Here is a 212,163-nt window from a genome sequence, read left to right on the forward strand (position 1 = left end):
CTTTTTTTTTTACCAAAAGTTTGCACAGGTATAGTCTGAAAATAATTACTTATTCTCTCAACTATGTTATTAATTTTACTTTGATTTACAGATTTCTTTCCAATTGATTCTAAATTATCATGCCCTACTTTTAATTCATCTAACATGCCTTCATGATCATTCCTAACGTTATTAACAAAATCTGATCGTTTCTTTTCGCTCCATTTGACAATCCTTTCATTTCCGCGATCAAATCACTTTGATCAATGTTATAAACAGCTGAGCATTGAATTTCAACATGTGTCCTGAATTCTGTGATAAATGGTACAGTACCTGACGATGACAAAAGATAATCAATTACACTAGTATCGTTACATGTTCCTTTCCCAATACCTTTATCTTTGCATAACCTGCAATTACATATATAAACATTTCTTTGGCAGAACTGAATTAACTTATGACCATAATTATTTACATTACAGCAATACTCACTACTTCTTTGAAGTGGTATTTTGTAAAAAGGCAGATTTTCATAATCATACATATAAGGCATAACATCAACATCACAATTCAAATTTAGTGTATCAACAATTTTTTCACCAGGGATAATGTAATCTTTCAATATACCGGTTTTTGCGCTGAAATCCCCCAATATCAAACAATTCAGATCGTTTCTATTTTTCAAATGTATCATTTCAGCTTCAATATAATCGAAAGGGTCTTTACAGGCGTATTTTGAGTTTTCAGGGGGTATATAAATACAAGAAGAGTTTCAATATTTTTTACAAACGATGTCGTTTGAGAACTTAACCCATTGGACAAATTCGCATTCGGTCTTATAAAAGTGTAGGTATTTATGTAATTCTGATTTATATATTAATACAATACCACCAATTTTTTAATCACCGGTTTCTTATCTTTGAAAAATGATATTTTTTTTTGTATGGTCAATGAATCAATATCATCTAGTTTTGTCTCTACAAAAATACAAACATCATATTTAAGTATTAATTCAATAAAATCTGGACAAACAAGTCTTTGCTTTATGCCACAAACATTTAAAAAAAACATAGTTTTATTTTCTTTAAACTTCCGCTATCAGATAGCCCTCTTGCACCAACCCCCTAGTCTGGGCCTCGGTTGTACGATGGAGGAGACGGACCGTGTCTTTGCCGTTTGCTCGGCGGGCTAGTATCCGATTGTTGGCGTTGTGGCGGGTAGCGTTGTTCATTGGTGTTGTTATTATTCGCTACTTGTTCATTTACATTTTCTGGAATGTATAGTTCATTGTTTATATACAGCCAAATCTCGGACCATTTTTACTTTGCTCGTCTGTCGTCGAGCCTCTTTCATCGCCGGATACAACTTTCTCCTTTTCATTTCGATCTCTGGAGGAAACTGCTCCTTTATACCTTTTATTGCATGAAAGGGACATAAAAAATACCACTGATTGAAATTACCTAAACAAACCTAAACAAACACCAAGCTTATTACTACATGTACTACATGTAGTACATGTACTAATTATTTGTATAAGGTAATCCAATCATCACTTACTAACTTCAATTTAAAATTAAATGAAATATCATTAAATTAAATCAATTAATTATAATATTTTGTTAAATAAACTGAACATACTAAATGACAAAGATATTATTACATTTTCGAAGTTTAGGACAGGGAACCACAAGCTACCAATAGAAAGCGGCAGATGGCAAAATAGAATAGAGCGTAATCAACGAACATGCCCTCTATGCAGAGAGTCCATTGGTGATGAGTACCACTACCTGATGGAATGTCAAAATTTTCGAAACGATAGAAAGTTTTACATTGATAAAAAAATCATATCTAACTGTAATATTTTAAAATTTAGTGCTGTTATGGATCAAAAACGGCAATCCAAACTAAGAAAATTGTGCAAATTCATTAGAATTATAAATGACACTCTGGATTCTCTCTGACCTCTAAAAAACTATGATTGTATTTCCCTCCGCAACTGTACAACTCAATGCAATTTGTAATAATATGTTTTTCTGCATACCTTTGTACTACATCGGTTTTATCAGAATAAATAAATACATTGATAAATTTTGATTACTAATCTGATGCGAATTACTTATTAAATTATTATATAACTAATTTAATAAGTAATTCGCATCAGATTAGTAATCAAAATTTATCATCATTTATCAAATGCGTTTTGAAATAATAAAGTAAAAATAGCAGATAATTTAGATCTGGGAGATATAAAACAGTTATATTTAATCTCAGTTTGGATTCAAAATTTGATTAAATTTAAAAACACATAATACACAACAATATTTAATTCAAATTAAAATATTTTATAAGATAAATCAAGGATTTATATTTAAGTCCTCATGTAACTCATGTACAACGATTATGTGAAGTTGACGATTTTACCGGGTCCCGATTTGACTATTTTTAGGTGCCGAATTAATCATAATGACAGGTGCCAATTTAGCCAAGTACCGATTTGACTTGTTACCCGTTCTACATATTAACCCCCATGTAGTTAGTCCTGGTTTGTTTACACATTGATAATAAAACCGGTTTAGATAAATCTCGCCTATTCGCGTGAGTATTTTAATGGTAAAAATTCTTCAAAATCAGTTGAGAAATATTCCATTGACAATTTAAGTAATATGATTTTGCGGAGAAAATTTGACCAAGTTAGGCAAGTATCACGATACTTTTGGCAAGTCTCTGTCACAACATGTTTCCTTTTGATGATTTCCTTTAAATTGTAATTTATTTAGTTGTATTCTGTACTTTTTGTAAAGTACATTTACCAATAAACTTACAGATTTAGCATAAACAGGGCGTATTCCTTTCTGTAGACAAACAATGTCCAGATCTATGGCTGGTAAAGTGTGTATTGTGACGGGAGCAACTCGTGGTATTGGAAAGGGAATAGCTTTACAACTTGGTCAGGCTGGTGCTACTGTCTACATCACAGGTTTGGATCAGCTGAATACATAATCTGCTCTATATTATTAAAATAAAATATGTTGCTCTAAAATTTGTATTGCCTTAAACTAATCCCTTTTGGGATTCAGTGTCTGGAGCTATTTTCTGACTTGGCCACCCACTGAAATTAGCAATGTTGATAAGGGAATCAGTGGGCAGCCAAGTCAGAAAATAGCTCCGGACACTGAATTCCAAAAGGGATTAGCCTTAAACATGTTATATTTGTATAGTTGTCTTATAAATACTTTTGTTTAACCTGTGTAGATGTGAGCACAGTGTACCAAGATTCTTTTATAATGAATATTATTAGACATCTACTTTGATTATTAGTGTATGAATATAGGCAGTGACTAAGATAACTCCTAGAAATAACCCCAAAGAAAAAAGCCAAGATACTTCAAAAAGAAAGTATACATGTCTGTAGAAATATTCTTGATACAAAATTTGCACAAAATCTACATCCTCTTAGAATCCACACACTCTTTTACTTGCTTTTGGTCTTTAATCTTAATGTAATGAAAACACATTTATCTTTAAGTATAAAGACTTAAATATTAGATATTTGACCAGTATCTTTGAACATCAAAATCAGTGGCCTCCTGGATTCTAATCAATTATTTAGAATTTGTTCTTTATCTAAACATTATTTTGTTTGGGGTTATTTAATTTGCACACTGTGTTTTTGGCATAGAAAATGATCTTTTATGCTAACAGCAAACAAATGGGCTGTTTACTTCTAAATTAAATGCTCAAACTTGATGGTCCCCATATATGCCAGGAGATGATAAGAAATTCCTTAAGATGAATGAATGGTAGCAAGTTGATCCGTCCCCACGTCTATCAGTCCCCAGGTTTTTCTGTCCCCAAGTCGATCCATCCCCTCTAATAGTTAGTTACAGTGTATGAATTGATATGTATAATATTTATTGTCATATACTGAAACTTGTTATTTACATACAATTTTATTTAGGACTGAAGTCATTACACTTTCAAGGTAGGTATCTAAATTCTGAACAAAGAAATGAAAAAAAAAAAAAAAACGGTCTTGGACTTCTTTGTATACTGCTGGTACCAACTTGTGTAAGTGTAACTTCCAATACCAGGTTTTGATTGGAACTTGTGAAAATCTTGATTAAAAACAAGTAATTGGAAAACAATAACCCTATAATGATAAAAAATAATTTAAATTGACTAATTACTTTTCATTTTGTAATGTAATCATATGTAATTAATATTATTTTATGAACTTATAAACTATTCATTTATGGTTAATATTTTAATCGTATGAATTCCTAATGCATAATGCATCAAGTTTATGAACACTTGGGGACGGGTCCACTAGGCGACGGATTGACATTAAATTGAATGAATATGTCAGCTCTATAGAAATGGAACAGGCAATGAATTTCATTACTTTTCATTTGTCAAACACAAGAAATTTTAGAACTTAGGCAAAACATTCTTTCAAGAAAGAATTGCTGAGTGAAGTTGTCTGTTTCGTGTTTTGCAGTACAAGAAAGATATTAGACTATTTATGTCTTTATTGACATGTTTGTAAAAGCGTAGTATATATAAGCTAAACAACAAGTTCTTAACACATATCTTGATCTGTTCTTTTTTTCAAAGGTCGAACACTTACAGCTCCTAAAGGTGATCCTGTTGGTGGTTCGCTTACAGAAACAGCAAACCAGGTATTGACTTGAAAAGAGAAGATGTATATAAAAAGAAAACAGTTCGAATGTTTTTTTTGTACTGTCGAACTGTTCAATTTCCATAAGTTGATAGTATTTATTAAAGTTATGCTATTCCAGCTGTACACTGACACATTCCTTTTTGAAATTACAGCTTTTTTTTCTACATTCTCAGTGTTCTAGGATTCCTATTTCCCGTTACCCAGGGCAAGTGAAATTTGGGTCAGGGAAAGTTAGGTACTTAGTTTCCCGTGGCAAGTTGAAAACTTCATGTTAGGGAAGCCGTCATTGACTGTGGGAAAGTCGATTTTATATGGATTTTTTCTGAGGAAACCTCAATTTTTGAAAAATCCTAGAACACTGATTCTCCACTATGTCCTCAAAGGATTATCATTTAGGGAATCAAGCATTATGTAATATGCTGATTCTTTTTTTTTTAATGAAACATATGATTTTATTGTATTTTTCATGCAACATATGGGATATACCGCTTCTTGAGAGCAAAAATGTAATATATGTAACACACACTTGACAACAAAGTAAAACCAATGATAGACATGACAACTATGAGTTGCAAAATGAAAACTTCATACTCGGTAGTGGAATAATTGTATATACCACAGATAAATGAAAAAAAAACTATGATACAGAATGCAAAGTTATCGTACATGATATGTATATGTCATAGAATTTTGTCATGCCTGTCCAAAAAGTAACTTGGTATAAGATGCAGTGTTTTATGTGATGGAGATATTTGCCAAACCGAAAATTGCTGCATGGCTGAATCTAGGTTAAAGGATCTGGATGATTAAAGTTTATTGTAAATCCTTTTTTTTATTATTATTTTTGAAAGTTACACATGATCTTTTTTCATGATGAAGTAACTAAAGTCCTTTTGACTCATAGTTATACCTGTTTGCTTGGAGTGTAAAAGGGATAAGTCTTTTTAAGCCAAATTTAAATATCTTTCTAATGGACCAACAGGCAAAAGACTAATTCATCTGTATTTACATGTACTATAATGTAAAATGATAACTTTGTTGGCATGCATTTATGTATTATTTACTAGTACTCATTTTGTGGCATTTAGATTAACCTTGTATTTTTGTTTTTGTGTAAGGGCCTCTTGTGAGTGGTTCATTCTGTTAGCAAGTTTACAACAATAATGAATTCATGATTATAGATTGTCTAATCAGTAGAAAGAACCATGGTTCATTTAAATCTACCATGGAGTACATTATATCATTATTATATACCTGAAAATTAACGTTTGTACAATCAAACAATCATTTACTTGTAGCAGTTCTGTTGTTCAATCATTTGTTGGTAGCAAATTAGGAAAAAAGTCTGTCTTTGATAGCATGTCATGTTGAATGCTTTAGGTTGAAGAAAGAGGTGGTAAATGTATTCCAGTCCAGTGTGATCATTCAAAAGACAGTGATATTGAGGAATTGTTTAAAAGAGTTTCCAATGAACAAAATGGTAGACTTGATCTTCTGGTTAACAACGCATATGCCGCAGTCACAGTGTGTTTTAGTATTTAGAGATTGGTATTTGGACTTCACCTTTTCAAAATATTTTTTGCCCGTCACCAATATGCAATAGTAAAATAAGAATGAAGGTAAAGCTTCGCAGCAAAACGGCAAACAGACTAACAAGTACAAAACACAATGGGAGATATATTAAAATTTTCTCAAAACGACAATCGATAGACTAATATTTACTTGTCACAACAGATTGACTAACATTTGCACAACACAGCAAGAGACAGACTAACATTTAAGCAACACAATGACCAGTAGAATAGTATTTACACAACTAAGTCAAAGACAGAAAATCATAGAAAGATAGACTGACATTTATACAACACAACAACAGACATGCTAACATTCTCATGACACAAGGACAGAAAGACTATTATTTAAGCCAACTTTAAAATAAAACTGAAACAAAATTTGTAAATCACATAGTAGACCCACAAATTAACAAGCAGTATTTGTTGGCTCAGAATACTGTGTCTGAATGGAGTGGCAAGCCAGCCTGCAGGCTTTTGCTCCTGTGACCTATCACACATACAAAGCAGGGTCTGTTTATTCCTGTCACAAGACAGACACATGCTACATGTACATGTATGTAGAAGTCTTTTTACCGCAAGTGATTTAGAATTCTTTGATATAAAATGGATCGTCTACATGCATTTGTCAATACAAGGGAGTTATAAAAGATTTATTATCCTTCGTAAATAATCTTTGGTCGAGTTTCTGTTCACTCATACTGGATTTTCCATTGGATTCCAGAGTATTGCATCTTAAAATCTTCCTTCTCTTTTTGCTAGCAACATCATGTGCTAAAGTCTTCCTTTTATTGTGTTGGCTTTGTTTTTAGGCCATAGCAGACAATATAGGGAAGCCTTTCTGGGAGCAGCCAATTACCTTGTGGGATACAGTTAATAATGTTGGCCTAAGGTACTTATAACAATATTTAGATTTGTATGAGCCATTTTATCAGCATTTAGAAACTGTTGTTCCAAAGGACAATTTACAAACATTGTAGAAGCTCATATTTGTATTCTGCATTACAGAATAATAGCCTGTGATCTTGTTCTTATCATATGTTTGTCTGTTTTTTGTTTTTCCTTTTATTCCCTGTAATGCACCTTTCAAGTCTTTGTAACAAGAAAAATAGGAAATCCTGTTGATTCATAAGTCAAAGGTCAGTATCACGTCGAAAACTGTTTCATGGGAATCTGTAATTACAGTAGTGTTGTTGCCAGTTGCAGTCATAAGGTTCTATGTATCTAATAAAAACTGGGCTATCAATTCCTATGTAAAAAAGGATCGAATTGGAAGACAGAACCCACAGAGAACATCAACGATAAAAAGTCTGAGGTGTCATCTACTTTATAACTATAGAAAGTTTTTCTTTTCGGAGCTCAAAACAAGGTCTTCAAATTTTTTAGCCTTAATTTGAACAATATGCTGTGTGTGTTTTTATACGCCTGTCAAAGACAGGACGTATTATGGTATACCATTGTCCGTCGTCCACACTTTGGACAATAACTCAAAAACACTTTCACCAACTTTAATGAAACTTTGGTGAATTGTTCACAACTATTGATGTAAGCTCCCTTTTGATTTTCATAAATTTCAGATTTTTTGTTTCCATGTTATGGATTTTTTTCCTTGAAAAAGGGGGGATTTTTAAGTTTTCGGACAATAACTCAAAAACACTTTCACCAACTTTTATGAAACTTTGGTGAATTGTTCATATCTATTGAAGTAAGCTTCCTTCCGATTTTTATAAATGTAAACTTTTATGTTTCTGTGTTATGAAGTTTTACTCTGGAAAAAAAAGACAGAAATGGCCAAAGAAATTTTATTCGTTGCAAAATCGTTTAAAACAGACCATTTGTTATGATGATCGACTAATAAATATAAAAGGTACTTGGTAATTTTGTAAGAAAAGTATGTTTTAAGCAGGATATAAATGGATGGATGAAAAATCAAGACAACAAACTAGTTAAACTTGAGGTATTCTTGATTTTTTGTGCATTTCTTACTTTTTTTTTTTGGGGGGGGGGCGTAGGGTTTGAGAGGGCTCACAGTATTTCTAGTTGATCATATAAATTCATTAAAAGCATAAGGACAAGTTAAAAGTGCAACGGGCGTATCATGCTCTTTAAGCGCAGCTCTTTATACACTGTATTCCTATTTACCACAGAAATCATTACATGTGTTCCATACATGCAGCTAAACTGATGACAGTAAGAAGATCTGGCCTTATTGTCAACATTTCTTCAGCAGGTGGGCTGCGGTACTTATTCAATATTCCTTATGGTGTTGGAAAAGAGGCAGTAAGTATAAGCATGTACTTTATTGATTTTTGTGGTTGAACAAAAGTAATAAGCAGATAATAATGTAATTGGGATAATGTTCAAGACATGATTTTAAGGCAGAATCAAGAATTACTCCCTCGACCTATGCTTTGTTAATATGCAATACTTCTGATCAGGTGACCCATATCTTCACTGTAGTTCTGTGGGAGCTTGAATTTAGATATCTTCTTTTATGTCTATGATTATAAACCATCCTGAGTTAGGGTCTAAAAGGTGGAAGGGTTTTTGATACTTTCAAAGGTCATTCTTAATGACAATTCTATTTTCTATCTGATGATAAAAAAAGGTATTAAGAATCTTTGGTGAAAACCACAATCTTGACGGGAGGATGCCATATCAGAGTAAGGCGTCGGCAAAATTTTCACTTTGATCTCAATTTTTTTTTTTTTTTTTTTTTTTTTTTTTTTTTCCAAAATTTTCAACATACAATATACATACAATACATTACACAATTATACATCATAATCATCTTTTAACACAATATGTATATATAAATGTTCAAAAATTGGTGTTTTTCAATTTATAGAAAAAGAATGAGCTACAGAAAGATAAAAAAGGAACTAGGGATAGCATATAGAAAAGATTTAGAAAAGAAGAGAAAAAAAAATTAAATGAATAAGTTGTTGTCCTGTTTACAATATTGACACAATTATGTTAAAACATTTTGGAATTGTTGCCATTTCTTGTTAAATAGTTCAACTCTTTTGTTTTTTACAGATAACATTTTTTCTATTTTATACATGTATTTAAGTTTTTCTTTCAGAGCAGTTAAAGATAACATTTGTTTAAAACAGCGTGTGTTATAAATATATTGTTTAATATTTAAAATTATAATATTATATGGTTCTCCCTTGGAAGTATATGATGTGTTTCCAAAAATGAAATTTAACTTAGTTAATGGTATGCTTATGCCATGTATCAAAAACCAATTATCAATTTCACTAATAACATTTTGTACAAACTCACAATTCCAAAATAAATGCTCAATAGTTTCTGGTTCTACATTGCAGAATGTACAAGCAGAATCATTGATAACATTTATTTTAAATAAAAATTTGTTTGTGGTTATTATACGATGGTTTATTCTGTATTGTAACCATTGCAATTTCGTATTATTTGTGACTGTAAATGGTAGCACAAAAATCTTTTTCCAATTCAAAGAATCGTTATCAAGTACTTCAGTCCACTTAAGTTGTCCTTTTGGAGTAGAATCATTTTGGTTTAGTACTTTATACATATCTCTTGAGCCCTTTTTGCTTCTTAAAATAGTTTGCAAAAAAGATGGAATAAATGGACGCTGTAATTTACAGTTTCCTACATAGAAAGCTTTAGCAGCATGTTTTACTGCCGACATTATACTATTATACTTCATAAAACTAATATTGATTCCATATTTGTGTTGTAACTGTTCCAAAGAAAGATATGATCCATCATCATTTATTAAATCATTTATATAATGAACACTATTGACAAACCAATCTTTGTAAAAAACAGTTTCACCACCAATCTTAATTAATTTATTATACCAAACTGGATTGGCAAGAAAGAACTCCCAATCTACATGTTTTTCTTTCTCCAAGACCATTGCCCAGGAATTTAGAACATCTTTCCAAAATTTATTTTTTAAGTTTTTTTGAACATTTTGTACATATCCATCCCCACAATTAAACAGTTTTTCAGAATCTAAAGATGACATAAAGATACTTAGCCACTTTGAATTATTTTGAAAAGCTCGTCTTATCCAAGTAGTTTTTAAAGCTGTAATGAATGAAAACAGATTAATCATTTTAAGACCCCCATCTTGATACTCTTTTTGCAACACATCTTTCTTTACTCTACTGATAGGAGAATTCCATATGAATGTAATAATCATGTCATTAATTTTTTTGATAATATCGCTGCTTGGGTTAGGTAATGAAATAATAAGATGATTTAACACAGGCAATATAAGTGTTTTTACAACTGTTATTTTACCAATGACTGTAAGATTTCTTTTTGACCATTGATTTATTAAGTTTTTAATTTGTACAAGTCTTTCGTCATAGTTCAGTTTAATCATTCTATCTAGATCAACATCAAAATTCAGACCAAGGAGCTTAAATGATGTTTCACCCCAAGTAAGATTCTTGTTTTTGCATAAGATATCTTCACAATATCTTTTACTTCCAATCCAAATTACTTGGGTTTTGGAGAAATTAATATTCAAACCTGAGATTCTAGCAAACCAATCTAATTCTAACAATGATTCTTGTAAAGATTTTTCAGTTCCGTCTAAAATTAATGAAGTGTCATCTGCGAATTGTGACAGTTTATGTTCAATTTGTGTAATGTGAAGTCCATTAATGTTTTTATTACCTCTAATTTTTATTGCCAGAATTTCAGCGCATAAAATGAAAAGATAGGGAGACAGTGGATCACCTTGTCGACAACCCCGCTCTATATTAAAAAAATCTGATAAGTGTCCCCCCTGTATTACTGCTGACTTAATATTACAATAAAATACTTTGACCCAATTTATGATACTGTCCCCAAAATTGAAAAATTTCATAACAGTCTGTAAAAAATCCCAGGAAATAGAATCAAAGGCCTTCTCAAAATCTATTAATAACAAAAGCCCTGGAATTTCATGTTCTTCTGTATATTTCATAATATCGTATATAAGTCTCAAGTTTTCTCCAATGTATCTCCCACTTATAAAACCAGTTTGATCTAAGTCAATAATTTTATCCAAAACTTTTTTTAATCTATTTGCAATTGCAGCAGAACCTATTTTATAAATTGTGTTTAATAAAGAAATTGGACGCCAGTTTTTTAAAAAGTGGCGTGGTTTATTTCCTTTTGGCAAACATGTTATTATGCCTTGTTTTTGAGTTATAGAAAGTTGGCCTATAGTAAAAGCATGATTTAAAGATTTAACTACGAAAACTTGCAAGTCTTTCCAAAAAAATTTAAAAAATTCAGAAGAGAAACCATCTGACCCTGGTGTTTTATTATTTTTCATATTTTTTAGCGCTACTCCAGCTTCTAGTAAAGTAATTTCACCTTCTAATATATTCTGTTCCTCATCAGTTAAAACATTATAGTGATTATTTCTTAAATCATTTTTTAAATTTTGAACGTTGACCTCAGCATTTATATCTCTTTGTCTATACAGATTTTCGTAAAATAATTTAACTTCATTTAGTATTTCAAATTGATTTGTTACTACACTACCATCATCTCTTTCTACCTTGGGTATAATTTTACTTGTAAAATTTCTGGATTCTAGACCACAGAAATAATTTGTAGGCTTTTCGCCCTCCTCAATCCATTTAGCTCTTGATCTAATGATTTTACCTTTTATTTTATTTTTTCTTAAAGATTCTAGTTCCTGCTTCTTATTCTCCAAATTAATTAAAGAATTTTCGTCCAAATTAGTTTCTAATTGTACAATATCATCAAAAATATGATCTCAATTTTTACAAATTTCCAGTTCATGGGGTATCAATTTCGTGGTTTTTGTGGGTAGGCCAAACAATGAAATTTGGTACCGAAAAAAAAGGAGATTTTCTTTGATGTGTATACTGAAACATCAAAACCCTGAATTCAAGAATCCAAGAAGTTGTATTTCTTCCCTAATTCACAAAAATTGGTATCCACGTATTAAAGTTCTTTCACAGTATCTATTAGTTAATATCAACTTTTGGTTTATGAAGTATTGATGGAAACCACAATCTTGACTAGTGCCTGAAATCATTGATTCTAGGTATGGTACTTTTTCAGATATGACCTTTGAAAGCATCAATAGCCATTCCATTTTTTCAGCCATTCTGCATTTTAGACCCTCCCCTGTATTATCCAACAATTACCGGGATAGTAGTTAAAAGGAAACATACACCTCTGTAATCCATTAGGCTTGCTTAAATTAGGGCAAATGATGATATATCAAGAAATGATTTTAAGAAAATATTCTCTTGAAGCTATATTTGAATAAAATAAAAGTTGAATAAAGATTGTGTCCATTATTTCAATTTATAAATGTATAAACAGCCAGGTGCAGTTTTAAGTGGGGCATGTGATGTTGTCATAAGAATATAATTATTTGACAACTGTCATATTCATTATTATTCCCCTCCTCAGCGAATGGCTATGTAATAATGTATTTTAAGAAGCTTGCATGTGCATACATGTAGTTCATTTATGCAACAGTTACCCTATCACAGATATCAGTAGCTATTTGCATAGATTAAATGTTTATAGCACAAACAGCTATGCCGATTTTTTCTTTCTTATAAAACCTTCTGAGTTTTGAAATGATTCACACCCCATCTTTGGGTTAATTAATTACAATAACCAATTTTATAATAAACTACAAAATGGTAAAAGAAATTACATTACTGTAGGTAAACCATAAAATAATGATAAACTGATTTTGCCAGTTTTATACAACTAAGTAAACTTACCATCTTTGGAAAGTAGGCAAAGCAAATGGACTCAGATGTTTTGATTTTTAGCTCACTAGAGGCAGAGGTCCATGTAAGCTATAGTCATTGCATAGTGTCTATCATTGTCCTTCATCATTGCAAACTTTTACAAGTATCCTCTCCTCTGAAACCGCTTAACAGATAAATCTCATATTTGCCGAACATGCTTGCTAGATTATTGCAAATCTGGCCAACATAATTGTTTGTTTATTTATGTTAACTTGGGTAAAACCTGTCGAATCTTTTTAGAAATTTAAAATCTTTGTTCATAGAGACATGGTGGGTGGCCCTATAAATTGTTGAGGTTTTTGCTCCATCCCATATGAAAGGCCCTGAAAGGGTGGAATAGGTGTTGTCATTAGAAATGGTAGAAAAAGTTTATTTTTTATCTAATTTTGATGATTCTGATGTCAATATGTTGTTTTTGAAATTTGTTAAAGATTTTTCAACAGAAAGACTTATCATTAACCATTTTGGAATTAAATGGGTACAAAATGGGGCCACGCCCTATAGAAAATCCACTTTTTAGCTCAACTGGCCCAAAGGACCATGTGAGCTATTACCATCACTTGGTGTCCATCTTCTTCGTCTTAACATTCTTTGCAAAAACTATTCAACCAATTAGAATCAAACTTGGTTTGAATGTTCCTTAGGATATTCTGCATAGAACTGATGTGGGGATATTTGATCCTTTGAAAAACATTGTTACACAGCCGCTGTAACTAAAAATTGATCAAAGGGGTCAGAGAAAGTTCTTGGCATATATCTCCAAAACCATTCTGACATGAGGATAAAAGCTTTCAGCATGGTGAGATCTATCTGTGGTTAAATTTTCATGTAAATTTGTGAAGCAATGGTGGAATTTAGGCCCTTTATCGACTTTTTGCTGTTTTAAATGTTACAACAATCTTCTCCTCTGACACTACTAGACCAGACCAATTACAACCAAACTTTGTCTGAATGTTGCTGAGGGTATTCTGCATACAATTTTTGATCAGTTCAAAAACATGGCCGCCTTTACTAAAAATAGAACATAAGTGCCAATCAGAAGTTTTTTGAATATATCTCCAAAACTATTATGTTTAGCCAAATTCTGACTTGGGTAACAGTGATCAGCATGATGAGATTGATCTATGGGGCATATTTTTCACTCTTTTTAATGTAATTTCTTTCAAAAATCTTCTCCTCTGACAATTCTAGTCTAATTAGATCCAAACTTAGTGTGAATGTACCTATTGGTATTATGCATAGAACTGCTTTTTGATCTGTACAAAAATATCTGTTATTAAAAATAGAACACAGGGGTCACATGAGAGCCTCTTGATAGTTTCATGGCTCGAAGGTAAAGTTCTTTTATACGCATTCCTCAAGTCGAACTTTATTCACCTTTAATTGAAGTTCAAATTGTGTGCAATATTGTGTCCAAACCAGTTGTTGTACCCGTAATGTACTGCAAGTCCATATGGTTAAGTGTGTCAAAAACTAATTGTGTCCTAGAATAGCTATAGTGAACAGAGTTTAACATGCTGTGGTTGTAACATGCTGTGCTATGCGAAGTTCTTTATTCAGTATACCAGTATATCAAAATTTATGCAATTTTTCATCATTATAATCTTACAGTCTGTTTTGGAGTAAATTTTACTTTTAGTTTCAGAGTTATTGGACTTCATCTTAAAAAAGGGGTTAAAATTATACATGTCATGCAATATTTTGAAAATGCCTGGTCAGATTTACTTCAAGTTTTATACAGTTGCTAGTTAATATTATTTGATTGTTTTGAAGAAATTTTCTATTGACAAAATTATTCATATGGTAGAGCCCTTCTAGTCTTTTTAGTCGAAGTTGTGCAACTCCTTGTTCGAGTTATTGTCCTGAAAGGTGAAAATGGTGTTTAATATGTTGAAAACTATAACAGATGGAAAGAGATTTTCAATTGATGAAATTATATTTTTGAAGAGACCTACACATGTCTCTATTCGTAAAGAAATAACTACGGTTATGAATTTGTCAATTACAATCTTATTCTGGCTACAGTTTTGAATAATTTACACTTTCAACCAATTGTTGACAGAGGGTTTACTTGATTTTAAGCTGACCTGGTCATAGGCCATGGGAGCTATTGCCATCATTTGGCGTCTGTTGTCGTTACAACAATTTTTCAAACATCTTCTCTGAAACTATGATAAATGAATTTGGATGAAACATAGCATTTTTGTTTCTTAGGGTATCCTGCACAAAGTTATGGGTTTAGGCCATAATGTTCAATAAATCCATTAGAGACATGTTAGTGATTGCAGATGTAATTTTGGTGTATTCCGAAATCTTTCATCATCTACTTTTGATAGAATTTTGCCCCACCCCACTTTCTTCCTGTCTGTCTGTCACACTTTTATAAGTGCAACTCCTTGGAAACTACTGCACCAAATTTCATGAAACTTTGTAGGACATTATATGTAGTTGTGCATGGAATTTATGATTCACTGAATTGTGTGAAAGTTATACCCCTTTGGAAATGAAATAACAGACAACAAATTAATAATTTTTCCGAGGAAAATTACTTGAAAAGTTATTGATGTACGGCCCAAAAGATTAAAAATACCCATCAGTATACCCATCAACGTTTATGTATGAATTGTTGAAAATAAGTAAATCCACTATAAAGAGGTTTGAATGAAATCACTTATGCATTAAGTCCATTAATTGGGAGTGAATTGTTTTGAAAAAAAATATTTCCTAATATGAAAATTAGAAGATAGATTGGAGATTGCTTCTTGTTTATCTCAAAAATTATATTTTCTAATACATGTATATATCACAGATTTCATTGTATCAGAAAATGATTTCTTGATATTAAAAAAAACTTTTTTGATGTAAGAACATCTTTTTTATATTAAAAAAATGTACATTTATTTTCTGACATCAGACGATTCCACATCTGATATAAAAAAAGCTATTTTTTAAAGCAGAAGATACATTTTTTTTTATTAGGAAATACACCTTTATACCAGAAAAATTACAATTGAATAATACTAGTGTGCAAAGATTTGTTACAAGTACATACACTAGGTTGTTATCTTATTGTACACACTTTTTGCACAGATGGATAGAATGGCTGCAGATTGTGCTGTTGAATTGCAGAAAATGAATGTTGCATTTGTTAGTTTGTGGCCAGGTGCTGTCAAAACAGAAAGTGCTATGTATATTATGAAGACCAAAGGAAAGGATTTTGAGGATTATGCACCACCTGATGTAAGTCTTTCAACTTCAATTAATTAGTTTTTTACTGGCTTTCTTACCCAGGTGGATAGAATGGCTGCAGATTGTGCTGTTGAACTCAGAAAAATGAGCGTTGCCTGTGTCAGTGTTTGGCCTGGACCAGTTCCTACTGAAAATATCATGCATGCAATGAAGACAAAAGCTGGAGAATTTGGTAGTAGTATGTCTAAAGGTGTAAGTTTATGGAATGAATATTTAGTTTAATAGACCTACAGTAAAAGGAGGAATAGATCTACTTTGCTAGCAGGGATGAGGGGTGTATTATAGGCTTCAAGTGTCTTCAACCAATAAACATAATATGGAGATGACATTTGATTCTGAGGGGGTACTGGGAAATTTTGTGGGGTTAGCATATTTATTTTTGAAATTTTTTCGACCACCTCGGGCAAGATTTTTTATTTCCATTTGACTGTATGAAGGATCTGGATTGAGGTAAGAAAATTTACTTATTTTCTAGAAGGCATACCAGAATATTTATTTTCGGCTTATTTAGGGCCATGTCGAAGACAAGCTTTACTGTTGTCTGTTCATAGAGGTCTACTTTTCTCATAAATATTGACAACCTTTTCATGATTAATGCTCAGCTCTCTTTACTGTTTTTTTAGCTCGCTTGGCCGTAGGTGTCGTTGTCATCGTTAACAATTTCTTCAAACATCTTCTCCTCTGAATCTATTGAATAGATTTGCATGAAAATTATAATGACTGTTCCTTAGAGTATCCTGCACAAAGTAATTGTTTCAATTTTTGATCGGTTCAAAAACATGGCCACCGTTACTAAAAATAAAACATAGGGTGAGACAGCAGATTTTTGCATATATCTCCAAACTGTTAGGTTTAGCCAAATTCTGACTGGATTAAAGTATTCAGCAGGATGAGATCTACCTGTGGTCAAATGTTGGGGAAAATCTATCGACCCATGTTGGAGTTATTGCCCTTTTTGGACATTTTTTGCTATTTTTGATGTTATTACTTTCAAAAATCTTCTCTTCAGAAACTACTATACAGAATTCAGTGAAAGTTGGTATTTTTGTTTTTAGGGTATCCTTAACAAAATGAATGTTTGGATTTTTGATCAGTTTAAAAACATGGCCGCCTTTACTAAAAATAGAACATAGGGGTCTGACAGCAGATTTTTGCATATATCTCCAAAACAGTTAGGTTTAGCCAAATTCTGACTGGGTTAAAGTATTCAGCAGGATGAGATCTATCAGTGGTCAAATTTTGTGGAAAATCTTTTGACCAGTATTGCAGTTATTGCCCTTTTTGGACATTTTTTGCTGTTTTTGATGTTATTGCTTTCAAAAATCTTCTCAGAAACTACTCTACAGAATTCATTGAAAGTTATTATTTTTGTTTTTAGAGTATCCTTAACAAAATGACCTTTTTGATTTTTGATCGGTTCAAAAACATGGCCGCCTTTACTAAAAATAGAACATAGGGGTCGTACCGTAGTTTTTAGCTCACCTGGCCAAAGGCCAGGTGAGCTGTTGCCATCACTTGGTGTCCGTCATCCGTCGTTGTCTTTAACAATTTTTCAAAACTCTTCTCCTCTGAAACTACTGGACCAATTGGAACCAAACTTGTTATGAATGTTCCTTGGGGTATCCTGCATAGAACTGTTGTGGGGATTTTTGATTCGTTGAAAAACATGAAAATATGGCCACTGTTACTAAAAATAGAACATAGGGGTCAGGCAGTAGTTTTTCGCATATATCTTCAAAACCGTTAGGTTTAGCCAAATTCTGTCAATACCTGAAATGATCCTTATTTTTAGGACTACAAAAATCTTCAGGCATAAAATTTGTCAGACACCTTCTTATAAGAATTATTGCCCTTGACAGGGGAAAAGGAGGCTTTTTTACAGCTTTCAGCCTATGTCTTGAAAACTGTGATAGATTTAGACTTTCGTTTACTGAAATGATCCTTATGATAAGTCCTATCAAAGTTTTCTTGAGTCAAAATTGTTGGACAACTTCTTGTTTAATTTATTACCCTTGAAAGGCAAAATTCAATCAGATGAGCGATTCAGGCTCCTGGGAGCCTCTTGTTTGCATATATCTCCTAAACCGTTTGGCCAATATTTTTCAATTGCTGAAATATCCTTATTATAAGGCCTACAAAAGTCTCCAGGGATCAAAGTTGTCAGACGACTCCATTTAAGGGTTATTACTCTTGAGAGGTGAAAAATGACACTTTTTTTTTTTACAGTTTTCAGCCTATGTCTTGAAAACTATGATAGATAACTGCTGAAATAATTCTTATTATAAGGCCTACAAAAGTCTCTTGGATCAAAGTTGTCAGATGACTCTATATAAGAGTTATTGCCTTTGAAAGGCAAAAAAATTAGGCTTTTTGCAGTTTTCAGTCAATATCTTGATAACTATAATAGACAGAATGAAACTTTTGATTGATGAAATGATCCTCATGATAAGTCCTACCAAAGTCTTTATGGAGTCAAAATTGTCGGACAACTTCTTGTTAGAGTTAATGCCCTTGAAAGGCAAAAAATTAACAAGGTGAGCATTTCAGGCTCCTGGGGGCCTCTTGTTTTTGTTTTGTGTTTTGTAATGTCATTGTATAAAGCTTCACAAATGAGCCATTTGAAATTTGCTATACTGCTTCAGTTAAGTAGATTATACCGTGTGCCTTTCAAACTGACTGAAAGTTTTTGTTGTTTATTTATGGTTTATGAATAACTCTGCAATTACCATTCATGTGATTGACTTCAGCTTGATTTGGTATTCCGCATGAAAGGTTTTTCAGCTTTTATTACTTTTTTTTTAGGATTTTGTTAAAATTTGTCATGTAAAACTGGTCAGGTTGATTGGTTATATCATGTGTAAGCTCTTTTACTTCCTTTGGTTTTGTAAATTTTTGTTGCATAAGAAATTGAATTCTTAAGCCTCACTATAAAAATCATCATACACTAGTATATGGCAATCGATGTGTTGTAAAATTCATCACTTTTCAATTTTTATTCAATATTTTCTTATTTATATGCAAGATTTTTTCATTAATATGCAATCTATTTTCTTTAAAATGCAAGATTTTGTATTTCAATGCAAGATTTTTTCATTAATATGCAATCTATTTTCTTTAAAATGCAAGATTTTGTATTATAATGCAAGATTTTTTCATTAATATGCAATCTATTTTCTTTAAAATGCAAGATTTTTTATTTCAATGCAAGATTTTATATTATTATTATTATGCAATCTATTTTCTTTAATATGCAAGATTTTTTCATTAATATGCAATCTATTTTCTTTAAAATGCAGGATTTTTTATTTCAATGCAAAATTTTTTCATTAATATGCAATCTATTTCCTTTAAAATGCAAGATTTTTTTTTTCAATGCAAGATTTTTTATTTCAATGCAAGATTTTTTCATTAATATGCAATCTATTTTCTTTAAAATGCAAGTGTTTTATTTCAATGCAAGATTTTATATTATAATGCAAGATTTTTTTATTTCAAAGCAAGATTTTTTCATTAATATGCAATCTGTTTTCTTTAAAATGCAAGATTTTTTATTTCAATGCAAGATTTTTTCATTAATATGCAATCTGTTTCCTTTAAAATGCAAGATTTTGTATTTCAATGCAAGATTTTTTCATTAATATGCAATCTGTTTCCTTTAAAATACAAGATTTTTTATTTCAATGCAAGATTTTTTCATTAATATGCAATCTGTTTCCTTTAAAATACAAGATTTTTTTATTTCAATGCAAGATTTTTTCATTAATATGCCATCTATTTTCTTTAAAATGCAAGATTTTTTTATTTCAATGCAAGATTTTTTATTATAATGCAAAATTTTTTATTTCAATGCAAGATTTTTTCATTAATATGCAATCTGTTTTCTTTAAAATGCAAGATTTTTTATTATATATATTTTTTATCTTACGCTTCTTGTTGCTAATTAGTGATGTTGCTAAGCAACCAGTGAAAATAAACGTTACTGCGAAGTGCCTCCAATGCCATCAATTAACAAAAAAGATGAAATATAAACAAAAACTCTCGTATATTAATAAAGAAAGATGAAATTTTAATAAAAAATTCCTCATAATAATGAAAAATTCTTGTATTGTAAGAAAGAAAATCTTCTATATTAATGAAAAAATCTGATATATTACTCAGTTTTATTCTGAATTTTGAAGCTATAGAAAATGTATGTTTGTTTTGGGGCATCCATGTCTTATGGACCAATGTCTTCTATTTTATATATTTGTAGATGTCAAAAGTTGATGCAAGCAAAATATTTGAAAATGGGGAGACTCCAGAATATGTGGGAAAAGCAGTAGTTGGACTGGCAACAGGTAAACAAAAAATATCTTCAAAATGGTGATAGGTATGATACAAAGTTGTCAGTCTCATACAGGTACATAATGTATTAACTAGTTGAAGGATTTATTTCAAGTAAATTGTGCTGTGCCTATTGTTTATTCTGTAGGATGGTTTACATACAGTATAATTAATATCATACACTAGTACTTTGATATGACCTATTCTCACATTGGCTATACCTCATATTTTTTGTTTTGTGCTGCATTTGGACGAATAAACATTTAATGTTTAGATGAATTGTTTTTGTTTCTTTTTTCAGACCCCAATTTAATGAAGAAATCAGGAAAAGTACTCCTGACAGCAGATCTTGGTTATGAATATGGTTTTAAGGATATAGATGGTAATGATACTATGGCAAAAATGGCTTCTCTTTATTGGAACATGAAATAGAGAATTAATTTAGATAAATCTTGGTGTTATACCCCTGTGCATATAAAATAAGGCTGTTATGATAGAGATGAAAATTGGAGTAAAACTAATGGCTTGTACTGTAATAACCTTTACAGTATTTTTCAATCTCTCATGAGTATTCCGTAGCCAATTTCATAGGTTAACATGTGCCCATAATGGAAAACTATAGAGAACATGTACTTACATCAATGATATACCAGCCAATTTATCCTAGGTAAAATGTTTAAATTGTCTTATGACTTGTCAATTGATTTTCAGGAAAAGAGCCTCTAAACATGAGACAGGTGAACAAACTTCTGGCTATGAACCCAAAAACAGCATGGTTGAGCAAACTGGTGCCAGACTTTCTCTATATCCCAAAGTGGTTAATGTCTTTTGGTGGGCATAAACTGTAAACATTAAAAATCAACTTTAAACAGTTCAAAAGCATTGACTTTATCTTTAATTGACTAATAATGTCATTATCAGTCAACAATGTCATATTTTATTTGGTCAGTAAATGTCATTATTAGTCAACTATGTCATTAACTTTAATTGAACAATAATGTCAATGTCATTAATCAAACATTTAATTGGTCAATAATGTGATCATTAGTCAACACTGTCTGTAACTTTATTTGTTCAATTCTGTCATTATCAGTCAATGATATCTTTATTCAATTATTATTGCATCATACAATGTCATTGTGTTTATTGATGTTTCAAAGTGTTACTCCTTTATTAAGCACTATCAAAATACATTGAAGGTTTATTGAGGAAAGGTTTAACATATTATATTTTGATATTTTGTTTAATAAAAATAAATACAAAAGCATTGTCCCACTCTTTTCTACACATATTGCCTGAAACATTTAATAGTGGAAGCTAGCCCCTGTGGTTCAATTATCTCACTTTTGCAAGCAACAATGATCCTTCATTGATATCTTCTAAAATGGCGCAACCTTTCTGAAAATGTTACAAAACAATTGAGTGGTGTAAAAGGTTTGTACTTACAAGGTTTTAATATTAAAACCCTTTTTAACCAGAGGCTCCTAAAGAATATTGAAAATAGCAAAAATATGTTGAAAAAGGGCAATTACTCCAACATGGCTAAGCAGATTAACACAAATTTGATCATGCTGAACATTTCTACCCAATGTCAGAATTTGTCTAGACCTTTTGATTTCAGAGATATGTGAGAAAAATTTAATTTTGACCCCTATGTTCTATTTTAAGTAATGGCAGCAATGTTTTTCAATAGTTAAATGATCCCCACATTCATTCTATGCAGAACACCATAAGGAACATTCATATCAAATTTGGTTGTAATTGATCTGGTTGTATCAGAGGAGAACATTTTTGAAAGACATACATGTTACATTAAAAAACAGTAAAAAGATGTTGATATTAAAAGGGCAATAACTCCGATATTGCTTAGCAGGTTACACAAAAACTTGAACACAGATAGACCTCATCATGCTAAACACTTTTACTCTTAGTCAGAATTAGGCTTAACCTAGGATTTTGGAGATACAGCGAAAAACTGTCTGACCCCTATGTTCTATATTAAGGAACGAGGGCCATGTTTTACGACAGATAAATAATCCCTACATCAGTTTTATGCAGAATACCCTACGGAAAATTCATACCAAGTTTGGTTCTAACTAGACTGATAGTGTCAGATGAGAAGAGTTTTGAAAAGTTGTTTACAACAATGGGACGACAATGACAACAGACACCAAGTAATTGCAATATTTGACACCATATAAGAATTTTACCAGAATAGAAGTTGTAACTCTCTGGCCTTTTTTTCTTGCATTGTTCCAGTCAAAACCTCCAAAATCAATCCCATTCTTCTATTGGGGTATGGCATCTTGTGGTACAATTTCAAAGCAATCTATTCCCTTTTTATACCCTATGCATCAAAGTTGTGGAGGGGATAATGTTTTTGACCCGTCCATCTTCAGTTTTCCAGACTATTTCTTTAAATATTTGCAGATATTGACATGATTTTTGGTATATGAGTTCATAAGTTCACCATGATAAGTTACAGGGCAAGTTTAACTTTCATTCCACTCTGATGATTTTTACCGAAATTACGGGCCTTGAACATAGCGAAATTCACAGAAATAACAGTTTTCGGGAATATTTTCTGAATGCTTGCAGATACAGACATGATATTTGGTATACAAGTTCACCATGATAAGATACAGGTCAAGTTTAGATTTCGTCCCGCTCCGATGATTTTTACCGAAACAACGGGCCTCGAACTTAGCAAAATTCACAGAAAATACCATTTTTCTTGACTTTTTTTTCTAAACACTTGCAGATATTGATTTGATTTTAAGTATATAAATTCATCATGCTAAATTACAGGACAAGTATATGTGTTTTGTTCCACTCCGAGGATTTTTACTGAAATTACAGGCCTTGGACTTAGCTAAACTCACAGAAATAACCGTTCTTTTTTTACTTTCTAGACGCTTGCAGATTATGACATGATTTTTGGTATATAAGTTCACCATGATAAATTTCAGGTCAAGTGTACGTTTTGTTCAGCTACAACGATACTTACCTTTCAAAAATCTTTTTTAAAATTTTATCTTGTCTTAATTTTTTCTAATGCCTGAAAAGATCATTTTCAAAAATCTTTTTTAAATTTTATTTTGTTGCAATCCTTTTTAGTGCCTGAAAAAACACTAATTCCTTTTTTATTGGGGTCCTTCTTCATGTATTTCTCTAACGAACAAATTCACTTGAGTATCCAACATGGAGATGCATGGGGTATGTGAGCGCACTAACTAAAGTTCTTTAATTAGCCCTTGCCATCATTTGGCGTCCATCGCCTTCGTCGTCCGTTGTCATCGTCCATTGTTGTCGATGTTAACAATTTTTCAAAACTCTTCTCCTCTGACACTTCTTCCTTGACCAGTTTGAACCAAACTTAGTATGAATGTTCCTTTGGGTATCCTGCATAGAACTTATGTGGGGATTTTTGATTTGATGAATCATATGGCCGCTGTTACTAAAAATAGAACAAAGGGGTCAGACAGAAGTTTTTCACATGTATCTCCAAAACTGTTAGGTTTAGTCAAATTCTTTTTATTGCTGAAATGATCATTATTATAAGGCCTACAAAAGTATTCAGGAATCAAAGTTGTCAGACGATTCCTTGTAAGAGTTATTGCCCTGGAAAGATGGAAAATTAATTTTTTTTTAACAGTTTTCAGCCAATATCTTGAAAAGTATAACAGATAGAATGAACTTTTAATTGATGAAATGATCCTTATAAGTCCTTCCAGTGTTCCTTGAGTAAAATTGTTGGACAGCTCCTTGTTAATAGTTATTGCCCTTAAATGTCGAAAAATTAACCAGTAGAGCGATTCAGGCTCTTGGGAGCCTCTTTTTTTAAGTAATTATTCAGAAATCTGAAAAAAATACTTGTTTCCTGCCCCTATTCTGACTTGGCTCAAATCATAACCTGAAAAAGCCATCCCAGTCTTCCTTTTGTGATATGGCACCTTGTAATACAATTTTAAAGCAATCCATTAGTCTGTAGCTCACCTGACCAAACACCATGTGAACTATTGACCTCACTAGGTGTCCATCGTCTTTGCTAACAATTTTTTTTCAAAACTCTCTGACACTACTTGACCAATTAGAACCAAACTGGGTATGATTGTTCATTGGGGTATCCTACATAGAACTGGTGTGGGGATGTATGATTTGTTGAAAAATATGACCGCAGTTACTGAAAATTGAACATAGGGGTCAGACAGATTTTTGCTCAATCTCCAAACCAAATTCTGACGTAGGGTAAAAGCGTTCAACATGATTTGGTCTATCTGAGGTGAAATTGTTGTTTCTAATCTGTTAAGGGCTGTTGGAGTTATTACCATTTTTTAACATTTTATTCCTATTTTCAATGTCTTTTCTTTCAAAAATCAATTGGAACCCAATTTGGTTTGAATGTTCTTTAGGGTATTCTGCATAGAACGGGTGTGGGTATTTTTGATCTGTTGAAAAACATCGCCACAAGTACTTAAAATTGATCAATGGGGTCAGATAGAAGTTCTTGATGTATATGAAAACTGTATCTCCTAAACCGTTAGGTTAAGCTTAATTTTGACAGAGTCAAATTGTTAAGCATGATGAGATCTATCTTGGGTCAAATTTGCATTTTAATATGTTAAGCCATGTTGGAGTTATTGCCTTTTTTGACACTTTATCCCTATTTTTAATGTTATTTCTTTCAAAAATCTCCTCTGAAACTACCAGACCAATTAGAACCAAATGAATAAGGAATATTCCTCAGGGTATTCTGAATAGAACTAATGTGGGGATTTTTAATCTGTCAAAAAATATGGCTGCTGTTGTTTAATAGAACAAAGTAGTCAGTCAAAAGTTTTTTCCATACATCTACGAAACTGTTAGGTTCAGCCATCTTTCAACTGCCGAAATTACAGTTTTCGGCTAATATCTTAAAACCAATGATAGATGGAATGAAACTTTCAATTGCTGAAATGATAAGGCCTACAAACATCTGCTGGGATCATAGTTGTCAAACGACTCCTTGTTATTGCCCTTGGAAGGCAAAAAATTATGTTTTTAACAGTTTTCAGCCAATATTTTGAAAACTGTAGTGGACAGAAACTTTCAATTGATGAAATGATTCTTATGATAAGTCCTACCAAAGTCTATTTGAGACAAAATTTTCGGACAACTCATTCTTAGAGTTATTGCCCTTGAAAGGCAAAAATTTAACCAGGTGAGCGACTCAAGTTATTGTCAGGGCATACAGAAAATGCTTGTTTCAAGCTTCTATTCTGAAAAGGTCTTAACCCTAAAAATCAACCTCAGCCCTAATTTGGTGGCATGACCTTGCGTTATAATTCAAAGAGATCCATTCACTATAAGTAATTGTCTGGACATAAAAACAAGCTTGTTCCTGGTCCACTTTTTGGCCACTAATTTCTAAAATATTCACAACAAAATCACAACTGATCCGACCATTGAAGAATATTGTGGAAAAATACTAAATGCTTACAACAAAAGACAACAAACTTTGCAAAATCATTAATTCGACCTTGTGGTCAAAGATCATTTGACCATGGTATTGCACACGTCATCGAGCTGAACTACTATCAAAAGCCTACATGGTTAAAGCCCAGACAAGAATTTGTACAGCAAAATCATTACTTTGACCTTGAGGTCAAAGTAAAAGGTCAAAGTTCATTAACAATGGTATGTGATACGTTATATTTTGGTGTTTACTTTTGGCACTATTAAAGGCCAAAAAAAAAAAAAACCAAAATAAAGCCACAACAAAAATATCCCAACATCGGTAATAAATCTAAAATTCCCATTACTTTTTCCAATAATTATCTCCCCTTTCAAAGAGTTTCCTGCTAATTATCTCCCCTTGAAAGAGGCTTTTTCCTATTAATGTTTATTATTTACACATACAGAGTTTTTATCTAATATTTTTTTTAAATAATTCAAACATATCATATTTACATCATTTTAAACACTATTAGTCTTTTACAATATATATATATATATGTCTGTATGATTTTGCAAGATGACAGAACAAGCATGCTCTGTGTAATAGGTATGATCTACCTGAAGTTCAACAAAAGTGTCCAGAAATATTTGGACAAGTATTAATGTATATTTGACTGAACAAAAGCAGAACTTAACAACACATCTGTTTTAAAAAATTCTATCACTTTATTATAAGATGTACACATAATCCAATAATAACAGAAAATTTACAATAAATTATCACAGCTTTCTCACAGTAAATAAAAGTAGGACACTTCATGATTCTTTACCATACGGGACGGAATGTTTTAAAGAGGCACGAATATAACAGTTTTTTATGATGGGGCTGAAACAAGACCTGCTGGTCCCTGTCCTAAGGCTTGTCCTCCAACAGTACTCTCCAATGGTTTAAATCCTAGTTCTTCAGTAGGTATACCAAACTGTGTTAACTTGGCTTCATATGTTCTTAATAAATCATTGTGTGCCTGAAAAACAAAAAAAAAGATTGAATCACAACATAATGAAGTTGGGTTCTTCTGAAATTTGCAATATTAAAATCATATTGAAAATAAAGAAAAATTATGTTTAAAGTATTTTCAACAAAACATTACCCAGAAAAAAATTATCCAAAGATGGTAGACACCAAAACTTTTTTCAATTCTAAAAAAGCTTCATTTCTCCTGGACTGTAAATGCTAAATATATGAAAATGAAACTTGACCAGTATTTTCTTGTCCACATTTTGGTCTTCAAGTTTGAAAAGAATGGGTTTGTAAATTTCTCTAAAGATCATTCATCAACCAAATGTGTGAAAAAAGCACTTTAGGATCAATATATATTTCAAATTCTTTTCAAGAGGGGAAGTAATTCTAGAAAAAAACTTACCTTGCATACCCTAGCCAACTCGTATTGCAGATCTTTGATAGCACTGTTCTTGGAGTCCAGCACATCCTGAGGAAAAGATGAAATGTCAATACAAATTATTTAAAAAACTTATATTGAATGGGGAAAATGTATCTGAAGAGTAAATAAAAAAAAACAGTAAATGCATGACAAGTATTGTGAAATAAGTTCTAAGCAAAGGAGCATTTTTTAGTACATGATTTTAGTAGATTCTGCAAAATTGTAGTATTTTTGTGTGTTCTTGGATTGAAAAAAAATGATAAAACGAGATAAATATAGTGGTCTATCATGGAGATAGATTGGTAACAAACCTCCAGTTTCCTGGTAACAACAGTAAGGGCAGTAGGATCCAGATTAGAGGCTGACAAGACTTCATTAAGCTGTGCTTCCTTCTTCTCTAGTGTATCAGCCAATGCTCCAAGTTTCTTCTCCAAGAGGAAGTTCTTAAAGTTACTCTTCTGTTGGACTTCATGAATGGCTTTAACAAATTTCTTGTACAAGTCATCCCTCTCCATTTGTGTCTAAAATTACAAAAGAGCATATAAATGATAAAGTATTTAAAGCCAAAAAAAAATCACTTGTGTGCAGAAACTTTAAGCAACCTTACATTAGTTTAAACTGTAAATGTAGTAAATTTTGTGATTACTAATTTTCACAGACTTTGTCAAATGTTAAGTTTGTTGGTATTAATTTTCAGTTTTGAATAAAAAATAATTGTTTCATACTCAAAGCGCAAAATATCAATTTTGCAGCTACTATTTTTTTGTGCATTAGTTCACAAAATAAATTAGCTAAAAGTATAGCTTTATAAGATATGTCATATGGAGTTTTTCTTAAGAGTCCTGAAAACAAATGAAGAGAAAAGCTACCTTTTCAAATCGCTGTTCAAGAACCTCATGCTCCCACTTCAAAGCTCTGAATTCATCTTCTGTTACTTTTAATCTTGCTTTAGTCATCTGTCAACAAGTAAGTCAAAAATGATAATAACAAAAACAAAAGTAAATCTTAATGGAATCATAATGTTTCTTGTTTTGGGTTTTAAATATGTTACGTTGCCTATGACGAATTGAGGCAAAAGCATATAATTTCTAATCACTGTGGTTTCATTTTTTATTTGTGGAGTACTTATTTTCATGTTTTCATGGGTGGTGTTGAACCAGGAAATCAAAATTATACGATCAATCATTTATATGGACATAATAAATATTTCTGAAGCAATTTGGTCTGGTGACCACATATACCTTAAAATTCCAATTAATATTTTTAAGTGATAATGGACCATAACATATTAGAATTTTGTTTGGTAGCATTCTACATATAATAATAGAAATTTAAATAAACATAACAAAAATCGAAATTTTTAGTCCTTAGAAATAGCACAACTTACCCTGAGAGTTTCTTTGTCCTTCTCATAGTTAGCTAATTGTTTCTGTAATACAGCTAATTCTTCTTTGACTCTTTCCAATGGTTCTTTCATTCTACGGTTTTCATTCTGAATTTCATTCATTTGTTTCTCCATTCTTTCCTTTTCTTTTCTCATTTCTTCTACTTGTTCCTATGGAGACAGAAAATTATATTAAATGATATAATCACTGATTTTATGATGGATGTCCAATGTTTCTGGACTTAATCAAGAAATAAAAAAATGAATGCATATTCAATTAAAAAAAGGAGTTGCATAATAGGGGGACCATAAGCAACAGGCCATAATTTTTGGCTAATAATAATATGTTTTTCTTCTAAAATAGAACCTGAACTATTATAGCAGTATTTCTTAGTGTAATTTTGTCATAATTTTCCAATTCAGGAAAAGAAAACCATTACTGAATAGTAAAATCTGATATAAGTGTTCATACTACATTTGCACTTACAACTGTAGGAAAGAATGATTTTATCTTATGACTTTCAAATCAATTTTACCTGTGAATATTTTTTTCATCAAACACTAGAGTTCTTCAAAGAAATAATTAACTCTGATTCATTTGTCAGGTATTTTTTAGTGATAAACTGTAGAATAAGTGGAAGTTCATATGCAAATTACAGCATGACCCCTTGATCAAATATATACCATATATAATAGGCTAGATGTTTGACATACAGTGAACACTGTCAAAGCAAAATCCTGTAATATCTAAACTTCCACTGAAGTCCCTTAATATCAGTTTCAATGCATTTTAAACCTTTGTAAACCAAAAACTTGTTTAAACTGAACCCTATCATACAAAAGGGTCTCAGTTTAGACAAGTTTTGCACTAATTTATATAGTCAGGATGGAGTTCCATGCATAGTAAGCTTACCTTTAATGTGTTGATCAATGCAAGATTATTGATTGTAATATCATTATAATAGTTCTTTATTTCACTGAATGCTTTTTCATGATTTCTCATCAAATCATGAATTTGTCCATTTTTCCTTTCCTCTATTTCATGAATTTCAGTTTTTCTCCTGAGATCTAATTCATCTCTCAATGCCCTCATTTTCTTTTCATATTTCGATTCAATTTCATGGGCTTGTCTTTCAAAATCTGCTCGTAACCTTGAGATTTCTTCATCATTTGTCTGAAAAATCAATTGATGCATATGTTACCTTTTATATTAGTAATATTTATTCCAGTACATGTATTCCATATAAACTTCACACTTTAAGGACATAATAACGCATGAAATATGTGTAGTCAAAATGTGTAGTGAAACATTTAAAAGAGTAATCAAGAGGGAACCAAGATTCTAGCAAAAATCAAAAGAATGTAATCCAGGGACAAAGACCAGACAAGGAAAACAGACAAACACAACAAAGAACATAAAGTAACTAAAATAATATATACAAAGCAACAAAAGTAAATGAGCAACTTGGACTCCACTAAAAACTGGGAGCATGGACCAGGTGCACCAGTAGGGTAATTGTCCTCTGTTTTTCAAGAAACACCTGCCCACCTGCTCATAAAAAGTCAAGTCTGGGATGTTGACTTCATTGAATACAAATCTACTTTTGTGTTAATGGCAAACAATTTTGAGGTTATCATACACATCTATATTTTTTTCTATTTTTTTTTCTTGGCATGATATTAAAACTAATTCATTTCTTAGGTACAATAATATATGTCCTCTACATTAAAGAAAAAAATGAAATTTGTCAAATATATAAAACAAAATTCAATCTTAGCTTGATATAAGATTTTGAAAATACCTTTTTCAGATTTTTTATGTATGTTTCATGTGCCAATTCTTCTTCCTTTAGTTGTGTGTTGAGAGCTCTTTTGTCTTTCTTCAGATTTTTCTCACTTTTAGCTTGATCATTCTGTGCCAGTTTGAGAGCTGTGACATTTTGTGACTTTATTTCTGTTATGTTTTTCTGATGCTCATACAATAAATGCTTCACTTTCTGTTTGTAAACCTATAAATTCAAAATAATTGTTAATAATCATGTCAATATATCAGATCCATACATTAAGGAGTAGGTTTGGCATCATGGCATGTATAAATGTGCTGAAGTTTGGCAGAGTGCAAGTTTCTTTCCCAGTGCAATATCCTGTGTTTCAAAAATGGAGTTACAAAAAATGGTTTAATGACAAATGCATCAATCAGGCAAGAAAGTCTATCTTCTGATCATCACATACAAAACTATTAATTCAAGCAATATCAGTCATTTTCTTTATAAAGAAAAAAGAAAACTTAAATATCCAGGATACCAAATTTCCTTCTCATATCCACATCAAGTTAGAGGTATAGGTTTCAGTCTATCTATGTGCTATAAAACAATGTCCACAACTCCTCTCGTATTACTTACTGGATTCTTGCAAAATTAAATATAGAGATGTTTTATGTTACAATTACAAGTTATTTAATTTTGATGGAGTATGTTGGTTATCGTAAATCATACATGTTTTGGAATATGGAAACTGTTGAAACCATAATTTTATTTACCTTAATTTCTGTTTGATGTCTTTCCTCAGAATCTTCCATTTCTCTGTCTTTATTTCTAAGCTCAGCTTTCTTTTCCTCAAGCTGTCTTTTTGTGATTTCCCAGAATGTGTTTACTTTATCTCTCTCCAATTGGAAATAATTTCTCTCCTCTCTTTCTCTTTCTAATTCTTCTCTCAGTCTTTGGATGTGTTCCTCCAACTAAAGAAAATGTTTTCAAGTTTAAGATTGAGTATAATTGAAATAAACAAGCAAAATGTAGTCTCCATAGACCTATGAGAAGAAAAGTATATGCATATAAATTATACAATTGAGAGTGATTGAAATATCTTTTTTTTTATAATATCAATTCCATAAATAAAAACCTGAAAATTACCTGTATAAATCAGCAAAAAAAAAAAGATACAAAAATGGCTCTAAAATTATCAAATACATGTAACAAAAAAAATTTACCTGTTCTTTGGACATTTCTTCAGTTGAAATTCCATCAATAACTGTGGGTGATTTTGCTTTAGCAGATTTTTTCCCTTTCTTCTTCCCCTTCCCACTTTTCTTTTTTGGTGGCTACAGTAGAAAACATTTCATAACAAAATTATTTATTTTTAAGAATATTTACTTTTAATAATAAAATTACAGTTGAGATATAGGACTTTCATGTGCTTAGTTCCACAAATCTATCAAACATCGATGATCGATGTATTTTGATTATTTTTACAATCACATTTTGTCAACATTTTTTTATCAATAAAATTATTGAGTAATTTCTTCACTGGTTGATTTTTCATTAGATTTCAACTAGTTTTCTTAAAATGAGCCTAATTCTACTTTCATTAAACAGCACATGTGACATTGCATGAAAGCATAGGCCGTGCGAACATCAGTTCCATGATTGTATACAAATGACTACAACCACACTAAGAGGTTAACGATGTTGAACGACAAAGCTAAAAGATTCCTCTTACAATACTACATCCATTAAGTTTTATAACTTTAAATTTAGAACACACTTATACATGTTAACAAGTATACTGGTTAGCAAGTACTGTATATAACTACAACTGTACAAGCACTGTCAGTTTTACTGCCACAACTACCCTCCGCACTGACCAGTACAACATATTGTATGTGCAAACCATTTGTGGGGGTATCTGAAGGGCCTGCGTTGGAACATAGCAATAAATAAGTACGGTATAAGTACTTGATGTTGTCAGACAGAGTATATACATTTCACGTTTTCACATGAAATACATCAGTATCCCTCGCTTTCTATTTGTAACTCTTAAAAGTCAATATACAAAGCATATCTAAATGTTTTATTTGATCCCTTAAACCATGATCTTACCATGTTTGTTGACAAATATACAGATAAACCTGAACTAAAACAGTGAAATTCGTGCTCTCATTTGATGTTAATCCCGTCGTCCAGGTGACGTGCCCGGATGTAAATAAAGCGAGAGGACTTGTCGTTTAAGCGAGATTTGTAAATAATCCAACTAAAACTGATTAACTTTAAATTATAAACTATTAAATAGAAAAATGATTTTCTGTAAATTAAAAATCAAAAAAATTTAATTTCTAATCGGTATATAGACGACATTGCTAGAACCTGTGTGTTAAATTCGATCGTGCATTATTTCATCTCGGTCATACTAAAGTACATCAAAGGCATCCAGGATCGCCAAAGACGCTATAGAACTTTTGATTGAAATTAAAAAAAAACCCTCTTAAATAAGACAAATGATATATACATTTTATTTACATAAAATAGAGACATTTCAACTAAAAAATTACATCAAAATATTTAGGAGTTGGTCTGAAAACTTTTTATTTTTCTCTTTATTGTTAACGCTACAGGTTTTTTTTCTTGTCTGAAATTCTAAAGACCAAACACCGGAAGTAAATAAAAGGGAAGGTAATTTTGATTAAAAAAATCATGGCAGCCGAAGTCACCTCCAAGATTCTTAGTTGTTCCAAATGCATAAGTTGCAATACTTACGCTGGTAGTAAATTGTGTTTAGGGACAAAAATAAGAACTTTTAGCAAAATCAACTTTCCTACGAATATGAGCTACTGTGCAGACTTGGTGAGGTGAAATCTCAAGAAAGTTGGGAATTAATCCCTGATTTGGTGCACCGCTTGTGGTCAAAGCAAAAATTTAGTATCTCCGGCGCCGAATTCCTAAAACAAACTCTCAGTTTTTGGTTATGTCACGGAATAGAAGTTCCACCATAATATTTATTCCAAAGACAATTCATTATAGAACAAAAATTCCAATTGGAGTTTATTTTATGTAATATATTTTCCAAATGCATAATAAAAGTGCCGATGCATCAAAATAAGTATCACATAAAGTAAATTCCAAATGAAATTTTTATTACATAATAAATTTTCTTTGGAATAAATATCAAGGCTTCTCATTTTCATTCAGCCCCGTGCAGGTCCGGGTGTTAAAAGAATAGGCCCGCAGCAGCGCTAAGCTTGTCGTAAAAGGCGACTAAATAGTGCTCAGAACCATAGCCGGGGGCTAGGGCTCTCTGCTCACAGAGCAACTGGGATGTGTGCCCCAGGTGGTGGAATGGGGTACCCCTGGCTTCTTACATGCTGGGGTGGTCGGGCTATAATACGGTAAATCTGACCGCAAACCATAGTGGTGCATCGTGTTGGGAAAGATGCCACGTTCCTCGCACGTTAAAGAACCCTACTGTGGTATTCTCCCGGAGTAGGAACCATAGGGCTCCGCCACAGGAGGCTAAATTGCCGACCCTACCCACCTCTCCCTATTTCCAGTGGCAATCAAAATTTGTCGACCCCATTGTCCTTGTGTCCCATTCCCTTTTCATTCCATCATCATTTCATGTTCATATTATCAATTTCATGTTCATCGTCTGAATATAGCTGAAATATTGCTGCTCGGACGTTAAACCCCAACAAACAAACAAAACAAACATTTTCATTCATGCCTACATAATAATCGAAAACAATGTTTTAATTTAGGATTTCCATTTATTTTCTTTTTTTTCAAGGATATGAAAGATTAAAAAAAAATCAATTGAATAAATACACATGTTTGTAGTGTATTTGAGTTACGTCGGTCTTTAGAAATATATATTTTGTAAAAGACATAATGCTATTTTTATTCAAAATGGTGAAAATAATACACAAATATAAATATTAATTCTTAAGTGGATATTTATTTAAAAAAGTTGAAATATTATGTTATATTTGTTCCAAATGGTAAAAATATCATATAGAATATTTGTTCTGAATGGTAAAAGTGTAATATAATATTTGTTCTGAATTGTAATATTCTATACTTGCTATAGCTATACTGCTATTGAAGTCAAAGTTAGGTTTTATAAAACATTGATATCACAAAAGTAGGGGAAGCTACAGCTATAAACATCCTTATATACACCCTCAGACCATTTTGTATCAATTTAAAACAAATTTTATGATGATCGTCCAGGTTTTGAAGAATGATTTAGAATTTTAATTTAGGAGGGAATTCCTTTTTCGGCGGCATGACTCTTGTCACCATTTTTTATATCAACAGTTTGTCAAATAAAATCATTGATATCATGAAAGAATGGGAGGCAACAGCTATAAAATTTCTTATATATACCCTCAGAATATTTTTGTTCAATTTAAAACAAATTTTATGATGGTAATTCAGATTTTGAAGAAAGAGTTTGAATTTTAAATAAGGAGGGAAACCCCCCTTGAAGGCAGGGTTACACAGTCAGGAGTCAAAACCAAGGCATATAAAAACGATATAAAAAATGCAGGGAAAGCTACAGTTATAAAACTTATTATTAAGATAAAATTTATAATGATAGAAATCATCCGCCATCATGCTCGGCATCAACTAAATGCATCATGGGGTAATCTCGCTGTATATCACCAAACGCAACATATTCATTATTGTACTATGTAAAATTGTGCGAGATTCCATTCCTTGCTCTTATAGAGAAAATTTGTTATCCATATGGTAAGGGATAGAATATGGCAAACCAAAGTGGACAAAAATGCTTATTATGATTTTAAATAAATGAATTATAAATATTTATAAATTATTTATTAATATTAAAACATACATACATGTACATTATAAACATTAAAAAATTAATTAGAAATATTTATAATTGAATTATTGATATTTACAAATACACAATATTTCTTGATATTTATACATGAATTGTAAATATTGATAAATGAATAATTGATTTAATTAGTGAATTATTTGTTTTAATAAATGAACTATTGATATAAATAAATGAAATATTCATATTAATACATGAATTATTGATATTTATGATGTGTTTATAAATATCAAGAAGGATTATTTTATAATAAATATAAAATTCATTTCTTAATATCTATGATTCATTTATAAATATCAAGAAGTATTGTTTATTTATAAATATAAATAACTAAATATTTATGATTTGTTTATTAATATCAATACTGTACATCGATAAATGATAAATATTAATAATTGGTTGAATGATATTCATAATTTCATTTATTTATACTTTTTGAAACATAAATCTTCCTTGAAATTTTCATTAATCATACAGTATTGTGTCTGCCTTTAATTTTTGTGATACTTTTAAAAAATGGGTAAAGTTACTATGCACTGATATTTCTAGCTTTTGTAAACAATGGTTTCAGTTCAGATATCTTAATAATAAAAGGGGTGTATGGCAAAGATGTCACTGGTTTAGGATTGGAGATGTAGAGATTAAGACATCACAATTAGCTGATGACACAACATGTTTTTTAAGGATGTCAGCTAAGATATGTCTGAAAATATTTGATGATTTTAGAAAGATTTCAGGTTTAAAAGTCAATCTAACAAAGACATTTGGATCCGTAGAGACAAATTTAATAGAAAATGTTCTTTACCAATTAAATGGGCAAATGTTTTTAAAATGCTTTGTATGTATTTTTACACCATAATGAATGTAGACTCTAAAAACCTTGATAATTGTATTGTTAGAATGGAAAATTTACTAAAAATTTGACAGGGGAGGCCCCTCTCACTAATTGGTAAAGTTACCATATTCTTTAGCTATATCAAAATTGATATATGTTGCTTCATCTGAACATGTACCATCCTGCTACATGACAAAGATTCAAAATATCATTCAGAAATTTTTATTGTCGAATGGTCCTATTAAAAAAAAAGAGCAAAAAGTCATTTAGCAATCGATCAGTGATGGAGGACTGAAAGCACATAATTTGAACACCAGATGATTGCTCAGAGAATTATGTGGGTCAAAAGATTAATGTCAGATTCCAAAGCGAAATGGAAAGAAGTCTCTTATGCCTTCTTTTGAGATTATTTCACATACATCTCTAAACAAAAATATCAAGTAAACGTCTCCTTTTAAGATATTCTGTCTGTAAAGGCATCTATTCTGAATTCTTGGAAACTTTTACTTTCAGAAGATTATGTCAAGGTTGAAAGCAGTTCTTTCAAAATCATGTTTACTCATGAAAACATGACATTGCCACTGAGTTAGATTTACTCTCAAAATGTTGTTATATGATGAAAAAGTTGCTCCCACAGCTGTAGAGAAGTAGAAAGAAATTTTCATTGTTCAAATTAACAGACTAATATGGGAGATAAATTGCCTTTTGAGTGCATGATCAAAAGTTGTCTTCAAACTTTTCAGTACAAGGTATTGCACAGAATAGCCGCACATAAGTATTTATTACAGAAGTTGGGATGTGTTGCCAATAAGAAGTGGGAAAAATGTAATGAAGTAGAAACTATTGAGCACAAATACTTTGAATGCCTAAAATTAAAACCTTTTTCGAACACTTCTGAAAAATGGTGGAAACAATTGTTTGACCATACATTGACGCTATCATTAGATAAAGATATATTTGGTATTATTATGTAAAACAACATAAAAGTTATTAATTTATGTATTATCTTAGCAAAATACTTCATCAATTGTAGTCTTTGAACAATCCCTTTCAGAACATTTGTTTTCCTTCCTTTTAATTTTTTTAAACAGAAATATGATACTTGGTAATGAATTATAATAGTGTTTGCGCAGTTCTAAGACAAGTTTGTTTTTTCATCTATATTAACAAAATGCTATGATGTTGCTTAAATCATTCCCTTTTCCAGATTTTGCAAGATTCTTGCATTTTCTGAGAGGGCTGGCTGCAGCATAAGACTGAATTTTGTACATCAGATGCTGTTTCAGAGCTTGATTTTACCCATTTCCACAAATTTATCACTATGTAACAAAGTGTCCACATAAATACTGAGTCAAAAATTTAATCACATTTAAAACTCAGAGATGCAAAGCTGTATATTCACATATGTTTTGAGTATCCTGAGTACCGGTAGATAAATATTATTCTTTGAAATTTGTGATACTGCATCTGATTTTCAAAATGACTACTCATTTTTTATATTGCTTTTATTTCAATGAAATTATACAAAGATCAGCATCCATATTATTGTAATATTATATTTATACAAATATGTGTATGTTTTTGAGAAGATGTCTGTATATTTCCAACAGTTATGACATTATTTATGATGAACTACTTGCGTATCTTTTTTGTACCAGATTATGTACTACAATCAGTCATCACTACAAGTTCTTTATCTGACAACCAAAAATTTACATTTCCAATGGTTTTCTTTACACATTACTGGCTCATACATTTACATGTAAAGATCAGTTTTGAAAAGAACTGCTTGATTGCTACATTTGAAGACTACTGACCAATGACAATATTTATGTTCTACTTCTTGCATATTATCTGTTCTATCTTCTACAGGAAGTATGATTATGAGGCATACCTTTGTACCAGACTATTGCCCCCGTCTGTTCAACCAGTGTCATTGGCAGTAAATGCTTTAAATGTGGAGACAGCACAGGTACAAACAATGAAGTAACTTTAATATGTTGTGTTCTTGCTTCTAATGAAGGGGGTCATGGGTTTAATACTAAAACGAGTCTTTAAATTGACTCATGAATTTATAAATACAATCAATGGTATGAACATGTGATAATGTTCTTTATAGTATTGAATAATAACAGGATAATTAATTGGAATGAGTGAATAACCAGCTGATTATCCTATGTGTTATATATATTTCTTACATTATTAGTTATAATTTTCGACATAAATTTTTATTTTTTTGAACCACGGATTGATATTTTTTCTTGTGACATTTTGTGACTATTTTGTGGTAGAAAGTCTGGGAGTGAAACTTAAGAATTTATGCAGTATGAATGATTGATCTTTTTTTTTTACACAGGGAACATTTGATAAATCACTGCTATCTATATAGTAATAATTTATAAATGTTTTTAAAGATTGTTTTAAATGTGATTTGTAAATAAAATGATTTATAAGGAAGGTTCATAAAATAATGACATTGTAACTTCATATTTAATGTGTAAATCTATATAATACATTGTATATTGTAGACTGCTTGAAATTTCAGTTTCATATTCTGTTGTTTTTTAGATTGGTGATATGAATTTTTCGTCTGATATCAAAACTGGATTGGTCAGAATGCAGTTTTGGAAAGACAGTATAGAAAAGATATTTGAAGTAAGAAATCATAAATCTACGTTGTACATCTGTAGCATAGAATTTAAGGATATTTTAAAGTTCTGACTTTAAGTACACGATGCGCAAACCTCAGATAAAGAGAAATTTAGCCTGTTTGACAGAGATCATTAGTATATCACCAATTATTGCAAGTAAAATATTTGGAAATTTGGTGCAATGATGATATCATCTTAATAAAACTTACTTTATATACAAAATAAAATTTCTGTCACTGCACCAACAAAGGTAGTATTCTTTCCCTTTATTTTTCCAATTTGAATTTTTTATCTTAGGTATAATTAAATCTATTATATCTCTAGAAAGAAATGTCCAATAGATCAAGAAGATATTGTCATTTTGTTTAAATTCGGTAGGCCATCATTTAATTGTCATTGACAGAAAATGGCTTATTTAATATACCATTACCATTTTGGCTCTATTCACCAAATCTTATTCAGAGTTATTTAACTTACAGTGTTCTTGGATTTTTCAAAATTCTAGATTTCCACAGGAAAACTCAAAATAAAGATTAACTTTCCCACAGTCTGCTTTCAAAACTTCACAAATCCTATTAAAATTCAGATTTTCTATTTGCCAAGGGAAAGTGGAGCATAAACTCTCTCTCACCAAACTTGCACTTGGACGGGATGACAGGAAAATGGAATCCTAGACTACTGATTTAAAATGTAAAATTGCAATAGGGACTGTCATGAATGTTATTTGGAATTTGAATGATAATTGTGTGTATTTCAGGGTAACCCTCCTCACACACCTACAGCGTTAGCTTTATATCAGGTATATATAACTATTTTATAAATATACTTGATTGATACACTTATAAAGAATAATTTAAGTTAAAATTAATGATAATGTATTTACCAGTATATAATAATTAAAAAATGAACGAAATGGTTATCTATATTCTATATGGTGTCATAGTACATGTATTTTTACTGAAATGTAAATAATCAAATACATTTTGCTATTAAAATACAGTATGGCTTTATATACCAGTAATATATTATTTGATTAGAAATATGATTACATGTACCATGTTGAAAATGCTAAAGTGTTATTTATAGTAACGTTGCTGTGTATTCATTTAACTACTGTCTTCTATGGCAGGCATAAGTAATATTCTTTTTTATATTTACCCTCCCAAAGTTAAGTTCTGCAGTTGAATGTTATATGTGTACATGTATTTTTATTCATAAGTATTGTAAGCTCACTTAAATAAAAGTCTATTTGAGCATATACCATCACTAGGTGTCTGTTGTCAATTAATACTACAGAAATCTTCTTTTCTGAAATAATTAATTTTATCACAATATACTTTGGAGTATATAGTTTCAAAACATTATCAAGCATATTTAAAATCAGAACCATGGCTACTGTAGCTATGAATAAAATATGGAGGTGATTCTCCTTTTTTGGGTAATGTGTAAAAAATTGAAGAGATATGGAAAATTCAAGTGAATTGCGTGGGCAGAATTGTTAGGGCTTTGGTTTTTTAAATGGGATTCAAATTGGAGAAGTTATTACCCTTCACCTGTAAAAACTTAACTTCTTTGATTTTTAACTGAAGAACATACACTGGTATGAATAGGAAACCACACAATTTTTTCTTTATTTGAATTTTAATTATTCTAATTTATTCAGTTGAAGGATATTAAATCCAGATGAGTGGTTCACTCCTCTTAGTTTCTTTTTACAATTATAATTTTTGATAGTGTGTCTTAAGGAAGAAGATCACAAAAGATTACCTGTTACAAATTGTCGATGCAAGGGTAAGAAAATAGAGTTTTAAGTATTTTTCATATTTATTGATGAATAACTGTAAAAATCAATTTCATCTAATACATTAGTATATGCTATGAAAAAAAAAATTGTCATCAGAAGCTATTGGATAAAAAGTAGAGAATTTTATATAACTACCCACTGCAATCAATGTACTAGAACCAAACTACAAATTTTGTGGATACTGTGAAAGTACTTATATTGGTTAGTACCAATTTTTGTGGTTTAGGGGAAAAAATGTCAGTTTATATATTCTTGAATTCGTGGATTATTAAATCCATCATACATATGGAGGGGAAAATTTCCTTTTCATGGTCACTTGCCAAACTCACAAAAACCAGGAAAATTGATACCCCAAGAACAGTAGATACTTATACAAGTACATTTATGTGTAGACGGTTTGTTCAGACCTACAATACCAGGGTGTATATTTATCCTACATGATAATTGACATTGCTAAAATTAATTCATCAAAGTAATTATCTAACCAACATTTCATGCTCTTTGACATTTATTTTGTTTTCAATATAGACAGCTAACCAACATTTCATCCTGTTTGACATTTATTTTGTTTTCAGTATAGACAGCTAACCAACATTTCATCCTGTTTGACATATATTTTGTTTTAGTATAGACAACTAAATGAAGACTACTACAGATCTATTAAAGATTTAGAAGTTTATGCTGAACATACAAAGTCTTCTCTAATCTGTTTGATTCTAGAGGCTGAAGGTATGGAAGGGAGAAAAATTATGCATAATACCCCCTTCTTAGGACTGTTCCAGTAAAACATACAAGGAACGGGGAAGGCACTTTAAATCTTTGTATGTGGTTGGGTGTTCAGGTCTCTTTACAAACTATAAAGTTTAATACAAAACATCAATAGAACTTCTATGAGTGACTCCCCTGGTGAAAAAAAGTGACTTTCCTGGGTACCTCATATCTTTTAATGGAACAGCCCTTAGGTCAGAAGGACAGTGTTTTATTCCTTAAATAGGTACATTGTTCCTGAGTGTCTCACAGTATTCTTAAATATTACACACAAACATGCAATAGTAATAGAATATCAGGTGGTCTTCACAAGGTCAAGTACCATTCCAAATTAAAATTGAGTGACACGTGATAGGAATTGATTGTTTTTACTTGTAATTGCTATAAGTAGGGGAGAAAACCTATGTCAATCAATAATTTCTGAATAGCCTTTGCTAAATGTTTTTGTTAAAAAGAAAAAAGCTTTAGTTTGAAAATTTGTGCTTCCTTAATTTCTTGGAAAGAATTTGTGTGATTAAATATGAAGAGGACATCATCACAGAGTAATACCTGTTTCAGATTCTTCAATGAAATATATGCAAAAGTTGCCTACGTAGAGGGCATTATCGATAAACTGGCAGCCTTTCTAGGCTTTGTGAAAGTACTATTAATTGAAACATAGGTAATGCCCTTGTTTGCTACTTGAGGCATTATCAATGTTACAGGAAATATCAATGTATCTTTGAAAGAGTGAAAAGACATTTTTAACAGAAATTTAAGCTTTTAATATTGTGGAATAGTACAGAAAAATGATTTTATCTTTCTCCACATATAAAGGTAAAACTTACCTGGTATTTTTATACATTTTTGTAGTATATGTAAATACATTTGTTTATGTTTGTAAGACAATTAGTATATTGTTGTTATTTCATTACATATGAGGCAACTTTTTTTCTCATTTTCCATCTGAATTTCATTGTTTAAAACCTGAACTCTCTGACATTTCACATAGTTTTTATCACATGTATTTTTTTGCTTTTCTTTTTGTCAGCAGTCACTTAAGTCATACATACATGGTACCTTATTGGTTTGTCATCACAGTTATGTTTCAGAATTTCTTATTTATTGTATCTCTAATTATTTTTTCAGCATGTATAATTTTTTTCAGGGTTTAAAGATAAACATATCCAGGATGCAGCTAGTCACATTGGTAAATCATATGGTTTGGTCACTTTACTCAGGTCATTACCATATAATACCAGTAAAGGTAGAATTTACCTGCCTAGAGAATCTCTTATGAAGGTTTGTTGAAAAATCATGAATGAAAGTTTTTTAAATATATGCATAGTAATCAATGTTTTTGTTAAGTAGTTTATTATAGTGAAAAAATGTGCATTATAAAATTAGTTCAATTATGGGTAATTGACTTTTTGTGTACTCTTGATTAAGACAGGGCACTTTCTGACTATTAATAAATTCTATTCTAGTTCTTTGTTGTACTTTTGATGTTTTTTTTCTGCTGAGTCATTGTCTACATATTTTTCCCTGTTTGACGCTTTTGTATTCTACTTCTTTCCATTAAAATGTCAAGTTATACAAAACCTAGAAGTCCTTCATCACTGTATCTAACACAGATTTTAGAGTTTCAACACCGGGGTTTGTTAATTTTCGGTTCTTATCTAAGAAAAAAAGTGGGTGGCATAAGTAAATTATGGTACTCTGATATGAATGTCAGTTTAATTAATTTGTATAGAAATATGAGTATAAAATGCAACCATTATTACAAGTAAAACTGTCAAACAGGGCTTTAAAGTAAAATTAAAATTAAAATTGATTATGTAAATATGAGAGCATTTATAGGAAATATGAAAACTCTGCAGACTATATGATGACTAAAGTTGTGTATGATATGCATTTGAGATTCCTGACTGGCTGTTTTGAGGTGAAAGAGACAAAATTTGCTTCATTTACATTTGCTTTTCACGAATGATTGAGAAAATATTACACTTTTAATTTTGTAGACAACTGCTCTAAGGTTGATTATTTTAGAAAAGAATATTTCTATATAGATTAACTAAATTGTCATTCATATCAGAGTAATTTACTTGTGCTACCCACTTTTTTTCTCTGAGAATGACTGTAAATTAACAAACACAGGTGTTAGAAAATCTGTGAATCCAGTGATTAAACTGTAAAACCTGCATTAGGAGTTTCGACACAGTGTTTATGAAAGGGAGATAAGCATAGCTAGAAAACTTCTCATTTTGATCTGACAGATAGGAATGTTTACACAAATATTTTCTAGTGAAGCTTTCATTAAGATTATGTATAATTGTACATTAGATTATTTAATTTGTAGAGGTTTCCCTTGACCAATTTATCATGGGACTGCTTGATGATTTCATTTTCCAGTACTATGCTGCCCTTATCATGAATTTTACAACTGCATATGGTTGGCCAAACCCAACTTTCAATTTTAATGTTAATTACTAGTAGTTCATTTTAAACGAATTTGCATTTAAAAATATACTCTTGTTTTGTTGGTACCCATTTATTATACTTATTACACTTTTGCAACATTACTCAATGCTAAAGACTGTTTATTGCAAGGTTTAGAAAATACTACATATGTAATATGTTGCCCTCATGTCAAAGTAGGTCATCCCCATAGTAATCTTTTGTAACTGGTAAGTACCTTCAGTATACATGTACCTTCAGAGTTCTTGGGAAAACACAATGTTGGTTTTATTGATTCCCAGGGACTCATCTTATAATATGACTATTCCCTACAGGCAAAGGTTTCTGGTGAAGATATATTAAGAGGAAGAAAGCAAGCAGAAGTCTGTGATATCATAAAGGAAATTTTAATGGTGGCCCAACAGCATCTTGAAACAGTAAGTAAGAAAATCTATTATAGCTATGTAGGTTTTGTTTTTACTTAAATTATTTTTTCATTTAAGTTTAGACCAGAACAAATTTTGCTATCATAGGAAAATTAAAAAAAAAAACAATAAGAAACCTTTTAAGAACTGGGTGCATGTAAATGATAGTTATCCAATGAATTTAATTTATTTTGCCGTAAAATGAGGATTGAACTTTGATTATATACACATTGTTTAGCACAAGTCGTTATTAATTTTTCAACTGATTTTGATTAAACTTGGTTGGAAGATTAGGCACTATTTGTAAATGTGTGCGAAGCTAAGTAATTATTGTTGGGTGTTTGCAAAATGAAATAACCAAAAAGTGAGTTTACATGGACAAAATCTGGCAAGCCAACATCTATGAATTGTTCAGTGGGTTTTATGGAAGCTTTTTATGAAGGATGGAGATCATATGAAGAAAAGTAGAAAACAATATGTTTTAAAAAACGTTTGATGGCTTTAAAGGGAGATAATCCAATTTATTTCATAACTAAGTTTTCTAAATTTCACTGTGAATTTGCAGGACAAATGAGGTCTTATATGTGCATACATTTTTTTTTATACAAAGCTTGGAAAATAAGTCTTTTAAAATCATTATACTAATGGTATGATGTTTATAGAAATTTTTCACAAAATGGACTTGGATTTGATAACGAAATACCACATTTTTACCTTTTTTGCAAACTGACATCATGGAGGCAATTTACTCATACATGTAAACAATTTTCATACACTTTTTTTCTAGTAAGTTATAAATATGATTTTAAAGTACACATTTAATTTCACTACTTCTGTTCAACATACAGATTATGCACTTACAAGGCATAGATCTAGGTGCAGTGTGCTTTTTTATACTAAATAGAGAGTTGGCTATTTGACTCTGATGTGGTAAGAGAAACCATTGTAAAGGTCACAACCCAAAATTCAATCTATTTTGTATTTGAGGAACATTATATGGTACATTCACTATTACTTATCATACAAAGCATTTTGTCTACATGCACCATACCATCTAGTGGTGATATGAACAGTCTTTGAAACTTCAGTGTTACATATAAGTAGTTTTTTTTGTTCTGCCTTTCTGTGCCTAATTGTGTCAGATAATATTATTTGATAATTAATATGTGGCTCAAAATATGTAATGAGCGGCAGTATCATTTTAGCCTTTTCTATTCAATTGGCCAAATATTTCTTGCCTCTGTACTGACATTTTTACATTCATGTAGGAACCAAGCAGATACTATAATATGCCACAATGGCTGGCACAGAGAAAATTATGCCTTCAATTGTCATGTTAAATTCATTTTGATGCCAGAGAGAACAGTTATTTTTCTCTATTAAAGTGGCGACTCGGAATATATTTTCAAATTTCCCAAATGAATCATTATGAACAAATCAAATAGTTATTTTCCTTTATTATAAAGTTTCTAGTGCTTCATATGTATTTTTTTTATTTCATTCTTACTATTTCAGTAATTTACATACCAACATTCAATTTTTAATGTATGAAAAACATTTGAAAACCAAATTTTGCATGCTCTATCCACTGCCTGGGTCTTCTATGGGCACCCTCTTAATTATGTACAATGTAAGAAAACCACCTGCTTAGTTAAATGAGGATTTTGGTACAAAAGTGTACATACTTATTTTCTTTGACTTTCAGGCAAGGTCACTGAAAAAAGATATACCATCTGCAGCTGCACCTTTCTTTTTATGCACTGTAAGTATGTCACAGATAATGATTGGAATAGCTCATACATAAATGCACAAGTTATTAAATATGTAATCATTTGAAATGGTATTCAGTAAATTAATATATTTGAATTCATTGTATTGTATACATAACAGGGGCGGATCCAGGATTTCAGGTTAGGGGAGGTGCTAATAGACTTTTTTCTGTATGTGTGATGGTGATGATTTGAATTATAGTCCTCCATATTAACTAGTACATATGTGATCTCATTTAGAAACATTTTGAGTTTTCAATTAGGAGTGATAGCCTGAATATAGCTGAAATATTGCTGCTCGGGTGTTAAACCCCAACAATCAGTCGGTCAATTAGGAGTGTAAATCAGTGATTCTCAAATGAATCCAATAGTAGCAAAAGGATCATTTCATTATTGATTGTTCAGATAACAAAAGTACTGAATTCAAGAAGCTGTTATATTGTTTAGCTATAAACATGTTCAAATGAATGAATTTAGTTTAAAGATTGACTATGTATGGTTGTATTATGTTTGAGACTGTGGTTTAGTGCTTCATATAGTTCCTGCTTATTATCCTTTTCAATTTTTGAAATGGCGAGGGTATCATTGTTCTGTGGACTTATTTCTTCCAGTTTTTATACAAATGCAAAAAAATTTGCAGTCATAAAATGGTATTAGCCTGTTGTCATTGAAAGTGTCAATAACTTGTTTATTAAAACGATAACTTCAGTAAAACCTATCAGATCTTTCTGAAATCTTGTGGTCGTAAAATGTTTTGTCCATTACATGTTTGGTACTTGGTGTCTGAACAATTCATTGCGTACTAATTGTATGTGAATGGATATGTATGAAATTGTTCCACAAAAAAAGATTTCATTGATTTGGGCTCTATGGCTCTTACAGTTCAGAATAAGGAACCAGAATATTGTACAAATTGCCTTTTTATTACAAATTTCAATGGGTTAAGTTAAAGTCATGACTACTGATGGTTAAGTTAAGTGTTGACTACTGATGGTTAAGTTAAAGTCTTGACTACTGATGGTTAAGTTAAAGTCTTGACTAATGATGGTTAAGTTAAAGTGTTGACTAATGATGGTTAAGTTAAAGTCTTGACTACTGATGGTTAAGTTAAAATCTTGACTACTGATGGTTAAGTTAAGTGTTGACTACTGATGGTTAAGTTAAAGTGTTGACTACTGGTGGTTAAGTTAGTCTTGACTACTGATGGTTAAGTTAAAGTCTTGACTACTGATGGTTAAGTTAAAGTCTTGACTAATGATGGTTAAGTTAAAGTGTTGACTAATGATGGTTAAGTTAAAGTCTTGACTACTGGTAGTTAAGTTAAAGTCTTGACTGCTGATGGTTAAGTTAAGTCTTGACTAATGATGGTTAAGTTAAAGTCTTGACTACTGATGGTTAAGTTAAGTCTTGACTAATGATGGTTAAGTTAAGTCTTAACTACTGATGTTTAAGTTAAAGTCTTGAAGACTGGTAGTTAAGTTAAAGTCTTGACTACTGATGGTTAAGTTAAAGTCTTGACTACTGATGGTTAAGTTAAGTCTTGAGTAATGATGGTCAAGTTAAAGTCTTGACTACTGATGGTTAAGTTAAAGTCTTGACTAATGATGGTCAAGTTAAAGTCTTGACTACTGATGGTTAAGTTAAAGTCTTGACTGCTGATGGTTAAGTTAAAGTCTTGACTGCTGGTGGTTAAGTTAAGGTCTTGCCTACTGATGGTTAAGTTAAAGTATTGACTGCTGATGGTGAAGTTGTCTTGACTTCTGATGGTTAAGTTGAAGTGTTGACTACTGATGGTTAAGTTAAAGTCTTGACTGCTGATGGTTAAGTTAAGTCTTGACTTTTGATGGTTAAGTTGAAGTGTTGACTACTGATGGTTAAGTTAAAGTCTTGACTGCTGATGGTTAAGTTAAGGTCTTGACTACTGATGGTTAAGTTAAAGTCTTGACTACTGATGGTTAAGTTAAAGTCTTGACTACTGATGGTTAAGTTAGTCTTGACTACTGGTAATTAAGTTTAAGTCTTGACTGCTGATGGTTAAGTTAAAGTATTGACTGCTGATGGTTAAGTTAAGGTCTTAACTACTGATGTTTAAGTTAAAGTCTTGAAGACTGGTAGTTAAGTTAAAGTCTTGACTACTGGTAATTAAGTTTAAGTCTTGACTGCTGATGGTTAAGTTAAAGTATTGACTGCTGATGGTTAAGTTAAGGTCTTAACTACTGATGGTTAAGTTAAAGTCTTGACTACTGATGGTTAAGTTAAAGTCTTGACTACTGATGGTTAAGTTAGTCTTGACTACTGATGGTTAAGTTAAAGTATTGACTACTGATGGTTATTTTGTATGCTGAAAACAAACCAGGTATTATAGTTAACTTCTTTTGTTGATGAATTATGGTTACATTTTTTTTGCAGGTGATATGTGACAACTACCTCAGACAGTTACAAAAGGTTAATTTTAATGTCTTTCATTCATCTCTACAACAGAAGAATGGCTTACTACCTTCACAGTTACTCTGGCAAAAGTTTAGAAAGAAGTATTAAAAATGTGACATCAAAACGTAGTTATTTACATGCCTTCCTTTAGTGATAAGTAAATGTTGGTTCACTCCAAAATGCAATTTGATTCAGGTACCAACCAAAAGGGAGGCTTGTATTTTTATGCTATTGAATATTTTTTTCTGGTCTTCAGAAAATCTTTTATTTTGAAAGTATTTTGAGTACTTCTTGTATGCACTTTATGTTAGGATTCAGATCTATCGAAGTATTTGGTTCTAATGCTGCTGATGAGAGGTCACTCCTTCAATGGCAGATCCAGGGGCTTGTCCCATGGAGCACCAGACCACCCCTTTGTCGAACCTAATTTTTTTCGAAGGTGTCACTTTCTCAAAGTACAGTGGTAACTTTTTAATTAACCTTTCATAGTAGTACTTGATTGAATCGCAATATCCCGATGTGTCAAAATGACAGTATAGTAATTGTTATGGTATACCTGTCTATATCTTTATTCTCAAACTGCCAATTTACATTGGTACAGAGAAAATCAACAAGTACATAATAATAACAAAACAACCTCTAATCAATTACCTTTAAGGTCATTAAGGTTCCAGAGGCAAGTTAGAAAAAAAGTCACATTGTTTTAATTTAGCAAAAGTCAAGGACGCTTATTTAGTCCAATTTAAAATCCTTTGCATCTAAAGAATGATTTCATTCCCTACCATAAATAAATTTGTATTTCTTGTTCTTATATATGGATCCTTTATAGTTCCTGGGCAGAAGGATATGTTGGTCTCATATGTCTACCTTCTTAAAATTACTGCTCCTACAGTACCATTTTCAAATTTTGATTAGAGGATCGATTACAGGTGTTTTGTCATCAGATATCTAAATATTACAGATGGTCTGTGCACACGACCAGCTTACAAAGGCATTTCTCGGAAGATGACGAAGAAACCAATCCCCCTCGCCAACACATCAGAAAAAAAAACAAAAACACAAATTTTGAAGAAAGAATTTTAAGGTGCTCAGTTGTATTGGTGTGATGAAGACTATTTAAAATGACATCAGCAATTCCTTAATTAGCAAAAAATGCAAAAAAATTGATAGAAAAGTACTTTAACCCTGTTGTTTGTTGTTAAATATGTACTTATATATTGAAATAAAAACTTCCTTTCACAAGGTTATATTATAGATGACCAATTAGCACACTATAAGTGGAAACTCAACTTTTGCAATGACTCTGGGATGAAAACAAGAGGCTCCCAGTAGCCTGAATTACCTTGTTGAATTTTGCCTGTCAAAGGCAATAAATTAAACAAGAAATTGTCCAACAATTTTGATTCAAGAAGTCTTTGGTAGGACTTATCACAAGATCTTTTCAACAATTGAAAGTTTCTTTCAATCTATCAGTCTTCAAGACATTGACTGAAAACTATTAAAAAAAAAAATCATTTTTCCCCTTTCAAGGGCAATAACTCTTACAAGGAGTCTGAAGACTTTTGTAGTCCTAATAATATGGGTCATTTCAGCTATTGAAAGATTTTGGATAAACCTAACGGTTTGGGAGATATATTTGTGAAAAACTACTGTCTGACTCCTATGTTCTATTTTTAGTAACGGCGGCCATGTTTTTTGACAAATCAAAAATCCCCACATCAGTTCTATGCAGTATACCCCAAAGAACATCCATACCAAGTTTGGTTTCAATTGGTCAAGTAGTGTCAGAGGAGAAGATTTTTGAAAGAAATAACATTAAAAATAGCAAAAATCGTTGAAAAAGGGCAACACTTTTACCCATGTCAGAATTCAGCTATACCTAACAGTTTTGGAGATTATATGTGAAAAACTACTGTCTGACCCCTATGTTCTATTTTAGTAACGGCGTCCATGTTTTTTGACGAATCAAAAATCCCCACATCAGTTCTATGCAGTATACTCTAAGGAACATTCATACCAAGTTCGGTTTCAATTGATCAAGTAGTGTCAGAGGAGAAGATTTTTTAAAGAAATAATATTAACAAGTACTATCTTTAAAAAAAGATGCAGTAAATTTTTTTCTTTTTACTTATAATTTTCATCAGGAAATAACGCAATACATGCAATTTCAGTTTCCTTTTTCGAACCCCACTAAGTAATCAGTAATTGGCCAATCTGGTAACAGAATTTTGATGAGGTGACTTGCGTTTACATGGAAGAGCGTCTTTAAGGTCAAAGGGTAAAAAGCGAAACTATACCGACTGTGTCGGAAAAATAGCAAAAATCATTGAAAAAGGGCAACAACTCCAACATGGCATAACGGATTAAAACCAAAATTTGACCGGAGATAGATCTCATCATGCTGAACACTTTTACCCTGTCAGAATTGAGCTAAACCTAATGGTTTAGGAGATATATTTGATTAACTACTGTCTGACCCCTATGTTCTATTTTTAGTAACGGTGACCATGTTTTTCGACAAAACAAAAATCCCCACATCAGTTCTATGCAATTATACCCCAAGGAACATTCATACCAAGTTTGGTTCTAATAAGTCAAGTAGTTTTAGAGGAGAAGAGTTTTGTATAATTGTTAACGACGACGACAATGGACACCAAGTGATGGCAATAGCTCACATGGCCTTTGGCCAGATGAGCTAAAAAAAGTCAAGCCAATTGAAATTCATTTGAAACCACTCCAAATTTTTTTCCTGGATCTGCCATTGCTCCTTGAAATACGTGTACAGCATACCAGAATTTGCAATATTAATACAAGTTGTAATTTTACACATCCAGTAAAGCAAAATATTATTTTTAAACACTCCAATTTTTTTTGCAGAATTAAAGACTTAAAATAAGTTTTGGCAATATTTTTTTTTTTTAAACAAGCCCCCACCTACCTAACAAAAAAATGTCCATACAATTGGATTTGTTGTTTTGAATAGGTTTTATAATAATTGCATGTATGGTATATTTGTAAATCAAAGTGCTGATAGCACTGGCGGTCGTTGATTCTTGTGAAAATTATAGCATGAACAAAATATCAAAGATTATATGATGTTTAATAAAATTGTGATCATCAGTTGCATTTTAAATACTATTAAGAACTGCCATTTTTTATATCTATAAACTTGTAGTCAATCTATACTACTGATCTAACTTCACACACATTTGCATATTTTGTTTCATTTCACCTCTTTGTCTAATTTTAAATCTATCAAAAAGTTAATGTGTATTTACGTTCAAAAGCTATATTAACAGTGTATTCATCCTACAGAATAATATACTTAAACAAAACCAATAACAGTTTAAGAAAATAATTTTCTTAACACAAGATTTTCAAAAACTAGACACTTTTATCAATTTGAATTTTCCCGCCTACCAGTAATTTACTTGGTTCAACTCAATGCTCTTCACTTGTTTATAAATGGTGCAATATTAATAATAGGATGGCTAATTTGACTTATAAATGTGTTTAAATGAAAATATTTAACACATTTTGTCCTTTCAGACACATTACTACAAGAAATAAATTCCTTAAATGTAAATTTATTACTAAATATCTTTCAAGGCCAAAAAGGAGTCCCTCAGATTTTTAGTTGATATGAAGACTAGATCTTAATTTTATTTGCATAAATAATAGAATATTATTGAGCTGATAAATTGCAAGAAACATATTTACTGGTTATAAAAGAGGTATTGAATGATTTGAAAGGAATTACATTTGGACTATATTTTTGTGCAGTGTTCAGAAATAGTAGTGAAGTTCCAGTGATGGACCGGTGACTGGTGACACAAGGTATTTTGATCCTGAAGGATCAAAAACCCCAAAATGTCCATGCAGTTTGATTGGCTGTTTCTAATAGATGATGGATTGATATGTACCTTTTTGTTTCAATGACTATTGCTAGGGATATTTTGAATATGTTAGAAGTTAAATTGAAACAGAACTTAATTTGTTGCATGCCAATAGTATGTTGTCACTCATATTTTTATAATCTGTAAATTGTAGTTTACAGAGAACTAAGCGACTGGTGTTGTGGAGGCATTGTTGCAATATTTATCTTTTTGAACTTCGAGTCCTTTGACATAGTCTGATGTACCCCTCTTTATCCATCTACAAGTCATACAAAAACTCAATAAATTGTTTGGTACACTGTGCGTCTTCATGGAAGGAAGCTCCCTTTTCTTTTCTTTTGTCTTCTGTTTCAGAGTAGGAAACTCACTCAAATTCTAGAAAGTCCTGAATACAATTTGTCAATAAATTTACTATATGGCTATAAAATTTTTGCTAAAATTAGCCAGTCTCGGGCTGGTGGGCAGGCTACTATTTCTAACTCTGGTTATGGGGCTTATAACACCAAAAAGGGGACAAGCTATCACAGGCTTCAGTATTTTCAACACATCTTTTCTTCACCATTTCTTTTACCATTAAAACAGATATTATTCAAACCAATTCAAAGACTTAACATCTAATCATTTAATTTTCACTAATACAGTACTCTTATCATTATACTTTAAGGGTTATGCATCTATAATATATGAATAGATGAATAGATGAATCACATAATTGACAGAAATCAAATAAATATATAAAATGATATTTAACATTATGAAAAACTAAACTGAAAAACCGAAACACCCAAAACCTCAATGATCATCCTTAGAAACCAAGGGGTACTATATCACCTACTCCACGCTACAGGTGACAGAGGCACCCCTGGGTTTCCAAAGATGCACAATAATAAGTGACAAAATTCAAATAAAATTGAGTATAACCTTAAAGGCAAAAATTGATTTACAAGTATGTACAACTGGAGAGTTAATTACACTTTAGTACATGCATGTCGACCCTGGTGGTTCACGAGTTTTATATTTGATTTGTATTATTAAATATCATTTGACATCTGTTCTTGATCCAAATTAAAATGTTTTAGGTTATTTGTGATTTCTGTTGACATCAATTATCCTCAAAATTGTGCCAGGAGAAAAAATAAGATGTAGAAATTAAGTGTTTAACAGATATGATCTGATACACACACAAAAAAAAAGAAAGAAAACTGAATACAGCATGTCACGTATAAGTCAATTCTTATTTTCACTCTCAGTGATGAACTTGAAAGCAGACTTACTGTGTATAGAATTATGTAAATCAGTTAAACATACATAGCCAACATAATACATGTTATATCTTATACAAAATTTTAGAACATATATAAAAATAGATATGTGAACTTACTACTGCTTGTCTGAAGATTTCTTGCAAAACTGAGATGAGGTCCGGAGTATCAAACACAAGTTATCTTTGTAAACTTTCTAGACCAAATTGTTTCAATTGTCCAGGAAAAAAGATTTCAAATTGAAAAATGCTATAATCAGAGATAATAAAAATGAGAGCGTAATCTCTTCATTGACAGGCAGTGTAATTCTCGTTTTATGTTTGAAGTACTAATTACTTATGTACTAAACTTAGTATAAATGAAAATGAAACATAAACGGTACAATATTAATTCATATTAAAAGAAAAAGTACAGGCACATTACAATTTAGGTGAAAGTTACTCATTTAGAAGTTTTTGGTGGTTTCAAAAACCCTATATTTCTGAGATATCGAACAATTAAAGGAACAGATGTCAGTGTGATGCCAATTCTGACTGGGGCAAAGACTTTATGTACAGCATAGGCTATTACAAATGTACTGGCACCAGTGGTCAGTTTGGACTGAATTATGGACTGGTCAAATCCTATCTTTGTCAGCAGGGCTACCATATCAATCCCACTGAAAAAGAAATGAGTGTAGTTAAGAAAAGTAATAACAGAAATTGTACGAATTGGTTAAATTACTATCCTGTGGGTGAACATTAACTCAAATTTATTTTCCATTTTATTTTATAACAAGCACATTGGTACAAATCCAAGAGATGTTATATGCTTACATAATATTGTTATAAGAGTTTTAGGTCACCTCATTAAACAAGAAATGGAAATAATCCAAAATCCATGCCAAATGCTAGTACTACTGGTACTCTGATAGAAATTATAAAGGTAATTAAAAAATAAAAAAATACTTATATCCCCCAATTAAATTTTATAAAAAAAATTTTTATCTGGCAAATTGTCAAGCTATTAAGTAAATGTTGCCTACAAAAATAAAAGTCATTTATCAGGATATGTTGTACCTGCTTTAAATCACATAAATTTATCGTATTTAGTAAAGGTAAACTGACTACAGGAGGTCATGCATCTATACATAATGGACAAACACCTGTGATGCAGTTTTAATACTTGCATCATTAACTCTAATCATTTTGGATTGGCTAATATTCATATGACATCAGTAAATATAAACTGAAGTCATTCTGCAGGTAAAAGATATGTTATCTACTTCCCTAATTCATTTCCCCTTTGTCATTATCATACCACCATAAATAAAAACATAATACTAACCAAATTTAAACAATGACTTTGATGTTCTCATTAAAGTTTTGTTTTTTTTGAGAGGCAATCAAGCATGCTAGCCAAAGTACAAGACAGAATGGTGACAACCAGGTTATCTTGGAAGTGATAAATCATCACGTCAACATCTATTTCAAAAGTAATACAAAGAATCAATGAAATTAATCCAAAAAAAAGAGCAAAGATATACTCCTAAAATCACCTGTATTTGTAACTAAAAGCAAAGTTTAAAATTTAAATTTTCTTGCCCCATACAAAAAGATTGGTTACATACGTGTACAAATATATACTGTAGTAATTACTCTAATTAAAACCTTATTTGTTATGTACATGTATTTGCAATGCAAGCTTTGTCATCACTGGATTTCAGAAAGAGCATGTACCAGTACTTGTAAAGTACTCTACCCTCCAAGTATAACATATATTTATGAAACCAATACAATTACATAAATTATCAAGCTAGAGGTGTATCAAGAAATTCCAAAAAAAGGAGGCTCTCTCCAATTTATTTCTATGTATGAACAATCCAGCATACATGTAAAATGGGACCACCACCCTCCAACTGGGTCAGCATATACAAACAGTCTGAGAACATGAATTATTCCAAGAACATTGGTTTACCATATAGTGGTAATAATTAGTTCCCACAATCTATGACTGCAGGATTGAAAGTGATACACAAATATCATTATTCAAATAATTAAAATTGAACCATATCATGACAAAGTACCTTGACACAGCTAAATAAAAGCTTCCAAGAGATATTAGGGATATCCCAACATGGAACACTATTACGGTTGAGCCATATTCTTTCACAGCCCTTTTTAAACGGTCCTTATTACTTAATTTAACTGGGTTTGATTGAGAATTTTGATCTCTACCAACCTCAGAATCTTGAGGATTTGATGAAGTTGAATAGCTTCTTTTTTGATAGAAATTGGTAACAGCATTTCGAATTTGAGCATCTTGTTCTGCCAAGACTTGCGCTAAAGTTTTCCTTCCACTGCGAACTCCTGAGAGTTGATCCTTACATTCTCCGAAACTAAAACGCTGACAGTTTTCTAACCACAACTGATATCGTACACAGTCATCACCTTGAATTCCTTGGGGGCTAGGGTGGTAATTAAGATCTTCTATTTCGGTGTTTGATGTTGTCTCTCTTTTCTTAGACTTGTAATTTTCTGCTATTTGTCTTAAGACTGCTTCCTGTTCTGCAAATACTTCAGATAAAGTTTTCCTTCCCTCTTGTATATTTGCAAGCTGTTCCTGGCAGTTGGGTAGGTTGAAACGAAGGCAGGTTTCCATCCACAAATCTAACGTGCAGTCATCTCCTTGGATTCCCTGCGGATCTGGTGCATCATCACTTAGTAAAGTTTGGGCCACCGAATATTGTTGTTTACCTGTGTGAAATTGTCTGTTGGGGTGGCTTAGACTTACAGCACCATTGATATATTTCTGCATCAATAGTCTACCATTTCCTGGTAGATTACAAGGTGATTCATATTGTTCATGGGTAGTACTGAATGGTTCAGGAACATTACTTTGCATACATCCATGTAAATTTAAGTTACCACTGCAATTGAAAGCATCAACATTTTCATACTGTAATGACCGAGTAGAACATTGTTCGTTCTGCAACACGTCAATTAAATCATCATGACCTCCTTGAATACCTTGAACACTCGGTCCATGTACTGAATAATCTATTGCATCTTGTAGAGCTTTCGTAGAATCCTGATACGATAGATTTTTCAACTGTCCCTGAGCTCCCTCAATAGAAACTGAATTATTGAATTTATCCATCTCTTTCTTACATGCATCTAAATCTTTGGGTTTCAGTACCTCAGCAGCTGAAGTGCCAAGGAGCCTAACCTGTGGCCGCGGGATGGTGACAACTAGTTTCCTCAGAGAAAACATTTTTAAATGGTACATTTCAAGCAGTTAGACATGAGAATGGGATGTTATCAAAGTGCTGTGGGTTTATATGGCTCTGTTCCATAAATTAGGACATCGTATTTCTTGGCGATCAAGGTCAGATAGACGCTCCGGAGAAACGTGTAAATTTTTTTCTAATAAAAGCGTTTTGTTGAGTATCAAACTTTCTATCAGCTGTTAGGAACGTGCACATGTTATTCTGAAATTCATCCAGTCGTAACAATTACAGTTTATGAATTGACGTGAAAACTTGTTTTGTTTACTAATATATGTTGACCTTATTTTTATATTCGTATGAGGTTTTCAGCCTGGGATGTTTTCAGTCCGGGATTTAGATTGTCTATTGAAATATCACGTCCCGAACGCACATGGGACACAGTACTCAGTAGGCAGATAGGGCGTATCCAGAGATTTTGAAATGGAATTGAATGCTGAAAAATTTGAGGGTTTAATTTGTGAAAAAAAATCAAGCATTTATGCAAAAAAGTTCCAAGTTTTAAAGCGCACACACCCGGTACGTCCGCGCCCAGGGCCTGATTCAGACACTTTTATGAAGGGGAGATGCTAGCTAGGACATTATTTGCCATTTATTTGTCTTATGGCAAATTTTCCGATAAAAAGAGGGTACCAGCACCCCTTCTTGATCCGCCACAATGATGATTGGGGTTTTTACGGTCTTGACTATCCTTACGGATCTCGCACGACCATCCCTTACGGGGATTCTGTTAGTAGTTCGAGGTAGCGGAGCCCAGCCTTCGGGATACCCGACCGAAGAACTCAGAGTATGTCCTACTAGGGGCTGGGCTGCTCTGTTGACGCTCTGGCGTACTCCCAGACCCAACGTGGGTCCGAGAGCGTTTCCCCACTCTGTTTGGGAATACGTCAACGTGCAGAGTGTGATCAGCCACAAGCGCCTGCATGTGCATTTATATAGACGCCAAGTAAAATGGCGGGAAATTAAAATCACCGGCTCAGCTTAGAGTGTGAAATATCTTATTAAAACACGTGTTAAAGCAGACGTGCCAAAGTAAAGAAGACCATAATTTTGGCCTTCAAAACCACAAGCACTTTGTGCATAGATATTTGTTTCTCGAGAAAAATATTTTCGTCTGATAAAAATCGTATCTTTGCCAGTTTTGTTTTGCATTTCTTTTTGGCCCATTCATTGAATGCATGATTCCACTATCTGTAATAACGAAATTCTCTTCCTGAAAGTTAATCCCGGAATTTTATCACGTCGAGCAAGCTGTATAAATATTTGTGCTATATTCAATATTTTGTATGACAGAAACCACAAGTACTTAGCCCGGGACACACAACGAAGCAGTACTTTCTGGAAATAAAACTGACTGGTAATTTAGTGAAATAGCTTATTTTGTCGGCTGTCATCATCTAGTTTTTTGTTGTTAACATTGTGTCCAATTTATTGAACTGAACACTTTAACGAACGAATATTAAAAGTTTATCTTGGTGCTCCAGTTCGTGATTAATTGCACTAGCTGAACAAGATCAGCCGATTGATTTAAACGACGGTGACTGAGTTACCGGTCACGATATGAGCCCGGGATATGAAACAAGATATCAGTTAGATTTCAAGTCTTTTATGATTGATAACGCACCCATAACTTGACAATTAAACCTGACTTGCAATTTGACTGGTCGTGCCGCTGGAGAGCAACATGCTACCCATGCATCCGGACCTGAAGTCACTCCTGTTATGTACATATGCAGATCCCGTGTCTGTTTTAACGTTCTGACCATGTACCTTGATTTTGATAATTGATGTCAAAAATGTATTCTGTACTTTTTGCCTTTATCTTGTTTCTCTATTTTTTTTTTATATTGAGGCACATTTTAATGGGGATGAGAATATAAATTTTTCGCATAATTAATGACTTTTAGTAATGGTTTTTTATTACTCAATATTTTGGTTCATTTGAAAGCTTAGACAACATATAAATGATTTTGAACGTATAAGTACGGTATTTGAACAAAGAAAAAAGTTGGAACAAGTATGGACTCTCCATTCAAACATGAAACAGCACTGGATTTTGATTGAGATTAAATATTTGACACAGGAAATAATCTCCAACACGACATATGAATATCTAAATGAAAATGAGGAGGGTTGCAGGGTCAGAGAAAATTCGGACTGTCATTCTACAAGCTTTGTAAGATGTATATGAAAGCCAGGGGTGGATCCAGACTCATTGAAAAGGAGGGGTACCAGCCGGGGTTCCTCAGAAAAAAGGGGGCTAAGACATTTACCATTTTTTTACACATGAAAATGACAAATTTTCCAATAAAAAGGATGGGTGCTACCCCCACCCCTGGATCCGCCACTGAAAGATACAAAATGTTGGGTATAGATACACATGTATCGTACTTTTGTAATTATGTTTTTTCCGAATTCCTGCGTATTTTTCTGATAATGTCTAAGAATCTGGTCGAGAACTACCATCAGTAGTATTGCTAGACATTTTCTCCCACTATATTCGGCATGAAAGTTAACCTTGATGAAATCACCTCCATATACGTTTTGTTTTGATTCATTCGGATCAATGTCTTCTATCAACGTGCAACGACCTTGCAAAGTTAACACGATTATGACGGTTCCAAACATGCAGGTAAATATTCTCCCAGGACATTAACCTTGTGCTTGTTGTTCCTTTGTTTTAATACCGATTCGTCAACCAGTGCATACCAATTACTTCCCAAAAAGGACGTTAGTCAAATTTCGTGTTATTTTGTTCATAGAAAAGTGCCATCGAGTGAACGCTTTATATAAGCAAGGCTTTATACTCAAGTCTACTTAAAACATCATTCTTGAATATGTCATGCGTCCTTTAAAAACAATTGCGACAAAACCGTAATTGAAACTGAAAAAAAAAAAAATACATAAATAACCCCCTAATGGTTGAAAAGACCTTGACTTGCAATCTGGAAAAAATATAGGGTAATATCAAAACCCAGTTCAATACTTCAGCTTATACCAAATAAAAAAGACAAGAATAAGCTATTTACACGAAGCTTACATTTTACATTTATCCCCAATCGACTCAAGAAATGACTTCCAAAATAAATCACAACCATAATTTAGTGGGAATGGAACCTTTTGGTTCATTATAATTTTACATGTTTTTGCCCAGAAACAAGAAAATGATCATGCAGTTTAGACTTTTTCTGAAACAGCTAGTGATTGCAACCCCATATATTAGCCCCATCTTTCTTTGTGACGTGAAACCTTGTTATATATTATTTCATAGATCTTGAACTGTTACTCGTACACAAGGAAAGTGCAGAATTTTGTGTTAAGAAATCCATGTGTAACGTAACAAGTCCCATACACGCCTAGACCCGTGTCACCGTCATATGTTAGTGAGCACATATAATAAATATTTTACATAGCTTATACATGCTCTGTTTAATACATCTTGTGACATTCATTTAGAGATTTGCGGAGCCAGCATGATACGACCGCAGTGTTTGCACAAGTGTGGACACAATATTAGTTTATGGCATACTTAAGCATAGGAACTTGCAGCTCATTATGGACACAACTGGTTTTGATACAATATAACACAAAATTTGAACTTTGATTTCAAAATCTGACAAAAAATATGAAAGTATATTTTTTTTTGGAATGTGGCCTAATTTTGTACCCCTCGAAGACTACCCTGTAAAAAAATATCAAAGCAGAATTTACAAAGGAACAGGTTGACATCTGAATCATAAATATCTGACCATTAATAATTTTTTTTCTTTCAATTCTAATGACTTCAACTATTCCACCCTTCAAACCCCTTATATCCAAAAGGGGTGGGGGCAACCCCCCCAAAAAAAACCAAAAAAAAAAACCCCAAAAAAAACAACACAAAACTAAAGTTCTGTAAGCACTAGAGATTTTTTATTCAAAATTGAAGCATGAACAAAATATCAAAGATTACTTGAAGTAAAACAAAACTGTGATCATACATTTGCATTTTTCATATTTATTTACTACCGATTTCTGAAGTATCAACTATCAACTATAATTAATAGTAAAATAGTATCAAACTTCAAACACATAAACAAATTTTGTTCCATTTCACCTTTTTCCAAATGTTTTAAGTTGTCCAAAAATTATTTCGCATTTATATATATAAAAAAAACCTTACTAACAAGAGTATTTATCCTACATTGTAGTTATACTCAAATAAAACCAATTTCAGCTAAACAAAAAAAAAATCCTCCATAAAAATAATACTTTCTAAAACTAGACACATTTATCAATTTGAATTTTCCTGTGAAATTTACCTCGTTAAAATCACTGCACTCAACTTCCTGTTACCAATAAAAGGATGGAGATTTTGACCGATACAGCACAATAAAATTTTATTTTTTCTGCAACTTGTAAGATGTTAAGTAATAAATTTGCATTTAGGGAATTTATTACTTAGTGATACAACTGTAGGTGTATTAAATGGAAGATGCTAAACACATTTAATTCTTCTTGCAGTTATACTGCAAGAACTACATTCCCTAAATGCAAATTCACTACTTAGTGATACAACTGTAGGTGTGTTAAATGGAAGATGTTAACCACATTTAATTCTTCTTGACACATTAATGCAAGAACTAAATTCCCTAAATGCAAATTTACTACTTAGTGATACAACTGTAGGTGTGTTAAATGGAAGATATTAACATTTAATTCTTCTTGACACATAACTGCAAGAACTAAATTCCCTAAATGCAAATTTATTACTTAACATCTTTCAAGTTGCAGAAAAATAAAATTTTATTCTGCTGAACATCTGCTAGAACAAATTAAATGGTCATAAAAGAGCTATTGATAGATATTTATAAAAGGAATTTGGAATATATTTTTGTGTAATGTTCAGAAATAGTAAGGAAGTTCCTGTTGTGAACCAAGAACATAAGGTACTTTGATCCTGTAGATCAAACCCACCCCCAATGTGTTAAAATTTCAAAAAGATTTAATACGGTTTACTCAAGTTCTGGTAAATAACCTAAAGTATACAGACGCCAATAACGATGACCAGATAGTACCATCATATGACTGAAATTATTTTTTTGGTTGTACAAAGAATGGTAAAAAAAAAAATCAAGTTCAGCATATGCTAAAACTAGTAATTTTTTTTCTCCATGATAAAGGTACACATCATCAATGTGTATACAAATATTGTGCAGATTTTGAATGATATTGGTTAAATAGATGACACAGAGTAGCCTTGATACCTCTTAAGGGAGTCAAGCGTCCTTAGCCTTGATACCTCCTGAGGGAGTCAAGCGTCCGTAGCCTTGGTAACTCCTGAGGGAGTCAAGTCCTTAAGACCTGCTTTCACTGTTGGTGACACAGATTACTGTTAATTTGGTGGATTCTTATTTTAGTGTAAATATTTATCACCCTATTTAGGTCTGCAAAATACCTCTAGGTTTCCTTATCTTGTCTATGGACTATATTTTGCGCTTTTGTTATATCTTTCATTGTTCTTCTATATTGAATTGCATTGCATTTCAATGACTGCATCATTCTATTTTACTGTGCACCGTAATACAAATAATTTTCATTTTCATTTGTTCTCATTTTGTTCAGTTTCATTTTGAATTAACTCATATCGTTTCTCCTCTTTTTGTTTTGCAACTCAAAGATAACCATCATCATATACTTATGGCAATCTTTTGACAATAACGCTACTGTTGGTCAAATATAATGATCATGCAGTAACATGCATACCAATAAAGGTCTAGGACTGGAAAATATTCGAAACATTAATACTATTCATTCATCAAACTTAAATCCTGATAAATCTGTTGGTTTGGTAAATCAAGGAGAGTAATAGGTTCAGGAGTAAATACATGAATATTTGTATTTATTTGTTGAAATTTACTCATATTTTTTTGCTACTACTAAAAATTTAATCAATCACCTTTGGTGGAATAAAAATATATATAATTAATTCAAATAGATAAATTTCAAAATTACTACAAAAACCTGAATTTATAAAAAGAAAAATAAGAACCTTTGCTTATAAACTGACACAAATGAAGCAGCTTGATGTGACTGCATGTGGTGATCACTGAACAATTGTGACAGTATGTACCTGTATAACCAAGCTTGATATATCTCTGAATTGGGATTAATTATTTGATTCTGCAAAGGTTACTGACAGAGAATAAACGTGCACAAAGAACTTTAAAAAATTGAAAATCTACAGTCCAGAAGATAAAAAAAATTACACAGTACCTTTCATCATCAATCTACATAAAATTATTCAATTCAGTCACTGCATGTAGTGACTGAATGGAACAACTGAAAGGTCTAATTTTAATAAGATTGCTGTCATCATATAAAAACATCATATTTTGTTGACATCAGTCAATATTTAATATTTGAACTCAATGTGGATTGATTTGAAAATGGGGCCTTAAGTAAAGAAAAGTCTTAGTAAGATATAGAATACCACAGAACCCAAAAGGAGTCATCTTTTTTATGAAATTGTACAAGTATTATTTTGGAGTGTTTTGACCCTGATGTGGACTACTTGATGAGAAGTCAGGGTAAAAATTGAGACAGTTTCATATAGATTCATGACAAGTTCTTAAAAACAAGTTCTCTTGACAAGTATAAGAACAGTACCATCTCTTAAAATGAATGAAAACCTTGGTTTGCTGTGGTATAAAAACCTTTTACAGATCATGACTGATAAGGGTAGAGATGATTATAATACCACTACATAAGAATTTGTTATCAGTCTTTTAATACTGTTACTTGTAACTTTAAACTTACAAGCACAAAATTTTTATGTTACATACTTTTTTTGGAATTTTTACTGGCATGTTTAGTTCAATTTATAACTCTTTGCACAACTTGAACTTCTGCCCTGGATGGTTAGGACTATGTAAAAAGTAAGTTGGTTTATCAATGCATTACACATAATTTTTTTTATTTATACATAAATTATTTAATTGCTGTTTATGGTACAAATCATTTTTAAAGAAAAAAAAACATATCATACTCCTATACAAAATGTACTGCCTCAGGATTATTGAAGGGCTCACAAAAAGAGCGTTTTTAGTGGAACCTGTGTAGAATTTCTTAAAAGACAATTACTTACAGCACAATTATGGAATACTCTCATACAAACAAGTAGTTATTCATAACACTTATAATGAATCCCTGATAAGAAACATTGTCAAATTTTCACAATTAGCTGGCCAATCAAATAGTTTGAATAATCACTGTCATCTTTATTCTGCTAATGCATTAATTAGGTAGTTTGACAATCTTGTTAAATCAGTCTCTGATGGATGATGCTTAACAACCTCTACTATCTTAGGTTCAGATTCAGGAAAAATATCTTTTAATTCTTTAATGATTTCTGACGTCCTTTCTGCACTTCGATGCGGACGTGTAATTTTTGGAGCTTGCCACTGGCTTTTCTTTTGGGGTGATGTAGAAAATCTAGTTTGATTAGTAGGTCTTTGACCTTGCCCCTGAAAATTTTGCCCTTTCTGTTGTCCCTGAAAACTATTTTGTCCTTGATTATTCCAAGGCATCCTATTTTGACACTGAAAATTGTTCTGAAATGAGTTTGATGATGATGAGGCCTGCTGCCAGTTTGCACCAGGATGTGGTCCAAGTATTAATTGGGGATTATATGTTGGTGGTGCACCAAGAATGGAAGGGTGATACTGTTGGTCATGTAAATTTGGTGGATCAGCTGGTCTGTTCCATTTGTTAGGATGAGATGGTGGATTCTGTGGTGATTGATGTCTGAAAAAAAAAAGTTACGAAATTTAAAGATTGATGATACTCCAACATTTTAGTCTGTTTAAAGTCTTACTAAGTGAAACAAAGCTTTATCTTTTAATTTATTTACTACATCTGACTTGTAATCATTACTTTACAATGCTAGATACAAGTATATCTTTTAAATTACAATTATTAGTAACTAATAAATAATGACATACAGAATTTGTTATCACCAAAAAACTCAACCTATTTGAAGCCTGACACAATGATTTGATTTACACTCTAGAAAAAATGTCTATGACATACAAATTGAAGATCTAGAAGAGAAACAAATGAATAAGAGTGCTTACAAAACATACAGCAAAATATTTCAGTTTCCAAGTTTTTCATAGTTATCTCCCTGGGAAACTGTGATAACCAGTAGTGAAGCAAAACAAGAACTTTTTGTTTTGTGCTCACTTCTCCCATTTGTCTTTGACAGGGAAAAGTTTTTGTAAAAGATTCCATAGACAAAATTATTATTTTTCACACAGAATTGACTACATCTTCTCTACAACATCTATGTCTATGTCTAGCCCTGAGTCCACAGACATATATCACTACTTGAAAACTAAAAATTGAAAGATGTTTAAAACATCACATAAAACATAGCAAAAATAACTCGAAGACCAATCATAGACAAGTTTGGTGTAAGTCAAGTACTTATAAGGTCAGGAAAAGTTTCAGTATGTTTTACCTTTTTCTAAGTGGTGAAGGCTGTTTGCCTGATGGTTTTGACAAGAAAACATCTAACTTGGGTCCATGCTGACCTAATGGATCCTCAGGTATCATAAAAATATCACCAACAAAATTATACTGTAGTAATCTGAAAGGAAAATATATAATGATTAGTTTGATATCTCGTTTCTAGTAAAACCTCAAATGTTACTCTTATAGAATCTATATATATTTACTAATTATCAGTATGTAAAATATCTAGGTACAATTAGCAAGTTTTAAACTCTGTATTCCAATCAAATATAATAACTACTTAGGGAAACCATTGTAGTTTTCATGGTTCAATCTAACCATGAAATCCAATAAAATTTAAAGTTTCTATTGAAAACTGTTATGCTATCAATACACAGTCCATGAATTTGGAAATTCAAGAACAAATGAACTGAACACAATCACTGAATTAAAGTACTTCCCAATTACAAGTATACAATACATATGAAATCAGAGAAATACAGTACCTCAGGGACATTTGTTTCTCCAACTCTCAAGTCAGAGTTTTAATCTGTATTAGTAAAACTCTCAGGTCAGTAACCTCCAAAATTCATTGGAGACCCCTGAAAATCACAACAGGGGAGTCTAGGGGACTTCTGAAAATTCTCAATCCATTTGCAGAAATCTACATTAGTAATACGAGTCAACTGTTCATTTGTCTAGCTTTAATCTAAGCCGTTGGTACAATAAAATGGTGGTTGAGACATTAGCATGTGGCATTAATGATTGACAAATATAACGTGAAAATCATTAAATAGATATTTATTGTTGATAAATACTTCATAAGTGTCTTGTATTGAGTGATAATTACCCGCTGTCATTTGATGACATTGTATACAATGTGTTCATTTAAATTTATAAAAATAGACAACTATGAACAAGGTTCATCAAGGAATTATTTTTTATACAGGAGTAAACATAGGTCAGCACCAATTTAAGTTTGAAATCATTTAACAAAACTTATTATTAAAGATATATGTAGGTTGTATTTAAAATGCACTTTAAATAAGAGTTCACTTGAAGCATTTTTAGCCTCTTATCCTCGTTTGGACAACGTATTGTAATTTATTACTGACAATATTTGCAGTCCTGATTAAGGGCTTCTACTTTGCAGTTCTTCTGTACACATTACATAGATGGTTTGGGACCTATAAGTAGTTTCTTTTATTTCTGGAAAAGCTGTCCGATTATTTAAACTATCAGAAACAAAAAGCGTCACTAGAATGTTTTCACAAGTCTGCACGGTCACTCGAATCAAAATTATTGGTACAACAATCAATACATTGTAAATTCAAAATGTTTTATCTATGATTATTATAGTACTTATCAATTTAAAAGTGCAAAATTATAATATCAAAAGTTTGCATTATTACTTGACAAAATGCTAAGTAATATTTCTACATATCTCTCACTCCTTGGACATAGCAATAACACATTAACAAATGATAAACAAGTACAAAAAGAAAAAGTGCTGATAGCACTGGTGGTTTTCTGATTCTTGTGAAAATTGTAGCATGAACAAAATTTCAATGATGTTAAATAAAATTGTTATCATAAATTGCATTTTAAATACAATTAAGAACTGTTCCTTTTTAATATGTATAAACTGTAAGTCAATCTATACTACTGATCCAACTTCACACACATTTACATATTTTGTTCCATTTCACCTTTTCCCCCCAATTTCAAATCTATCCAAATTTTTAAGTGTATTAATGTTCAAAAGCTATATTTACAGACTATTTATACTAAATAACAATTATACTTTTAATAAAACCAATATCAGCTTCAGAAAATAATTTCCTTAACACAAGATTTTAATAAAAACTTGCAATTTTATAAATTTGAATTTTCCCGCCAATTTTACTTGGTTAAAAATCACTTCTTTTCACTTCCTGTTTATAAATTGAAAAATATTAATGATAGAATGGATAATTTGACTTATACATGTGTTAAAATGAAAATATTTATCACATTTAATCCTTCAAGAAACATTACTGCAAGCAATAAATTCCCTAAATGTAAATGTAAATTTATTACTAAATATCTTTCAAGGCCAAAAAGGAGTCCCTAAAATCTTGAGATGACATGAAGACCTATATGATATTTAATTTCATTTGCATAAATAATAGAATATCATTGAGCTGATAAATTGCAAGAAACATATTTACTTGTTATAAAAGACGTATTGAATGATATAAAAAGGAATTAAATATGGACTATATTTTTGTGTAGTGTTCAGAAATAGTAGGGAAGTTCCAGTGATAGAGTGACAATAGGTATTTTGATCCTGAAGGATCAAAAACCCCAAAAATTGAATGTATCGAAAGACATGACGAACTAGAGGTCTCGGAATTACCTGAGAAACAGAAACAGAATATACATCACAACTTACAATGAATTCCCTGTTATGCCTCATTGAATTTTATGACTATTACAATATACAAACGGTCAGTGTTAACTAGGTGGAATCTTAGGTGTTTATGTCATTGTAACACTGAGTTTCACTCGGGTCAGACTTAAGTGTTAGAGAACCATTCCAATCTGAGTGAAGTGTAACAACATGAAGTTACATGCATTGTTTAGCTTGATATACCCCAACATGTACAGGAAGTTGATAACATACAGCACCCACAATGTATACAACATCTATACAGAGCCACATACTAAACGTGAAATCAATCTATCCATTGGTAACTAATATATTAGAGACTAAAGTTTTCTCTCTCATTCCAAATTGATAACCATAGGAAACAGGAAGTTGATATCAGACAGCACCCAAAATTACTTACAATATATGCCCTATATATATATATCAAGCCACACACCGAATTTGAAACAATAAATCCATTAGGAGGTGAGATAGTTGCAACAAAATTAGGACAGAATGATGGATGGATGGACAAAGTGATTCCAATATACCACCTACTCTTTGAGTGGGTATACAAAAAAAATAACATGAAAAAGCAGTTCACCAAAAAAAAAACCCCAAAAAAACAATGATAAATAAATTTCAATGCAAGCCCTAAGAAATTTGATCCAGTTGTAGTAAAATATGTACTGGTCCTTAATTTAAATAATTACTGTAGGTTACAGCCTGAAATATTGCTTCCATCTTCTAAAAAACTTTGAATGTAAATTGTCACTGTCCAGTAATGAAGTAATAAGAATACAAAATAGGTCTGTAACAACCTTCATAATGCCTGCAATAACATCAATTACCCACCTTTCCTCAATAATTTTTTTCCAGCTGTATTTTTCTCCCATTAAATCTCTATACTGGTCATTGGATATAATTATACCATCCACAGTTTGGCATAACTCTACAACATATCTGGAAATAAAATTTGTTTTATGTTACACATGATATATTTAGAATGTACCAGTGCACGAAAATGTCCTTCCAATTTAAGTGTATATCTGTAATGACTGTGGAAAGTCTAAAATCTGTAACAGAATATTTGCTCGAAAATAACATTGTAATCTCAAAAATTATTTGTGGTCCCCTTTAGCTCTTTATAATTCAAAAACAGTAAATGATATCTGAAATTTGAAATACCAAGGCAAAGATTTTCATGAGGAATCTAACACACACAAAATATAAAAATCACACCAGATATAAACAAGCTATCATAAAGAAATCAGAAAAAATATACTTGTTTCTGGCCCCTTATTCTTACTTAGCTCAAGTCATAACCCCAAGAATCTATCCCAGTCTTCCTTTTGTGGTATGGCATTTTGTAATACAATTTCAAAATTCAAAAAGAATCATTCACTAGTAGTCAAGTTATTGTCTGGACATCAGAAAAATGCATGTTTCTAGTCCCCCGTTTTGGCCTCTAATTTCTGAAAAGTTCAAGTCTTAATCCCAAAAATCAATCCAAGTCTGACCAGTGTGGTATAGAATATTATGGAACAATATCATAAACATTCCTATGCTTTCACTGGAGTTGTATACTTAAAATTCCATGAAATGCTTGTTTTAGGCCCCTTTTTGGCCCTTAATTCTAAAATAGTTTAGGCCATAACCCTCAAAATCAATACCAACCTTTCTTTTGTGGTGTGGTATCTTGTTATACAAATTTATAAACATCAACCAACTAATACTCAAGTTATCAGACAAAAACCAAGTGTCAACGGACGATGATGACAGCACCATACCAATATACAAAAATGTTGGACTGCAATTTTTTTGCAGTCGTATAAATAAATTGAAATATCACTGTTTTCTTACTAAAATGAACTTCATATTTTGAATAGTACTTAAGATATCTTTTCTGTAAAATGGTTGGAAATCCTGATACTAATTTGGGCTCACTAACTTCTTTGAGTCTTTTATATTCTTGAAGCAGAACAAAACTTTATCATGATCTGGTCAACAAGACCTCAGCCAATGTGATCATTCTACCTGGTAATAATACTACCATACATAACCTTTATCTTCTAAAATTATGACAATGCTCATTTCATTCTTAAAAATCAGTTTACTAAAAGGTTACTATAAGAAGTATAAGTGCTAATTTCAAAGTAGTTCCTAAGTTTTACCAGACAAACTATGAGACATTTAGATGCAGTAAAACTTTATCATACATTGTACATGTACCTTAAAACTATTACTCTTTGTGTACTTTACCTATCATCATAAGAACTAATAAGTTTATTTTCTAATCTTCTGGCAGGAGTAAACTCCAGTAGGCCCTTCTCATTCAACTCTGTCAATATTTCTTGATTGGAAATTGGATTTTGTGGACGAGGTTTATATCGTCTCCAAGCAGGGACAAAACATGTTACTTTAGTGTGACCTCTATTCAGGAAATAGTCAACACAAATTTGTATGCCCTTACAGGAAAAAACTTTTCCTCTACCATGCCTGAAAAAGATTAATACAGTCTAATCTTTAAGAAAAAAACAATTATTAGTACTTTAATTCATGGATACCAATTTTCGTGGATTAGGGAAGAAACACAAGATTCTCCAATTCGTGGTTTTGAGGTTTTCCATATACACATCAATGGAAATCTCCTTTTTGGTGGAAACCACATTTCTTGGTTTTGCCTACCCACTAAAACCAAAAAAAATTGGTACCCCAGGAACTACAGTACTTTCACAGTAGTAGACACCTTAAGTTGGATAAATCTTATACCAGCGACCTGAAATTAAAGATTATCATTTACATATAACAACTTTATCAGAACTCATTCAAGGATTCAAGAGGAGTTGTGTTGATATTGGATAATCTCCCCTTTCAGTTACCTGATATCAGTTTGTTTCTACATAGTACACATCTACATAATTCAATGCCTAACTTTCCTATAAAATTTTTTCATCAAAATCCACAGGAAGATACATGTAACAGTACAGGAGGAGTTGCATTTACAAGGTTTTAACTACCAGGTATTTCTCTAGATATACATGTACATGTAAAACATTACCCATTATTAATGAATTTGTTAAAACGTGTATAATATTAAAAAAATTAATAACTTTGCCTTCTAAATTAAGAAACAAATCACAGAAACTCCATTTTATCACTGTTTTACCACAGGCTGGCCATTTATGTGATTGTTACATTATTAAATATCGACATCTATGGCCAGTCCATGGTAAAATAATCATAAAATAGAGTTTCTGTGATTTATTTTGATTCTAATAGGACTAGTTTCTTCATATTTTTGAATAGACACAGCCAAAGTGTTGCTGGAAGTGGTGACTGTTTTGGAGTAAGATTCTGTTGTGACATCAGTAAAATTATCTATGATGTCGCAAAAAATACCATCATATGTCCTTGACATTAGTCATAAATTTTCACAATAGCTTTGGTCTGAAGAGCTTTGTAGAATGTCATATTAGAATGTTCACTTTAATATACATCGCTCAGGAAACAATTTATTATATGTTCATTAAAGTAAGGAAAATGAAAAAAAAGTTCATCTCAATTTTTTTTATAATGATAAAATATCTAATTTTCAAATGATTAAAATTCTGCCTTGACATTTTAAATGATTTAATCTACGCAATACACTTTTTATCATCTAAAACAAATAACTGATAATATTTACTTCTTTTAGTCTCCTGTTACTCTTTTCAAATAAGTCTTTTTTTAATATTTAATATTTTGAACTTCATTGTAGTTACTATCAACTGACAGATGAACTTTTGAGTTGAAAGGGAAATCAAGAAAACCAGGATTCGAACAGTAATCAATATATCCTGACTCATTCCTTATTCTTGCTCAATGAGAAGTTAATATAAGAGACCAACAAAAAATGCTAATAACATGTTTTATATGATACCAAATTAGAAAAATGATTCTGATTAAAGGAGCAAATATTTTTGTAATGAAAATTTTGCATGTCAATACATAAATTGAAACTTTCAGAATTCCATAAAACAGAAAGTTAAGAAAAGAGAGAAACAAAAATTGTTATGACATCTTCCTGCATTCATGGTTTGATGTTTTTCTAAATAAAATCAGTAATTTAAAAAAATTAGTAATTTCTGACATGTGAAAAATTATCGTAAATTGTACCCTATTTAAATTTACAAAGTCCTGTAAATCGAAAAGTATTAATCTGATTTTTACAAAAAAATATACAGATAATTTAACCATCATAAAAAACAATCAGATTATGTTTCAAAAAATTTGAACCTATAACCTGTCTTAACCAAATTCTACAGTCCTAAAGTGGTTTGGGTTAGAAAGGTTTACATGTATATAACTTATGAGTAAGTGAACTGATCTATGTGAAATCATACCAATAACTTTCATACCAAGCCTGACATTGATTTAGGATTAGGGGACCACATTTTCCCCTTGTTTCTGGAACATAAGTTAAGTAAAAATGTTTAGGTATCTTTAAAACAGTACATAGTTACAGGGCGAACACCATGAAACTTTGCCGCCATTTTGTTTACCTAACACGATTTTTAGGTCAAATTTGACACAAAAATTTTGTCAAAATTACCTAAAAACTCCGAAATCACACCCCTAATTTGCAGTTCAATCTCTTTTCTTTAATTAAGAGTCATTAATCTGACAAAAAGTGTTAACTGCTGTCTAAACAGGTAAGGGTATGTTTTGTGACAGGAAAATAATCTCCGAGGAGCAATCAGCTGATCAGGCGATGATTTCACAAGCAGTCATAAATGTAAAGTTGATCGTAAGTAATGACATCACAATCTAAAATAGCATTGTGACTTCAAAATTTACTATCAATTTCACACTTACGAATTTTTGTGAAATCGTCGCCAGGGTTAGAAAATTAGAAAATGAATCCCGATTGGATCTACCACTATTTTATGAACATCCAATCATTTTCTAAAGAAAATTCTACTCCACAATTAATTTGACAATACTGTCATTTTAACAGGTCTTAAATTTGTAGACAAGGATTGAATTTCAGAATTTTTTCCACTAGCTAAATTTAGAAAGTACTGAAAATTAATACTCACTAAATTTAAGTTTTATGGGTTATTTCTTGACTTTACCTATATGACATATAGAATTCCACCAGCAAATTTTAGCAAGTGGAAAAAATTTTTACTAGCAAAATTGAATTTCAACTTGCATTTAGCAAGTATTTCGTCTTAAATTTGATCACTGGTACACATGTGTGTCAACAAATTTTAAAAATATCATTGTTTATACAAAATGAGTTACCTCCCCTGCAGTCTTCACATTTCCTGTAATTTCAACAATGCAGTATTTTTCCACAAGTTTTGTATGCAACAGTAATAGAAATACTATTCCTTTCAAATAGTGATGATGTTGGAAATTCAGTATTAACATTCTTGAATATTTGTTACATTTCCTCATATACTGCATCTCATGGTATGCATTTGATGAAAAGTAAGAGTTGCACAAGTTCCCCTTAATTTGAACTCAAGAAACTGTCACATATCCCACTTTAGACTTATTTAATCCCCAAAATACTTGCTGAACTGTAAAACTTCATATTCACAACATGAATACTAACTCCCCTTAAATGGAAAGAAGGAAAGATGTGTTCAGTGTATAAATTTTCAAATAGTAGAAATGAATTTGAATGTAAATAAGTTTTTCATTAATTTTTTTGAATTAGAAAAAAAACTTAGAAATTTTAAATAGGTTTGGAGGAATCCAACACAAAAAAGGGGGGCTTACAATCTTCAATGTATTATAGTGCATGCACATGTTGTTCAACTGAAAAAGGCCCTTTAAATATTCTCTCATTCATACATTATTACAGTAAAACCCACACAGTTTGCAAAATATGTCCCGAAAATGTCAATTCACACATCATACGGGTACCCATGTAAAAACCCCATGGGTATTTTCAATAGTTGGCAGGTATGTGACTTTCTCAAACTGTTTTAGTTCAAATAAAAAGGTTTTAATTCAGATGTGTCTTTGATTTTTTAAATTGTATAACAATTTTTAAACAAATCAAAAAGCCCTAAAAATCAAACATTGCGACAAAAAGTGCCCTTTGGAAAAAAAATTACCATGCCCTTTTCTAATCCTAGATTTAACACTATTAGAGCTATGAAACCTTGTGGTAAAATATTACATAGGTTTTTCATTTATTAATCAACCTTAGAGTGAAAATCAAATGTCTATAGATGATAACGACAATGATGATGACAATGTCATAATTAGTGTACTTACTGCATTGCTACATTACTACCATCTATCACAATATATCGAAGCTCTCTTGGACCATCAAGCTCCTCCTCATAAGAAATAATATGGCTGTTGAAAGGAATATAGTTATCTGAAGGACAATTAGATTGTCTTTGTGTGAGGGCAGTGTCTCGAGTAAAATGAGATTGCCTGTGGTTTAATGGTTTCTCTGGAGGAACGAAAGATGGTCTCTGAGGGGGAGGATGTCTTGGAGATGATGGTTTTACAACTGCAACAACTGGCAATTGACTATCTTCTACGCCAGTTATAATACAGTCTTCTTCTGAACTGTCTCCTAATTTCAGAACACATGTCTCTTCCTCATCATCCCCATCTCTAGATTCACCTTCAACAATATTGTTGTTTTGTCCTAATTTTTTATTTGATTTTTGTTTCTTTCTATTTTTCTTTTTTCTTCGACTGTTTTCGCCTCTTGGAGAACTTTGAGGTGATGGACCTTCGAACCGTTCTTTTAGGATTTTTTGTCTTTCCTCATTTTGCTTTTTAAGGTCAGTGACACTCATTTCACCTTTTTCCTCTTCAATCATGTGCTTGACAAGTGTTTGCTTGTATTCTTTTGGTAAACTACGTCTTGCTTTTTCTAAATCACTATCAACAATAGGCGGTGGGGGAAAATCTTTGAAAAAATTTGAGGATGAAGTACTAGGTATATCAACTTCCATAGGACTCTCTGTTCTATCACCATTATTCGATTGCTCTTTCAACTGCTTCAAGATATCCAGAAAATCACAAGGTGCAGTTTTGTCATCAATATACATTAGACCACTGTCAATTAATTCATTTGAATATCCAGCTGATGTTCCAAATGTACGTAAAAATTTAACATCGTCCGTTTCCTCTGTTTTCTTAGACGATGTATCCTGTATTGTTATATTAGAGTCTGACAACTGTTCAGATATCTGATCAATATTTTGTTTAGACTCAGACTTACTCACTGCATTTAAATCTTCTCCTTCATCCCCAAATATATGAATAGGGTGAAGTAATGAAGATCCAGCCATTTGTCGCAGACTTTCTTCAAATAATTCATCTTCATCAACATTATCACTCAATTCATTATTTAGGCACTTCAATATGGTCATCTTAACCTCTGCAGAAGAATTATGATAATCATCAAATTTGCAGGTACCATCACTATTACTTGATAATGCACGAATAAATGTTGAATCTAATCGTTTTTCCCAATCTGATGGGGGTAAGCCTTTTCCATCCTTTTGGGTACCCTCTACATTAACACCATCAGTTTCAATACAAGGGTCTCCAATAATGTTTTCTAATGATGATATAGCTAGAGTAACTGCCAGTTCTGAGCCTTTGATTAAAACTATATTTTTATCTCCAAGGTCAATACATGCATTTGTCTGTTTTTCAATCTCCTCAAGATTTTCTTCATTCAGAAATTCTCTACATTTATTATCAAAAGGTAGCTGATAAGTTTCCCCTGGTTGACACATTGCTATGATGTATTCCTGAAATAAAAACAACACCAATATTATATTATGTCATATATTTGTCAGCACATAAATATCTTCAATATGTAAATAAAAATCAAGCAAGTTAAGAACATAGAGTGGGTTACATGTTCATATGTCATGATAGCATATAATACAGTTCAAAAGATAGAATTCATATTCAAATAGCAGTAAATTTATCCACATTGTGCACATCTTCAATATTTACTACTTTTATAAAGGTTGCATGATGGAGCAATTTGGATATCTTGCCCATTTACTTTAGTTCCATTGTACATATTTATTTGTTTATCATATGTTCTTCGTTGTGTGTGTCTGTTTTCCCCGTCTTTGTCCCTGAATTGCACTTTTTGCAATTTCCGCTACAATCTTGTTTCCCTTGATTGCTCTTTGATACATTCACATTGTACATATACCTGTAACTGGAATAATACAGCTGTGTTAAGTCAATGACTTCTTTTCCTGCCTATAAAATTTGTTTCGAACAATTTACTGCATGTGCTACATGTATTTTAATTTGAATTTATTTGCTATATAATAGATGGGCATACATGTACCAATTTACCTTTGGAAATGTATAAGCAGGAGATTTTCCCCTATTGTCAATACATTATAAAGAAAAGTGAACTAATGCCTGCTTCCTTTAAGTTGGTTAGAAAACCAGAGGGAGGATACCTACTATAGTTGTCACAGAAATCTTTAAAAATTAAGCAATAAAGTGGACAACACCACCATAAATACACTGTTAATTGCCAACAGAACTTCAGGACCGCCAATTAAGAGTGCACCACACTTCCAACATTTTCAGACTGGCAGTACCATAACAGATAAACAATGATTTCAACTTTATTTATATGTTTTATTTATTTAAACTATCATTTTCCTTTTCTATTTATAGACACACTTTCAATTTCAATATCTCTATGGACTTTTAATGGCAACATCGCTATAGCCATACTCAAATTTATACTTATGAGGACGTCGCCCTAGACCCAAAAACTAGTGGGTAACAAAAGTTGACTTGCAAATCCAGATGGTGTTGTAGTCCACTTTATTTGTTTATATTATCAAGACATATTTCATGTGGAAATTTTTTTTATGTAAATGAAAATTTTGGATGTAAAAATTCAAGTTGGTATTTTTTTTTCTACAGAAATCCAATCCATAATCAAGTCAAGTCCAAAACAAATCTGGCAAAATAGACATTACACCACTAGAGCTGCTGGTACAGCAATGATCCTGACTTAGTGGATGCATTTCAAATGAAATGATGGGTTTAATCTAGGTTTGACATTGTCCTAAACCACCCTCTTCCATTGCAGCATGAATATACCTGTGGTGATTAAATACATGTAGCTTTGCATACTACATGTATTGTATCATAATTAACCAAGGACTGAGATCTAAGAGAGAATTTGGTAAGAGACCTTTTGAGATGCATTTCCTCATACCTCTGATTCAGGAATTTATTATGTGTTATTTAAGGCATTCAAGGAAATCACTGAAGTTAGTACTTGCTCTAGTGTAGCAAATCAATAGTGAAATATAACCACAAAGTAAAAACACCTCTAAATCTAGGATCACCCTTGTAATTATTCGTCAGGCTACATATTTAATACATTTTTGTACATTTGTAGTAGTTTCCTTCTAGGTGGCTAATATTTTTTTTATTTTGCTTGATCCCCTTACTGCGAAACAGGTAGTGTTTATTTTAATATAAAGCCCCATGTTAAAAAAACACATCAGATAAAAACAACCCTCAGCACATCAAGATTATCTGGACTACACCAGGCCCTGGGGTCATGGTTTAGATAAGGCATTGACCCCTCATCCATGCATTTGTGGATAAGGAGCCTCTTCAGTCTAATCGGCCACACATCTGGTTTGCATCAAGAACATACGGAATCGTGACGGAAATGCCTGAATCGTTACAAAAATGTTGTTGAACTTCAGAGTATGTGAAATCTGTCGGTCCTGCCAGTCCTGACCGTTATAAAACAGGGTTGCCCGATGTTTTTATCACGAGTGACTGTCTGAGGACCTCCGGTAAAAAATGGCTGTCACAGTACTAGTGATTACTAGTTATTAGATGTTGACTGCCTTGCGTTATTCCATTTCCAGTTTACCATCGGGTACGATATTGATGACATCTTGCTAATGTGGCCTATTCAACACTTTACCAGTGCCGTTCCTGGTATACCGCCAAGCAACTGTCATATGTTCAGACTAATAATACAACGCCTATAAAAGATGATTATGATCATGGGGAAATAGCAGCAAAACGTAGCTCTAACAATTTTTTTGTGATTTTAACGTTAGATCACTAAAACAGAAAAAAAATCAAGAGCTACAATTTAACAGCAGCAAATGGGGAAATGGACAGTGGTGATGAGTTGGACTTTGAGCAGACAGAAGCAGAAAACTTTTCATGGATTAAAAATATGCTGTTGAAGAATGATTAAGATAAAAGAAAATTATTGATCTTCAGAAAATTATATTGATACAAACTAAAGTCACTAAAATAATAACATTCAAAATGGGAAATAAGTAAACCTGTATTAATAGCCATTTCTGAAAATATATAGAGAAAAAACTCCACAACCAAGTCAATACAACAAAATGAAAAACAACTTGGCATACAATAAAAGTATTAAATAATTTTAATTCGCTAACAGCAAATTTCCAAAAAATGAGTGGGACAGGCTAAATATCTGTGGGACTGACTGGACAATCTAACCAGCCAGTCACATGACCGACTGGGCAAAACAACTTTTCACGGACTCTGGAACTAATCTGAAAATGTACGATTATTAGTGTCACCACAAACTGTGTTCACATTTAATAAACTGAACAATGATTTTTAATCGTTATTTGTTACATCAGTTAAGATTTAAATTGTATTTGTACCATATTGAATATATCTGTATAAAAAAGAATTTCTATTTCCACATAACTAACGTAAATGAACCGTTCCAGACATGATACCATGTGTTACTGACTCAAACCAAATGTGTGGACAATTAGCCTGTAGTGTAGAGGCTCCCTGACCACGAATGCTTGGACGAGCAGCCACTGCATTTAGATAAATTTCGATCGTGTGAGCAAGCCTGTCTTGTGTAATTTGAGACTTCAATTTTATTACCCTAGCATTCATTCGGTCTCGTACATCGCCCTCAACTTTGATCCATTGTTTGCTTTCATGTTTAACGACTTCTTTCAGAGTAATCTTCACTTCGTGCATTCTTTCAATCTTCGATTTTGCCTGTTTTATTTGGGAAACTTGTTTAGTGTCAACAATAAACTCTTCGAACACTCGTTTCCCAGTAGTGGCCATTTCATCAGCTGGCACTTAGTCTATCCGTAACTGTCAAATATAGAATATGAAACGAACATATTCGGGAAGTTTTCGGATAAATTTAGAAAATAAATCGGATCGATCACGGATTACTGTGACGTCACAATTCGACCATCATTAAAACGTTCAAATGATTCCAAACAAATAATTTTCAAACATAGTAGGAAATGAAATGAATTCCGGGTTTTCGAATTCACCTTTATTTTAATTTAAACAAGGATATTTTTTCTATATTAAAATCCCTGATTTAAAGAAATAATAATAATAATAATAATAATAATAATACTAGTAATAATAATAATAATAAACAATTAGTATAACTAGCATTCGCACATAAACTTTATGTTAGTATTGTATAGCCTTGATTGGCATTTAATAGTGTATCAATATACACTACATACATACATCATACAATCATAATATATAACATTTTGCTAGAATGTAAAATTTAATCAAATTCATATAAGAGGTAGGAGGGTGGAATTTGGAAGATTATTCACCAAAGAATATGTTTGATATTATTTTTTTTTAAAATATAAATATCAATATTATTAATTTTGCCAGTTTTGATGAAAACTATCTGACTTTGCTTATAAAAAGAAGAAAAAAAAAGATGATTTATTAAATACAGTTTCATGGTGAGGGACTCGTGTATAAAAAAAAGTTTATTTTTTTGGCTTATTTTTTTAATAAATGCAAAAAAATATTGATTTGAATTTTTTTAAGAAATAAAAATTAAACATGGCAAATTCTATGATGAGTTTTGCCTAACCAATGAATCTGTCACTTTGTTGTATATATATGGCTATCCATAGTTTTCCTTTCCCCTTTTTTGACTCCCGTGGACTTGGTTTTTTATTAGCAACTCAACAAATATTTCTAGAAAAGCAGAGAACGCTTAACCTACCGGTGCACCTGGTCCATACTTCCAGTTTTTAGTGGATTGTTACTTTGTATGTATTATTTTGGTTATTTTATGTTCTTTGTTGTGTGTGTCTGTTTTCTTGTCTTTGTCCTTGGATTACATTCTTTTGATTTCTACTAGAATCTTGGTTCCCTTGATTACTCCTTAAAAAACTATATAACAAACTGGGTTGTATAGCTTATTGTCAGTTTTACAACAGCTAACAGGCAACAAACATTGTTACGACTTCTGTCGTTAATTGTGGCTTTATGTCTAATGGGTGGTCAAATTTTGATTCGTAACTTATCGTTAGACTGAAATTGTGAAATTTTTTCCTGTAACATTCTGTCCGTTTACCAAATTTTGATTGTGACTTAGGCACTGACCATTTTAATACTAAAGGGGACATGAGATTATTTTGAAAAAAATAATTATTCCAAATTTAAGCAATTTTTTTCTACTTGGCCATGGGCAGAAAAAAAATTATGATTCAATGTTTCCCCAATTACTTAATACTGAAGTTGATAAGGGACATAGCAAAATTTAATTTAATTTGTTATAACAAACTTGTTATTACAAATTAGTAAATTGTTTTTATTATAGTGGATAAAATGTTACAACAAGTTAGTATATAACCGTGCAATTTCATTCTTAATTCATTACATGTATAACAAATTAGTAAATTGTTATAAAAAGTTAGTAAATTGTTTAAAGAAATTGGTACAAATTAAATAAAATTGTGCAATGTCCCGATTCAGCTTCCATGACTTAACGATGTAGATTTTCCAAAAAAATGTAATAACTTTCATTTCCTCTTTCGATTACCTGGCTTTTTATGAGCAACTCAGCGGGTGTTTCTAGAAAAGCAGAGGACACTTACCCTACTGGTGCACCTGGTCCATGCTCCCAGTTTTTAGTGGAGTCTGAGTTGCTCATTTGCTTTTGTTACTTTGTATGTATGATTTTAGTTACTTTATGTTCTTTGTTGTGTATGTCTGTTTTCCATATCTGGTCTTTGTCCCTGTATTACATTCTTTTGATTACCATTATAACCTTGGTTCCCTTAATTACTCTTTGGATGCTGCTGGAAAAATTTTTAACCTTACGGTGACCACTCCAGATTGAACCAGATCAAAATGAAGCATAAAACTTGTAAATTTATCAATTTAATGATTTAATGATAAAATTATTTTATAAAATAAGTTTGAGTGGACTGGGATTAATCAGATTTTAGGATAGAAGTCACTTCTTACTATGTAGCTATTTTAGCCAATTTTCTAAAAATTTCTCTGTAGAAACTGGGCAACTTTGCTGAGTAATAGTAAAAAATACTGCATTATGATGATTGATTGATTTTCCTTTATTTCCCCCATGTTTACACAACATGACAAAATAAAAAAGCTATGTGGAACACAGCATGATACCACCACAATGGTTGAACCCTGAACAGTTGGGACAATTCTACATGAATTTAAAAAAAAAACTATATTTACACTTTTTGGCTCTTGTTCTAAAATGGTAGAAGCCACAAACACAGGAGCTGTTACCTTCCTTTAGGGGCAAAGGAAATTTGCAAATTTACCTGAGATGAGGGCTGCACAATAAGAATGTTGACATCTGCTCAAAGAGATTTTTAGTTTTGCTTGAAAAAACACTTTTGGGTGTGTATTAAAACAAAGACCAGGTTTGGTCATAGGCTGCACTTCAGATGCATTAATGATTTTAGCAGTAAATATATATAATGAATTATAAACCTCAACTGATGAAGGAGCTCACAATGGTATACATGTATTAATGAAGACTGATTTGTATATAAAAGATAACATGTTAGCTTTCCTTTCCTGCTTCCCTTTATTTGTATGCCTTTCTATATAAAGTTCTTGTATAATGTTAACTGTATGCATGTTTTTCATACTATATCAATTTTTTCATGATATATTTTAACTATTGTCCCTTTCATCTCATTTTTCTTTATACACTCAGTTCATGCAATGAGTTTACTATAAATTACAATACATGTTTTTCAACTTGAAAACTGTTCTATGGCAGAATTTTAGGACAGACAAATTGACTTAATGATCCTACACAAACCTGAAATTATGGTCCACCTACAATCAAAGTGAGTAGGGTTGTTTTTGAAAGCAAGTGATACATTTTTTTTGTTATTTTTTTAATAAGTAAAAGCTCCCACAGAGACCATCTTTCTAAAACTACAACACAATATAACATTTAGTAAATCAGACTTATTAAAAAGAACTTGAATCAACATAACAAAATTAATATCAACAAATAAAGCCTTCTTAATAGATCTAACAATGTAATTTTAATTACTTGAATATACTAACAACAATAACTATTAAAATGTTAAGGAAAATCCACATAGACACTGATATTACATTTAAAGGATACTGGTAGTTCAAGTTTAAAGTAAATCAGGAACATTGAATTATTTGAAGAAAACTAGTATGGACAGAAAAAGGGAGTATCATGACAAAAATAAGAAAGTTTTGTAATGTCATGAGAAATTTACAAAAACAAATGCACCAAAAACATCAGGACTAGTGTCTCATCTATGAAAGTTTGGATAATCTAGCTATCTTAACACCCAAAATATAGAAAGAAAATGGTTGTTCCCAAAGTCAAATTAGTTACTATATTTTATAAATATTACAAACATAATGGATTTCATCAGTAATAAATGAGATCAAGGGCAAGCAACTACTATAATAGGCACAAATTAGATAATATGGCAAACTGTTAATAGTATAAATTCAACAGTTAAAACAACAAACAAACAAACAAACAAACAAAGGGAATGCACCATGCTGCAAAAATATTTAGCACATTAAAAAACATGTGAAAATGTGATTTTCATGTTACCAGTAATTACAATACACAAAAAAAAAGATGATTTATGCAAATGTTTTATGTACCCTCAAACACAAACCAATTTTCTTGATTTGAATAACAATATGAAGTTCAAGTGAAAAACATGTTAAATACTTTCCCTATATATGTATATGTAAAAGTCTATCAGGTGTAATACATTGAATAACGCAAAAAATGTTTGCTTTTTTTTTAAAGTGTCCATACATCATACTTTGAGATATTAAATAAGATCTTATGCCAGTGAATAATGAAGATCTGGATTATCTCCCATAATTATAAGGAATTCTGTTTTTTTCCTGAGTAGAGCACATCCAGGGAAAGATCTTGAGTTTTGCACATGAATGGAAGATATCACAGACTGTGCAAGAATACTAGAACCTATATTTTTTTTTGTTTTTATCATTACAAAAGCAGAAAAAAAACAATGATACAACAGTATTTTTTCAAACATAAGTACAGTCAGTTAAGATTTTTAAGTGTACAAGACCCTGTCTTAACTGGAAATGTAACAAAAACAAAAGAAACCATGATCTTACCATTTACTTTGACATATAAGGAATGACTGTTATAATTTTTTCTGTCTATCTGAAAAACCTCAATCACTTTAGTGAGATTATTTCAGATAGACAGAAGAAATATAACAGTTGTTCCTTTCAATTTCAATTTAGTATAAAAAAATAAATCATTAAATCATCAAAAAAGGTTGACGATGTCACAGTCACATTATAAAATTTGGTCTATAAGATGACAGGCAAGAGTTTTTATCCAATCAGAAAGTATGGTACCCTGAAATTTAATTATAACATTTATCATTTACCAAAAATGTACATTGAATGTTTTAAAAATAAACTGGATTATAACAATGAATAAATCCATAAAATACTAATGGTTCACAAATGCAAATTGTAGTATAATTTGTATCAGTCACATTAAAATATCAGTTTATTTAAAATACAAGACTGATAGGGACAGAGCATTATGTAGTGATGTCCTATGTAAGGGTATGAAAAATGAATAGCTCAAAAATCTTTCAGAAAAGATACAATTCAGAAATGACCGTTTGACAAATTAACTCAGATGCAGAGTGGGTGTTTTGCATTTTCAAAAGGGAAAACAAAGAAGCAAACAAGGGTATAAAATTACACATAATTAATAAAATATCTTGCAGGGTACAGCCTGATTTTGTCCCTTTTTGACACTTCTTTCTAAATAAATGGAACCCTGTAGTACAACTTCATAGAGATCCATACACTTTCACACAAGTTATTGACCACAACATCAGGAAAATGCTTGTTTCTGGCTTCTTTTTAGTCCTTGATTCCTAAAGCAATTCAAGTCATAAACTCACCACAATCAACCCCAGCTTTCCTTATGTGGTTGGGCACCTACCTTGCAGTTCAATTTCAGATAAGTCAATGTGCTTTTCATTGAGTTGCTTAGTTAAATTTCATGAAATGCTTATATCTGGCCCTTTTTAGCCTCTAATTCCAGAAAGGGGACCATAACCTCCAAAACCAATACCAAACTTTTATGATTTGGAATCTTGTAAAATCACATCAAGATTCATGACTACGGATAATGACAGCAGCACAACATTATGGTGGTTTTTGGTGATATAATGATAGTTGCTAAAATCAAGGCCATGTTTAAATGTATATCCCTTCAGACTGAAGTTCTGATAGAGACATCACACATACCAACATGGTGGTGCATCAAGTATCACATCAAGTAAATGAAATTTGTTTTGAGAAGTCTCTTTCATTTTTAACTGAAGATGTGAAGTGTAATTCTTACTATGTTTATTAGGATGAGGTCCAATATAAATAGCTCCATCCCTTAAAGGTGAAGCCTAAAATCATTTTAGCAAATATTCTAAACTAAAATATGTTTTAACATTTAAACTCGAGAAAAAAGAACACAATGTAAAATCAGTAATACAGTAATTACAAAACCGGGCTTTAACAAAAAATATTTGATCTTGCATTGCTAATGAATGAAAAAAAAATTACAATTTGAGTATTTTTTTTGGTTTTGCACCATTGTTAAAGAATATCAAAATTAATTTATAAAACATGTCATGCTAAATTGCTTTTTATTAATATAGAGGTCCCAAGATACACATTTCATATGAGACTCACACAAATCTGGACAAAAGTTTGGCAATTTTTCTAATATTTATCTGTCTTCATTATTCCCTAGTTTTGACAAAAAAGAACGCTGTTAATATTAAAGTGATAGCTTTGGCATATCACTAAAAGTGAGATAAAATATGACTTCTTTAAATGCTGACAATAAAAGGATTAAGTATGTTTAAAATCTTGACTATACAATATGGCACAATCAACTAAAATGACAATATGGCACAATAATTATACAAAACATTTACAATCTTGAATAAAACTATGTAAGGCATGCATTTACTATAAAAATAAAATATAGCACTCATTAAAATATAACATTAATTGTATAAAATTAACAAATGGTAAAAGTTAATCATTGCGTCAGATTGGAAGTATAAGAATTCTTTATACACTATGCCAAAACTTAAAAGTAGACTTCTAAGAACTATATGCACTTTTAGGAATTTTCATAACATGTTGTGGTATTTCAATTTTAACTTTTCCAGTAAAATAAATAGTTTTTTTAATGAAAAAAAATCCAATTAGAATTGTTACAATCTTTATAAACATTCTGACTACATGTATGCTCTTACCAAAATCACTATATTTGTTTTCAGAGATAAATTTACAACATCACAAGTAAAATAACATTCAATATCACATAGTTGTCATGGCACTACAAAATTAATTGCACAAAAAAAAAGATTTTGAATATCTTACACAAAAAGCATTATCAATAAAACCAAAGATATAATCCAAAACATTTGTTCTTACAAAAACATTGCTCATTACCAAAACATTTGTTCTTATAAAAACATTTGTTGTACCTTTATCATAACATTCAGCGCTGTGTTTCCAAGGTTTTTGGTCTGTAAACAGGAGCGTTAGACTTGGGCAAAGGCTTGTTACCTAATATTATATCTGCAGCTTTCTCAGCAAGCATTATAGTTGGTCCATTCAAATTCCCACTTACCATCATAGGCATAATCGAGGCATCAACAACACGTAGATTTTCTACACCCAGGACTCTAGTTTCTGGATCAACAACCGTCATTGGATTAGATGGTGACCCCATTGTACAAGTACATGATGGATGATATGCACTGTCACCCATTGCTCTATTGTATGCATCTATTTCTGCATCTGATTGGGCTTGTGCACCTGGTCTAAGCTCTGGTCCAATATATGGCTTAAATGCATTCTGTTGGAATAACTCTCTAGATAATTTAACACAATTTCTCATGTCTATAATGTCTTCAGGAGTGGTTAAATAGTTAGCTACAAGCTTTGGATGTGCTCTAGGATCTTTGCTCTTCAACTTAACATATCCTCTACTGGTTGGTCTCATCACACCAACATGAACTTGACAGGCTTCACGGTCACCCATTTGTCTGCCATGATCATTGACTGTGGAAGGAAGGAAATGGAACTGGATGTCCGGCCACTCCACCCCAGGTCGACTCCTAATGAATCCCCCTGCCTCTAAGTGTGCCGTAGCACCATCACCAGTAAATGTGGTAAACCACTGAAGTCCAATCCTAATCATATTGTGTGGAAATTTCCATTGTGCTTTGTAAAGTGACAAGGGTTGTGTAAGTTCATATTGAACATACACCTCTAAATGATCCTGCAGATTCTCACCAACACCAGGCAAATGCTGGACCACTGGAATATCAAGTATCCTCAGTTCATCTGCATTTCCTATACCAGACAACATGAGAAGCTGAGGTGAATTTATAGCACCACCACTCAAAATCACTTCTTTATTTGCCATTGCTTTCTTGACAATACCTCCCTGTTCATACTCAACACCTATGGCTTTGTTCTTATCAAAAAGAATCCTGTTGGTAAAGGCTTTGACTTCTGTTGACAGGTTTGACCGTTTCAAGGCTGGGCGAAGGTATGCTGATGCAGCACTCCATCTTTTGCCTTTATGAATTGTCATATCCATCCAACCAACACCTTCTTGTTGATAGCCATTCATATCATTGGTAAATGGATACCCAGCCTGCATACCAGAATCAATAAATGCTTTGAACAAAGGATTTTTAGACTTCCCTCTGGAAACATTGAGTGGTCCACTCCCACCACGGTAATCATCTTCTCCTAGTTCGTGACATTGGGCTTTCCGAAAATAGGGCAAGCAATCAGCATAAGACCATGATGCAGCACCCAACTTTTCCCATTCATCATAGTCTAAAGCATTGCCTCTTATATATACCATGGCATTCAATGATGATGATCCTCCCCACACACGACCTCGAGGCCAGTACATGACCCTGTTATTCATACCAGGTTCAGGTTCTGTATGGTAGTACCAATTGTACTTGTCATCACACAAATTGTACATAAGTGCAGCAGGCATGTGTATCTTCCATGTGTAGTCTTTTGGACCAGCTTCTAGAACAAGTACTTTGTTGTCACCACTAGATGATAGACGATTGGCTAACACACAACCAGCTGACCCTGCACCAACAATAACATAGTCATAAGCACTGGAAATGTCAGAACTTGTACTGTAATGTCTGTGAAAAGAATATGAAAAGGATCTTTTGATTGTTGAAAATGGAGTACCAGGCATGGCCATTGATGAAGCATCTTGAGGTCTAGAAAAGCTAGCAGAAGGTTGGGAATTCGAAGTAATTGATGTTATTGATGGAGGTATTGATGACATTCTGGAAACTTCCTTATCAAACACATGATCAAGTACATCATCAACTGAATTGACCACAACATCAGCATGGTTTTGTAGTTCGTCTTTAGAAGCAACGCCAGTCAAAACACCTATACGCTTGGTGTTAACATTGATGAAATCTGCAGTGGCATCTCCAACAAGTACAGTTTCTGATGGTTTGATATTTAACTCATCACATATGAATTCAATATTATGACGACCATGTTTTGTAGCATAGGGATCATCATCACAGATCAATAAGTCAATATACTTAATCACATCAAGGTTCTGAAATTCTTTTATTATATTCTCACGTTTATCTGATGCTGACACAGCCACCTTCATTCCAGCATTTTTTAATGTTTTGAAGAACATTTTAATGTCTTTGTTCAATGTCTTACTGTCTTCATACCACACATTTTCACATTCTTTCAGAACCTGGTTAGTAAGAATCAATGCCTCTTGATAAGGAATTCCTTCCTTCCTCAATATATCAATCATAGATTTTTTTTTATCATCCCATGTGCCTTCAGATAGTATACCTTCTGATACCTTCTTAGTCAGCTCACAATAACCCAAAGCCTCAGCTATTGATGAACCAATTTTTAAACCTGTCTTCTCTTCCATTCTGAAAGGAAAGGTAGACAAGATTTTTATTAATATTTATTTCCAATATTTCTGTTTGCTAGTAATATTTAAACCTTTTTCAGCAGCAATCAGGACAAAATAATTAATAATCAATATATCATAAGAACTAGCTCCATTTTTTTCTTCATTTTTTTTTACTATTCCCATTGTATTATAAATTGTGGATAAAAAGCCAAAAGTTATTTTCACCTCCATAATATAAAAAAATATGATTAATTTCTTATATATAAATTATATCTAGAAAAAGTAACAAAAATGTCAAATTACAGACACTGAATAAAGGCACTTCAAGTTTAGGTCGACATTTCAAGCTTATTAATAGGAAATTTGTTGAAAAATGTCTTTATCTTACCATTGTTATTTTGGATTGCAATTGGTTAAAAGTGCAGAGTCTGACATTAAAGACTGTTCTATTACCAAAGACAGGCAATTAGAAATTAGATAACAATACCCTGAAGGACAAACAAATTTTATGTATTTTTCAACATGCATTAATCTAAGGCCAAGAAAAAATGCATCTGTTAGAAGTTATCCTAGTTACCAAGCACATTTTATTGGTATTTTTGTTGATGAAATGGTGCTAAACCATCATATTTTAATTGAACACTATTCAGTCATATGTTTATATTCAATGATTAAAAAAACAAGATGATTTTACCTAACCACCTCCCCCATTTTACCTACGTAACTACCCCATTTTATCTATGTGCCTCCCCCATTTCAACTACCTACCAACCCCATTTTTTCAGCCAATGTTATCTTAAACAGATATATTTTGTTTCTTTGCTGAAGGACAAGTTAGCTCTCAATTTTGGCAATTTGAATTTTCAGCAAATGCCCAATCGGATCAGGTTCACAAAATGTTAACCTCCAACCCAAAGGGGTTTCAACTACTAGAGTTGATATAGTTATATTTCTTTAATTTAAAAAAAGGTATCACAATTTCAGAATATTAAAAAGGAAAAAATGATACCTGATCCATGTTTATGTGACTGTAATACTATTCCATTCTATGGTTATTACAAAAAAAAGCACTTTTTATAAGAAAATATTAGGTTTAGAAGACATGAGTTTTCCTGATCTGGATGCAACCTATCAATATCATGCCACAAGTCCATACCAAATAACATAGAAATATTCAAAGAAGAAGTTGTGACAATAATTTTACTGGTACAAATGTAGTAGAACTCCAAAGAAGGAAACCACTTTCAAGGGTGAACATAATTAAAGGCTTTAAATAATATTCTTCTATCTAAAATGAATTACATGTGCTAGTGATTACCTTTTACAAACATCCTTTGCCCATTTTGATGTCTTTGTATGTAGACATATCAAGGTTCCATGGAAGTCAAATATGACAAGTGAATATCTAGCCTTGGGTTCATCTGCTTGTTTTCTTACAATCTTTTCATCCAGATGATGCGGTTCAACCAGTATCCTTTCATCAGAACTATAGACATAGCAGTTTTTCCAGTCATCATATGGCAACACAAGTGGCAATAGATGCTCTATGTGGTTGATCACATGATCTGCACCTGGTAGTAAGTCATGTGTATCACCTACGCCACTAAGGACGCCAACTGTTAAACCAAGATTAGCTGACTTTGACATCAATATGTCAGCTTTTGTATCTCCAACCATTGCAGTTTTATCTAGATCAACACCAAGTTCTTTACATATCTTCAATGCATTATAGGGAGCTGGTTTAGCTTCAGTGTGGGGGTCATCACCACAAATTAATATATCTATGTAGTCTTTCAGACCAAGTTCAGCTAGACCTGTAACAGTGCCTTCTCGGTTATCAGCAGTACATACAGCAATCTTGATGCCATTTTTCTTCAAGATTTCAAACAGTGTTTTTAAATCGCCTACAGATTTAAGATGCTTTGGGTTTTTGTTTTCACCCTCTTCCCAATTTTCATTTAAGATTTCTCTGGCTTTTTCTTCTTCAATCCCTTCTTTGACAAGTATCTTTGTCAACTCATCTTTTATAATTGAGGTTGTAGCTTCTGCTAATAACCCAGGTTGAATAGTTTCTGTCTCAGAACAAAATCCCAAGGTCGAAAAAATCTTATCTTCTATCTTTAAACCAGTTGCTTTCTCTAACCTTAAAAAAGTCAGATTTATATAAATACACACCATATTACAACATTTTAGGTTATTTAAAAATCAGCCATCATTCAATGCCATTTAACTTTATTTAATATTACCAGTACATTCATTTAGAATTTTCACCTTAATACTACCATGCATAGTCTTATATATTCATAAAGTTTACTGATCAATGAAAATCACATCTCTTTTTCTTTTTCTTTTTCTTTTACAGCTCTATGGTAAGAAAACAATTTGATATACTTATTTATGATAGGTGCCCAAGCAATTAATATCTTCTTTAAAAAATTCAAAACTAGGTAAACTCTTAAGACAATACATTATTTCATATTGTATATACCTGCATCAAAATATCACCCATGGAATGTGGAAAAAGTCTCCTTAAACAAATAAATAGTAATAACACAGCACTATGCATACTTACTTTGAAGCCAATTTCTTGGACCATGGTGCCCACATTGAATGAAAGCAAATCAATGTTCCATCTTTATCGAAAATTACCAATTGGACTTTGTTGTTATGTGGACGTGTGACATTTTTTATTGTCTTGGCTCTACTCTTCTGCTCTGTACCACTACTGGATGTCCTACATAGCAACAGATTGTGAATCTGGTCTGTAAAATATAAAAAAAAGTAAGGTTGTACATCTTCAACCTTATGAAGAATATAATTTTGACCTGGTAATACAGATTTTATGAACTTGAAGCTATGCCCAATGTAGATAATCTATCCCATGCAGGTACTTGGACAGTATGTGTATGATCTAGAACCTATATGATCAGGGTCAACAAAGTGGATCTAACCAGTATCCAGACCAAAGGACTGAGAGCGCCATTAGCACATCCAAACTTATTCTGGCACTTTTAAATTTGTTATGTATGCACTACTGTTCAGTCAAGACAATAAGAATTGATGCTATCATTTCCCATGAGTTACTTCTGAATGAGAGTCTGTGATATTTTGTTGCCCAACCCATGTTAAAATTAATATTAAAAGTCTAACATACTATAGATCCCCCCCAAAAAAAAATTATGCAAAATGGCAGATTTAAGGCATGTAATGGGGTTCCATGTTTCAAACATATGTTTTCTCCAACTTCTGCAATATAATGATTTCATAAAGAAACATATGTAAACGCCTTATTAAGAGCTTGGCTGTGCCCAGCATGATACAGCTTCAGTATTTTGAACTCTGTTGTGGACAAATAACCAGGAGTTCATTATTGACACAACAACTGGTTTGGACACAATATTGCAAAAAACCTGAAATTCAACTAAGGCTAAAAGAATTTCTGTCATAAGGTACTTCAATCCCTATAACTTGAAAACTGTGGGAGATATTTGAATTCTTGTTGAAAAATGCAAGCAGGAATTTTTTCCGAGAAATCTACTTGAAAGAAAATGTTTACAAAATCAGACCAAAAATAAACAAGTTGTTTCATAGAGCACAGCTAGATACAAATGCAGAGGTCGATCCATAATGGAAAATCAGAAATTCATAACAAATGAAGAGAGACCTAAAATCAACAGTAATGAACTATTTTTTTTAAGTTTCAAGAAAATGGGTGCAACATCTACTAACTTATAATCTGAGAACCATGAATTTTCCCCTTCTTTATGAACAAAGTCCCATAAATAGACAATTCATCAAAGTTTCATTGACACTGTTCGAAGGATTTGAAAATATAAATCATCCTATTTTATGTATGAATAACGTCCCATAACTCAAAAATGGAACCCAGTATACTATAATACATCCAGTCTAGTTAGTTGGACATTTAAGAATAGAGGATAAAATGGGACATTAAGTAATGCCAAGTGATGGCAATAGCTTGATTTTTGGACACATGGCCTAATTTTGTACCTCTTTTACTCCAAAACAATTAGAATTTCAAAAGGAACACACTAACATCTGAATTCATTAAAAGCAGATGCCAGATCAGCAGTAACAGTAAAATTTTAAAAAGATTGGACAAGTTTTACTCAAGTTATCATAAATGAACTCAAGTTTACAGACACTAACTACGATAGACAACGGCAACGATTGGCTGATACCTTTATACAACTGGAGAAGTTTTTTATGTTGAACTTCCCATATTGTAGAAATATGATTGTCAACTGTTTGCTTCTCTAAATTATTGAATGTTATTTATAGCACAATGAAAACAAACAAGAACCAACCATTATCTCTGTCAATGACAGCTGTTATGTTCTTTAATACAAATGTAGCCGTAACATATAAAATATAAATATCTAAACTAAATTTAAACCTGTTATATGCAATAAAAATCAACCAATCAGCTTTATACAAGTCCTTCCCACAAGAATCAGCTTAAAATGGAAATACCAGGGTACTAAATACAGAAAAGTTTATTCACTATGACAAAGTTTGTATAAAAAGTTACTTTCATATTCTCCCAACCTTGATGTTTCCTTGTGTTATAATTCCTGTTGAAAAGGTGAGACCAGCATCTCTCAAGCTGTTTACTACTACAAAATCTTCTGATGGTGGCCTGAGCCATTGTGTAGTCTATCCAGTGGTGTACTCTTGAAAAAGAAACAGAAAAGTCTTTGATTATCAATACGTTGTATCAACAAGATATAAATATATTTTTGAGAAACCAAATTTCGTTTTTGTGGTTATACTGGGATCACAAGCATATTTTTTCACATGAGATAAAAGAGTTAAATCCCTTATCAGACAATACCAGATTGCTATTGCACTTATTCTCCTCTCAAATCATAACTGTGTTTATCACCAGAAATATTTATACTAACGTAAGGTATACGTGTATTTGTGAATATCTGCCACATAGTATACAAAATATAGGAAATTTTTGCTTTGTCAGCAAGTAGTGAAATCTATCACTACCAGAAGGACTGACAATTCATGTGAAGTTCTCAATGTAAGGGATGGAGGCTGTAGATATTACATAAGTTATAAAATGTCACTGAAAAGTTTATATCTGGGAGATTAGATAAAAACTCTATTCAGGTATATCTCTTTTGATCATCAGTGTGGGATGAAAGGGGGTCAAAATTGTTTTTCCTTCAGAAAAACATTTAAAATAAGAATTGCAATCAAAGAACTTGTTTACTGTGTCAACTAATATTGAATGAGTAAGTTACACTTAATCTCAAAACAACATTCAAATAATAAATAGTTGTTAGCAAATTGTTAGTAAAGTACTTGATAGAAACAAGATAACTTGCTTCGTCGATTGTCCAAAGCATTCATTCCTTTGTGAGTTATGATGCCCTTATATGGAAATTACAACTGTGATCTATGAATGAATTACATGTAGTTTACTTATATGAAAGTCAGATACGAATGAAGAGAACCCAGAATTCCATTTATCAGAAAGCAAATTAATTCGCAATCCTCAATGGAAATGAAATCTTGTTGGACTGACAGATAAGTCCAACAAAATCACAGCTGGTCTGTTACAGTCCCCAAATTATCACATCAAATGTCTGGTGCTGCTTTGGAACTGGATTGTGATCTGGTGTAAGATTGTTCCTATCCAATGGTTGTATTCCTTTTGTCTAGGAAATGTTAACTAATAAATGTTGTTGACAGTATTTTCTCTATTTGCCAATCACCTTGGAAATACTTCAGTGCGGTAGACTTATCAAATCTCCAGTGAAAAAAAATTGATTTTGTATTCACTGCCCTGGTTACAGTTATTTTTTAACTGGCGTGGTTGTATAAGACATAATATTATCCAGACGTAATCTTTTCCTGTGGATATCGTTTCACATTATCTCAAGTTATAAAACAAATAGAGGTATTCCTGATTGTAATCAGGATATTATTTTATACTATTGAATATTATCCAGAACATGGTTCACATATGATGAACATAATTCATACTCCAAATAAAAACCCATGTTTCAGTTCTTTATGGAAGTAACATCCAAAAGGAAATGAGTTAAAATATTAAATAAAGGAGTCTTTATGAGTACTTTGAATGAATTTGGTTGGATTGCTCATGAGTTATTGTCACTAAATGAAAAAAAAATATCCTGTCAATTTGGTTTGAAAAATAAACATGGATAAATGAGTTTAACAATAAGATAAGTGTAATGATTATCCATGATAAAACTTAATTATTTCACGACATTTAAAAATTGGCATGCAATTATTTACTTTTTTAAAAATATAAATATACACATAAAATAATTAAAAGCTTAATTTTGAACTCTTTGATTTATTTTTAAATTCACCATTCTGATTACAAAGGACTTTACAAAAAACACACACCAAATTCCTGATGTATCTTGTAGCAGTACGCCAGTTTGCAAAATATTCAGGTTTGATGTCAGTTTACATGGAACACCTAAATGAATGAACACACAACTCTCCCACATACTGTGTAACTGACCTACAAACTACTAGTTGGCATTTCCCAGTTTCTAAATTTTCAAGTAAAATATTTATCTACTTTCAGGTTGAAACTGTCTGTCAAATCATTCCAACTTAAGCCACAATCATTGAAATAAATCATGTTCTGAGATACATGTCCCTAATGTCCCCCTTAACTAGCTACATTCCTCAGTTGATAACTTTTACTGCTAAAATTCTACAATTTATTTTATAGACACCTATATATGTTATTCAAAGCACTTAGTTTCTTGAGCACCTCATTTGAGACACTCATACATTGAAATAAATGCCAGTCTTAGAATATAGTTTCAACAATTATGTCTGGTGCATAAAATACTAGCCATGCACTTTTAAGGTCAAGGAGCACCTGTTTCTTTATTTTCTTTGAATATGGCCAAAATAGCCAAATAGAATGATTATTACAATAAACAATATCACCAGACCACAGACTGACACAATTCCTGAGAAATGAATTATCGAAATTCCTGTGCCATCGTCTAAGCAAAGTTTTATTTGTCTTCTCCCTGCTTTTGATGTCATGAGGCAGTAATTGTAATAAAAATACATGATCCAGGGAGTGATACATCAAGATAGTTTTGAAGGTTACACTACACTTTTGTAAAGAACTTTACCAAAAAATCAGAGTCAAATAATATCAAAGAACTCCTTCCTTTATATGTTTCTTAATCAGATCCATGTCTACCCCCTTTTCGTAAATATTTGGATCCACCAGGGTATGCATGAAATATCTAAAGACAGCTCTTCCAATTTTTGATACTCAGCATTCCTTTCTATGATCAATGACTATTTACAGTCTCGCAAGGTTTTTATTTCTAGCTTAACATCAAATATTTTTTTATGTATCTAGAAATAAATAGGCAACTTGAATATATCCACAATAAACGACTGGTTTATTCAGGTAAGTGCATAGAAATAAACAGGTAGCGATAAGAGTTTAGACGTCAAGTATTTTTAACTTGATATCATAATTAATCAGCATATTTAGCTTGCAGTAAAAGTTTGAGTTTATCAACAGAGAATTTAATTTGATCTATTAAAAATACCTATAAAATAGACCTTACTATCTGCATTTGAACCTAAATGAGGTATGCCAATAGGAATATTTTACTGTGGTAGTGTAAGATAATTGCAGATGCCATCAGGCTTTACAAATTTACAAATTCCGGCGACTGCTATATCAATTCTGATCTTCAATTTAAATTGATAAAAATGACCTGGATACTAATTAATAAATAAAACACAGAGGCTTCATTCCTTGCACTGCATATGGTAGAACCTCTCCATGATGGATTTGGCTCCTCTTTCGATATTTTTGGCTTTGAGTACTTCTTGTATATAACTAACATTTTGATTATGATCTTCCTGTATATTTGATTTTAATGCTGCTGATGAGAGGTTACATCTTGAAACGTGATTACAGCATATCGAAATTATATATAATAAATAATATATAAATAACAATATATAAAACTGGTATTTTTTTGTATACTGGAAAACATGTCACACAAAAAAATATACAAATCAAGAACACAATGGAAATATTATTAACAAAATAATGCACGAAGGCAGATTTCAAGCATCAGGGCCATATTGTTTACTTATATGGAACATATTTTGGTCATGTGATTGTTGTTGTTTGGGAAGCTTTGCAAATAGCAGACAATAAATCAATATCGATTTATTGGTTCCATTTGTTTTTACTATTTTTCTAAAAGGGATTAAATAGTATGGCATACAGAGGTTTTGGAATAGTTGGAAATAATTTCTATATTGAGCTTAAACCTTAAAAATTACCTGGAATGCCTGCAATTTACCCTTTGGTTCCTATATAAAGATAGGTCACAGCAGATAACTTTATGACAATTTGTGGAAATAAAGCTATATTGAGACAGTTAAACAAGCAAATCTAACATTTTTTTCCTGTAAAAAGTATATGTTTTTCAAACCTTTAATTATGGAGATATATATTCTTTTCTACTTTGTTATGAAAATCTGCAGCCATGTAGAAAAAAATTAGTTTTCATAACAAATTTAGGGTGCCTTCCCAAAATTAATTGTCAAAAAACAGGTTTTCTAAAATATCAGGCACTTAAAAACTGCCAGAAAAAGTAAGTTGGCATGGTATTATTGTAAAAAAAAATCAGATCAAAAGTGTACTTTTTTCTGCTCATTTGTTTATGATTTTAATTCTGAAAGTTAATGCGAAATTTTGCAGTTTTGAAAAACAGCAAGTTGGTGCAGGAAAGAGAATCCATCTATTAATGTATGATTGCTCTACTACCCAAAATCAATATTTCCACCAAGTTTCACCTTTTATTTTTAAGTTTTACAAAATTAGACAGAGCATCTAAATCCCATTTGTATAGTGCAACCTTTGTTATCATTTTAATGAAACAAGCAGGTTTCAGTGTCAGCAACCTCTAAAACAAGCATGCGCAATTAGTTCTGTATAAAAAGGGATATTAATAACCAGAACTAGTTGTACATCAGAAATATTAAAGCAGTATAACCCTAAAAGAAACCATTTCAGAAACACAGATGTTTAACCATGACAAGATGGAATTTAATAGCTAGGAAAATATTTAACTATAATAATATATCAAAAGATTAAATTTGAGACAATTTTTTTTTCTGGTGGAAAGCATTTTACACAGGATAGTCCACAGGATGTTTGCATTTGTACCAATACCTCCAACACTCCAATTACTCTGAAGTGTGTTTCTATGCAATAAAACCATGCATTATTTGCTCTGCAATTAATGACCTTTTATGAACATTCAGAGTCTGACAGACATGAACTTCATTTTATTAAGTCCATGCATTAAAACTACAAACACAAGCTCTTTAGAGCCGCATGTTGAATAGTCCGAATTTCCTCTGACCCTGCAACCCCCCAAACCCGACATATCAATATCCAAATAAAAAAGAGGAGGGTTGCAGGAACAGAGGGAATTCGGACTACATGTTGAACAAGTCTTTGTTTCAGTTGAACATAACATACAGACTAACAATTTTATTTATCATATTGAAGTAGGATGTGTAGTAGGATGACAAGATGTATGAACAATAAAACTATTATTCCAGCATCATGTTGTAACTGCAGGGACAAGAACAATTTAGCATGATGATGAAAGTGTACATCTGAGACTGAAAGTGAAAGTTGACTGACTGATCATAATCTAAAAACGTTTCTCCCTTAATATCTGTGAGTAATGCACAGAGAGTCAAAAATACCTACATTTTTTTAATTGGCGTTTTTCAAATTCGTTAGAGCCATTTTAAAATGTCCTTGACACTAAATTGCAACTAGAGCTACACATGGCATGCACCTAGTAGTTTTCCATGATCACATGTGAGACACGTGATAATAATAAAATAAAAAGTAGTACCAAAAACTGGACTGTAAATCTGTATATGAGCGCTAGACAGTAAGACGTATTTTTGGCGTCAGAATAGTCATGTTATTTTTTATTTTTACTAAAATTGGTGCTGACTGACCTAAAGATGAAGCAATAACTTGAATTTAATTTTTAGAATAGGTATTTCATCATTTTGGTAACAAGGATACTTAATCTAACAAAGATCAAAACTCATGAGTATTTTATTATCTAAGTTCTAACTCCTCTAGAAAGGCTAAAATTCATGGACTTGGATTAATTATGGCAAATACCAATTAATTGAATTTTAAAAGTTAAAAGAATCAAAAGTCTACAAAATCAATTTACTATGGCAAACCAAAGTTGACAAAAATCAATATTTTGTAATATTAGAAAATGAATTTTTAATATTACAAAATCATTTTCTAATATTACAAATTAGATTTCTATTATCACAAAACAAAATTTGTAATATTAGAAAATGATTTTTTAATATTACAAAATCATTTTTTTAATATTAGAAAAGATTTTCTAATATTAGAAATTCATTTTGTAATATTAAAAATTCATTTTCTAAATGAATTTGTAATATTAGAAAATCAGTCACATTTTTTATTATTACAAAATGATTTTCTAATATAAAAAAATTGCAACTGAATTGGCAAATCCATTTTCTAATATTAGAAAATCAATTTCTTATGTTAAAAAATCGTTTTTTAATATTAGAAAGTCAATTGAACTTTTAATATTAAAAAGTGTTGTGTGATAATAGAAATCTAATTTGTAATATTAGAAAATGAATTTGTAATATTAAAAAATCATTTTTTAATATTAGAAAACACTTATTTTCTAATATGACAAATTCCTTTTCTAATATTAAAAATTCATTTTCTAATATTACAAATTCCTGATTTAGTAATATTATAAAATATCACCCATTTTGTAATATTACAAATTGAATTTGTAATATTAGAAAATCAGTCAAATTTTTTAATATAAAAAATGCTTTTCTAATATTCAAAAATCGTCATTGAATACAGCAATACAACATTTGTAATATTAGAAAATCCATTTCTAATATTCAAAAACAGTTTTTTAATATTAGAAATTCAATTGAATTTTAATATTAAAAAATGATTTTTTTAATATTAAAAAAGTGTTTTGTGATATAAGAAATTTAATTTGTAATATTAGAAAATGAATTTGTAATATTAAAAAATCATTTTTTAATATTAGAAAATGCTCATTTTTGGCTTGCCATAATTTATAATGCAACACTGTATTGAGGGTTAAAGGTGTAAAATTTAGCAATTTTTAGGTAAAAACGTTTACAAAAAATTTACTTGTTTCTTATTTTGGCAGATTCTTCGTGTTACACATAGTACTAAGCCCAGAGTAAACATTTTGAAGAATTTTTTTTTGCATTTGTAGACAGACCAGTAAAATACACAAAATTAGTACTATGCAAAAATTTTCCCTAAATGGAATTTCCATATGAAAAAAAGGACATCTAATGGGACATTAAATGATACCCCGCTACTATGTTTATATATATGAATGCAGGATTTAAAAAGAGTAGATATGGTGAGTATGTCAAAGAGACAAAAGAAATATGACAAGTATCAGTCACAGGCAACCCATGGGTTTTCAATAAACAGTTATGATAGCCTCATACATAAGGACAGGCTGCAGTTGGCTAAAAAAAACATCACTGCACAAATGTGTCACCTTGTTTTTTTTTGTTTTTTTTGGGGGGGGGGTTTAATTCTGGTTATTGTGCACATAAAGAAGGAAACCATAGTAAATGGTCTAATAAATTATAAATAATTATAGAAATGCAATAAAAAATTGATATGTACACCTCAATATAATGATAATTCATATATGTTAAAGAGTGAAAAATGGCATAACGCAAAAAGTATTTTTTTAATTAAGCTGAAAATTGTACTTAACCTGTATTTTAAAGTACTTAACAGCTGTCTAGAGTTTCAAAACGATTTATTTTGTGAAGTTCTCAATTTATCATTTTGAAATTGCAGGGGATGGACGGACAGATGATGGAACATGCAATTGCAAAATTTTTCTGAGGGTATCATGTAATAATCATTGACTAGAGATTATGTTTCTCTATGATTTTGTCGTTTGATCTACTTCTTACTAAGATGGCAATATATTTGCAATATTACACCACGAGCGATTTGATATGAACTAGTGATGTGAAAAAAAAATTGTGCATCACTTTCAATAAAACATAATTGGTCAAATGTGTTGTTGAAACATTTCTAATGTTGTTCTAACACTAATTGGTGACATCATTGAAGGATGATTGCTAGATTTTCTACCATGACAGATGCCATATGTCAAGCAGCCAAAATATTCTAAAGGAGTCAAGAAAAAGGTGTTAAAACCCTGGAAAGTTGAATATCACAAAATATCAACTCACTTTATTGAATTTCAATATCATAACAAACTTGCTGAGGCTTGTTACCTATGATGTGGAATAACTTACATTGATATTTTGTGATATTCAATGTTATTATGAAACCTAAAGTATTGTGACCTAAAATGACAATGACATAAACTTAACTTAGGAACACCTCCAAAGTAGAAAAATACCTGCATCCTTTTACTGTAAAAAAGGTCAACACATAACTTTCATAACTTTTATTTATTTTTTATACATTTGTACATATTAGTATCCTAATAAGAGCTATATACAGTAAAGATATACATATGATTCAACTGTAACAACAAAAACATTGAACCAAAGTGTAAAATATTTTTTAAAAGACTTAGAAATAAATTTGATGAAAAGACCTAAATGTATAAGTAAAATATCAAAGGAATCATTTTTAAGTAATTTTGAGAAGTCATAATAATAAAGAACAAAAACATAAACTTTGGTTAAAAGAAATGATCTGTATTCATTAACATCTATTTATCTTAACGGTCTGCTAAGTTCCAGTTAATGCCAATATTTCTAAAAAAACTAAGAGATTAAGGAAAAAAAATAATTTTACAGATGTTGTACCACTCAGGCATCACATGATTAGAACTTTAAAGTGCTTAGACTGGTAATAAATTTTGTGTTTGACAATTTATACAATAACTAACTGACTATTGTATAAAAATATAAACATCATCAACTGTGGAAATCTGACCAAGCAAAATCAAAATATCAGGATAAAGAATGGAACAAATATTTCTAACTTCTGGCTAAAAATCACATTAAAACAAAACAATTTTAGAGAAATACTGATCAAATACAGATAAAAGTACAACACAACAAAGACAAATTATCACAGCATGATAAAATTTACAATAATCAATTATCTTTGCCTAAGAAATGTAAAATTAGATTCATGTTCAGAATCAATCCAGACGACCATATACATTGTATGAGTGTAATCCTCACTCTTCACCATATTTGGAATAAAATAGTTTTAAGAAACTGACTGAAAACAGTGTAAAATCTACATTTTATCATATGAAGATTAAAATTTGTTCCTCGATGTTAAACTAAAGCTCAGGACTTAAAAAATAATAAAAATATTTTTCCTGAACATAATATGAAAATAAAACAGTATACTATAACTTCATTCTAAAAAGAAAATCAACTGAATGTTAAAATACTGAAGTCAGAACTCTTTATACTAACCACTTTATTTATGAAAGGAGGGATTTTTGTCATATTTGAGTAGTAACGTCATTACAAAATACTGACTCAGTGTAGTTTTCAAAGAATTTGAAGGAAAACCAGAGGTTATGCAGTAGTTTTTCAATGAAAAAATGTAGAGGGCAAGCATTGAACATCGAAATATTTTTGCAGATGTTGCAATAACAAAGAAGGCTGTTTTCGTATAAATAATGGAGTATTGAGTTTGACACATGTGCCTATGTTTTCTACATAATAATGTCTCCTTGAAAAAAAGCTATTTTCCATAATTTGTTTGAATTTTCTCATTTTACTTAATATTCATCTTCAGTTTCAGTGATAAACATGCATGAACAGCAATAAAACTTTGTTTACAATGAAGACACATTATTAACGATTGATTAATGAAATTTTCTAATTTATTATGAACACTTTGGTCTTGGGGGCTGATTTTGATATTTTATGATGATACCCCATTAAACTTCATTAATGAGACAGATTTTGCATGATCATATCATATTTAAGAAAAATATATTATGATTAACAAATGAATGCTACACATTACAAATGTTAATAAACTGCAATTAACAATATATTCTGACATAAGCTTAAAGTTTTTATTGATTAATAATGATTTTCACCTTTTTGATGAGGAACTGACATCTCATGGAACGAAAAAAAAACTTCATATTAAAAATATTGTGTGGAATAGTAGAAATAATTGTTGACAAGGAGCTTTGTGCCTACAGACATTCTGCTTCCTCTATTTAGTTTTTTGTCAATCTAATGTAAAAAGAAACTTCTTTTCATCAACTACAGGACTGGGTAAAGTGTTCTATAGAAAGTTCTGTCAAATATCGCAATATCCACAACACATGGTCTGTTGAAAATATCTGAAGTGAAAATAAAGTTAGTGTAAAAGTTGATTAATTAAATGTTTATCTGATCTGCTAATGACTCCTAATGAGTAGCTTGGCACAAAATTATAGAAACAGAAAATTCTACAATATTTTGATATGTTAATTCTGGTCATAATACATGTAATGCTATAAAAGAAGAAATATTGACATACTTTAATAAAAACAAATTTAAGGTATGAAGTAAAAAGGTAGATTAAAACGAATGAAAAATTACAATGGGAAATAAGCATTATTAAATAGAATTACTGTGAAGATGCTCACAAAAAGGTACACTCTGTTTCAAATGGAGTTAAATGAAAATCAATTGAATTGTAATAATTTCCTTTATACACATCTACATATGCTGGTCAGCACTCCTATGAAATTTCATGAAAATTCCTTGAGCAGTTTGGGATTTTTACATAAAAAATTTTATCATGTAAAACCCTTATGTTGGATTATCTCTCTTTGGAGCCCTCCCTTTGATGCATCAATAGATTATGAATGTTAAATATCTACAGCTCAATTATCTCCCTTTGGTGTCTTCAGTAATTATATCCTTTTATGCATATTTACATAATGTATGAAACCCAACCTTCTTATAAAATTTAATTTCATCAAATTCCTAGAGTGGTTTAGGAGTTTGGGTAGAGGAATAACAAGTAAAAAAAACAATAAATTTATATAGAACTATTTAGAAGACTTAATAAGTTTTATCAAGATCTGATGTTAGATAAAAAGCAGATATTATTAGGTTATATAGGAGAGTCTTTACTTTTAAATACTTTATTGATTATAACCAAAAACTATATTTATAAGTGTAAATTAGATGAAATATTGCCTACTATATATGGGTTGAAAAATAGAATAAAGAGGTACATGAATTTGGAAATGTATATTGCTGTTAAATACAAAAGCTTAGAAAAAGCTGAAAAGTTTTGGTCCCCTTTACATATTATTTTTGATTAGATATTTATAATTTTTCCTCATGTTATTTTACATTCAATAACAACAGCAGCAAGCTTAGTCTTTTCAATTTGTTTAAAATTGCATTTATTTAATAGATTTTTTTTTTCTATAAACAAAAATAAGAGTGTGAGAGTTTTGTTTGTGTGCGAGCTTTATTGTGATAAATGCTTTTTGAATGATTTGTTTAATATATTTAATTTATAAAAAAAAAAAAAAAAAAAAAAAAAAAAATAAAACATTAAAAGAATTATATTGATGTTGAAGTATACCTTTAATCGACCAGAATCACCAATATAACATAAAGAACAGCCTACACTATATAACTGTAATGCCTGAAATTAAAGGAATAAATATTACAGACTACTGTGAAGGTACTTTTATTCATGGGTACCAATTTTTTTGGTTTAGGGAAAAAAATGTCAGTTTGTGGATTTTTGAATTCATGGATTGGAAACTATATCACACAGACGAATGGGAATCAAATTTTGTGGTTTACCAGACCCACGAATACAGGTAACCAATGAACAATAATACTTTCACAGTATCATGTATAATTGTCCTAGTAAATTTGTATGGTTTATCAGCAAAAAGTTCAAATGGTTTTTTTTTCATCTTAAATTCTTAATTATGCACTGAACCTTTCTTAACTGATAGTTCACAGTTCACAGTAAAAAATGAAAAATATGAAAGTAAAATAAACTTACTGAGAGTTTGACTCTAAACAATGAATGAAAATGAGATTCAAGACTATTGATAAACATGGTAACTTCTTCACTAGAAAACTCTGTCCCTTGGTCATCATGGATTCTGAAAATAATTTAAAATGACATGGTGTGCTAAGTATATAGAAAAAAAAATCAAGAATCAAAAAAGATACAAGGTAAAAATTTGGTGAATTGCTATTCCTATCTACAAACTATCTATAAAAAATATATATATATATGTCACAGCATAACATCGTTGTGAATTTTTCAGACCCTTCTATAAGTTTACGTTATCTTCCCTGTATCAATTTGATCCGATGGAGCAGGTAGCGAATAGAGTCGTCACATTCTGAGACATTGTGTGTGTGTGTGTGTGTCTATATATATAATTTTATATTTTCTATCTGACTATTTAAATTCATGTACACTTTTCTAAACATTGTACAAGACAAGAGTCTTCAGTTTAATCTACAGACTTTTTGTTCAAATAATCATTGGAAAGCTTTAATCTTCAGTGCATTGTGAACTACAGGTTAAAATTATAACTGATTGAAGTAGTTAAACTTAGATCCAAGTCTTAAAATCAAGGATGCAATAGAGAAAAAAAAACACTTTTTTATCAGTTTACTGTATACCTCTCCCATAAATCCTTGACATCAGTAGCTTCTATTGTAAATGTTACTTTATCTATTCCTTCACATTCAGATGGTGTCTTGTAAAGAAGCTCAACTGGTTTACTTTTCTGTACTATGTAAGTCAAATAGAACTAAGATGAATTATGACAGAGAATTTTGTTTGCAAGTGATATGTAAGATCGCCTCTTGATTACTCTCTCTTTTTAATTATCTTATAGTTAGTACTATCATGATGAATCAGTTTGTTATTCAGACAAAAACTATTGCTGACATTTGATTTACATGTAAATGTTTCTATACCATTGTATTGGGACTTTGTAAAATTTCTGAAAATCTGAAAGTAGATGTCTGAAAATTCAGATAAACAGTGACTATTTTGTTTTTATTACAGTGCTCCCCTTTAGCCACTAGCCCGAAGCTTGGGGTTAATAAAAATTGATTGTGGCTAGTAATTTAATGTGTACTTTTCTTGTTTCCAACTAATTGAATCCTATACAGTCCTTTATCATTTTGGCTAGTCTTTCATTGACTGTAGAACATCTGTAGAAACCTTAATGTTTTCTTTTTATGTATACATGTGAATACTACATGTATGTGATAGAACATACCAGGATTAGTAGTTGTACCACTCCATAATGCAACCATCCAGGCAAGGTCTTGAGCAGAAAATAATATCGGAGTAATCACACAGTCAAATTGGCTCTAAAAGAAAAACAGGTTAGGAAAAAGAAATAAGCATAAAAATAAATCTTAAAGAAGTGCTGACATACATTGTATCTTATGCTTCAACAGTGGAAGGGAAAATTTTCTGAAAAAATATGTAAAGACGATGCATAAATAATAAAACATTATTGTAATCCTTAATTAACAGTTTGATGCAGATGTAACCTGTAAAAGGGTGAAGTTGAATATTGGCATTTTGGAATAATAATCAGCCATTTTTACAATTTTACATTAATTAGACTATGTATTCATTTTTTTCATAACTTTTGTTAAAGATATGAAACTAGTAAAATCCTCACTCCGTTCTACAGGTTGCCGATAGGGATTTTACTACGGTACAACTACAAGGCCATCATTACTATGTTATCCATTAAGGTTACCAGTATACTTTCCTCAGGTTAACTTCCTGTCAGACTGAAATCAGGCTCTCAGTGCTTCAAAGGCCAAAGGTTAAAATCGTATTGATTACCAGTATGAGGACTTTGTCCTCTATAAGTAGATTTTTTTCATTAACAAGTTCATGACCAATACACTGATCTGATAATCTTACCCTATTTCTATATTAACAGCACTACGTTTTTTAAAATCGTAAATTTAATTCCTCCATATATTCAGTAAATAGCTCGTTGAGTAACTCCCTATGGGACCCTTGTCTCTGCAGTGCTAATTTTCAGAATGAACCCTGTTAGTGGGGTTGCGGTAGTCCATCATAACCTTTACCTGTAGCCAGTTGATCAATCCATCTGTTACAGCTACAAGGCCTTTAACCATCAGTAGTGGATAGTAGGCAAACTGGTTTCTAAATTTAGACTCAATTGGATTCTTTTCCATCTCTACACTACACAGGAGAGAAGTCAGCAGAATGGTTTCATCTCCATAACCTAAATAAACCAATTATATTGTGTCATATTACTTTACTCAGTAGTGCTATGGAAATAAAACTGAATGTTGTTCTTTTCTCAGATCTTTTTTAGTGCATAATTGTAGCATTCTAAATGTTTTCGTTTGAATGATGAATACATAAAGAACAGATTTTAAGTATGCTTTGAAAATTATGAGGAATTGTTATACCATGAGGTTTTATCCATTTTTTACCCTTGTACATTTATTGAAGTCCTTAATCTAAACATTTTCACAGGACAGATGCCATTGTAAATGTAGACATAGATTACCTCCTCTATTCCTGCCTTTAATTATAATCTGTACTGCCTCCTTGTCAGCTATAAATTAAAATGATAAGGTGTGTAAGAAGGAAAGTAATGTATTCACTGATGGGAGAGGGAATCAATGGTGTTTGAACTATCTTTAAAAAAGGACTTGGGCCACTCTTCCCATATTCCGTTCATAAAAAAGTACATGTACTTATAAGTAATAAATGAATTAATAAGAACATTTCAAGACATCACAAAACAATTGCTGATTGTGAAACACAGGGAAATAAGTGTTATAACATGAAATTTAAAACTATACAAACTATCCTCCAACATGATAAGACTAACTGATTGTTGGAACAAAGAAATGACATTAAAAATAAAGACATTTTAACCAAATAAAAAACCACAAAGTACAAAAATATGCCAGGGTCAGGCTTGATCCCAAAACCTTTTCTTTAACAATGAATGCAGGATATGACTATCAAGTCAGTATGGCTACCAACACTACATTTCAAATGAAATGTAATAAGCTACATTTGTACGTAAGGTTTACTATTACTGCACTTTATTGGTGGTCGGAATCCTAGAGAAAATGGCCCAGGTCCAGGTTCTTTAATTAGGTGATAGATAAAAAAAAACAAAACAAAACAAAGTAACAGGATGATTTCCACTGAAAAGATGTCTATTTTTGTCTGCTAGTTTGATCAAATCCATCATTTCCGTTAACACAACAGGTAAAGCTTAACTTACGGTCAAAATTTGTAGAAAATACCAAGAATTCATAAGGTAAGCACCTATAACAAGTAACTAACTTTCATGCAAAATTTCTAAAACCTCATAAGTCCTGAACAACACAAACCAAATGGTGTCATGAAGAAACAACTCTATTTCTTGTCTTAATTAAATTTTTCCCTTACCTGCTGATACCCTTAGTCCTTTGTATACACTGATGTAAGCTTTGCTGGAAGTAGTGTTGTCCACAAATAAACCTTTCTGTCGCTCCTATAAGTAAAATAATGAAGTTGTATCAATAGAAAAAAAGCAGTATTCATGAGTTCCCTTTCATAGTCACAACTGGTAAAACAGAAATTGGACACATCTGTACTTTTGTTAACAAAAAGATTAAAATAAAAAAATTGGTGAACAGTTAGAAGAAAAAAAAACATCATTTACATATACTCCTATCACATTGTATAAAAAAACTTTATTTACCATATTGAACAAACTATAAGTAGATATGGAGTATAAGTCAAATTGCATAATTTTGACAAAAAATGGACAAAAAACATAGATAAGTCAAGGGTTACACATGTGCATTTATATAATAAATATATATCATAAGGTGTCAGTGGAGATCCAAACTGAGCTGTTTATTTTTAATAGCATATTATTCCAGCTATGTTACTTTGTATAGTATTTCTGAATTAAATTAATATTTGTATTTTTGTTAAAGTGTTCTTTGTCCGTGAGTTCAATTATTTTTATTGAGTTCTGTGTCAATTGTTATAAAGCCTTAGATCATCAGGTGTACGAAATAAACAACATGTCAAGTGTGTGAAATTAGCGGGAAAGTAGTTGATGAATAGGTCATAATTATGAGTGGTAATGAATAAACAATATTACCTGATATTTCAAAATACAATAAAAAAATTTGTTACCTGTAAATTTGGTTGCAATTAGCCATTCAGATAACTCCATAATTGATTATAATTTCAGCCATGTGCAAATGTGTTATGAAATATTGTAAATGAGTATAAATTTGCAAATTAAAGGACCAATAACTCTGGAACACTCGATAATGTCTTACCAGCTGAATAAGAGTTTTGCTAACATACCTTCTAGAGTTTGTTTATATATTTTAATAATTTCAAAGTTTTTATTAACATTTTATTATTCATTCATAAAGGATAGCGACACTGATCAATAATCTTCGAGTTTGATCGCTGGTTTGACTGTTTGAGTGATGGCTTTCGTTCGTTACAATTTACCCAAAATTTTGAATGAAAACAATCAAAATGTACTAAACAAATCTAATGAAATGCATTGTAGATGAACTTTTTTCTTGAAAAATTCTAATACAAGTCGAAGTGGACAATAAGCTGGGACTGACATTTCGCTGAAAAAAATATCAACTTATGGTCCGAAAAATATGGTAATTTTAATTTCACTTAATGAGTTTCTACTGCATTCATAATTGACATATCAAGTTATATTTACAGCTTCAATGTGTGCGGACAAACGGCTACTGTATTTCTTCAGGTCAGCTGCCTCTGTACTGAACTTGAACAATGGAGTCATCTTAAACAGTTTCCATGACTTGTAGGTCAACTCTACAAAGAGAACAAAAAAAATTTGTGAGCAATGGATCACTAGTGATACCCCTGCTTTTAATAAAAATATAAGGACTATAAACAAAGTTCTCTGTAAACAGGAAGTTGTGGTCACATTTTTCTGAAAATGGATCCCACCATATGGCATACCTACAGGAAGAATGTGTTAAAATTTCAAACCACTATAATGAGTAGTTGCAGAGAAAACTGTGACACAAATTTTTTTATGAACAGAAATACAAGGTCAAGAAAGAGGAAATTGGCAAAATTGGACGTAAATATACAGTAAAATGAAGAATCGTAACAGTAAAATTCAGATTTGAAATGGCAGAATCTACTAACAACGGGAAAAAATCATGTCTCAAATGAACAATGATTGGTTTGATAGAGAATATGAAAGGAGGCAGTACCTTCCTTATTTGACACCAAACAATTACTAATGCCTTGTTGTGTAGATCCATGTGTCACAAGACCTTTCATCTTAGTAAGCATTTAGGAGAGTCATTATAAGCAACCTATTAAAATAACTTTCATTCAGCAGTACCTTTTAAATTATTTCCACATTCTTCATCAATTGCCACAAAAGAACGCCTCCCTCTATGTCCATGTCTAGCAGCAGTTCCTTTTGACAATATGTCAGTATTTTCACCTACAAAACAGAACACATTTTTGTAATCACTTAAACAGAAAAAAATACAGTTAAAACTCCTCTGGTTTGGCTAAGACAGTTCTTTTTACAAATATATTTAAAATGATATGAAGGACTTTTAAATGTGTCTGGTTTAAACAGGTTTCACTGTACATTGTAAGCACTCTTTATTTTTTTTCTTGAATTTTTAAGAACCATTCTTCTATTTTCTATCTTTTCACACAAAACTATGTTTGTTCATTTCACAAAATGTATTGTTTTGCAAATGGTTTTAATCTTCTATTACAGAATAATTAAGAATATTTGAATTTATTCTTTATAATATGAAATCCAAAAATCAGTAAAATGATGTGACATTCAACTTGACAGTACACGTATATCCATCTCCTATTTCAAGTTCAACCATGTACAAATGTTTTGTTGTGTATTTACCTTTCAACTGTCTACTTTTTGGTGTGCGTCCATATGGAGTAAATCTTCTAGAACTTGCCCTTATTGATGACTTAGAGAAAAGTTGCTTTCTTGAGGTCAGTTCAGGGGTACAATTTTCCACTTCATCTTGTCCCTGCATTATCTTCCACTCCTAAAACTGAAAAGTCATACAAATGAGTATTCAAGGTATACAATGTACAGTATGAGAAATGTAATCTTTTTCTAAACTATTAAATATTTAAAAAGAAAAAGAGAATACTCAATTAGGTGTTGCAATTCTGAAACAACATATTGAAATAAAACAGACAAACAAAATGTCCACTATAATATTGAGGAACCCACGTAAAGATATATTTAAGCTATATTTCAGACAAAACGAAAAGCAATATGAAGTAGCCTCCTCATTTTCAGATATTGCCCAAAATCAGGTCTGTACTCTATTTTTCAGTGGTATTTTTACTGGAGCTATCTCTTTTCCAATAACAAATCAAACGAAACTTGTGCTTGTCCCAAGAAAAAATGTCGAAATGTCAAAATTTTCGAAATCTATCTAATATTCAGTCACAAGCAAGTAATTATATCATCTTATAATAACAACATTTAAGACAGGATACAGAATGAACATTCTTTACTCCAGCTTACAATAACTTATGTTCTTAGTTATGAAACATGCAAAGTTGTCGTGCGGTTTCTTGGGTTAATCTATCTCTATTGATGATTCGGTAGAAAACACAAAACATGCAATATGATCTAGTTTCATAATTGAACATAATTGATTGATTGTTGGGGTTTAACGTCCGAGCAGGAATATTTCAGCTATATTCAGACGATGAACATGAAATTGATGATAACAAGAACATGAAATGATGATGATGAAACGAAAAAAAAGGATGGGACACAGGGAAAATAGGGTCGACAAACATTGATTGCCACTAGAAAAGAGGGGGTGAATGGATAAGGTTGGGCAATTTAGCCTCCTGTGGCGGAGCGCAAAGGTTCCTACTCCTATTGAATACCACAGCAGGGTTCTTTAACATGCAAGGAACGTGGCATCTTTCCCAACACGGTGCACCACTATGGTTTGCAGTCAGGTTTTCCGTATTATAGCCTGACAACCCCAGCATGTAACACGCCAGGGGTACCCCATTCCACCACCTGGGGCACACATCCCAGTTGCTCTGTGGGCAGATCGCCTAGCCCCAGCTAGGTTTTTGAGCACTATTTAGTCGCCTTTTACGACAAGCTTAGCGCTGCTGCAGGCCAATTCTTTTGACACCCAGACCTGCATGGGGCCATAATTGAACAGAAAATTCTCCATTTCTTCAGCTTAAGACAAGTTTGAACCAACAGGTACAATATGTGTCAATAAAGCTTCAATCTTAATTTGTCAGTAGTACATTTTAAACATAATATTTATACTCTTGATCAACTTATACCAAGAGACTGGGTATTTTATCAATAAATCATTATGGATTAAGTTGGACCTAAGAAATAAAGAACAATGATATGCATGTTACCCTTTTAACTTGTCCTTATGCTTTTAATGAAGTTATATGATCAACTAGAAATACTGTGAGCCTATATATATTATATACATATATTATAACTAAAAAAAAGGTTTGTGAATGATGCACATAGGCGTTCACTTCTCCCTGATGTCTCTCTGAAAGAAAAGTCACTTCTTTCTGTTTTTCTCAAGTAGCTTGAGCCCCAAGTTCTCATGCAAATACATTGTATGGCCAACTAGAACAGCAGGTATTAGTATAAGAGCCAAAAACCTGCCTACATCAACAAAGTCCATCAGTCATTACTAAGGCAAAATAGCTCGGATTGGTCAGTAATTTTGACCAAAAAGAAAAACCCCTTTCCAGAAAAACTGTTACACTTGTCTAACTTAAACTTCAAATCAAACAAACATGGAACATGACATGTCTAGGCTGTAACAAGGAGGAAACTCAGTGTACATGAATGAGGCAATTACTTGACAGGAAGGAAAAGTTTTTACAGTTAAATTTTTTTAGTAATAGATGACTTTCACATTCACTTCCATTCCAGAAAAGTTCTTCAATTATATCAAGGTAAAATGGGGACAATAGGAGTAAGATCAGGTGATATTGCAATGGGAGCCAAAGGAACAGAAACTTGATTCGATTACTGCAAGGAATTTTTTTAAATGATGCATATAGTATAATAAAAACATTTCAGGTAGTTAAATGTTTGGAGATGCATTTCTACAGAACTATTACAGTTCTTGCAGCTGGTGATTCTGAAATCATTTCTTAATCTATAATAAAACCACAAACCAGATTCCACCAGATTCGATGTAAATAGCAAATATGAAAGTCTTCTATTACACAAAGTGCCTTGTTGGACTAGGTAGTCCCAGTTTATATCCTACATACATAGCTGTTTTAGGGAGATGTTGGAGAAATGACTCCACGTAACCAAGGCATTTTTAAGTCACATGGTAAAGTTCATTTTTTCCAAAATTAATTTTACTGCTCCTATTAATTTTTCGACCAAAAGAGTTAATAAAGTATATCATACATGTGATAAAGTAATTCCTTCAAAACTGGAGGTTTTTTATCTGTGCTTTTTTTTGGCGGTGTAACAAGTCAAATATGTGTGAAATTTATGGAAAACCTTGTTTTAAGTCGGTTTCCATGAGAAAAAAATGCAGAATACTCTATTTGAATAGTTGGAAAGACCTTTTTGATTGAGTAACACTTGAACATTTTAATGATTTTATTTATTATCGATAATTCAATGTATCAAGGATTTATATATACTCCTTGGAAATATCTACCATAATTAATTAAATAATTTTCATTTAAAAATTGTCACTACATGCATGATTTCATTTCAAATAGTCATTACTGGCTTGGTACCACTTTAACTTTGACTTCAACACAGCATTGAATTTGGAACAGTACTTTGCTTTCTTAGGAGGAGGTGCTGAAGATGCAATATTACGTTCAGCATTTTGACGGTTGATGATCGTGAGAGTGCTCCAAATAGAAAAAAAATCACTTAGTTCCTCCATTGACTTGGATAAAAAACAAGCCATACTTCCAGTCATTTTCAGTGAATGCATGGTCAACGTTTCCATAACCATCAAAAGATCATATGTCCTGCATCAATATTTATACCAGTCCCACTCGTCGGTAGTAAATCATTTAATCAATTAAGCGTGTGCCACTAAAACTTTGGATAATTGTCAGTCATCACCTGTTGTTGTATAATCATCACACATCTTATAAATTACGTCTCGTCAATAACCACTAAAGCCCTAGCTTACTGTTTATGACCCTAATTAACGGTAATTAACAGTTCACCTATCTATCCGAGATCAACCGGAAATGTCGTTATTCCATCCTCTCGGGTTTTTTCTTTCAGTAAATAAAAGAAATGGAGTCCAAAATTTGTTTACGGTATAATGTTCGGAAAGCGGTAGATTTTCTGATTCATCGGTAGAACGGTAGGAAGGTTCTAATTCTGGTAGAACTGCACTACTACCAGTAGGTTCACATGTATGGTTTTGGTTGGCAAAAAATCCATTGAGTGGCATGGGGCATCAACTTTAAATCGTCATAACTTTTTCATTTTTAAAGATAATTGAAAAATTCTTTTGGTTCCCAACATTGCAAATAAAATTCTTTTCATCCATGGAATTTTTAAATAAATATTCAGTAATTAAACTATATACACATAAAATTTTAATTATAATTTTATACAAAAATAGAGGTTTACATTTAAATATCACTACAAAATTATTTTTCAAGTAAAAGAGTTATAAATTCACATAAATAATATGAATTATTTTATCTAAATGAAACATTTTACAGAACCAAAATTGGATATATAATAACAGTTATAAAGTTTTGAAAATTAAGATTCTAGTCGTGAAATTGTCAATTGTTTATTTGTCAACCAATTTGACACTTAATGATATGCAAATTAGTGAATATGACATTACTAATGAGATTGGCGAACTCTCCTTTAGACAGACAGACACTTTATTTCTGTCTTGCCTTTATTAATACATGTACATGTATTTGCCAGGTTCAACAGAGATAATCTATTAAAACAATTAAAAGAGTAAATAAACAAATCCATCTATTGTATGGCTTATGATGCATGTATTGTGGCAAGTGATTTATATTATACTTTGATTTTGCCTTTTTATATTCATCACATGTCTTATTATTTCTATTCATGACACTAAAGATATATGTATTCTTATGTATATTTTGAAATGTCATATAAGCCAATACTCAATCTTTTCCTCGCTATAGACTATAGTATATATATATATAATTTGAATACTCTTTAAAATATTTAGCATTAATTGTATCTGTCATCACATGTGCTTTGATTAGAAAATTCTCCTAATAAATACAAACATATCTGTATTTGTTACTTTGTACCCAAAGTAAAAGAAAATGCCCCGTATGGAATATTAACATTGTTGGTGTTACTGTGTTAGAGCTAAATAAAATATTTGTAATTGTAGCAAAATGGGCATACTAAACTGTAATATAAAAGTAAGGAACAATATCTTGAAACCCTTAAGTACAAACATAAAAACAATATTTACTGGTTGTTTAAACCGATCCATTGAATTTAAATGAGTATTGTCAAAATTGCACAGTTTGTTGACATTCTGCAAGTTCAAAATTTGCGCCGTCAGCAGTAAATTAAAAAGTGAATGTTGATTGGCCTAAATTTGTGTTTTAAATATGAATTATTCTAACATGTTACTTTTATGAATATTAATAATTTTATAGGTATGGGATGCTCATTTTTTACTATTTTCCCTGATATTATATTTTTGTAATACATGTTTTTTATTAGTTTTTAACTCAAATTCGCTGCGTAATGTGAACATGGAAGCGTCCATGAAAGTTGTTCGCGCTCCCGATAAAAATATTAGAATAACCAAATGGAAAGTCAAACCTGGACACAAAGTCAATCAGGGTGCTATTTTATGCATTTATGAAACAGATGAATCCAAAGGTCTAAAAATTAAGGCAGCCAATGTTGGAACAGTGCACGAAATAATGGGACAGGAAGGAGATCGAAAACCTCCAGGGTGAACAAACCACTTGCGTTAAAGATTTTATTGCAATAGATTACATTAAGTACCATAAAGAGGTTGTTTTCATATATACAATATAGGTTGTAGGTCTGTTCGCCCTAGTTACCTGTTTGCCCAGAGTTCATTTGGCCTATAAATAATAAAGGCTAGAAACCACTGATCCCACTTCCCATAGGTTTCTGTGCTAATTTCACATTATTCAATGGCTTCTCTGGACTTTACCTTAACTTTAACCTGCAGAGAACTATATATCAGCATGATTCTACATATGTCAGCTCACAATCCTCAGAATGGCATGCGGGGTTAGCAGACTTGCAGTGCAGTTCTGGTCATTGGAAGTGAAGTGTCCATAAATAGCATGGAAAATCCCAGTGTTTTCACAAGATAGGGGTATATTTAGAAATCATTATGGAGATTAGGCTTCAAATCACAAGGAGCAAAATGCACGTATAAATTGCATAAAATGTTTTTCCTTTCAGAAACTGTTTAAATTTTTTAAATAAAATGAGAACTTTTAGCACTGCACTATGGGGAACGGAGTAATTTCTGTGTAGGACTATTTTTACGTACATTCCAAATGCTCATTGGTTGAATTGGTGAACTGTAACCTATTATATACATGTACTGGTCAAAGTAGATCTCTGTGTTCAAGACAGTAGCAGTTCTCACGAATCTGCTCACCAAAAGTTTATTTCTCAATGATAATTATTGTATGATAGCTCATTTATTAAAGCAAAATATCAACCCTCTGTTACACGTTTTCTTAAATTTTGGACACAAAATTGTTTCTCAGGAGAGGAGGGAAATTTGATTAGGGAATTACAAATGTACTTTTCAGTGAGAACTACTCCTTGACCAGTATACTGTACATACAAATGTATTCCTAAGTATATTACATGCATTGCAAATAAGTATGAGGAGGGTTAACTTGTACATGGACAAAGTCAGGGATCTCCATTGATCAACATGAACACATGGCTCACTCTCCGGATGGACACATTTTCATTGTGGCTTGTGTCTTTTTACACAGAAAATAAATTGCCAAAAAAAGGTATGAGAAGGTTGAATGAGTCAGACCTATTTACTAGCACAAGCTAGAAATTAACAATCAACAATGGTAAATCTTTCTGTCTGTTGTCTAACTCAATTATCCCAAGGTTAAGTTTTCACTTCCCCAGGCTTGACCATAGATACACAGCTCTAGAGAAGTTATAATCAATGGCAGGTGTGGTCATTTTGTTGATACCATTTAACAAGTTCTTTATAATTTTCTTTATAAAGAAAAGTTTAAAAACATTATTCATTTAAATAAAACAGTAGAAATCATTCAGCTTATTTGAATCTTAAATTGATTTTGTGGATTGTGATAATCACCAATTTGACAGATCCGAGATTTGTTTACACACACATTTCACTCCCTGACACATTTAGCCCCTGGAAATTACCAATCAAAACATCATATTGCCATTAGAAAAAACACTTGCATCAGTCAAATTGATTTATGACAGGTACATTGTTTAGGTGATTAATAGGCAAGAGTAATTGTGAAATACGGTGCCGATTTGCAATGCATGATACAAATCTGAGTACATGGCATACACCAAATAAACATGTGGTGGTTGTTTTGAATTCTTGGCACAAGGAAAGTAACACATGGCGCAGCGCCATGCAAAAAGAGGTCATGGAAAACCCTGCAAAGTTGTAAGCTAGAGAGTCCTTATCAATAGACATATCACTTATAAGTTTGATGATATCAGTCCTATGTTCTATTAGAGTTTAGATGACTTGACTATGGGCCAAATTCTTCCATGAAGAAGATATGAAACTAGTACAATGTATTATCTGTACTACAGTTTGTTTCCTCATTTGGAACTATTCAGCCATTTCTACTTCACTAAATCCAGAAATTTCAAGGAATGCTGCAAGAAGTAACTTTCTATCAAACTGAAATCAGGCTCTCAGTGCTTCTATTACTTCATACTGTTGAAAAGTTACAAATTTTTTTTTCTTCAAACTTTTTTAGAATGTCTTTTTAATGTTTCTACCTCCCCAGTTTTGTATATCAAGATTTCCATGTGCTTTTGTGTGCTCCATGTACAACCTGAAGTTTTAATGTCATGAAAATGGGATCATATGTTCAGTATGATGAAAATTTGAGTGTGGAATGGAAAGAATACCAAACCTAGATTTTTTTATTTTTCAACTGTTCAAGATATCCTTTTTCATGAAAACAATTGTTGAAAACTATACAAACCCAATTTAATATCTTTTCACACATCTATAATTTTTTGAGACAATTGTGATAATAGGAAATGTATACCAGTACTCAGCAATCTTGTCTCTTTTTAGCTCACCTGGCCAAAGGCCATGTGAGCTATTGCCATCACTTGGCGTTCGTCGTTGTTGTTAACGATTATACAAAACTTTTCTCCTCTGAAACTACTTGACTGATTAGAACCAAACTTGGTATAAATGTTCCTTGGGGTATCTTGCATAGAAGTGATATGGGGATTTTTGATTCGTCGAATCGTCAGACAATAGTTTTTCACATATATCTCCAAAACCGTTAGGTTTAGCTATATTCTGATGGGGTTAAAGTGTTCAGCATGGTGAGATCTATCTATGGTCAAATTTTGGTTGTAATCCGTTAAGCCATGTTGAAAATATTGCTCTTTTTCAATGATTTTTGCTATTTTTAATGTTATTTCTTGCAAAAATCTTCTCCTCTGACATTATTTGATCAGTTGGAACCAAACATGGTATGAATGTTCCTTAGTGTATCCTGCATAGAACTGATGTGGGGATTTTTGATCCGTCAACACTTATCAGTAAAAATCTCCATCTTATCATTCATATTCCATGATTAATATAAGGGAAGTGAAAAGCAGTGATTTTAAAAAATAAAATTGGCAGAAAAATTCAAATGATAAAAAGTGTCTACAGGGTGTGAAGTTAATCTTATCCTTTCTACTTGCTAAAATTTTAAATCTATGTTGTAATTTAGTAAATACATTTTAAAAAATAACTAAAATGTGGTCCTGCAGGCTAGTATAGGCTAACTTACTTGTCGTAATGATGGTTTCACTTGTCCTGGGCATTAGGATGATGTCATACCCTGGAGTACAGTTTTTGAAAATTTTATGTTTATCATGGAAATTATTTTCTTTTTTTTTCTTAGTATTATTACAGAACAGTGTAGGATTAATACTCCTGTTAAAATAATTTTTGAATGTAAATGCAAATGAACTCTTGGACAGGTTTAAATATTTCGGAAAAGGTTGAAATGGAACATAATTTGTAAATATGTGGGAAAAAAACGGTTAGAAGTAATATGAGAAATGTGTAATTACAGTTTTATTTTACATCATGTAATTTTTGTAATTTGTTCGTGCTACAGGAGAAAAATGTTCACAAGAATCGAAAACTGCCAGTGCTTACAGCACTGATTGTTTTAATTAAAAAATGTATCACAGAAACTCCATTTTATCATTGTTTTACCATGGCCTAGCCATTTATGTCGGATTGTTTTACCTTGGGCAATAGCGAGAGGTTATATAACAACATAAATGGCCAGCACATGGTAAAACAATGACAAAATAGAGTTTCCATGATTTAGTTTGATTCTAATAGGACTAGTTTCTTCATAGACACTGCCTTTGTGTTGCACAAAATGTTGGTCGTGTTTATTACTTTATTACCATGGCTGTAATCTGTTCGAACACGTCATATTAGAATTAACCATTAACCACATGAAAGTAATGTGGCCTAAGCAAACTGATGTCTGATCTGCATGCCTTTTAGCATTTTGTTTCAAGTTTTCGAAGTGAGTGCTTTTTTGGCATTAATTAAGATTATGTCTATAACACTCTGATTGTTTTAATTAAAAAACATATCACATGAACTTATAGACCTAAAAATAGACATAATCTTATTTTCAATGTACTCTAACACATCATATAAAATAAAATTTTTAAATGGACTCAGCTCAGTATTTCCCTCTGAACGTGGTGTTAAACAAGGTGACGTGTTGAGTCCTCTTCTGTTTAATTTCTTTATTGACGACTTAGTAAAACATCTTAACCAACCCAGTTTGGATCCAGTTGTCATTGAAGACTCTTCTATAAATATACTGTTATATGCTGATGATATTGTATTACTGTCTAAGAGCCAATCAGGGCTACAAAATTGTCTAAACAAATTATATAAATATTGTGATTCATGGAATCTTCAAGTTAACACTGATAAATCTAAAGTTATAGTGTTTAATTCAAATGGGAAAAGTCATGAAAATACATTCCTATATAATAATTTGAATATTGAAACTGTGTCACACTATAACTAATTGGGCATCACTATGAAACATAACGGTAATTTTTATTTAGCTATAAATTTACTAACTGAAAAACCAAGAAAAGCATTATCTAAAATTAGAAAAACTGTTGGTATGAATAACCCTTGTAGACTCTTGGAAAAATTATTTGATTCACTTGTTTCTCCCATTCTATTATATATGCCCCGTGCAGGTCCGGGTGTTAAAAGAATAGGCCTGCAGCAGTGCTAAGCTTGTCGTAAAAGGTGACTAAATAGTGCTCAGAACCCTAGCCGGGGGCTAGAGCACTCTGCCCACAGAGCAACTGGGATGTGTGCCCCCAGGTGGTGGAATAGGGTACCCCTGGTGTGTTATATGCTGGGGTTGTCAGGCTATAATACGGAAAACCTGACCGCAAACCATAGTGGTGCCATGTTCCTCGCATGTTAAAGAACCCTACTGTGGTATTCTCCCGGAGTAGGAACCATAGGGCTCCGCCACAGGAGGCTGAATTGCCCGACCCTTTCCACCTCTCCCTATTTGCAGTGGCAATCAAAATTTGTCAACCCCATTGTTCTTGTGTCCCATTCCTTTTTCATTTCATCATCATTTCATGTTCATTTTATCATCAATTTCATGTTCATCGTCTGAATATAGCTGAAATATTGCTGCTCGGACGTTTAACCCCAACAAACAAACAAACATTCTGTTATATTGTTGTGAAATTTGAGGTTTTGGTGTATCTTTGAAAGATTCTGACCCATTTGAAAAAATACATATCAAATTTATTAAAGAGATATTAGGGATCTACTGTAAATCCCCCAATGATGCTTGTAGAGCTGAATTGGGTTGACTTCCCCTGAAAAGTAAAATAAACATTGCAGCTATTGGGTATTTGAATCACATTTTATCTGATCAAAACACTCGAATATATGAAATATATAATACAACCAGATTGTCAAATTTATGGACAAAACAAATTGAAGGATTATTAAACTCCCTGGGATATAGTTACTTAATAAATAAACAAAGCTTGCCTAAGCTACACTTGGAGCAAATCAAACAAAGAATTATTGACCAGTGTACCCAAGAACAAAATTCCAGTATATATAGCTCTTCCAAATTATCATTTTTCCAAAGAGTCTATTAAATGGGTATAAGCTCACGTAGACAGATTATCTTGTTTATCTGATAGATCTAATCTGTGCAAACTTAGAATTAGTGCACATCATTTAATGATTGAAAAAGGAAGACATTTGAACATTCCTAGAAATAATAGATTATGTCCAGTTTGTAATAGTGAAAACATTGAAGATGAAATACTTTTTTTATTTAGTTGTAGTGCATTTAATACACAAAGAAATATATTTCAAAATAAAATTAGCAACTACTATAAAAATTTTAATAATAGAGATGTAACCATAAAAGTAAACCTAATTTTAAATAGCAACTCTCTTCCTGTTCTTAAAATGTCTTCCTCCTTCATATCTAAATGCCTTGATCTAAGGAAAACTTTATTATAATTATTTTATATTTCAGTGTAATTGCCAAATTATTGTTACAGTCTCAACATTATATATGTATATTGATAATGTCATATATATATATTTTTGCATATAATGGGCCTTAACCATTTCTTATATCTGAGTTTGAGCCATTAAACTATTTGTATTGTATTTGTATAATGACTTTATAAGCCACTTCAAATGTCTTTTGGTAATGTTTGTTGTCATTCCAAATTTGAACACAGTAAAATATACATGATTTTTGTACAAAAAAACAAGGATGTGAAGTCATTTGAAAAAAAATTTAATTCTATAAATATGAGGCATTTGTATGTATTTTTAGGTCAGTCCTTGCCACTGTAAATGTAAGGCATATGTGTATTTTTAGGTAACAATATGAGGCATTTGTGCATACTTTTAGGTCAATCCTGGTCACAGTAGAACCATGCAAGCATCCTACAGTAATGAAAGATATGTGTGCTGAATGTGGAGCAGATTTAAGAGAGTAAGATAAATTTTAATTGACAAATCCTGTACAGTAAATAGCTATTTTTTTTCTTGTCTGGTTAGTCTGTAATTGAATTAAAAGAAAAAGAATATAATTTTTTTCAGTTTTGATTTCCAAAAAAAAATTGTGCATTAAATCCTCTTTTAATTTAGCTAGGAATGAAAAACCTATGAGTTATATACAAATAAATCGTCATCAGACCTAGAAAGGAAATGTAAAGAGGGGTGTTTAGTACCAATTGGAATATTTCATGAAAGGGTGGATCCAAATATTTAAGAAAATGTCAGTAGTTCTGACCAAGAAAATGTTGAAGAAAGGGGTTCTGGCTATTATTTTTGCCAAATATTTGCACAAAATTTTAAACTAAAGGGGTGCCACTATTGTGTGTTATTTCAAAAGTAGGTGTGTTAAGTATTATATGTGTATTGTGATGAGAGCTGTAGGTGCTCCAGGAACAAATAAGTACATGGCTAGTGTTTCCTTCATCAGACTTTATTATTGAAATTATATTCTAAGACTTTGGCTATTACTGTATGGATCTTTCACAGGACACATAGGTGTCTATACAGCAATAGCTTATCAGCTGATGTATAGTTTAGTTGATAGGTAATCAGGTATGTGTATCTGAGGACAGGATTGATTTCAATTAATGATTTTGGCTTTCATTTTTCTGACATTTTTGGGTTTTTGATTCTTCTGAATAAAAAAAAAGCCTTATGTCACCAGTTCATGCCAGGAACATCCCTACCATTTCTGAATGAATACACAGAATATAGTCCATTTAAAATCTTTTTCAAAATCAGTAATTATGTTTCAGGCAATTATTCAACTAAATAATATACTATCAATTAAGATTTAGACTTAAAATCAAATGAAGTTCTGAAGGACTGGTTTTTGGCCTTCTAAGGTGTTCAGCAATAAATTTGCTGTAAGGGAATTTAGTTCGTGCAGTTGTGTTAAGATTGTTCCATTTAACATATTTATCATTCAAAATCTTCATCCTGTCATTATATCATCATGTCATCAATATTTTATAAATTGATAAACAGGAAGAGCAGTAATTTTGAACAAGTGAAATTCATATTAATAAAAAGTTTCTATTTTTTTAAATCTTATTTATCTAAGAGGTTAATTTCTTTAGCAGAATATTTGAATGTAATTGCAAATTGATTTTTGAACAGGTTTAAAATTTGTGAAAAAGGGTGAAATGAAACTAAATTTGTAAATGTATGTGAAGTTGGATACAGATCATATCCATACCTGTTAATCCTCCCACATTAGGGTGGAATTCCCACAAAGTTTATGAAAAGTTTAAAATCTGTCACATAAAAATGTAAGATTTGTGTTAGGTTTTTGGTTAAAATTACTTTATTTTCTCAGAAAAATATGAAATAATTAAATTTTACAAATGATTTGTTTTAACGCAAAAACCTTTCACATGAGACTGTCAGTTTTTTAACTGTTCCAGATGCCTACAGGTTAGCATATCACTGAAATCAGTATTAAAGATTTACATTCAGAAAAAAAAAAAACAGTTCTAAATAAATGGGAAATGCAAACTTATGATTACAGTTTTTTTACATCATGTTATCTTTGAGATTGAGTGTGTTGTACTATTTTCACAATAATCAAAAACCTCCAGTGCTAACAGCAATTTGATTTACCTGGAGGTTAATAAATTAAAATTGGAAAAGTAATTTTTAGTTCAATTATGCAGGATGTTGGACAGTTTTGTGTTCATTTATCATCATTTTTATGATTTTTTTAAAAGATAAACTGAATGTTTAATAGACAGATAGATAAATCAAATCACAGCGTTCGGCAATAACAACTTACAACAACAAACTTATATTTAAATACATTTGAAGTCTATTCACATTCATTCCTTTTATTTTTTACCCCATCATTGTAATTTGATGCTTGTTTGAGGTGTACAAATTCAAACAATATATATTTATTCAGTACATATGGTTACTTTGATCGTTGTCATACATTTGATTATTAGATAAAACCCTGCAAATCAAAAATTCTATAACAAAAATTTCATGTTGTTAGTTTCTGTGATTGCATGGTAATTTTTATACCCCTGTATGATGGAAAACTTGAAGTACAAATTAATATTGCTGTTTATCTGTTCATGTATTATACAAAAATGTATAACACTCAGTATTGCTTTGAGGGAGTCAAATGATATTAGCAATGGACTGAAAATTTCATGTTTCCCAAACAATCAAAACCAAAAAATTAAAAAGAAACAGAGGGAAAATTGTACTCCACTTATAATAATGGAAACTGAATTTTTCACACGGTAATTAGAGTTGTTCAATTTTCTTCAGAGAGGCAGGAGCTGCTGGAGTAAGAAAGGAAGCAGTTACAGCAACTGTTGCCATGGTACACAGTATACCTGAACTGATTGTCAGTGAGGAGGTACATTTGTGTTTGTATATTAAGTTAATATTCAGGAAATCTTTCCTTCAACTAATTGAAATCAAAACATTCTGTTGGAGGGTAATATTGGTTTATGAGGTTGATCTTTATACCACCACCACCCTCCCCCCCCCAACAATGTATCTGTTGTACATGTAACAATCACCATATCCATCGGTTTGTCCACCTGCTCACACCTCTTGTACTGGTAAGTGTAATGTAAGAACCTCTCTGTCTGTCTATTTTTGAGGAAAAATAGTATTTTTATGAAAAATTACACTTCAGAAAAGGAGATTACTTTATGAGCTCAAAAGTAAAAGTAAAAAAATCTATTTTTCATTTGACCTGTTCTGATGTAGCAAAGTTAGTGCCTTTTTTTTTTCTAAAATGCACCTAAAATTGTTTTTTGAAATTTCCTTAATGGAAATACATGGTCAACAGCTAGATTGAAACACCTTTTTCTATTTTTAATGAAATATGAAAATTGAAGGTTTACCATTAAAGGTGAAAATTATGTCTAGATAAAGTTTGAATGTGAGTTTGATATGATGTTCCTATGTGATGATTACAAATTCAGCATATGTCCGTAGATATTAATTACAACACAGCATTGCAGGCTGTGATTCAATACCCCATTAGATGTCCTTTTTTCAAATCGGTCCAAAAAGATGTTCATAGTGTTCAAAACTAAAGTTTGATTAATTTCAACAATTTTTTTTATATTAGTCAGGATCTCTCCAACTATTACATGTTCCATTTTAAATTTTTTAAGTTCCTAGACAGCTTTTATTCTGTGCTTAACATTAATTCAATGTACATGTAATTCAGAATGGCATCAAGCTTGAATGTAATGTAATATCTACACGTGCCTAAATTGTTCAGGTCTTAGCATCTGTTGTTGTATCAAGCTTCGTCAGGCATAGTATTCTATTTGCTGAAGTAAGCATGAAGATAGTATACCTACTCCTTAGGATCAGTTGTTTCATGTTCTGATGTAAATATTGTAATTTCAGCAAGCTAAAGCTATTGGTAAAGAAGATGAAAACAGGTTACTGAAGACAAATAAGTTAGTGTTGTTGGTTGACTTAGATCAGACATTGATTCATACCACTAATGATACTATTCCAGCAAATCTAAAGGTAACATCACAATTATAATATACAGTGTATGGTCAAAATTATCGGCACATCATAATTTGTCTATGTTGATTTACATGTTTTCCAACAACTAAAAATATTGCAAAGTCAAATCTCCACAGTTTTTGTAAAGGTTGCACCAAATATAAATGGGAAAATATTTGGCATTTAAACAATTTTTGACTTGAAAAACCTTGTAATTTTTCAACTTTATTTTCTATCCAATGATATACTTTGATTTACCTCACTTTACTGTTCTTAACCTTTCAAGATTTTAAAATGGTAATTTTTATATTGAATGTTACATCAGTTATTTGCCTTCCTATTGCGTTTCATACTAAATATTTCGTCAACCTTATATATTGCTCACAAAAATATGTTGGTCTTAAAACTTGTACATGTATTTTTAAGGTAGCTGTATAATAAATAGGTTTTGAAAACCCAGTACAGTACACATACATTTTCTTGTGTATTGTACAATAAATTGTATAATAATCTATCATTGGTAATTTGTATAAAATTCCTTTGATGTGTACTTTCTGATAAAGCTTGGATGAGCAAACTGACTTGATACAAGAAATTATCTGCATAGCAATCCCCTTTTTTGAAGGCCAATGAAATTACAATTTACTATGACATTGCAACAACTTGCAAATTTGTACTTGTTAACGTTATTGTAAATAATTTTGTAAACATATTCAAATGAAGTGCAGCACATGTACAACAGTATCCATTATCTCTTAAAAATGTATCCTGAAATAATATAAATCAATCAATACTGTACTTTTCTAAAGCAACCTGTAATATGTTTGCTGCATTTTTAAAAGAAGGGCTATGGATCGTCTGTTGTCGAAGAAAAAAAAATCATCCTTTTATGAATTAGGCAGCTGATGTTAATAAAGTCTTGTAAACTAGTTACTCTGAAATACTATTATAAAATAAAACATATTAAATACTTGGATAGTAACCAGATGACTGAAAATGTTTATCATCCTTTGGACTTAAAGTTCAAGCATGTGACTGATCGAAGTGTGGTATTATATCTTACATTTTCACTACACAGGAGTGACTTTATTTTCATGAATACTGGCAAAATCTTAAACAACTCACCATTAAAAATTTTTCCTTATGATAAAGCACAAAAGATGTCAACAAATTAATCGTGTGATATGCCAACCGTCCCCTGTCACATTGCTTCATCAACTTATGCACATGCTAAATTATGAATGGATCATATCACAAATCATCATGATCAATGGTCATCTTATGTAAAATAATCTGCATGTAATAAATACTTTTAAGTGTTTTATTTTGAACATATTTCAGATAACAAGCATTGTTTTCTTTTATACTTAACAAATTACAGATAAAGGATTGAGGGCATTATCTATAAATTTACTGCTCTTGGAAAGTGATATTGTTTTACAGTCAAAAATGTCTTGCATGCCTTTAAAGAAAACACAACCTCATTAAGTTTTAAATTTAATTTTGTATCTTCATAGGATGTGTTTCACTATCAGCTAAGACATGGACCTGGTCTCCTGTGGTATCACACTAGGATGAGACCAGGGACAAAGCATTTCCTAGAAACCATCTCTAAAATGTATGAGCTTCACATCTGTACATTTGGTGCTAGAATGTATGCCCACACCATAGCTAGATTCCTTGATCCTGAGGAGAAATACTTTTCTCACAGAATATTATCTAGGGATGAATGCTTCAATCCTAATTCAAAAACAGCTAATTTAAAGTAAGTACTCAGAATTGCTTGGAGTTGAATAACCAGGGCGTACAAGAATATGCACTGTGCTACAACCAATTAAATGCGCCATGTTACTAATAGGATAACTAATTGGAAAGAGTGAATAACCAAATTATGATCTTTGTAGCTGAATGATTGAAGAGTTTACAAATGCAAAATTAAAACTAAAAAGCTATTTAAATGGTTAAAGTTACAAAAAAATACATGGCCCATATGATTTTTTCAAAAATTATGAAAATATTGATAAATTAAACAAATTTACTTTCACCTCTGTTTTGTCCCTGTAGACTGTAGTGATAATAATAATTTGTTGCACGGCACATTCGATCGGTTGTAGCTCAGTGAGTATGCTTGTACATCTTGATGACACTATTTATTGACACTGTATAAAGGAAGCATAAACTTTTTTTCATCTGGTTTTCATTGCATGATGTATTAATAAGGACACATTTGTTTTTTATCCTTTTTGCTCGAGACATTTTATATTGAATAAAACTTCAATCTTTGATCAATTTATTCAGGTCATGGCAGAGAATTGATATGTAGTTCAAAATGTCTTTTTGTAGTGCTAGCCTTTAGCCACTAGCCAGAAGCCCAGGTCTAGTAAAAATTGATTTGGGCTAGTGAAATGATGTGTACTTTTCTTGTTTCAAGCTAGTTGAATCCTATACCATCATCTATTATTTGGGCTAATCATGGAGAATTTGAAAGAAAGGACTGACTTTTTTAGCTCACCTGGCCAAAGGCCATGTGAGCTATTGCCATCCCTTGGCGTCTGTCCTCATTAACAATTTCTTAAAACTCTTTTCCTCTGATACTACTTGACCAATTAGAACCAAACTTGGTATGAATGTTCCTTGGGGTGTCTTGCGTAGAACTGTGGTGGGGATTTTAGATCCTTCGAAAAACATGGCTGCTGTTACTAAAAACAAAAAATAGGGGTCAGACAGTAGTTTTTCGCATATATCTCCAAAACCGTTAGGTTTAGCCAAATTCTTTGAATGGCTGAAATGATCCTTATTATTAGGACTACAAAAGTCTTAAGGCATAGAAGTTGTCAGACGACTCCTTGTAAGAGTTAACCAGGTGAGTGATTCAGGCTTCTGGGAGCCTCTTATCAATGATGTCAAGTGTTTTAAACTGTAATTGAACTACTCTTGTGGACTTCACCATAGCACTTTACAATAAATAGAAATATATATCTGATTTCAGAGCTCTTTTCCCATGTGGTGATAAGATGGTTGCTATTATTGATGACCGAGAAGATGTCTGGAACTTTGCCCCAAATCTAATCCATGTTAAACCCTACAGGTTCTTCCAGGGAACAGCTGATATAAATGCTCCCCCTGGTCTTACTAAGACTGAACATGATCTAGAACCAGTTCACCATAGAGTCAGGACAATATCTAGGTCAAAGTCTGTTGAAAATGAGGCTGAGGACAAAGTCAGTGAGCAAGATGAGAAAGATGAATCTACCGAAATGAATAAAGAGGAAAACACAGTAACTAATGATGAGAATGAAGACAACAAACTTTCTGATGAAGTAGAAACAAAAAATACCAAATTTGGGAATAAAGTTGAGTTGGAAAATAAAGATTCACAGTTAAAGCCCAACAATGAAGAACCTACAGAAAACATGGAAAAAGTTGACATGGTATCTGACAATAACAATAAAGATGGTCTAAGCAAAGATCTTTCTACTGAGGATAACACTGAACCTAAAATATCTGATGATATCAATCAAAAAGAGAATAAAGATAAGTCTGATAACACAGATTCTGAGAAAAATGAGGAAGGTATGGATGTGGATGATAGGAAGGATGGTCAAGGAACCAACCCAGTTAATGATGAAAGAGATTGTAAGAATTCAAAAAATCCAGAAAGTGAGGGTACAGATCAGCAGAAAAGTGGTGAAAAAGATAAATCAAATAATAAGGAGTCAGAAGAGGATGTTGTGATTGAATGGGATGATGATGATGATTATTTATTGTATCTTGAGGAAATTCTTACAAGAATTCATAAAACATTCTTTGACTTTTATGATCAGATAAAAAATAAAAATGAACAGCAGGAAATGCCAGATCTTAAAGATATTATAACCTACATCAAAAAGAAAGTTCTTCAAGGTGTCAATATTGTGTTCAGTGGAGTTTTTCCAACAAATATAGACCCTGAGAAAAGTAGAGCTTATGTTGTAGCTAGAGCTCTTGGGGCTAACATTCATACAAACATCATTCCTAAAGGTGATGTAGAAAAAGGTAAAGCAACCACACATCTCATAGCAGCAAAACTTGGTACTAACAAGGTCAAATTAGCTCAAAAGACAAGAGGAATTAAAATAGTAAATCCAAATTGGTTGTGGAATTGTGCTGAGAGATATGAGCATGTCGATGAGCGTTTGTTTCCTTTAGAAAAAGAAAATTCACGATCTGATACTGTGGATTCTCCTGATGTTACGCAGGAAAGATCAAGGAAAAGAAAATCAGACGAAACTGAATTAGATTGTGTATCAGAAAAACGTTTGAGAAAGAATGATGGGGACCAAGGAACGTCCAACGATGAGGTATTAAAATCTGGTGCAAATGACAATATTCCTGGTCATAGTGGACAAGACAGTGTTGACAATCCATTATTTTCTAGGACATACAATCCATTGTTAGCATTTTCTGATGATGATTTGGCTTGCATGGATAAAGAGGTTGAGGACATTATGGATGAGGATCCAGATGAAAATTCATCTGAAGATGATGACGAGAGGGATTCCAGGATGAGATCTCGTGTACTAAGTAGTGAAAGTGGTGAGTCATCGTCAGAAGACAGTTTATCAGGTGATTTACCAAGAGGTTGGAAAAGGAAATCAGGATCAAGTGATAGCCCTCATAGCTCAGATAAAGATGAAATTAATGACCATGAAAATGAGAATGACCTTGACAAGTTCGAGAATATTGTGGAAGCTTTTGCTCCTGACACAGAATCTGATGACAATGATTCTATTGGTTCTATGGATGATGAAATGGCTGCTGCTATAGACAAGGAGTTTTTAGGCATTTAATTTTTTCGATAGGCCACATCATGCTCTTTCTAAATATTGATATTTTTTTTCATTTATAATGTAAAATTATAATTCATTGTAAGAGTAAGACCCTGTATGTCATATTTATCTGTTAACTTTGATTGAAACTTTGTTCTATAAATTCAAAAGCCTTTCAGTGGAAGTAGCAGATCTCGGGGAGGGTTTTTGGGATTAAAAACCTCTTTCAGTCAAAGAAATTTTGTTTTGCCTCTGAAAAAGGGGTTATTAGGTTCTATAAAGGTGACATGATGTGGCCTGATTTAAGCGTTCATTTCCTTATGTTATCAAGGCAGCTGTAGTTCTGCATATAGTACATCACAAGTGCTTCACTAGTAGTGCTGGTCACACCATAAATGCCATTGGATCTTTTTTAAATGTAAACTGTTAAAAGAAGTACTGGTATTATGAATTTTTCTAACATTTTGATTGTTTTTTAGGGGATTTACTAATGTTAATTTTTCAAAATGACCAAACTTTGGACTTTTTGAATTGATTCTTTATTATTTCTATAGTGCTTAATTTAAATGGATGTCATGCAACAGTTCAGTAAAAGAACTTAATAGTATGTTCATAGATGTAAGGGATGTAAAGTTGATCACTCTAGTCTATTAATACATTTACTGATAGAAATTAATTATTTGACGATGAATGGTGTTTATTGGTAAGTTGTTTTTCTCCATACTTCGATAATTCTCTTAAGATAATGGCCAACATAATTTTTATTTTAAGATATCAATTTATTATTTTTACTAAAATTGGTTTCAAGTATTATCAATTTATGATTAGTTAGGTCTGTAAGAAAAAAGATGATTGATGTTATGGTTTGTATGTGACATTTACTTCTATTCTAATGAGTGAATGTACAATAATTGTGTTGAAATGTCAATTTAATTAGAAGAATACCTTTAATTATTGCAATTTTCAGATATATTTGGCAGGAAATGACTTGACATTAAATTCAATAATCATCTTCATAAAAATGAAGTTACGTTGCAAAATGCTATAAAAAAAATGTCTGTACTTTTTTTTTGTTAAACAATGTATGAGTCATATTTCAAAATTGTTTAGATCAGCTGTTATGGTTTTCTTCACTACCCAATAATGTGCAAACTTTTCTTTTGAAATTTCATTGAATAGTGTAACCTGTCAAATATGAAACCAATCTTAAATGTGGATCCCCCCCCCAAAAAAAAAAGAAAGAAAGAAAAAAAGAAAAGATCACTTGTAGGAGATTCATTAACATCATTTATGAGGTTGAAAGGGGTTTCAAATATACATCAGATTAATTTTGAGTAACCTTTGATGTGACCTTCATTGGTTTGTTGGATCTTCTAGGAGTGGACTTGTGGTAAGATGATTTGTATTTATAAATTCAGATCTTGTGTCTGATATGAAAAAAAATGTTACCTTGTTAAACGATAATAGTATATAGTTTTAATGACTGGCAAAAAGCCTCATATTATACCCTGGTTATAGAAAACTTGGTTGTACTTTCAAACAGGCCTAGCTTCATTAATAACATTAAAACTGTTGGAAGTGACTGATAGATTTTATACTGTAAAACATTTCATATTTAGTCACTTTATTCTTTTTTTTTATGTTTGTTTAATACTGTATTCTTTTGTTACAATAATAAAGACTGTTGAGATATTGGTAGTATTTCCATTCTATTAGTGCCTTATAAAACAATTGTGATGTACCCCTGAAACCCAAATATTGGTAGTGTTTCAAGGCTATTAATGCCTTAGATAACAATAGAGATGTACCTGTAAAACCTGAATATAACAAGTTTCGTGCCATTCTTCTTGTTTCCATAGATAGGAATTGATTGCAGAGTTCTTTGATTAGCACCCTTAAAGCAGAACTGTTTTCGCTTTCAATTGAATTTCAAATTTTGTGCTATATTGTGTCCAAAACAGTTGTTATGTCCAAAATTAACTGTAAGATCCTATGTTTAAGTGTGTCAGAAACTAATATTGTGTTCACACTTGTCTCAAGTGAACAGAGTTCAAAATGCTGTGATCATATCATGCTGCACTTTGTGAAGCTCTTTATTTGCTTTTATGTTTATGGCGACAATCCCTTCAGCACCTGCGTATGGAGTTTTCATATCACAACTCGTACGTTGCCAGAGCTTGCCGTAAATACCCAGGCTTTGTATTTGTTCAGTGTCATAGTTTTCCTTTTTGTGAGCAACTGTGTGTTTCTAGAAAAGCAATCGACGCTTACCATACCTGTTCACCCAGTTTTTAGTGGAGTTCGAGTTGCTCATTTACTTTTGTTATTTTTACTGTTTATTTTAGTTACTTTATGTTCTTGGTTGTGTAGTCTACCATGTCTGTTTCTGTCCCTCGATTACATTCTTTTGGTTTCCGCTAGAATCTTGGTTCCCTTGATTACTCTTTCATAGGATTTTTCTTGATTTTTCGCGAGTCCACCCCCCCCCCCCCCATTTCCTTCACCACTTTGATCGGCCTTTAATTATTTCTATTTACCCTCCCCTAACGTGAAATCCTGGATGCGCCTTTTATCAAGTTGTGATGTCCAAACTTCAGTGTAAAAAAATGACATCGATAGCTGATCCTTTCTCCCTTTATATTGATGTTGTTAGTCTATTTTATCATTCGAAAAGACAACTTCTAGTTAATGAGATAACTTAGTCATCAATGCAGAAAATATAGCACAAATGAGTTTAGTATACCTATTTCTGGTTTTGTCGAAAACTACATTTAAAGCAGACACTTGCTTGTATGTGTGTTTCTTTTTTTTTCATTTACGGTGGTATTTCATTTTGTTCCATTTTATTTTCGTCAGTTCATTTCTATTCGTTTCAATTTTTGTTCCTTGTTTTTATTTTGTAGTTAGCCGTAAAATCTTGCTTGTACATCATATTTTTTTCTTGTCCACTAACACCAATCAGTTAATAAATGTTTTATAAAAAGATTGATTTGCCTAAAGTGGGTTACTGACATAAAATTTGACCAGTATAAAGATAGTATTCTACAATAAGGCATTGACCATTTATCATGAGACTACAATATCCAAATTCAGATATGAGCCCTATGTTATTACCATTGGCCTAACGTCGTCGAAGACCGAGATGTAATGTTTAAAAAAAAAAAAGACCTAAATATCGTCCACCTTCAAAATATACTGGGCAGACTCTCGACGGGTCAAACATGACGCTCTTTTATTTTCTTGTAAAGAGTGGTGCAAGCTAGAAAAAGCCGATAAAAATCTCGTGATGCTTTCCTCGATAAATGTAAAAACATTGTAAATATTCAAATTCTCACCCGGAAAACAACTTAGAAATTAACCCAATCCATAATCAAGAATTAAAACTTCAAGTATGATGTTCGTCTTTGCACCGATAAACAAAGCAGCCAATAATGTAGTAGTGGTGTGACGTAGATACTATATAGATGTAAATTTAAAAGAATGAAATTTTGAATTCTTCTACATTTCAAGCCATGCACTCAACAGAGAGTCAGATAGTAAACAAGTTATAGTACTGGCACAGATAAGCTAAAGGCCCCCAATGAACATTTTCAAGTCCCTACCATGTATTGTTTACCTAAATTACACAAGAATCCCTCCGAATTCCGTTTCATTTAAGCGTTTCTGTCCTTTTAACCAGTGCTCATACTAAATTAAAGGAACTAATGAATAATTACAATAAGGCATATTTACATGATGGTGTTCACTATTTTTGGAGTGTGAAAATGGCGTATCGATAAAACGGATCAAATAAGAGTAACAACAAATTACCCAGCACCAATCCGATCCATTATCACGTCAAGTCCAAAATAAATATGACAAAATAGATATTACATCACTGGAGCAGCTGGTACCGCTGAATCTGTTTTACAGCGCCAAACCTTTCTCTTCTATTGCGGCTTGAATAGACCGCTCCCGATTAAACATTCGTATGCTATAGTGTCATAATCGGTAATTCAGTGGTCATATCAGTAAAAAGAATAATTTACAAAAGGCTATCACAACTCATTGTTTTGGAAGAAACTGAGTATTTTTCAACCAAAGACTGATATCTGAAAAAGACTCTGATAATAGAATGTCCTCATATTCCTGATTCAGGAATCTTTTACGCAGATATTTTAATATGGCGTTCAAGGAACCCAGAGAGTTAGTACTTGCTATAGCGTAGCGAAAATTATGAAATATGAACTCCATATACAGGAGTTGAAGGTATATTGATGCACAGGTAAGGAAAATTGATAATTTTTTAAACTAAAGTCTTCTCTTTTATCATAAATCTTAGTACAGAGATGACCACTGTTGTCGAATTTGAGATGTAGGTCCAAAAAAGATGCTGGACAATCATTTCCAGAGATACATGTAGTCTTCTTTACCGCAAGCTTAAGCTCTGATGGATATATTGAAGGTAACCATTTCCCAAAAGAATTATTTTAAGGTTGTTACTGATGGACAATACATCATCAATATATCTGTGTGTGAAATTAAAAGGATTTCGCATTTCTTATATTTTCATTCTTTACGAAATTCTGAAGTAACTCAGTCTCGTATGAATACAAAAAACAAGTCGGTTAGGAGAGGAGCACAATAAATACCCATGGGAATGCCAACTTGTTGCTTAAAAATAGCTCCTGCAAAAGTGACAAATGTGTTATCAACATGGAATGAGATAGCAGAACACCGAATTGATGCACTCGAACACCTTCTATTTCATTGTATGCATTTCAATGAGTTCTTTAAATGAAAACACAATTATCAACTTTTAATAGTCAAATTTGGATGTTCCAGTTTTTGTGCTCCTTTTTTGTGGTCTCCTTATATTTTTAACAAATACATTTAAATTTAATTTTACGTAAGTGCACCTTAATAAATTGTAATGTAACAGATTTAGACATTATTATATAAGTACGTTTTCGTTACTGATTATATATTTCACTTTTTTTTTTTTTTGGTTTTTAGTAAAACTTTCATTTTTAAAATTGATTTCCGCTTCCGGAACGCTAATGGAGCGAAATTAGCCGGCTTGTTTTGTACACAAACTATCTGCCTGCATCTGCATTAAAGAACTCATTGAAATGCATACAATGAAATAGAAGGTGAATCAGATGTGTCTTAGCTAAAAAAAATGTCACTTTTGTCATGTATGAAAATTCTGAACCGTAGGAGTTCGAGTGCATCAATTCGGTGTTCTGCTATCTCATTCCATTCCCGATCTCCTAGTTTCGATTTAAGTGAACAAATTACTGTCACCAGTTCATTGCTATATTATAAACGCAGTTAAACGGGTGTTGGCCATTGTCCCATAATGTTAGCTGAATGCATTAGTGTTTTCATTTGTTCAACAGTAAGTCTAAAAGAACTGCTTGCTAGTTAATAATTAACTGTTCATTCTAGAGTTTTATTCTAGAACATCTACCTGGTAATACTAAATTTAATGAATGTATTAATGATATAGGCTGTAGATTTATGTAGAGAGACATCATATGGTGAAAAGTCATGTGGTGGTAGTTGCAACTTGTGTGAATCTATCGTGGGACCTTTTGTTGTATAGTTGGTGCTCTAACTGACTAAGAGTTCACTCACAGCATAGCAGTTTAAGGCTGGCGATGTACTTAACCAATTTCAGTGCACCCCTCCCAATTTTTTTTTTTTGAGGCACAGTTACCACCAGGGACCCTTGAAACATACAGGTTCTCCACTGTTACTGCCAAGCCCGTAACTCAACTTGGAACTCTTCTGGCTAAAACACCATGCACCCTGTGCAACTTAGTGACCATGACCTCTTATGAATCCTAGATTTAAATTTCCTGCTACAATAGAGTTGCTTGCAGCACCATTATTGTGACGTCGTTCAATGGTAGCTATGCGAATTAACTCCCTAGTGCAGCTGATTAAGACTGGCTGTATACATGACCAATTTCACTACAGTTATTATCCACGAGTTGAAAGGTCACTTTGCTCTAAATGACCCCAGGTTTGTCTGAATAACCGGGATTGGGAAGGCAATGGATTATGGGTCATTTGCCCATTCTGTCTATAAATGATCCATCTAAAAGAAAATTAGACATATTCTAAGCAATCGGCCCTTTCACAAAATTTCCTTCCAAACCACTGGAATAACCTTTTGATATCAGAGAAACAATGTAATTTTACTTTGAGATATCAGTTATCTTTTTTTATTTGACTGATTGTTCAGAATCAAAAGAATTTATTATTTACATCAATGGCACCTGCAAATTGTGGGGGGATGGCAAACCGACTTAAAAAAATCACAAGACCAGACATACCCTTCATTACCCACTTTCTTCATTGGTAAATAAAATACAAATTCGAGGGAATCTGTGTGTTTAGTTGAAGGAATAAATTTTTTTCTACAAGAAAAAACTTGCAATAAATTGAACAACCCATTTACAATCCTACTGTCCATTGAAATACCCTAGATATCTTAGAAATTGAAACCTCCCATGCTTTACAGGAACAGAAACATAATTGGATCACATGACTTATTTATTAAAAAATTTGATCTTTCCAAAATTTTGAGGTGGACATACGAGTTAAGCTAAGATAAAAAAGAAATAGAACACAATTTGACCAGTTTAAATAATAAATTTAACTTGGGTCAGGCTTACTTTCATTACTGAACTGGAGCATGTCCTGTGTGCAACAGAAAGAGCTAAAAATAATTAAAAAAATTTTTTATAGAAAACCTATGATATAAAAAATAGACAGCAGTTTTGCCTCTAATGGTTAAAACTTGAATTTTTAAGTACAAAAAGGCAAATTAATCATATATACACTGTAAATAGTGTTCATACACATTTGTATTATTTTAATACGTACAATGTATTCTTAGATTCATTTTGATACAGGACACTGTCAAAACACACACAAGTTGCTTGCCATGCATATGTCTAGGTTCATTGTGTTTTGGGTTGTTGATATAGAATGGTGACCATTACACCTGGAGAAAAAGTATTATTTGAATTCAGAATTATTTTTCGATTTAAGGAAATGAGTAAAATGATAATTTATACTTACTCCTACTATGTGGGTAAGTACTATTAACTGGTAATTCAAATAATAACCTGTTTGAAAATGGTAAGGGAGACTTGATCCAGGATTTGAAGTCGTAGAAAGCACGGAAATATTATTAGTGATGAATGTAATCTTTCAAGGATGTACGTTGACATTGTTATTAAGAAAAAGTAGAAAAACTGGAAATCTGTCTCATTTGCATAAGGTTCAGAGATGTCTGGAATTTTCTCAAACTGGGTCAATGACCAATTCTTGTGACATGAAATGGATGATTTCAAATAAGATAATGGGCCAATAATATGAATAATGCATTATTTTACAAAAGGAATGGGCCTCCCTATCGTTATGGGCCATTTTAGGGTCAATGGCCCATGACCCCTTCCCAAAGGAATCCATGGTGTTTCTAGTTGAGAACTTGATAACTCATTTTGACCTTAGTTTATGTAAGATACATTAGATATGATTTGTAATTGGCATCTTCCCTTTTCCTAAAACATTTTCTTTTATACTGTAACACTATTTAGTGTGACCTATTAAATTCTTCATCAATACTTAAATTATTTTACTTTTTATTGTTAAATTTATTTTATTTTACTTGGTTCTATTTCAGTTTCTAAAATGTTCCTGTACAATTTGACACTCCAAAGGGCCACTGGGATTGCCCAGGCAATCCATGGCAACTTCTCAGGCAGCAAGCTACAGGAGATAGTTGTTTCCAGAGGCAAAATATTAGAACTGTTAAAGCATGACCCAAACACTGGAAAAGTTTATCCATTGTTGTCTGTAGAAATATTTGGAATGATCAGATCTCTTATGCCTTTCAGATTAACTGGAGGGTCAAAAGGTATTTTTTTACAACAGAATTCTGGAACTATTTCAGTGTTTGCAATGAGTAGGGGCTTACTTGAGTGGTTTTAAGTTTAATCCCTGTATTTAAAAACTTGTAGAACACAATTATGGACACCCCAATTGATGTGACAAAAAATATATGGGTACAGAGGTTTCAGGTTTAATGTTAAATTTCTAATAGCAATTCTAGTATATGCACAACAGTGTTTCAAAGTAAAATCTTATCTAATATTAAAAGAAATATAACAGTTTTACAACATGGAATTTAGTAAATACTTCATTGAATCTTTTCATCAAAACATTTTTCACTTACTTATTGATATCTACTTGAACATTTATTTTTCAGATTACATAGTTGTTGGTTCAGACTCAGGAAGAATTGTTATTCTAGAATACATACCACAGAAAAATGTCTTTGAAAGAGTAAGTTTTTCATGAAAATTGAGAATGTAAGGAACACAGTTTGTTATGAACAGGACTTAAAATAAGGATTTGCCCCTACTAATTTGAAAATGATTCTAGGTGGGGCTTTTGATTTTTTTCTTTTGGCACACATGGTAAATGTTTATTTTAGGCAGTTGAAAATAATAAGTTTTAACTTAAATATTTGTAGGACCATTTTGATGTATTTATTATTTTGACAAGAAAACCTGTTTTCACGTGCTTCTCTCCCGAAAGATTGTTTTTGCATGTTAGTGGGTTAGTTTGTTACCTATATCTTAATTTTATTTGTTCTTTGTTCACACAGTCACACTGTCTGTTCAGTCAATTGTTGTCCCACAAATACAGCTGTACAATTATTGCTACTCCTCTGAAACCACTGAATGGAGTTGAATTGAACTTTCACACATTCTTTATCACCTGATGGAGCTGTATGCCTCCTATTGAATTACTCCATCTGAATGACTTTGGGGGTTTCCTATATGGTTTCTGTGGACTGGAGTATGAGTATCACTGAAAGAGATTCTTACAATAGTCATCAGAGAATTGAGGGGGTGTTACATATATATTTAGCATGAAACAGAGAAATAAACTGCTTAATGTTCAATACATTTTATTGGTTACCTCAGATACATCAAGAAACATTTGGTAAAAGTGGTTGTAGGAGGATAGTGCCTGGACAGTACCTGGCAGTGGATCCAAAAGGAAGAGCTGTTATGATTGGTCAGTTTTATCTAATTGTCTGCATTGTAGCATTATGATTCACTTTTTATATTTATAAGATATGGTCATATGAAATCATTTGAAGTATGAGCATACCAGTGTTGACTAAATTAGATACAAATTAGATTCATGTGTATTGTAATAAATAATGACAGTGTTTTAAAAAAACACCTCAAAACTGGATAAGCAGAGGAAATTCTAGTTGTAACATTAAAGGGAACATATACCTCCCGCATACTAAGTTGAGGTGTATATAGGAATCAACCTATCTGCATTTTATAGGGGTAAAAATGACCATTTTATCTCAGTGTTAAAAAACTTCTTGGTCCTGGATGTATGTCTATGGTATTAGGTACAAATGTTTTAAGATTTGAAAGTTTATTGTAAAAGAATTTTTATGATTTACAGGTGCTGTAGAGAAACAGAAACTTGTATATATTTTGAACAGAGATGCTCAGGCAAGGCTTACGATATCATCACCATTAGAAGCTCACAAAGCGAACACTCTAGTCTACCATGTTGTTGGTGTTGATGTTGGTTTTGAAAATCCTACATTTGCTTGTTTAGAAATTGATTATGAAGTAAGTTCCTATTTTTTAATGCAGACGTCTGGTATAAGTTATTGTATTACATATCAAAACCATGTGTTGTTAACTGCAGTGCACTATACGAATCATTTAAGGATTAGTAGTTGTATCCCCACTCATTTGACTGGGATTGCGATCACCTTGTAGGTCTGTTTGTCATACTTTTCTGTTACATATTTCTCTGCTTCTATTGAAGAGGATGCTTATATATTTGGTGTATTGCATGATGACTCACACTGGGTCATACCTTTCTAGGTTCCTCTTTTATCTACTTCCTGTTCACCATACAGCTTAATTAGACAGAAATGGTTGAGTTGAGGGAATATTCATAGGATGAGGTACTGTGTAACTTTTTTGTTGATATTTGTGGTGTTTTATTTCATATTTTTGTGGAAGGTCTTTGGGATCATATTTGTAGGTCATTACAGAATAATCTTGTTGGTTTATTTTGCTGGCACAAACTTGAGGCCAAGTAAATAATAGTCTTGTTTCTTGTTACCAGCAAGAAAAAAGGTAGGTAGGTAGGGAAATTATTATATTTTTCTAAAACATTTTACACTGAATTTATTGGAAAACAAGCTTGACTTAAACAGTGGTTGAGCCAAAATGATATTCAGTGAAGGCACAAAAATTAGGATGGTAGAGTAGCAGGAAACAGACATTTTGAATACTGATCTTTTTTTAATGTTTTTAGGAAGCTGATTCTGACCCAACTGGAGAGGCTGCAGAAAAAACACAACAGTTATTGACATATTATGAATTAGATTTAGGTTTAAACCATGTGGTTAGAAAATACTCTGAGCAACTCGATGAACATGCCAATTTTCTGGTATCAGGTGAGATGATGAAGTTGAAGCACAGCTTTGTTTATTATGAATCTTGTTATGAAATATTGAACCAAAGAAATTATTAACTTGGTAATACATAATCCATTAATATCCACAAGACTATGTCAAGAGAAGATTAATTGACCTACAACTGCATAACATATCAAACTAAAATAAATGTGAAAAACGACTTTGTAAATTATTTATGTAGAGGGCAGGATAGGTTTTTCACACACTATCTTAGCTATGTCATGTTGAATGAGTAATGGCCCTAAGGAAAAGATGCATATATGTTTTTCTGATTTATTAACTTAATTTTATCGGTTTTAGATATCGTCTCCTAGATTTCTCCATTGTACTTATTTTGGTGTGTAATTTCAATTCAGTGTTATATTGTAATAAAATTTCAAACCTAATTTATATAATAATGTTCTGTTGATAGTTCCTGGAGGAACAGATGGACCAAGTGGTGTTTTGATATGTTCTGAAAACTATGTTACCTACAAAAATATTGGTGATCAGCCTGATATACGATGCCCCATACCAAGACGCAGGGTAAGATTGAAACTATTCATTCAATAGTTATTAAGTGACCAGTTGTCCTTCACAGCATTCTTTAAATGGAAATTTGGTAAAAACATTTCAGACTGAATGAATTCATAGTTACATGTTTTTAAGAACTTTCAAAATCAAAGGGATCAGGATGTCTACTTTTTTAGAGGACTCAGATTTACCTGGGCTTTTACGCATTTTAAATCAAAGGTCTGCTTAAGAAATACTTTAAGTTCTCACTAAAGTGTTAACAAAAAAGATTGAAGGTGCAAGACTTTCAAAGATCTTAAAAGAGAAATGGAGGGTCCAAGACCTTGGACCAGAAGAAATCAAAGCCACTTGTTTATTGTCATTTTGAATTGAGATGTTTCTTAATATATGTGTATGACACTATGTCAATAAAATACTTTGATGTTGCAGAATGACCTAGATGATCCTGAGAGAGGAATGATCTTTGTCTGTAGTGCTACTCATAAAACTAAAGTAGGTAGAAATTGATATGACTAGGATGTACAATGATATTACTAAATAATGATTGTGTTATATACTAAGTAAGGAAGCACATGTTAAGAACAAAGCAGAAGGTAAAATTTCAAATGTACTTTTTAAAATGAGCATTATTAACAAATATTTCAAAGTAAAAATCAGGATACAATAATGCCTGTCAAGCAGTCAGGGGATAAAAAAATATAATTTGTTGACCTTTTAACTAGTGCTTCTGTTACAAATGATGTCATTAGTATGAGGAAGCTGCTACCCTGAATGCCTGCATAGGCTTCTAAATTTTCATAATGAAGACATGCCTTTTGTTGAGATGGAAATAAGCCAAGTTTTCTCTTTGGTTATGAGACCAATGACAATCAGTTTGATATCAATGCATTTCCAGTTGTATTATATTAACCAATAATGAAACAATATTCTGAAGAGTATTAGTTTCCTATTAAATATACATTCTTGTTTAACATTGTCATGTGAGTATACATTTTCTCTTTTCAGTCCATGTTCTTTTTCCTTGCACAAACAGAACAAGGAGATATATTTAAAATTACATTAGACACAGATGAGGATATGGTAAGGAGAATTTTCAAAGGGCAAACATCATGTATTTAAAAAAAAATGTGTTTTATGTTGAAGTAGATTGGTGTGTCTTAACAAAAAATTCAAAGGTGCAAACATGTTATAAGAGATTATTTTACAGATTGCCAAATCTTACAGTTCAGTACAAAGCTTCATTGCATACTCAACCTCAGTCGTAATATGGTTAGGAAGAATGGGACACAGTCTTGTTAAATTAATTAACCTGTTATATCATTTTACTCTTAAAAAATGTTTCTTCTATATTTATGCATGCAGGGAAGGAAAAAATGTTATTTCCTGAATTTTCTTAATGAACTCCTTTTATAAACCTTGGTAAGGGTTTTATCAGTTGAATTATGGGTATAGCTATTAAAAATTTTAAAAAGAATGTTTGAAAAAAGACTGTATTCAGTTTATTTTTCTATCTTTTATCTCTGGTCTTCAGTCTTTGGTCTTTCAGTTACTGCTGTAGAAGGATGGTTATTCTTTTTTGTTAGGGTATATAATTTTTTTTTATATGAAGGAAAAGGGTGTTTTAATAGTTCTTAATCATTTATTCCAGGTTATATCTATTAATTTGAAGTATTTTGACACAGTACCAGTGGCAGCAAGTATGTGTGTGCTGAAGTCTGGTTTCTTATTTGTTGCTTCAGAATTTGGAAATAGGTAATTTTATTGATGGTATTTTTAACTGGCTTTTATTTCTGAGTTTATTTTTTGTTATTGGTTATGTAATTAGTAAAAACAAACTTTTTCCGTAACAACAGAATAAAGGTTGTTAGTAACCATAGATATAGTACCATTTGTGGCTGTATTGCTACGCGTTAAGTGCTCTTGAATTTTAAAATATTGACTTTCCACTGAAATTTCAGGCATGAAAATAAACTTAACTTTAACTTAATTTACCAATTCTGCTAGGGAAAAATTGCATTGTTGTGGGTAATGGGAATTGCCTGTACAAGAGACCTGTGTCTTTTATGTTAACAATAGAAAACTGAAATCACTCATACATGTAATATTATTAATTTACATTTATGTTTCTGTTAAACTGACTGTTTATATTTTCTTTCAGTTATCTGTACCAAATAGCTCAGTTGGGAGATGATGATGATGAGCCCAGATTCAGTAGTAATACACCTCTAGATGAGGGTGACACTTTCTTCTTTTCACCAAGGCCACTGAAGAATCTAGTTCAGGTGGATGAAGTGGACAGTCTTTCACCTATAATGTCTTGCCAGGTATCTAGGGGGATCATTTTTCTTGAATTTATCATCTGCAGAAAATTATTGTTAAGTTATTGGCATAAAAGCCAGTATCTATGATGTTATACATGTAGTACCAATGTGCATGCACTCAAACTTATTCCAATCAATTTCTTATCCAAACTGTATAAAATCTTTGGAAGAGCTAGGTTTCTTAAGGTTTATATGGTTATTTGAAAAAAAATTAAAGTTGTGTGATGATGTCATGATACATACAGAATAATGGCAGTTTTGAAATCAATATAGAAAAAAAATACAAATGTTCCATTGAGTTGTTCAAAATAAACATAATTACATGTATGTTTATTAGTGATGTCATACTAGATTTGATGTAATGCCAATCAAAATTGCTGAAATTTATCAGTACTGATGCAGTCAGTGTTGGTGTTGTAATACCTACATGTAGTTCAGTATACAGTGCTTGGTTTTATGAAAAAATCTCAAATTGAGATTTTCCTCAAATCTTTCATATCCTTCTCAAAAACTCAGGATTTAATGAAATTCTCAGCTTGAGATTATTTTATGAAACTCGGACCATAACTAACAAAACTTCCATTTTTAACTACATGTAAATGATATTTATGCATTTTTATAGATTGCTGATTTAGCAAATGAAGATACACCACAATTGTACACTTTGTGTGGGAGAGGACCCAGGTCTACTCTAAGAGTTTTGAGACATGGATTGGAGGTCAGTATTCAATGTCTTTCAATCTAGTTTTATGTGTTGTGGCAAGGAATAGTACATGTATGCATTAAAAGGTCTTTGGTTTTTTTTTATATATTAAGGCAAGTGATGTATTTTGGGCTTATTAAGAAATAAAATTTATGGTTATTTTCTGAACATTCAAGAATTTGTTTTTTGTTTTGTTTTATTAAAAAATTGAAAGTTCTTCCAAAAGCCTTTTAGAAATTTTCAGGATCTTAGTTGCAAATCATACATTTCTTAATCAAATCATCATGATGCAACATCTATGTAATGATTACATGTTGAGGTAGAAGCTGTTGTTTATTTTTTAGGTATCAGAAATGGCTGTCTCAGAACTGCCTGGTAACCCTAATGCTGTATGGACTGTCAAGAAAAATGTAGATGGTAACTTTAGATTTCATATTCTGTAGGTGTGTGGACAGTGTTTATAACACTGGAGAGGACTTGTAATTCTTTGTTTTTAGGTAGTAGATCCCAAATTAAATGTTCCTGTATCTTATTGTTCCTTATATTTTCTCTCTTGAATTTGAGATACTTTCTACATTTTAAATATTTTTGAAATGCTAAAAGTCTTTGTAACAGTTTGTAGTTATAGTTGTAAACATTTAATTTGGGTATCTGGTTGATAACTATTGAACAGTCACATTGAAATATTCATGCAGATTGAATTGTAGTTTTAGAAACAAAGCTTTTATATGAAATATTTATGACATGATTATTGTTCAAACTGCTGTTGTAATACATCTTTGTAAGTTTTTATGAAATCAAGTATTTTTCTGCATGAATTTCAAAGTTGACCAACTCTTGTACTTGTCTAAATGTGTGTTACAAACATCATGATCAATAGTAGTCACAGAAGGGCTTGATAGATAGGGAAAGTTGTTTATAACATTCAGATCTTATCTTGCCTATTCTGGTCATCAGTGTGAAAACTGATAGGGAACAGAAGTCCCTCAAGACCTACAACCTTTCTTAAGAAGTAGATTAATATGGGCTGGTGCTATGGAACTATTCCAACACCAAGCCTATTTTCTAATTTCAGGTGCAGTCTAAGAAGTTCCATGACAGTAATCAGGTGGGTAGGCTGGTAGATATCTCTACTGGCATGACTACATGGTGTACTATGACACTTTAGCTGATTCCATAGAATGTTGCTTCTAATAAAATGGTTGTCAGTGTCTACAGGTGTTGACACATTTCCAGGAAGCAGATTAAGACCATGCTATTGAACCTTATTTCTAGAATGCAGAGTCTAGTTAGTTGATGACTATGAAAACAGAAAATCTAGTGCTACAGGATTCTCTCTTAAATGAATGTGACTTAATGTTTTGATTAAGTTTATTTAAACCATAGTTTTGAGCGATTCTGTGAAAACTTGTTTTTATACCCCTGCAGACGAAGTTAAAGAATAAAGGAATCACACAGTTCTTCTGTTCACTAACATATATCATATAAGCATACATGGAACTTATCCTAAATGTAGTTGTGCATGAAGGAAGATAATTTTTTTGGATGCCTGCAACTTAAATTTTGTTTTACATTATAAAATCTTGTTAACACAACTGCTGATGGTCTATTAATTTTGATAGAATGTATGTAAGTTTTGTATCATGTGCATTAAGGAAAGTAATTTTGGTCTGATGCTTGAGATCATGTAACTTCACAGTTTAAGATTATTTATATCCATATGAAGTGGAAGGTATTTTCTTTGAGCTTGTTCACAGTATTTCTAGTTGGTTTGAGACAAGACAAACAAGTAGTTATTGCTTATGTCTTTTAAAACTTACCATTTAAGTCACATTCAGAGCTTTTCCAACAAAATGTGCAAGTGGTTAACATGTTAATGGTCTTGCATTCAATACTCTTGTGGATTGATGGATGTGATTTCTTTAGAATTTGTGAAAACTCTCTATTTTTGTACTCCCACTCAAGTAGTGATGTATACTGGAATTCCCTTGTCAACCTGTCATTTCATCTGTCTGTCTTTGAGTGTTTTGGTATAAAAGTTTTGTCCATTTGGGGTGCAAGTCATCACTAAGTTAGTTTGGGCTTTTTATATGTAACGAAATGTGTCCAGATTGTATCTTTTTTTGGCCCTTTGGAACATGATTATTGAAAATTTAATAGAACTTGGAATGACATAAAGCAAACAGTATCATGTTAGCATTATCATTGTTGCAAATTAATCAACTTGAGAAATTGTTTAAGTATTTAATTTCAGTAAATACAGGTATAAGGAACTCATCCTTATGAAATAAGAATTGTAGGGGTCTAAAGCATAATTATAATTTACTGTTCATTCTATTTACAGAGGAATATGATGCCTACATTATTGTGTCCTTCGTAAACGCTACCTTGGTATTGTCTATTGGAGAAACTGTTGAAGAAGTTACAGATTCTGGTTTCTTAGGTACAACTCCTACATTGTCCTGTTCACAGCTTGGAGATGATGCTCTTGTTCAAGTAAGTTTATCAGTTGTATAAGGGAGCATTGATAGAAGTATTGATAAGCAGATCATCATTAAATATTCTGCCACAATATGAAAAAATCCTGGATTCTCATCCAAATTAGTTCATAATTTTGGTTGAGTGGGCTAATTTTATGTTTTATCAGTTAAAATGAAAAATGCTGTCAATTTTAAACAAATCATTCGAAATTGGACAAAAAATCAAAATCAAATTTTTGAGTCTGCTGAATGACAATAAAAATCTCATGATAAAAGTAATGGTATTTTTCAGATTTACCCAGATGGAATTCGTCACATTAGATCCGACAAGCGTGTTAATGAATGGAAAACACCAGGAAAGAAGAGCATTGTCAAGTGTGCTGTAAATCAGAGACAGGTTGTCATTGCTCTTACTGGTGGTGAACTAGTCTACTTTGAAATGGACCCAGTGAGTGTTGTAATATTGTAGTGGGCTATGTGATGAATACTGGGAAATGACTAAACATATTTGTAACTTAGTGGTAAACAGCACTGTATGGTTTGGCCTGATAACCTGCAGTAACTTGATAATATGTCCATTGGTTGGGATACACTTTGGTGTAGTTTGATATACCAGAATAATTTGCTACTATTTTTATGAATAAATTCAATATCTTTGATAATTCCTTAGCACCTTATTATGTAATACATGTATATGCATTTGGTAGAGATACTTTATCTTTTCAGACAGGTCAGTTAAATGAATACACAGAAAGGAAAGAAATGTCATCTGACGTAGTTTGCATGGCATTAGGAAGAGTACCAACTGGTGAACAGAGGTGTAGATTCTTGGCTGTGGGTCTCTCAGATAACACAGTCAGGATTGTGTCATTGGACCCATCAGTAAGTTTACACAGATTTAAAGTTGTTTCATAGTCCGTGAGTTCCATCAAATCCTCTTTGTGTAATGCAACTCATAAGACATCCACCAGGGTCCTCCATCCAGCTTTGTCTTTTGCTATTCTTTCCATTTCAACCAAATCCTTGAATGCAGTCAAAATAAATGATAATTAATGATGGATGAATGAATGATATGTGCTTACTGTGTATTTCAGAAAAAAAGGGGAAACTCATTGTGCATTTTGTTTGAGTGATTACTTGAAATATATTAATGACACACTAAGATGATAGTTAATATAAATGTTTGCTTTATTTTACAGGATTGTTTGTCCCCTTTGAGTATGCAGGCTTTACCTGAACCTCCTGAGTCGTTGTGTATAGTAGAGATGGGTGGTACAGAGTCTAAAGAAGAAACAGGAGAACCAGGAAGTGTTGGAGGGCTCTTCCTCAATATTGGACTTCAGGTGTGATATTGTAGTACAAAAACAAAATGTGATATCTTTCAAGTCTTTTCAGAAAGATCTTTCAATTTGAAAATTGTGTTTATCTAGTAGAGAGTTTTTGAAGGTACCCTCAAAACTTTTGAGTCATTTGTATTTGAAGAAAATTGAATCAATTGTATTTGAAAAATGCTTCACACAAGTTAAAATAATGTTATCACTCTATATCATGGGATGAAATTCAGGAAAAAATTGTAAGACAGACTGATGGTAAACTACATGTGAAATTTCTAAGGGCATAAAAAAGATACAATCTGAACACTGTTTGTTATATTAAAAAAGCCAAACTAGACTTAGTGGTGATCTGCACTCCATATGGACAAAACACTTAAGCCAAAACACTCAAAGTTTGGAAGGTACCCTCAAAAGGTATGGTCCCCTCCTTTAAAACTCTCATGATATGAAACCGTGACTGTCAGGAACAGTATGAACTAGGGAGTTCTGTAATGTAGTGCCTTTATGTGCAAGTAGAGTGTGTGATACCCCCAGTCAACAAGTGGATGATAACTGAAATCACCTGGACTGTCCTTCCATCTGAATTTCATCGCAATTAATTCAATTCTCATTTTCAAATTTGGTGTGTGGATTTTTATAGATGCTTTATATATTGTAAGTGATTTTTGTTGCTGTCAGGTAACTTCGTGTTCCATGTGACTTAGCCATTTACACTTTATGGAATGGTAGAGATAATTCTCTGCTCCAATGGAGGAATTGATTTCAAATTTAGTAGTGAGTTTTATATAGATATGGCACAGTTGTAAGCAATTTTCATTGCAGTCCAAAATCAACTTCTTTTACAAGTTAGAGTATACCTAGTGTGACAATGTGTTCAAATTTCATGTTCATAATATACATTTTTTAGTAATGAAAATGGTTTGGATAGCAGTATGGTGAATTGAGAAATAACAATTAGTTGTTTTGTCTTTGATTTTAATTACAGAATGGTGTTTTACTGAGGACAGTATTGGACACAGTAACTGGTGATTTATCTGATACAAGAACAAGATATTTAGGATTAAGACCTGTCAAACTCTTCAGAATAACCATGCAAGGATCTGAAGCTGTAAGTGCCTTACTTTCTCAGATATGAAATAATCCTGATATACTATCATTATAATAAGTAAAGTCTGATCATGACAGTAAATTTTTAAGATGATAATGTAGGATTTGAGTTGATAAAGAGAAAGTAAATGAATGTTAAGGATGTAGAGGTCAATCTAAAAACACTAAAGCCACTCTGTAGGTACACTGTTAGGGTTAAGGATAGATTTTAAATGTTTTTCTTTTTTCCATGTTTTGCAATGTTTAAATAAAATATTATTGTATTAATTCTTGTATAGTAATTGCATCTTTCACGTAATAACCTATTATTAATAAATTTAATCTTCTATTCAGGTGCTTGCCATGTCCAGTAGGTCTTGGCTGAGTTATACATACCAAAACAGATTTCATTTGACTCCATTATCATATGAATCACTAGAATATGCCTCTGGTTTTGCGTCAGAACAGTGTCCTGAGGGAATTGTAGCCATCTCCACAAATACTTTAAGGTAGGTTAAAAAAATACCTCTTTAAGAGTTCAAAGTTCAGCAATAATTTATAATCTTATCGTGTGAGTGCGAAGAAATGTAGATTAAGTCGTGTACAAATTTTTGGTGCAGAAAAGTTGGTGCAATTATATACTAAATTTGAATTATTTTCGTGTAGAGCAAACAATGTCTTTATATAAAAGGATTGTGAAGTATATTTTCTTTGTATAGAATTTTGGCTTTGGAGAAGTTGGGTGCTGTGTTCAATCAAGTTTCTCATCCAGTACAATTTACACCAAGAAAATTTGTGATCCATCATGAATCAAATAACCTGGTGGTGATAGAAGCTGACCATAATGCTTATACAGACGCAACAAAGATGGAGAGAAAACAGCAAATGGCTGAGGTAAGTATGAGTCGTCCTCTTATTTTCAATAGAGTTATTTCTATTTTTTTTTAATGTTGTCTCTATATAATTTTATGTTATTTTTAGCAAGGAAGTCTTCATGGATTTCTAAAAGTCATGCTTGTAAAGTAATGTATGCTTTCAACAGATGCTTTAAACAAAAAAAAATCCTTTTTTATTTCAGGAAATGGTAGAATCTGTGACAGAAGAACAAAGAGAAATGGCAGCTGAGATGGCAGCACAGTTTTTGAATGAAGAACTACCAGAGACTATATTTGGTTCTGCAAAAGCAGGAGCTGGAATGTGGGCTTCTATCATCCGTGTCATTAATCCAATCACTGGACAGACACTGGATAAAATTACACTGGAACAAAATGAGGCAGCTCAGAGGTATGCTTATTTCAGTTGATAGGGAGCATTCATTTTTAGAAAATCTGTTATACACTATCTTGATGAAAATATAGCTCTGCAATGCAATGTTAAGATTTGTTATCTCCTTTTCATAGAAATTATAGGGAGATACAGAAATGTTACCCTTGATCTTTTACCTCTTATCATTATTCTTGTGGGCATCTCTTAATTGACAGTAATTGGTTCATACTAGGATCATAGATAAAGTCTCAAACTCTGCTTGGTCATAGTGTCAAAATCTAAGTCATTTTTTTTTTCTGATATACATGTCAGTTTTATGACATTTGCTTCAGTCCTTTGCTTCTGATTTAATGATAAAACAGTTTTTATACTTTTCAGCATTGCTTTGTTAAAATTTGCCAGTCGAGGTGATGACCAGTTTGTATTAGTAGGTGTGGCTAAGGATTTAGTTTTACAACCCAGATCAATAACTGCTGGCTATATTTATGCTTACCAACTCACAAACAATGGTGAAAAATTAGAATTCCTACATAAAACTGAGGTTGAAGAAGTACCAGCTGCAATTACTACTTTCCAAGGGAGATGTTTAATAGGAGTGGGCAAATTTTTAAGAATTTATGATCTTGGAAAGAAAAAGATGTTGAGGAAGTGTGAGAATAAGGTATGGAAAAAATAAGTTCTTTTCTTTTTACTACAAAAAAAATTATGTTTTATTCATGAAAAGCTATTAATCAAAATACACTTGGCTTCACGTATTAACTACAGTTGCTTAGTAAAAGAAGTGTCCTGAAATTTTTCATGTAAAAATGCAGTACTTGAATATATTATTCATGTAAAAATAATCAGTTCTTCAATAGCGTAACCGTATGAAATTGACTGATCTCTATCCATTTTTTATTTCAGCACATTCCTAACTTTGTTGTTGGAATTCATACAACAGGAAGTCGTATCGTAGTGGCAGATATTCAGGACAGTTTTCATTTTCTACGCTACAAACGTCAGGAAAATCAGTTGATTGTATTCTCTGATGACACAAACCCACGATGGGTCACTGCATCTTGTATGTTAGATTATAATACTGTGGCTGGTGCAGACAAGTTTGGAAATATCACCGTGGTAAGTAGTAGAGAATGGATATTAGAAAAGAAACAGTAGCTTGTGTTGAGTGGATATTTAATGACATGGAGTTATGAGCAAGACATGAACTGACATAATTTCAAATAAAACAATTCTCAACTAATGAAAATGAAAACTATGTATCTATCATTGAGTAAATGTGTTCTTTGTATTGATCGTTAGAAAAATGCAACTTTAATCTTAATCTGAATATACATTTTCCTGTAGGTACGCTTGCCAGAAGATATTAGTGATGATGTTGATGAAGATCCTACTGGAAATAAAGCATTATGGGATAGAGGTCTTCTAAGTGGAGCTTCTCAGAAGGTTAGTGGCAATCAGACTAGTATGTTCTGTTTAAAAACAGAATCGAAAGTCGGATATTATTCTTTAATTTAGACAAGTATGATACAGGTCTTTGAAGTAGAGCTTATCAAAAGATCCACAACTTTGTCAATGCATTGGCAAAAAGAATCTATAAATAGACCAAAGCAGAACAAATGTAATATTGTAGGAAAAGAGTTTTTTTTTATCAGTGACTACCAATATCTGCTATAATTTCATATCTGATATGGAAACTAATTTTATTGTTTCTGTTATGTCCCAAGATAATGTTAAATACTTTAAAGAAATTAAGTCAGAAGTAAATTGAATTCTCTACATTTCCATGGTAACTAGAACTTTCATTCCTGTTACATTTGTCATCTCATATTGATGTTTAGTGTCTTTAATGTTATTTCAGGTTGATACAGTAATCAGTTTCCACATTGGAGAGATAATAACATCATTACAGAGAGCTACCCTTATTCCAGGAGGTTCAGAGTCTCTAGTCTATACCACATTATCTGGTGGTATCGGCATGCTTGTACCTTTCACATCTCATGAGGTATAGTCTTATTTAACAAAAAAAATAGTTCTATAATGATATGGTGTTGTCGTCCATTGACACTTGGATTTTGTTCGGTGACTTTATTATTAATGGATCTAATATAATATTAACCATTCAAGATCTGCAGTTGTATCAAGCTGCACTCAGCAGAGCCTTTTATTCACAAAAGCCATAACATCTTTACCTTAGTGTAGGTGACAATTCATGTATTATATTTTTTTGGCCTTTTGACAGCAGATTCATCTTTGTAAAGATGTGTTGATCAAATTTAGGGTTTAATGTGGATATGATGTAACTTTCATCCGTGTTTCACCTGAGAAACTGATTACGACTTGCAAACTGATCCACATATCATTATTTAGAAAAATACATAATTTTTAATGAATTTAATGGAATAGTTAAGTCCCAAAACTATGGATTATGCATCTTTATTGATATATACACTGAAATGACCAAAGATTCAATTGTTAATATTGAAAAGAAATTTTATTTTATGTGGTTTATTTAAAAAAAAAAAACAGTTTGAAGCTCTGAGTATTTTTCAAATGTCTATTTCAGGATCAAGATTTTTTCCAACATTTAGAAATGTATATGAGATCAGAACATCCACCCCTGTGTGGTAGAGACCATCTGTCTTTCAGGTCTTACTATTTCCCAATCAAGGTAGGTGCCCCACATTTCTTATACATATATTTATACATATACTTGCCAGTCAGTAGAACTGGAAGGAATTATGACAAACAGTAACTTTTACCCATTATGAATATTGTCTCGTCAGGATTTGCTATGAAATGTGGGGTTTTTAATGCAATAGAATAAAGTTACTTAGTTTTAACCTGACTTTTTGGAATGAAAATTTATTATGGACAGTGGCGGATTCTGGGGATGCAGGGGGTTAGCACCCCTCCTTTTTATTGGAAAATTTGTCATTTTCATGTGAAAATTAACAAAAAGTGGCAAATAATATCCTAGCACCACCACCCCTTTTTTTAGAGGGACCCCAGCTGGCACCCCTCCTTTTCAAAGTGTCTGGATCTGCCCCAGATAGATTTGGTGATGTATTGTGAAATGCCATGCCTAAGGCTGTCATAATGCCAGTGTTTCAACTTGATAGTTTTTGACTGAATCTTTTCAAATTTTGATGTACAAGTATAGCTTTCAGAAACATAAGGAAGGACTCTATTGATTTTCATGACTTTGGCTATTTTTGTTTCAAAGTTAAGATCTTTCTATAGGGAAATATGGTAGTTAGTGGGAAAGTCTGGTTGTCTTGGTTTATATGTACTTTAATAGTTGTTATTGTTTTACTTTTTGTAGAATGTGATTGATGGAGATCTTTGTGAAATGTTTAATTCCATGGACCCTGGAAAACAGAAAGGCGTAGCAGAGGAATTAGACAGAACACCTAGTGAGGTATCTAAACAGGGATAAAAAAAAAAAAAAAAAGAAAGAAAACAGTTAACATGGAAGAATTTAAGTATCAATCAAAGAAATCGCACTGGTTAAAGTTGATGTGGATATGATGCAAACTTAATCCGTGTTTCACCTGACCAATATGATTACAGCACTAGAGCTGATCCACATAATGAATGGTTACAAGTGTACACATTTATATTCTTTTCTTATTGTGTTTTGTGCAAACCACTGAAAACTATGTAAAAGGGAAATATGTCGGTATGTGCATATATCTGCTTTCTTTCTACCTTTATTACATTTTGTACATTGACATATTATGCAACATATCAAAAACATTTCTTTATCTTGTATGTTGCAATGTATGTCTTCATGAAAGCAGAATTCCTTTGGTTTTTCTTTGTGTTTAAAATGTTTCCATTATCTTGATACGAGACCTTAACACTAATAAACAGAATGTGGTTTCTCCTTCCTTAGTGCTGCTGTATATTATGATGTGATATCTGACAAGTTTTTGGCAATTGAAGAATTAATACCTTTTGCTATGTCGGTATTCTACTTGTATTTAAAGATGAATAATTGTTTGTTAATATTTTTCAGGTATCAAAGAAGCTAGAAGATATCAGGACAAGATTTGCTTTCTAGTTAAAATTATGCTGACAAGAAAAGATGAGAAAATCCATAGAGCTTGGTCATAGGATGACCATTCATAGATAATGGCCAACGAAATATTATAATTCGTACATACATCTATGAAATAATTAACCTTCTAGCAGCTTTGTATTGTGTGTGTACCAGGGACGTTTACACAGGACTTGGCTGATATGGCCATTCTTGTACTGTACACACTTTAACACTTTTCAACATCTCATTGCATACATCTCTTCAGTCATTACTACATTCGGTTTTTCCATGAATGATTTTATAACTTATGTTTTGTTAACTTTGCAATGTCATTAAAATGTCAATGAAATTTCATTATGTCACAATTTGTAATTGTAACCATTACAATCATGTTTGTGATGCAACATTGTTATCATGCAATGTACATAAAATGTTAAAAAATATTAAAAAAAAAAAAAAAAAAAAAAAAAAAAAAAAAAAAAACATTTCAAAGATCTTTTGCTTGGTTTGTTTCTGTCTTTACTCTTTTATTTCCCTTCTGAGACTGTTTAGTCCACTGCATGATAATGATCCTGCAGAAAAATAGTCTTATTATCCATTGAAACTCCTTTGGTATCATTTCCTTCCTTTTTCGTTGTTTTGATAATAGTATCAATCAAAATTATTTAAAAGGGTTGAAATCAGTCGAAATTAAGGTTTGATCCACAATCAAAATGCTATTTAGTTCAAAATTAATTAAATTGTGAATTGTGGGTATATCAACATTAATGACACCACAGTACATAGTTACTTGATTCAAAATTTCCTGTATTGTCCAAAGAGAATCAACCAATTAGCGTATTTTAAATCAAATGACATGCCTTCAATGGCAATAACTTCAACAAGAAATCATTCAACTTGAACCCAGTGGAGGCTTTTGTGTGCACGATATTACTGATTATTTCCTCAATTTGTAGTTTATTTCTGTCTAATATGGTTTTCAAGATGTTTGCTAAGAACTAAGTCATTTTTTCACTGTTCAAGGACAATAATACTAATAAGAAGTCATCCAACAGCTTCGACCAAAATGAAAACGGGAAGGCCTTATTGTAAGGATCATTTCAACAATGGGTAATCTCTTTTCATCTATAAGGATTTCAAGTAATAAGCTAAAAAAAAAAAATTTAAATCACAATATTTTACCTTCCTGGGGCAATAAGATGCATCATAGAATTTGACCAAATTGAGAATATAGAGCTCTTCAAGCTGAAAAAGCACGGTCACATTAATTGGAGACTAGTTTCCTGAAGTGACCAGTAAAATTCACTTTTTCACTTTTTTCACAAAATTTCTTGAATATTCCTAACAATTTTCAAAGTTTAAAATCATAAAAAGAAGGTTAGTTTTCGGTATTATTATAAGTATTTTGGAAGCAGGTGTTTCACAGAACGTATCAATTTATAGTACATGGACATCGACGGTACTGTAACAATGCAACTTCGGCCGAGTCCGTGAGGAGTCACCCGAGGTTTGCCGATTGAAATGGTCTGTACCAGAGGTTATACCGGATTGATGTTTGGATTGTAATTTTCTACACTTATTAGGGATGAATTACACTTTTTTTTTTAATAAATTGGGTATTGTCATGGGAGCTGAATAACCAAAAGTAACTGATTAGTGTAATTTTCTCCATACCTCCTTATTTTCAGAAAGTAAGTATTGAGTTTTTTTTTTAAACTCACCTGGAACGGAAGTCGATGTGAACTTTCGTCATTACTGTGAATCTGTCATCATTTTTCGTAGATAAATCTTTTCCTCCACCGCTCAGTGGATTATTTTCAAATTTGGACACCATGCAACATCCTTGAGATATTTTTTTATTAACATGACGGCCATTGCTATTTTAGGCCACATGGGTAAAGTCCCCGATTTCTACATATATATCAAGAACTAAAAAAGCCCCGTGCAGGTCCGGGTGTTAAAAGAATAGGCCTGCAGCAGCGCTAAGCTTATCGTATAAGGCGACTAAATAGTGCTCAGAAACCTAGCCGGGGGCTAGGCGCTCTGCCCACAGCAACTGGGATGTGTGCCCCAGGTGGTGGAATGGGGTACCCCTGGCGTGTTACATGCTGGGGTTGTCAGGCTATAATACGGAAAACCTGACCGCAAACCATAGTGGTGCACCGTGTTGGGAAAGATGCCACGTTCCTCGCACGTTAAAGAACCCTGCTGTGGTATTCGATAGGAGTAGGAACCTTTGCGCTCCGCCAGAGGAGGCTAAATTGCCCGACCTTACCCACCCACCCCCTTTTTCCAGTGGCAATCAAAATTTGTCGGCCCCATTATCCTTGTGACCCATCCTTTTTTTTTCATTTCATGTTCATTGTCTGAATATAGCTGAAATATTGCTGCTCGGACGTTAAACCCCAACAAACAAACAAACAGAACTAAAAAAGATACTGAGACATAAATAGACTGTCCCTTTTTACCTTGAAGAGCTCAATAAAGTCTCCATTTGGTCGAATTCTATGACGTCATTGTCCTACGGAGGTTAAAAATTGCGATTTTAAATAGACGAAAAGAGACTTCCAGTTGTTGAAATGATCCTACCAGTCTTAATTTGGTCGAAGCTTATTAATATTATTGTCCTTGGAAGACGAAAAATGACGTTTTGTTTTACAGTTTTAATAGAAAACATCTTGGAAACCATACTAGACTGAAATCAACTTTCTAATGATGAAATAATCCGTACGATTGTCTCTACAAAAGTTTCAATTGCGTTGAAGTTGTTGGATGACTTCTTGTTAAAGTGCCTTTGAAAAAATAGCTATTTTGCAGTTTCTGGGTTATATTTGTTGACCTTAGCAGATAGGGAATAAAAAAAGTTTCAGTTGCTTGTTCCTGATTTCAGAGACACCCATAGTATAAACTTCAAAAAGGTACAGGAATGAATTCCAGTTGATCTCAAAGTCATCTACGGACCCATGCTCAAAAATCTTACCGCGCACAAATTTGTATGAAACGGATGTTTCATATTTAAGAATTTTCAGGGAGACTGCCTTGCATAGTTTTGACCCGTAGTATTGTGTAATGAACAGTTGGCTTATTGCGTAGTTTACAAATTTAGTACTAAGACCTTACCAGTGTATAAAGTTTTTAATATCCTTTAAATTAAACATACACAAGTTAATGCGACAAATTTCTGTTGGGGATTTTAGTGTAAACAATTAAAATACAAATGGTATTATACTTTAAAATGTATTTCTATGTCATTATGGTTTTGAATGAAATTTTAATTTTCCATTTTTAAACTCTGACCGCAGAATATCTTACGGTAAATATGATTAAGAAACTAACCAAACATGGACGAATATCAAAGCAACAAGACTTGTGTTTAATGGCAGTATAAATTGAATAATCTGTGACTCGATCACTACCAAGTGAAAAAGCATTAAGATCTTTTTCGGACAAGTTGAAGTTAATGCTAATTAACTAGTGAAAGTTTGAAAAAAAAAACGCAGGTTGGAAAAAAAGGAAAAACTTCATTTTTGTTTTATACTGTAATCCAGCGACCGGTTACATACTTCCTGGATCCAATCCCTTTCCTTAGTCCGTTTGTGTGCAACTACCTTAATTTCTGTGTTTCCGAACTCGAAATCTACCAGAATTTCCACTGAGTAATTTGACGGTTCATTTAGATCAATTTTTATCTCCGCCAATTTCTTGCATCCGTTATCGTCTATGTATTCAGGGTTTTCATATGGACTGTAATATACACGCAACTTAGCGAATTCTTGATTTTTGTCAATGGTTTTAAAAGTATGGGAGCGTTTTTCACCAAGGGATACTCGCGTTTTGGCGGAGACCAATTGATGGAAAGTGTCCGAACAACGCTTAACCCCATTGACCCATATTGCCCTGCTTTTATGATGCTTTGTTGGATCAAACCTTACACTGCTTGCGATCCCATACGTATACTTTAGTAACCTAGAACATATGACATCGGGTTTATGTCCATACGTTACAGCCCCTTTCAAAACTGCGGTTGAAGCCTCTTCCACTGTTTGAACTCTTCCGGGAAATATTTCCTTTAAAGCATTTTGGACAATAGACGATTCAGATAGTCCACCGACTAAATAAAATGTATCAACGTCATTTGAATCGCAAGCTTCTAATGTGTTTTGTATTAATGACTCTATTTTTTTTATTGTAGTTTTGAACATTGAAAGATAGAATTCCTCTTTAAATTCTAATTTATCTTTAAATACTTTAAGGCTTTCTGCATGTTTCGATGTCCCCAGTAAATCAATGAAGTTCTTATTCTTGGTATTTTCCAAGCAAAGGGAATTAAATATTGCAATTGGAATCTGCAATCGTTTTGAGGTAGAACCGGATTTCTTTTTGAACTCTTCAATAGACATCTGAAGATCTGAATATTCTTCTAAGTAGTCTTTCTTTAGCTTTAACATCATGTCAGTTCCCATCACATCACGAAAAATGTGTAAAAATGCATTATCAATATCTGTACCACCGCATTTTTCGCCACATGGAATACATATATTTTTCATCTGGCCATCCTGTAAAACTTCCTGAACAACTGTATCGGTAGTGCCGCCTGAAAATTAAATAATTCGAAATAAATACAAGGTCGTAGCCAAGGGGAGGTGCGACGGGTGCGATCGCATCCCCTTTTAAAAAATACTTTGATTTACATCTTAGCCTGTAATTAAAGAGAAATCATACCAGGTAACCAAGTAAAATTGCTTATCGGTGATCAGTTTGCACCCTACCCCCATTCAGAAAACCTGGCTACGGCCCTGTAATATCTGGCAAAATTTAATGGGTTGTGTAAATTCCAATATGATAGATACTCGCAATTTTATACTTTGGAAAACATTACGGACCCAAGGGCCGACATTTTTATTATTTTCTATACACAATAATATGATTTATTTTTAGACAACAATTTGTCCGTTTTTCATTTAGGCCAGAGCAGATTTACTTGAAAAAAAGAATTGTCAAGTTATTATTGAATTATTATAGGGGATCTTGTCGAATAAAACAAGTAGGATATCGTGAAAAAGAAACAAAAAGTCAAGTTAAGAATGTAACTAAACAACCTCCAATGTCGACAAGTAGGAACTTTTGCTGTTTTTGAATGAAGCCCTTTGTCCAACAGTACACTGCTGCAGTCTCAGGCTCGTGGGCCAAGCAAAGGTATTTCCCGAGACCAGCCTGAAATGGTGAATTTACCGTTTAAAATTGCGTCTAACCAAAAAAACAAGAAAAAAAAAGAAAAACAAAAAACAAAAAACAAAACAAAACAAAACAAAAACAAACAAAAACAAACAAAAAAACAGCAAACCAAAAAAAAAAAACAAAACAAAGAAAAAAAACAAAACAGCAAACAAACACACGACATAATTTCAAAAACAGCGAAAAACCTTTATAACAACAACAAAAAATACAAAAGCAGTCATCTGAGCTTGAAAATGGTTTTCTTTTGTTTCGATTCATGTTGAGTTGATAATTTCTTACTCTTAAAAATAAATCACACACCAGCACTCACACACACAACCAGACTATTATTTTTGCCGTCTACACACCTTTTTTCCGCACTGTCGCATGAAATTCTTTGCTGCCTCTGACCAGATTGTAGGCACCGTAAGCACCCATGATATCATATTCTCTTGGAACTCAGGATGTGAAGCCTTGAAGTGGTCACTCAAGACTTTTATGGAAGCAATAAAAACCGTTTCTGCCTTGAGTGGTTTTCCTGAGACATCTTCAACCACGAATCCATCTTCATTTACCTACATGCATTAACATGTTATCAAGGATTAATTCGGAAAGAGATTAAGTTTGCGAATATGGACCGTTACTTTAATCGACACTGCATATAATGGGAAAACGAACGGATTATGGTGAAACACGTAAAAACCTACACCAGATAGTAAATACATGTACTTTCAGTAGAATCATTTCATCAGCAGAATAGACCCGTCAGTGAAAGGCCTTTCTTAATTTGTAATTTATCCACTTTTCATTCAATTTCACGGGCACCAGATGTACTTTTGTTCATTATACATTGTAAAATAACTAATCTTAAATCAAGTAATATGATGTATTGAAATATTACATTTTAATTGGTGATTTTATCAGCTAAAGTGTTTTAGTGGTTAAAACTCAGTTCTTCATACGATATACACATCAATTCTATGTCTAACTATCCACAACACAATATTAACAGTATTTCTTTTTTGTGAACCAGTGGGTGGAAGTATGATGAAAATATAAACGTGATACTGTTTAACACAAACTCGTTTTAAGTGTTTACGCACAACTTTTAAATTTATACGCAAATCAAAATACTTTTTTCTAAGGGAAAAAAAAATTAAACGTGTCAATTTTAATAAATACTAAAACCAAGGCTGATGTTCTTAGTTTCATGTATGAATGAAAATAATAACATTAGAGAACGTCTAATGGACTTTTACCTGTTCGCTGTAAAGATTCATCTTGAACTTTTCGAAAAAATAATATTCATTTTGTTCCTTGTTTTTTAGAACTTCTTTAAATTTCTCCTTTGCCTCAAATCCAAATGCAATGCAGTCCTTCTTTTGATCAAGCAGGATACAGGTCGGACATTTTACATTTACTTGATTGGTTCCAGTCCATATTTGGTTAGCATAAACAATGGCTGGATCTTTTTTGAAGTCCTTTGCTGTTGAAAACGCGTAACCACTAAATGTTGTTCCCAGATCGATCGCTACAACCACAGAAGGCGGGGACATAGACATCGCATCTTACGCTGTCAAGCCATGTATATTTAAGAATTTTTCAATGTAAGAAACAACAAGGAAGAAATATAATTCCGTGATTTAAATAATATTGATGTCTACTTCATGGTTATACAGTTATGACTATTGATTATTGAAGTATTTCTTAGTGTTAAGACACGATTCTCGGAAGTGTGGCGATTTCCAATTGATATTATATTTGCTCTGAATTTTTGTTTCACATAGAGGGTATACTAATATTATTATTATACATGTATTCTATTTCAGTTTTGAAAGATTTTTTGGTTGACAATATATAGTAACAGCAGCCATGTTTTTCGTTTGATCAAAAATCCCCACACAGTTCAATGCAGGATATCCCAAGAAACATTCATACCAAGTTTAGTTCCAATTGGTCAAGTAGTGTCAGAGGAGAAGATTTTAGAAAGAAATAACATCAACATAGCAAAAAAAAAATGTCGAAAAACGGCAATTACTCCAACATGGCGAAAATTTGACCACAGATAGATCTCATCATGCTGAACACTTTTTTCCAGCCAGAATTTGGCTAAACCTAACGATTTTGGAGATAAATGCGAAAAACTACTGTCTGACCCCTATGTTCTATTTTTAGTAACGGCGGCCATGTTTTTCGACGGATCAAAAATCCCCATATCACTTCTATGCAGGATACCCCATGAAACATTCATACTAAGTTTGGTTCCAATTGGTCGAGTAGTGTCGGAGGAGAAGAGTTGTTAACGACGCCAACCAGGGGCGGATCCAGGATTTTAGTTGGGGGGGGGGGGGGCGTTAATTGAATTACATGCCGTGCAAAGCAAGGCAAAAAGTATTATAATGTAAAAATGGTGGTGAATTTTTTTCCTACCGATTTAGGGGGCGTACGCCCGGTACGCCAGTCCTTGGATCCGCGCCTGCCAACGACGGCGACGGACGCGAAGTGATGGGAATAGCTCATACGGTCTTTGGCCAGGTGAGCTACAAAGGGGTATTGAATCCTTGTCCCAAGTACTTGGAAAGTTATCATATAATGGTCTTCAAATGAAATCTTAATTTTTAATAATAAACATCACAAACAACAAATAAAACTACAAAATCAATCAATCAAACAAACAAACGAGCAAACAAACAAACAAACAAAAAAAAGAAATTATGTAGTTCATTGTTCTGATCCATATAGCTTTTTATTCAGCACGCATAATTGTCTGATGAGGCCATCGTGTGGTAATATCCTCCGTTTCTTGGCAACCAATGTTGCAGCCTCTGTTATAGTCATACCACGTTTGGTCATCAGATATGCAATGGCCACAGCAGGTGCCTTTCTATATCCAGCATTGCAAAACATGAACACTTTTCCTGCAAGTGAAGACAATTTGTGTTTGTATACCAAGTCTTTAACTTTTTTTTTAATATAAGCAACAATGCAAACTGAAATGACAGAGACTTGCTTCAAAAAACAAAAAAAAAAACCAAACAAATAGCCAGTGCAAGTTTGAATCTATTACAATTCGAGTTGAATAATGACATATAATGATATAGTGTTACCGTGAATTGGTTGAGCTCGTTTTAGTTCGTCGTGAAAATTCGTCTGAACAATTGTAAACTTTGTAATGATTACTCGGGATTTTCATATATGTGATATACTATAAGGAGAAAAAAAACATGTAACTCAATATACCCCATTACTTAACTATGTAGATTTTCAAATAGATCTAACGTGTAACAACCAAAAATTTATTCACAATAAGAAAAAATCAATTTTATTCGTATTGTTGTTTATTGTTCTTTTGTTACAACCAAAAATTACAGAAAATGTTCACCCCGTCAAGAGATCGATAATATAAGTCAAGCACTACTGCTGGACCTTAAGGATCGTGAACCACTAATTATTATCTTTTTAGTTATTTTTTTTGTTACTATTCATCATTTACAGCAAAACTGCAAGGTTTACAAACAAAACAAAGGTGCTTTTTCAAAATGACCACCAAATACAAAGTATATGTATCATGTTTCATTGGTGTCGGGAAATGCTGAGGGCAACAATTCGCCCTATGCATTTTTATTTGATATAACATTTGAGATGTTGTATCTAATATAATTTTTCGGAGTTTTTATTTTGATAAACCCACTGTTGAAAAATGACAGAGTTTTACCAACAATCGTGAAGGAGGTGGTTAATTTGTTAATGCAGTATTTCAATGCAAATGAATATGAACTCACTTCGCTGTAAAGCACTGTTTCTAGTTTTTTTTCGCTACCAAATAAATAAATAAATAAATAAATAAATAAATAAATAAATAAATAAATAAATAAAATAATTTTGAAATAATTTAAAAAAAATAATGATTTGATCCAACTTTGTCTTACCTCCTTTGCGGACAGTCCTGTCGATTAGATCAGCTGTTTCTATGAATACGGGTATATAATTCTTCTTAGGTTCGGCCTCATCTGAGATGTCAACCGGATGGTAAAGTAATCCTAAGTCTCGGTAATAATAAGAACTAAGAAACTGTACATCAAAAGATATTACATCTGTGATCCCCATGTGTACCAACTCTTTCTTATTCTCTGCCTGCATGCTGTCAATTATAAAAGATAGTCCTTATTGCATAAAATAACGAGGACACTATTTTGAAAGAGGTGTGAAAAAGAGAAAATGCAAATTGAAAAAAAAATGGGAAAGGTAGGGACGGATCCAGAGATTTTGGAAAAAAAATGTGTTAGAAGGGTTTCAGAATATAGTGTTCCAGGCTATTGTTTGTTAATTTTGCCTTCTGAATTTTGCACAAAATGGACAAAAAAATTTCCAAAAAAAAATGTAAAAAAATCCCCGGACCCCAATGACCCGTCACTGACAGGAGAATTTCTTATCTAAATATTTTTTGCAAACTAGTACTCACTCGGTTCCAATAAAAATATCCGGGTAGAATTCCGTACAATGTGTCATTTTCGCGTCGGCATCTCTGTCTTTGAGATAATTGGCGACAGACAGAAACAAATCATTGTCATAATCCATAGCTTCCCTGGTCAATGTCTGACTAATATACATTAAAAGGCTCTTTGTCATTTAATTTTATGTTGAAAAGTGAAATAAACATTTTATAAGGAAAGTGTTTATATTTCAATTATGGGGTGCTGTAAACAAGGGGGCTATTTGAACCATACTCTCAAACAAGATATGTACACTTTCTTAGTATTTACTTTTAGAAAATTAACGTGATTTGAGTACACATCATCGTCATTTCACAGACATTTAATAGTTTATGTATTTATAACATGCTTGCATTGTAAGTGTTTCTTGACTTCCCAACCTTTGAACTTGATTAAATGTCATATGAACTTTATTGAAAAATACATAAAAGTACTCTGAACAGGATATAACACTCACATCTAAATAAGTGACTGCCTCGTGGAAAAGGTGTTTCGCATGTACAATGGTGGAGTTCAGTGATAGCAAACAGTGGCCGTTGCTTTTCATTAAAAACCTGAATATTTCCTCTGCATGTCTATAGAAGCAAGGAAACGCAAATACTCGTCAAAGGTGATATTTGCAGAGTAAAGACGTTTTTTCCTGTACTTTATCTAATCATCACAATGTAAATATCGGTAGAACCACGCTAATATTTACCATCACCAAACCAACACTCAACATAACAATAAAATTGTCAGGCATATCAACCTTAACTAAATAAATAAAGTAATAATGTAGAAAATGTTATTGGAACATAACTTTTTTTCGAGTGTAATATCGTGACCGAGAAAAAAACTGGCACATATTACTATGAAGTTAAGTCCTGTTATGTAAGCGACACTGACACCGAACACTGTACTTCATTTATTCATATTTATATCTATGAAATAAGATATCTTATTAAAATTCTTTATCGTATTTCATATAGTAAAAAGCTCTTTTTAAATTAACTTATAGAGTTCTTTTTAAAAGATATCTTCTAAAGTATATGAGATTTATTTTATAAATTGACTACTGTTCATCGCTGTATTTCTAAAACGTGAAAAGTCACTATCATTCTCCATGGTTTCTGCCTATTGCTTGTTCGCATAAATCATTACATGCTGTTTCACTACTCGTTTCCATAGGATTTTACAAGGAAAAGTCATGTCTCCAATGAAATGTTCAATGGAGCTCATGAGATCGTACTTCTGGAAGAGCGTAAAGCAGTCGGAAATAAAACCAAACGAAGTACATGTATGTTCTTTACTTCTCGGGTAATTGTAAAGCCTATATAAGAATATACATTTGGTGACGGTCTCTGTTCGAAGTGTTGTAAGTTTTTGGAAGAATTTAATCTTTCTAATGTCAATTTCATACAAAATATCGTGGTAGCCTAACATGCTTTCTACCATTTTTGATTTTGTGCATTTCCGCAGACCTTGGATGTGTTGAAATATCCTCAATGCCTGAATGTTACGTACTGTGACATAGCATTCCATAGATCACATCCTTATAGAACTGATTTACGACGATTTTGCCGATACGACAACATCCCGTAAAATAACCACCGACTTTTTCGCATGCAGATATGACTGCTTCGTTTGCTTTCAACTGAGTCATGAGCACTATACCAAGATGAATTTGTTTTAGTTGTTTTAATGTCCATTTCGCCAATGCCAAAAGTCCAACGAAACGGGAATATAAAGATTTGCTTGTTACGCCTAATTAACAGAATATCGTTTTTTTTAAACACATCTTTATGTATTTGTAACAAATGTTCAACTTTTAAACTGACTGGACTCCATGATAATAAGGCAATGTCGTCGGTGAATTAAGGGTATCCGCATGCAATTCCGTTCAGTAAAACTACATAGGGCGAACATTCTAAGCTATACAAAAATGTTACTAATGTAAAATTTGTACAAGAAAGTAGATAAGACTCCTCCTCGCCACACACCTCGGTTAATTGGAAACCATCATGAACGTTCACTATTCATTATTACCACACTTCTCGTGTTTGTATAGCTTTGGTCAACAATGCGTAACATTGAACCATTAATCCCAAGATAATATATTTATATAATTTACGAATCAAACCAGCATGCCACATCGTAGCAAAAGCTCGTTTTATGTGAAAAAAATAAAATACAATGCTATTTTTCTCTAACATTGTCTCAACGGTTTTCGTACACGCAAGTCTATTGTAAAACCTTTTTTTTGTAGAATGACGATAGAAGTGCAATCCGTCTGTACGAGTCACTTTTGTGCATTGGCTTATTTCCCCCTTCATGAATAGAAATGATAAGCGCCTTCTTCCACGATGACGGGGTAATGCCAATCGCCAATGTTGAGTTAAAGAGTTTCGTGATGGCGATTATCAATTGTCGTCCAGCATGCCGTATGTGTTGATTTTGAATATAGTAAACACCAGGTGCTTTGTTTAGCTTAAGCTTTTGCCCATGAGAAAATCCTCCTCATATGTGATTCGACCATTGAGCACTGTGTCTTCTGTTGTATCCGCCATATCACCATATGGAGCATTATATCTGTCGTCATTACTGACGAATGTTTCACTATAGTAATTTGCAAAGCATTCTAAAATGTCAGTAGAAAATCGGTAGGCTATATCAGAAACTCTGATTTCTTTACGCATGTGTCGTTTAGTCTTTTTATTTCTATGCCACATTCTCCAAAATAGACGTATGTCACGCTCTGCGGCTTCATTCTTTTCTTTAGAACTGTTATCTAAGTACTTTTGATAGGCCGTATCGTACATATTTTTGAATGTTCTTTTCGCATATTTGTAGTTCATGTAAGCCACATATTCAAACCCTGTGCTATCCATATATTCCTCATGTCCCTCGCAGTCCTGTGATCTTCCCGAACATCTTTTGTACAGTATTGTTTCTGATTTGTATTGAATCTAGTTACTGGAATTGTTTCATTTGCCGAATTGAACTAATGTGCGAGTGATTTCGGTATTTACTTTTGCTATAGAGTCACAGTGATCAGTATCATCATACTTCATAATGGCACAGCGAATCTTGCAGTCAACATGTAGTTGACAATTAACGAAGTTGACAATGATAGCTTTTTTCTTTGTGATCGAATAATGTATGCATGGAAACGGTCAACAGGAATGTTAATTTTGAACAAGTTAAGTATATGATAAGATACCAACTCGGCGTCTTCATTTCTTAATAATACAATGCATGTGCTGACACAAGTCATTAAACGGTTCAGGAACTAAGATATAGTCCAGAGTAGTCTGTCTATGTGTAAAAGTGTAGCTAGGTCCTTTGCAAAAATCCGCTTTGTTGATTGGAATCAGTGCATGTTTTGCTATTAACAGAAATTTAATATAAGCCGGGCCGTGACTTGCCATAAAGCACTGAAGAGATTGGAACAGTACCATACTATGCATTAAAATCTTCCGCAAAAATCATTGTACATGTACCCAGATGAGAGTAGTACATGTACCTATACAAGTCGTTAAGATATTCAACACAGCTACTGTACATATCAATATCTTTTTGTGAGTCGGCAGATACACACCAAACATGAATATTGAACTGTTAGTGTTAGTAACAAATTCAAGCCCGTGAACACATTTTGTAAGGTCAGTTTCAATAACATTTAAACCATTATATATGTCCCGCTGCACAAGAACAGCACATTTTCCGCTACCAAAAGAAAATCTCAAGTCTAATTTATCGGTCATAACGCAAGTCATAGTTTGGATGAAGTGACTGAAGAAACGAACAACATATTTGACAAGATATATACATCACACTTTATTTTTTTCAAGAAGATTGTTCAAACTGTAAGAAGATAAAATTATCCCCTTACATTCCAAGTAAGAATAGACAGTTCTATTATGGAGATTAGAATAAGCAAAGTTTTCATTGTTTTATTCATTATATGTTCACGCTATCGCCAATCCTGCTTGTTGCAGTTAATTACAAACCAACATTCAACTTTGAGAAAAGACGCACTTATGATACAAAATGGATGATTTTTTTTTTGTCATGGACACCCTCTTAACATGATTATATTCACGTAAAAATGATTATTTTTTTCATCTATATCATTTTCTGAGTATTTTCAATGTTTTTTTCATATCAATATTGCATAAGTGAGGTACGACTCAACCACGCACTGTAGGATTAAAATTTTAAAAGCCGTGGTTAAAGCAACTCGAGCTCGAAATTACAATATATTAATATGGGTTTTTCAAAAACTGGATCTCTGTGTAAATTGTAGAAGAGGAACCAGATATGGCAGACGGGAAGCAAGTTGTGGTAGACAAGAAAAACAAATACGACAGACAGCTTAGGTTTGTTTATTTTTTTACAGTTTGCACTTATTATAGTACTCTGATGTGCTTCTTCTTTGCACTTCTCACAATCTACTTTGTATTACTGATAAGCAGGTGAGATATTAATGTAAGGATTTGGCCATTTTGGGCCAAGAGATGACTTTCAGAGATGTGCTTCCAACCTTTTGTTAAATAGTCAAATATAGTATAGGAGAGTTCTCTGTGTTGTCATCACTTACCTATGATTTGGTTTTGGTTGGCAAAAACCCATTGAGTGGCATGGGGCATCAACTTTAAATCATCATTAGTTACTTTTCCGTTTTTTAAGATAATTGAAAAATTCTTTTTGGTTCCCTAAACTGCCAATCAAACTCTTTTTATCCATGGAATTTTTAAATCAATATTCAGTAATTAGACTAAATGAGCATAAAATTTTAATTATTATTTTATATGAAAATAGAGGTTTACATATAAATATCGTTTCAAATTTATTCTTCAAGTAAAACAATTATAAATTCACATGTAAAATATGAATTCTTTTATGTAAATGAAACATTTTACAGAACCAAAATTGGATGTAAAATAACAAAGCTATAAAGTTTTGAAAATTGGTATTCTAATCATCAAATTGTTAATTGTTTATTTTGTTGTTTATTTGCCAACCAATTTGACACTTAATGATATGCAAATTAGTGAATATGACATCACTAATGAGATTGGCGAACTTTCCTATAGTCCTTCATTTTTCAAGTATAGGACAAACTAAGCTCATAGATTCTGAGAGGAATGGTTGCATCATGTATTGGTTACTGGAACTGCTACTCTAAGTTGTTTAACCCATTCTACAAAAGAAGGGGTTAATATGAAACAGACACCATGTGGAATGCTCCTCAAGGACAGAATTCTTAACTAACAATGTGCTAACTTGCAATTTTATACAATTCTGAAAATGGTTCGAATTGTCAGGCATTCATAGGGATGTATCTATGGATGAGACGGATGACATCATTTTAGTAAACACTTCAGCGCTGCCATCTCAAAACAAGCATTTCATGATTCTGTTGACTTTCTTGGAAAAAGTTATTTGTTTTGAATTGTTGAAGCTAGCAAATGTTTCCGGAACGGGAAAGGTTCTCAATCTTATTTACAATAATTACTAACTCATGGCTAAGTACCATGTACACTACACTCAGCGACTTTTGTTTCTCTAACACTCAAGTTGGAGTTTTAACCCTTAAGCTGCTATATGCTACTATTGTCGTTCCGATATTTTGATGGAAAATTGTTACACGCGACTATTGTCATTTTCGAAAATAAGTTGTTTAAGTTCGTTCCTAGACAAGGAGGGAATTCGGGAAGCAGTAATAAAGGAAATAAATTATATTATATGTTTTGATTGGTCCAAATCTTGCGTATTTCAAGATTCTCGGATGTTTTTATGAATTACAAGGATAAAATTGAAAGTAAATACTTTTGATGAAAAATATCTCAAAATGGTGGCTGCTGATTTGAGTAACGATTATGAAGTTGCCATTTTTTCAACGAAGTGAAGACGATGATGCCAAATTCGAACATTTGGGACCAGAGAAGATGAATCTTAATTGAAATATACTTTGCAATTTATCCCTGCGTGATTTTTCTCCGCATTCTGATTGGGATTCCCCCAACGACCTCTGCAATGGATGAGTGCAAAATGACAGGGAGGTTTACTGGAAAAGCAAAATCGAACAAAGACTTTATGCCTTATGGAACTCCTTTGGATTCTCTAAAACTGTTTATTGATGATTACTTATAACTGTCATAGTTGGTGAAATGAACTGATATGTAGAAAAGAGGGACGATGATAATTTTTTCAGCATTTCTTTGATGTTTTCATAGTAAACAAGTTAAAAAAAAATAGGAAGTACAAGCTGCTAGCCCAGACCATAGTTTAGTTTACTATTTTCTATATGTTCAACTATTTTTACCAAAAAGTTCAAAATCTAGTAGGCATGGGCTGCTGGGTGACTGCTAATTTTTATCCCTGCTTGATATATACCTGGGACTTTTAACTTTTTAATGTGTGAAACATGTTTTCAGAAGTTTTATGTTTGTAAGTGTTTAATTATTATGAAGTCTTATGTTTATGGAATTGTTCCAAGTATTAAATCATCAAAACTTATATTATCTCACATTCATTTGCACCTGGACAGGTAAATATTGCAGATGGGAACAAACAAATGTGAAAATATGACACTATAGAATCCAACAATACTTTTATAGGTCTAAGATTAATAATAACAAAGATATGCTCATTCAAACAGTAAGCACAATTAGTCATTTTTCAATTTTTTTATGCAGCATTACACAATTAAACAATAGAAAATAGCATAGCAGCTTAAGAGTTAAATCTGTGTTTGTTGGTGAAACACCGTGACATGGTGAAAAGTGAGTGTTACACTCACCCATCTGGGACATTGTATATTCCTGTTGTTTATTGTTTATGGAGAATCAGTGACCTGGGTGTGAAATTCACCCACCATGGTGAAGTTAATCTCATTGATCTCTGCCGACCAAATGGACATTTGTACATATAAAATAAAAGTAAATATCTGACATCTTGCCAAAATTTTTTAGGACCCATTGTAAATAACAAGATGCTAAATTTTCATTTTCCAATTTTTGATCTTCTCTAACATTTAGCTCCCTCAGGTGCATTCAAATATATCATGTTAAAAGGATCAAATTTTCAATAAAAAATGAACCAAAATAAGGTACGTGTAGGTATGTTATGCATTATTATGAGTCAAAATTGGTCAGAAACTGAGCTAGTCGAAACAATCAAACATTGTATGCTAAAAAATTTCAAGTAAGCTTTATCTTCTGTCTAGGTTTAAAAAGTATCTAAACTTAGAAACAAGGAAACTGTTTTACTCAGGATATATTCTCTCATTAAGTGTCTGTTGTAGTTCTACATGTATTTGGGACAATTGTACAAAAGAAAATTTACAACATGTACTTATACTACAAAAGAGGGCAGCTAGGCTTATACTTGATGCAAAATTCTGTGCCCCATCCAGCCCCCTTTTTAATTTTTAGTTTAGGTTGGCTAACTGTTGAGAATAGAATTATACATCGCAAGTGCTTTTCTTGATTGATCATCAAATGGGTTAGCTCCATCTTATTAGCAGATAAAATAAAATTTTTGTTTGAAGTAAATCCATACTGTTCACAAAATGCCATAAACAATGCTATTTTTATTCCTAAATCTCAGACAGAACTATCGAGATATTCTGGCCCATCTCATTGGAATACCCTCACAAATGAAATAAGAAGTTGAAAAGGAATAAGTCTTCTTAAGCAGAAATTAAATATCTTCCTAATAGAACAAAGGACTAAAGAATAATTCAATTTTATTTACATGTTTTATAATGTTAAGTGATAATCTTGTTTGAATGCATTTATGTATAATTTACTAGTACTCATTTAGTGGCATCATAATTAACTTCTTTATTTTTGTTTCTATTGTGCGAGGGCTTCAGGGAAGATTATAGGTAAACTATCTGTGTTACCTTCTAAAAATGAAGTATTATTAATATTATTATTGTAATTAATGGTAGTCCTTGCAGAAATGAAAATGTAATTGTATTTATTTTATGTACTGAACAAATGTGGAGATAGATGTATATTGCCAAAGGTTATTGGACATACATGTAAATGGAATCTGCTGTAAGAATTGGTCTATACAAGAGTAAATGTCATGCATATAGTCCTGATATTAAGATGCAGTATAAAACAATATGATTTTCTTGAATTTTCTGCCCACATCTTGTGGGAATTGGGGCATCAAAAATTACTGATGTACTTTTGAATGTAGCTTAGCATACTTGTACAAGAAATAGCTAATTTCCATTGAAGTATGCACATACAAATTGTGTGCTTTCTGTGTTTACTTATTGTTTTTAAATATTTCAGATTATGGGGAGACCATGGACAATCTGCTCTAGAGTCTGCATGTGTTTGTCTTGTCAATGTTTCTGCAGTTGGTACAGAAATACTCAAAAATATGATTTTACCAGGTAGCAATTTTAATTTTTTTGTTTTTTGTTTGGTTCTAATTGCTCAAAAATCTCAAAGATCACATGATTTGCAATTGAACTTGCTATTTAAGGTTTAAACACAAATATCCCATCAATAGCAAATGATATGGATTCAACATTCCATTTAAGGTTGTTTTAGGAGTTAACAATGATGGATTTATCAAATTAAAAAAAAAAATAAGGTCAGGCTGACAGATACATTTAACATAATACATGTACATACATTGAATTCTATCTAATTTAATATAGTTACACTAGATATGAAAAGCATTATGAAAGTCAATTAAACTGATAATATTTTCTGTTGTGAAAGTTTGTTTTAAATACAGAACAGGTTCTATCAGCTGTTTTTGTTGTTGTATTTCATTGATAACCTCTGTTTTAAAAGTTAAATTTTTTTCTATGTAATCAGGAATAGGATCGTTTACCATTGTGGATGGTAGTAAAGTTAATGGAGAAGATGTTGGGAACAAGTTAGTACTTTTTGATTAACTTCATGTAATAGTGTTGTATGATTGGTTCAAGTATGGTTAAAATCTGTCTGATAAATAGTAATACACACTGTGACTTGTTTAAAAATGTTGAACTGGCTAATTAAATATGACTGTATAAAATCTGTATATGTGTGGCATGAGTCTAGAAAACAATGTTTTAGGCTTTCGTTTTCTTTTTTATTTGTTCTTACAAAAAAGTATCAAAGATAATAAAACACAAAACTGTGGATGGACATACACTGCTGATTTATTTCTGTAATATATAGACCTAATTTTTGATTACCATTGTAGCTTCTTCTTGACCAAAGACAGTATTGGAGAGGTAATGTACATATTGGAGAGGTAATGTATCTATTGGAGAGGTAATGTATCTATTGGAGAGGTAATGTACATATTGGAGAGATAATGTACATATCGGAGAGGTAATGTACATATTGGAGAGGTAATGTAGATATTGGAGAGGTAATGTATCTATTGGAGAGGTAATGTATCTATTGGAGAGGTAATGTACCTATTGGAGAGGTAATGTATCTATTGGATAGGTAATTTACCTATTGGAGAGGTAATGTATCCATTGGAGAGGTAATGTACCTATTGGAGAGATAATGTACCTATTGGAGAGGTAATGTACCTATTGGAGAGGTAATGTACCTATTATAGTTGATCTGGTAACATAGATATCTTTTTAGAAAGAACTCATTTACAGCTATGTCAACTGATATATAGAAGGTTTTGAGAAATAAAAAAAGCTGTGTTTGTGTACTTTTTTGTAATACTGTAATGAGAAAATCCATTCAATTTATTTGTACATGTACCAAGAATTTTAAGAAAACACATATATTGTTATGGTTTTTCAAGTACAGCATACCTTTAAATTATCTATGAAAAGGTACTTCCAGCTTCTGATGTATATAAAAAAAACAATAAACAAATCTGATATAAGTTGCCATGGAAATCAGATAAATACAACACAAATTTGTAGTAAAGTTTTTGATTGAGTTCTCTGTTACATTTATAGTCTCGAGCCAAAGCTGCAGCTGAGCTACTGAGTGAGTTAAATGATGATGTTACAGGAGATTATGTGGAAGAGGTAATAGCAGTCAAATTTATATATCATATTCAATCAAATTGATCTGTATTACATTGTACAATGATAATCTGCTGATAAAATAATGTTGCTACAATGCCATGGTCTCCAACCCTAAAAAAGAAATCTTTGATAAGGAGATACCATTATCATCCATGATATTGAGTTGTAAATAGTCTGATTCAGTCAATCAGAAAAAAAGTTCTTGCTTTTCTTTATTCTGTGTTACATTGTTAATTCACTATAGTATTTCAGATAATGTATGATTTGTTAATAATATGTTATTTAATTAGCTCTCTACTACTTATAGTACTTTAACTAAAGCTCAGTTTAATTTCAGAGTGCTGAGAAGTTAATCCGAGCTAACCCTGACTTCTTCTCCACATTTACAATAGTCATTGCAACTAATTTGTGTGAAAGGTATTTCTTATTGGCATTCTTGTGCTGCTGATTTAAAATAGTGGAAATTAAACATGTTTACCTAAATAAAGTATTTCTTTTGACACAGCCCATGATAGTATAGTGGATAAAATTATTACTTCAAATTTTTGAACAATATCTCTTTGGGGTTTCATATTCTTCATTTTGTAGTGAAATTTTATTTTTTTGCATTTCCCATGAAAATTTGATTTTTATAAAACTTTTAATGCAGATGGGTTTATTGCCAGGCATGCAACATATATGAATGGATCCTGAACTACTATTCAAATGCTTGGAGATTTGTGATTTACACATCGTTGAGTTCAGTATTAAAGAAAATCATGTTTTCATGTAAAAATACAGATAAAAATAGAAAAATATATATTTCTAGATGATAAAAATGATAAGAAAAGCATAAAATAGAAGATTTTGCATTGTAATGCAGCATTTTTGAGATCAAGAGAAGTGAACAATAAAATGCAAATCGGTCTTCAGATTTCGAGTCTTACTTATACATCAGAAATTCCTGAAAGGAAAATGAAACTAGAATGAGACTTATAAACCATATAAATAAGTTTTGAATATTGAAATTGTAACAACTATGTCTGATTATCATCAGCATCACAAATAATCTAACACAGAAAGCTGCAATGATTTGAAATTTCAAATGGTCAAGCTTTCTTTGTTATTTCTGTTTTGTTGACTTAAGTAACATTAGAACTTTTATGACCACATGACTTGTTTTATTGCAGGGAATTGTTAGAGTTAGATTCATTGTTATCTCAGAAGAATATTCCACTGTTAGTGTGTAGAAGTTATGGTTTCATTGGATATATGAGATTAGTAGTCAAAGAACATACAGGTATCATCACAAAACCTCTTAGTTTTATAGGTTATCTGTCTTGATAAAGTCATCATTAATAAATTTCATTACATGTAATAGACTGAGCAGCTTTCATCCTTACTCCAAAAGAAATTAAAGGGGAGGTTTCATGGATTTTATTATTCTCTCTTGAAGAACAAGTTTTAGCCACGGTCCTGCCATTTGAGAAGGAATTAAATCTTGCAATTACTTCCTATTGGCCTTAAGAAAATTGTTTGCCTTAGCACTTTTAAAGTCTCTAAGCAATTACAAGGTTAATTGTTATCTGTTAGATCAAAAGAAGAGAACATGGAGTTTTTTTATGCATCAGTTTTCTTTTTACAATATTAAAATGACAGAGATCTTCACTTAGTTAGCTCCTAAAGATTTCATTTTGTTCATCTTGAGGAAGTAGGAGATAACTGTATTGTATTTGATGGTTTGGAAGTGTCAACTGTGGATTTGATGGTAGCAAATTGAGTTTATTGGCAATGCTGGCTGGTGAGTGGATGTTTTCCACTGCCAAATCTAGATTCACAAGGACAAATCTTTAAAAACAATATGGTTATATTAACATGCCTAAAAAATTGCTGACAGTACATCATTGAATTATTATCCAATGAAATTACAATGAATGATGCATTATGAATATTAACTCACTACTTCTCTTGATTATTTCAGTAATAGAATCTCATCCAGACAGTGCCCATGAAGATCTGAGATTAGATCGCCCATTCCAGAAACTGGTGGATTATTGTAATTCTCTCAACATGGAAACTATGGATCAAAAGGTACATGGTGGTCTAAAACTTTAGTTTATTTTAAGTAGAAGAATTTTTTAAACCTCTTCTTTCCATACATTCTACTTTATAGAATGTAGGTATATTCTAGAATTGATATAGGGAGATCTGTCTGTCACCTAACCAAATGTAGTATTTCTTTTGACACACCCCATGATAGTATAGTGTTGTATGTTTGTAACATTGATGTTGTAGGGAGAATGTAAACGACTTTTGTATGCTGTGTACATATTGTCTCTGTGTGTTGTTTTTGAATAATTTATGTCCAAATTAACTGTTTATTCATGACTTTACATGTATACCATAATGATGTTGATTGTGTGAGGATGCAACTTAATAAACATGTCTGTTTTTTGTGTCGTGGACTTAGTCAATTTTTACAACCACTTGATCAGGATTATAGTTACAATGCAACACAACATGATTCTACAATAGTACAATGTCATTAAATTGTAGGGAACAGGATTAAAAATTGTTCTCTTCTTAGATTAAGTAGTACATGTTTGCTTTTAATAAATACTTTGTTGTATTATATGGTTATGTTTCAGGATCATTCCCATACACCATGGCTTGTTATTATCTACAAATATTTACAACAATGGAAAGAAACAGTAAGTTCACATTATACAAATTTGCAAGTTTATTAGTGGCAGTGCTTCATGGTTTTATAATGAAGACATTAATCTGAAATAGCTGTCAATTATGATGGTGGATGGCAAATTAAGGTTAAGGTCATCATAATTGATAGATATTCAAAATTAAAAGAGAGTGTCTAATGGATCACAAAGGTGTTCTGTGGTGGTTAAGGAGGGCACATTGGTATAATGTAGGGCAGATTTCTAACTAAAGAGCTATTTAAATTACTCACTAGCCTAGCTAGATTTGTATTGAAATTGGAGCTGGTCTGTTTCAACTAGCTGTAATCACAGCAAATTTGTAGGACTCATTGAAAATCAGCTGCAAGAGTAATAACATCACAGCAGTTACCTCATGTTTGTTGGTTACTTAAAAAATATTGGTTCTAGATCATCTCTCAACACTTTATATCACACTTATTACATTGTATTAATAATGACTAATATATGAATAGTACTGTTAAAACAGTTTAATCCTTTTTATTTAGCATGATGGTTGTGGTCCTAAAAATTATAAAGAAAAAACACAGTTTAAAGAACTTATAAAGAAAGGTAAGTAAACATACCCATATATTATTATCAAGTTTTTATAAAAAGATATTTAAAGTTAATTATCATCTTGATTACAAACATGATATTTTTCTGCTTTAAAACTGAATTTTGCTTCTCAAATCTGGCTTTTACCGTTTCTTTTTTTACTGTAAGGTGCCTTCAGGTTATGTCAGTTTCTGTTTTTTGTTGTTGTTGGCTTTGTAAAATCAATTATCTTATCTCCAGTTAATTGATGCTGTTTATCACATGGACATAATTCATTGAATCAGTACGAAACATGTATAAATAATGTGACAGTTCTTTTGTTTGTGGGGTACCAATTTTTGTGGATTTCATTGGCAAGGTAAACCGTGAAATTTGCTTCCAAACGAAAAAGATTATTTTCTTTAAATTGCATGACAGGATCATCAAAACAATGAATCCATGATCTTGTGCTTTTCCCCAAAACCACAAAAGTTGATACCCATGAATATAAGTACTTTATATAAGATTTGTCAACTTACTGGAGATGTATATATTTAAAGTTATTCACTTGTCACTCTATATTACAGTTTTTACTTTCTTTAGTCTGTTTTTTTTTCAAGGTAAAATGAAGGATCCTTAGGGTACTTAAGTGTTTTATTCTTTACTTCCAGGTATAAGGAAGAACCCTTAATGTAGTTAAGTGTTACCCTTAACCTCCATGTATAAGGTAGAACCCTGAGGGTACTTAAGTGTTTTATTCTCTGTTACCAGGTATAAGGAAGTGTTTCATTCTCTGTTACCAGGTATAAGGAAGAACCTTGAGGGTACTTAAGTGTTTCATTCTTTGTAACCAGGTATATGGAAGAAACCTGAGGGTACTTAAGTGTTTCATTCTTTGTTTCCAGGTAAATGAAAGAATGCTGAGCGTACTTAAGTGTTTCATTCTTTGTTTCCAGGTATAAGGAAGAACCCTGAGGGTATACCACTGGAAGAAGAGAATTTTGATGAAGCTGTTAAGAGTGTTAATTCAGCACTGGTACCCACCTCTGTATGTTGTAATTTTTATTGTGTTATCAATAAGTTGTCCATTTGTGAAATTATGAATAAATATTTCATAGATGATAAAATATTATGTACATGTGCATGGAAATGTAACAATCAAATGTACACTTGGTTTATAACATTAACAGTAAGTGATTTATCCCTATTGGAGATATTAAAAAAAAACTTATGTTAGGTCTTTTTAATGTACATGTATACTTGAACATACATGTATTTTTCTAAACTATTGCTCTACATCATCCTCTTCTTTGCATCGTACTTCAGAAACTACATGTATGTTTTCTGGGTATTGTCAGAAATGTTCTTGTTTTTTGTTTATGTTGTTCTTGCAGATTTTTATATTGTTATTAATGTTAACTGTTAAATGGAAGCTTTATTTTCATTTTTTATTTATACTACATTGACGATTTGAGTTATGTCCCTTTGTTTGCATAATTTTTATGTGGGCATTGCCCTACAGAATGATATAAATAGTTAACTGCCTTTGATCCTTTTGTGTTCTCTTTGAGTATTTATTTTCCTGTCCAAGTAAAGACAATTTTCAAATTAAATAATTAGTATTATAATGATATTAACATAAGTAACAGCACTGGTAATGAATGTATGCTTGGTTTTTTTAAAGATGCCTGGCGATGTCAATCAGCTGTTCAGTGATCCATGTTGTGATAATGTTGACTCTGAGGTGAGTATAACACAGTGAAAATTCTATGTAAAAATTTTACATATCTTTCAGACATTAAGATAAGATTTAAGTTAAAAGATCCATGTAATTTGTCATTATACATTGTTTTTATAACCATTTTTTATGTACATTGTACCAAGAGCTGGAATTTAAGATTATAAACCAATTAGGTTATGATATAATGCCTTTTAAATAGATACAAATTTTGTTGTCAATTCTTTGGTAACTATTGTATCTTGATAGCTTGAATTTGGATAAGGAAGCATTCCATTAGATAGATCACGTTATTTACATTGTGCAGTCCTCTCAACACTTGGAATCAAGCAATAACAATTAAATAAAAGTATATGAAGGTGTATAGTAAAACATAACTTGAAAATATACCCTGATTTCTCTATTTTTGCTTTAAAAACATGGGTCATAATTTTGGAAATATTTAAATTCCATCTGGGACTTGATCTTCAATATACCTTTAGGAATTCACAAGTAATTCCATTTCATTTATGTTCAGCTTGTACTTTTTACAGAATTTTTTTTTGTATTTTCAGAGTTCATCCTTCTGGATACTAGTTAAAGCTGTTAAACAATTTGTAGAAAATGAAGGTCAAGGTAATTGTATAGGATTTACAAAGTAGTTCTCACAATAAAAAAAAAATGTATCATCAGAAATTATCAGATTTGCTGAACCAAACTCAATTCAGCCTGCGTAGATTTTAGTGTGATTTTTTTCTCTGAATAATAAACTCTTACCAGAAAAAACAGGCTAGTAGAGTTTGCATGGTACTTGCCCAACAACTGTCTTACTGATCCCTTTTCAGTAGCTAATATGAGAATTGATGACAAAAAAATATATTCATAGAGCATGTATAATTCACTTTGCAGAATTCAATTTTTCTTACTCTCTTTCATATTGAAATAGTAAAAAATTCTTGTCTTGAATGATGCAATCTGTAAAAACTCAAAACAAAATAAAATACACGAAAACTTTAAGTTAAATGTTGTGGAAAAAATTTTTTTTAATAGTTTTTGATGAGTGCTGGGTAGTTTGTCTCTTGAGAATGATATAAATACTTGATGAATGATAGTATAATTCCACAGGTTATTTACCTTTGAGAGGAACTATACCTGATATGACAGCTGACTCAAATAGGTACATACAGCTACAACATGTATACAGGGATCAAGCTGATCACGATGTTGCTATAGTAACAGATAAAGTCAGGAGGATTGAACAAAGTATTGCTAAGGTATTATTCATTTCTTTTTTGATGAAGTCAGTGTTCTGTGTAAAATGAAAAATGATAGTTTGCTTTCATTTTCTGAATTTGATATCTCAGAAGTTTCCTTGTCTATTAACACAATATATATATTTCAACCAAGGCTCTGGAAACAGCAAAAAATGCTTTATATTGACTGAGAAATACTTTTGTTGGTATACAATGAAGACACCATTTTGTGTCAGTCTTCTGTGGGAATAGTCAAAGGATAATGGACATCTATACATGCTGTGTAATTAATCCTCATTATAATTCACTAGAAATTGAGTTTGCCAAGTGTCAACTATTTCATGCTCAGTAACCCATAAGCTCATGATTAACCTGCCCATGGGACTTATGGATGACATAATTTAATTATTTCATACCATTTTGGTTGCATGTAATTGTTTATTCAATAAAGATTGATAGTTCACACAATTGTCACCTTTTTCATTTTTGCAAAAGATGCACAGTACCTCAGTGAAAAAAAACATGGTTAGTGTAGTAAAGGAAACTATTTGTTGGGTATAAAGCCCAAAATGTATTTATGGACACAACACATTGTAAAATTTCATCCAGCCTCCATCATGATGCTATTGCAAAATATTTTTAAATTACCCTTCAAATTGTATCAATTCTATGTATTTTATAGTAGTTTTTCTTATTTGTATATAAACAACCAATCATTTACTTCAGACCATGGTTTATGTTAAGTAAAAATTGTCTGTAAAAGTGATGGTAGCTCATTTTCAAGGAATTAGAATGTTAGGAAATGGATTTTCTCGCTGAATTGACTTTCAAAACTGTAAAAATGTGTATAGGTCTTTTTCCTTCTTCATTTAAGTGTTCTAATGAATGTAATCTGTATGGTTGACACCTATTGCTACAAACATAAACTCATCTTATGAAGACTGACAAAAAGACCAAAATTGAATGAACAAATTTCTTGTTTTCAATCCATTTAAATATTTTTACTTTGCCTTAATTTCAGTTTTGAAAATTAGAACAGGTTATCTAAGATCAAATATGTTGAGGGCTTCATCTCTATTTTGTTAAATATTGTTAAAAGGAGTCGGACTAAGTTTTGAATAAGGTTTGAGTGTGCTTAATTATAGGAGAAATAAATTTTATAGTTATTTGTAAGCTGGGATTAGAATGTGTTGAATTATACTATCTATAACTTTGTGAGGTGTGATTAGAGTATGCTTAATTATTACTTCGATAACTTTGTAAGCTGTGATTAGAGTATGCTGAATTATTATAACTTTGTAAGATGTGGTTTTGGTCTGTTGTAGGAGGAACCACTTCATATAATAGCACCACCAAAACATGTATGATTTCTCTGTTACCCTTTATTTACTCCAGTTATTGGGCAAGGAATTGTCAATGTTATTGGCAGAAGCAGTGCATTTTGTTATTATATATTGTGTCAATCATTATAAGTTAAAAGTTATTGTTAGAACAACTCCTTTACATCTGTTTTTAAACCCCCACAGTAGGGGCTATATTGCAGTTACTTTGTCCGTCTGTTATACTTTTTAGCTCACATGGCCTTTAGCTATTGCCATCACTTGGCATTCGTTGTCTGTCGTCATTTTCGATAACAATTATATAAAACTCTTCTCCTCTGAAGCTACTTGACCAATTAGAACCGAACTTGCCGTTACTGAAAATAGAACATAGGGGTCAGACAGTGATTAAGCTAAATTTTGTTTAAGGTGGTTATAAGTGTTGAGCATGATGAGATCTATCTGTGGTCAAATATTTGTTTTAATTTGTTAAGTCATGTTTAGTTATTGCCCTTTTATGACGTTTTTTTGCTATTTTTCATGTTATTTCTTTAAAAAATCTTCTCCTCTGATACTACTTGACCCATTGAAACCAAACTTGGTACAAATGTTTCTAGGGGTATCCTGCATAGAACTGATGTGGGAATTTTTGATCCGTTGAAAAACATGGCCACTGTTACTAAAAATAGAATATAGGGGTCAGACAGTAGTTTTTCACATATATCGCCAAAATCGTTAGTTTAGCCAAATTCTTTCAATAGCTGAAATGATCCTTATTATTAGGACCACAAAAGTCTTCAGGGATCAAAGTTGTCAGATGACTCCTTGTAAGAGTTATTGCCCTTGAAAGGAGAAAAATGATGTTTTGTTTTGTTTTATTTTTTTTTTTTTTTTTTACAGTTTTTAGTCAATATTTTGACAACTATGATAGATTATAAGAAACTTTCAATTGTTGAAATGATTCTTATGATAAGTCCTACCAAAGACTTCTTGAGTCAAAATTGTTGGACAATTTCTTGTTAAAGAAGTTAATTCAGTAAGGGCAAAATTTGGACTTGAAAACAAAGTTTACATGAAGAAACTTTAATGTTGTTTCTCCAGCTCTTCAATGTGTTTTATAGTTGATTTGATTAGTATATTGTAATAGTTTGAACCTATATGGTCATATAAGCCCTTCAAACTTGATCAAGATTTGAAAACCTGTTAAAAAGGCTGAAAAACACCTAATTTTGTGCCGTTTATCACTCTTTTAACAATGGCCACATGCATGCTGACTCTCTTTCTTCTTAATTTTGTGTATAATTGTCAGTTACAACTTGTGTAAAAATATCTTGAGTCAACAGATGTGTGGCCACTTCCATTCCACACAGAAAACACCGTAAAAATTGCAGAATTGTTACATGTTAAAGGATTTTGTAAAAATTACATAAATGCATACTGCTATTTCTGGAATAATGTCATAAATCTTGTCAAAAACATTTTATATTCAGTGTTCGCCACCATTTTACTATACTACTACTACCTAGAAATCAGCTTAATCAAATTTTCAAAAATGCCCAAATTATGAGGCCAAAAGGGGTCCTTACCGAACATTCTCCTTTATTGCCTTTGAAGGGCAAAATTCAACCAGTTGAGCGATTCAGGCTCCTGGGAGCCTCTTGTTTTGTTACAGATTTCTCATTTTCTACTAGAGGGAATGCTTATATATTTGTAATAATGCTTTTTAATGATGACTTGTACTTTGTCTCCCCTTTTCAGGTTCATGAGTTATCTACTTCCTGTTTACTGATCGATTTTGTAGTTTTATATAGGTGCTGCATAATGGAAATTTTGTATAAGATTTCTCAGCTTCTTTCAGAGGGAATGCTAAAATAATTGGTTTATAGTTTCTGCATGATGACTTGTACTGTGTCACCTTTTCTCAGCTTTTACTGAAATGGTTGAGAGAGAGTATTCTTAGCACAACATAGCGTGCGACATATTGTTCATTTAAAATTATTTAATGTCCCACTGGTTTTATTACAGATGCTACACATTAAAAAATGTGTTGTTTGAAACATAGAATTTTCACTCAAGATTAACATACCTCAGTGAAACTATTATTGAAGTATGTACCGGTACTCAATAACTAAATAAGTGGCTTTAAAAAGCTTTGACCCATACATATTTCATGCTTGGCTGAACAAACAAATACAAAGGAATTTAAACATTTGAATCCTACTATTAGATGTATATCAATATTCCCATACAATATTAATAGATTTTAAAGTAATATTTGAATTAAAAATGTTGTAGCAAAATGCACTGATTATTTTCTATGAAATTCATAAAAATAAAAGACAATTGTAAATTTACAACATAGAAAGAGAATCTTCTGATCAACAATTCAAAGCCACATTGACATACTCCTTTTATTGGACCAGAAACAGAAACATGACAACTATGTCATTATTATGTCAACAATGTCATTGATATGTCTACATGATGTCTGATAAACAGTACTTCATTTTGTTTACTGGTTTTCTGTTTTGTGTTTATTTATTTTCCAAATTCAAGTGCTCTACTTCAGGCAATTTGTTTTAACTGGCTACCGTTCTTCAGATAAGATCATTGTTTTAAAAGAATAATTCTCATGTACAATAATATGTATTCTTAACTATGTAGACTTGTAAAACATCTGTAATTGTTGGATGATTGAATAGCATGACATATTTTTGAGCCCATTGTTTCATTATTTAATTGTTTGCCACTTACGATGTACTTTTGTATTTTATATTAAATTACTCAAGGGCCTCTACATTTTCAGATTGCTACAGTTTTTGTCCTGTTTCTATTTCATTATTGGTCCATTTGCACATGAATGAAGTTCTGTATTAGTTGCTAATAAGTTTTGACAAGCTGCATGAACAGCTCTTTTCTATAAATAGACTATAATGTCAAGTTGCCACGTTATTTGTTTTGCAGTGTAAGCAAAGCTTCTTCAGTTTTCTATGAATAGACTGTAATGTCAAGTTACCACATTATTTGTTTTGCAGTGTAAGCAAAGCTTCTTCAGTAAAGCCTCAATTTGGTGTTGCAGTTTTTGATATGATTTTATACAAATTATTAAAAAAGGAAAAAGCCTTTGTTGTAGTTTTGATATAGGGCAATTTGTGTACAAATAATTAAATTGAATAAAACTGCATGTCTGAGATATAAAGTTGACTTGACTTTTGTATGTAACTGTATCAGATCGTGTAAGCAGTATAAAATATCAAAAACTGCAGACTTATTTCACCACAATCTTTCTTTTAAACAAAGCAGGAAATCCTAAGATGATTCTGTTTTTATGATATTTAGTGTTACCTAGTTCACTCTTTTTATTTAATTACTTGGTATAATGAAAGATTTCAGTATGATCCCTACTGATATTGAAGTAATTATTATGTTTTATTTATACTTATTATGTACTGTATATATAAAGAAAAATAGTGGCTAAAACATTGATAGGAATCCAATGAAAGTTCATAATGTGGAAATAAAAAATCAATAAATTGCATCGAGGTGTTAAGATTTTGAAATAGCTAACTATGTAGATTGTTGTAATTGAAAGTGCAAACAGTTCAATCATGCAACAAATATTCTCAATAAAATACAACTAGCACTATGTGTATAATTTTAGTTAGATATATTATACTTGTAATTTGCCAAGTGAATTAAATTATTTAATATATTATATTAAAAATATAAAATTCTCTTTCTTAGATCATGCTTTTTGGATATGTATTTACTCTTTCAGGGTATATTAAGACTATGCTTTACACTTTAAAGAAAACTGAAAGTTTTGTAAGCTCACCTGCACACAATTAGCATATATCTCTGCTAATGCTTTACCAAGATTTAGAAATACCCGGTATTTGCAAGAATGATGTAAGAACAGATGTTCATAAATGATTTTGTGTATCCCACTTGATCATTTGATATGTTTATCAAATTTTACAGGTGAGCGATTCGGGCTCCTTCAAATCTCTGTTTTTTTTCTTTTAACACCAAAAGCTGTTGTCATGTAGATGAAGAAAATGAAATGACTTCGCCTTTCAGGAACATAATTTCTAGTATTTGCTTTCATTAGAAGACAAAACATAAATGATTCTCCCCCTTTCCTTTTTAACTTGATCATTTGTTTTATCAGATTTAGCTTGGATGTATTTTTTTTTTTGATAAATTTTACATGGAAAAATGTGTTTCATTAACTTTATTTTTTTCTGTTACAGGATACCATTATATCTGATCATGACATTAAGTTATTCTGTAAGTAGAATTAATATCCATTCAAAATAGTACTCACATCAGTGCCATCCAGTCATATAGCACAGAGATTTTCAATAAAGATCAACCAGGCGTAATGCAGTACACTAAAGAGAAGATACGACAGAATTGAAATTAAAATTTTTAAATTGTATCCCTCTGGGTCAAAATCTACAGGAGTGTAACACCCACAAAATTCGGCGGTATATTTTATACACTGGTGATAGCACTGATTACAAAAACCTTATGTTTTTACACATATTAACTGCTTGGGAATAAAGGTGTTTGAAACTGTTAGAGTCTTGAGGTATTGTTTTTATTTAGTATCTATTTAAATTAACCCACATGTTTGTTTAATGGACAATAGTAAATATTTTGCCAAATTTAGAAAAAAAGCATTAGATTACAACTGAACTTCTACATTGTAGTAGAATATCCAGCAGATAGCTTAACATACCAAATCAATAACTCATAAATGGATGTGTAAATGTTTTATGTTGCAGGTAAAAATTCTGCCTTTTTAAGAGTATTTAGATCTAGATCATTATCAGAAGAATATGATAGTTCAAAAGCTAATATACAAGTGATAGGTAAGGAAACCTAGACAGTGAAGAACTACAAAATCTTCAATTTTAGTTAAAGCTTTGGTGTAATCTATTGTCAGAATTAACAATAAGGTACATTTTCATTCTGAAATTATAGTAAATTATGTAATTATACCCTCATTCAGTGGTATATTGGAATCACCTTGTCCGTCCCTCCGTCTGAGTTTCCTTCCTTTGGATAGATTGATTGCTAATTTCGTATTTGGTTTTATATAGATGGTTCATATGTTGTAAGTGATTTTAATTTGCTGTCCAATATCAAATTCATGTCTCTTGGGACTTAGCCATTGTCACTATACGGAATGAGTGAGAGTATACCATGATAGTGCATACAACTTAATGTTCTGTCTGAATCAAATGAGAGATATGATGAAAAATTAATTTACCAAGATAAAGTTTGGTTAAAAACAAGTCAGATTTATTAATATTTGTGAATTAAACCTCATGCATGTATTAGGGTATACAAAAGTAAACATGTGACAGATGTTTAAAGAAAATTTGAATCTATATCCCACAAAAACCATGACTATTATGTATGTTTTAATGATCATTTTAGAAAGCGCTCTTTCATGTTACTTGTCTGCTGCTTGTATAGAAAACAATTTTGGTATTCGATAAAAGTAAGAAAAATAATATTTTATAGTACCAGGCATCCGACTAGTGGCTGTGTTACTCTAAACAGCAGGCAATAGTGGCTATCATCAATAACATTTTTATGATTTGGTGTTGTATCTTTCCTTTTGTTCTTTTGTACAAATCAAGGAGTATAAAAATCTGATTGTTCTTCAGTACTGGTAAAGGGGTATATAAAATTTGAATATTCTTTTGCACTAATCAAGAAGTATATAAATTCTTATTGTCCTTTTATACTGATCAAGTAGTTTATAAAATCTGACTGTTTTTCTGTCCTGGTTAAGGAGTATATAAAATCTTATTGTCCTTTTGTACTGATCAAGTAGTGTATAAACTCTGACTATTCTTTGTTCTGATCAAGGAGTATTTAGAATCTAACTGATCTTTTGTACTGATCAAGTAGTGTATAAAATCTGACTGTTCTTTTGTACTGATCAAGTAGTATATAAAATCTGGCTATTCTTTTGTACTGATCAAGTAGTATATAAAATCTTGCTGTTCTTTTGTACTGATCAAGGAGTGTATAAAATCTTATTGGTTTATATTGCAGCTCAACATTTGTCAGATGAAGATAGTGATGATGAGTTTATATTTTATGTTCTCTTACGGGGTGTAGATAAATTTAATGAGGAGTATAATAGATACCCTGGTGTATATGAAGATCAAATAGAAGCTGATATTCCAAAGTTAAGGGTAGGTAGATACTAAATGATTTATATTGTACCCTGTTTATGTTTATAACAAAATAATTTAATTTCAGAAGTAACACACTTTCTGATTGGATAAAAAATTTTGTCCATTTTGTAATGTGACTGTGAATGTTTTTTAGTGTACAAGTCATGATTGAGGTTATTTCTTCATAGACTGAAAATATCTAACAGTCATTCATTAAGAAACTTAGACTTTCAGAGCTGGTTTATGTACCTTTTTTTCCCAGTGTTTTAATTTTTGCCATATTCCTGGTCAGCATCAGGATGCAAAAAAAACCAAAAAAAACACTTATACAGTATTATTACAATGATTTGTTTTGGAAGTTCAAAATGAAGTCAGGTAAACTGCTAAATCATGGTATTATTTTGAGTTAAAACATTCTATGTGAGAAAACAAAGAAAAGTTTTAATTATTTCTTAATTGGTATAAGTTTTTATAAACTTTCTTTATTGTAGACTTGTGTACAGAAACTTATACATGATTGGGGTCTTAATTCTACCTCTGTCAAAGATGATTACATTCATGAAATGTAAGTAGTATAGTTTCAATTCATAATACCTGATCTTTTCTTCTTATCACAAAATAATGATCCCCTTTATTGTATCATATTCTTTTTCATATGAAGTAAGTTTTTAAGGTTCTAATATTTGATAATTAAGTTATGCCATGTAATGTAAAGCCTATTATTATATTGTTAATTAAAAAAAATGTTTTTGATTTCATTTTAACAGAAGAATGAACCTTTAGTAGCGAAGTAAATGTTTTTTTTTTCTTACCGAATCTAAGGTATGATGAGGTGGCATGTTATCACCATTTATATTTTTTTCAGATGTCGTTATGGAGCGGCTGAACTACACACAGTCTCATCCTTCATAGGTGGTGCTGCAGCGCAGGAAGCTATTAAAATACTGACGAAACAGTTTGTCCCATTTAACAACACCTATATTTATAATGCAATGAAACAATCGTCAATGACTGTACAACTGTGATAAAACCTTGCAACAGCCTTGTAGTAATTAGTTATATCATTGAAATATGGACAGTGCAATTTATGTATTGATCAAATTAATTCAAAATACACTTATACTGACATAAAATACAATCGTGGTCATTTGTTGACATAAAGTACATAAGTACTAATTTCTTGTATCTTAAGTATGGATTATACTACAAGGCCTTTTTGTTATATTTATATATAACATGTATTTTGTGTATTGATACGAAACTAGAAAGAGTTTTAAAGTTACATTTAAAGTATTGTTCTACATTTGGTTAAAATCAGGAGAAATCTGTTGAATTATCTAGTTTATACAACCAAGCATTTTTTACAACATGTTTTTTTTTGCTCATTTCTTATCAAATTTTGTCCAGGATTAGATTTAAAAGCTTGACCTAGTTGGGTTCTTTTGTTTGTCAAATATAATTGTTTATTTTTATTTCTAAAATGTTTGACAGTTTTTATTTTGATATTGGTTGATGGTAAAAATGAAACCTTTTGACTTGTTTTTACCACACATTATTTATTGGGATCCTAACAGGTAAATCTTTGTTTCATTGGAACTTTTGTAGGTTCTTTGGTCACATTTATCCTGTGTCACTTTGCTCTGTCAAAACTTAAATCGCTATTAAAAATGAGTTACAGTGTCCATATTTTTCGTATTCGCCCAACTGTTCTTGAATTTAACACTGGTTTTCTTCTCTGTAAATGTAATAGGTGACTAGATGTTTAAACTTTTTAGTTTTTGTGTCATTTTTAATCCTATTACTTTTTCATTAGTTTTTGATGTGGTAGATCACGCACATTTTAAGCCTTAATAGTTCATTCTTATTTATAGAACATTAACATGTACGTGGATTTCGATCTCTTTATAGTCGTGAGTAATATATTTGTTCAAGGAAACAAGAGATGTGTTATTAGAACAATAGATCAGGGAAAATGTCCTTGAGGAAAACAGCAACATTAAATGTATAGCAAAAGATGGTAAAGTTAATCCTGCAGCATATAGTAGAACTGCAAGATTATAGTGGTCCCTATATTTACAATGCAATCAGAAATGTACAATATAATTATAACTTTCAAATAACTACTATAAGTTTTCTACAGATACTTCGTTACTAAATATGAATTAAAACATAAAATGAATAATAATATTATAAACAAACAAACAAACAAAACAAAACATTGAGTGTTAAATAAAAAATAATTCCTGGTATAAGAGAAGAAGATCCGGGTAAAGTAAATAAATTTTACTTGGTACAAAAATCCAGAATTTCTATTGGAGAATATTCCTGTTTTAATTGCTTGCTCTATCAAAAAATAACGATGATTGGGTTGTTGATATGAACTATTTATAGATAGATCACCCAGATATATCATCATATCTAGGCTGTATCACCCTCTAGACAGGATTGTTTTTTGAATTGGTATGCTTAACCTGAAATTTGCTGTATTAATATCTTCGATAGTTTTGTAATTAGCATAATCTATACTAAAGATAATATTTGTTAGCACTAGACATCTGTACAAATTCCGACAATTGAAAAAATGCATTCTCCAATGCATTATTTTTCAAATCTCATTTTCTTGTTAGGTAATAACTTACAGGAAACTGAGAACAATTTCGCATGCTCCATTTTCAAGATAATTAATTTTCACGAACTGAACGAGTTAATCAGTTAAAGCACGCATCTATACTCCAATATTTCTGAACATAATTACGTCAACACGAACAATTATACTTAATCAAATGCATGTTTTATAACTTCAATATCGTCACCCGGGATTGTCACTCTGTCCGAGTAAGAAAAAAAAAGTATAAATTGAGCTGTATCGTTAGCAGTAAAATCAAGTGCTATTCTCGTCGTAGATTTTGTGTCAAATGAAAGGCAATATGTATAAACTAGAATTAAATTACATGTTATAAATTATAGTATCATTCTGAGAAGTCTAGACACGTGGTTATTCTCCGTAATGCGGATCAAATTAAGACATGTTTAATATACGGCAAAGACCTTAGCAAGTAAATGCTCAATTCTAGATGCCAAAACACAAACATTTAACCCACAAATGGCTACATCTTGACAAGAAAATGATCACAGACTCTAATAATGTTTTAAATAGTCCTTTGTGAACATTTTCTCAAAATATTATTACTTGATACGAGGCATATGATGAAACAATTGAGTCCACCGTTTTTTCTTGTACTTCAAAATCTGTCGGTTATTATTGGTTTTATGAAGTGTTGACTTTCGCCTTTTGTTAATAGAACCACGACCTAAAGTCTTGTCCATAGGACATACAAATTGTATGTGTAATGCAAGAAAACTCATGAGTAATCATGAATAATGTTCAAGAGTGGAAAATATGTCACATACGTGAAAAAAGTAATGGAGATAAAATGGGGATAATCCTTGATCAACGAATTATATTCATTCCTGAAAATGAGATAAAAGCATTGGTCCGCATGAATCAAGTAAACTAGTTTGTTCTTTCATGAACATACCGATTATTATTTTTTTGAAAGATGTAAGGCCTCTTCAATCCTTTTGTACAACATTTGTTTCAGTTTGTATCGTATTGAAAGATTCCTTTGATAAGAAACGCAGATATTCTTTCAGCTTAATTATTGTTTAACTTTTCTATCATTGACAGCCTCTGATTGAAAACTATTAATAAAAAGTCGGAAAGGACAGTAATTTGCATGATAACACAAAGAATCAGTACAAGGAACGATGGGAATAAAACAAAGATTACTCTAAGCATTAATGTATATTTTAGCTTTATTTCTACGATTGCGATTCCTTATCACGATAAACAATTCCTTGTATTACATAAAACGGATGTTATTCTAATATCAGATACAAAGGTCTTTGTAGAGACTATTACCTAACAAACGTTACAGCCAGGATTATACAACCTTTAGTCATGTTGAAAACCTCTTTGTTATATTCCTATTGATCCTTAATGTTTATGCATACGTTACCTTAAAGGTTTTTTGAACCACTAGTCTGGAACCTAATGATTCTTTCAGACGTAAGGAATATGTAATAGTCGACTCCATTTAGGGAATTCCATAAATAATATGTTTCACCTCCATTCAATTACCGCAAGGTGTATTCCGATATGTTTACGACATATAACTTCAGAAAACGGACTTCCTTGTCTTTATACTTAGTTTTACTCTTGCTATTATTCCATTTTTCATGATTAAGTACTAGTTTAATTACATCCAGAAGAAGTAGTTTTTCAGTTGCAAATTTATTGCCTTTTGTTAATTTAAAAATGGTTAACATTGTCAGACTTGACAAGAATCATTTCGAAACACCGTAAATTGTCTTGATTTCAATAACATTACATAAATCTGCTCTTTAATTAAAAAAAATGACCTAGAATTATGAGATTTTGGTATTAAGTGTACCAAGAGCAATAGTTATTAGTCCAATACCTACTTTACATTCAGGGCTTGAACAATTGACATTGACATGGACATGGGACGAATCAAGTGCTTCGAGGAAAGGAAACTGTTTATGGTTTTATTTTTGGTCCATGTAGCAAGAAAGCAATGAAACTAAAACAAAAACAAAACAAAGAAACAAACAAAACAAAGAAACATACAACAACGAAAAAAAAACAAAACTAAAAACTAAAAAGCTAAAAACAAAGCGAAAAAGCATCGTTAGAAAAGTCATTATGTTGTCTGGCCTGGGTTTCTAACTAAATAAAAATCAAGTTGATAATTTCCTCAAACGCTGAGTTTTCCCTTTAAACTTTAATTTGAAGTTATATCATTGGTCAAAATTTTAGTTGAGAAAGCAGTTGAGTAAATCTTAATTCGAGAATTTTTTATGAAACCGGGCACAGATCGATGAACTATAGACTAAAATTTTCTAATGTACTAATTCTATATTGTGGATTTGAATCTTGGCTGTCAGCTGAGTACAACAGCATTAAAACCGTTGTAATCATTGCCGTTGTTCATATTAGCACCGACACACGGAGACACCGATTTAATATTGCATTTGTAAGAAATGGAACATGCAATGGTAATGTAAGAGATCTAGACCGGTTTTAATTATACATTTTGATTGAATAGATTCGACAGACTGACACTAAAATAGTCGGAAGACATTCTATTTATTTTATGTGAAGTTTTCAATGAACACACAATGTTTCTAATATTGAAAATTATTAGTTCAGTGTATTGGGTAAAGTAAATGTCAAAAAGTATGTCCCTTCTAGGTATGTCAATTAGTTCAACATTTATTCAATAACTTGGAATACGCATACAAGACTTTCACCGAAAATACCTTATTTCTACAGTCCGATATAGCGATCACTTAATTTTCTTAGGTTGTTTAAGTACTAGCTATATACGTCAATTTTTGTATTTTTGTTTCAGTTCTCTGTGGGATTAGAAATTAATATACTGGAAAAAGTATTTAGAATTTAGCTCTTTGCGGAATAAGCTGCAATCGACACATACACAACCGAAGTTTTGAAATCATAAATTGATACATTTGACAAAGGAAATGATAATCAACATTACAACATTTATCTTCCGTAAACAGAACTTGTGCATTAGACAGCTTGTTTTTCCTAGATTTATACGCTTCCAAACATTCGATAAAAATGTTTCTGAGCGTTTCGTTGAGTGTGGAGAATATGATACAAGGAACTAAAATTCACTTTTTCATTATATCATATTTTTTTAATTCAATTTGAACTTTTTTGCAAGCTTGCACAATACTGATATGTTATAAATTCTTCACTTCCAGATGTTTTTGATGTAATAACTCTTATATTTTAAAAGTTTATAATTAAGTAGCAGTCCGCCTAATAAAATTTTATCCGCATTGACTTTAAATCAGTTGGATATATTGGAAAAACAATAAATAAATAAAATGAAAAAATGAAAAATATTTTCACCGATACACTAGCAACAACCACTCCTTAGAAACCACCCATTTAGGGCCTAATTATCACTAAAAAACATCACAATTTGAATGTAATTTTATGTATCTAGTGGTGGACATTTGTCAAACTACATAATTATATTGATGAAGTGTGACTTAAGGAAAACAATTTACAATAAAGTACAAAGAAATCGGATTGGTTTAGATCTAGTTACCATAGCAACCAATATTCTAAATTTTTGACAATTTGAAATATATGAAAATAGGCTATGTTCAGACCCGTTTTGCAAGCACTAGAAAGAAGATATTATCCAAATGTATGCATTGATGTGTGGCAAGACCTCCCTACTGAAACGTATCAAAAATAAAAATATGTAACTTTTGTTTTTGCTCATCTGGACCCGAAATCACCACCCATAAAGACTTTTCTTCTTCTTTACGCTTTTCATACTAATTTTGTCCAGACCAAAACTTTTTTGTCTGTTGACCTGAACTTCTAATATTTGACACGTTGGTACATCATTGGTAGAGCAGAGTTTTGCATATCAGAGTAGTTGACCTTTGACCTTGACCCTCAAGGTCAAATCACATACAAATTTTGGCATAATACGCTACATAATTTTGTCTGTGCCAATACTTTTAGGTCTTTTTACTTTGATATCTTATCTTTGGCATATAAGTATATCATACAGAGAGTAATGTTTTATGTAGATGACCTTTGACCTTGACCTCTTGCCCCAAGTCAAATAACATAAAAACTATGCCAGCACTCCACAGTATTGTAGAACTGCCTAATTTTGGTCTTGTAATCTGATGCTTTGTAACATTTATCACTTTAAAAAATTGTCAAGCATCTGTAAATCTATATATCTAGAAATAGCTCAAGCCAAAGCCTTCAGGATGCAGTAAAAATTTTCTGGAAAAAAATTACCCACAGCATATAGGGTTACCATAGAAACCATGCAAAAATATGCGAAAATTTGCAAAAAAGTTCATAAAATCAGGTTTAAAAATATCAAATTTCCCGCAAAATATCTGAATTTTTTATTTCAATCCCTGAAACTGTTCAAACTTTTCCCTTCAAAAATCCCTTCCTCATGTGGGCATCGCCGGTTAGATTTTGAGCTATTTCACTTTGTAATCCACTTATTAAATTTAGCATGGTAAAAAAATGACTTACTTTCACTTTCACAATGAAGTCAAATTGTCATTGAAAAAAAGCCCCTTCAACATTGAAAATTTATAAAACATTGCAAAATACTTTTAAAAGTCCCCTTTTTTCAGAAAATGTTTTATCAACAATAGATTCTTCATTTTTAATCACTATAGCAACCACCGGTTTCCATTTATGTCATTTTTTATCCCTAGCCAAAAGTGCGAAACTAAACTAAACTGTGGAGTGCTGGCTATGGCAAAATATCATACAAAACTTTGCCTCGGTCATAATGTTTTTTTCGTCTTTTTACCCAGATATCTGATATTTGGTATGTAAGTACATCATATCATATTAGAGTGTAATGCTCTAAATAGGATGGTTTTTGACCTTAACCTTTGATTCCAAGGTCAAATGATATACAAAATTTTGGCCAAATACAATAAAAAATATTGTCTAGGTCATATGTTTTTTGGTCTTTTTATTTGGACACCTGATATTTGGTATGGGGGTTATATTTCATCAAGTCGACGCGTCACGTACTAAAGTGGTTGACATTTAAACTTGACCTTTGACCTCATGGTCAAATAACATACCAAATTTTGACGCTTTTCATACAAAATTTGTCCAGACCATAACTTTTTTGTCTTTTTACCTAGACTTCTAATATTTGGTATATTGTTATCCTCTCAGGGTGGAGGGTCGCGTACCAGAATAGGTGACATTTGACCTCAACCTGTCACCTCAAGGTCAAATAAAGTAATAATGGCAAAATACCACCTCAAGTTTTGTCTTCGCCATAACGGTTTTGTCTTTTTACTTAGATATCTGACTTTAGGTATGTGGTTATTTCACGCTAAGGCAGAGCCTCTTGTACCAAGGTGTGTTACTTTTGAACTTGACATTTGACCTTATGGTTAAATGACATACAAAATTTTGGATTAAGTTAATGACTCATTTCATGTAATATTTCACCTCGTAGTATGTGATGAATGTAAAGAATCACTTGCTCTTTATCACCTGATTGTGTTCAACCCCAAGTAGCAGGGTTAATAATCATTTAAACATCATTCTGTTATGGACAATGTGTTCTCTAAATTCCAAAGAAGAAGAACCCTGATGAGCTCCAGTAATAATACCCCACGCAACGAAATTGACCCGTCCGTCTGTCCATCCGTCCATCTTCAGTTTTCCGGACTTTTTTTGAAGCAGTTGCAGATATTGACATGAATTTGGGTTTAAGTTCACCATGATAAGCTACAAATCAAGTTTACGTTTCGTTCCACTCAGATGATTTTTACTTTAGATTAATTAAATCTGAAAGAAATTAAACTCTGGAATTTGAAACTACCATTCTGGGTACCAGAATTTAGGTAAAGATAAAGGTTTGTTTTCTTGTCGTATATTTTAAGCTCACCTGGGGCGAAGGTCAGTGTGAGCTATTGCCATCACTTTATGTCTGTTGTAGTCATCTGTTGTTATTGTTAACTTTTATGTTGTCACAATCTTTTCTAATGCCTAAAAATCATTTTCAAAAATATTTTTTAAATTTTATTTTGTCACAATCTTTTTTAATGCCTGAAAAAAAAAATTTAAAAACCTTTTAAAATTTTATTTGGTTGACTATACTGTATAAAGGTCGTTCGCATTTTCTAATTATGCAATGGATTCTTAAATGCCACGACAAGATGAAATGTATAATTATAGGTTACCCATATGTGGTTCACTCATAATTTCTAGACCGCTACAAGTAATAGATGTAGGGTAACAGACCAGTAAACAAACATTTGTTTTTTTATAGCTCACCTGGCCAAAAGCAAAGTAAGCTTATGCCATCACTTGGCGTCCGTCATCGTCGACAAATTTTCGAAAATCTTCACCTCTAGAGAATTGTCCACAAAAAGACCGTTGGGATCCGTGAAAAAACATAGCCACCATCACTACAAATAGCACATAGGGGCCTAAAGGCATTTTTTCCCCAAATAACTCAAATACCGTTGTAGGAGTAATGACCCCTAAAACAGTTTTTTTTTGGCATTCTTCGTATGTACAACTTTGAAAATATTCTTCTCAAAAACCATTGTGGTGAATTCAATTAAAGTTTGCACAATTGTTTCATAGGGTATTCCACACAAAATGACTGTTGGGATTTTTGATCCATGAAAAAATAACCCCTGTTACTAAAAATAGAACATAGGGGTCAGAAGATTTTTTTTGCAAACAACTCAAAGGTTGTTGCCCTTAGCAAAGTTCTTGCTGAGTGATATCGTTCAGCCTCATGAGACAGACCTGTGCCGGAATTTTCAAAACAATTTATCATTTGATTCAGGAATTACAGCCCCTGAAACGGTTTTTGACGGTTTTTGCATGAAAAACTTCGTAAATCTTCTCTAAAACCATTGTACATGATTCAATGAAAGTTGGCGTATTTGTTTCATAGGGTATCCCACACAGTATGACTGTTGGTACTTTTAATCCGTGAAAAAACATGGCCACCGTTACTAAAAATAGAACATAGGAGTCAGAAGGCAGTTTTTGCAAACAACTTTAAATTTGTAGGGGTTATATTGCTCAGCATCAAAAGACAGACCAATTTCTAAATTTTCGAAACGATTCGTATACTAATGTTGGAGTTATGGTACCTGAAACATTTTTTTTTTCACATGTACATGTACAACGTCTTCTCTAAAACCATTTAAGATCATTTAATGGAAATAAAGCATATTAGTTCTTTAGTGTATTGTGATTGAAAGGACTTGTGATTTTTAATCAATGACTATAGGGCTACCTATACTACAAATGGAACATAGGGATCGGAAGACAGTTTTTTGAAAATAATTCAAAAACTGTTGCCTTCAGCAAAATTCTGGTTCAGGTCATAAAATGCGCTTAAAAGCATTTCCTCCATTTGACAACCCAGTTAATTTTAACTTAGCCTGTCTCATTGTCAAGTTTTTCTAATAATCAAATGGTTAACCAGGTGAGCGATTCAGGCTATCTTGAGCCTCTAGTTATCCATTTATGATATTTCTATGATATATTTATAAATGTTGATTTTCCGATTGTTCTTATCTAAATTTCTGCCACCACCAAAGTCCATGTTGAGTAAGTCACAGTATTGTGACATTATGTTTAAACAACAAAAATTATAACATTCTGAAATCAAGGGAACCAAGATTATAGCGGAAATCAAAAGAATGTAATCCTGAGACATTTTGATAAGGAGATGGGCATTTCAGTAAAACATGAGCTCAAAAAATGGAAATGAGAACAACAAAAACAAGAAATATTATTCTGGAATTCTCTCAATATACAGAAATTAATAAAAAAAACCAAAATTTAGTATCAGTCATACGACATCCGTCCTCATTAACACTAAGTCAAAATTTGGGATGTTATTTGTCCATGTAGTCAAAGGTCAAGTTCAAATGTCAACCACTGACGCCTCGCCCTAATGAAATATAGCCCCATACCAAATATCAGATGTCGAAGTAAAAAGACAAAAAAGTTATGGCCCAGACAAAATTTTGTATGGTATTTGGCCAAATATTTGTATGTCATTTGACCTTTTAGTCAGAGGTCAAGGTCAAAGGTCATCCTATCTAGAACATTACCTTAATATGATTTACTTACATACTAAATATCAGATATCTGGGTAAAAAGACAAAAAAAGGTTACGGCAACGACAAAGTTTTGTAAGGTATTTTTCCAAAATTTTAATGTTATTTGACTTGGGGTTAGATGTAAAGGTCAAAGGTCATCTACCTAAAACATTACTCTCTTCCTTGGAGTGATATACTTAAGTGTCGAAGATCAGATATCAAATTAAAAAGACCAAAAGTTAATGGCACAGACAAATTATGTATCGTATCATGCCAAAATGTGTATGTGATTTGACCTTGAGGTTAAAGGTCAAAGTCAAAGGTCACCTTCTCTGGTATGCAACACTCTGCCCTGAGAGTATATACCAACATACCAAATATTAGAAGACTAGGTCAAAAGACAAAAACAGTATGTCCCAGACAAAATATTTTATGGTATTTGGCCAAACTTCTGTATGTCATTTGACCTTGGAGTCAGAATTCAAGGTCAAAGGTCATCCTATCTAGATCATTACACTCTACCATAATTTGATTTACTTACATATTAAATATCAGATATCTGGGTAAAAAGACAAAAATCGTTATGGCCAAGACAAAGTTTTGTATGGTATTTTGCCAAAATTTTTATGTTATTGACCTTGAGGTTAAAGATCAAGGTCGAAGGTGACCTACTTTGGTATGCAACAATCTGCCCTGAGATAATGTACCAACATCACAAATATTAGAAGTCTATGTCAAAAGACACAAAAAAGTTATGGTTTGAACAAAATTAGTATGAAAAGCGTTGAGAAGAAGAAAAGTCTTTATGGGTGGTGATTTCGGGTCCAGATGAGCAAAAAAACCAAAACAAAGATAGGTTACATATTTTTGTTTTTGATATGTTTCAGTTGGGAGGTCTTGCCACACATCAATGCATACATTTAGATGATATCTTCTTTCTACTGCTGGCAAAACGGGTCTAAACAGCATGGTTGCTATGGTAACCAGATCTAAACCAATCAGATTGCTTTGTACTTAATTGTAAATTGTTTTCCTTAAGTCATACTTCATTAATATAATTATGTAGTTTGACAAATGTCCACCATTAGATATATAAAATTACATTCAAATTGTGATAGGCCCTAAATTGGTGGTTGCTAAAGAGTGATAGTTGCTATGGTAACGGTGAAAATATTTTTAAATTTTTTACATTTTGTTTATTGTTTTTCCAATATATCCAACTGATTTAAAGTCAATTTGGATAAAATATCTGACATCGATAAATCACCCACAAACAAAAAAAAACCAAAAAGAAAACAAAGAAAACAATCAAACAAACAAACAAACAAACAAACGAAAAAAAAGCGGACATACACTTGTCGGGTCCTTAACCCCTCTTTCCGTTGTCTTAGCTTGGGAATTCAACATAGTAATTAATTCTTAGTTTCCTGGTTGATTTCAATTGCTAAGCTAATGTTGTCAGTCAGGCAATTGAAAAGTGAAACCGAAAATAAACATCTCAAGTATAAAAAAAACATTTGTCGAAATTTCAAATTTTGATACAATGCTTTTCTTAATCTATGTGTTAATAGTTTCTAACTATAAGTAGATGTAAATTTTCATCTATCCTATTAACCAAGTACTAGAATTACAGCTATTTTAGTCGAAGTACAAACATAACCTTTGAGGTCAGTTATAGATACAAAAGCTACAAAAAAGTCAATCGTATAAAACAAACTGTATTCGTTTCTTTGATCCAATTATTTAACTTTTTATTAATTTTGCAATATTGTCAAGTCTTTTGACGAAGAGGAATTATGTTCGGCAGAGTATACTTGACTATCTGCTACTTTGCATCGCCATTGAAAAGAATGTCATACACATTCTGAAAAATTATGACTGCTCAACTTTGCATGTAACATTAAATGTATTGTCGCCTGACATGTTGTTTTAATTACCCAGTTGTTGATATCATGCAGCGAAGTTGTCTTTGTTACAAATCAAAAACATAAAATACAGTTATTACGAAATAAATCTCAGTGGTAAAGCAGAAGTAATAGTTAAAAATTAAAAAAATGAATTAAAAAGTCATTTTTGCAATTGCGATAACCGTTTAGATTAAGCACATTTTATCTGCTAAAAAACAAATGGATTGGACTTATTCAGTCATTTCCTATGAAAAATATATAAATTTACACAAATTTAAAGTAAAATCGTTTGATACTTGAAGCCGTAATTTTTTTTTATCAGGAATGCAGCAGGTTTTCAATTTTCCGTGATTACATATTATCTATTAGAAACCTGAAAAATCTGGATTTTTTTTTAACACAAATGCACATCAAATCACAGCTGCTTTCTGGTAGAACAGATGATCTCCGAGAGAGATTTTATGTATAATCTGATGTAAAACATTCAAAATATAAGCCATACTACATGAACTATTGAACATGAATTAGTTTTATAACCCGATACACATTGCATACTTAACAAAACACTTGAGGCAAACGACTCCAAATAATGCATTAAGTTGAGAAGTTGATGGACAATAAACAGAAGTCAGTGACAATAATTGACATCAACAAGACAAGACAAAAGAAGCAGAATCTCATAATTTCTTTATGTCGGCTTTTATTGAAAATCCTATTATTTTTTATTCCATACTTTCCCATAAGATATAATTATTTTGCCATACCAATATGCTGTGGTCCTTCTTATTTTTGTAATAATCAGCGACTTTTTTATACGACCATCTCGTGCTTTTAAATAGACATGCAATCATAACGTTTTTAAAAGCCTCTATATCAAAGGTTTGGTACACGGAAACGTTTACAGACAACATTACATAACTGAATGGATCAAGTAAAGAAATCAAAAATCATTCGAAACCATAGAAATACATAACCTGAATATCAGTTAAACTGATAAATCACGACAATGTTGATAGACACAACAAAATGTATACCAATCAAACTCTCAATCAAAATCACACAAAGAATAAAACAGCAATAAACCGCTGTGGTAACCATATCATTTGTTCGTCCCAACTTTTTCGTGCTTTTAATTCCATGATATTAAAACAGGAGTCGTCACACAATGAATAAAAGAGCTTTCCTTCAGGAAGAAAACTATTGTAAATCAAATGTACTCTTGATCAGTATTTGTCTTCATTGTTCATGTAACTAATTTCTTTCCTTAGTTTCTGTAGTAAATAGACAATAACCAACATGAAAAACAATAGACAATTTGGGTAAACGTCCCTCTTCTTTTAGAATCACACGGGGTATCTTCATCACTGTTAGAAGTATGACAAAGGAATAATTGGCCATTGAGCTGAAAATAGACATAAACAAAATTTCAATATAAAATACTTAAGTGTTCAGTTTTAATTATTTGTAGTTATATTAAAAAAACAAATAAATTGATACTATCATCTTGAGATGAGAGTCAAAAATATGACATCCTTTCAAATAGGTTAATTTCAGATTTTTACAATTTTTCAGAAAAAAAAAAAAACAAAAGGATCTGATGACACAATTGTCAGATAGTGCTTGAAAACCTGTTTTAAAACACACAGGAACAAAAATTACAACACATGTTTTAATATGTTGCTAGAAAAGCAGAGGACACTTACACTATCGGTGCACCTGGTCCATACTCCCAGTTTTAAGTGGAGTCCGAGTTGCTCATTTGCTTTTGTTACTTTGTATGTATGATTTTAGTTACTTTATGTTCTTTGTTGTGTATGTCTGTTTTCCATGTCTGGTCTTAGTCACTGGATTACATTCTTTTGATTACCGCCATAACCTTAGCGACCTTGATTACTCTTTCAAAACATACGGAAACCGATATGAAAATATATATTTATTTTTCCCGTTAAAAATTCTTGAACTGCATATTTTGCCCCAATACAAATGAAAACATATACCTATAATGATTGAAATCACCTGGGAAACATTTGTTTACCTATTAATACTTTATTGAGAGAATCATGTATTTATAATTTAATTGAAAAAAAAAATCATATAATTGTCATGGTGGTCCTAAACATATGAAAAACATATGAACAACCTATGATATTCATATGTTTCAGAAACATATGAAAGACAGATGTTTCAATGTTTCCTGTAAAGAACCGGATGATACTTTTTGTTACTCTACATACTTTAAGTATTGGTTTTTATGCAGTGAAGATATCTAATAGGATTTCTGTTAAGGCCACGTGAATGCAAGGATAGACATCAATATTCAAATAAACGTCTTTTATAATGATTAAGTAAGATACATGTCTAATTCTCGTTTTACTCTTGCATTTTATACCTTTGTTAATGCATATGGTAATTAAAATAGTACTGAACTACAATACTATCCGTATCTATGGCTTTGGATTTATGTGGTAGATATTTCTATACATTGAGATGTTTCGTATGTGGAGTTCTATATATTTCTATCTCTGTAATGAGATTTGTTTTTGTTTTCAAGATAATGGCTTCTAAGAACGGATTATTCATTTCTTTAGTTTGTTTTGAAAAAAAAAAAAAAAAAAAAAAAATTGGGTACATTTTGTAATTAAAATTACATCCTATTTCAGTGACTCTTCGTTCATTGACTTTCGGAACCTTTTAAAAATTTCGGTTTCGCTCTATTTCACTTTATTTGAAATGAAGTGAACAAATTATTTTCAGTCTCAATTTTCTGCAACACTAATCCTGTCATTCATATTGATATACGAATGTGTAATATTGGTTGTTTTCTGAATGATTGACTTCTGAAAGCCTGTCAAGTTTAACTGAAACAAAAGAACAAAGATATTTTACATTAAATTTCTGATCAAACTGTCGGAGTACACTAGAAACGACCTGAAATTTTAAGTTCTACTACAATAGAACAATGAAATAGGGTTTTCTGACATCTATCCGACACTTTGATCATGAAACAGCTTTTCCAGCACAGCACGACTTCCATTTAATGCCTGTTTTATGGTAATTTGGCCGTACCTTAACAACAAAGTCTAATACACTGTCTGGAAATAAATATAATACCACATAATCCTATTGTAGACAGTATTGACAAAGTTCTAGGAACAGTGTTTTTTTTCAAATTTTACATTTTGCATTATGATTTTCTGCATTAAAGATTAAAACAATTACATGACACTAAAGGCAACGCTACTTCTTTTTCCCCCCGATATTCATTATGGTTATCGATATATTGTAGCGTAACATTTATTTGTAGTTTTTACCTTTTCGTTCGTGACATTGTCGTTGTCATATGCTGTTATGTGCTTTATTTTCCATAATTGATAAATGCATAATCACGTCCATTTTACCAAAACCGAAGATAAAATGATGTTTTATTTGTCAGTTTTTATATTTTGATTTGCTCAATTTTCATTTTTTTAACTTGTTTTGTTATTAAAAGTTACTTTTTAAATCTTCTGTTGGTATTGATTTGAAATGATTACAATGCAGAGCAATCTCCGAAACAGAGGTTTGTGGCTCCTTCGTTCCAGTACTAACTGTTTGTTTGACTTAGATTGATTGAGATACAAGGACCTCTGTTTAGGAGATTGCATGCAGAGCAGCACATCATTTCTGGCACGTAAATTTTGTATTGTCTTACACTTGTAATAGTCTTTTATTCTGGGCGTGCATCACTTCCGATACCAGGTATTACAAGCTGTACCACAAATCCTTGAATGAATGAATTAATATTTTGCATTTAATTTGAACTTATAACCTCTACATACACACTTTGAGACCGATGTTCTTTTTATGTCTTAAAGTAAATGGGTATTATAAACGCTAACATTTAATGTTAAAAACCATTCAATCATCCAATAGGATTAACGTTTATTTTTAATCCATCCTTTGAAGTGTTTTTATCCAATATGAAATTGATTTGACAAAACATGATGGAGGAAAAATCATGTGAAACTACAGTTAAGAATTCCGGACTATCAGAGAATAAGGTCACAGTAAGGAGACGGAAACAACATAAACACTTTGATAAATACTTTAAAATGTCCTGCTATTAAAGGACAAGGTCAGAGACTGAAACAATACAAAGCATTAAAATACCGACTATTAAAGGTCAAGGGCACAGTAGTAAAGAGATATTCTAACATTCTATACTTTCAAAGGGTAAAGTCACAGTAAGGAGCCAGTATAGCATACTCGAATATTATAATACAAGGAAACAGTAAGGAGGCGTTATAATATCGAAGTCTGTCAGACGACCAGGTCTCAGTTAAAAGTCTGAAAAAAACCCTCTTAAAACATTAATACCTACCCTACTATCAAAGGTCAGTAAATGTCATTAAAAAAAGATCCGATTGCTTAACTTATTCTATCAGGACCGACAGAACAAAAGAACTTTTCATTTACTTTTGAATCAAACAGCTGAAGTATTCTGAACCACATATCTTTTGTCTTAATCACATAAAGTCTTACGATTCAGATTTCTTATATGCTAGACTCATTCTTTTTGAACAATTTGATACAGAAATTCGAATGGACTGCAAAATGTTAACAGCATATGATGAAAGACTGTATTCTTATACATATATATTCCTGTAACTGAGGAAAAATTAAAAACATGAAAGTTTCAGTGAAAACTTCACCTAACTAAATATAGTTATTTCAAGCAAGGAGAGGAAAGTACATCACAAATTGTTCAATCTTAAGGACAACAGAAGGTTATATCTTTTAACATACGGATATAACCTTACATTGTTTGGTTTATATGATTTTATTTCATGTCTTATGGCATTTTACTTCCTTATTATGTATGGTTCCTTTCAACAAGCAATTTATTATAGTTCGTAAAAATGAACCAAATGTTGATGTCTGTGTTAACATGATTCGAATTACTTCTTGCTGATTCGATTCCTGTAATACAAGCACTTAAGCCATTTGACAACTTGAAAAAAAAGTTTTATTTGAAATCATACATCGACATAAATGCAATACACGGAAAGTATAAAATATAAAAAGAATATATTTTTCTAATAAAAAAAAATTGCTTTAATTTTACACGAAATAACTTTCTTCAGGTACTATTGTAACTTTGAAAATATTTTTGTTCAAATTAAAAAAAAAATGAGTTGTAGTTAAATGTGTCATATATGATAATCAAACGATACTCAATTCATATAATAATTTTATGGTAATTTACATATGATGACCATATGATTATCATATGATATTTGAATTGGCAACATTTGATAACCACGCTATAATCATATGTAAACCGAAGCATATGATTATCATTATTCAGATCAATCGTCGTTTGACAATCGGGTAACGACTTTGCGAGATTGTTGCAATTTCTGAGAGGTCTGGCTGCAGCGTCTAGAGTGATGTTCGAACGTCAGAAGCTGTTCGGAGCTTGTTCAAATCAGTTACGATTCATTACTTATTACTTTGGGTATTTTTTTTTACAAATATGTAGAAATATTCTACTACCAAATTTTGTCATTTGATTAAATTTGTGTTTCCATTTACAAATTACATAGGAAATATGTATAGACAAAATAAAGACATTAATGACAAACACAATTTAAGTTTAAACATCATTTTGCAAATGGTCTTATAGTACTTGCCTGAACAGCTTGTTGAATCCGTTATCTGCAATATTTATTTCTTTTAGCAAAGTGATGTAGTTATTTTATTTCAAATTTTATTTTAACGTATAGTAATGGTATGATGGTCATTGATAGTTTTCCGGATGTTAAATTTTGTAACATGCAAGAATCCAACATCGTTCACTTTTACTATAATTATTAGGTCTTTCCTGTGCAGTACATGTAATATGTCGGGCCCATTTACTGCAGGAAATTTAAGATTTACAGATAAGCATTAACTGTCAATTGATTACAAGAGTCTCAGAAACGACGGAAGAAGAAAATGACAGAAACGCTAATTCTAACACCATTAACTCTCCTACATTATCATGGCTTCATGGAAAAGAACAATTGTTACACTATAAATCAATTTATGGACATTTTAAAATCAATTAATGTTTCAAATACAGTAGAATTTTCTTTTCGAAATTAAGTATTTGCCTTGAAAACAAGAAATTGTTGATGCATTTTGGATCAATCAAAAACAAACTCAACCAGTTCTACATAAAAATGTATTTTGGTAACTTTTTGTATGAAATCACTATCATTTGATCTGATATTGATATTGTAACTTGAAATAAGACTAGTATAATCGTAACAAAACGAGAGGGGGCTCAGATTGATAAATTTTACCAACGTCGAGATACTGCTAGATTTAACATGCCTGTTGTCAATCACTTGATGTGTTCTATCCAGTTTTTTTGCCGTTTGAAAATCAAATGCCATTTTACAGCATCGCTGAAAGTTGTAATAATAAACATTCATGATTTAAGAATTTTTATATGTACATATGTACATATGCGGCTTTTTAATGAAAAATGAAAACGCAGTCTACTTTTCCCGTCCACCAATGGCTGATCACACCATATCTGGTAAAAACACAAGTACTCACCACGTATTGTGAGGGTAATACGCGGTAAGGATCTAGCTTGATACAGGACTATTAACTATGCGTAACAGGGATTATAGTCAGTTTAAAAAGTAGTCATGTAAAAGACTAAGTACTAGCGAAACCTGTAGACTAAAAAAATGGTATGATTATTTGGTAGAATTAAATAGTCTTATATTGACACTTTGTCGATTGTTTGTAAAATTGGCGAAAATATAGTATGCATATTTTTATATTCAGTCTCGACATTGTCAAATAACATTTGAATACAATACCGGATATATTTCCACCATGTCAGATACAACGTGGAAAAATGGATATTCCATGATTACTTACAGGCATTTCATACAGGCCGCCGAATTTTCATAGAGTTTAGACTATCAAAAATCACTATGCATGAATAGTAAATAAAAAAAAAATTGTGTAAGATTAAATGGATGGAAACACACAAAGTGTTGAATTAACTAGCAATATTTTTACAATGAATCATAAGAGAAACGATTTACATGAAATAATAAACGACTCCAAACAATCACATTGGTCTGAGCTAAGATATAATATATACGTCTTGTTTACAGACATTTGAATTGCAAACACTGATCATGTAAATGATTATTCGGTACGATATTCCTTTATCGTTATATTTGTCTAGATACAAACCATGACACCAAAAAGCCCATATAGTTGAAAGGCAGCCTTACTTAAAGAAGTTCATATTACTTGAACGAAAAACATATTACATAAGCATACTGATAAATTTCCAGAATCAGAATTAGATGTCAGTTTTGTGGATATGAGATAACAATGCTTGTAATTAGTACTCGAGTATTTATCACTTGTATCTTACAAAAGTATACAAATTCACGTAAATCTTTTCTATTTTTGTTCTGTTTAATAAAATAGTAAGTGCTACATAATTAACATGCAGAAGGTCTCATAATTTAAACTAAATATGATATAATAAAAGAATATTTAACCATCCAAATTTATCCTTTGTCCAATTCCCTTTTCCTTTAATGTGCCATTCTAAGCGATTTGGGGTGTGGGGGGTTTTTGCTTACTGCTCACCGTACGTATGCACACAAAAGACGTACAAAAAATAAAATAATAATAATAATAATAATAATAATAATAATAATAAACATCTGACATATCGGCTCAACGGTGCATCTAAAATATTGCACACACGAAAAATAAAACAAAACATAACATAAACGGCCGATGGTTTGTTTGTTTGTTTGTTGGGGTTTAACGTCCGAGCAGCAATATTTCAGCTATATTCAGACGATTACAAAACATGAGGAAATGCATTCGTTATTTAAGCACTGTCTCACAACTGTAACATTGTAAATATAAATTGTAAACTTTATTGAGATACTCGTGTGCAATAACAATGGAAATTTGGCATACCAAAACATTGATCTTATTTAATTAATAAAACAATTCATGTGTTAATGTTAGAAACAAATTACTGATGATGAATAAAATTATGTAAATCCCTTTACAGATACATCTCACCCAGTGCAGTTGAAAATCTAATCATACATTATTTTTTCTTTCGAGTACTTTAAAAATATATTCAACACAATTTAAAAATTAAATTAATTATAGATCCACTTAAAGGAGCTTTTATATCTACAGTTGCAATTCCATAACTAATGAAGACAATGTGTTCATATAAGATGAACGTAAATGCCAATTTGCTTGTCAAGTTAAAGTCTTACAGCAATAAATGTCGTTGAATGATATTAAGGTTTATTTCTATATTACGCAACGGTCTTTACTAATAGGATTAGCTCGTTGCCAAGCATTTCAACCATATTTAATTATTAGATTATTTAAATTTCATGTTTTATGAAAAATGCATAACTTTTAGTTTCTCTAGATTTGAATGCGACGTTTTAATGGTGTTCTCTGTAACTGAAGCAAATAAAGTGTGAACACAAAGTGACAAAACAAAATACCAACATTATTTGTTATGAAGTTGTCATGATATCAGTTTTTCAACCGTTTTTTTGAAATGTCACGATGCTATTAGGAATATTATTGTTTATTTGACTTCATTTAACAATGTCGATGAACCGAATTATCTAACACTACCCTACCTAAAAATATTTTAAATGTATTGGCCGAGTTCACGATAGGGACACATCGATACAGTAAAGAATAGAAAGATAATCGAATGTCTGGAAATCTGACAAAGAACACAGACATACAATCCATCTCTTTTGATATTATAATGTCACATTCAAAGGCTAAAGAAATAAAACCAAACCGTATGAAACTCTTTTTTTGCATTCGTTGTTGTTAGTACATTTCATATACATAAAACAATATCAATTTACACAAGAATATATAAAATATGTATGTCTATCATTAATGTCGTAGTTCAGACGATCGCTAAAACTGATAAACTTTTTAAACAATACTATCAGCCTTAGTTTTCATGACATAAAAATTCATTCAATACGAATGTAACAATCAACAAGACGTCGTTTGTTTAAAAGCACGTCCAATCGCATCTTTTGGGGATCCGGTGTAATATATAAATATGAGGGAAAAATTATTTTTCAGCAGACTTAGCACTTGTTTAAATATCTTAACACTTGTTTAAACATTCTTTTCGAATTAAAAAAAAATAGCATGTTAGCTTAGATAACCCCCCTGCACCCTACCACTCATCAACCAAAATAATATTTTCAGGCCTCGTTTTATTTCCCATTTACGTATCTTTTTGTCGCCCCCCGAAAAAAGCATCTTTGTATTTTTTTTTGCTTCTTTTTACACCTCGTTGTTTTTACCTTTTTTGATTCTCCGAAATTCTTCTTCCTACAAAACGAAGTCAACTGACACACACACACACACACACACACACACACACACACACACACACACACACACACACACACACACACACACACACACACATATAGCAGGGTCTGAAAAATTCCCAACGATATTAGAACTGTCAAGCTTGCAAAGCAATTTTTTTTATCGTTCCCTCCTCGGGACTCAAACTCGTATCGCTGTGACATCTATAGCAAAGTCCAGCGCTCTAGACCACTCGTCCATCTAGGCTATATAAAAATATAGCTTTCGCTGGCCGGGTCCTTCCTCCTCGTAGGATTAATGTAGGCTATAACTTAGTACACGATGTACTAACTAGGTGTTGTTATGTAGGATAGAGGATCATGAACGATACTTGTCACATCAAATCAATTATACAAACGTCTCAGAATGTGACGACTCTATTCGCTACCAGACACTATATAAATGTACTGTATCACACAAAAGCTTGTTTAAACTACGGTAATCTGAAAAAAATGACAATAACGGGTGATATATGAGTAATTCTTAAATTCTGAAAATTCCAATTTTTTTCGATTTTATAGTAATTGTCATCCCAAAAGGAAAATCTAAGCACCTGAATTGATCAGATATGTTGGATACATCCCTCTCTTAATTATAAATGCCTTAAATATGAGTGGATCCTCTCAGCCTATGGACTATTTCATTCACCAAAAAAATTTCAGAGATATCCTAAATGACCGTACACTTATTGAGGACTCTATAAGTTTTAGTTTTGTCCTATTATAAGAGAAATAATTTATGTCAGTAAAACAGGCATGAAACTTTATATTCATCAATTTAACCACTCACTATCACACGAGACAATTTTAGAAAGTAAGGTTTAGCCCATTTGAATACAATGCTATGATGAAATTTGGTACACATTTCTGACTGACTAGATAATATCAATAATTGTACTTTTTGAATACTTTACCGAATTGATCTTTTAAGGGAGTTGTATTGTTTGCAAAACCCGAGTTCCGATAGTATTTTGTATAGTTAAAACGTCATTTTTAACTAAATAAGCACTACTAATCAAATTCTTGTTCTATAATGAAGGCGTTAACAGCTTGGGTGTTGTTCCAATAAATCTTACAATTAAGGATCCTAGTTACAACTTATTTTACTGATCAACTGGACAGTAAACAATATATCTCTACATAAATATCAACTGGTCGGTAAAGCAAAGTCGCTTTCGTGATAAAACTATGGCATTATTTTCCTATTCTAGTCTTACTATCAGATATAGGTCAGTAAAACATTTAAATTATTGCTTAATCAAGTTTGGAGACGAAGCAATCCGAGAAAGACATCTCGAAACCATATACTGAAATTGGTCTATAGCTACTATTGGAAATTTCCGTGCATATGTTCATTTACGTGTTTTTAAAATTTTGTATATTTTTCTGGGAATTCCATGTCTTTGTTGTTATTACTGACATTGTTCTTGTCATTGCTGAAGATCTCCTTTAAATATGTATATACAAACAGCACTTTACACTTTTACTTGTTTAAGCATGATTACAACTCAGATTCAAAAACGAATTCTGATTACAGTCACTTCGATTAAAATTGAAGCAAAATTGATCACCAGCAATTCTATTGGAATGTTACTTTATACATTACCCATACCGAGACTGTTTACTTCATATTAGATATCAAGTTACTGAACTAAATGAGGAAAATAACTAAAATATGTAAAATTCGAATGATTTAATGTCCCTAGGCAACATTTTAGCACATTTTTATGTCATTATTTGATCAATAACCCGAATACTAATAGTCTATATTTTTCGCCACTTATGTAAATGTCTTTTTTACTATTTAGCAATAGTAATAAAACGAGCAGATTTTTTCCGATACATATATGCCATCTTTAACAAGGGCAATTACTTAACTGAGATAGTTCTAGACATGCCTAATTGGCTAAATTTGTTTATTCTGTTTATTCTGTACACCAGGAAAACTTTATCCATAATCTACAATTAACTAACCTACAGCTTTGTAATAAATTCCGATTAAGATGTGCTTTCATTATTTAATTTGCTCTGTTTATTTGAGAGAGAAAACGTAATGCCTTTAAGAGGTTAAATTATAATTTAAGTCTTATCTACTTCCAGTGCAAAAATACATTGATATTTTGTAGTAATGCTTGAAACTTTTACTCCTCAAATGCAAACAAAAGTTAATCCTTAAGACAACTGTATTGAACTTATACTAAAAAATAAAATATGACTGCATGTCTTTAATGTCGATTGAATCACGGATATTTCTTTTATG

General features: G+C 31.7%; 12 protein-coding genes and 1 long non-coding RNA gene across 22 annotated transcripts; 6 read left to right on the plus strand and 7 right to left on the minus strand.

Annotated features, from left to right (window-relative positions):
- Positions 1-2,452: 2,452 nt before the first annotated feature.
- On the plus strand, positions 2,453-21,869 carry LOC148616246 (dehydrogenase/reductase SDR family member 1-like). Of its 3 annotated transcripts, none has more exons than XM_088583109.1 (10): positions 2,453-2,574; positions 2,838-2,956; positions 4,594-4,658; positions 6,041-6,184; positions 7,044-7,123; positions 8,379-8,511; positions 16,116-16,265; positions 20,527-20,611; positions 20,899-20,979; positions 21,309-21,869. In XM_088583109.1, exons 2-10 carry the CDS (start codon positions 2,845-2,847, stop codon positions 21,443-21,445), a joined length of 987 nt encoding a protein of 328 aa, XP_088439235.1. In that variant the 5' UTR covers positions 2,453-2,574; positions 2,838-2,844; the 3' UTR covers positions 21,446-21,869. The 3 variants fall into 3 exon arrangements, with proteins under 3 accessions (XP_088439235.1, XP_088439233.1, XP_088439234.1); XM_088583107.1 differs by lacking the exon at positions 16,116-16,265 and adding an exon at positions 16,317-16,466; XM_088583108.1 differs by lacking the exon at positions 16,116-16,265 and adding an exon at positions 16,317-16,466 and having other exon boundaries at positions 2,471-2,574; positions 2,804-2,956.
- A 4,868-nt stretch (positions 21,870-26,737) lies between these two features.
- On the minus strand, positions 26,738-32,878 carry LOC148616247 (dynein regulatory complex subunit 4-like). The gene is made up of 10 exons (XM_088583111.1): positions 32,738-32,878; positions 31,849-31,959; positions 31,399-31,596; positions 30,662-30,868; positions 29,773-30,033; positions 28,863-29,030; positions 28,345-28,431; positions 27,787-27,996; positions 27,458-27,523; positions 26,738-27,058 (listed from the first exon to the last, which is right to left on the minus strand). The coding sequence occupies exons 1-10, from the start codon at positions 32,738-32,740 to the stop codon at positions 26,909-26,911; spliced, it is 1,461 nt and encodes a 486-aa protein (XP_088439237.1). The 5' UTR covers positions 32,741-32,878; the 3' UTR covers positions 26,738-26,908.
- A 433-nt stretch (positions 32,879-33,311) lies between these two features.
- LOC148616248 (NADH dehydrogenase (ubiquinone) complex I, assembly factor 6-like) lies at positions 33,312-48,737 on the plus strand. Of its 3 annotated transcripts, none has more exons than XM_088583118.1 (10): positions 33,312-33,395; positions 38,203-38,302; positions 38,899-38,985; positions 39,739-39,780; positions 40,716-40,772; positions 41,412-41,514; positions 42,701-42,834; positions 44,325-44,426; positions 46,120-46,176; positions 48,593-48,737. In XM_088583118.1, exons 1-10 carry the CDS (start codon positions 33,370-33,372, stop codon positions 48,719-48,721), a joined length of 837 nt encoding a protein of 278 aa, XP_088439244.1. In that variant the 5' UTR covers positions 33,312-33,369; the 3' UTR covers positions 48,722-48,737. The 3 variants fall into 3 exon arrangements, with proteins under 3 accessions (XP_088439244.1, XP_088439243.1, XP_088439246.1); XM_088583117.1 differs by having other exon boundaries at positions 33,322-33,483; XM_088583120.1 differs by having other exon boundaries at positions 33,341-33,478.
- Positions 48,738-53,116: 4,379 nt separating this feature from the next.
- LOC148616249 (uncharacterized) lies at positions 53,117-57,214 on the minus strand. Of its 2 annotated transcripts, none has more exons than XM_088583115.1 (2): positions 55,837-57,214; positions 53,117-54,429 (listed from the first exon to the last, which is right to left on the minus strand). In XM_088583115.1, the coding sequence occupies exons 1-2, from the start codon at positions 57,036-57,038 to the stop codon at positions 54,213-54,215; spliced, it is 1,419 nt and encodes a 472-aa protein (XP_088439241.1). In that variant the 5' UTR covers positions 57,039-57,214; the 3' UTR covers positions 53,117-54,212. The 2 variants fall into 2 exon arrangements, with proteins under 2 accessions (XP_088439241.1, XP_088439242.1); XM_088583116.1 differs by having other exon boundaries at positions 55,992-57,158.
- A 6,744-nt stretch (positions 57,215-63,958) lies between these two features.
- LOC148616250 (uncharacterized) lies at positions 63,959-79,203 on the minus strand. Its single transcript, XM_088583114.1, has 6 exons — positions 78,866-79,203; positions 74,216-75,720; positions 70,202-70,438; positions 68,795-68,902; positions 65,537-65,665; positions 63,959-64,821 (listed from the first exon to the last, which is right to left on the minus strand). The coding sequence occupies exons 1-6, from the start codon at positions 79,055-79,057 to the stop codon at positions 64,296-64,298; spliced, it is 2,697 nt and encodes an 898-aa protein (XP_088439240.1). The 5' UTR covers positions 79,058-79,203; the 3' UTR covers positions 63,959-64,295.
- A 2,115-nt stretch (positions 79,204-81,318) lies between these two features.
- Positions 81,319-98,187, minus strand: LOC148616251 (uncharacterized). Of its 2 annotated transcripts, none has more exons than XM_088583112.1 (5): positions 98,071-98,187; positions 92,847-92,971; positions 90,850-91,039; positions 89,596-90,420; positions 81,319-88,293 (listed from the first exon to the last, which is right to left on the minus strand). In XM_088583112.1, the coding sequence occupies exons 2-5, from the start codon at positions 92,944-92,946 to the stop codon at positions 85,833-85,835; spliced, it is 3,576 nt and encodes a 1,191-aa protein (XP_088439238.1). In that variant the 5' UTR covers positions 92,947-92,971; positions 98,071-98,187; the 3' UTR covers positions 81,319-85,832. The 2 variants fall into 2 exon arrangements, with proteins under 2 accessions (XP_088439238.1, XP_088439239.1); XM_088583113.1 differs by lacking the exon at positions 98,071-98,187 and adding an exon at positions 94,028-94,182.
- Positions 98,188-98,240: 53 nt separating this feature from the next.
- LOC148616252 (uncharacterized) lies at positions 98,241-103,968 on the plus strand. The gene is made up of 2 exons (XR_015922134.1): positions 98,241-98,371; positions 100,249-103,968. It is a non-coding gene; the product is annotated as an uncharacterized LOC148616252 (long non-coding RNA).
- LOC148616253 (centromere protein L-like) lies at positions 100,859-115,058 on the minus strand. Of its 2 annotated transcripts, XM_088583121.1 has the most exons (12): positions 114,957-115,045; positions 110,360-110,516; positions 109,823-109,927; positions 109,166-109,278; positions 107,866-107,950; positions 106,967-107,014; positions 106,515-106,675; positions 105,680-105,773; positions 105,072-105,183; positions 104,437-104,539; positions 104,002-104,064; positions 100,859-102,757 (listed from the first exon to the last, which is right to left on the minus strand). In XM_088583121.1, exons 2-12 carry the CDS (start codon positions 110,496-110,498, stop codon positions 102,674-102,676), a joined length of 1,107 nt encoding a protein of 368 aa, XP_088439247.1. In that variant the 5' UTR covers positions 110,499-110,516; positions 114,957-115,045; the 3' UTR covers positions 100,859-102,673. The 2 variants fall into 2 exon arrangements, with proteins under 2 accessions (XP_088439247.1, XP_088439248.1); XM_088583122.1 differs by lacking the exon at positions 104,002-104,064 and having other exon boundaries at positions 114,957-115,058.
- Positions 115,059-115,235: 177 nt separating this feature from the next.
- On the plus strand, positions 115,236-131,827 carry LOC148616254 (RNA polymerase II subunit A C-terminal domain phosphatase-like). Its single transcript, XM_088583123.1, has 6 exons — positions 115,236-115,451; positions 121,693-121,776; positions 124,116-124,206; positions 125,220-125,345; positions 126,845-127,092; positions 128,317-131,827. Exons 1-6 carry the CDS (start codon positions 115,246-115,248, stop codon positions 130,154-130,156), a joined length of 2,595 nt encoding a protein of 864 aa, XP_088439249.1. The 5' UTR covers positions 115,236-115,245; the 3' UTR covers positions 130,157-131,827.
- Positions 131,828-135,152: 3,325 nt separating this feature from the next.
- On the plus strand, positions 135,153-154,757 carry LOC148616255 (splicing factor 3B subunit 3-like). Its single transcript, XM_088583124.1, has 28 exons — positions 135,153-135,267; positions 137,817-138,050; positions 138,402-138,478; positions 139,126-139,219; positions 139,628-139,800; positions 140,501-140,642; positions 141,076-141,188; positions 141,606-141,668; positions 142,182-142,256; positions 142,825-142,928; positions 143,335-143,500; positions 144,120-144,215; positions 144,545-144,617; positions 146,545-146,696; positions 146,973-147,128; positions 147,407-147,562; positions 147,880-148,023; positions 149,000-149,122; positions 149,455-149,609; positions 149,820-149,994; positions 150,179-150,384; positions 150,745-151,027; positions 151,270-151,482; positions 151,711-151,809; positions 152,225-152,368; positions 152,930-153,034; positions 153,689-153,784; positions 154,385-154,757. The coding sequence occupies exons 2-28, from the start codon at positions 137,825-137,827 to the stop codon at positions 154,427-154,429; spliced, it is 3,654 nt and encodes a 1,217-aa protein (XP_088439250.1). The 5' UTR covers positions 135,153-135,267; positions 137,817-137,824; the 3' UTR covers positions 154,430-154,757.
- A 184-nt stretch (positions 154,758-154,941) lies between these two features.
- Positions 154,942-161,292, minus strand: LOC148616256 (heat shock 70 kDa protein 12A-like). Of its 2 annotated transcripts, XM_088583126.1 has the most exons (5): positions 160,885-161,292; positions 159,994-160,200; positions 159,508-159,622; positions 158,656-159,002; positions 154,942-154,980 (listed from the first exon to the last, which is right to left on the minus strand). In XM_088583126.1, exons 1-5 carry the CDS (start codon positions 161,185-161,187, stop codon positions 154,957-154,959), a joined length of 996 nt encoding a protein of 331 aa, XP_088439252.1. In that variant the 5' UTR covers positions 161,188-161,292; the 3' UTR covers positions 154,942-154,956. The 2 variants fall into 2 exon arrangements, with proteins under 2 accessions (XP_088439252.1, XP_088439251.1); XM_088583125.1 differs by lacking the exon at positions 154,942-154,980 and having other exon boundaries at positions 157,781-159,002.
- A 1,011-nt stretch (positions 161,293-162,303) lies between these two features.
- On the minus strand, positions 162,304-164,338 carry LOC148616257 (dual specificity protein phosphatase 3-like). Its single transcript, XM_088581582.1, has 3 exons — positions 164,088-164,338; positions 163,555-163,766; positions 162,304-162,543 (listed from the first exon to the last, which is right to left on the minus strand). Exons 1-3 carry the CDS (start codon positions 164,252-164,254, stop codon positions 162,347-162,349), a joined length of 576 nt encoding a protein of 191 aa, XP_088437708.1. The 5' UTR covers positions 164,255-164,338; the 3' UTR covers positions 162,304-162,346.
- Positions 164,339-168,347: 4,009 nt separating this feature from the next.
- Positions 168,348-189,522, plus strand: LOC148616258 (NEDD8-activating enzyme E1 regulatory subunit-like). 2 transcript variants are annotated; one of them, XM_088583127.1, is made up of 20 exons: positions 168,348-168,476; positions 172,413-172,516; positions 172,950-173,010; positions 173,323-173,353; positions 174,050-174,121; positions 174,459-174,538; positions 175,291-175,400; positions 176,082-176,191; positions 176,749-176,811; positions 177,324-177,387; positions 178,308-178,399; positions 179,036-179,095; positions 179,644-179,704; positions 180,194-180,342; positions 181,647-181,682; positions 185,894-185,930; positions 186,431-186,517; positions 187,716-187,858; positions 188,332-188,405; positions 188,706-189,522. In XM_088583127.1, the coding sequence occupies exons 1-20, from the start codon at positions 168,418-168,420 to the stop codon at positions 188,863-188,865; spliced, it is 1,653 nt and encodes a 550-aa protein (XP_088439253.1). In that variant the 5' UTR covers positions 168,348-168,417; the 3' UTR covers positions 188,866-189,522. The 2 variants fall into 2 exon arrangements, with proteins under 2 accessions (XP_088439253.1, XP_088439254.1); XM_088583128.1 differs by lacking the exon at positions 181,647-181,682.
- Positions 189,523-212,163: the final 22,641 nt, after the last annotated feature.

This window comes from Perna viridis, chromosome 5 (assembly GCF_037379345.1).
Source record: "Perna viridis isolate PV_CMFRI_1.1 ecotype Kerala chromosome 5, ASM3737934v1, whole genome shotgun sequence".
NCBI classification, from domain to species: domain Eukaryota; kingdom Metazoa; phylum Mollusca; class Bivalvia; order Mytilida; family Mytilidae; genus Perna; species Perna viridis.

Coding starts and splice junctions, on each gene's coding strand:
- LOC148616246 (XM_088583109.1), top strand. CDS start 2,845: ATGTCCAGATCTATGGCTGGTAAAGTGTGTATTGTGACGGGAGCAACT. Junction 6,185..7,043: donor ACGCATATGCCGCAGTCACA/GTGTGTTTTAGT, acceptor CTTTGTTTTTAG/GCCATAGCAGACAATATAGG. Junction 20,980..21,308: donor TGGTTTTAAGGATATAGATG/GTAATGATACTA, acceptor ATTGATTTTCAG/GAAAAGAGCCTCTAAACATG.
- LOC148616247 (XM_088583111.1), bottom strand. Junction 30,869..31,398: donor GACATCAAACAGAAATTAAG/GTAAATAAAATT, acceptor TTGAATTTATAG/GTTTACAAACAGAAAGTGAA. Junction 27,524..27,786: donor TTGTTACCAGGAAACTGGAG/GTTTGTTACCAA, acceptor TCTTTTCCTCAG/GATGTGCTGGACTCCAAGAA.
- LOC148616248 (XM_088583117.1), top strand. CDS start 33,329: ATGGCAGCCGAAGTCACCTCCAAGATTCTTAGTTGTTCCAAATGCATA. Junction 39,781..40,715: donor CAGCGTTAGCTTTATATCAG/GTATATATAACT, acceptor AATTTTTGATAG/TGTGTCTTAAGGAAGAAGAT. Junction 42,835..44,324: donor CTAGAGAATCTCTTATGAAG/GTTTGTTGAAAA, acceptor TATTCCCTACAG/GCAAAGGTTTCTGGTGAAGA.
- LOC148616249 (XM_088583115.1), bottom strand. CDS start 57,038: ATGTACCATTTAAAAATGTTTTCTCTGAGGAAACTAGTTGTCACCATC. Junction 54,430..55,836: donor TTTTATTTAGCTGTGTCAAG/GTACTTTGTCAT, acceptor TTTCTTTTTCAG/TGGGATTGATATGGTAGCCC.
- LOC148616250 (XM_088583114.1), bottom strand. CDS start 79,057: ATGGCCACTACTGGGAAACGAGTGTTCGAAGAGTTTATTGTTGACACT. Junction 70,439..74,215: donor GGTAGTAATGTAGCAATGCA/GTAAGTACACTA, acceptor AATCTTTTTCAG/GCATGGTAGAGGAAAAGTTT. Junction 64,822..65,536: donor CCTTCACCACTTAGAAAAAG/GTAAAACATACT, acceptor TTTTTTTTTCAG/ACATCAATCACCACAGAATC.
- LOC148616251 (XM_088583112.1), bottom strand. CDS start 92,946: ATGGCTCAGGCCACCATCAGAAGATTTTGTAGTAGTAAACAGCTTGAG. Junction 91,040..92,846: donor TAACACAAGGAAACATCAAG/GTTGGGAGAATA, acceptor TATATTTTACAG/ACCAGATTCACAATCTGTTG. Junction 90,421..90,849: donor TCCAAGAAATTGGCTTCAAA/GTAAGTATGCAT, acceptor GACTTTTTTAAG/GTTAGAGAAAGCAACTGGTT.
- LOC148616253 (XM_088583121.1), bottom strand. CDS start 110,498: ATGCAGGGACAAGATGAAGTGGAAAATTGTACCCCTGAACTGACCTCA. Junction 107,951..109,165: donor TGTCCGCACACATTGAAGCT/GTAAATATAACT, acceptor TTTTACTTATAG/GAGCGACAGAAAGGTTTATT. Junction 107,015..107,865: donor AGGACTAAGGGTATCAGCAG/GTAAGGGAAAAA, acceptor TTTAATTTATAG/CTGACAAGGAGGCAGTACAG.
- LOC148616254 (XM_088583123.1), top strand. CDS start 115,246: ATGGAAGCGTCCATGAAAGTTGTTCGCGCTCCCGATAAAAATATTAGA. Junction 121,777..124,115: donor TGTGGAGCAGATTTAAGAGA/GTAAGATAAATT, acceptor AATTTTCTTCAG/AGAGGCAGGAGCTGCTGGAG. Junction 124,207..125,219: donor AACTGATTGTCAGTGAGGAG/GTACATTTGTGT, acceptor TTGTAATTTCAG/CAAGCTAAAGCTATTGGTAA.
- LOC148616255 (XM_088583124.1), top strand. CDS start 137,825: ATGTTCCTGTACAATTTGACACTCCAAAGGGCCACTGGGATTGCCCAG. Junction 139,801..140,500: donor GTTTAGAAATTGATTATGAA/GTAAGTTCCTAT, acceptor TAATGTTTTTAG/GAAGCTGATTCTGACCCAAC. Junction 151,483..151,710: donor AGTTTGGAAATATCACCGTG/GTAAGTAGTAGA, acceptor ATTTTCCTGTAG/GTACGCTTGCCAGAAGATAT.
- LOC148616256 (XM_088583125.1), bottom strand. CDS start 161,187: ATGTCTATGTCCCCGCCTTCTGTGGTTGTAGCGATCGATCTGGGAACA. Junction 160,201..160,884: donor TGAATCTTTACAGCGAACAG/GTAAAAGTCCAT, acceptor TAATGCATGTAG/GTAAATGAAGATGGATTCGT. Junction 159,003..159,507: donor CCTACTTGTCGACATTGGAG/GTTGTTTAGTTA, acceptor TTTAATTTTCAG/GCGGCACTACCGATACAGTT.
- LOC148616257 (XM_088581582.1), bottom strand. CDS start 164,254: ATGACAAAGAGCCTTTTAATGTATATTAGTCAGACATTGACCAGGGAA. Junction 163,767..164,087: donor GATATTTTTATTGGAACCGA/GTGAGTACTAGT, acceptor TATAATTGACAG/CATGCAGGCAGAGAATAAGA. Junction 162,544..163,554: donor CAGGACTGTCCGCAAAGGAG/GTAAGACAAAGT, acceptor CTTCACTTGCAG/GAAAAGTGTTCATGTTTTGC.
- LOC148616258 (XM_088583127.1), top strand. CDS start 168,418: ATGGCAGACGGGAAGCAAGTTGTGGTAGACAAGAAAAACAAATACGAC. Junction 172,517..172,949: donor CAAAAATATGATTTTACCAG/GTAGCAATTTTA, acceptor CTATGTAATCAG/GAATAGGATCGTTTACCATT. Junction 174,539..175,290: donor GCAACTAATTTGTGTGAAAG/GTATTTCTTATT, acceptor GTTTTATTGCAG/GGAATTGTTAGAGTTAGATT.